The sequence below is a fragment of the Nyctereutes procyonoides genome, unplaced genomic scaffold (assembly GCF_905146905.1).
Source record: "Nyctereutes procyonoides isolate TBG_1078 unplaced genomic scaffold, NYPRO_anot_genome, whole genome shotgun sequence".
NCBI lineage: Eukaryota > Metazoa > Chordata > Mammalia > Carnivora > Canidae > Nyctereutes > Nyctereutes procyonoides.
Genome location: NW_026575125.1, coordinates 12,813,195 through 13,101,552, shown reverse-complemented (window position 1 = coordinate 13,101,552; position 288,358 = coordinate 12,813,195). Strand labels below are relative to the sequence as shown.

Genomic DNA, 288,358 nt, shown 5'->3' with positions numbered 1-288,358 from the left:
TGAGCTCAAGGCAGATGCTTAACCGACTGAACCATCCAGGTGCCCCCACCATTTTTTTAAAAAACATAACTTTTAGGATCTATTACATAAGCCCCTTAAGATAAATAGGTACATCATGCTAGAGTTGTTTTTTTTTTTTTACTATGAAAGTTATACATGTTATTTTTTCAGGGGCAGCCTGGATGGCCCAGCGGTTTACTGCCAACTTCAGCCCAGGGCATGATCCTGGAGATGGAGATCGAGTCCCACGTCGGGCTCCCTGCATGGAGCCTGCTTCTCCCTCTGCCTGTGTCTCTGCCTCTCTCTCTCTGTATCTCTCATGAATAAATAAATAAAATATTTTTTAAAAATTATTTTTCAAAAAAAATTATTTTTTCAAACAATTGGCAGATAAAAGGTGCTTTCTCTCTCTCAGTCCCACTCCCCAGAAATATAGTCTGTGGAATATTAATTTTAAATTTTTATATTTATTCAGAAGTGAAGTGGTAAAAACCTCTTTTAAAAAAAAAGATTTTAGGGATCCCTGGGTGGCGCAGCGGTTTGGCGCCTGCCTTTGGCCCAGGGCATGATCCTGGAGACCCGGGATCCAATCCCACGTCGGGCTCCCGGTGCATGGAGCCTGCTTCTCCCTCTGCCTGTGTCTCTGCCTCTCTCTCTCTCTCTCTCTGTGACTATCATAAATAAATAAAAAAAAGTTAAAAAAAAGTTAAAAAAAAATAAAAAAAATTAAAAAAAAGATTTTAGGGATCCCTGGGTGGCGCAGCAGTTTGGCCCCTGCCTTTGGCCCAGGGCCTGACCCTGGAGACCCGGGATCGAATCCCACATCGGGCTCCTGGCATGGAGCCTGCTTCTCCCTCTGCCTGTGTCTCTGCCTCTCTCTCTCTCTCTCTCTCTCTCTCTCTGTGTGTGACTATCATAAATAAAAAAAAAATAAAAAAAAGATTTTATTTATTTATTTGATAGAGTAAGTGCAGGCGTGGTGGGGGGGCAGAGGGAGGAGGAGAAGCAGGCTCTGCTGGGAGGCTGCTGTGGGCTCCATCCCAGGACTCTGGGATCCTGACCTGAGCGGGAGGTAGATGCTTAACCGACTGAGCCACCCAGACGCCCCTAAAAGCCTCTTTCAATGCATTTTTATCATTACATATGATATTTGGTCTATTCGTTATACATTTCTCTGGAGCTTTTTAAGCTATGTTTTTGAAACTGTGTGTCTTGGTCCATTAGTGAAATCAAATTAGACTCATAATGGGTATTTTTTAATGAAATAGAACAGAATAGAATAGATCAGAGAGTATTACCACACAGTAAGGGTAGGTACTACTTTGTGAGAAATTCGTTTCAGTATCATGGAAAGACACATAGATGATAGGTAAATGTAAAATGTATATGTTACTGTGAGTTGCAGCCAAGAAAAAATTTAAAGCCACTGCTTTAAAGCAATCTAAATATATATTCAACATTCCTTTCTATAATGAGAGTGAAGTGGTGAATGTGGGAAGCCTATTTTTTTCTTGACTAAAAGAGAACAATTAATATAACATAAGCAAAAATGCTTACTCCCCAGAACAGTAACAATGCTAATTCTCATACTAAATATTGGTTTTAATGTAAATTTTTTAATGTAAATTTAAAGTCAACTCAAGTTTCCTTAGGAATTAAATTATTCAGTAAGAGTCATCTTCAATGCTTTTACCATTTTTTTAAGATTCTATTTTTAAGTAATCTCCACACCCAACATGGGGCTCAAACTCACAACCACAAGATCAAGAGCTGTGCTCTACCAACTGAGCCAGGCTGGTGCCCTTATAATACTACTATATGTTTGCAATTTAAACTGCATTGTTGTATATATTAAGAGTGTTGCTGATGGGGCGCCTGGGTGGCTCAGTAGGTTAAGAGTCTGCCTTGGCTCAGGTCTGATCTCAGGGTCCTGGGGCTCCCTGCTCACCGGGGAGCCCGCTTCTCTCTTCCACTCCCTCTCCTCCTGCTTGTGCTCTCTCTCTCTCAAATAAATAAATAAAATCTTTATTTAAAAAAGAGGGTTGTTGACATTTTTCAGTCTAGGTCTCTGGTACCTCTTTCTTCATTCAGTTGAATCATTAAACATCATTATTGAATATTTATAACTACCTGTAGGGAACATGGGATACAGTGGCTTATATACATGTTGTAACTCCCTTCTGCTTGAGTGGTGGTTTGTATGGCCTGGATGCTCTTGAATGCCTTTCTTTCTTTCTTCCTTTCTTTCTTTCTTTCTTTCTTTTTTGAATACCTCTTTTTAAGTATTTTTTTTTATTTATTTATTCAGAGAGAGAGAGAGACTGAGAGGCAGAGACACAGGCAGAGGGAGAAGTGGGCTCCACGCAGGGAGCCCGACTCGGGACTCGATCCCGGGTCTCCAGGATCAGACCCCAGGCTGCAGGCGGCACTAAACCGCTGAGCCACCAGGGGTGCCCTTTGAATGCCTTTATTTCATACTAGGATAGCACAGTAAAGTCCATGTGACCAATTGATTCTACATTATCATATAAATTTTTGTGTTAAGACTGAACTACTGTAGGGGCATCTGGGTGGCTCAGTACTTGAGCGTCTGCCTTTGGCTTGGGTCATGGTCCTGGGGTCCTGGGCTCTAGTCCCGCATCAGGCTCCCCGCAGGGAGCCTGCTTCTCCCTCTCTGCCTGTGTCTTTGCCTCTCTCTGTGTGTGTGTGTCTCTCATGAATAAATAAATAAAATCTTGAAAAAAAAAGACTGAACTACTGTGGTATTTAGCTACAAGGCATGGTTAACAAAGGATTTCACTGAATTTTTAATATAACTAAGATTTTCCCCCAAAGCTAGAATATTTACCCTAACTTGAAATGATCATATTTTCAAGGTCGCTGAAGCCAAAATTGTAGCTGAAAACACAAAATGGCTTTCAAAGAAACATGGACAGGAAACATTTAATAAACATAGAAATAAATTTTCCCTAAAGTTCTGTTTAAAATATCACCAAAAAGACCTGATAAAGAAAACTTTCCTGTGTGAGTCTATTCTTTGCCAGAACACGCACAGCCAAGTGATGCCAGCTCTGTTGATCTATCAATTAAATCACTGCAAGCTACATGGTGGGGATAGATAACAATCATAAACACTTGGAAATGCAAGGAGGGATAATTCATCTCTACTTCTAAGGACAAAATTTCACTCTAAAATCTAGTCCAACTCCTCACTTCTGAGATAAGGAAACCCAGGCTTGCAGAGGATAAGACTTTAATTAATAGATTTTTTAAAAAGATTTTTATTTTTATTTATGAGAGAGAGAGAGAGAGAGGCAGAGACACAGGCAGAGGGAGAAGCAGGCTCCATGCAGGGAGCCCGATGTGGGATTCGATCCCGGGTCTCCAGGATCACGCCCTGGGCTGAAGGCAGCGCTAAACAGCTGAGCCACCCGGGCTGCCCAATAGATTATTTTTTTTAAAACAGTTTTAGGCTTACAGAACAATTGAGTGGCAAGTAGAGTTCCCATACAGTTCCTCCTCCCACCAGTCCACAGTTTCCCGAGTTAGTCACACATGGTAATCCTTATTGATTCAATTTCACACATTAATCTTACATTAGTGTGGTACATTTGTTATAATTGAAAAGCCAACATAGGTACGTTATTGCCATTAACTAAAATCCATCGTTTACATTAGGGTTCACTCTCTGGGTTGTACATTCTTTGGCTTTTGTCAAGCGCAGGGCAAGATGCATTTACCATTATGGAATCATACAAATTAGTTTTGCTCCCCTCATGCACCCCAATGTTTATAGCAGCAATGTCCACAGTAGCCAAACTATGGAAAAAGCCCAGCTGTCCATCAACAGATGAAGGGATAAAGAAGATACGGTATACATATACAATGGAAAGTTACTCGGCCAATCAGAAAGGGTGAGATCTTGCCATTTGCGTTGACCTGGATGGAACTAGAGGGCATTATGCTAAGTAAAATCAGTCAGAAAAGAACAAATACCATACGATTTCACTCATATGGAATTTAAGAAATGAAACAGATGAACATAGGGAAAGGGAAGGTAACATAAATAAGATAAAAACAGAGAGGGAGGCAAACCATAAGAGGCTCTTAACTCCGGGAAACAAACTGAGGGTTGCTGGAGGGGAGGGGGTGGGGGAAAGGGGTAACTGGGGGGTGGGGGTCACGTGATACAATGAGCCCTGGGTGTTATATGCCACTGGTGAATCACTAAATTCTAACCCCGAAACTAATATATACTATATGTTAACTAACTTGAATTTAAATTAAAAAAAAAAAAACAGTTTTGCTGCCCTAAAAATTCCATCTGTTCATCCCTTCCTCCCTCCCTCCTCCTGAACCCCTGGTATCCTTTTAGCTGTCTCCATAGTTTTTTTTTTTTTGTCTCCATAGTTTTTAGCCATTCTAGTAGGTGTGTAGTAGCATCCCATTGTTTTAATTTGCAATTCTGTAATGATATATGGTATCGAGCATCTTTTCCTGCGCTTACTTGCCATCCGGTGTATCTTTTTGGTGAGATGTCTATTCAGATTCTTTGCTCATTTTAAAATTGGGTTGTTTTCTTATTCTTGAGGTTTTTTTTTATTTATTTATGATAGTCACAGAGAGAGAGAGAGAGAGAGAGAGAGAGAGAGAGAGAGAGGCAGAGACACAGGCAGAGGGAGAAGCAGGCTCCATGCACTGGGAGCCCGATGTGGGATTCGATCCCGGGTCTCCAGGATCGCGCCCTGGGCCAAAAAACCGCTGCGCCACCCAGGGATCCCTTATTCTTGAGTTTTAAGAGGTCTTTGTATATTGGATACCAGTCTTTAGTTCGATATGTATTTTGCAAATATTTTCTCCAAGTTTGTGGCTTGTCTTTTCATTCTCTTAACAGAACAGTCATTTTTAATTTTAATGAAGTCCAAATCACCAGTTTTTTTCTTTCATGGATCATGCTTCTGGTATCACATCCAAGAAGTAATCACCAAATCCAAAATCACCTAGATTTTCTCAATGTTATCTTCTAGGAGGATTTTTTTCCAGCATTTTCCCCCAAACTTTATTGAGGCATAATTGATAAAATTGTAAGTGTCCCAGGGCACCTGGGTGGCTCAGTTGGTTAAGTGTCCAACTCTTGATTTTGGCTCACTTTATGATGTCAGGGTTGTGAGATTGAGCCTCCCTCCACCCCTTCCCCGGGCTCTGCACTCAGTGCAGAGTCAGTTTGGGATTCTCTTGCTCCTTCTCCTGCGCCCTCTCCCTGCTCTCACACATGTGCTCTCTCTTTCTAAAATAAATAAATAAATAAATCTTTAAAAAAATTAAAGTCTACAATGTGGTGATTTGATATATACTGCAAAAGGATTCCCCTCACCAAGTTAACACATCCATCACATACTTACCTTTTTAATTTTTCTGGTAAGAACATTTAAATTCTACTCTTTTAGCAAATTTCAAATAAACAATATAGTGTTTTTTAACTATAGTGACCATGTTGTACATTAGATCCTTAGACCTTATTCATCTCATATCTGAAAGTTTGTGCCCTTTGGCCAACTTCTTCCTGTTACTCCTACTCCCAGTTCACTGCAACTACTTTTCTACTCTGTTTCTATGGGGTCAACTTTTTTTTTTATTATTTCTTTTTTTAGAAAAGAAAAGATAGAAGAGATGCCATGAGATATTTGTCTTTCTCTAGCATAATGACTTCCAGGTTCATCCATGTTGTTCTAAATGAGGGATTTCCTTTTCTAAGGCTGAAAAACATTCCATTGTACATACATTCCACAACTTCTTTATCCATTCACCTGTCAACTGACTCTTACATTGTTCCCATACTTTAGCTATTGTGAATAATGCTGCAATGAACATGGAAGTGCAAATATCTCTTTAAGGTAATGAATGATTCGGTAAAAAAAAGAAAAAAAAAAGAAAAGAAAAAGGTAACAATTTGGTTTCCTTTGGATATATACCCAGAAGTGGAATGGTTGGATCATATGATACTTCTATTGATTTTTTTTGAGGAACCTCCAAGCTGTTTTCCATAATGGCTATAGCAGTTTGCATTCCCACCAACGGAGCACAAGGGTTCCCTTTTCTCCAGCGTTTATCTCTCATCTTTTTGACAACAGGCATCCTGACAGGTGTGAAGTGATAGCTCATTGTGGTTTTAATTTGCATTTCTCCAATGATGAGTGATGTTGAGCACCTTTTTGTGTATCTGTTGGCCATCTGGATGTCTTCTTTGGGAAAATGTCTGTTTAGGTCCTCTGCCCATTTTTAAATTCTTCTAGGAGTTTTATAGTTTCACAGTTACCTCTATTCTGAGGTAATTGTTGTAAAAGGTGTAAGGTCTGTGTCTAGATTCCATTTTTTGCACAGAGATGTCCTGTTGTTCCAGCACCATTTGTTGAACAGACTATCCTCTATCCATTGAATTGCCTTTGCTCCTTTGGCCAAAAAACAGGTAAGACTTTTGAGCAACACATCCAGGTGTTCGTCTCATGTCGGTTCTTCTGGCTGATAAACTGACTACAGCTGTGTTTAAGGGAATTGCTCTGGAGTCAAAGACGTCGTTTTGTATTCTAGGCTCCTTCAGTTACAAGCTGTGAGACCATGGGCAAGTAACCTCTCTGTGCCTCAGTCTCTTCAATGTGTGAGTTTGATAATAACAGGATTGATAATAACATAAGGTTATCATGAGACAAATTAGATAATATATGTAAAATATCTGGCATATACTAAGTGCTCAATAAATGTTAGCTGATATTATGATTGCATTCTAAGTTTAACTTGCTTTCTGCCACAGGGGCTCACCATCAAATATACAAAAGAAGAATATGCATATATTTTTCTTTATTCTCTACATTCCCTTCTAATGTTTATAAAATCACATACCATTTATGTTGCTGCTGTTTTCAAAACCACATTCTCTGTAAACTAGTTTTAGTGACAAAAAGCAGATCAGTGGTTGCTTTGTGGCCATAGATGGAGGAAGGGGCACAAGGAAACTGGTGCATGATTGAAATGTTTTTTTTTTTTATTGTAGTGTTGTTTTCATAGGTGTTTACATCTATCAAAACTTACTGAATTGTATACTTTAGATAGGTGCTGTTTATTGTACATGAATTATACCTCATCAAAGCTAAAGCATACACCTTTATTAAGAGACAAGCTAGTAAATATAAATGTTTCCTGGATTTTGAAGGGATTGTTAGTTTTTTTTTTGTACGTGTAAAGGTATTATTTTGAACTTTTTAAAAAAGGAACTTGGGGTGCCTGGCTGCCCAGCTGGCTCAGTCAGTAGAGCATATGACTCTTGATCTCGAGTTTGTGAATTTGAGCCCCACATTGGGTGAAGAAGATGTGATCTATATATACATTGGAATATTACTCAGCCATTAGAAAGGACAAATACCACCATTTGCTTCAACGTGGATGGAACTGGAGGGTATTATGCTGAGTGAAGTAAGTCAGTTGGAGAAGGACAATCATATGGTTTCACTCATATGGGGAATATAAAAAATAGTGAAAGGGATTATAGGGGAAAGGAGAGAAAATGAGTGGGAAAAATCAGAGAGGGTGACAAAACAAGAGAGACTCCTAACTCTGGGAAACGAACAAGGGTTAGTGGAAGGGGAGGTGGGCAGGATGGAGTGACTGGGTGACAGGCACTGAGGAGGGCACTTGACGGGATGAGCACTGGGTGTTATACTATATGTTGGAAAATCTAACTTCAATTAAAATATATTTAAAAAAATAAGAAATAAAAACTCGGGATCCCTGGGTGGCGCAGTGGTTTGGTGCCTGCCTTTGGCCCAGGGCGCGATCCTGGAGACCTGGGATCGAATCCCACATCGGGCTCCCGGTGCATGGAGCCTGCTTCTCCCTCTGCCTATGTCTCTGCCTCTCTCTCTCTCTCTCTCTGTGACTATCATAAATAAATAACAATTAAAAAAATAAAATAAAAACTCTAACCTGCCCAATAACATCTTCAGTAAAAAGAAATTAAAAAAGAGAACTCTCATGTTTTAAAGATGCATCTAGAAATTTTTACAGATAGAGGCATCTAGGTAACTCAGTGGTTGAGCGTCTGCCTTTATCTGGGGTCGTGGTCCCAGGGTCATGAGATCGAATGCCGCATCGGGCTCCCCATAGGGAGCCTGCTTCCCCCTCTGCCTGTGTCTCTGCCTCTGTCTCTCTATGTCTCTCATGAATAAATAAATAAAATCTTTTTTAAAAAAGAGAAATATTTACAGATAACATAAGATGTGAAATATGCATCAAAATAATAATGAGGAATGGCAGGATGGATAGGGGCATAGATGAAACATACTTGACAATGAGCTGATAATTATCGAACCTAGGTGGTGTGTACATGGGGGTTCATCCCACCACTCTCTTTTCTTTTGTATTTGTTAGAAATTGTCCATAATTTAAACAAATAAAAAAAAAACCAACCACATATGTTGTGGGGGGGGGGGCGCCTGGGTGGTGCAGGCTGTTAAGCATCCAACTCTTGATTTTGGCTCAGGTTGTTAGTTATCTCAGGGTCCTAAGATCCAGCCCTTCCCTGTTAGGACCTGAGTGGCTCTGTTGGTTAAGCATCTGGCTTCAGCTCAGGTCATGATCCCCAGGTCCTGGGATCCCTACATTGGGCTCCCTGCTCAGTGGGGAGCTTGCTTCTCCCTCTCCCTCTGCCTGCTGCTCCCTGTCCCCCGCGCTTGTGCCCTCAATCTTTCTCTGTCAAATAAAAAAAATCTTTCAAAAATAAATCTTTTTAAAAAAAAATCACACATGGGGTTACCTGGGTGGCTTGGTCAGTTAACCATCTGCCTTTGGCTCAGGTCATGATCTCTGGGTCCTGGGATGGAGTCCTGACCTGCAGAGTGGGGAACCTGCCTCTTCCTCTGCCCCTCCCCTCCACTCATACTCCCTCTCTCACTCTCTCAAACAAATAAAATCTTTTTAAGAAAATCACACATGTAGGAACTATTTTTACTTCAGTTAACAAATGAAACAAGACTGAAAGCATTGCTAAGGGTTTTTTTTTATTGTTACTGCACACCACTTTTAATTTTTGACTAAATTTTTTGAGGTAATTGTAGATTCATCCTGCATATACTTTGCCCAATTTCCCCCAAAGGTAATGTCTTGTAAAACTAAAGTATAATATTACAACCAGGATACTGACATTGACACAATGCACTAATCTTACATTTCCCCAGTTTGACTTGTACTCACTTGTGTGTGTTTGTGTATTAAGTGCTACACAATTTTATGGTCTATGTAGGTTTGTATATCCACCACCCCTATCAAGATACCAGAAAGTTCCAGTACCACAAGCATAAGGATTCCTCACTTTGTCCTTTTATAACCACATTTCACATTCCTGAACCCCTACCCCCAATCCCTGACCCCCAGCAACTAGTAATCTCTTCTCAATTTCTAAAATTTTGTCACTTCAAAAATGCTATATGAATGGAATCATAAAGTATGTAATCTTTTGGGATTGTTTTTTTTCACTCAATATAACTCCCTAGAGATTCATCCAAGCCTTGTATACCAATAGTTTCTTTCTTTTTATTGCTGAGTAGAATTCTGTGGTATGGATCTACCATAGTTTAACTATTTACCCACTGAGGAACATCTAGGTTGATTTCAGTTTTTGGTTATTACAAATAAAGCTGCCACTCATTTTCCATCTAACATTTTGTTTTGCTACTAGTATAGTAATTTCCCCCTCTATTCATTAATTGTAGTAGACTAGTAATTTTGCACACTTTCAAAATAAAATCTGTTGGCTTAATCAGTCTATACTTTTGAAGCATGTGTAATTTCCCTTAAGTGAGATTATGAAGTATTTTCTCAACGATATGATGAATTTTTCTGGCTTTTCTCCTAGTGTATTTTGAAAAGCAAATCTCAATAGGCATTCGTAAATGACCTTACAAATACAAACCTTTTGATGACTAAGATAGGTCTACATCAAAGCTGGTTTCCTATTTGTAATAATCAAAGGGAACAATCTTGCCGCACCTCCTTGCACCTTATAAATATGTATTAGGAGACAAAATTTCCAACTGATACATCCATATGCCATCACTAAGGGCCAGAGAACATGTTACAGGTTTGAAATTTGAGCCCTTGGGTCTTTCAGCATAAAGAACAATAATGATGCAATTTATACTTAGCCACAGATAATACTGAAAATTTCCAATTTACTTGGGAATTCTATTTTCAAAAACCACTACTGATCCTTTTATTTTTTATTTATTTATTTTTTTTTGGAAATCCTTTTAAAAGCAAAACATGCTTTTTGTCGTGGTTATTTACTTGCCACCGTCTCTTAGCTCTAAGCTAACCCTTTTTTACTCTGCTCTGATGCCAGGGCTGGGACTCTGCGAACTCCCATGCCCACTGCCTCCCTTTTAGATTCTGTCAATGGAAGGTTCTGATGGGAGACTGAAAGAAAGAAGGGACCTCTGGATGCCAGCTTCTATCAACAGCCTCCCGCCCCCCATGGTTCCAGTCTCCAGCTTCTTTCAACCTTCCCAGCATACAACACCAGATCCGCATAGACGCACCAACACTCACTGGCCATACCTTCCTTGGTGGTCTGCCCTTGCTGAGTAGTACAGCCTCAGACAACTGAGCAGGGGTGCGTGGGGAGGGCCTCGGCAGTGGTCCAAGAGCCAGCCAGCTCCAGACCTCTCCTTCACGCTCCCAGGTTCTGGGAACCCCACTTCTTTCCTTGTGTTCTCCGAGCCCTAAGCATGGTGACTGCTTGCAATTACTAATATTAGCCCTAGGGGCACAGGAAGCAGTGATAAATATCTGAGTTACCTTGTTGTCACGTGCATCTATGTACTCAATTCTCTGTATGTGAATCCGTTCTATTAGAGATGCATGGCTGTTTTCCTGTAGCTTTTATACAGTTGCAAACAAAATGTTGTCATTCCCCCACCCCACCCCCGCTTTTTAGTATATTTTCTATTTCCTTTCCAACTACAAGGGTCATGTTCCTTCTTTAGGAGAATCTGTGGTTGAATTAAGACTTGGAGCTGCAAGGGGACAGGGTTAGAGGACTATCAAATTCTGTTGTACTCAACAAATGAACTCAGGAAGGGAATCTATGGAAAGATATGAGCAACTCACAGAATCAAAGGAGCCGATTTGTAAAGGGTGGGAGCCAGAGCCATTCCAGAGATGTAGGAAGTGGGAACCAATGGAAGGCATCTTGGGGTGCTTTACCAGCATGAGCCTATGGAATCCACATTCCAAGAAGGGTGTGGCTTACTGGCCCCACTGGGGTTAAGTGCCTACCCTGTGGCTGGTAGAAGGTGGGGTATCTTTTGTTTGTTTGTTATTTTATTTTATTTATTTATTTGTTTAAAGATTTTTAAAGTACTCTCTATAGCCAAAGTGGGTCTTAAACCTACAACCCCGACATCAAGAGTCACACACTCCAGACTGAGCCAGCCAGGTGCCCTGAGGGTGGTGTATCTTGATGGACAATCCAACCAACCTATAAGAAGTTCAAAGAAGGAGGACAGCCCGGGTGACTCATGGGTTTAGTGCTGCCTTCAGCCCAGGGCCTGATTCTGGAGACCTTGGATCCAGTCCTCCTGGGGCTCCCTGCATGGAGCCTGCTTCTCCCTCTGCCTGTGTCTCTGCCCCCTCTTTCTCTCTCTCTCTCTGTGTCTCTCATGAATAAATAAAAATAAAACAGTCTTTAAAAAAAAGAAGTTTGAAAAAGGAAGAGGAGCTCAACCAAAATAAATTTAGCATGCTGTTTCCTGGAGAAGGAAGAATGGATGATAGCCAGCAATTAACAAATTTTCACTATATTGAACTTCAGAAGTGGTCTTTTGTTGTAAATTACAATGCATTGTGTACTAAAACTTTGAATAAAAGAACAATGATCCTGCGGTGCTCAGAGCAATTTTTCCAAAAGAAGGTTCTACATGTGAAGCCTTGTTATCACTACTTATGGATTGGGACAGACCAGGAGGAGTTTCCTACTTAATATTTTTCATTTGACAAATATTTATTTACTCTGCCCCAGTGATTCTAAGTCTAAGCCCCAGGGATTCTGGTCTAGGTTATTTCCTGCATTCACTGTCACCAATGCAGAGCTCATGTTGCTTAACATTAACAGTAAGCACAACGGGATAAGTTGGTCTTTCAGAAATCCAGAGGGACGCCCACAAAGGTTAAATATTAACACACATATAAGTGTAAAACAATGACTTCACTCTACCTAATATCACAATAGTAAATGAAAACAAAGTACAAGTTCAAACAAGTACAGTATTTCCTACGTTACAATAATTTTCCTACAACTCCGTCTTTCACAAGTACATTAAACAATATTTTAAGAGAAATGACTTAGAATTCTATCGCACCTGGGCACCTGGGTGGCTCAGTGGTTGAGGTCTGCCTTTGGCTCAGGTTGTGATCCCGGACTCCCAGGATCCGGTCCCACATCAGGCTCCCTGCAGGGAGCCTGCTTCTCCCTCTGCCTGTGTCTCTGCCTCTGTCTCTCATGAATAAATAAATAAAATCTTTTTTTTAAAAAGAATTCTATCACACCAAGACAATTCATTTGGGTGCATTACTCTTCTACCATACTTTATACTTTTTTCTAAAGTATGTGGGGTTTTTTTCTGCTTAGAAATGTCTGTCCACTGGAGTATTTTTTAAAATAGAGCAATGTATGAATAAAAAGATAACCATCATTCTTAATACCAGTAACCAAGAGACAACAGCTATTAATGTTTTCTGTAGCTTCCTCCACTCCTAACAATTTGGATGAAAATAATTTGGTCAGAAACAAAATTGGTATTCTTTATGCTCCTTTCTGTTTGTGTAATTTTCAGACTTTTCTGCGATGAGCTTTGCTTTTAATAAGAAAATAAAAAATAAAAGAACGTATAAAATGGAAGGAATGTGTGTACAGACAATAAAGGAATGTACAGAGTAGGGGCCCTATATGTCTTGTTCATTCCAGGTATCTTGAGTTCCCGGAACAATGCATGGCACAGAGTAGGTACTCTAAAATTTTTTTGAACATCTAAGATTTTCACCAAAAATGAGTAAGGGCTGCTTGCAAACACAGAATGTCTGTGTATTATTTCCCTCTCTCATTTCTTTTGGTAAACAGTTCAATCTATCACATAGGTCACTTTTGCTGTCTTAATATAAGACTGATCGAATTCAAATTCCAAGTCTAACACTCACTAGCTATGTGACCTTGGCAAGAAACCACCATTCTTTGCCTGAGCTTCCTCATGTGGTAAGCACTGGTCCAGGAACTGGGGATATAACAGAACAAAAATCCTGTAACTTCCATTTTAGTGTAGGAAGAAAAGCTTATGAACAAGCATTTGTCAGGTGGTGAAAAGCACTATGAGAAAAAAGAAAATGGAGTAAAGGGGATAGAATGCAATTAGCTGTGGGGGAGGAGAGATGAGGGCATGTTGCTAGTTTTTAAAAGATTTTATGTATTCACTTGAGAGAGAGATGGGTGAGTGAGCATGAGCACCAGGAAGGACAGAAGGATAAGCAGTCTCCTCCCTCAGTGGTGAGGCTCCAACCCAGGACTCCAGATCGTAGCTGGAGCTGAAGTCAGGGCTTGATCCCAGGACTCAAGATTGTGCTGGAGCTGAAATCAGGCACTTACCTGATTGAGCCACGCAGGCGCCCCATTATGTTGCTATACTGTAAAAGATAGTCAGGGACTGGCCAGCTGCTTCAAAAATAACCTAGCTGTCTGTGTTTTCCAAACTTTAAGTTGTAACTAAGTGTGATTGCAAAAATGCAATGTACAGGGTAATCTGCATATTTTTAAATGAAATAAAATACCAGACTGCGTCACACGTATTAAAGGTCAGCAGAGTTCAGTGTAACTTGTTTCAGTTTATTTTTAATTTTTTTTTATTTTTTAAAGATTTTACTTATTTATTCATGAGAGACACAGAGAGAGGCAGAGACACAGGCAGAGAGAGACGCAGGCTCCCCACAGGCAGCCTGATGTGGACTCCATTCCAGGACCCCCGGGATCACACCCTGAGCCAAAGGCAGATGCTCACCACTAAGCCACCCAGGCGTCCCTCTTTCGGTTTATAATACAAGTATACTAGCCTGCAAAACACAGTCCCATGGACAAGTGGTGGGTAACAATATAGTAACTTTGATGTAAACAGTCTTAGAGAAATGTACCTAAACAGGACTCTTTATGCATGCACCTGCTGGTGTCTTACTCATTTAGCAGACCTACCCGAGTGTAAGAGAGACAAAAACACAGAGAAAGTGGGAGAAAAGATTGGGACCAGAGCTAAAACGTTGGGGTGAAAAACAAAAGTAAAATCGAAAAGTTTAGCAATTTGAAGGAAAATGTATTACCTTTTGGAGGCAAAAAAGTACCTGATTGGAAAAAAAAAAAAAAAAGACCAAAAAAAATTAGAGAAAAGGATCGGCAGGTTCTACCTAAAAGCTAATAAAATATGTTGTAATGATACTTTTGGATGAAGTATATGACAGTGCCTGCATTATTTTCAGAAACTCCCAAAACATCTGCTTCACACTTCCACCTCTGACCCTCAGTGAGGTGGACAATATAAAGATCATATAGCCATAATGTCTGGGAAGATTTCTTTCAACCCTTTACACATGTAATAGGTTTTGGAAATCATGCATACCCATCAAATATAAATAAAATGAATTAAAGGGAGCCTCAAATCTGTCTGCGAAGCCTTCTCTTGCCATGCACATGAGGATGTTCCCGCTGAAGCAAAGCCATTAAGACAATTATTCTTAGAACAAGGTGGTCAAACTAGAGTCCTCTGGGTATATAATCACCACCAGTTTTTGTTTGACCCACGAGATAAAAATGTTTTTTCCATTTTAAAGTAGTTGAAAAACAAATCAGATTATTTTGTGGCACGTGAAATTTATATGAAAATTCAGTGAAAATTATTTATATGAAATTTCAGTGTCTATAAAGTTTTATTGGAGTACAGCCAGGCTCATCCATATTGTCTGAGGTTGCTTTCTCACTGTAAGGTGGCAAAGCTGAGTAGTTGTTCCCAACACCTAAAATATTTACTCTGTGGCCCCCATCAGAAAAACGTTTGCCACCCAGTGTTCTAGAATATGAGAGCTGTGCTGTTTAAACACCCTTCTAACCCTTCTGCCTCTGCAGCCGAGACCCCCACTGCACTGCCCCGCCCCAGCTTTAGTCCTTAACAAGGTTCCTGGGCCTAACCTGAAGGCAGAGCGTTACAATAATGAACTGTAACCTACTGTAAAGAAGACACATCAGACAGTAAATTTCTATATAAGGTAATATTACTGGTTTTGCCACCAAGTAGAGTAAGGGCTGAGTTTGTTTTCTTTTTTTTTGTTTGTTTTTATTTTTATTTATTTTAATTTTTTATTTATGATAGTCACAGAGAGAGAGAGAGAGAGAGAGAGAGAGAGAGAGAGAGAGAGAGAGGCAGAGACACAGGCAGAGGGAGAAGCAGGCTCCATGCACCGGGAGCCCGATGTGGGATTCGATCCCGGGTCTCCAGGATCGCGCCCTGGGCCAAAGGCAGGCGCCGAACCGCTGCGCCACCCAGGGATCCCTGAGTTTGTTTTCTGATCGGAAAAGTGGGCATCACAGCGGCAAGTGAACAATTCCGTTTGAGGGTCACCATGGTCACTCTTGTGAAAGCACTTGGAAAATATCAAGGTACCAAATGTTTTCGGGTGCTTTTGCAGAGGGAGCCTCTCTCCTAATCTGGACGTACACTGAGGTTCTCTTTGTGCGTAGGCATCTCGGCCACGTCCTCCCACCCGGTACCCTCTGGCCCTCACAGCCCTTCTGGCCTTGCAGCTCACTTTCTCCTCACCCCCACGCACTCCTCAGGGGCTACCAAGTTTCAAGGCAAGCAGGGCTCAAGCGAGCCATCCCGGGTCCACATAGGGCAGCTGTCCCCAGCTAAGCCATCGCGGAGTGGGGTCGCCCTGGGACCCCCATGGGTGACGAGAATGACTCAGCAGGGGCCAGGACGGAGACAAGAACGTAGGGACAAAATTCTCTGCAGTTCGAGAGGCCGCAAATCATTTTAAGGACCCAAATGTGCAAACAAACAGTGTAATTCAAGTCAGCTTCGGGCCGTCGGAGGCCTTGTGCCAGTAACAGGCCGCAAGTTTAGCCTAACAGGGAGGCCCCTCGGCTTTAGCAGGCAAAAAACGGCCGCGGCCTCTGTAAAAGGTTTCCTCAGCCTGCAACGAACCCCACCTCAGCTCGACCGGACCCCGGGAAAAGCCAGTCGACTAGAGGGAAGCCTTTCAGGGTACACAGAATTGCATGCCCGTGATTATCCGGGAGACGTTGAGGGCACAGTAATCTCTCGAGACTAGAAACCATTTTCCTCTCTCGCTCTGAGATTTTGCTTGGCTAAGCCGCGTCAACCTCCCTGCCCCCCTCCCACCCCACCGCCACGGCCGCTGCAAGCAGCCACGCCCCGCGGCCCCGGGGCTCACAGCCCCCGCGCAGCCCGCACGCCGCGCCCCCATCCGCCCCACCCCCGCGCGCCCCCATCCGCCCCCGCGCCCGGCCCTGGGAGCGCTGGGCGAGCCCTCGCGCCTGCGCCTCGCCAACTTCCTGCTGCGGAACGCCCCGCCCACCCCCAGAAGCCCGCCCACAAATGCCGCGTGAAACCTGCGTGCCGCACCTCATTGGTTGAAACAACCGAGCCGTTGGCTCCCAGGCCCGCCTCTCCACCGCCTCTCACTTTTCCCAGGGCGGATGCGCCTGCGCTCAGCAGCCTGGGCGGGCTGGGAGGCGCGGGTTGAAAAGTCTCGTTCCAAGTTTGGAGAGAGAGAGAAGAGCGCCTCAGACCTCGGTACCCGCGAGCGGGGAGGAGGCAGGAGAGAAGGACGCAGCGTTTGGGGAGCACCCAGGCCGTAAGACGGAGCTCACGCTTCGAGAGCTAGAAGTGTGTGACGCGCCTGGGCGAGGCAGGAACGCCTGCGGTTGGGCTGCTGTTGGCTAGCGAGGGGAGTCCGAGGCGGCGGCGAGGGGCGAACGACCCGACGCAAGATGGCGAGTAAAGAGAGTAAGAGGCCCTGCGGGGCGGCGCGCGCCGGGACCGCGGGGGGCGGCGGGCGCGCGAGGCCGCGGCACGCGCCGGCGAAAGGCGCGAATTGGCGTGAGGAGCAGGGGGCGGGGCCGGGCGCGAGGCTAGGCGCGCGCCTCGAGGGGCCTACAGCGGGACGGGACCGCGGCGCGGAGGGCTCCGAGCACTTCCGGAGCCGGGCGCGGGGCCGCGGGTTGGGCCCCCTTCCCCCTCTGCCCCCCCGCTCCCCCTCCCCCCCCTCTGGCGGCGGCGCTCCCTCCGGCGCCCTTGGCTCTCGGGCGGAGGCGGCCTCCGCCACCGGAAAGCGGACACGGCTGCTCCTTCCACGCGCGCGCGTCGACCGCTTCGGGGTCGCGGCCCTTGTCCGGGGGATTCTGGAACACGCCGGCCTATGGCTGCTGACGCGGGCTTCGTGGGAGCGGAGGCCGCTCCTGGTGGGGGATGGAGGGAGCGGGCCGAGGGGTTTCTGCTACACGTGGATTCGTCTCCCGGGGTGGGTCGTGGAGCCCCTGCACAGATGGGTCGTCATCTTCGAACAGGTGCGAACAGCTGTAACTGGTGAAACAAAATCGTCTGTGTAATTGCCCAATTCTGTACACGCAAGCAGTATCGATTTCTAAGTGCAAAAAATAAGCTTCCTGGTGTTAATAAATATTCTCCTCACGTTCTGGAAGAGCAGTTAGTTCGTGTCCAAATTAGACGTAAAGCTGAGGAGTAGATTAGGTGTGGCCATCTCGAGGTGACCTCCACTATCTGTGTACAGATTCTAACTCGATTTCTCTCAGCCACTTAATTGTGTGGGATTTCTCCAAATTTCAGTGTTTGAAGATACTGTGGAGGAGCGTGTCATCAATGAAGAATATAAAATCTGGAAGAAGAACACACCGTTTCTGTATGACCTGGTTATGACCCATGCTCTTCAGTGGCCGAGTCTTACCGTTCAGTGGCTTCCTGAAGTGACTAAGTAAGGGTTTCTGGCAACTTTTACTTTGCATAAATTTGACTGTTATCCCGAAATTCCTAGTTTTGGCATTTTACACATAGAACATGAGCGTGTAATCAATTTAGCCCTTGCATGAGGTGGCAGGTGATTTTTATTTTCAAACAAGTGATTTATGGGATGGTTTTTGATATGTAAGTGTGGGGACAAAGTGCGATTAATGATATTTGTGGGGAGCATCTAACGTATTTAACAGTTGGGATTAAATATAGAGCAGCATTTTGGGGGGCCCAGACTAATGGATTTCTTTAAAACTTTATTGAAAAAGAGCACACATACAGAAAAATGCACAAATCATAAGCATATGGCTGGATGGATTTTTACGAAGGGAGCACATCCGTGTAACCAGCCACCACTATATGAATAGGTTTTAATTGACAAAGGGAAAAAAGAATTTAGCAGCAGTTCACTGAAGAAAAGATGTTACTAGCTGATAGTGTGGAATACACTTGGAGGTTGCTGTTGGTTCTTTTCAGCCGTTTCTAAAATTTCTCTGGTAATAATTGCTGGTATTGAACACTTAAAATAGGGCCTGGCACATCTCAACAGTTTTGTGTCCAGTTTAGTATTCAGAATTACACTATAAAAAAGTATACTATGATTATTTTTTATCATCTTTGTCTTACTGTTGTGGAGACTGGGGTGGGGATGTTAAAATACCCAGGATCATCCAGCAAGTGGTGAAGTGGGATTTTGAACCCAAACCGGGTACCCCAGAGTTGAGGCAACTCCTGTATTAGACTTTCTTAAGTGCTTGCACTTTTTCTCGTAGGAACTTGGCTGTGTACTTGAAAAGTATTTAATTTGGGTATTGTGAACATATATTTTTAATGAGGATTAACAAAACTAATGTAGGAAGGGGATTTTGAGACAATTTCTGAAAATAAGAGCAAGTTAATTTTATATGAGGTTACTCCTTTAATGGCCGAATTCTCCATATGCAGACATTGTCTTCCATATAGGTAGAGGCTTCTATTAGGATTCCCCAAAATCAGTGTAAATACACAGATGTGGTAAGAATAGCCAAGAAATAAAAAACAGACTTCAAAACACTGACTTAACAATTTTGAACATCAAATACTTAAGGGTATTCAGGTTCTCCTTTGAGCACCATGTACTTTTGATTCTTTGTGCACTCCTGTTAAGTAAATTAAAACCTTTAACAGCTTAATTTACATTATTTTGGATCTTTTTGATCTACCTTAACAGCAGAACACAGCGGAGGTGTTTAGGACTCTAAGGTTAGAAACCTGAGTTTGAATCCTGCCGCCTGCTTCTTAATAGCTAAATTAGGGCACATTGGTCAGTCTCTATTCCCAAGCTGTCTGATCTGTAAGTGGAGGTGCTGGTGCTTCTGACTGCCTACTTTTGAGGAAATTAAATAAGATCATGCACTTTTAAAGTGCTGGCACAGAAGAAGTCCGCAATAAGTGGTGACTGATGCTGATTTTCTCCCCCTTTGTATTCAGAAATAATTAGACCGTAGTAACTGTGTTTCTCCATTTGGATTCCAGTGAAAACTGCTTATTCAAGTCTTCTGAAAATGTTATCTGTGTTTTGTGTAACAATTTTAAGGATGTTAAATGTGTATGTTCTTAGCCCAGATACTGCTTTTTAAAAGATTTTTATTTTTAAGTAATCTCTACACCCAAAGTGGAGCTCATATTTACAGCCCTGAGATCAAGAGTCACATGTTCCACCTACTGAGCCCGCCAGCCCCCCCCAATACTGCTTTTATGTTAACACTTAAGAACTTAACAAAAAATACTTTAAATGATGTATTCCGTGGTGTTCTTTGCATACAAAGAAGTGGGATCTGGTTGTGGGATGTGCAGTTGCTCTGGGAATGCAAGAAAATGCCAGCCAGCCTGCATTCTTGGATGTTGAGGATGGCTGTGTGGTGCTTTTGCAGGATTCTACTTGGAGTACGAAGGGACTGTGATTGTGTTTTGTTACTATGCGGAACACTGGAGATGTTGGCTACTCTTATTCCCAGGGTCTTTGAGGAACGTGATGCTAGTCAACCTCATGAGGCTTTTACCTACATACTACATAGAGCATACTTCCCAATAATTACTTGCACTTTCTGAACTGTTGTCCTTAAACTAAATTAGGTAATTGTCCACATGGTGGATTTGCCTTGTAAAAATTTTTATTTAGGGGGGGATCCCTGGTTGGCTTGGCGGTTTAATGCCTGCCTCTGGCCCAGGGCGTGATCCTGGAGTCCCGGGATCGAGTCCCACGTCGGGCTCCTGGCATGGAGCCTATTTCTCCCTCTGCTTGTGTCTCTGCCTCTCTCTCTCTCTCTCTCTCTCTATCATGAATAAATAAAATCTTAAAAAATTTTAATTAAGTATTTCTAATCCGTAATTCCATTATTCCATATTTTTTATTAAATAATTTCTTAAACATCTTTTTTTTTAAACTTTTTTTAAAATTTTTATTTATTTATGATAGTCACACAGAGAGAGAGGCAGAGACACAGGCAGAGGGAGAAGCAGGCTCCATGCACCGGGAGCCCGATGGGGGTTCGATCCCGGGTCTCCAGGATCGCGCCCTGGGCCAAAGGCAGGCGCGAAACCGCTGCGCCACCCAGGGTTCCCAGTTTCTTAAACATCTTGAGACTAACTTATTCTGTACTTAGAAACGTTTGTAATCCTTCAAATTCAGATGGTACAAAGTACATAGAGAAAATAGTAAGTCTCCCTTCCATGTTCCCTGTTCTCCTGGTTTATTACCCAGAGTCGAGTCATTTTTGGCTGGCTTTTTTAACTGATCCTGCCAGAAATAAGTGTATATACACATTACACACACCTACCCTCCATCTCCCCCCCCCCCCGCCCTTTGGGTGAACTGGTTGTGCATGAGCAGGGGGAGGGGCAGAGGGCAAGGGAGGGAGAGAGAGAAACTTAAGCAGACTCCCTGCTGAGTGCAGAGCCTGACACGGGGCTCGATCCAGGACCATGAGATCATGACTTGAGCAGAAACCAAGAATTAAACGCTTACCTGACTGAGCCACCTAGGCACCCCTCCCTCCGTCTTTTTTAATGATAGCAAGTTACTCACTTGGCTTTACAGTTTGTTTATGTGGAGACTTCCTATCAGCATGCTTAGATATGCTCTTTTGCTTTAAGGGCTTCATAGAATTCCCTTTATGAATATACTATAATGTATATCACCAGTTCTTTTTAAAATTTTTTAGAGATTTTTTAAAAAGATTTTATTCGTGAGAGAGGCAGAGACCTAGGCAGAGGGACAAGCATACTCCATGCAGGGAACCTGATGTGGGACTCGATCCCAGGACTCCAGGATCACGCCCTGAGCCAAAGGTGGACACTCAACCGCTAAGCCACCCAGGTGTCCCACCAGTTCTTTATTAATAGATATTTCAAGATTGTCATCAGTCTTTTTCCACTAAGACAGTGCTACTGAGAATAATCTTGTGATAATCTGTGATTGTTAGGTGACTCTTAGCAGTGGAGTCCCAAGTGATCAAAGGATGCTGGCACTGAAAAATGGACAAGGTCTTTTAACATTAGTGCTCCTGCAGCTTTAGGTGCATTCAGCATTGGAGGAAAATATTGTAGTATTGTTGGTTCAGGAAAATAAGTTTGTATTTTAATGATGGACTTGAAAGGATTGCCAGTAAAAAAGAAAAAAATCCTTACATGATTATTGTGACGGGGGATACCTCAATTGAATTTTAGAGTCAAGGAATTTTTCAGATCCTCCATCCATGTTGGGACCGGGCTTCTTAGAAAGGTCCTATTTTTTTCTGTTTAACCCCCTAATAAAATACTTCTTCCTTTTATGTTAGCCTTAACATTGCTTTGTGGTCCTTCCTTTCTCTCAAGCATTCCTTTTTCTTTTTTTTTTTAAGATCCTATTTATTTATGAGACAGGCATAGACACAGGTAGAGGGAGAAGCAGGCTCCATGCAGGGAGCCCTACGTGGGACTTGACCCCCAGTCTCCAGGATCAGGCCCTGGACCGAAGGTGGCGCTAAACCCCTGAGCCACCTGGGCTGCCCCCTTTTTCTTTTCTTTTTTCTTTTCTTTTCTTTTCTTTTCTTTTCTTTTCTTTTCTTTTCTTTTCTTTTCTTTTCTTTTCTTTTTTCTCCTCTCCTCTCCTCTCCTCTCCTCTCCTCTCCTCTCCTCTCCTCTCCTCTCCTCTCCTCTCCTCTTCTCTCTCTTCTTTTAATATTTTATTTATTTATTCATGAGAGACACAGAGAGAGGCAGAGACACAGGCAGAGGGAGAAGCAGGCTCCATGCAAGGAGCCCGATGTGGGACTCGATCCCCGGTCTCCAGAATCACGCCCTGGGCTGAAGGCGGTGCTAAACCGCCGAGCTACCCGGGCTGCCCCCTTTTTCTTTTCAAATGATTCTTTTTTTTTTTTTTTAAGATTTTGTTTTTATTATTTATTTATGAGAGAGAGAGATAGGCAGAGGGAGAAGCAGGGATCCCGGGTCTCCAGGATCACGCCCCAGGCTGAAGGTGGCGCTAAACCTCTGAGCCACCCGGGCTGCCCCCTTTTCAAGTGGTTCTTTTTTTTTTTTTTTTGGAAGTTTTCAAATGGTTCTAATGAGATGTGTTTAAGTTCCCTTTCATTTTGAGCTACAGAGATTTCATTTTGTCTAAGTCCTCCTCAGTTACATTGCTTAGAGCCTAATTTTCTGTGTTATTTTTCCATTTTTTTTTAAATTTATTTATGATAGTCACAGAGAGAGAGAGAGAGAGAGGCAGAGACACAGGCAGAGGGAGAAGCAGGCTCCATGCACCGGGAGCCCGATGTGGGATTCGATCCCGGGTCTCCAGGATCGCGCCCTGGGCCAAAGGCAGGCGCCAAACCGCTGCGCCACCCAGGGATCCCTTGTGTTATTTTTCCATTTAAAAATAAGTTGGGGGGATCCCTGGGGTGGCTCAGCGGTTTAGTGTCTGCTATTGGCTCGGTGTGATCCTGGAGTCCCAGGATCAAGTCCCGTGTCAGGCTCCCTGAGGGGAGCCTGCTTCTCCCTCTGCCTGTGTTTCTGCCTCTCTCTCTGTGTGTGTCTCTCATGAATAAATAAATTAAATAAATAAAAATAAGTGGGTGAGTACTCACATGCATTGCCTCCCCCTCTCCATTTAAGTTCATCTAAGATGGAATTAACTATTTTGGTAGCCATATCCTGTTCTTGACCACTGAACATACATTGACTAAGACTCATGTATTTTTTTTAAAATAAGCTATTGCTTAGACACGGGTGCCTTATTCTGTTCTTGGAGTTGTATACATATTTATTCTTTTTTACATTAAGCCTAATCTTGGCAAAATTTTATCTTGTATTTTTTTTCAGTTACTACTAAATTATATTCGTAGAAGCAACCCTCAAGCCTTTTTTAAAAACCACTGAATCCTTTGTACAACCAAACTTTAGAAACTGGGCAGTCCCGGTGGCCCAGCGGTTTAGCGCTGCCTTCAGCCCAGGATGTGATCCTGGAGTCGGGGGATCGAGTCCCACGTCAGGCTTCCTGCATGGAGCCTGCTTCTCCCTCTGCCTGTGTCTCTGCCAATCTCTCTCTCTCTCTGTGTCTGTCATAAATCTTAAAAAAAAAAAGAAAAAGAAATTTAAAAAACAAACTTTAGAAACAGATAAGTAGCCTAACTTGTCTGATGTTGGGGCTCAGAGCCCTACATCTTGGCCCTCATACAGCGCAGGTGGAAATTGCTATTCTAAATAATACAAATGGGAAAATGTCATTAAAAGATAAGAGGCAAGGGATACCTGGGTGGCTCAGCGGTTGAGCGTCTGCCTTCAGCTCAGGGAGTGATCCCAGGTCTGGGATTGAGTTCCGCATCCGGCTCCCTGCAGGGAGCCTGCTTCTCCCTCTGCCTTTCTCTCTGTGTCTCTCATGAATAAATAAATTTTACAGATCTTTAAAAAAAAAAAAGATGAGGCAAAACCAGGGTGCCAAGAAGCATCAGTGGGTTCTTTAGCCTCAAAATAAGGTCCATAGAAAAAGGTAACAACAAAGACCCCTCTCCCCCGATAAAAATGAGAATCTCCATTTCATAAACTTTAAGCACTATGAACATCAATAAAAAGTTTTCACAGGCTATTTGCACACACAACCTGTTTTTTAGGTGAAGAAACTAGGCCCCACAGGAAATTGTGTTTTAAGGAATTGCATATTTCGGGACACCCTGGGTGGCTCAAAGGTTTAGCTCCTCCCTTTGGCCCAGGGTGTGATCCTAGAGTTCCTGGGATTGGGCTCCATGCCTGGAGCCTGTTTCTCTCTCTGCCTGTATCTCTGCCTCTCTGTCTCTCATGAATAAGTAAATCTTAAAAAAAAAAAAAGGAATTGCATATTGTTAATTTTAGTTTGAGCCAGGATTTGAACCCAGTTTTTCTGGCTCAGTGGTTAAACTTGTTGCCTCTTACTGGGAAATTAGAAATGTCTAGTGTAAAAAAAAAAAGAAATGTCTAGTGTATTACAATGGAAGATATTTTTAGGTGAGAAGTTGTGATTTTGAGTATGGAGATTGGTGATGAATTTGTTAGCAACTGATTTCTTGTAGGGTTAGTGTGACTTATTTTCTTTCCTAAACAGACCGGAAGGAAAGGATTATGCCCTTCATTGGCTAGTGCTGGGAACTCATACGTCTGATGAGCAGAATCATCTTGTGGTTGCTCGAGTCCATATTCCGAACGATGATGCACAGTTTGATGCTTCCCACTGTGACAGTGAGAAGGGTGGTAGGTATACCATATGTTCCAGTATTGATGTGTAAGAGAGTGTGGATTTTTTCTAATATGTTATTACAACTTTCTAATATCTTTTGGCCCAGCAGTTTAGCTTTTTGGACTTTATCTTCTAAAACTCTAGAACTACTTGCTTACATGTGCACAAGGATTTCACAATAGCATTATTTGCAGGATTGAAAAATTAAGATCAACCTAACAACCTAGATGTTAGTTTAATAGGAAATTGGCTAAACGCATTATGTTTGAAATACTGTGCAACAATTCCTAAGAATGCAATAAACCTGAAATTTTACACAAACTCACAATGAGGCAGATCTGTATGCCCTAGTACAGAAAAACGTCTAAGGTGAATTAATTTCTTTGTGTGTTATAGTACCCATTTTTGTAAAAGTAATGTGTGTTGGGTGTGCATGGGAAAAAGTCAGAAGGTGTATTATGCCAAACAGTTAATAGTGGCTTTTAATGGAAGCTGTTAACTCCCTGCTCCCCCCTTCTGTCAAAGGTACATTTCCCTGATTTGGTATTCCCACCATCACCCAAGTTTGGACTTCGTGTTAGAAGGACTCACAAGACTCAGCAAATTATACTCATGGCTAAAGTTTGTTACAGTAAAGAATACAGAACAAAAGCAGTAAGGAAAAGATACACATCAGGGAGTCTAGGGAGGTCTGGCACAAGTCTTGTCCAAGGCCGCACACGATGTGCTTTCTTTCTGGCAGCAAACGACAGGGACATGTGCAGAATCTCTCTCTCCTGCCCAGGGAAACCCATTTGAGTGTCAGGATCTGAGGCTTTTGTGGAGGGGTTGTTTTCACAGGCATATCCTGCTGGCAACCAGTTAAGACAATTGAAACTCAGGACCCCAGTAATGAAACCAGGTGCATATCGTCAATCTTGATATTTGTGCAAAGCAACCCTGACAAACTGGTACAGCATGGTCCATTGCTCCAGGTGTACACCACAAAATCATCAGTCTATCAGTGACGTAAAGAACATTCTGAGGTCCATGTTCCCAGGACTTGGCCTAGGGTCATTCATAGTCCCAGTGTCCCTCAGAGCTGCGAGGGCTAAGCAACCAGACCTGTTGGGTTAGTGCATTCTGCACAGCCCTGAAAGGTTTGATCTTAATGTTTTAAGGAATTTGCTTTAGTTTTTTTGTTACCGGAAATAAAATATTACCTTATAGCTAAAGTCTTGCCACCCCAAACCTACTCCTTTCCTACTGCCTTCCTTTGAAGAATTTCTCACTGTCGTGAAATTAGTGTGCCATTTGTTTATATTTTTATTATGTGGTAGTAAATATACATAAAGCTTTTTTTTTTACAGCTTTTTTCTTTCAGTACTGTTTTGTGTATACCATGTAGATGTCATTCTCCTTTTAACTGCTGTATAGTGTTCCATTGTGATTAAACTTGACTTTGTTCTTCTACCGGGGGCAGTTGGATTGCATCAATGTGGTACTTTGCTCTTATAAACAGTGCTTCAGTGAACATCCTTACCATGTCTCCTTGTACACATGTTGGAAAATTTATCTAGTGGAGTGGAATTGCTGAGTTGTATGGTGTATTCATTGTCAGCTTAAAATAGTATAAAACTATTTTCCAAAATGATTTAATCCATTTGCCACTGCCACAATTCACAGTCCATTTCCCTACAACCTTAAGCATTATTTCTGTAAATATTGTAATCAGAAATTTTTAGTGGCTTTTAATCCTAAAGTATGTATTTATTGGACTCTTGCCTTTAAGAATTAGTGTCTGCATAATTTATGGATGTGTATTAAATTACTGAAATCACTTGTTCAGTGTATTACATTCCAACAGTGATTGAAATAATTCAGTTAACACCTTTGTATTTTCATTTACAGTATTTTTTAATGGATACTATTATCATTAAAGTAATGGTTTTTTCAAACTTTTGAAGTTGAGAAAACAAAGCCCCATGTTAAAAGTGAATCTTACCTGGAAATCCATTTTTTTTAAGAGGAGAGCTGTTTAGGTTGTTTTAAGTAAAGGAATTGGGGAACTTGAGTGTCTTTATATCAGAAATGTTAGAACCCTTGGAGTCCACAGTGGGTGGAGGGTTTGTGGTGGGTTGAAAATCAAAGTTGGGACAGGTTTGGAGCAGAGTCTTGAGATGAGTGGCAGTCTGAGAAAGACTGGGATGCATTTCTCCCACTGACATGATGGAAAGGGAACATGCTGAGAAGGAAAGGTGATTGCATATGGCTGTGTGGGAGTAGCTATATGGAATGGTATGTGATTTTTCAGCCACACAGAATAGTAAGCTGTGTTTGCCACAGAGTAGAATGGCTGAATGCTGATATTAAACCATGGGAGCCAGTGTTCATAAAGCATTCCCATATAGCAAGAGCTGGCTGAAACAGAAATGGATTGCTGCTTTCAGCTGGTTTTCTCCAGGACCCAGCCAGTCTGTTTTAGTTGCTACTTGCCTGGCTCCATTAGGCATTTGAGTTAGTGTTCCTAACCTGAGACACTGGGAACAAAAAAGGAATGTGTGGAGAAGTAGCAATATAGGTCAGGAAGAAATAACAGTTACAAAGTGAAGCCTCCAAACATTTTTTAGCCTCAGCAACTATTTTAGTTCTTAATCTATGAACACAAAAAAGAAAATGCTCTTGTTGTTATCTGCTTAGATGTTTTCTACTTGTATTCTTTCTGCTATCATCTTGCTGCTTCCCAGAAGCTCCTGTACTCTTTATGTGACTTTGTTACTTTTCCAAGGCCTTTTTAGTAACTATTCAACACTATAGTTTTATTCACACACCAGGTAGAGAGGTTAACCCCTCTCCCCCTCATTTTAGCTTTGGGACCCTACTAGCAGTTGAATTCAATATGCTGGTGGAACCAACATGTCTGTCTCAGGGTTGGGTGGGGGTTAGTTAGCATGGATTCCTGATTTTAGGGAATAATCACATCCTTTTCACACCTGAAAGAGGTTAGTTTTTAATTATTCTAAATCCAGGGTGAAACAATTAATTAACTTGCATAAAATAACTGTCAACATTTTCCAGTTCAAATGGGCTTTGAGAATAAATTAATTCCAAGTGGCAAGTGAGCCCATATTTTTGCATCTCTGGTTAATTTGTGCTGTATTCTATCAGGTTAGAAATCTGTTGGGTGTATTAAACTAAATGACTTGTGAATTTTAATCGTAAGTGTATGTGTTTATTTCTTTCTTCTCACATTAGAATTTGGTGGCTTTGGTTCTGTAACAGGAAAAATTGAATGCGAAATTAAAATTAACCATGAAGGAGAAGTAAACCGTGCTCGTTACATGCCGCAGAATCCTCACATCATTGCTACAAAAACACCATCTTCTGATGTGCTGGTTTTTGACTATACAAAGCATCCTGCTAAACCAGGTATGTGGTAATGTAATCAGTCCATTGCTTGAACATTTTCTTGATTTGAAAAAAATGCTTTGAGGTCATTCAAACTAGTGTAATCTATAATTTTTAAAGGTTTAAAAATTGTTTCAGGTGTCCTATCACCAACCTCAGAATTCAGGTGATTTGACAGAAGGACCTGCCAGCAGGTTATACTCTTCTGGCTTGGTAGGGTTTACTACATGAGAGGATACAGAGCAAAAGTAGGAGGAAAAGATACACATCAGGTAGAGTCCAGAGAAGTCAAGCACAGGCTTCTGAGTCCTTCCCCACCAGGGCCACACAGAACGTGATTTCTCTCTAGCAGCAGACCACAGGAGCATGTAAGTGTCTCTGCTTAGGGAAGCCTGTTTGAATCTCAGGATCTGGTGTTTTTATAGAGGTCTGGTCACCTAGGTATATCATGCTCTATGACCAGCCATGATAAGGACAACTTAGGGACCCCAACAGTGAAGCCAGATACATCATGAATCTTGCTAAACAATCCTGCAAGTCTTGACGAGCTGCTACAGCATGCCTCACTGCTCTGGGCATACACAACTTCAGTCAGTGACGTGAAGAATTTTGTGAGGGTCACATTCCTAGGGGTTGGCTAAGGGTCAGTCATGGTTGCAGGCTACCTTGGAGACATGCAAGAGCTCAGAAACAGGACCTGCTCTGTTAATCCTTTCCTTGCAAACATGTTTGAAAAACTTGATCGAGGGGTGGGGCGGGTTGCCACCACTCAAATTTGAGAGGATAGCTATAGTTTTCAGTATTTTGTGTTGGAGCTAGTACTAGATTTTGCAAGGGAACTAGTCACTTTATAGTCCTGAAACTTCGTGTGCATCGAGTATTTGAAGTGAAGCACAGAGAACAGGTTTTCAGGGTGGCTATAGGTCAGACCATGTCCTAAGTCATGATTGGTGTGTGGTGCTTTTTTCAAGCGTTGTAATGAATGTTAACAGCTCATTTAGTGAGGAGTGAGGATTGCTTTTACTAGTTCTGATAAAAAAAATCACTTAATAGTTAATGTATCTCTTTTCTTCTTTAGACCCAAGTGGAGAATGTAATCCTGATCTTAGGTTAAGAGGCCACCAAAAGGAAGGCTATGGTCTTTCCTGGAATTCTAATTTGAGTGGACATCTCCTAAGTGCATCCGACGATCATGTGAGAGACTTATTCTTTCTAATCTCATGTACTTGGAGTTAAAGACTGTCATGGAGAGCTGTGCACTGAAGGAGTGCTGTATAGTTGAAAGGCTTTCTAAGATAATACTGGTGATTATTGTGATAACATTTTCACAGGATTTAGAGCAATGGTTATCATACTGCCCTGTTGGAGCCTTAGAATTCCACAGAACTCTTTTGAAGCAGCCTTAGAATGGAGGGAAGGTGGGCAAAAGGTGTCCCATGATTTAAAAATGTATCTTTATAATAGAAACTATGAAGTGTGAGGCCTGAGAAACAGAAATTACATTTTAGTTTATTTAAGTGTATAATTCAGTGGGTTTTAGTATATTCACAAAGCTGTGCAGTCATCACTGCTCTCGAATTCTAAAACATTTTCATCATGTGTCACAAAGAAACTCCATACTCTTTAAGCGGTCACTCCGCTCTTCCCCCAGCTCCTGGCAACCACTAATTTACTTTCTATCTCTATAGATTTGTCTCTTACTGATTTTTCATATAAATGGAATCATGTGCTTTTTTTCTTTCTGGCTTTTCATTTAGCATAAGTTTTTCAAGGTTCATCCAGGTTGAAGCAAGGTCAGTATGTCACTCCTATTTATGGCTGAATAATCCATTATATGGATATATCAGAATTGATTCATCAGTCGATGGACATTTGGGTTGTTTTTACTTGGGGCTTTTTGCTCTTTTTTTATATTTTAGGGCTATTTTGTATTTTTTTTGCTGTTTTGTATTTTGAGTGATGTTGCTATATGAACATTTTTGTATAAGTTTTTGTGTGGATGTAGGTTTTCATTTCTCTTGGGTAATTACCTAGGAATGGAAATACTAGGTCATATGGTAACTCTATGTTTAACTTCTTGAAAAACTGCCAAGCTTTTCCAAGGGAGCTGTACCACTTCACATTCCCCCCAGAAATGTGTACCCCAGGCTTCCACTTTCTCCATATCCTTGTCAGCACTTATCTTTTTTATTAGAGCCATCCTGGTGGGGGTAAAGTAGTATCTCCTTGTGATGATAACTAATGATGTTGAGTATCTTTTTATGTGCTTATTGGCTATTTATAGATCTTTGGAGAAATATGTATTCAGATTCCTTGTCGGTTTTTAAATTTTGTTTTTTTTATTGAGTTGTAAGAGTTCATTGTATATTCTGGATACAAGACCTTAATCAGATAGGATTTCGAAAGATTTTCTCCCACTCTGTAAGGTTGTCTTCATTTTTTTAGCGATGTCTTCCCGAGCACAAAAGTTGAATTTTGAGTCCAGTTTATGTATTTTTATTTTGTCACTTGTGCTTTTGATATCATCATATCTAAGAAACCAGTACATAATCCAACATCAGAAAGATTTACATCTATGTTTTCTTCTAAGAGTTATCTTGGCATCCTTAATACAAGTATTTTAACAAAAGTACCACACAAGCACAAAGTGATCTTGTTAATTTATTGTAGATCAATCTTTGTAGCATTCTTGCCACCTACAGCTCCATACCTTCCTTCATGGATCCCATACTGTAAGCAAAATATGGTGGGTATAACTCCAGCCCAGAGCTGAGAGTAGACTTCTGGAGCTTTTGAAAGCTCTTGTAACTTGGCCACAGGTTCTCTTAACCTTCTTCCGTAGTATATCCTCCTGTCTAGAATAGGGCCTGTTGCATCACAGACCTTCTTTTATTTCTACTGGTTACAATTTCTGTTAAGCTTTTTTAAATATTGAAAGTAGGTAATTGGCTCAGTCAAGATTCTTTAGCTGCAAGCAACCAAAACCAACTCCGGCTGATGCAAACAGAAAAGGAATTTATCAGAAGGGTGTTGGGTAGGGTAGCTCACAGAATTGCTTTGCTGGCTAGAAAATGGCCCAGAACAGAGAGGAGAGGCGAGTGGGTGTTACTCTCCACTTTGTACCCCCCCACACACTTGGCAAACATGAGAACAGATTTCCCTCTTAATGTTCACAATTTAAAGTCCTGGTCCGGGGCACCTGGGTGGCTCAGTTGGTTAAGCAACTGCCTTCAGCTTAGGTCATGATCCCAGGGTCCTAGGATCAAGCCCTGCATCAGGCTCTCTGCTTCTCTCTCTGTCTGCCTGCTATTCTCCTTGCTGCATGCAGTATATCTCTCTCAATCTCTGTCAAATTAATTTAAAAAAATCCTGGTCAGACTGATGTAGCCACTATCATGTCCTAGCCACGAGGGAAGCTGGGAAGTGAGGGTCTCCCTTAGTTCTCCAAAAGGAAGCTTTCCTCCACTTCCCTCAAAGTGGGTGTGGTAGAGTCTCTGAAACGGAATGGATTATGCTCAGTAACTTTTTTACTAGTGCCTTTTGAAGACACCAAGCTGGGATTTGCTAGTTATAATAGCTGATGTTTTCTAAGGGCTCTGCATGTGCCAGGCTTCTTGCTCATCTTCCCAGGATCCTTCTGAAATGATCAGGAAAGGATTTCAAGAGCTCTATATATGTTCCTTTTTCTTCAGTGCTTGTAAATTGTCTGAGTGTATATCAACAAAGACTAAGGGTGTATTATGTAAAACTATTTTTTGTTACTGAGTACATAGCTATTACTGGGAAATAGCTTTGTCACAGAAAGTCTTTCAGATAAGAAAGTGATTTTCAAAGAGATGAAACCCATACCAGTCAGTGGAATTGTTGGGGCAAATATGTCTTAATGGAATTACCTTTTAAACCGTTTGGACGATAATCATTGTCCCATAGCTTGTAATATTTTTTCATAAAAACTTTCCTGTTAACTTTGTAATGGTTTTCATTTGAAGAATCAGATCTCAGAGCCTGCTGATCTGTGATCTTTGAGGCCTGGGAAAGGCCCATGGCCTCTCCTTGGATTTTGCTGAAGTTTTATTGAGGTCTGTGCTGTGGGGATCTGTCAGCAGGCCTTAAGCTTTGGCCTCTCAAAGTAGCCTAGTTGGGGTTTCTGGATTTTTCACCTGTTCGACTTCCTAATGTTCCACTACAAATAGTGGTTTCTGCTGTGAGGCGAGAGAATTATCCAAAGATTTTTCTTTTTTTAAGATCTTATGTAATTTATTCATGAGAGACAGAGAGTGACAGAGACATAGGCAGAGGAAGAAGCAGGATCCCTGTGCGGAACCTGATGCCAGACTCGATCGGGACCACAACCCTAGCCAAAGGCAGATTCTCAACCACTGAGCCGCCCTCGCCTTTAAAGATTTTATTCATCCATTTTACAGAGCCTTCATGAGCACAAGCAGCGGGAGGGGAGGGAGTGGGAGAAGCAGACACCTTAATTTCCAGTCTCCCAAACCTGTGTGAATTTTTAGGACATGAGTATCTGTTCAGTAAATACTGAATATTGGACTCTTAGTGTGTCGCATTGTGTAATCGAGATGAATTTTAAAAGATTTTATGTATTCATGAGAGTCAGAGAAAGAGAGGCAGAGAGACACAGGCAGAAGGAGAAGCAGGCTCCATGCTGGGAGCCTGATATGGGACTCGATCCCAGGACTCCAGGATCACGCCCTGGGCCAAAGACAGGTGCAAAACCGCTGAGCCACCCAGGGATCCCCTCTAGATGAATTTTAGATACTTGACTGAAAGTATGTCAGTAGAAACTCTACCTCATTGTCTCTTGCCTGCCATCGTGCCTGGTTTCTCTGTCCCTGTTATCATATACTTTCCTTTTCCTTGCCCTCTGCATCTCAGGTGATGAAAGCTATAAGCATACTCTTCTGTTTCTGAAGCTTCACTTTGTTTATATTTCTTCTCCTTTGTGTTTATTTCTGCCTTTATATATATAGTTAGATAATTTTTTAAGTTTAAGTGATCTCTACACCCAGCATGGGGCTCGAACTCACAACCTCGAGATCAAGAGTCACTCTTCAGACTGAGCCAGCCAGGCACCCCTAGTTATATAATTTTTTAATGAAGATTGTTTGTTTTTTCCTTCTTTAGACTGTCTGTCTGTGGGATATAAATGCAGGACCAAAGGAAGGCAAGATTGTGGATGCTAAAGCCATCTTTACTGGCCACTCGGCTGTTGTAGAGGATGTGGCCTGGCATCTGCTGCACGAGTCATTGTTTGGATCTGTTGCTGATGATCAGAAGCTTATGATGTAAGGTGGAAGGTTCAGTGGGGTCTTGATATATGGGTGTCCTGAATGATCAACAGTGATTGTGGTGGTCTATGGTTTGATTTTTTAAGTTATACACTGGCCTTAAAAGCTTTAGCTTGACATACAAGAAACAACAAGTGTAACAGCTTTTTTTTTTTTTGCATAGAAGATACTGTGCTATATGAGTGAACATATTTTTTTACTTGAAAAAGAATCTAGAAATGTAAAGAAACATTCTTAGTGGTATGTGTCAAAATTAGGGTCACAGTGACTTGGAAGATGAGGGCTAAGAATGTTTGCATCAGGGCATGGCTACAGGCTGCATTCAGCCACCTAAAATGTGTCTTATTTCATAAAGAAACTAGTATCTGAGGCAAATGTGGCTGAATAGTAAAATATAAGGTTGGGTTGTAGGTATCAAATTGTTACATTATTCTCCAGTAGTTGTGTCTGCTTGAAATATTTGGTTATAAGACAGGAATCTGAAACTGGAAATGATAGCCCTAATTTATTTTCTGTGGGTTTAGAATATGTCACTTAGTGGCTAGAAGTCCAGATTGGCAGCTTTGTACGTGATTAGGGTGTCCATGAAGGGGTGAGCATGGCAGAGTAAGGGTGGTGTGGAGTGGTGCAGACCTGGAAACGGGTATGAGAAGCTGAGGAGGGTTGGGTGGCTTCTGCTTGTGCTGTGTGCCTTGTGTCTTTGTGTTCTAGATGGGACACCAGGTCCAACACCACCTCCAAGCCAAGCCACCTGGTGGATGCACACACTGCCGAGGTCAACTGCCTGTCCTTCAACCCTTACAGCGAGTTCATTCTTGCAACTGGCTCTGCGGATAAGGTTTTTTAAGTTTTTGTATATTTGATGTTTATGAATCCACCTGTCTTGTGCTATAATCAGATATTCTAAAATTCTTCGTACAGTGCAGAAATAAATTCCTTTTCATTTATTTTTCTTCAGACTGTAGCTTTATGGGATCTGCGTAATTTAAAACTAAAACTGCATACCTTTGAATCTCATAAAGATGAAATTTTCCAGGTATGTGACAGTTTTCTCATGTCTGTCAGGCTTTTAGTAACTCTTTGATGGTGGGAAATTTAAAATCTTACTGGTTTTATAGCAGGCATGATATTTGTTTTAAGTTCCTCTTCTGTATATATATGTTAACTAGTGGGAAGTAACTTGGAGCTGTTTGAGATTATTACATTAGAAGTAGAAAAATCTTGCAAAACAGGATCATTTTAAAAAGTGAAATTCAAGGATTCTTTAGTTAAGGTGTCTAGTGTGGTGCGTTCTCTAGTGAATAAAAATACCTTGTATGTGGTTTCAAATGGAGATTTGCATAGGTTTAAGATACACCTCATAGAAAAAGTGAAAAGCTTCTGGATTAGTTATGGGCTTAATAAGTGTATGGAGATTCCTAGCTGAGCTCCCCTGTATTGGGGGGGTGTGATCTTCCCAGAGGGTGGGCTGGGGAGATGAGCCATTTAAGAGCACTTGAAAGGACAGGACAAGGAGGGTGAGGGCTGTATCCAAGAAGAGGATACAGAACAGGAGATGGGAAAATTTCAAGGATTAGAATGATACCCACAAACGTAGGAACAAATGATGCTTCATACTTTTAAATCTGTATTGCTAGGTCCACTGGTCTCCACATAATGAAACCATTCTGGCCTCAAGTGGTACTGACCGCCGCCTGAATGTGTGGGATTTAAGGTAACTCAGAATCTGGTAACAAGAAACAGCTTAATTCTGTTAATATGACAGTGTAGTAATTCATAAACTAGAGCATAGTTTGCTGATCCCAGTTTAATAAGCCAAATATTAAAGCAACTTTCAGGTACCTTCCTGAAGAGTCTTGGTTCTGTAAAATAGAAGTGAATCAGCAAATGGACTGCAAAATAAATTTATACAAGGAGAGTTTAACGATCCAAATAATTGTATTGAAAACACTGTTGGTATAGAAGCTAGCTGTTCCCATCTCATTGGAGCTCATATCATACCTGCACTCTTAAAAGTGTTTCTACCATTTGCTTTTCTGTGCTTCCATCGGTTCATTTTGGGGATCTGAGCCCCTGCTGTGGGTTTTGTGACCGCTGGGGATATACTTGGGAGCAGGATAAGCACTGCTCATGCTGTAAGAGAGCTTACGTTCTTCTGGGGCTCATTATATAGTTCCTTGAAATTTCTTAAAGTTCCTTGATTTCAGAGTTGCCATTCTAAGAATTTCAGACTCCTTTCTTTTTTTGTCTGAGCCTTTAGAGCCGTTAACAAAGATGTCCAGTTCCATGAACTCCTTCTAAGATATCATTATCCTAAGTTTATGTTTTTTAAAGGTTTTATTTATTTATTCATGAGAGACACAGAGAGGAGAGAGAGGCAGAGATGCGGGCAGAGGGAGAAGCAGGCTCCATGCAGGGAGCCCGATGTGGGACTCGATCCCCAGGACTCCAGGATCACACCCTGAGCCGAAGGCAGATGCTTAACCACTGAGCCACCCAGGGGTCCCGTTATCCTAAGTTTAAATCCTTAAATTACCAAGAATTAACTTATTTCAAATTCTTATTTTAAATTTATTTCTTTGAAGTAGACTAAGTTTTTAGTTCATTAAAATCAGGGCCACCTTAATCAGAAGCCATAGGCTGGTCCTTCAACGTATAGAACAAAAAGCATTGTGGAGTAAAATGCGTGTGTTGTAAAACTTGTGAAACATCTGATGTTCTGTGTTTGTTTGGGACAAACTCTGACCATAATAGAAGCTTGGAAATGTAGAGAATCTTTAAAACCGACATTTGAGTATATACTATTTTATTTGAAAACAATTTTATTAGTAAAATTAGAAACTTAAAGGTCTAGTGGTTATATGAAGTGAAGCAGCAAGCTCTGGAAGTCTGATACCCTGTCAGCTGAATTGTCCCTAAAGGTGCCAATAATTAATTTGCAGGCATTGTAAAATTTCTTCTTAAAACTCTTTTATGACTTGTGTACTATTAAAACTACACTGGATAGGGAAGCCTGGGTGGCTCAGTGGTTGAGCATCTGTCTGCCTTTGGCTCAGGGCGTGATCCTGGGATGAGTCCCACATTGGGCTCCTGGCATGCAGCCTGTTTTTCTTCCCTCTGCCTGTGTCTCTGCTGGTCTCTCATGAATAAATAAATAAAATCTTTAAAAAAAATACGCTGGATAAAACTACAGATTAAAATGACCAGTGTTAGCAATTATACTCCTGACCAGAGGAGACATAATTGTCTAGCAGGCACATATGTTTGGTGTGAGTTTAATGGGAAGAGAAAGAATCCCTTGGAAAGTTGTGTGTTTTGGTTGCTTTTTCAGCGGTTATTATTAGCAAAGTCCACCTTGGGGCTAGATATCGAGGCTGATATTTGGCACGTAAATTAAGAGTGATTTCGCTGTTAGGACTGCTGGCAAATGCTACAGATCGAAGTTGTTAAAAAAAAAACATAGCCTTTCCTTGGCTTATGTATTATGTTTTACTTTTAAGTTCAATGCAGTAAACAACCACAGTTAAAAATAAGTAATTTTTTTTTGGTTTTTTAAATAATGAATTTTAAATTATTATTTATTATTAACAATTTCTGTGCTATATACTCAGTTATGAATAGCTCTTATCATTTCCAGAACGTGAACATTCCACCCTCCCACCAGTAATTAATATAGAAGCTATAATTGATAGTAGTATAGAAATAAGTTGTTTCTAGGGTGTATATGTTTTGAGATGCACTTTGTGGGCTAATGCTGGTTTTGGGAACATCCACGCCATCTACGAGAATTTCAGTAATGACAGCATTATGTTCTTTATTGATAGCAAAATTGGAGAAGAACAATCAGCAGAAGACGCAGAAGATGGGCCTCCAGAACTCCTGGTATATATTGGCTTTCTTATGCAAATTGAAATGTCTATGCAGACTGGATTATTTGTCATTGATCCATGTATCTGGAAAAAGAGTCAGAATTTCAAATGCTAGCTCTTGGGGAGGATTTCAAATGGGAGGTCTTGTAGGTTATTGTGACTGGGTTTTGACATTTATCGACAACAGTAAATAGAGCACAGTAGGTTTTTATGAATGTTTCACTAAACCATTTGGGCTCCTTGGAAAATAATTAATTTTTCACTGATTCCCAATTATAATATTTCTGAGAGGTTTTTGGAGGGGGTGGGCAGCTAGGTATTGATAGTGAATTAGCAATACTTACCATTATTACCATTATACAGAAATATTTTTAGTGACCTGCTATTTAAGTTCCCTGCCCAGAAAATGAAAGCATTCTCAGTCTTGTTGGTGCCAAGTGTCTACCATCTCCCTTCTGCTCCTGACTGAATCACTGGGCCTCTCCTTGGCCCGCCCTCAGAGGGTTTCTGTGTTGTGTCTCTCTTGTTGGTCCTCATCCCCCCGGTCTCTGAGCTCTTCAGTGTGCACTTCAAGTCCCTTTCCTGTTAAGCATGGCCAGACTTAGCAGTGGTTCTTCCTCACTCAGATCCATTCATAATCCACCAGTTATGTGGCAAATTGTCGTTCATTGCTCTGCAACATATTTTTTTAAATTTTTATTTTAAAGATTTTATTTACTCATGAGGGATACAGAGGCAGAGACATAGGCAGAGGGAGAAGCAGGCTTCATGCAGGGAGCCCGATTTGGGACTTGATCCTGGATCCTGGGATCACGACCAGCAGCAAAGGCAGCCGCCCAACCACTGAGCCACCCAGGTGTCCCTCTGTAACATATTTTTAGTTCTTAGGCCAGTACTAAGTCTTGGTACACTTGGGCTTTGCCCACTACTTTTAAAAGGTAAAGGCCGCCCTGGAAGGCAAACCCTAGAAGATGCTCACTAAACTCCCACGTTGATCCCCTTACTAAACTCCAAGTAAGATCCCTTTACTCCTTGTCCAGCATGTTACCGTGTCAGACGGCAGTGGACAGAAAGAAGAGGGTATGACGACAAGCCAGCACGTTCTGTGCACCACTGATGAAGGAATAGCATTTCTCAATAAATTAGACAGATGACAGCACCTAAATGGTTTTCCATTGAGTGACTTAATCTGAAAAGTCTGTTTTGTGAGGCACGGCTTCATAGTTTTATTTTCTAGCTGAGGTGCTGCTGTCAGCTGTTTTTGTCCAGCTGTTTGCACTTCTTTTACTTTGGTAAAAACTTTATTGAGCTAGAACTCTCATACCATATAGTTCACCTATTTAAAGGCTATAATTCAAAGGTTTTTGGCCTATTCACAGAATTGTACAGCCGTCGCCACAAATCCATTTTAGAACATTTCCTTCCCCTTAAAAAGGAACTGTCTACTCCTGACCACCTCCCAGTCTGCTCCTTTCCTCAGTCCCCAGCAACCAGTGATCTGCTTTGTGTCTCTAGGTTTGCGTATTCTAGATAGTTCATAGAAACGTAATATAAAGTGGTCTTTTGTGACTGATTCTTGTACTTTGCGTAATGTTTTCAAGGTCTCTAGCTATTTTTGGATACCCTTCATATTACAGTTAACAATTTTGTGGTCCTTGACGAGATCCACTAGGATTTTGTTCCTTTCACAGGAGAGCCTGAAATCAAGGGATACTTACTTGTAGTGAAATGGATGCTAAGTATAATTCTAGTATAACAATATCTTGATTTGAGGACTCCTAATATATTCCAAGGCTGTGGTCTTAATATATTTTCCCTTATGTCCCCCTTAACGATTTTGGAAAGCTGTTCTATCATTTTTAAACTGGGGGGAATAGCTAAAAATAGTTACCTTGCATGTAACTTATTTGTCATCCTGAGTCAAATCAGACTTTGTCAGGAAGTAGGAGTTCTCTGTCCAAAATCGTGTATTCATACTGTCCCTATGAGAATGGTTTCTTCCCATTGCTAATTCTGAGGTAAGGAAAGCCCAGTGCCTTCCCATGAGTGGTCTGTGTCTTATAGGGAAGGAGTCTCTGCCTTCTTCATCATTTCATAGCAAAGCCCTCTGCCTTGCCTTTCTGGGGCTTTGCTTTGGACCCCTGGGTTGGTTTTGGTTTTTGAATCCCCACCTTGAATGATGCACCTTGGAAAGATGCAGGCTGGTGGGGAGGTGTGCCTTTCTCTTAGCAAGAGGGAGGAGGAGGAGCTCTAGAACTGGGAGACTGACTCCTCGGGTGGGCCTGTTTTGAGACTCTAACAGAACATTAATTTATTGTCTTGAATATGTGGACCTAACTACACATAACTGATAATGAGGCTGAATTACTGTTAAATGTATTAGGTATGTCAACGGCATCATGATTGTGTAGGAAAAACGTCTTTACCTTTGGGTGATGTGGGCTGAAGTACATGGGCGGTGGCTCAGTAGGCGTGTCTGTGTAAGAAAATGCACTCGTGAACATGTTAGAATCGGGGGAATGTAGGCGAGGGGTATCCCAGGCAGTCCCTGTACTGTTCTATCACCTTTTCTGAGGGTTTGGAAATTTGCAAAATGAGAATTGGAGAGGTAGATTACTGAGCCTGTAAGCCCCTCCCTTTAAACCTTAATTGTAAGACTGATGCTCTAAAAACGGCTAACATAAGATATGAAACGAAGGCTTTTAAAAATTCTTATTAACAGTTTATTCATGGAGGACACACCGCCAAGATATCAGATTTTAGTTGGAACCCCAATGAGCCGTGGGTCATTTGCTCGGTGTCTGAGGATAACATCATGCAGATCTGGCAAATGGTGAGCTAAAATATTTCTCTTTGCTGGATGAGAAGAAGAGACAAACTATTTACTGGAAATGTTTCTATTATAGATTGTGCATATTACAGCAAATCTAGAAAGGCAACAATCTGAAAAGATCTTTCTCCATTTTAACAAGTCTTTAGTTCACTATGCACCTGTCAGGTCAGGAAAAATCTGTGTCTACACACAGATGGGGACACAGCATCTGTTCCACTTTACGGGACGGTTGTGCATGTCCTTGGCGGGGCTCTTTGCATCGCTGCTGAATGTCCAGTGTCTGCTGTGCGTCCACGCATTTGTAGGATACCGAGTTCTCGGATGTGGAGTACGAAGTACCTGATGTTTCTGAGGTGGTGTTTACCCTCATTAACTGCAGGGCCATTGCTTCATTTCAGTGATGTTTGAAATGCTGTTTGGGAAACACTTTTTACAATAGAAATAAGTAGGGGGCGGGCAGCTTGTTGGTATAAAGGTGGAATTCCCTGCCAAATAACACCGGCAAAACAAACAAACAAAAAACGCTGGCCCTGGTTTTACCTCATTCAAATCTTTGGGTGGTGGGGGGTGGTGGTGCATGAGGAGACTACTAAGTAAATTAAAAATGTCTAACACAAACACGTTGACCAGTGAATCCTAAAGTCTAGACAATTCAATGCTGTTTGTAGAGAACTTTGTAAAAACCATGGGGAGTTTTACCTGTGCGTTTATTTGGTTGTCCTCTCTAGGCTGAAAATATTTACAATGATGAAGAGTCAGATGTGACAACCTCGGAACTGGAGGGGCAAGGATCTTAAAACCCAGAGTACAAGAGATGTTTCTATTGAATGTAATGCTACACGAATGCTTGGTTTATCAAGCGCCGAAAGGCATTGTATAGTAGGAGATGTAAGTGAGATGGCATATGGCGTTCTTTACCTTCTGATTCTAGCACTTTCAAGTGAGCTATTGCGTACTGTATCATATTGTAGCTTTTAGGGAAGAAAGGAATGTTGTTTAAGAACGAACATCACTGTTTTTAAAATACAAGTAGCAGGGTACTGCCTTTGATTCAACTATTTTAAGTCCTTGTTTTCTCAAACTAAGTGCTTGCTGTTCCCAAATATGCAAGAATAACTTTTACACTTTTTCCCTCCAACACTTGTTGATTGGCTTTGCAGAAATAAAGTTTTAAAATAATTTCTGTTTTATTCTCTTAGAACCTGGGTAAGGAGAGCATGAGTGTGTGTTGTCCGTGTGTGTGTGTCCCCCTTCTTGGGAGCAAGCTGGTATGTGTGTGGAACAGGGTACACGAGAGTGTCCTAATCGAAAGATGGGGAGAGGTTAGACTTGTAAACCTGGAACTACCTTAACACATCTGTTGCCCCTGCCCCATGAAAGCTTGTTTGCTTATACGGCAGGGGTCAGCAAAGGGGACAAACCAGGTTGGCCTCTCCACCTATTTAGTAGGACCTGCCAAATAGGAATGGTTTTTAATTTTAAAAGGCTGTTTAGGGACGCCTGGGTGGCTCAGCAGTTGGGTGTCTGCCTTTGACTCAAGGCGTAATCCTGGAGACCCAGGATCAAGTCCCATGTCGGGCTCCCTGCATGGAACCTGCTTCTTCCTCTCTCTCATGAATAAATACATAAAATCTTTTTTTTTTTTTTTAAAAAAAAGGCTGTTTAGAGGATCAAAAATTCCCAACACTAAAATACTTAAGTTAGCCAGCCCCTCACTTTGTATGTGCTTTGTGCATCTTCGAATTAGATTGTGCCCTGTATGCCTCTCTACATACCTCATGCTAATAATACACATAGGGGCAGCCAAGACTTGTGGAAATGCAAAAGTATAGTCTTTTAAATTTGACAGCAGGTAGACTATAGAATTTTTCTTTTTTCTAAAGGCAGAAAAAAGGTATGCACAGGAGTCTAGACACACCAAATGAGTCTTCTGCTACCCAGTCCCAGGGTAAGCGGGTGCTCCATCCTTTCTCTAAGGCCCGAGAAACCAGCCACCTACAGCTGTCCTTGCAGTTGTTATACACAGTAACGGTCACACAGGCAACAAAACACACAGAAGCGGTTAAATTTATCATACATATTTACTTAATCTATACAGAATCGAGTAGATAAAATCAGATTCACATTAGTGAAAAATCTCTACAAAATGTCTTTGAAAAGCAAAACAAGACTGCCTCTGAACAATTCGTATCCTCATGAAAGACGTGGGCTGTAAAAATAAAGCCGTGTGTTTAGCACAAACTAGAAGATCTCTGCATCATTTGTTTTTCACAGTTATTTCCATCTACAGTCTGAAAGAGGTAGATTTTTCTGCAACACCTGAGAATTGAATTGTGATAACCAGGTGTAATAAAGGCAGTTGCATACATAACTAAAAAACGCTGGTCTCAAGACCAAGAAATGTACTCCTAACAAGTCTGAGGATGAAATGGTCCATGATCCAAGACCCAAGTGTTCTCTACTCCTTGGAGTCTACCGCCACTATAAATAATACACAGCAAGATTCCATGATGGTGCAACAAATGCAGTCGAAGTGAATGGGACATTTAAACCTTTTCTGGACCAGCCTAACAGCATTACAGTGTTCTAGAATACGGTGGATACAGGGCGTGCTACAAAGCCACAACACTGGGCTGGTGAGGTGATTGCTTCAGGGGGGTGTCCGCAGAAGGGCCCATTTGTTTTTATTCACAGGGTAATGGGAGGAAAGATTCTGAAGGGACACCTCATGCATCCCAAACAGAATCGAGCTCCTTTAAATACCATGATCGCATCTAGCTACAAAATACATAGTAAGCCAAAAGCAGCAGGCCAAGGACTGTTAATCACATTGCTTAGAAAGCCCTTGAAAATATGCAACAGGTCCAAGATTTACATCTTCCACACAGGACAAGCACCACAAAGAAACGTGGTGGGCTACACGAATGGCTTTAACAGTAAGAGCTGTACATCCAGCAGAGTTCTTGTGAAACATGATTAGTACTAATTTAAAAGTTGATTATATTTCTGATATATACCTTCGTTTCCTCTAGGGGAAATGAGTCCAACATATCATCTAGTAGCAGAAAGGAATATTTATACGAGGCCGTTGGAGGAGGGGATGGTTTTTGCTTCCGACTCATTTTGACAGTAATGAGAGAACCTGCTCTGTGGTTTTCTTTTCCTCTACCGTCTGGCCCCTTGATTCCTATGACCAATGGCGGAAGCTTATCAGACAACTTTCAATTCTTTCAACCCACTTTAGACCATGAATACGACAGGACTTTACAAGACCGCTTTAAAGAGAAAACCCTTGTTAACTGGACAGAATGGACTCAATTCGGCCCAGTGAGCAATTGCAGTCTCAGTTTGATAGTTTTGCTCCATGAAATGTGCTAGTATCAATTGTGGTAAAGTATTTCAATGCAAAAGTCCAAACTTGCATGGTGTAACCTGACTTATCATTTGCGTAACTCAGCCATATTCAACATCATAAGAACACAGGAAAGTTAAGGAACTAATTCAGAAGTGACATGCTTCATATGGAAAGTTCCCCCAGTCCAAGTAGAGAGACCTTGATAATACTGGCTTTTTTCTTAAAAGGACCGTAACTAAGAAAAGGGGTGAGAACCAGACCAAAAGCATAAGTAATAGATCCAGACTACTTAAGACTCTGCCAAGTCTTCCCACAGTTAATAGTGTGGGTTCCAGTCTTTGTTTTGGAAATAAAACCCGTTGTGGTTAACATGATCCACAATTAAAATTCCCTTTTAAAAAAACCTGGAGAGGGCAGCCCGGGTGGCTCAGCAGTTTAGCACCGCCTCCGGCCCAGGGAGTGATCCTGGAGGCCGGGGATCGAGTTCCGCGTCGGGCTCCCTGCCTGGAGCCTGCTTCTCCCTCTGCCTGTCTCTCTCTCTCTCATGAATAAATAAATTAAAAAAAAAAAAAGTAAAAAAACCTGGAGAGCTTTGCTATCAGGATTTGCAAAAAATAGTTGATCACCAAATTTCAAGTAGCCAGAAGGCATCAAGGTAGCAGAGGGACTTCTGCTTAATGAGAGCAATACACCAAACTCACCCTCCTTGTCTTCAAATGACAACTCCTGACGCTGCCTTCTGTAGAAGGGGAGGACGCCTACCCAAATCCCAACCTGAAAGCCAACATACCACCATACTCCAGGGTGACCATCTGGGGTCCAAGTTCAAACGGGTTCTGGTTCTAACCTGAATCCAAAGCAGTAGTAGTCACATAAACATTACCTTGTTTTGTTTGTCCAATGAATTAATTGCCTGTATATGCGACTTTAAAAGTGACAGCTTTATGTACTTAATCTGCCAAAACTTTGAGTATTTGAGGCTTGCAGCCATGTCAATTTGTCAAGTGATAGAAGTATTACCAAAAAGCTAATTTGGATCAAGGATGCTATACTTATTTCTGACCCAACCCAACTTTATTTTTACTTAGCATTTAAATGGGCTAGGAGACAAAACTAATCAGATTATTTTTAGTATTATTAATTGGGGTGGCCATGTTTGAATCAATATTGTTTTCACATCAAGGAACCATTATCAGAACAAAGTTCCCTTGTGATGATCGGCCCTGTCTCCAGTGAAATCTGAATAGTTCTGTGCAGGGAACAGGGAAGCTAGGACAAGGCGATGGTCACATGCATTCCAATGAAGGGAAATGAGGCAGATGTGCAACACGGCTGAGGAAAATGTATAGAGGAAAACTATTCAAAACTGCTAAGCAGCCTCCTGTACCACATAAGTCCAGTAGTTCTAAGAAAATACAGATATGGTAGAAAAAGTAAGAAAATTTTCACCACAAAACCAATAGTTACTACTAACAGAAAGTTATACACAAAATAGAGCTCTCGATACAGTGATCATACTTCCTTTCAGTCAACAGACTCGATACCTGGCCCCGCGCCTGCAGACATGGCCGTTTTCTCCTTCGTGGCCTTGGGTGCAGCCTCCAGGGGGCCTCCAGGGGCACTTCTGGAAGCAGTGTTCAGCTCCCTGGGGGCCGCCAGGCCAGTGCAGGGCTGTGTCCCAGGCAGCGCCGGGTCTTCACCCGCAGCTCTCCCGGAGACCTGCTCCTTCAAGACTTCCACCTTCTCGTTGAGCTCGTTCCTCTCGGTCTGAAGAGCCCTGCACAACTTCTCTAACCGGTCCAGTTTTATTTGAAAGGCCTTGTACTCTTTATCACGGACAGTTTTCTGTAAGGAAAAAAGCGGATTTATGTAACCTCACTGAATACCAATCAGTTTACAGGATACAAAAAAAATGAACCAACCTGAGCCACGTTCAAAAGTGTTTTTAGTCCCCCGAGCGCGCCGCCTTTCCGCACACACCACCTAACCATGTGGCTAGCTTCACTGCATACCGATCTGATCTACCTGGACCAGGTGATATTTAACAGCTAATACTGTCCTAGGGTAACAAAATGACCAAAACCCACTTTTAGAAACATTCGGTATTGATCAACTATAAAGGAAATTCAAGATACTCCTCACAAAGCTAAAGATGAAAAAAGTAAGGGCCTGATTAAAGAGGAAAGGATTCTTTTCTACATAGATTTCTCTTGTTCTACCAATTTTTAGATAACAAGATTCAAGAGGAGATTTTGTGTTTGCAAACAATACATTTCAGTGGGTTAAAAAAAAACATCTCGCTGCTTCTTTCGAAGACTCAGTCAAGGCAAAAGGAAAGGCACCGAGGAGTTCTCCGCATCCGGCACTGGGCAGTGTGCTCAGGCTTCTGGAGGTGGGCCCTGCAGCCGCCGCCGCCGCACGCTTGTGAGAAAGGCAGATTCTGCAGCCCCACCCCAGAACCAGTCACAGTGGGTGAAACCGAGCCTTCTGGGTCTTTCCAAGCTCAAGTGTGATGCAAGCCCCAGCCTGAGAAGCCACTGCTGTAGAGGAAAGCAAAATCTCCGTGCTGTGGCTATCTGCGACAGAAGGCCGCACTCCTCAGCTGTGCGGCGGGAACCTAGTACCTCACTCAGGCCCCCCACCTGCAAGCCTCAAAGACAGCTGCAGGTTCTAGAGAGCCATCCTCCCAGCCCCGGCTCTGGCCAGAGCCCTCAACTACGGCGATGGGGACACCACGTGCCCCCTGCCCTGTTAGGTGCCTGAGCTTCACGAGTCCCCATGACAACACACACACCTTAACCATGGGAAACCTCCTCACCTCTTCAGCCATTTGCAGAAGTGCTTTGTTATTGTTTTCCCATTTGGTACGCCAGATTATTGTTTCTTTTTCCAGTTTTTTAATTTTCTTTGTCATCTGTCAATCAACACAATTGCAAATGTAAATTCAAAGTTCCATTTCTTAGCTCTACCCCCTGTCCCACCACAAAAGCTTGCTCTACCCCACCCCATTGTGGCACCTGCCTCGTCCAGCTGACAGCTGTGCCTGTCCATCGGTGCTGGAGCTGATCTCAGAAGCTCCTACGGTGGCAGCAGCAGGAACCAAGGTAGGGGTTTCAAATTATGAGAAAAATGAGTCTGATCTCAATTTCAGAGGCAGGAGCACATGGAGGAAGAGGTCAGACACCACACTGAACTCTAGCTTAGGCTGGAGTGCGTCTTTCCTCCCAGCTGTGGTTAACAAGAAGGGACCTCCTTCCCCAGGCTGTACCAAAAACCTGTCCGTGTCAGTTTCCTAGTCATTAAACGAATTTATCTGGTTCTTGGAAGGATCGGGGTTTCCAGCTCCCCCAAAGACTCAGAATTGGTGATCTCTCACAAACCTCCAAGACCACATCAGTTTCAGAACTATAGGTAGTGTCACTTCAATAACACTCCAGTGAGCAAGAAAGATACCGTAGTGTATCATTAGCTTTGGGCATTCTCAGCACTCACGAGGCTGACTTCAGGTTTGGCTAAGATAAAACATGCCCCCAATAAGGGGAACATTCTTTTTTTTTTTTTTTTAAATCTGTTTTTTTTTTTTAATTTTTTTTTAAAATTTATGATAGTCACACAGAGAGAGAGAGAGGCAGAGACATAGACAGAGGGAGAAGCAGGCTCCCTGCACCGGGAGCCTGACGTGGGATTCGATCCCGGGTGTCCAGGATCCTGCCCTGGGCAAAGGCAGGCACTAAACTACTGCGCCACCCAGGGATCCCTAAGGGGAACATTCTTTTTTTTTTTTTTTAATTTTTATTTATTTATGATAGTCACAGAGAGAGAGAGAGAGAGAGAGAGGCAGAGACACAGGCAGAGGGAGAAGCAGGCTCCATGCAGGGAGCCCGATGTGGGATTCGATCCCGGGTCTCCAGGATCGCGCCCTGGGCCAAAGGCAGGCACCAAACCGCTGCGCCACCCAGGGATCCCCTAAGGGGAACATTCTTAAACCTAGACTTCAAGAACCCAGTTTTCAGAAATCACAGTGAGACTTATATGTGCCTGTCACTGAGCCCCATTTTCAAGATTCCTTCATGCACTGTTGACTGTGCCCCAGCTCTGATTCCAGGTGGGGCACTGAGCCAGGTGCTGTTATAAGGGACACCAGGATACAACCCTGTGCTGAGTGGGTCATCACCCACAAAACTGTAACACAAGGCAGGGTGGAACAAAGGCCATGGGAAGAACTCATGAAGACCTGGGTTTGGTGCTAAGCCACGAGCAGAGAGGATAGCGAGCAGAGCGCATGACTCCAGCTCCGTCCAGCCCCCATGGTGAGCACTGGCCGGCTATGGCACTTGCTGTGTAGAAGAGTGGCCCTCGAAGGACTCTTGGGGCAGAACGAAGACGCACCTCACCAAATTCTCCAGACTACTGAGTCTAAACCTGAAGGTGGTAATTTGAGCACTTAAACATGGCCAAAGCACCGTCTGAAATACTCCACTTTATGGAGGGTAGGTATTTTTGTCATTTTTAATGAGGAAGACCCAGAAAGGTTAAACACTTGCCCACAGTCACGCATTATATGATGTAATTGGGACATTACCCAGAGCACACACTCCCAGCCACTATAGAAGATCTAGTCATCTACTGAATGCTTCCAAAGTGCCAGGATGTACTTCTCCCCAACCCACCACCATTTTATAAAGCTCCATTTGAAGGGGAACGTGCCACATAAAATAAGGATGAATGGATGGATGGACAGACAGATGGATATGTATGGAAATATTCTGGTTCTCCGCTTGGTATCAAGGATATCGCTTTCCTTAATGTAGGCAGGAAAATTAAGCAGAAGCCAAAGAAAGAATGTGTATGGTTGAAGGAGAAAAAATTCAGTGGGAGTACAGCTAAAAGAAAAAAGCTAAAAATGTATAAACACCAGGACACCTGGCTGGCACAGGTGCAGAGTATGTGACTCTTGATCTCGGGGTTGTGAGTCTGAACCCCATGTTGGGTGTGGAGATTACGTAAAAATAAAATCTTAGGGGATCCCTGGGTGGCTCAGCGGTTTAGCGCCTGCCTTTGGCCCAGTGCGTGATCCTGGGGTCCCAGGATCAAGTCTCACATCAGGCTCCCTGCATGGAGCCTGCTTCTCCCTCTGCCTGTGTCTCTGCCCCTACCCCCCTCTGTGTCTATCATGAATAAATAAAATCTTTAAAAAAAATAAAATCTTAAAAAAAAGGAAGCACAGACATATTTTGGTTCATTACAGATATGTAAATAAGTACACATATTCAATTACATATATATACAATTACTGTTCTGGGCTTGGATGTCTTTAATCTCCAAAATCACAGAGTTCTGTGAAAGAGGGGTGGGGTGTCACTTGAGTGAATAAAACAAAAAACACAACAAAAAAGAAACCACTTTGTGTGTAACAACAAACTATTTAATAGAGGAATTCACTTTATTAAAGATAGCATTTAAGAGCATAGAGATTACTAGCTACATGGGGCACACCAAGGGCAAAATGATGAAATGGGATGCCACTGGAGGATCAGAAAAGAGGAAATGAAGACTACTTGTAACAACGTCAACTCATCCAGGTAGTGATCATGCTTAAAACAGCTTCTTATATAAATTCCCTTTTAGGTAATATTCTACTAAAAATATGCAAAAATAGGGGATCCCTGGGTGGCGCAGCGGTTTGGCGCCTGCCTTTGGCCCAGGGCGTGATCCTGGAGACCCGGGATCGAATCCCACGTCGGGCTCCCAGTGCATGGAGCCTGCTTCTCCCTCTGCCTGTGTCTCTGCCTTTCTCTGTATGACTATCGTAAATAAATAAATAAAAAAAATTAAAAAAAAAATAAAAATAAAAATATGCAAAAATACCTTTTCCATTTCCTGCCGGAAGGTTGTAAACAGTTCGTTGCTTTTTGCCATCGTAGTCTGGAATTCTTCAAACTTATCCATATAAAGAGAAAGCTACAGAAGAAAAAAGTATGAAATATTCTGAGTTCTAGGTAAACAATTTAAAAATTCCAAAAGACTTTCTAAAAGGACATAATATGGTTGGTTACACATTAGTTACTTATTACAAGTGACAGAAATAAACACACACCCAGCCCCTGGCTACTAGACAGAGACAGCTGAAGTTCTATAACCCACTGAAATTCACTGCAACTTAAACATCTTCAGATGTAAATACTAAAAATGTACAAATATTTACTATCTCCAATCCACCAATTATAATAAAAACTAAAGGATGTAGTTGGTATAACTACAAATTTCATATAACTAATCCTTCATGAACTACCCTCTCTCCTTGTATTTGAAAACTTGTCCGTGGAAAAAGAACTTTCTTTTAGAATACCACCTGTACAGTTCTTAGCTTGATATCAAGGATAGCTCTTTCCTTAACAAAGGAAACAGAAGACAAAGCACTGGCTTGGTGGCGGGGAAGAAAGAATTCAGTGGGATGAGGTCCTTTTGATTGGTTTGGGTCTTGGGGACCATGGCTCTAAAGTTCAAATATTGGAAATTATCCTGCTTATAATAACCTTAGTAATAACTCTGGTGTGTTGTAGAATATTAAAAGCTTTAAAATGCATGTTCATAGCTTTTTTTCTTGAAGATGGAATATCCAGGTAGACTGCCCCATCTGAGAGCTCAAGGCTGGCCCACAGTGGGTAGTTAGTAAGTGGGAACTACCATCACACCTGGATTTACATGCGTGCCTTACAGAACACTGGGTCAACCAACACCAATTCGACTCCGTCCTCAACAAATGCTGGAAACGGACATGGTAAGAGCATAGAATGAGACCAACTTTTGACGAGAGCCACATTTAGGGACTAGGAAAAGAAAGATGTGACAGCAAAGGAAATAAACTATAATCAGATTAACACAACTCAGGGCAACAGAGATCACAGACAACAGAAGTTGCAACGGTAACAGTCCAACAGAATCAGCTGCCTGGGAGCTTCACAGAAGGATCCTCTGGTGCTTTGCACTGGACTTAGCAATGACTCCCACATTAAAGTCTATCTTCCAAAGCTGTATATAAATAGACTTTATATGCCTTTCCCACATTAATACTCTTCTCCATTTATATGGACAACTGAGTTTATAGAGCTAATAAGGGGTTCAAATTCCCTAGAATCAATCTAGCACAATCCTAAGGTACAGTGGAAAGTTCTAAAGACTTCTTGAATTTTCACTCTAGGTTAGGTTAGCTATAGGAAAAGAGCATCACCACATCGTAAAACATGCCCAAAGACAAACTAGCATTGAGAAGAGGTACTCCTAAAGATTCAGACCAGTCTCCATGTATCTGCATGTTAGAGACCGTACATTAAGCATAAATTACATAATAAACTTAAAATGAAGAATATTTTTTCAACAGAACGTATCTAGTTACTTGGAAAAGGGTGAACTATCTATAGGTAAACACTTAACTTTACTTGTCCATAAAGACACAGGAAGTCTTTCCTGTACTTTTTGAGTGGGGAGGCAGCCTCTGCTACCCTTACTCCACATAAGACAAACACCGAGAAAGACTGCATTAGACAAACTCAAAAGGGGTTTGGGTTGAAAAGCAAGGAAGCAACAAAGAAAAGCCTCGGTCCAGATGGTCTCACGGGTGAATTCGGCTAAACACATAAAGAACGAATGCCAATTCTTAAAGTCTTCCGAAAAACTGAAGAGAAAGGACCGCCTCAACTCATTCTATGTAAGGTCAGCCTTCACTCTGGTATCAAAGCCTGATAAGGAAGCCAGAAGAAAACTATAGGCCAACATCCCTGATGAATATAGTTGCAAAAAACCAAAATACTAGCAAACCAATTTCAATTGCACATTCACATCATCCCTGTGATGATGCAAAGATCATTCAACATACACAAAGCAATAAATGTGACATTCTACATTAATGAAGGAGAAAAATCATGAGATTATCTCAATAAAGTACAGAAAATGCATTTGACAAAATACAACATCCATTCACGATATAAATACTCAACAAACTGGGTATAGGAGCATACTTCAATGTAATAAAGGCCATACATGATAGACCCACAGCTAACATCGTACTCAGCAGTGAAAGGTTTAAAGCTTTCCTTCTATGATCAGAACAAGGCAATGATTCCCACCCTCACCACTTCAATTTAACACGGAATTCCTAGCCAGAGCAATTAAGCAAGAAAAATAAAAGGCATCCAGATCAGAAAGGAAAAAAATAAAACTGTAATGTCTGCTGGTGACATGATCTTATATATAGAAAATCTTGAAGACTCCACCAAAAAATTTACTAAAGTTTCAATGTGAAACCAGCATACAGAACAGAAATCAGTCTCATTTCTATACACTAACAACAAAATATCTGAAAAAGAAATTTAAAAAACCCTATTTACAATAGCATCAGAATAAAATACTTAGAAATAAATTTAACCAAGGATATAAATTAATCTACTCACTGAAAACTAAGACACTGATTAAAAATTTTGAATACAAAGTGGAAGATAGCTTGTGTTCATGGATCAGAAGTTAATATTATTAAAATGTCTACACTACCCAAAGCCATCTATATTTAATCCTTATCAAAACCCCAATGGTACTTTTACAGAAACAGAAAAAAAAAAATCCTAAAATTTGAATGAAACCACAAAAGAGCTGGGATAGCCAAAGCAATCTTGAGAAAGGACAAATCTGGATGGAGGCACCATGTTCCCTGACTTCAAACTATACCACAAAGCTAAAGCAATCAAAACAGTATGCTACCAGCATAAAATCAGACACAGACCAAAGGAACAGAGTTGAGAGCCCAGAAATAAACCCATACAATAGGGTCAACCAATATTTGAAGGGAGCCAACAATACTCAATAATGAAAGGATAGTCTCTTCAATAAATGACATTGGAAGACTGGATGCCTGTCTTAATACTATTCGCAAAAATTAAAGACTTAAACATAAGACCTGAAACCATAAAACTCCTGGAAGAAAACATAAGTAAAAAACTTGAAAATGGTCTCAGAAATTTTGGCTATGATACCAAAAACACCAGCAACACAAGCAGAACTCAACAAGTGGGACTACACTGAACTAAAAAGCTTCTGCAAAGCAAAAGAATCAAGAAAATGAAAAGGCAACCCATGGAATAGGTAAAAATAACCGCAAACCACACATCTAATAAGGGATTAATATACAAAACATATGAGGAATTCATGCAATTCAATAGCAAAAAAACACATATAATCCAATTAAAAAATGGACAGAAGACTTGAATTAACATTTTTCCAAAGACATACAAATGGCCCACAGGAACATGAAAAGGTGCTCAATACCACTACTCATCTGGGAAATGCAAATCAAAACCACAATGAGATGTCGTCTCACACCTGTTAGGATGGCTATTATAAAATAGACAAGAGATGACAAATACTGACAAGGGTGTGGAGAAAAGGGAACTCTTACGCACTGTTGGTGGGAAGGTAAGTTGGCACAGCTACTATGAAAACCAATATGGAGGTTTCTCAAAATTAAAAATAGAACTACTGGGGCAGCCCGGGTGGCTCAGCGGTTAGCGCCACCTTCAGCCCAGGGTGTGGTCCTGGAGACCTGGGATCGAGTCCCACGTCGGGCTCCCTTGTGTGGAGCCTGCTTCTCCCTCTGCCTGTGTCTCCCTGTGTCTCTCTCATGAATGAATAAAATCTTTAAAATAAATAAATGAATAAATAAAAATAGAACTACTGAGTAATCTAGGAATCCTACTTCTGGCTATATAGCTGAAGGAGATAGAATCACATCTGAAAGAAATATATATGAACACTTCTGTGTTCATTGCCAGCAATATCCAAAACAGCCAAGATATGGAAACAACCTAAGTGCTTACTAACAGATGAATGGATACACACACACACACACACACAATGGAGTATTATTTAGCCATTAAAAAAAAAAGAAATCTTGCCATTTGTGACAGGATGGACCGTTAAGGGATTATGCTAAGTGAAATAAGCCAGAGAACAGACACTGTATGATCTCACTTATATATGGAATCTAAAAATAAGCCAAATCCCTAGAAACAGCAAGTGGAATGGTGGTTGTCAGGGGCTGATGAGAGGGGGGAAATCTGAAGATGATGGTCACAGGGTACAAGTTTTCAGTTATAAAAAGAGTAAGTTTGGAGAATCTAATGTACAGCACAGTGACTATACTTAACAATAATGTATCATATACTTAGAAAAGAAAAAGTAGGGAGAGCCGCCATTAAAATCACCATCTCCACAGCTCTGAGACTAGAACTGTATGGCAATTAATAGGCAGTCTTCAAAGTAGGTTATGTGCGGGATCCCTGGATGGCGCAGTGGTTTGGCGCCTGCCTTTGGCCCAGGGCGCGATCCTGGAGACCCGGGATCGAATCCCACGTTGGGCTCCCGGTGCATGGAGCCTGCTTCTCCCTCTGCCTATGTCTCTGCCTCTCTCTCTATCTCTGTGTGTGTGTGACTATCATAAATAAATTTAAAAAAATTAAAAAAAAAGTAGGTTATGTGTTCACAGCACAAAATTCTGAAGATTTTAAGTTCAACTGTATGAAACTGCCATTTTAGTAGGTCAAAGGAATATCAGCAATTTCATATAATTCAACTTAATATAAAAGAGCTATAATCTTAAGATTTGTTTTTCTTTAGTTGGAAATTAACGGACACACGTGGAAAGAGACTGAGAAAGGGAGGAAATACCTGGGATATTGGAGAGGGGACACTGCAGACAGCATCACCGACCGTCCCAGTCTGCCTGAGACCTAAGTGTTTCCTGGGGCACGGGACTCAGTGCTAAAACCAGGAAAGTCCTGGGCAAATCAGAATAAGCTGGTCACCCTAAACTAAGAGGGAAATTCCAAGAGGGACACATGATCCACTCTCAGTTCTGGCTGGGAACAAGCACAAGCATCTTAGAGAAGATTTAAGGTATATATCAAATGAGCCATAGTTGCTGTTGTTTTTTTAATAACAAATGCTACTATCCCCTGCTGTCAAGTTACCTGCTGTTTTAGTTGTACTTCTTGCTGTTTCATTTGTTCATATTTGTGCCTCGATTCTGTTGCTTCTTTTAATAACTAGAAAACAGAAACATTCTGGCAAAATACTAATAGTAATTGCAAATATGACTATGTCAAATGACCAGAGAGAGACTTAGGCTTAATCCTTCCACTCATTATTTTAGCAAGAACTACAAGTCTATAGATAAAACTTTCAGTTATATCAATTGTTCATTACCTATTATCTTCAATCTGTTCCACTTGTAACACTCAGAAATGTTGGAATAATCTTTTACTGCTTAGAAAGAGTACCCTGGAGACCTAAGAATAGGTTTACAAAACTCGGGGTTAAATTGTTATGTTTCAGGTGAAAATAATTAGAAGTCTGGTATTAGCAGAAAACGTGACTAGGAATCTTGACATCATCTAGGTGACTTAGAAAGCCACTCTACTCCTTGAGAGTCAAGATGAGGCAGAGTGAAAGGATACAGAGCAAGGCAATGAAATCAGAGACCAGTTTCTGATCACTTCTTAAAAAGAAAGGGAGAAGTGGATGAAAGCTTTTATACACTGGGTTTTTAAGAAAATTATATAGTGAAATTGCATAGTAATAAGCAACTGCTGAAATTCAGTCTCTGGAGTAAAATGTCACATATAGTCCAAATAAGCCCTAAAAAGTCATTATACCAACTACAAAGTATATACATGCAATCTATGTACATGTGTGTGACTGTATGAAACTTCTACTCCCACTTTGGAAAGAACAACTGTTTCTTCAATTACGCACAGGATACTTAGCAGTTCTCGCAGAAGGATTGTGCTGTATGAAAAATAGGTCTCTTTTAAGCCTAGACTCACACTCAACATGGTAAGTTCACAGCATGAGGGCCACTCACAGAGTCTTCATACCAGGCTCTCCTCAAGGCCTACGCTACTTGAGTGAAAGCTGGATGAATAGTCCTCATTGCCATAATCACTTCTCACTTTTCTTTTTTTTGGTTAAGTACATAAAGCTGAATTTGCAGATGTTAAATATACATACCCAATGAGATTCCACTGTATTCACAATTACTGACAGGCAATATAGTCTGAACATACACTCTGGGAACGATGCTGAGTGATTAGGCATAGAGAATTCTGTTAAAATTTTATCAGAAAATTATACCAGAGTAAGTAGACAAATAGTTTCCCTAGTTTCAAGTTATTTGTTTGGAACAAAATATAACAGTATACAGGAGACCAGTGTTTGGTAAGCTTGATATTAAATTGAACTGCCAAATGTGATGTGCTCAATATTGGTATAGTTCTTGAACATGGTGACCATTACACAAAAGAAGTGAAATAACCACAAAAAAGTCAAATGAGTGCAGATCTTTCCACTAACTTGGTCTAATCTCTCCAGTGTATCTTCTGTATAAAAAAACAACAACAACAACAAAAAAAAAATACTTTCTAACACACACATGCCCTTCTCAGTCTAGAACAAAAAACCAGTTAGCATGAACCAGGTACTATATTAAGTTTAAATAATAGAAGTTTAAATGTTTTAAAATGGCTTTGATTATAATTTTGACAAAAAAATTTCTTTTTTTAAGAAAGAGAACTTACAAACTCTCTCTCTCTTTGATGTTTTTCATCAGCTTCTTTTATTAGCTGTGTCGTCTGCTGAAGCTTGGCATCCACAAGCTGTTGTTGTAATTCCTTATGTTTGAATACTTTATCAATATGCTATGGGAGAAGTAAAATTTCTTCCATCACTTAATGAAAAAGGAACACAATGATGAGCAAACAGCACAAGTTACAAAACTTTGCTTATTATCACACTGCTTTTCCTGCTTATACCACCACAGCCAAGGACACTGGGTCCCCGTGCTTGCGGAAGCGTGTGCTTTCTTCACCTTGCAAGCCCTCCTACACTACATTTGCAGTAAGGGAGCCTTCTCGCTACTATCCTGTACCCCCTTCTCCCTTTTGGAGGTGGGCTGTCAAGGAGCCTCATCAGCCATATACTTGTACTTCCTATTTCTGCCCTACAATGGAAAATGAGGCTCAAAGTGTATCAAGAAAAAGATGGATGAGGAGATCAAACTGTTCAACTCACAGACTAGACGCAGTAATTCCTGGATCTTCCTCTTCCCTTTAAATTTCCCCAAATTTCTCAGTTGGAGGCAGCATGCTGTCACATGACAGTTGGAGTGGCCCCAGGTCAAATCCTGGCTAGTGTGTGGCCTGGGGAAGCCATTCCCCTTGCTGAGTCTCAGTGCCCCCCTCTGAGTGGCAGGGAATCATGCTCTAATGCAGAGCGGTCTAAGCCAGTGCAGTGGTTATGCTGGGTAAGGTGCCTAGTGCTCAGCACATGTTAGAGATTTGGTAAAACGTCATTATAATTTCCAAATGAAATTGTTCAGTGGTTATTTATGTACAATAAAGTCATGAGAACATCCCTTCTCAGATGTAGAAAGAGTAACTCTTCCTGACCAAAGAACATTTGATAACATCCAAAATAAGTAAGATTTGTGCTCACTTCGACAGCACATAAACTAAAATTGGAAGAATACAGAGAAGCAGAGCATGGCCCCTGCACAAGGATGACATGCACATTTGTGAAGTGTTCCATATTTTTGAGCATGTGATGTGAGGAGCACTGGGTGTTATACGCAACTGATAAACTATTGAATACTACATCTGAAACTAATGTGTACTCTATGTACACATTATATATATATTCTATATATATACAGAATTTAAATAAAAAACAAGACTCACATGCAATGTGATTTAAACATACATAATTTTCAAGTTTTCTACATCTATGATGTGGCAGATTGTCACTTTTTTAAAAAAAATTATTTATTTATTCATGAGACACACAGAGAGAAGAGAGAGAGGCAGAGACACAGGCAGAAGGAGAAGCAGGCTCCCTGCAGGGAGCCCGATGTGGGACTCGATCCCGGGTCTCCAGGATCACGCCCTGGGCCGAAGGCGGCGCTTAACCGCTGAGCCACCCAGGCTGCCCCAGACTGTCATATTAAACAAAACTAAAAGAATAATTTTGGGAAATTTGAGGGCTTTATAATCTAATACAAAAATTTATTCTCTAAGATAAAAAAGTTCCTTCAATAAACATTCTGTAAGAAAAAAAAGAATGAAGAGGAAATCTTTATGTTACAGACTCAAGATCAATCAACCAGTGAAACAGATGGGCTTTATTTAGACCTTGATTGAAACAGCTTAAAAAAAAAAAAAAGCATGCGGGGGGACTACAGAAAATTGAACAATGACTCGATATTTAACATTAAGTAATTACTGTTAACTTTTTTAGGTGTGAAAATCATATTGTGGTTGTACTTTTAAAAAAAAAATCCTTATCTTTTTGAGGTACACCCTCAAATATATATGAACAGAATAGTAGGACACCATGAGGTTGTGTCAAAATAACCAAGGGCAGGGTGATGGGAAGAAAGCTGAAACTATGGTTTCATCTGCTAAAACCAGATGACATATTCTCTACTTTTAAGTCTATATTCTTCATTAAAAAAAAAAAAGCAAAAGGCAGAGAAGAGTGACTAAAAAGAAAATCTTTTCAGTAACAGTTTTTAGGGGCACCTGGGCGGCTCAGTCAGTCGAGCTTCCGACTCTTGATTTTGGCTCAGGTTATGATCTTGGGGTCATGAGATTGAGCCACAGGTTGGGCTCCTTGCTCAGTAGGGAGTCTGCTTGAGATTCTCTCTCTCTCTTAAATAATAAACAATCTTTAGGGCACCTGGGTGGCTCAGTCAGTTAAGTATCTGCCTTCGGCTCAGGTCATGATTCCAGGGTCCTGGGATCAAGCTCGTGCCGGGCTCCCTTGCACAGTTGAGTCTGCTTCTTCCTCTCCTTCTGCCCCCTCCCCACTCTTGTGCTCTCTCTTGTTCTCTCTTACTCGCTCTTTCTCAAATAAAAATCTTCAGGAAAAATAAGTTTTTGAAGGTCTGAATGTAAGACTCTAAGTTAGTATGATCTAAAGTTTGCCTTCGGGATCCCTGGGTGGCGCAGCGGTTTGGCGCCTGCCTTTGGCCCAGGGCGCGATCCTGGAGACCCGGGATCGAATCCCACGTCGGGCTCCCGGTGCATGGAGCCTGCTTCTCCCTCTGCCTGTGTCTCTGACTCTCTCTCTCTCTCTCTGTGACTATCATAAATAAATAAAAAAAATTAAAAAAAAAAATAAAGTTTGCCTTCAAAACTGGATACAATAACCCATAGAGGTACCAATCTTTTTTTTCTTTAACTAGCTATTTTATTTTTTTTTAATTTTTTTTTATTTATTTATGATAGTCACACAGGGAGAGAGAGAGAGAGAGAGAGAGGCAGAGACATAGGCAGAGGGAGAAGCAGGCTCCATGCACTGGGAGCTCGACGTGGGATTCGATCCCGGGTCTCCAGGATCGCGCCCTGGGCCAAAGGCAGGCGCCAAACCGCTGCGCCACCCAGGGATCCCTAACTAGCTATTTTAATCTACTTACATAGGGTTACAACACACATAAAAGCATATTTCCCTAACTTCAAAGGCAGTGGATGCACTATTTAAAGTCTGATGCCTCTAATTCTGCCCATCTGACCTCTAAAAATGAGGAATCTTAAAAAAAAAAAAAAAAGGCTATTGCCTATTTGCTTTTAATAGACACTACCTCTGAACTTTCCAACTAGCTTGAAAAAGTCTTAATTGGAGGCCAATGACCAAGATCGGCAGGCATGGATCGTTCCAATAAACTTTACTTCAATGGGTATGAGAGCTTGGAAATAGGTTCTATTTTTCCTCCCAAATAGTATAAAATCCTCATTCAAAAAAAAAATCTAAAACACAGGTGTAATACAATGGTAATGTAGACTGTACAGATTATCATCGATGTCTGAGTTACAGCATTATTTGGAGGCCAAATATTTATTCATTATTAGTGTAGATAAGGAGGAAAATTTGTATGCTAAGAACACCATCTTCTAATATCAAGTGGAAGACAAGTAGTACTTAACACGTCTTTAAGAAACTGCCTCACCTACCCAAATGTATGGACTCCTCAGCTATCTAAGTGATGACCTCCAAGACCCCTGTTCCCAGTGGCTGAGTTTTTCCAAAGAAAAGCCCAATGTCCACTATGCAGATATAAAAGTTCTAAAATATTCCATGACGGGAGTTTTCCTCTGATACCAAATGATGAAAAGTTCTTGCTAATAATGAGAAGCTGTCTAAAGCAATAAAACGGCTTTACCTCCTCTCTCAGGGCATACTGTTCAATGAGCTTCTTTAGCTTCTCCCCCAGTTCAATATTCTCCTGACGGAGTTTGGCGTTGTGTAGGTCATGCTGTTCCAGCTGGGCTTGTATTTCATTTAAAGTAATTTGGAAGTGTGCAGTGGCTTCTTTACGTCTTTCTTCCTCCTCTCGTGCCTGCTGCATATTTTCTTCCTTATTATCCAAAATAATTTCTGTTAATGGTATAGACCTATAGAGAAGATGCTTGTAAAAGAAGCTGCTGCTATGGGGGTTGTTATTGCTACCCTGAAGTGTTGCTTCTGAACTATCATTCCTTTCCTTTGACCAGAAGATGCTCATTTAATAAGCAGGCAGCTTTTCTTAGTAGATAATCAGAGATGCAAACTGCCCTGCTGGAAAATGAGTGCCACCTGTCAATCTAAAATTCATCATCCTGAAAATAAATAAATTTAACTCCATGCACTTTACTGAAAGAGCTTGCCACACGGCCAGCTCTCCACCGTAGCTTCCCAAATACTCTCCTCACTAGTTACACAAAAACATCTTAAATCTGCCTGACGAGAGAGACCTTTCCTGCAGCTTACTTTCTGGGTTACACCTAAATCCCTACAAGGCAAGGGACTTAAGGAATCCGTGTCTTGAAAACCTTACTTCCATCACTTGCCAAAGATACCAGTGTTAAAAGTTTTAACAGTTAAAAGATACAAGTTTTACCATGGTTAAACGGCTATCAGTCTAATCAAAATGTTGATTTTTCTATAGGAAAAAAATACCACCTACTTTAATGAATGAATTTAAATCCAAGGGTTCAAAAGCAAAGAGAAAACTAACAGCTCCCAGAGTAGGTAAACATCCATTTCCTGGGTGTTCCTGTATTCTAGGACCTTGGACATCTGCTATGCTGGGGCAGTTTAATGGGAGCTACTGCTCAGTCAAAATCATACCAAAGCTGTAAATGAAGACAGGCCTGCCTCCATGTCTCTGGCTCTTTTTCCTTCTCCCCCTGTTGGCATCAATTAATCTTTGGGCACCTGCTCTCTCTTCCTTTATATTCAGCCATCATTTAAGTGTCATTCTAAAAGTACTTCGCCACTGGGTACTGGGGGGCAGGCAAGGGTGGTTTGGCAATGCAGCTTATGAACAGCCCCCAAGGAGCTCAATGGGTGTTTTCCCTCCCCAGACTCAGTCTCTGCTTCAAGTCTGTTTCAACTCAGCTTCTCATACATGATAATTACCTCAGTGCTCAGCAGAAAACTGGCAACTCTGAGCTTCCTAAGCCAGGGCTCCAGGCAAGTAAGCTGTGCTTTAAACATCAATCTCAATTAGATTCCCCATGACCAGGTATGAGGTTCATTAAGAAGCATTAGGCCAAGCAAAAGAGTAGTAAGGTGGTTGGTATCTGTCTCCATGTAGTGACAAGATTTATTTCAAATAGGTACACAGTGATTATAAAACAAGGTAAGTCAGTGTCAGTCCCTCCTGAAAAACATAAAAGTGAACCAACTAACCTTTAAAGTCTTATTGTGACGCTGAAGTTCCCTGCAAAGAGACTCTAGTTTGCTTCTTGCCAAGATAGCCTTGCTGTGTTCACTCTGCAAGTGAACTTTCTCTTTCACGATCTGGGCTTGCTTCTTCTGCAGAATCTTCATTTGCTTCTGAACATTCCTGCTTTCCTCCAGCTAAAATTAATAAGGACTTTACAATCAGGAAGTACAATGAAAACCTTTGAGTTATGGCTGGAGGAACTACAGTAAAAACTATGGAACACATTTTCAGAAGCCAAATATATTTTATTTAAATTATTTTGTGCCATATTACTGTCAACCTTCTCTCTCTTCCAGTTGTGATAGGTAAGTAAGCAAATAATTTAGGGTAAGAGAAAAGGAAACCAATCTTAACCCATTTTTTAAAGTAAACTCTGCCCCCAAAGTGAGGCATGAACTTACAACTCCGAGGTCAAGAGTCACATGCTCTACCGACTGAGCCAGCCAGGCACCCCTTATTCTATTTTCTTATTAAAAATTTTAAAAAAGGGGATCCCTGGGTGGCTCAGCGGTTTGGTGCCTGTCTTTGGCCCGAGGCACGGTCCTGGAGTCCCGGGATCGAGTCCCGCGTCGGGCTCCCAGCATGGAGCCCGCTTCTCCCTCATCCTGTGTCTCTGCCTCTCTCTCAATCTCTGTGTCTATCATGAATAAATAAATAAATAAATCTTTAAAAAAATAAAACATAAAAATTTTAAAATGTTTTTTGGAAAAACTTTAGAAATCAACAGTATCGTGTTTTACATTTGTGAAAAACACACACAGGCTGCTCTGTTGAAATGGTCCTCCAAATTAGAACAAGCAGCACTGGGGGCGCCTGGGGGCCTCAGCAGGGGAAGTGTCTGACTCCTGATTTTGGCTCATGTGTGATCTCAAGGTTGTGACATCGAGCCCCGCATCAGGCTCCACACTAGGTGTGCAGTCTGCTTACAAGTCTCTCTCTTCCTCTATCTCTGCCCACACCCCTCCCCCAGCTCACGTACACATGAGCTCCCTATCTTAAAAAAAATAAAAAGAATAAGCAGCACTCAGGGTTCTTTGTAAGACAGGGGAATTGCTGCAATTTTAGGTTTGGAACAAATGAGTGTATTTCAAGGTTAAATCAACAATGACAGTTTAAGGCGGCCCTACTAACCTTTCACAGAAGGAAAGGAGCAGAGTCTATTTCAAGAGCAAGAGTGACACCTTGTGGCCTATCAAAATACACCAAGTATACATACAGGCCAGATGCTTACAGCTCTTAAAAATGTCCTTACAGAAATTCCTGCAGGAAAAAGAATTTTTTTTCTCTAATACTTTTGCAAAGTAATCTTAACGATGATTGTGGGCTATAGCACAGTTCCAAGAAGCTTCCAGTCTGTACACACTATCTGTAATTCCATTGAGAGCTGCAACTCCCTCTGCCCTCCTGGACTCAAGGTAATCACAATCCTGAATCCCAAGCTCACAATTCCTTTTGCTCTTCTCTTTTTATCTCCTTAGTGTGTGGTCCTAAAAGAATCGTTTTGGTTTCAGTTGTTTTGACTTTGTTGTGGCTAGTGCAACTGAAGAACTGAATTTTTTCTTGAATTTAAATTGAGCTTAAATAGCCATATGTAGCTAATGGCTACCATTTTGGACAGCAAAGCTGTAGCTTCAACCCATCCAAATTGTTGGCACAGATCAGGGGACAGCAAACCTTTTCTGTAAATGGCCAAAAAGTAAGTGTTTTAGGCTTTGTGGGCCATGTACGTGTCTGGTGCATCGTTGTCTTCTTTTTCTAAATACTTTAAAAATGTAAAACCATTCTTACCTTGTGGGCAGTACAAAAACAGGACTCACTAGATTTGGCCCACCGGTTGTAGGATATTTCACATAAAAAATATACCACACACAATATGCTTTACTGATCCATTCTCAGGTCAATGGGCATTTGAATTGTTTCCAGACTTTATTACTTAAAATGATATGAACACTGTCTGTCCTAGGAGTTTCCTGGTATACACATACAAGAATTTCTCTGGGTACAAACCTAAGAGTGGGACTGCTAGGCAGTGATTAATGTTCTGTTTCACATGACAATGCCAAACTGTTTTCATAGTGGCTGGCAAACTTATTCTCCCATCAGTGACTTATAAGAGATCATGTAGACAGAAAAAAAAAAAAGAGAGAGAGAGAGAGAGATCATGTAGACAGATGCACATCCTCTCCAAAACTAAGTACAATCAGAATTCTTAATTTATGCCACTACAACAGACATAAAATTGCATCTCACTGCAGTCCAGATTTGCATTTCCATGATCACTAATAAAGCCGAACATCTCTTTTTAAGTTTATGTACCTTTATGTTTAGGTATCTTTGTATCTTCGTGTTTTTCTACTTATATAAAATCTCTCTTACATGTCTCTTGCCCAGTTTTCCACTGAGTTGTTCTTTTTATACTCATTTGTAGGGATTCCTTATTCTTGAAACTAAATATTCTGTTGGTTGTATTTGTTAGAATATGTTCTTCCCAGTTTTTTAATATGTCTTCTTATGGTCTTTTGAAGTGTCTTTTGCTGAATAGAAAGTTAATTTCAGCATAGCCAATTTTTGCAATCCTTTCTTTGATACTGCTTTTTGTGTTATAAGAAATCCTTCCCTTGGGGTGCCTGGGTGGCTCAGTGGGTTAAGTGTCAGACTCTTGATATCCACTCAGGTCATGGTCTCAGGGTCATAAGATCGAGCCTCACATCAAGCTTAGCACTCGGCTGAGAGTCTCCATGTGGTCCTCTCTTCCCCGCCCCTTTGCCCTTCCCCCTGCTCTTGCTCTAAAATAAATAAATATATCTTTTAAAAAATCTCTTAACCCAAGTTTAGAAAAATATTAATGTATCTAAATAAATATAAATATCTAAAATTTTAAAGCTTAAGTTTTACATTTAAATCCTTAATTCATTTGGAATTAATCATTGTGTATGGTATGTAAGAAACTAATTTCTTTCCCGTAAGAGAAAAAAAAGATTTATTTATTTAAGTAATCTCTACATCCAACATGGGGTGCAAACTCACAACCCTGAGACCAAGCATGCTCCACCAACTGAGACAGCCAGGTGCCCCAGGATATACACTATTTACATTCCATTCACTTCATGAGGAAGGGAATTCTACCGCAAATACACCAATAATAGGGATCCCTGGGTGGCTCAGCGGTTTAGCGCCTGCCTTTGGCCCAGGGCGCGATCCTGGAGTCCTGGGATCAAGTCCCATGTCGGGCTCCCGGCATGGAGCCTGCTTCTCCCTCCTCCTGTGTCTCTGCCTCTCTCTATGTCTATCATAAATAAATAAATAAATCTTAAAAAAAAATACACCAATAATAGATTCCATGAAATGCTCTTCTAAATTGTCAACTGATGTTTTCCCCCAATTTTTCCCAGTAAGTTGAACCTAAAATTTTATAAAGAGCCAAGAAGAGCTAAGATGCTTCTAAGAAAGAGTATTAAAACTATATACTATATACATACCCCAGCAGATATCAAGATTTATTATTACACTATAGTAATCTACACAAACTGACTCAGGAATGGGAAAGAATAGCACTATCACAGGTCCTTAAGAATCGTGTTACAAACCTAATGGTATTCACACTTAGCAAGTGAAATGTGAGGATTTCAAGAACCCATGTTATCTGGTAAATGTAGAGGCCACAGGGTCTCCCCAATGGATTATCCCAATTACAGCACAACATGCCATACCACCTACTCTATAGGACTTTTCTACTTATTCATGCCACAAGGACCAGTGATGTCAGATGATGCTGTCACAAAAAGGGCAGAGGACAGTGATGGCGAAAGGGAAGTTTTCTAAATAAACAATCCTTAGGAAAAGGCTACTATTGATGGTTTCACTGCTATATACCTATATACTCTACCTTTTAAAAGAAATGAATGTTGTTTTAACAAATAAAGCTTTAGAACATTTTCTGAAAATGGTACACATCTGTCCTTCATACATTCAGCACACATCAAATTCAAAGAGAGGTTACTACGAAGTCATCTATGTGTCACACATTCTAAAATGAACATAGCAACTGTTACTGGTACTTAAAACTAACTATACCCACCCTCCACATACACAAAATAAAAGCCATAACCAATAACAGCCTAGATGCCTGCTACAAAGTGTGATCTAAGGGCTAACAGCATCAACATTATCAACTGGGAGCTTGTTAAAATACACTCTCGGGCCCTAACCCTGACCCAGTGAATCAGAATGTGACCATGATATGGGTAAATATGAGGACTGCCCTAGCGAACTATTTGCTTTCTCCTTCTAATCTTTCATGGCTGTCTGACTTGCCACAATACCCGGTCAAGTAGCCAGCTAAAACCATCTATGCTGCTTTTTGTCTTTCATTCTTCTTTCCTTTTCCTTTTGTTCTTGTCTTCTTTTTCTACCACTTCTCACAGGATCTCATGTGGATGGAACCAGTAGGGACTGTCTTTCACAGATAGTAGAAGAGTTCCTTGCCTAAAACCAGCAATCTGACGACATTGTGTTTTCTTCCATCTTTGTATTTGTGACTGTTCTAGGCCATTTATACTGACGCACAGGGTTTCCTGCTGCTCTGAATAGAAGGTGCTAGGCTGCCAAATGCCAGCTACGTGGGGGTATACACACACGAAGGGAGAGTAACTATAATTCTTTGAGTAATAAACAAACAACTCATTTTTAGAGCTGCCCAATGACAAAAAGTAGTATTTATGATATGGAATAACTGCTTTATCAACAGATGAAAATGCATTAAAAATGTCAATAATTCATATAAGTTTTTCACAAAAGGCATTATTACTTTTAGCATTTATATTACTACTCATTCTGTTTCCCACAACCCTAACTTCAAAGGGTTCTAGGATTTCCCCATTCTTCAACCTAAAGAGGATGGCAGGGTTTCCATGTTGAGACTTCTTTCATAATTTTAAAAAGAGAATTAATGCTACTTGAAATAACAAAGGCCCAGAACAAATGAGGTCAGTTTCTTTAGAAGATGGAAAAAGAAATGTCTGGCACATAGTAAATGTGAAATAAATATTTCCTGAGACACAGTATTGTTTTAGTAGACTATTTCATCTAACTCACAATTTCAATCACAATGGGTAGAACCTTTATCTCTAGAATTCCCTTGGGAAAAGTTAAATACAGGAACCACTACACCCTGACTAGCATCTAAAGCATCACAACAGGGTATTTCTAAGTCAGCCTTTTCATTCTAAAACTGAGTTTTAGAAAATCGATGCCATATTGTAGCATTATAATGTCCTATATGTATCAGCCTATATAATGAAGTCATACAAGCAACAAAAAGCCCCAAGAAATGACACTCCCCTCTTCGATTCTGGAATACAATATAATTTCACATCTAAAGCTATATAAAAATATTTTTTAAAGTTTATCAAGTATATACACATTTTGCTGTTATTTCATTTGAACCTTACTGCCTTGATTTAATACTCACAAGATCAGCATATTTCTTACAGAGAGCTGCCAGCTTCTCTTCTGGAGTCGAAAGGGTGTTTAGGGCTTGCATCAATAACAAAACTTCTTTTCCTGATGATCAACAAGATAAGAAGAATGAGATCAAATCTAAACTGTAAATTCTACATAATACTTATGTTCTAACATGTAGAGTAAAATAATTTGTGCCTGTTAACTAGACATAAGAGATTTATCAGCTAAATTAAGAAAGCTATTAAAAAAAAAAAGAAAGCTATTTTTAAATTCTGGATTAGCAGGAACCTCTCCCTTCCCACCCCCACCCCAAATTTCTTCACTAATACCGCCAGCTATTTGTAAGAACTCTTGCTGAAGGCTTAAAAATTCCCTTGCTTAACCATTGATGTCCAAGTTAAGACAAAGGGCAAGTTACAAAGGGCAGAATATTTTTAAAAGCTTCCTAACCGAGTACAAATATAGAAGCAAGTTCAAAGGGAATTTCAGTTGGTATTCTCGATCTAAGATGCACATAATCACTTGTGACATGTATCTTTTCTATAAGTAATTTAAATAACTTCTGATGATTTAGTAAGCACATTCTGTGTGTTAACCAAGTCTAGTGTAAATAAAAGGATGTCAACATAAATTCTTTTCCCCACAGGAGGAGCCAGCAACAGTATTTTTTTTTTAATTTTTATTTATTTATGATAGTCACAGAGAGAGAGAGAGAGAGAGAGAGAGAGAGAGAGGCAGAGACATAGGCAGAGGGAGAAGCAGGCTCCATGCACCGGGAGCCCAACGTGGGATTTGATCCCGGGTCTCCAGGATCACGCCCTGGGCCAAAGGCAGGCGCCAAACCGCTGCGCCACCCAGGGATCCCCAGCAACAGTATTTTTAAAACGTTTTGGCAGGGAGAAGCAGGTGGCTGAAATAGAGGACAAATGGCCTTTCAAAATAAGTGATAATATTTTACTTCTTAAGGAATCATTTTTATTTTTTAAAGTGTTTACTCTTATATATGTAGGATATTTCATTTAAAAAATACATATGTATATATTTTTAAAGATTTATACATGAGAAAGACAGAGAGAGAGAGGCAGACACAGGCAAAGGGAGAAGCAGGCTCCTTGCAAGGAGCCTGATGCAGGACTCGATCCCAGGACCCCGGGATCATGACCTGAGCCAAAGGCAGATCCTCAACCACTGAGAAACCCAGGTGCCCCTTAAAAAGATATATTAAAGGACTTTGGTACATGGTAGAGAAACTGCTATGAGGAAAAAATGCAAACTTTAAAGTAGAACACCGGGGATCCCTGGGTGGCTCAGCGGTTTCACGCCTGCCTTTGGCCCAGGGTGTGATCCTGGAGTCCTGGGATCGAGTCCCGCATCAGGCTCCCGGCATGGAGCCTGTTTCTCCCTCTGCCTGTGTCTCTGCCTCTCTCTCTCTCTCTCTCTCTCTCTCTCTCTATCATAAATAATTAAATAAATAATAAATAAATAAATCTTTAAAAAAAATAATAAAGTAGAACACCTTCCTATCCACACAAAATTTCAGTAACAAAACCTCTCATTTATAGCCCAAGGCCAATAAGAATTCTGAAAGAGATGGCTAAACATGATTATTAAACATGATTAGAAGTAACCATAGTTAAACCGCAATTTTTAACCAAGACTTTATTTTATTTTTAAAGATTTCGGGATCCCTGGGTGGCTCAGCAGTTAAGCATCTGCCTTCGGCTCAGGGCATGATCCTGGAGTCCCGGGATCAAGTCCCACGTTGGGCTCCCTGCATGGGGCCTGCTTCTCCCTCTGCCTATATCTCTGCCTCTCTCTGTGTCTCTCATGAATAAATAAATGAAATCTTAAAAAAAAAAGATTTCATTTATTTATTTGACACACACACACACACACAGAGAGAGAGAGAGAGAGAGAGAGAGAGAGAGAGAATGAGCAGAGGGGAGGAGCAAGGGGGAGAGAGAGAAGCAGGCTCCTTGCTGAGCCAGGACCCTGGGATCATGACCTGAGCAGAAGGCAGACACTTAACTGACTGAGCCATCCAGGTGCCCTTAACCAAGATTTTATTTTTTTTTTATTTTTATTTTTTATTTACGATAGTCATACAGAGAGAGAGAGAGGGGCAGAGACACAGGCAGAGGGAGAAGCAGGCTCCATGCACCGGGAGCCCGACGTGGGATTCGATCCCGGGTCTCCAGGATCGCGCCCTGGGCCAAAGGCAGGCGCCAAACCGCTGCGCCACCCAGGGATCCCTTAACCAAGATTTTAAAACTCATATTTTCCATCTGAGGTTTTCTTGAAACACAATTCACATACCATAAAATTCACTCTTTTAATCTAAAAGTGTACAATGGAGTACATTTGCAAAGTTGTACAACCATCACCACTGCCTAATTCCAGAACATTTTCATCACCACAAAAAGAAACTTCATATCCTTTAGCAGTCTCTCCCTCTTGCTCCCCAACCAGGATCCTGGCAACCACTATGCCACTTTCTGTGTCCATGGACTTGCCAATTCTGAACATTTCATATAAAAGAGAATCCTATTATGGGGCCTTTTGTGTCTGGTTCCTTTCATTTAGCACGTTTTCAAGATTCACCCATGTAGGATGTTATCACTACTTCATTCCTTTTTATAGCTGAGTAATATTCCATTATACAGATATACCACATTTTGTTTATTCATTCATCAGTTGATAGATAACTGTGTTATTTCAACTTTTTGGCTATTATGAAAAAGGCTGCCATGAACACTCATGTACACATTTTTGCATGGACATGTGTTTTCAACCCTCTTGGGTATATACCCAGAGGTAGAGTTGCTGGGTCACGTGGTAACATTATGCACAACTTAAAAAAAAAATTGGGGGGTGCCTGGTGGCTCAGTGGTTGAGCATCTGCCTTCAGCTCAGTGTGATTCCGGGGTCCAGGGATCGAGTTCCACATTAGGCTCCCCCTGAGGAGCTGCTTCTCCCTCCGCCTATGTCTCTGCCTCTCTGTGTCTCTCATGAACAAATAAAATCTTAAAAAAAAAAAATTATTTAAAGATTCTCTAGGGACGCCTGGGTGGCTTTCTGAACTACAGATAACATTATGTTGTCTCTCAAGTGTTATGACTAGATTTTCAATAAAACAATCAAATAAATATATACTGTAAATTTCAGACTACACTAAAGATGCAAACAAGGCAAGTCAAATACTACTTCTGTCAGGTTGGCCCCCAATTTTGTCAAGAAAGCCTATTCTTGATTATTCAGAGAAAACAACTTCCTACTCTACTATCTTTGTCTCCTGCACAAAATGCAGTAGATACGCAGACCGACCCCACTGAAGACAATAAATGTATTAGCTAAACAACATTTACCTCAACAGTGGCTATGTTCATAATCACCTGTGCTGCAGAAAACAGAAGTAAAAAGAGCAGCATGTAAAAATGTCCAAAAAAAGAAAAAATATCCAACCACTGAGCACAGATTATTACCTAAAGTTTTCTCTTTGTTTCTGTTGCATTCGGAATCCTGCTGACCGTCAGGCGGATCTATTCGAGCTTCTCGCCCAGGAATTTCCTCTCTTGACTTTTGTGTGCAGTATGCTGGGCTCATCAAACTCCTGTTCTTTGTAATAAAATCACTGCCTTCATCCTCTTCCAATGAATGCTTGTTACTTGTGCCACCACAATTTGAGTCTTGATGTTGAAGAATATCATTTGATTGAGAGTTGCGCAACATATCTGATTTCACCCCTAACCCACATATTCCAGCTTCTTCCATTGTGCCAATCACAAACTAGAGGGAAAAGAGGAAAAGAAAAAATATACAATGAGGAGTTATTTCAAATGTAATTAATGTTTACATGCAATGACACACCAAAGGTTGACAGCTTTTTTCTTTCTTAGTATTTGTAAAATTGATGTAAATATTTTTAAGTTTCAGAGAAGGGGCATAACTATAAAGTATAAGAAAATTAAAGTTAAAAAAAATAAAAATAAAAAAAGAAAAAAAGAAAAGAAAATTAAAGTTAAAACAAATCACACAACTAAATGGTACCATAGGAAGTGAGAAAAGCCATTTAGTTGTAAATCTAAACTTATTTCCCTACAAAAATTCACCACTTAAAATAATAAGCATCTTAGAAGTAAAATTATCCTCTAAGTTATGAACATTAATTATTCTGTTCTTATCCTTGATGAAATGGTACAGCAGAGATGGCTCACTAGCTATCCAGCAAAAACCCATGCTCCTCCAATATCCTCTAGAGCTGGCACTGCTGGACAAATGCTCAGCCTGGGACTCCACTTCCCAGCCCTCTATACCTAAGTGGAACTCCCATGTGAAGTTCCCACCAATGGAATACAGGATGAAGTAATGACTGACTGTCCCTTCTTCAACAAGACTTTTACTCTTTAAAAAAAAAAAAAAAGACTTTTATTCTTAGAAGCATACATTCTTTCCCCACCATCTCTTTCCCCACTGGTTTTTAATATATTCACAGAGTTGTGCAACCACCACCATCATCAATCTTAGAATACTCCTGTCACCTCAAAAAGAAACCCTCCCATTACCCTCAATCCTAGGCAACTAATTGTTCTGAACAGTTCACATAAATAAAACCAGATAATTGTGGTCTTTTATGTTTGGCATCTTTCACATAGCATGATTTCAAGGTTCATCCATGTTGTATTATGTATCACTACTTCATTTCTCTTTGTTGCCAAATAAGACTCCATAGTTTGGATATACCACATTTTTTTAAAAGATTTTATTTATTTATAAGAGACACAGGGAGAGAGGCAGAGACACAGGCAGAGGGAGAAGCAGGCTCCATGCAGGGAGCCCGACGTGGGACCCGATCCTGGGTCTCCAGGATCAGGCCCTGGGCTGAAGGGGGTGCTAAACCGCTGAGCCACCCGGGCTGCCCTGGATATACCACATTTAACCATTCATCAGTTAATGGGACATTTTGATTATTTCCAGCTATTGGCTATTATGAATAATTCTGTTATGAACACTGATGTACAAGTCCTTCTGTGGACATGTTTATATTTCTGCAGGGTATATACCTAGGAGTGGAACTGCTGGGTCACAGGGTCACTGTTTAACCTTTTGAGGAACTGTGAAACTGTTTTTCTAAGTGACTACACCATTTTATATTCCTATTATCAGTGTGTTAGGGTTCCATTATTTCTACATTTTCACCAACACTTGTTTTTGCCTGTCCTTTTGATTGCAGCCACTACAGTGTGAAGGTATCTCATCTAATGACTAATGATGTTGAGAATCTTTTCATATGCTTATTGGCCATTTGTATACCTCCTTTGGAGAAATGTTTATTTAGATCCTTTGCCCTTTTATTAACTAGGTTATTTGTAATTTTATTATTGAGTTGTAAGAGTTCTTTATATATGCCAGATACAAGTCTCTTATCAGATGTATAATTTGCTAGAGCTTTCTATCACTGTTCTTTCAATTTGAGAAAAGGCAAAATATATTCGCCTATTTCAAAATGTCATAGATTTAATTATAAGTTACTCTGGCTTTCAGATTAAAGGCATATAGGTCAATTTCAACCATCATAGACAGAAAAAAGTTGAAGGACTAGAAAGATCAAATGTTTACCTAACTCACAATAGTAGCTGGTGGCATTGAATTAAGGACATTAAGGAGACTGAATTAATGGGTAGACTATATAACCATTACATCTCATGCTGTCCTTCTATTTGATCATTCTCTATCTTCAGTTATTAATACTACTGCTTTTTTTTTTTTTTGGTCTTTCCAGACACTCCACTTTCACTTCTCAGCTCCTGTCACACACATTACATTATCACTTATTTGCTATACATATCCTCCTAGACAGCAAAGCTTATGCATAAAAGACACTCAACTGCCAATTGATGAAGAACAGAAGGGACCAAAATGGCTGAAAACAAGCCATGGAAAGTACCTAAACATTACTACAGAAGTTAGAGAAAAAGAAGCAAGACAGTATTACATTTCCCTTCTCTCCTGTGCAACTAGTTTTGATGTATTTTTCGTACTTGCTAATGAAAGACCAACTTTGGTGCTACTAAATCTTTGTTTATGAATAAGCCCAGGTCTAGCTGGACTCCTGAAATAGCAGGCCCCGGGCAGCCCAGGTGGCTCAGCGGTTTAGCGCCACCTTCAGCCCAGGGTGTGATCCTGGAGACCCGGAATCTAGTCCCACGTCAGGCTCCCTGCGTGGGGCCTGCTTCTCCTTCTGCCTGTGTCTCTCCCTCTCTGTGTCTCTCATGAATAAATAAATAAAATCTTAAAAAAAAATAGCAGGCCCCAATTTGTCTACTGTAAGGACTATCTGTTCAAGAATCTACTTGAGGCTCTGCACTGGGACATGATATGAAGCAAATTCTTAGGCTAATAACTTTTTTTTTTTTTTAAAGATTCCATTTATTTATTTGAGACAGAGAGACAGAGATAACGACAGAGATAGTGAGAGAGGGCACAAGCCAGGGAGGAGAGAAAGGAGGCGGCTCCCCAATGAGTAGGGAGCCCAACACGGGGCTTGATCCTAGGACCCCAGGATCGTGACCTAAGATGAAGGCAGATGCTTAAATGACTGAGCTACCCAGGTGCCCCTCAGGCCAACAACTTTAAATTACAAATTATTTCTCAGCCCTCACCTCCCTAAAGCAGAGACTTCTATATTACATGGCAAATACAACTTCCTACTCTACTCTGATACCCATTCTGAATGCCTTTTCTTGGGTATAATTTCCTGTATAGCAGCAGCTAGTATTTATACAGCAAATACTACATCCTGACACAAGTGTAAGCACTCTCCTATATTCACTAACATAAGCCTCACAATATCACAAATACTATTATTATCTCCATTTTACAGATGAGTAAACTGACACAGTAAAATTAAGTATGCTGCCAAAGATCACAATGAGTAAACAGCAGAGCAAAGATTTGAACCCTGGCCGTTTGGTTTCTGAATCCACTTTTAACTACAATGATACAACGCTTCACGACTACCCTTTGTCTACTATACAAACACCCTTGTTCTGGCCCAGCCATCTAACAGAAATCTATTTGGTAGTGGGTAGAGATGCCCCCTGCCAAATATTATATAAAAACAAATTGCAAAAAAATTTTTTTAAATATAAACAAATTGCAAAAGAGTACGCACCCATGTTTCATATATACACATGTGTATTTAATGCATGTATGTACATACACACACACAAAGTGTTGGGAGGGGAACACTTGGGTGGCTCAGTAGTTGAGAGTCTGCCTTTGGCTCAGGTTGTGGACCCCGGTCCAGGAATCGAGTCCCTTATCAGGCTCCCTGCGAGGAGCCTGCTTCTCCATGTCTCTGCCTCTGTGTCTCTCATGAGTGAATAAATAAAATCTTAAAAAAAAAATAAAAAAAGTGTTGGGAGGAGGTGCACCTGACTGGCTCAGTTGCGAGAGTGTGTGACTCTGATCTTGGGATTGTAAATCTGAGTGCCATGCTGGGTGTAGAGATTTTGTAAAAATAAAATCTTAAGGAAAAAAATGTTGGGAGAAAATACACTTACATATTAATAAAGGTTATTTTATTTTATTATTTTTTAGAGGGAGGAAGCAGAGAGGGAGAGGCAATTTTTTTTTTAAGACAGAGAGCAAGAGAGAACACAAAGTGGGGGAAGGGAGGAGGGAGAGAGAGAATCTTAAGCAGGCTCCATCTGCAGCATAGAGGTGGACAAAGGGATCAATCTCACAACCCTGAGATCGTGACCTGAGCTGAAATCAAGAGTCACTTAACCAACTGAGCCACCCAGGCACCCTAATAATGTTTATTTTAAACAGTTTAACTATGGGTGGTGTTTCTTTTTCCTTCCCTATATTTCCTAGTTTAACTACCATGAATTTTTATTACTCTTGGAATTGAAAAAAATTCAGTGACTGTTCACACTAAGAACAGTGGAAGCATTACAGAACATATATAAATTTTTTAAAAGATTTTATTTATTCATGAGAGACATGGGGAGAGGGAGAAGCAAGTTCCCTGTAGGGAGTCCAATGCAGGACTCAATCCCAGGACCCCAGGATCACGACCTGAGCCAAAGGCAGACACTCAACCACTGAGCCACCCAGGCTCCTCAACATCTGTAAATTTTATTAAAATTTCTAGGGGATCCCTGGGTGGCTCAGTGGTTTAGCACCTGCCTTCGGCCCAGGGCGTGATCCTGGAGTCCCGGGATCAAGCCCCGCGTCGGGCTCCCTGCGTGGAGCCTGCTTCTCCCTCTGCCTGTGTCTCTGCCTCTCTCTCCCTCTCTGTGTATCTCATGAATAAGTAAAATAAAAATCTTAAAAATGTTTTTAAATAAAATTTTATTAAAATTTCTACAGTCATTTAAGATAAAAAAATATTTTTTAAATACATGTGCTGCCGAAGCGAGCACAAAAACAAATTTTTTTAAAGATTTTATAATTTTTTTAAGATTTTATTTATTTATTCACAAGAGACACACAGAGAGAGGAAGAGACACAGGCAGAGGGAGAAGCAGGCTCCATGAGGGAGCCCGATGTGGGATTCGATCCTGGATCCCAGGATCACGCCCTGAGCGAAAGGCAGACGCTCAACCTCTGAGCCACTCAGGCATCCCTAAAGATTTTATTTACTTATTCACAAGAGACACAAAGAGAGAGGCAGAGACACAGGCAGAAGAAGAAGCAGGCTCCCCACAGGGAGCTGATGCGGGACTCAATCCTAGGACCCTGAGATAATGACCCAAGCTGAAGGCAGACGCTCAACTGCTGAGCCACCCAGGTGCCCCAAGATAAAAAAATTTAATTAATTTTTTTTTTATTTGAGAGCGAGAGGCATGGGAGGAGGCAGGGGCAGAGGAAGAGAGAGAATTCCAAGTAGGCTACATGCCCAGCACAGAGCCAGACATGGGGCTCCATCCCACAACCCAAGATCATAACCAAAGCCCAAATCAAGAGTAGGCTGGTCAACTGAGCCACCCAGGCGGCCCCAAAATTAATTTAACACAAATGGATACTCAAGTGAAACAATGTTAAGATCCACAACCCAACAAAAATGGGCAAACAATATGAAGCAAGAAATCACAGAAGAGGGGATCCCTGGGTGGCTCAGCAGTTTAGCGTCTGCCTTTGGCCCAGGGCGTGATGCTGGAGACCCAGGATCGAGTCCCACGTCAGGCTCCCTGCATGGAGCCTGCTTCTCCCTCTGCCCATGTCTCTGCCTCTCTCTGTGTGTGTCTCTCATGAATAAATAAAATCTTTAAAAAATAAAAAAATAAAAGAAAATAAATAAAACAAAAAAATGAATAAATAATAAAGACTACACACACCCCCACCAAAATAATGGACTAGATAGATCAACTGTGGTACATCAATACAATGGAGTACTACAGCACCTATTAAAAAAAGAAGGTAGTTGTATAATTACTGATCTGTAAGGATACGCCGAAAGAGGAGAAAGAAAAATGCCCTATACTATGTACTGTATGCCAAGATTTGGGTGTATGTGAGGGGGTGGTTGTTTAAGTTTATGAGTGGGAATCCTATACAATCTCTGGAAGGATACAAAGAAACACACTAATGGAGAGAAACTGGAAGTGGCAGTGGAGAAGAGGAGACACCAAGCTTTCATAGCATGCCTGTTTTTGTCTTTCAAGTTAGAGACATTCATAACAGTTTGTTGGTCTTTTAAAAAAAAAAATCAAGATGAATAGAGTAATATAGTACCTAACATTAGGAAAACTAAGGAGGAAATGTTTATTGAAATTCCAGGGATCCCTGGGTGGCGCAGCGGTTTGGCGCCTGCCTTTGGCCCAGGGCGCGATCCTGGAGACCCGGGATCGAATCCCATGTTGGGCTCCCTGCATGGAGCCTGCTTCTCCCTCTGCCTGTGTCTCTGCCTCTCTCTCTCTCTCTCTCTCTCTCTCTGTGTGTGTGTGACTATCATGAATAAATAAATAAAAATCTTAAAAAAAAGAAATTCCAACCTCAAATGAAAATGAAATCAACAATAAGTAGTTTTAAGATAAATTTCTATTCGAACTTTTCCCTGAAAATCATAAAGCAAGAGCTATCACATTTTTATTTTGTTTATGGTCTAGTCATAAGCAGCACACACAGCTCTTAGAGCTTGAAAGACACTAGCAGTATTTACTAGAGCCCTAAACCCCAACAACCCCCACCCTAGCCACTCCCCTCCTGTCAAAAGATTTCTCAACCTTCCTTCCACTGTCTAAATACCTGGAGCTAAGATGATTCCTTAAGTGAAAAAGAGATGCCTTCAAAATGGATAGCCACCAGTTCATCATTAATTGTGGGACCAAAGAATAGCTTTAAGATTTTATTTATTTATTTATTCATGAGAGACACAGAGAGAGAGGCAGAGACACAGGCAGAGGGAGAAGCAGGCTCCATGCAGGGAGCCTGATGGGGGACTCGATCCCTGCACCCAGGATCATGCCCTGGGCCAAAGGCAGGCGCTCAACCATTGAGCAACCCAGGTGTCTCAAAGAATAGCTATTATAGAAATTTTTGCAAAGGTAAATACGCTGTATTCATCTACTACTTATAATAGCTTATTCCATCAGTACATTTGAAACTGAAATCACATAGGAATTAAAAACCTAAAGAAAAAAGCATTTAAATAAGTTTCTTTCCCTTCTCTGTAAATTTGAATAATTTTAAAGTTTAATACTTTCATTTATGCTCTCTCAAATATTATTGAAGCTAAAGAGCCCTATTTCTTTCACTTATTTTGTTTAAAGGGCTTCAATATGTTTAGTAATGGCTGTTCCTTTACTACCACTCATCTAAAAAAAAAAAAAAAAAACAAAAACAAAAACAAAAAGCCAACACCCACATTCACTTCCTAATTATTTCAACTACCATCTGCTTAAATGAGATCGAATGTCTTCAACCAGTGCCAGGCCATGTGTTAAAAGCAGAAATCACTCAGTCCTTGCCACTGAGGGCCAGGGTGGCCCTTTAGAGGGAGCAGTTGGGAAAGATTATGCACATTTATGCCTTTTCCTGAGGAGAGAGTGTAGCTTGCCTTGGGTTCCCAAAGAGTCTTGGAAAAATTTATCCAGTAGGTAAAGGAAACCTTCAGAACATGCAGGTTCCTTTATTACCCCATTTAACCTTCCTCTCTGAGAGGTGAGTCTTATAAAGAAAATGAAACAGTGAGTTGCAATAACTTGCCCACGATCATATTAAAGTCAGTAAAAGGAATTCGAATAATTCAAAACCAGGTCTGTCAAACTCAAGAGCCTAGGTTTTCTTCATTACACAACTCCTCTCACACTTCATACATTGGCCTTGAAAAATGAAAAGTCAAACAGATTTCTCATGCAGTTACAAAATAAACCTAAGAAGTTAAATGATGTCTAAAAATATATAGCATGCTACATATACTAGCATGAAATTAGGAAAACATTGGGAAAGAGCTTTAAGATTTTTAGCAGTGATTAACTCTGGAATTTAGGGAGGTAAGACAGGACTAATTTGGGGGTAGGGATATCTTTAAATAATTTTAAGTGATTATTTAAGGCATTGAGGTTGTTGTTGTTTTACTTTTTTGGCCCAACTTGGGGCCTGAACGCATGACCTTGAGATCTAGAGTCTGACACTTAACCAACTGAACCAAGCAAGCACCCCTACTTTTTGCGTTATGGCATAAACTGAATTCTAAAAATCCCTTCAATTCTATGTTTCTAATAATTAGCTCTAAGAGTTGTCAACCACCAAATGGGAATGTGAGGACAGGAGTGCATGCTTGCCAAACCCAGTGGGAGCCAGTGAAGGAAGAACTGCCTGAGGAAATACTGAAAGGTACCAAAAATACTATCCCTCAAGACCAGCTATCAGCCTTAGTTGATTTTTAAAATATGAATCTTAATAACTCAAAATATAAACCTATCCAGTATTTTGAGAGGTTTTTACATTTCCAAATACAAATTTTACAAACTTATAACATTTACATTTTCATGTGCCTTTTTGTTTTCTTAAATAGGTGGATGGAGTTGGTGAGGGTTTCATATATTTTTTAAATCAGAAAAGTGACTTTAGCTTTGTATAAATAATTTAAAATAGTTTATATACTAAAGCTATTTTAGTCTTTCAAAGCATTATTCTGGATAGCAAACTTCCACACATTAACACTGCATCAATCATTCATCTCAAAATTCTGTTTTAACCATTTTGGACCAAAGCCTTTAAAATATATATTACATAATGATGGCTCCTTAAATAGTAGTCTGTTTCACTGTGTTAGAACAAAGGAATGAAATGAAATTAAGGGGTTTTAATTTTTAACAGATAAAATGATATATTACTGTGCACTAGAATATAATTAGATTCTGGAGTACATCTTCACAATATGCCTATATTCTTTTTTCGGGGGTGGGAGGAGCAGAAGGAGAGGGAGAGAGAATCTTAAGCAGGCTCTGCACCAATCTCATAACCCTGAGATCATGACCCGAACCAAAACCAATATTTAGATGCTTAATTGTGCCAACAAGGTATCCCCTTCCTATATTCTTTATGACAATAAACTCTTAATATCTCAAAATATAAACTCTCACAGATGAAACCTTATTTTTATTTCAAGCATGAAATACTTATCTGAGACTTCCTAATTTTATAGCACTGTCTTCCAAAACAGACCATGCAGACCCATATATGGGAATTCACTATATTAAAACCAGTGTCAGGGTGCCTGGTTGGCTCAGTCAGTTGGGCCCCTGCCTTCAGCTCAGGTCATGATCTCAGGGCTCCCTGCCCAGTGAGGAGTCTGCTTCTCCCTCTCCCTGCCACTCCCCCTGCTTGTGCTCTCTCGCTCTGTCAAATAAGTGAAAAAAATCTTTTTTTTTTTTGAAAAAAAATCTTCAATTACATACATATATACAGTGTCATTTCAAATTGGTAAAGGAGGGGATGCCTGGGTGGCTCGGCGCTTAAGCATCTGCCTTCAGCCCAGGGTATGATCCTGGAGATCTGGGATCTAGTCCTGCGTCGGGCTCCCTGCATGGAGCCTGCTTCTCCCTCTGCCCGTGTCTCTCATGAATAAATAAATAAAATCTTTAAAGAAAAAAATCGGTAAAGGAGATAAATGATTTCATATATTTCTCAAATAATACGGGAAAAAAAGAACTGATATCCTGTAGCATCTCTCTGATGTACCAAGACTGAAAAACAGAAAATGAAAACCACAAAGAACTAGAGGTCCTAAGTAAAATTTTCTTCATAACCTTGGCAATGGGAAAGATCTAAGTAAAATAAGCGCAGAAGCTATTTTTTAAAGGAGAGGAAGATCAATTTGGACCTGCTTCAAAAGGCCACATTTGTACGAGCTTCAAATGAGTCAGAGACTTATTTGCAAGGGTTTGTGAACAAGCAGATCACAGTTAAAAAAAAACATGCTTAACCTCATTCATAATAAAAGAAATGCAAATAAAAACATATACGGGACAACTGGGTGACTCAGCAGTTGAGTGTCTGCCTTTGGCTCAGGGCATGATCCCAGAGTCCCGGGATCAAGTCCCATATCGGGCTTCCTACATGGGGCCTGCTTCTCCCTCTGCCTATGTCTCTGCCTCTTTCTGTCTCTCATGAATAAGTAAATAAAATCTTAAAAATATGTATATCATCTTTAACCTACTGGATATAAAAAGGATGATTTAAAAAGAACAAAACAAATCATACTGTGGGCAAACAGGTCCCTCAGTACAGTCCTGAAGCCTAATTGGTAGAGTATTAGTTTTGTAGGAGTATTTAGCACTATCAATGTCTGAATACACATTCACTTTCACCCAACAATTCCACTGCTAGTTTACTCTGAAGATATTATCACTCAAGAGCAAAGGCTATTCACCAAACTACTGATTGTTACCACGCAAAACTACCTAAGTGTCTACAAATACGGAACTGGTTAAACAATGCTCATCCATACAAGGTAAAACTACAGCTATTAAGAATAAGGTAGATCCACATCAATATGAACAGATCTCCAATGTATACTTTAGAGAAAAAGACAAACATCTAGTGCAAGATGAATGTCTCAGTATAAATTAAAATTGTATTCATATATAAGCCAGTATACTGGCAAAATTTTTTTCTGAGGATATCCTCAAAATTGTTTACCATGACAGAGGTGGGCCTAGAAGCTGGAAATGAATGAAGACTTACTTTTCATTTCACTATGTGAATGTATTACTTTCATTTAAAAAACAAAACAAAACAAAAACAAACAAAAAAAACCTTTGAAGTTGATTAATTTATTCTTAATTTTGGGGTGAGATCACGGTATTATTCTTACTCATTATTCTACTACTACACCCCAAGACCAGAGTCTAAGACTGTAGGAGTTCCTATTTCATGTCATCTTTTCCCTTTGCCCTGCTCTACAGACCTCTGGGTCTGTCCCCCCTAAATCTTTATACTCACATTTTCTACTGGATTGTAGTAGAAGCAGGAGCTACTAAGCATGAGGTTTTGTAGCACTTCTCATTTATTTCCTTCTTAAAACAATTCTGAAAATGAAAATACCTCACTTAAATTTGGTCTCAGTTTATAACTATGGCTAGGACATCTACCAAATCACTTCACCAGTTTGAAAAAATTCAAGCATGGATAACTAACTACTCACAAGTGAAATCAGATGATCAATATCTCCTCAATGAAAACAGATACAAAAATCCTCAACAAAATATTAGCAAGGGGTACCTGGCTGACTCAGTCAGAAAAGCATGCTACTCTAGATCTCAGGGTTGTGAGTTCAAGTTCCACATTGGGTGTAGAGATTACTTAACTAAATAAAACTTTAAAAATAATAAAAATAGGGCAGCCCAGGTGGCTTAGCAGTTTAGCACGGCCTTCAGCCAAGGGGCTGATCCTGGGGACCCGGGATCGAGTCCCACATCAGCCTCCCTGCATGGAGCCTGCTTCTCTCTCTACCTGTGTCTCTGCCTCTCTCTCTCTCTCTGGGTTTCCCATGAATAAATAAAATCTTTAAAAATAAATAAATAAAATGCTGGCAAGTCAAATTCAACAATACATTAAAAGGATCATACACTGGGATCGAGTGGGATTTATTCCAATGAATTCAAGGATGGTTCAATAACCACATATCAGGATGATACACCACATAAACAAAATGAATGATAAAAACCATGATCGTCTCAATAGATGTAGAAAAAGCATTTGGTGAAATTCAACATCCATTTTATTATAAAAACTCTCAGGGCACCTGGGTAGCTCAGTCGGTTAAATGTCTGACTCCGGATTTTGGCTCAGGTCATAATCTCCAGGTCCTGAGATCAAGCACCATGTCAGGCTCCCCACTCAGAGTCTGCTTGAGATTCTCTTCCTCTGCTTCCACCCTCCCCCCAACACACACACACACACACACACACACACACACACACCCTCTCTCTCTCTCTAAAATAAATAAATCTTTAAAGAATAAAATAAAAACTTTCAACAAAGTGTAGGTAGAAGGAACATACCTCAACATAATAAAGGCCATATATGACAAGCCCACAGCAAACATCATACTTAATGGTGAAAAACTGAAAGCTTCTCTTCTAACAAGAACAAGACAAGGATGCCTACCATTGCCACATTTATTCAACACAGTATTGCAAATCCTAGCCACAGCAACAGGCAAGAGAAAGAAAAAAAGGGCACCCAATTAAAAAGGAATAGGCATCCAAAACCGTCAGTTTTTGCAGATGACATGATTCTACACATAGAAAACCCTAAAGACTCCACCAAAAAACTCTTAGAAAAAGTGATTCCACTAAAGTTGCGGCATACAAAATATATAGAAATCGTTTGCATTTCTCTACACTAATAAAGAACTATCAGAAAAAGAAAAAAAAAAACACCTAAAATGGCATCAAAGAAAGAATACCTAAGGAATAAATTTAAGGTAAGTAACACACACACTGGAAACTGTAAGACACTGTTGAGAAACACTGAAGACAACACACATATATGGAAAGATATTCTGTGCTCATGGACTGGAATAAACTCATGGATTAAAATAATTAACATTGCTAAAATGTCCATAATACTCAAGGCAATCTACAAATTCAGTGCAATACCTATCAAAATTCCAATGGCGGGCAGCCCTGGTGGCGCAGTGGTTTAGCACCGCCTGCAGCCCAGGGTGTGATCCTGGAGACTGGGGATGGAGTCCCACATCAGGCTCCTTGCATGGAGCCTGCTTCTCCCTCTGCCTGTGTCTGTGCCTGTGCCTCTCTCTCTCTCTGTGTCTCTCACGAATAAATAAAGTCTTAAAAAAAAAAAAAGAAAGAAACTTAAAAAAAAAAGGTAAAAATAGAACTACCACAAGATCTAGCTATTTCACTTCTGGGTATTTATCTGAAGAAAATGAAAATTCAAATTTGAAAAGATATTTGCATCCCTATATTCACTGCAGCATTATTTACAACAGCCAAGATATGGAAACTATCCATCAATGGATAAGGAAGATGTGATATATATATATACACAATGCAGTATTACTCAGCCATAAAAAAGAATGAAATCTTGCCATTTGCAACATGGATGGACCTAGAGGGTATTGTGCTAAGTGAAACAAGTCAGAGAAACACAAATATCATATGATTTCACTTATATGTGGAATCTAAAAAACAAAACTCGGAATAGATAGGTGGTTATTAGAGAGGAAGGGGGTTGGAGGTGGGCAAAAGTGTAAAGGAAGTCAATTGTATGGCGATGGATGATAAACAGACTCATGGTAGCAATCACTTCGTAGTGTATGCAAATATTGAATTATTATATTGCACATCTAAAACTAATATAATGTGATATTACCAATTTTACCTCTATTAAAATATACTGGAAAAAAAAACCCCTAAGCCTACTGTTTGAGATACATGGAATTTACAAAAGAGGGTTAATATAGAATACATAAGGCTAAGTTCTGAGTAAAGGGAGGAAGGAAAAAACCTAACATCTACTAATTGCTTTGTGCTAAACATTTTAAATACCTTATTTAGTTTACCTTACAATTCTAAGATAGTGAGAAATGTCACTCCATTATACAGATAAACTAAGGAACAAAGAAGGAAGAGGGAAAAAGTCCATTATTTGAGACCTACATTTGTTGAGCGTGGCATGGAGGTAATGCTTCTATGGGGGATGTCCTAAAGAATCACATTTGAGTTAAGAATCATGACTACCCAAGTGTTCACTGACAGATCAACAAATTTGATATATAATACATACATTAGAATAATTATTCAACCTTAAAAAGGAAAATCTTGACACATGCTAGAACATGGATGCACCTTGAAAACATCATGTTTAAGTGAGGGCTCCTGGTTGGCTCAGTCGGAAGAGCATAGGACTCTTGATTTGGGGATGGTGAGTTTAAGCCCCATATGAGCCCCATACTGCGTATAGAGATTACTTAAATAAACTTTAAAAAGGGGTGCCTGGGTGGCTCAGTCAGTTGAATGCCCAGCTCCTGATTTCAGCTTAGGTCATGATCTCAGGGCCCTGAGATCAAGCCCCACATGGGCAACCCCTCCCCTGCTGTGCTCAGTGGGGAATCTGCTTGTCCCTCTCATTCTCTCCTCCCTATAGCCCCTCCACCCCCAGCTAGTGCTCTAAAATAAATAAAGAAAATCTTTTAAAAAATACATCTACAAAAGTGTTTAAAAAATAAAATTAAAAAAAATATATATCATGTTAAGTGAAAAACAAAAGACACAAAAAGACACTGTATGATTCCATTTATGTGCGATATTGACAATAGTCAAACAGATAAAGAAAATAGAATAATAGTTGCCAGGGGCTCAGGGCAGGGGAATGGAGTACAGAGTTTCAGTTTGGAAAGATGAAAAAGTTCTGCAAATGGATGACTGTGCTGTTTGCACAACACTGTTGATGTAATTGATGTAATTAATGCCACTGAACGGTATGCCTAAAAAGGGTTAAAATGGTAAATTTTATGTTATGCATATTTTAACACCCCCCCCAACATACACCTGAATCATGATGAACGTATTTTGGTTTAGAATGTTCTTCAAGCCTTTAGCAAATAAAACCTAACTTTATACCAGCCAGTAAGAATTAAATGTAAAAATATTCTGGTTGCTAGGATTACTGAATTGCTCCATTAGCAAGATAAAGCAGTTGAGTAAGTAGTAACTGGGATTCCACATTCCTAGAACAAGGCCTAGGAATAGGGCCAGGAAAAATAAGCCTATTCTCTTCTGACAGAATGGTCTTTGGGAAAGAAGAAGAAAGGAAAAGCAGAGCCCACTTCTGAGAAAACTCAGGGACAGTGGTTCTCAAAGTATGGGCCCTGTGGACCCTTCCAGGTAATGTGTGCAAGCTCAAACATTATTTTCATAATAATACAGAGATATTATTTGTCTTTTGATGTTAACATTTGCACTAACGGTACAAAAGCAATAAAGGGTAACAGTGCATGCTCCTTAGAACAAAATCAAGGCAGTAGCACCAAACTAGAAGTCATGGTTTTCTTCACCATCATGTACTCTGAGGGTAGGGGAGCATTTTTCTTATAAATGCTCTTGAGGAAGCAATAAAGTTACGAATCTGTATTAAATCTCAACTAATGAGTACATACCCTTTTAACTGTGTGAAGACAAAGTACACATAAAGCACTAATGCTGCACATTGGTGTAATGGGATCTTTTCTTAATTATTTATTTATGGGGCGGGGCAGAGACACAGGAGGAGGGAGAAGCAGGCTCCATGCCAGGAGCCCAACGCGGGACTCGATCCCAGGGCTCCAGAATCACACCCTGAGCTGAAAGCAGATGTTCAACCCTGAGCCACCCAGGCATCCCAAAATTTAGGATTTTTAAAAACTACCTGCTACCATGAGTTTGACAGATTCCCAATACTTAAGACTTCTCTATACAACATAGGGACTAAAGTCAATAATATTGTAATAACACTGTGGTGACATAGAGACTACACTTAACAGTAGTGAACACTGAGTAATGTATAGAATTGTTAAATCACTATGCTTTACACCCGAAACTAATAGAATGTTGTTAAAAAAAAAAAAAAAGACTCCCCTGATGACATCAGTGGTGATACTAACATGATTTTGATATAAGAAAATGTGTCAACATTTAGAAGATCAACACAATTTGGTAAACCAAATAACTAGTAGGCAATGTTACAAAATGACACATGGAGAAAGAATATCCATTCAAAGTGTAAAACAGACAATTACCATTAGATTTTAATAGTACTGGGCATCCCTGGGTGGCTCAGTGGTTTAGTGCCTGCCTTCGGCCCAGGGCGTGATCCTGGGGTCCCGGGATTGAGTCCCACGTCAGGTTCCCTTCATGGAGCCTGCTTCTCCCTCTGCCTGTGTCTCTGCCTCTCTTTCTCTCTCTGTCTTTCATGGATAAATAAATAAAATCTTTAAAAAAAATCAATTTAGATTTTAATAGTACTAAAAGTTCAGTAGAGTTTCAGATTCCACATTGGCGACTAACTTTCAAGAACTACTACTTGCCAAGTTTTGATGTAGTATCAGAATTTCCACAACTGTCTATTAAAACACTACTCCGGGATCCCTGGGTGGCGCAGCGGTTTGGCGCCTGCCTTTGGCCCAGGGCGCGATCCTGGAGACCCAGGATCGAATCCCACGTCGGGCTCCCGGTGCATGGAGCCTGCTTCTCCCTCTGCCTGTGTGCCTATCATAAATAAATAAAAATTAAAAAAAATAAATAAATAAAAATAAATAAAACACTACTCCTTCTCCCGGTTCCACCTACATATATGTGTAAGGCCAGACTGTCTTCATGTACTTCAACTACAATGGCATACTGCCAAAGACAGAATATGAGAATTCAGCTATTAAGCCATTCATTAAAGAAATCTACAAAAACATAAAACAATGCCACTCTTCTCACTTTAAACTCCCTTCATCTATTTCACCCATGCCCCCACCCATCTCCCCTCTGGCAACCATCAGTTTGTTCTCTGTATTTGGGAGTCTGTTGTTTTGGAAAATCAGTATTTAATTTTCAAAAACCATTATGCTGATATGTGGTAAGCAGCTTCTGACAGGCCCTGGATGATCCCAGTGATCCTCCTGGTATTTACAACCTTACATAATCTCCTCCCCTTGAAGGTGGACTAGACCTAGTGGACTGACTTCTAATGAAGAGAGAATCCGGCAAAAGTGAAGGGATGTCACCTCTATGGTTATGTGACAAAAGATTGCAACTTCCTTCTCTCTTCTGCTGACAGTCTTGGTCATTCTGATGAAGCCAGCAGCCATGTTGTGAGATGCCTATAGAAAGGCCCATGTGGCAAGGAACCAAGGGAACCCTGGAGCCAACAGCTCATAAGGAACTGAATCCTGCAAACAGCTACATGAGCGAGCTAGGAAACGGATCTGTCCCCATCAGGCCTTCGGATGACTGCAGTCCATGAGACCCTGAAGCAGAGGACCCAACTAAGCCACACCCAGATTCCTGACCTATAGGAAGGGTGAGATCATAAACATTTCAAGCATTAAGTTTTGGGGTTACACAGCAATAGATAATTAGTACAATAGGAGTTCTTTTTTTTTTTTTTTTTTTAAGATTTTATTTGGGCAGCCTGGGTGGCTCACCAGTTTAGTGCTGCCTTCAGTCCAGGGTGTGATCCTGAAGACTTAGGATCACGTCCCATGTCGGGCTCCCTGCATGGAGCCTGCTTCTGTCTCTGCCTCTCTCTCTCTCTCTCATGGATGAATAAATAAAATCTTTTAAAAAGTCAAAATAAAAATATTTTATTTGAGAGAGAGAGAGAGAGCGCGCGTAAGAGAGAGCATGAGCTGGGGGAGAGGCAGCTGGAGAGGGAAAGGCAGACTCCAGCTGAGCAGCGAGCCCGATGCAGGGCTCAATCCCAGGACCCCGGGATCATGACCTGAGCTGAAAGCAGATGCTTAACTGGCTAAGCCACCCAGGTACCCCTATATGAGTTCATTTTAAATGAATAATTATTTAAAATTTGCTTTAATTTCGAATACATGAAATATCAGATATAACCCACAGAAACTCCTTAGGGTTCTCAATAATTTTTAAGTATGCAGAAAGATCCTCAAGTTTAAGAACTGCTGTCCTGGTTATGGTGGAACAGAAAGAGAGAGACTACAGGACACCTGGGTGGCTCAGTGATTGAGTATCTGCCTTCGGCTTGGATGTGATCCTGGAGTTCCAAGATCAAGTCCCACATGGGGCCCCTGCATGGAGCCTGCTTCTCCTCCCTCTGCCTATCTCTGCCTCTCTGTGTCTCTCATGAATAAATAAATAAGGTCTTTAAAAAAAGGGGGGGGGGATCCCTGGGTGGCTCAGCGGTTTGGCGCCTGCCTTTGGCCCAGGGCGCGATCCTGGAGTCCCAGGATCAAGTCCCACGTCGGGCTCCCGGCATGGAGCCTGCTTCTCCCTCCTCCTGTGTCTCTGGCTCTCTCTCTCTCTATGTCTATCATAAATGAATAAATCTTTAAAAAAAAAAAAAAAAGGAAGAGAGACTAGAAGGCCAACTCACTCAAACCATGGTCTGAGAGGGGTCCTTATCTCAGCACCCTTAACCAAGCAGATCCACCTCTAGGGAATATGACCCTAGACCAAGTACAAAGACAGGGAGCCAAGAGTGCCACTTCCTCTGGTTCATTCAGAAGCCTCTCCAACAGTACTTGATATACTTCCTCATTTAATCTTCAGAACTATCTTACAGGCAAGTGTGATGAACAAACAGGCTCACTGATATAACTTAAAGTAGTCTGTCCTTCTCAGTCATGAGCCTAAGGGCTTAGAAAGCAGAGACTGAATTCTTAGCTTTCTCTCATTCCAGAGGATATGCTCTTCCAAGGTTATGTTAAAAATAAATGTGGTGGGCAGCGGTTTAACGCCGCCTTCAGTCCAGGGCCTGATCCTGGAGTCCCAGGATCGAGTCCCATGTCGGGCTCCCTGCATGGAGCCTGCTTCTCCCTCTGCCTGTGTCTCTGCCTCTCTCTCTCTCTCTCTCTCTCTCTCTCTCTCTGTGTCTCTCATGAATAAATAAATAAAATCTTTAAAAAATAATAAAATAAATGTGGTGATGGTCACAAAACTCTGAATACACTAAAAACCACTGAACTGTACATTTTAAGTGGGTGAATTGTATGTGAATTATACTTCAACAAAGCTGTTAACCAAAAAATTAGCAAATTAATACATGAGTAAAGCCAGATCAATGACAGGGTTCCAAGGAGGGAAATAAACTGGAGGCATAAGTCCTAGGAGTTGTCCCAACTCCTAACTTTTGGCAGCAAAATGCTGCCAATGATCTGTCACAATTATGTTAGGAGCACGGGGAGCGCATGGAGGCGTTAATAAGTAAATGAGAAAAAAAGAAAAACCAGAGCTGAAGGTAGGATGAGGGAACCTGATTTCCCCCACTGGCGAAGAAGCAAAGAGTGAGCAAAGAGGTCTGGAAAAGGTCTAACTGGGACACAGCTTCTTTAGCCTTATGATCTCTCTTGTAGTAGTGTTACTATCTACAGTAGTAGGTGCTAACATCTGTATTAGACTATACACATCATTTGCATTTTAAAACAAGGATCACATTAGATTTCGCACTTAATTTCTATGACTATCTTATAAAGGGTGCTAGATTCTATTATTTGCAAAATCATTTCTAGCTCTAAAACTGTAATTCAATGATAATCTGCAAACTGGAAGATATCTGCATTAGCCTAAACACCTATCTAGGCAGCAAAAATATCTGGAAACCCCAAATTTTAATGTTCAAAGCTACTGAAATATGCTTGGGCCTGACCTATTTTGCAGAGGGGCAGGGGCTGGGTCACACAATTAGTATCTTCAAGCCACAGACTCCTAAGATGTAAAATGGTCTTCTACTTTTATGGGTTACTAAATGGAACACCCCGTCCCAATTTTATGAAGTCATACTTTGCCAGCTCCACGTGCAACAACCATGATGTACCTCTGAACATCAAGCTTTCTCTTTTTTCTTGTCCTACTTACCCAGACCACTTTAGCTCTTTGTTAACACCATGTTGTGTGGACTTTAAGACAGGTTTTTACAAAAAGGTCTCTCTAAACCCTCTATCTTTCGATTTGTCCAAATTATACTTGGAGGTGCTTTTGCAGGAAGTTAAAGCAGCATATCTCCTAAATCATTTATCTTAAAGTTGACCTAAGGCCTAAGTGAAACAAAAGGTATGAAACCTGAAAGGATCAAAACTCCCCTCAAAACTTCCCAAATTATAATAGCTTTTCTATACCCCTAGTGATCCAACCCACCCTTCAGAGTTTCATTTTCATTTAACAAAAATGATTATTCTTTTGACTCACCACTGAGTTTGGGTTACATTCAACAAGGAGCATGTTTTTACTTACTATTCTCAAGAAATGAGTTAAGAGAGCACAAGACACATGACATATGGGTAATGACTTTGGAGCCCCAGAAGTCTGACCTTCGAACATACCACTTACTGCCTCCTATGCAGCCATGAGGGAGATCAACGTCAGTTTCCTTATCTGTGAGGTAGGGATGTGTATTATCTACCTTCCAGAGTTGTAAGATTAGACATAATCAATATAAACTGAGCATGCGGATTATAATAACATCTGAATAAGGATGCATTTGCAAATTATGCAAAATGCCTACATTCTCACTTTTAATATGGCCCACATGCCAATTGATAAAATCCTTGGCAAAATGTGTTTCTTAGCTACTGGCACATCTTGCCAAACCATTCCATATTGACCTTTCTGAAAGTAGGAAAAGAAGTGGAGAGGGATGCCTGGGCATGATCCCAGGGTCCTGGGATCAAGTCCCACATCAGGGTCCCCATGGGGGGCCCGCTTCTCCCTGTCTGTGCCTCTGCCCCTCTCTCTGTCTCTCTTATAAATAAATAAAATCTTTAAGAAAAAGAAAAAAAGTGGAGAAGTGCTGGTTTAGCAATATTATTTATGACAGACTACAAAGTAGGAAGTTGAGGATAATGAGGGTTGTTCTGGGGGACATTTTTGAAATGTAACAGAATGCAAATCAACACCCTGAGCAATAAATGCTAAGGGAATTATTTTGAAAAAAATTATTTTGATAGCATAGGAGAACAACACCAGTTATTTTATATATCTTTTCTATCAAGTAATAAAATTTAAGTAGTTTTAAGTATAAAGAGAGCTTCAACTAGGAAATAAATTGAATCATAAAAATATACTCTCAGGGTTCAAATCCTTAAAGGGTCACCTGACCTATTTTTATTTTCTTCTGGAAATGCTCCACTTGGGAAACATTTAAACATACCTAATTTTCAATGTTAATGAATACTACATTAAATTTGTATATTACTTTATACATTTAAATACTGTCACATTTGTTATATCAACTAAAAGTTGCTGATAATCAGTGTAGAACCAAACAAAAAGGAGCTGAGGGGGAAGGGGGTGAGTGGGGTGAGGGAAAGGCAAGGAATTTCTTTGGGATATTAGATTAAAACTTGCTAGGTAAGCAGAAACTGTCCATTTAGTAGGGTACAGTGGATGCACAATTATATATCAACTCTAGGCCAACTTCACCAACTCTGAGCTATGTTATTTAAAGCAAGTTTTCTGTTATTTGAGCCTCAGATGTCATATCTATACACCTGGGGATATCACCTATTCTGCAAAGGTAAGAAGATATGAGAATGTAAGCACATTTTAAGTGCCTAGCACATTGCAGGAGACAGTGAGGACTCAAATTTCTTTCCTTTGAAACTCAACTCTCTGTAAAGTGTAAAATCTGAACAATACATCTACTGAAAAATCTATTATAGTGAATCCTTCTGTAAAGAATCCCACTTAAAAAAAAGAAAAAAAAAAGAATCCCATATAAGGGATACCTGGGTGGCTCAGCAGTTGAGCATCTGCCTTCAGCCTGATCAGGGCATGATCCCGGGTCCAGGGATCGAGTCCCACATTGGGCTCCCCTCAAGGAGCCTGCTTCTCCCTCTGCCTATGTCTCTGCCTCTCTCTCTGCGTCTTAAGAAAAAAAAAAAAGATTCCCATACAAAAGCAAATCATACACACCCTGTTTTATGGTATCTAGATTTGACATATACATTCCTATGTATATGGGATCCCTGGGTGGCGCAGCGGTTTGGCACCTGCCTTTGGCCCAGGGCGCGATCCTGGAGACCCGGGATCGAATCCCACGTCGGGCTCCCGGTGCATGGAGCCTGCTTCTTCTCCCTCTGCCTGTGTCTCTGCATCTCTCTCTCTCTCTCTCTCTCTCTCTGACTATCATAAATAAATAAAAATTAAAAAAAAAAAACTCTAATCAATTGGATGAACCTAGAGGGCATTATGGTAAGTGAAGGAAGTCAGAGAAAGACAAATACCATGACTTCATTTGTATATAGAATCTAAAAAAAGGGCAGCCCGGGTGGCTCAGCAGTTTAGCACCGCTTTCAGCCCAGGGCCTGATCCTGGAGACCCGGAGTCGAGTCCCACATTGGGCTCCCTGCCTGGAGCCTCTTCTCCCTCTGCCTGTGTCTCTGCCTCTCTCTCTCTGTGTCGCTCATGAATAAATAAAATCTTAAAAAAAAAAATCTAAAAAAACAAACAAACAAAAAAAAACAAATGAATAAAAAGAACAAACAGACCCATACAAAGAATTGATGGTTGCCAGAGGGGAAGGTAGTGGGGGGAATGGGCAAAATGGGTGAAAGGGAGTGGGAGGTACAGGCTTCCAGTTATGGAATGAATTTAAGTCACAGGAATAAAAGGTACAGCATCGGGAGTATAATCAAAGATCAGAACTGTATGGTGACAGACGGTAGCTACACTTGTGGTGAATGTATAATTCATAATGTATAGACTTGTTGAATCACTAGGTTGTACACCTGAAACTAGCAGAACATTGTATGTCAACTATACTTCAAATAAAAAATAAATAAATAAATAAAAAAGCTTTTTGGAGTGCCTGGGTGGCTCAATTAAGCATCCAACTTTGATAGCAGCTCAGGTCTTGATCTCAGGGTCGTGAGTTCAAGTTCCACATTGGGCTCCATGCTGGACGTGGCGCCTACTTAAAACAAAAACACACAGAGGCAAAAAAACAAAAACAAAAACAAAAACCTACCACCACCACCACCAATACTTCTCTAGTCAAGACCAATATAAATGACACACATACCATAAAAACACCTTCCAATAACATAGTACATAAATGTAGCATATTATGATCTAAAAACATGGAATTACCAAAGGAATGTGCTACAGCCGGTCTGCTCTCATTACTGCTTTGCCTCTTTGGCCACCATTAAAATGAAATTGACCAAAGTTTGATGATAGACAACAATGTTGTAAATAGAAGATCACTTTGAATATTATTTAATCTCTGTGTCATAAGAGTGGAAATTCAAATCCACAAATGGAGAGAAAAACAAGATAATGAAATGGTTTCTTCCTATCCCATACTCTTGCCTCACCCTGAGTGGACTTCTCATTTTTTCTATCAGGGAGAGATTCTGGGAAAAGAGAAGACTACAAAGCTTGGTAGGTATATTTACAAAATTAATAGCACCCTAAAAGCAAGAGAAATGTATCTTTCATATATTCCCCTTGCCAGAACAAGTAAAATTATACAGGCCCAGGAGTGTGCTGAACGCTTCTCATCAATTCTTATTCTTCACAACAATTCTATGTGGTAGGTATTAGCATCATCGCCACTTTACAGATGATGCAACTGAGGCTCAGAAAGATTAAGAAACCAAGGTTGCACAGCTAATAAGTGGCAGAGAGCCAAGAGTCTTGACTCCAAAATCCATACTATTCACCTACTAGTACACTACTTATTACCTAGATGAAAGGGTAATGGTTTCTAGACTTGGCTTCACCCCTTGGGCAAATCACTTGACCTTGCTGAGTAGCTTCTCATCTGTAAATGAGGGCAATGACAGCTTCTCCACAGCATCCAGTATGCTGAAAGAGTTAACGTATGGGCAAATATGCTGTAAAAATTATGGGGTGCTTTGCAGATGTAAGATTTTAATTTGAGCCTTGGTTACATATCTTTATTTTTCCAAATGGTTTATTGACCTAAAAACGTTTAATAGTAGTTTAATCATTTTTAACACTCCCAAGCAAAAATCTAGTATTAAACCAAAACAAACCTACCTTAGACATTCTGGAAAAAGCAAAACTATATAGATAGTAAAAATATCAGTAGCTGCCAATGGTTTGGGGGAATAGGAGGAGGAAAAATAGGGGATTTTCAGGGAAGTTAAACTATTCCATATGATACTGTAATGGTGGATACATGTCACTATACATTTGTCAAAACTCTTAAAATGTACAATACTAAGAATGAACCCCAATGAAAATTATGGACTTTTGTTAATGGTAATGTATGGATATTGTTGCATCAATTCTAACAAATGCACCACACTAATGCCAGATGTAAATAATAGGGGATAACGGTGTGTGTGAGGGAATATATGGGAACTCTGTAATTGATGCTCAATTTTTCTATAATCTAAAAGTGCTCAAAAATTATCAAATTTTTTAAATCAACCTCATAAAATAAATTCTACACAGAAATTTAGAGAGTAATGAATGACCTTGGTGGCCTAAAAAAATGCCTGAATACCTGACAATGTATATCCCATCTTTTTAGACCAATGTTGTCCAATAGAATTTTATGCAATGATATAAATATTTTTGATCTGCTCTAACACGGTAGCCACTAGCCACAAAGGCTACTGAACACTTGCAATGTGGCTAGTATGAGTGAAGAATGGAATGTTTAATTTTATTTAATTTCAATTAACATTTAAACAGCCACATGCAGCTAATGGCTATCATATCAGCACAGTTTTAGACAATTCAAGAGGCCTCTAGAAATGTACTATAGTATTAACTTCAGAAGAAAAGAGTTACCTCAGAGACCATTCAAATGGATGTAGTTATGAAACAATGCCACAATTAACTGAGCTGGCGAAGAATGACTAAGTAGGTGGTTCAAACTAAGAACCAATAAAGTCCATCTCCAGTTGTTTTTCACTTTAAGTCCCATAATGTAACCAAAGTGACTGTACACTTTTCCTTTAATTCTCTCAATATTTTCAAAACATTCCAATTAATCAAACATCGTTTCTGCTTCCTGAAAAAATACGGTACAAGTCAAATTAGAATTAGGAATATTTTTTCAAGTTGGTAACCCAGAGAAAATAAAATATTAAGGGTCATAAAGAAATAAGTGATTTTTGCAGACACAAGATAGTCACCCAATTTTTTTAAACGAAAATTCAAAAACTAATATTCAATCATGTATTTCAATTCCATGTCATAGTCAGTTGGAAATCAAAAGGAAAAAAGATACCCAGAAAAACAAGAGCAAAGAAAAAAGGTACATGAGATAAGAAAACAAAAACAGTACAGACACATATAACTATTCATATCCAGCTGTTACCCAGAATGCTACCTCAAAGGGTCATTACCTCTTATCTCGGGCATTTAAAATGCTAGTTGATAAACCTCAGTTCCTAATTCAGACTTTTGGTCCTTATCCCAGTGGCATAAACGGGAACTTATGTCTTCAATCGCAGTGGCTTTTTATCAGAGCCCTCCCCTGGGGGACCTATGAAATCAAACACTGAGATTGGCTCCCCACCCTCAGGGAATAAATGAAGTGACCGAAGTGACAGTTTTGAATCCCTAGAGTACATTCAGTCCACAGCTTCTTTTTCAGTCTTTCAAGTACTGGATCTTTACTTCAGAGTATAAAGAGAGAGGTAACTGAGAAGCAGTAACAGTCTTATGCAGGAAGATATAAAAATACTCGACCTTAGGAACAGGCCCCCGAAAGCCAATTCTTGACACTTTGCTCAGATGTAAACCAAACCTTTGTTCTCCTTTTTCAAGCTCGTAAGTCTCATTAGAAAAATATTATTTAGTAATTTCACACAGGAGTGATTTTTAGAGTATCCAAATGCATAATTAACAATATTAAAAAGCCCTGAGTGATCAAGCAGGACGTCCAACAAGTCGAACGTTTCAATATGATCCACCGTAAGGAAAAAGAGATGGGATTTCCACCTTTCCAGCGCCTTTCCCCGCGGATTTCCATTCCTGGGCCCTGAAAGCCCTGTACCCCATTAGTTGTGCAATCTTTTTCGAACTCCACCCACTGACTCCAGAACAAGTGGAATTCTCCCATTCTGAAGGTCTAGATTTTCCTGTATCCAGGGAGACATTGAAAACTCCTTGACGTGAGTCAAGTAAGGCAAGGGGGAACGGTCCAGCCTGTCTCCCAGATTAAGAGAGACCAAAGGCCAGGGTGGGGGAGGCGCTCAAGTTTCTGCTCACCCAAAAAAATAAAAGAAAGAAAAGAAGGGGAAATAAAGAAAGAGCAAGAAAGGGGAGGGAGGGCTGAAATGGGAAGACTGGCTATATCACGCAATGCTGCCCCCAACTCTGCGGAACCCAGGTCCACCAGCATCGTCTCTCATCGCCCGCCCCACGTGCAGCCAGGCCCGTGGTGCCCAGAGACAAGCCCGGGGGCCCAGGAGCGGAGGGGCCCCTCCAGCCCCGCGGCGCTCGCCCGCCCGCGCAGTGGCGGGGAGCGCAGGGGGGCGGGGGAAGGGGGGGCGCAGTGCAACCCCGGCTCCCGCGCGGTTATCTTACTGCGCAACAGCCTCGCCCGCGCCGACCGGGCGCACCCCGCAGCGCGCCCTGCGCACCTGCCGGGGGAGAGCAGGGCCAGCCCGTGACCCCAGCAGCCCTCCGACGGCGGCGCCCGGCGCGGGGAGCGCGGCTGAGCACGGAGAGCACGCCGAGGGCGGGGGCTGGGAGAAGGAACACCTGGTGCCCGGGGTTCCCCGGTGCCGGCCGCACGTGGCTGTCACACCTGGCGCGCCCCCGCCTCGCACCCCTTCCCCTTCACACCAGGTTGCGCCCCCTGTCCTCTCCCCACCTCTGCCGCGCGCCCCCAAACCCCAGCCGTAGCTCCCTCTTACCCCTTCCATCCCGGTCCCAAATCCCCCCCCCACCTGCTCCCACTGTCGTCACCCCCGGGAGGAAAAAAGGCCGGATGTTAGTCCCGCGGCTAAAGGTAACCGGAGAGAGTGAAGATGTGGACCCCGAAAAATCTACCCGGGCATTCCCCGGCCGGGCAACAACGCGGACGCCTCCCACACTGACCTTTTGCCGCGGGCTGCGTCGCCGTCCGCTCCGTCCGGCCTCAATAGCCTCCTCGGCGCCGCCGCCTCTTCCCCGCGTTGCCTCCTCTACTCGCGTCGCCATGAGGTGACGGCAGCAGCCAAACAAGCGGCCGGACAAGGGGCACGGAACCTTTCAGGGCCCCCGCGCCCCGCCCCTGAGCCCCCACGGCCAATCGCCGCTTGAAAGGCTTCCCACGTGACCGGAGGAGGTTGGCCCCCGAGGGGTTGGAGCGGGATGGGGGTGGGGAGCATTGAAGTCTGGGCTGGGCTTCTGCAGGACCGAGGGGCTAACACAGGCCGCGCGAGTCTGCGCAGGCAGGGAAAAGTACTCTGAAGCCGACTACATGTCCCAGCAGGCGGCGCGGCCACGGCTCACAGGCTCAGCTCAGGATTGGAGCGTTAGGCGGCGTTCTGAAACGGGGAGAGTGTCCGCTGGGTTGCGCGTGCTGCCTACTGGGACTTGTAGTTTTCTGGAAGCGATGTACCGGTACCGGAAGGTACTCTTGATTATCCTTTGGGAAAAGTTTAGAAATATTCCAGTGTTTGGGAGAGAGCGGGAGTGGGGACACGTTGTTGTGTTTTTTGTTTCTTCTCTTCGGAATTGAGCCCATATGATTTAGGGATAAGGGGAAATCGTGACTTTCCAGGCGGGAGAGATGTAATGGCTTTCAGAATTTGAGGCTTCTGGCTGGGACACTTGCCCGGAGTCCTGCTCGTCCAGCAGAGCTCGCAGCACCGTTTACCTGTCCTGAGCTCCTGCGGGGTGGGGGCTGCGTCCGATTCACCTGGGCTGAACCGCCCGGTCTCCTAGCACAGTTTTCCACACTTAGTTGGCGCTTAATACATGTTGAATGTATCCTGTTTTCTCCGCTAGTCGTTTCGTTACCGAAATTTTTAAACAAATTAGGTTGGCTGAATCGCTTTTTTTTTTTTTTTTTTCTTGACAGGATTGGGGCGGGTGGTGCAGTTTTCCTTAGGAATATTCCGTTTCCATCTGATGGAACCAGATCTTTAATGACTGAGCCTCTGAAAGTCATAGATCTTCATCTATGATCTATGATATATATATATGATATGTATTTAATATGATATATTAAAGAACTAATTATGAAAATTTGTGTAAATCCTTTACCACTTTTTATTAGAGTTGAGGACAAGAGTGGTAGCAGATGCTGAAAAAATTTAATAATAGGGACGCCTGGGTGGCTCAGCGGTTGAGCGTCTGCTTTCAGCCCAGGGTGTGATCCTGGAGACCCGGGATCGAGTCCTGCGTCGGGCTCCCTGCATGGAGCCTGCTTCTCCCCCTCTGCCTGTGTCTCTGCCTCTCTCTCTGTGTCTCTATGAATGGATAAATAAAATCTTTTTTAAAAAATTAATAATATACATGAGAATAAATTTCAGTATTGTGGAAATTCTACCTATTAATATTAATTATTTTTGTAAATTTGGGGAAAAGTACCAGTATTTTACTTCATGGGCAGAACACCTCAATTCAGCATTGAGATTTCAAGACTAGAGCAGTAGATCATGAACCCGTACTCAGATTCTATATAAAGCCGATGGTCTCAGCCACCATGCCTCACCTTCTTAAAGGTAAAATTCCAAGAGAATTTTGCATCCAAGCAAGATGCATAATAAATGTAAGGGTAATACTGCTTCTAACCTGTTCAGGAAACTGAGTATCGAAACAAACAGTAGTTAAATTACAGCACAATAGAACACCATGCAGCTACTAAGAATGATAAACATTTTTTTAAATTTTGACCTAGAAAATATACATAGCATAGTGGGCTTTAAATTTTTATTTATTTATGATAGTCACACACAGAGAGAGAGAGAGAGGCAGAGACACAGGCAGATGGAGAAGCAGGCTCCATGCACCGGGAGCCCGATGTGGGATTCGATCCCAGGTCTCCAGGATCGCGCCCCGGGCCAAAGGCAGGCGCTAAACCGCTGTGCCACCCAGGGATCCCACATAGTGAGCTTTAAAAGAAAAAAATTCCAGGGGCTCCTAGCTGGCTCAGGCAGTGAAGCATGTGACGCTTGGTCTCTGGGTTGTGAGTTCAAGCCCTAAGTTGGGTGTAGAGCTTACTTTAAAAAAAAAATTTTTTTTTTAATTCATTTGGGAGAGGGTAGGAGATGGGCAAAAGGTGTGAAGGAGAGTGGGAAGTAAAGGCTTCCAGTCATGGAATGAATAAGTCACAGGGATAAAAGCGACAGCATGGGGAACATAGTCAATAGTTTTGTAATAATAGCATTGTATGGTGAGAGACGGTAGCTACACCTGTGGTGAGCATAGCATAATGTATAATGTTGTCAATGTTTTACACCTGAAACTAATGCAACATTGTGTCGATGATACTTCAATAAAAAAAATTCCATTTATATAGAATTGCCTGTATGTGTATAAAGAGATATTTAGAAAGATATTAATCAAATATAATAATATGTTTCCCTGGATGGTGAGATTTGGGAGTATTTCTACTTCATGGTTTTCTGTATTAAGTATGTATGGGGAAAAAGTCGGTAGTTATCTTTATTACAAAAACAAAGGAACTATAAGTGACCTCAACTCTTAAAAGATGAAAACTATTTCATTGTATTTTATTTATACATGGTCGTATTTCAAAAGGGATTTGGAGGGATCCCCGGGTGGCTCAGCAGTTTGGCACCTGCCTTCAGCCCAGGGCCCAATCCTGGAGACCCGGGATCGAGTCCTGCATCAGGCTCCTGGCATGGAGCCTGCTTCTCCCTCTGCCTGTGTCTCTGCCTCTCTCTCTCTGTATGTCTATCATGAATAAATAAATAAAATCTTTTTTTAAAAAAGGGATTTGTTTATATGTGTGTGTGTAGATATATGGATCTATATCATGCTATTCATTCATTCCTATGTATATATGGAGGGAGGGAATGAGGAGAAAGTGAATGTGGAAGAAGGATGGGAAAAATAAGATGAAGTCATGGGTGAGTTGAATCTGTAAAATACAGGCCTTGAGGTCTTGTCCACAAGCTGGAGGTGAACCAGATTTTTATTTGCGCTTCTTGACAGCTGAGAAAAAGAGGAAAACACAATTTACAGAGTGATTCACAGCATTGTAAAATAAAAACAAAATGGTTGCTCGAGAGAAACCTGGCTATTACTGCTCCTGAGAGAAATATGAATTTTAGAGGTTCTAGAATATCTTTAATGTAGGCAATGGTGGTTTTTAAGTCTGTCCACAAGTTTGTCGATGGTCCTTCCTGCAAAAGGTAGAGTCTGATTCCTCTCCTCTTGGGTGTGTGGCCCAGGCTTAGTGGTTGGCTTCTAAGGAATATAGCTTAACAGAAGTGATGCACAGCTTCTAACACTAGTGAGAGAAACAATAGCTTCTGTCTGGTCCTTTAGGCCTTGGATTGTTCTTTTATTCCTTGGCTCAGAGTAACTTGATTTTTTTTTAAAGATTGTATTTATTCATTCATGAGAGACACACACACAGAGAGAGAGAGAGAGAGAGGCAGAGACACAGGCAGAGGGAGAAGCAGGCTCCATGCAGGGAGTCCAACGTGGGACTCGATCCTAGGATTCCAGGATCATGTCCAGGGCTGAAGGCAGGCGCTAAACCACTGAGCCACCCAGGGATCCCCAAACCTGATTTTTTTATAGACCCATTCTTTGTTTAGATTTTTATCGTGAATATCTTCAAAGAGGCCACTGTCAAGCCTTAGTCCAAAGCTCTGTAAAGCACTTTGCTTTTCTCTGCTGGGATCCATTGTTGGGGTTATATTTTAAGCTTTCGAGGGCTATCATTTTTTTAAATTTATTTTTTCTTTTAATTTTAATTTTCTTTTTTTTAATTTTTTTTAAAACAGAAGTATGGGTATATTTATTTCTCTCAAATGCATACAAGACAATAATTACACAGCAACAAATCTTTTGTTCAACAGTGATTTGATTCATAAGCATCTGAATTTACATAATTTCACATCCATACCTTTGCATTTTTAAATACTGTAAGTAAAAAAGCCCCCCAAATAACCAAGTCTTATATTTTCCTATTTATCCCTCTATACATCCAAACTTTAAAAAGTTACAAACTGAACATTATACAGAACATATAAATCATGTTTAAAAACTTGAGGTTTTAAAATCACTGTTCCCCAGAATGATTCAGAAAGTCCTCATGCTGACGAGTGCAGTCCTAGATGGTAAGGTCAGTTGGAAGGGGGACGAAAGAAGTCGTAAAAAGGCACCCCATGTTCTGTCTTCATTAATTATTCTCATATTTGCTCTTGGAACTGTCAGGAAGACAAGAATTGTGCCCATCAGGAAGGTAGGGGTCACAAGATAAACAGTTCCTGGTGGGGTAGGGCATATTCTCCCCTGACTCCCTAAGGGCTCTGCACATAACCTGAATATGGGCCCATTTATTGAGGTGTTTATTAAGCAGCCATAAGTCTGAGGCACAAAACAGTTTTTATGAATAGTGAGTTCAATGAGGTCCCAGCTCTCTGTTGTTTCACGTGCTCTGACAATCATTTTGTAGGAAATGCAAGACACTCCAAGCAGACTCACCACTATTACAGAGAGAGGATTCTGTTGGTTTCATAACTATTATCAGGGAGCTGGAACCCTCAGAGTTCATAGCTGGACACAGGGCCATTTGGAGGTTTAGCTTGTAGTATTATCCCAAAGGGAACAGGCTTCCAGTTTGCTAGGTTCCTATGCCCTGTCAGTGCAAGGGTGAGAAGAATCTCACGTATCCTAAACAGTGCACATCTTGAACATCATTGATTTTACCAATTCGAGCCCATTTCTCTCACCTGTTATACTAGCTAACAAACTACTAATTCCATCAGTGAAAACCAGTTTCTAACCTTCATTTTGCTACTTAGCAAAGCTGCTGGTTTGATTGAACTATGGTTGACAAAAGCATTTGGAACTGTAATATGGAATACGGACTCCCTGGTTATTATAGCTGACCGTCCCTTGGTGTGTAAAGTCCTGAGTCATTGCCAGCCCTTAATTTAATGACACACACACACACACACACACACACAGAGGCTACTACTACTACATTTTTTGCTGACAGTAAATTACAGACCTCATCAAACTGTATGGGCCAAGGACAGGCTCCTCCAAAATGTGCCACTTTGATATGCAGATTATTTCAAGCTGAAAATAACCAATGCCCAAAAAACACTCAGGAAGAAACTTGGAACTTCCCCCTGACTGCCTAAAAGAATATGGAGGACCTGCTCCAGAGAGCTAGCACCATAAGTAGCTATATTATACTATGAACTATGTATGGTAGACAAGAAGAAAGCTAGCAGGCCTGTTTGATCCAATTCCTTTCTGTGTCCCCTTGTTTGAGTGGCCAAACATTTACTCTTTTTCATCTTCATGAAAGTCCCAGACCCCTACCCTCTTCTCCTTAGTTTATTTATTTTTTTAAAGATTTATTTATTTATGAGAGACACAGAACGAGAGAGACAAAGACACAGGCAGAGGGAGAAGCAGGCTCCCTGCAGGGACCCCAATGTGGGACTGAATCCCAGGACTCCGGGATTACACCCTGGGCCGAAGGCAGATGCTCAGCCATGAGCCACTCTGGTGTCCCTTCTCCTTAGTTTAGAAGGTCATTTACATACTTCATTTTGCCTGTCTTTGGAATCTCAGGTCTGTATGGATTCCTCATATGTAGATAATTAAATTATTTTCTCCCCTTAATCTTTCTTTTGTCAATTTGATTCTCAGACTAGCTAGAAGGACATTGAAGGATGGAGGGAAATTTTTCTTCCCCAACAATACCCTGTAATGTAATAAAAAGCATTGGCAAATCTAAAGACGCAGTGTTTCTATTAGAAGATCAGAAACTAGCAAAAGGGAGAATCAGGGAAGTTTGGCTGACAGAGCCATCCAAGCGATGTTTGAGGGAGAGAGAATCTTGGTCAGAAAAAGAGAACTTCAAAAATAATAGCCCTATTCACAAGTCTAATTTCTCACATGGGGATGGAGGCTCTGTCATCCTAATGCCTTTGAGCAGGGAAAATTGTTTTGATTTCTTACCAAACAACCTTACCATTATGATCTGCCTCTCTATATGGATCTGACTACAGAGAGAGAATGTAGATATGTGTACATTTCCATTCAGTGAACCACTTCCATTGCTTATTTTAATAAAGGGACATTTTGACTTTGTAAATCAGGCCCAAGGGCTGTGTTCTGTAGAGAACATATTCTGAGTGGTCCCTCTAGGAAGCCTCTCTGGTGCTCACAGTGTCTTAGGTGTACCATGTTATCCATCCCTAGCATGTTGTACTTCTCATCCCAAGCTAGTCCCACTCTTCAGTGTAAAGACCTTGTTTAATTGACTCTTTACCCCAAACAGGTGGTAAATGAAGTAAGGGCAAGGACTGTGCCCATTGAACTCCTGTATTACCAGTGCTCCACAGAATGTCACACTCGGAGAAAGCTCCCAATACATGCTGTTTGAGAAAGAGCCTCTGAATAGATAAAATGTACTCATAATTTTTCTGAACCTGAACAGATGAAAGCCAAACCCTCAATTCCCTGAAGCGATATTCCTTTGTGCAACTTCTTGGAGAGCTTCCTGCTAGCAACAACCCCCTGCTACACTGGGAAGACCTCAGCCAGCCACAAGACCAAGATCATCCCAGGATAAACGTGGTGGCAATAGAAAGTTTTCATTCATCAGTTGAGCATTTGAGTACCTACTACATTCTGAGCACTATATTAGACACTAGGCATACCACGATTTAGAATAAGGACTCCCAGGCCAATAATGGACAGTGGCATGCACAAACAACTAATTCGTGAGATACAGGTATTGCAAAGTAACTTCTCAAGGGCTATTTTCTTCTGGTGGTAGAGAGATTTAAGGAAGGTTTAAGGTAACATCTGAGCTGTGTCTTGAAAGGTCAATGGGAGTTAAATTAACCATGCTAGTTTGACTAGTCCACCTCAGTATTTTCAAAGAAAGAAAAGCTCCTACTAACCTTTAAAGCAGCCAAGAGTATTATTTCATGAAGACTTAAATTTCATGTTTGTTGGATACTATTGAGGTTGTAGGTAGTGGAAGGAGTATTTGCCTTTTCGTAGAACAGAGAGCTTATTGTTTATTTTGATTACCCAATACTATCCTTGTGAGCTAACCTTGATTTTAGTCCTTATAGGAATTTGGCCAATTTCAGTATTTGCTATACACTTCCACATTTCTGGCAGACACTAAAAGATTTAGAAAATGATTTTACTTTATACCCAGATTGCTCAGACATATTCATGGCAGGCCATGGAGGATACTATTAGATTGGCACACACTGGGGAGCCAGCTCCAGCAGGAAGAAGATAGGTCCAAAATTCTTGTCATTGTGGAATATTGGGAGAGTACTTGCATTTCAAAAATTCAAATCTCAAATACACCTATTGCATATTTGAGTATAGGCATTCATGGATTTTGTTCTGATTTCCCCAAGTCTCAGCTTTAATTATATACTTACAAGGTTAAAAAAAAAAACAAGGTAATGGAAACTCTGTATATAAAGACAATGGTAGGGCAGCCCAGGTGGCTCAGCGGTTTAGCGCTGCCTTCAGCCCAGGGCCTGATCCTGGAGTCCCGGGATCGAGTCCCGCATCAGGCTCCCTGCATGGAGCCTGCTTCTCCCTCTCCCTCTGCCTGTGTCTTGGCCTCTTTCTCTCTCTCTCTCTCTCTCTCTCTCTCTCTCTGGGTCTCTCATGAATAAATAAATGAAATCTTAAAAAAAATAAAAGACAATGGTAAATAACACAAAATTTTCATGGGTTAGGATGTGTATTAAAGCACACACACACACACACACACACACACACACACAGAGGCACCTGGGTGGCTCAGTTGGTTAAATGGCTGACTCTTGATCTTGGCTCAGGTCTCGATCTCAGGGTCATGAGTTCAAGCCCCGTGTTGGGTATAGAACTTACATAAAAAAATAATAAAATAAAAAAATAACTTACATAAAAATTTAAAAATTACTTGTTTTTGGCATCATGGTTTAGGCTACCTGCCAGTCTTCTCTAGATTAGATGCCTCTAAGTTACTTATCTTTTAGAATTGATAAGGTCCCAGTCACGATTATTATTTTTTTTAAGATTTTATTTTTCATTCATGAAAGACAGAGAGAGAGAGGCAGAGACACAGGCAGAGGGAGAAGTAGGTTCCCTGCGGGAGCCCTGGGCTGTAGGTGGCACTAAACCGCTGAGCCACCCGGGCTGCCCCAGTCATGATTATTTTTTAGCACAAATGTCTTATTATTGTTATTACTACAAACATCTTATTTTTGAATAGAATGTAAAGATTGGGCCCCACCAAACACTTCTGGATCCATTGAAGAATAGTATCTTACCCATAATGGGTGTTTTGGTGAAAACCATTAACCATTTCTTCCATAAGATGTTCCAGGATAAGGATTTGTTATATTTCCAGCTGGCTTTAGTGCCAGCATGGTATCCAAATCTCCATTCTTTAGTTCTTCTGAGGCTCTCCCAGGAATATTGGGGCTGATATTTAATTCATCTAATACTGAAACCATTATAAAGAGTTTTGCAGTCTTTGTACAGGGTGCCAGCTTGGCGGCTTGGTCTGCCTGACTATTCTCTTGAGCAATCAAACAATTTGGGGTGTCCTCAGCATTGAGGACAATAGCTGATGGGTCACAACTACATCTAGCTCTGAGTTGTCCCTGATCCATAAACCTGTTCCCATCCATGATTATCTCAAGGTCTGAAATTTCCAATAACAGATCTATCAAATCAGGATGGCTGGAATAAACTAGTTTTGGTGATCTGAGCAGCCTATTCAGCAATGACAAACATGGGCCAGTGTGGCAATTTTCTCTGAAGTTTGCTTCAAGTTGTCTAGATTACATCAGTTTGCAGGGCTTCTGGAAAAAAGGGCAGGTTTAGTTCTCAATGATTTCAAGTCAAGAAAATGGGAGAAAATTGGAAACCTTAATCAAAGACCTAATAAAGACAAAACACAAGGGAGAGCAAGAAAGAGTGAGAAAGAGCAAGGTTTGGTTACTCCCGAATAAACCTTTCTCCGTGTTTATTCTCTATGATCTCAGTCCCAACCATGTACAAAATTCCTTACCAAAGATTTCCTTCTCACAAGCCTTCTACAACTTTCCCTGTTTACATTCAGATTTTGTTCTAAGGTTTTCCTCTTTAAATAACCAGTCTTGCTTTCCTTGCATACAGAGTTGTTACCTTTATTATTCCCAGCCTTAGATAACCCATAAAACTTAATGAAGCATTTAGACAAAGCTTTAAGGGTTTTTTTCCCTTTTCTGATAAATTTTGCAATGGAGATATCATAAACTTTTACATTTAATGCTGATAATTCTAAAGACCCATCCATTGTAACTAAACCATCAACCTTAAATTAGCTTTAATGCCAAGTATTTTCCAAGATCATGTGAACTTAAAAACCAAACATTTGGGTTAGTTTCAATCTTTCCACCTCACATTTATAATATACATGGACACACAGATAAAAACACAAGATGCAAACAAAATCTTAAAGCACCAATTCCTCAATAGCTCCCTTTTACAAAACAAATCTAATTGCAAGATGATATTAAAATTTATGGATGTGTTAATTAGTCATTTTTCTCCAGGGTGTAACAAATATGATAGCCAAGCAGTGTTGCAAAAAAAGATTGCCCAATTTTGGAGAGTACAGCCCAAAGGGCTGCACACAGGGATCAAACTGTCATTTCCCATTTTCCGATCACACCATTGCCAGTTTTATTCAAAGTCACCGATAGACGTAGCAACAAGCAAATCAAATAAAGCCCAGTGTAGCTCTACAAGGGTTGGTTCCTCCCCAAAAGTTGGGGGGCTTCACCGACTGTACCAAATGACTTCCTCCCCAACCTTTTTTTAAGCATGCAGGAAAAGGAGGCTAAGAGAACCAAAACTCCTGTGGGAAGCCAACCAAATGAGAGGAGAAATCTAAGAGAGCCAAGTCAAAAGGGACAAAGAAATAGGCTCATGTGCTGTCACACACAAAGTACTCGCTAAGAGAAGTCTGTCCAAAACAAACTCCCAAATCATTTCCTTGCTACAAGAGTTAAATTAGGCACTAAAGGTCAGTGGTCCCCAGTCGGAGTGGGGCCCTGGGTACAGTCCCTGCGACAAAGGCCATAGGGCACTGCTTTGACTTATCACCAGACTCCTGTTACCGACTGGGGTCCCGAAGAACCATGGGCAAAGAGCTCCTGGCTGGTTTGCCAAATTTGTAACCAAACCCAAGCTCATCTGCCTGATGCACAACAAAGCCAATCACTGAGATGCTGAGTGCACAGCAAGGAAAGGGCTTCTTCGAGAAGCAGCCAAACGATGAAGGAGATAGGAGCGTTAAGCCTCAAATTCACCTCCGAAGTCCATGGAGGCAAGTCAGGGAAATTTAAAGGCAAAGGAAAAAGGTCTGGGTGAAAATCTGCAGCTGAGCTTATTAGTCTGCAGCTGCAATTAGTCCCATTAACCAAATTTGGTTACCAATTTCAACAAGACATTTACTTCACAGATAAAATTTAATATAAGGACGGGATACCTGGGTGGCTCAGTAGTTGAGGGTGTCTGCCTCTGGCTCAGGGCATGATCCTGCGGTTTTGGGATCAAGTCCCACATCAGGCTCCCCGCAGGGAGCCTGCTTCTCCCTCAGCCTAGATGTCTGCCTTTCTCTCTGTGTCTTCTTGAATAAATAAAATCTTTAAAAAAATTTAATATAAGGAATGATTAGCTAGGGGTGGGGGGGGGGGAAGAATGATCAGCCCATATATTGGAGAGGCAAAAAGGAAACACTTAGGTAGCAAGTGCTGGAAACAGCTATTGCTCCTAGGACTGGAGGCGAAAAGGAGCCGTTGGAATTTTGAGGCTGATTAGCTTGGCGGAGGGGGTCCAGACCTCTGATGAGGGGGCACCGTCAATGCTGGGCTTTCTCAGGGCACCACAAGGTTGATTCTGGGGAAAAGCTGCCCGTGGGAATTAACTGCTACCACTGAAACTAACTATAGAAAAAAATAAAAAATAAATACAAAAAAGAAAGAAAGGAAGAAAGAAAGAAAGAAAGAAAGAAAGAAAGAAAGAAAGAAAGAAAGAGGGATCCCTGGGTGGCGCAGCGGTTTGGCGCCTGCCTTTGGCCCAGGGCGCGATCCTGGAGACCCGGGATCGAATCCCACGTCGGGCTCCCGGTGCATGGAGCCTGCTTCTTCTCCCTCTGCCTGTGTCTCTGCATCTCTCTCTCTCTCTCTCTCTCTCTCTCTGTGACTATCATAAATAAATAAAATTTAAAAAAAAAGAAAGAAAGAAACTAACTATAGGCAGGTGAAGTTTCTGAGGACCAAGCCCAGAAACAAGGCCCCTCTGTCCTCTAGCGGGCCCTCTAGAGCCTCCCAACGGCAGGGCCTAACAGGGAAAGGCTGGCCAAGGAGAACCAAGGCACCTGGGAGGGCAGGTGGGAAGCTCAGAGAGGAAAGCTTCAAGGACCCTCACAGGTTGTTAGTTTCAGGCTGAATGGGGTCCTGGAGTACCCTGAGCTAGAGTTGGGCTATATCATCATTTTGCAACCCCCAGTGAATAAATGAACCAGGCACTGAGTATCAATGGCTCCCACCCACAAAAACCAGCACCATTTTATGTCTCCCAAGCTTATGTCAAAGTGATCAAAACAGAATGGACTCAAGCCTGGGCATCCAACTGCTAGCTTGTAGGAAATTCCCAGGATACAGTCTGTAGTTTGTAATCAGCAACAGTCAAGCTCTTGGGATCAAAGGGCCCGGTTTCTTCTACAGAAAAATTGTAAAGGAAAAAAAGAGGGGATGGATGGGAAACTGCAGGTAAAAACAATTTAAAAGACATTGACACAAATGGGCAGGATTGAACTGTGGTGCCTGGGGATGCAAGTTTGGGTGAACCATAAAGGAAGGACTATAGAAGTTGGGTGATCTTCCAAGAGAGGGAGCAGTGATGGGGGCAGGCATTCAGAGGAGATGCTGGGGGTGGCTGGCAAAGTTCTATTTCTCGACCTGTGTTGTGGCCACCAGGGTGTTTGCCTGAAGATACTTTATTAAGTTGCACGTTTGTTGTTTTTTCCAAAAAGAGGTTAAGAAATATTGCTCTCTACACATCCCCATCTCTCAACTCCCACTACCTAGAGGCCACCATTTTTATATCTTTAAAAAGTCTTTTGGGGTGCTTGGCTGGCTGAGTTGGTAGTGCATGAGACTCTTGATCCCAGGGTTGTGAGTTCAAGCCCTACATTGGGTGTAGAGATTACTTAAATAAATAGATAGATAAATAAATCTGTAAAAAAATAAAAATAAAAAAATCTCTTTTACTTGCCATAGGCTGTTGGTGATTAAAACAGTTTTGTGATGTTCACTTTTGTGTGTGTGTGATTTTCACTTTTAGGTCATGGTAGAGGGACATCTGGGTGGCTCGGCAGTTGGGCACCTGCCTTCGGCATGGGATCGAGTCCCATGTTGGGCTCCTTGCACGGAGCCTGCTTCTCCCTCTGCCTGTGTCTCTGCCTCTCTCTGTGTGTGTTTCTCATGAATAAATAAATAGAATCTTTAAAAAAAAAAAGATGATGGTAAAGACTTCTTGTTGCCCCCTCTGAGATCAGTTCTTTCCGCTTCTTTAGTTATAATCCTCACCCACCCAAATTCTTAGCTGGGAAAATGGACATGGACTTCCTAACCTTTCTAAGCACCCTTAGCCTTCCTCTAGACTTCATTGATGTGAAATAGAAAATATGCATCCAGCTTGGACCACTGTAATTTTGGATTTTCTGTCACATGCCATCAAAATTATTCTTGAATCATGGAAAGATATTATATACGGCCTGCCTCCCACATCACACCACAGGGACAAAAGAAAATCCTAAAAGCTTCCTGAGTAAAAAGGGGTCACATACCAAGATTCAAGAATCAGAATTGCATTGGTTTCTCGACAACACTGCAGGCTAGAAGGCAATACCTTCTAAAGGTAATACCTTTAAAATCTTGAAAGATGGGGCAGCCCGGGTGGCTCAGCGGTTTAGCGCCGCCTTCAGCCCAGGGTGTGATCCTGGAGACCCAGGATTGAGTCCCATGTCGGGCTCCCTGCATGGAGCCTGCTTCTCCCTCTGCCTGTGTCTCTGTGTCTCTCATGAATAAATAAAATCTTGTTAAAAATAATAAATAAAAATAAAATTGTGAAATAAATATTTTTTCTATACTTTTCTATACCTTGGTATAGATCTGGAATGAACTCAAGAGTGGCTATGTGACCTGCTTTGGCTATTGGAATATAGGCAGAATAGACATGTATCACTTCTAAGCAAAAGCTGAAGGAACAATCATCTTTGGTGAGCTATACCCTCTTTCTTTCTGGTTTGAGACTGATGTCCCAGTCGTGGGCTGCTCCATCCCTTGATCCTGGGGAGAAAAAGCGTAGAGCTAGAGCCAACCCATGAGGACACACAACACACCTAAGAACAGTTTGTTGAAAACCAGTGGGATGTTGGGATCATTTGTTACCAAAGCATGACTTTGGGTGACATATAAAGGGGTGGCCAAGAGAAAAGAAACATATGAGATCCAGAAAAAGGGACTCGACAGAGGGAAAAGGAGAAAGGAGGCCCAAAGAGACAGAGAGAGAAAGAAAGAAGAAGAAAAAGAGGCCCTGTTTCAAGAGAGCAAACAGTCCAGATTGGAATAGAACATAGGATTCCTGGAGAAATGTCTCCTGGAGAAATGATCCAAAACTAGATCAAATGACTAAACTACCTGAGGTGTTATATATTGACATATTGAAAGGACACTGTATTGAACATATTTGTAGCAGAGGCTCTGGAAAAGAATTAGGTAATAGGGGTATAGAAAATCAAGCAAATAAAAACATAAGGCAATTGTTAACTCAGAGACAAGAAAAGTTGAACAAAAAAACTATTATTTTCATAGGACACTATATAACTGAGTTGTAAATAATATTCACATGGAAATAATACAAAAGAGATTAACAAAAATAAAACCACTATATTGGGAGGATTATGATGCCAAAGTATGTGTATGTATGCATGGGTGTGTGCGCACATGCACGCACCCACATATATGGTTGTGCTGGAAGTTTCTTTAATTCTTTCACAAGGGCAGCCCGGGTGGCTCAGCAGTTTAGCGCTGCCTTCAGTCCAGGTCGTGATCCTGGAGACCCGGGAAGCTTCCTGCGTGGAGCCTGCTTCTCCCTCTGCCTGTGTCTCTCATGAATAAATAAATAAAATCTTTAAAAAAAATCTTTCATAATTTTCTTCTCTCCATTTTGTTTTCTCTTTCTGGGCTTCCTTTAGCTAGAGGTTGTACATTCTGGAAGATCTTTTGTTTATCTTTTCTCTCCTATCTTTCTACCTCTTATTTTGTTCTAGTTTCTAGAAGATGGTCTCAACTTTGTCTTCTAATACTTGAATGAAATTTTGACCTATGCTATCATATTTTAATTCTCTAGACCTATATCTTGTTCTCCAAATGTTTTTCTATCTATAGCATACTGTAATTTTTCATGGCTGCAATGCTTTCTAATATCTCATTTAAAATATTAGAGTTTTTCTTTAAGTTCATTATAAAGTTTCCCATCAAACTTTCTCCTAATGGTTTCAGCATCACTAGTGATTATTATTAATTTTTTAAGATCTTTTAAAAATTTATTTATTCATGAGAGATTCACAGAGAGAGGCAGAGACACAGGCAGAGGGAGAAACAGACTCCCTGCCAGGAGCCGGATGCAGGACTCGATCCTAGGACCCCAGAATCACGCCCTGGGCTGAAGGTGGTGCTCAACCGCTAAGCCACCCGGGCTGCCCTGGACTTCTTTTATAAAGAACTTTCCTTCATCAATTCTTTGTGTTATGGACTCTTCAAAATTCCATCTATATCCTGAATACAGGAAGCAAAGGCAACGAATAGCCAAGACAATTCCTGAAGAATAAATACTTTGTGTCATCAAGAGAAACCAGGGCTCTTGGAGAGAATGCCTGATTCTAGGTCTGAGTCAGGAAATATAAAAGATGAGTGTGAAACCTCTTGCTGTCCCGTGTGTGTGCCCGCGCATGCTAAATTCAAATTTACTAAATTCGATTTTAGTATTATGTGCTGCTGAAGTGAGCACAGCTACTAAGTTCAGTCAAAAACTCAGGGGCTTTCTTGGAGAAGCTCCTGTTGGACTGGGATAAGACATTTTAAAAATCAATAAAAATCAATAAAGATAAAAACTGCAATGGATAGACACATCAAATATATTCAAAGCCATTAGTTCATAAGGATCCTTCACTGGCCCCTGGTTTAGAGCCTCAGTTATCCAAGTTAAGGTTTCTGAAATTCTTTGATTTTTCCTTCTTGGTCTCAGGGAGGTACCAGCAGCTCCGGCCATCACATCCATGTTCCAGGGAGCAGGAAGGAGGAAAGAATGAGGTTGACTCAGCTTTCCTGGGGGTTCTCCTGAAGACTGACTTACTTCTCACTGGTCATTCTCACTGGCGAGGGACCCTGGGGAATGTAGTTTTATTCCCACAAACTGAGCACAATGCTGACCCTATAAATACCTTATTAACAAAAAGGAGAAAAATGATACTGGATAGGGAGCTAGCTGTGTCAGCCACACTTTTGTATCTTGAATTATATCACATTTCTAATCCCTACTTTTATTTGTGCCTTTTTTACCTTGATCAAATCTTTTACAAAATCATGTTTGCTCCTCTTGAGATTCTTTGTCTTGTATTCCCGCTGCTTATTCTTCGTCCGCCCTATTTTCTTTTCCTTTGCTCATCATGAAATCATTTTATTTTTCTTATTTTGTCTTACCATGTCAAACACAGACATTTCTGAAAACAGACAAAAACAAAGAGCCTCGAAAAAGGCATAACCGGCATGAACATCCCGCAGAAGGATCATTTTGGTGTAAGCATGTTTCTGTGCACATACATGCCCGACGTGCACATATACATGCATTTCTGAGAAAGGAAAATGTAATAATATTACATATATTTTTCGATTTTTGCCTTTTTAGAGTTCATCTCACGTTATGTTTTGAACATCCTTACCTGTCAAATACAGACCTCTGACATTTGCTTAAGCAGTCAACAAAATCCTTTGTCCTAAAGCAATCACCCCCAGAGCCTCCAGGAACAAAACGATGCGACAAAGGGTCCGGGCCGACCAGGGAGGGGGACTGTCCCTGCCAGGCGGGCTTCAGCCCAGCGCGGCAGCTACAGCGTTAATCTCCGGAGCGATGACTCAGCTTTCCTTTGCATTACCATGGTGCACTGCAGGCAATAGATTTTCAAGTTAAAAGCCAAAGGTTTCCTTTAAACCTCTTATTTCAAAGAATGAGACTTTTCCCTACCCACAGGATGGAAGGAGCTGCTGCTGCAGGCTCTCGAGCAGGGCTTACCTTCACCCTTAGTGTCCCAGGAGTGACGGTTCCCTGGCAGTCCTCTCAGGGTGCCACTCTCTTCTATTCCACTTTCTCTTCAGATAGTACAACTCTGTTGACTTTCATTAAATATTTCCGTGGAGAAGAAACAAGCTTGAATATTGATCTTTTCCCAGCCCTGCAGCCCTCTTACATGCAGGGCTAATGCCTCTAATGGTAGATCTTGCAGCTAACTGGTTTTGTGCAGTTGTGATTTCCTATCTTCCTTTTTTTTTTTTTTCCCTAAATTGTGAGAAGGCCTTTATTTTTCTAGCTCGGTAGTATCTAATTTTCGTGGTGGTTGTCTTATTTATTTTTTTTAAGTGGTCATAATTTTCATTTTTTCATCTATATTTCAAGCCTATGTAGGTGAAGTCGTTCTGTTCTTTTGGCTCTTACTTTTTTTTTTTTCTCAAACATTTTGTGAGATTCATAGATTCATTCACAATCCCGTGTGTAGCTGCTATTCATTCGTGTTCTTTGTTTTTCACTATGGTATATATTTCCATTCCATGTTGATGGTCATTGGGGTTGGGTGCAGCCTAAGGCCACTAGACCACTATTACAGACATTTTTGCACCTGTCACACTAGATACATCCTTTTAGCTTTCATTTTCCTAAGCAATGGTAATTTTCTTCATAAGTGGTTATCTCTCTTTTTTTTTAATTTTTATTTATTTATTTATTTATTTATTTATTTATTTATTTATGATAGTTACACACACACACAGAGAGAGAGAGAGAGAGAGAGAGAGAGAGAGAGAGAGAGGCAGAGACACAGGCAGAGGGAGAAGCAGGCTCCATGCACCGGGAGCCCGACGTGGGATTCGATCCCGGGTCTCCAGGATCGCGCCCTGGGCCAAAGGCAGGCGCCAAACCGCTGCGCCACCCAGGGATCCCAATAAGTGGTTATCTCATTTTATGCACCCTGGGAGAGGAATCGCTAGTCAGAGAGAAGCACATATTCAAGGTTTCTTTTTTTTTTTTTGAAGGTTTCATTTAAGTAACGTCAATTTTTGCTTTCTCCGAAGGAGACGGAACCAGTGTACACTATCACCGCAGTGTATCAACAGTCCAATTGTTTGACATACTCACCAAGTTGCTATTTTCAGACTTTTACACTTTTGAGCATCTGGTGGGTGTGAAATCCATCACTTAAAATGTTTGCATAAAAAAAATAAAATGTTTGCATATCATTCCATTGTATGGACGAGCCATCACTTGTTTAAATGAAGATTCTGATATAGAACATGTAGTTTCCAATTTTCAGTTTTTTTTTCTCCCAATTTTCAGTTTTATAATCAAAGCAGTGCTTGTTCAATTCCTCAGGACAGATTTTTTCTTTTTTTTTTTAGAATTTTATTTTTTTAAGAGTTTATTTATTTATTCATGAGAGACACAGAGAGAGTCAGAGACTCAGGCAGAGGGAGAAGCAGGCTCCATGCAGGGAGCCTGATGTGGGACTCGATCCCGGGTCTCCAGGATCACAACCTGGGCCGAAGGCAGGCGCTAAACCGCTGAGCCACCAGGCATCCCCTCAGGATAGATTCTAAGAGTGAAAATGCTGAACTAAATGTTCTGTACATTTAAATTTTTCTTTTCTTTTCTTTTTTAGACTTTATTTATTTTTTAAAATTTTATTTTTTTAATTTTTATTTATTTATGATAGTGAGAGAGAGAGAGAGAGAGAGAGAGAGAGAGAGAGAGAGAGAGGCAGAGACATAGGCAGAGGGAGAAGCAGGCTCCATGTACCGGGAGCCCGACGTGGGATTTGATCCTGGGTCTCCAGGATCGCACCCTGGGCCAAAGGCAGGCACTAAACCGCTGCATCACCCAGGGATCCCAGACTTTATTTATTTATTCATGAGAGACAGAGAGGCAGAGGGAGGAGCAGGCTCCATACAGGGAGCCCGACGCAGGACTCGATCCTGGGGCTCCAGGATCATGCCCTGAGCCGAAGGCAAGCGCTAAACCGCTGAACCACCCAAGGATCCCTGTACATTTAAAATTTTGATGCATATTACCCAACTGCCATTCAGAAAGGTCTTACAATTTTACACTCTCATCTACTGTATTTGCATACCTTTTTTTGCCATAACCTGGTTAAAAATAACTCTTTTTGTTCTTTTTTATTTTATTTATTATTTTATTTTTATTTATCTTTATTTTTTTTAATTTTTATTTATTTATGATAGTCACAGAGAGAGAGAGAGAGAGAGGCAGAGACATAGACAGAGGGAGAAGCAGGCTCCATGCAGGGAGCCCGATATGGGTCTTGATCTCAAGACCCCGGAATCACAACCTGAGCGGAAGGCAGATACTCAACCACTGAGACATCCAGATGCCCCCAAAAATAACTTCAAAAAAAGATCTTCTGTTTATAGTTTTAATTTTAGAAGTCATTTGATGAAGGCTTTAAAAAATTTATTTATTTATTCATGAAAGACAGGCAGAGACACAGGCTCCACGTAGGGAACCCAACATAGGACTTGATCCCGGGTCTCCAGGATCACACCCCGGGCCAAAGGCAGCGCTAAACCGCTGAGCCACCTGGGCTGCCCTGAGGAGCGCTTTCAGAACAGCAGACCCCTGACTCGCCCTTCCCCAGCCCTAATTCCCACTTCCCAGGAGCCATCATTTTAAACCTTTAGCAGTTTCATGTTTGCCTCCATAGCTCATAATACATTTATACCACTCTTTGATGATTTTTTAGTTGTAAATTGTGGGAGAGGCCTCTAGTTGGCCACCCTATCAATTTTCCCTCAGTCTCTCTCTCTCTTTTTTTTTTTTTAAATTTTCCCTCAGTCTTTAGAGGAGGTACACCTTTGGAATTCCTGAGCCTTTTGGGGTTCTGAAACAAAATGTCTTCCTTACCACCTGGCTACTGGATCCAGTCCCTGCATGGAGCCTGCTTCTCTCTCTGCCTCTTTCTCTCTCTCTCTGTGTGTCTCATGAATAAATAAAATTAAAAAAATAAAATCTTAAACAAAAACTCTCAAGCAATTCCATCCTTTCATTTTTCTAAGGAAGCAACTGAGTGCTCCCTAGTTATCTTTTTTTTTTTTTTTAAGGTTTTATTTATCCATTCATGCGGGACAGAGAGAGGCAGAGACACAGGCAGAGGGAGAAGCAGGCTCCATGCAGGGAGCCCAACGTGGGACTCGATCCCGGGGGTCCAGGGTCATGCCCTGGGTGGAAGATGGCGCTAACCCGCTGAGCCACCTGGGCTGCCCTAAGATTTTATTTATTTATTCATGAGAGATACACAGAGAGAAGCACAGACACAGGCAGAGGGAGAAGCAGGCTCCATGCAGGGAGCCTGACGTGGGACTCGATCCCCAGACCCCAGGATCATGCCCTGAGCCGAAGGCAGACGCTCAACTGCTGAGCCATCCAGGTGTCCCTGTATCTGGATTTTTGCACTAAGTCCAGTGTGACAGAGGAGGATATTATGTACTTACTATTTTCATGATTATAATGGGGATACTTTAGTGGTAGTCACCCAAATCTTCTATTATGTTGAATTGATCTATTATCTCTCTTTATTTAAGGTCATAGGTTTGTTATTTTTAAAGTAAGCTCTAGGCCCAACGTGGGGTTTGAACTCATAACCCCAAAATCAAGAGTTTCGTGCTCTACCGACTAAACCAGCTGGGTGATCCTATTAGGCCACAGGCTTAAATTTTCCCCCTCAGCTTTACTGAGAACTGGTTAACCTCGGTGAGTTTTAGCTCTAGCCAGCAGAAAGCATAATCAGTGCTCATCATGGTTATTAGGAGAGAACAAGATAGATCAATATGTACTATCACTACTGGGAGGAGGGGGAAATCCTGCAATAGCTTTAGAGTAAAAGACCTGCTGACTAGATTAGAATGATTTTTTTTATCATGAAGGACAACCCATTGCACTTGTGTAGAAGTCTACAGTGAAAGTTAGATGTGTTCTTAAGACTCAATAACTTCTCAAGGCAGTTTTAATTCTAACAATAGAAGCCTACATACCAGATACTTTGAAAATATTTACAGGTCCTTATTGGAAGAGAATTTTTAGTTATTCAGGAAAAACCATTATAACTTATATTTCATCGCTAAAAATGAGGTTTATTTATTCAGAACAAAATGGAATATAGTTTTTTCATATTGGAAATAAATCAGAATGCACTGAAAAAAATGCTGTTAAAAACCAATCATAAAAAAAAACCAATCATAGTTTAACAACTGAAATCAAACGGTTTCATCTGAACAAATCTCCGAGTGTGAAGACCAGATAAACAATTGATGACTTATGAGAAATATGTAACTGCATGTGATTAAAGCTTCATGGATATGTATTTGTCATCTGTCATGACTCATTAGTTTTCTAAGCACCATCTTTTTTTGGGTATTGTAACATGCATTCTGTGATTTTATTTTCCTATCAACATAGTCTGGAAATAATCATTTATTAAAAAGGCCTATTTTCCTCCCAATAAAATTGATTATATAAATTGGATCAAAATTTCTACCACTTATATTTTTAAAAGCTGAAACATAAATTGGCTAAAATTAAATGCACCTACTTTTACACTTGCCAAAGGTCTTACTTCAAAATGGAGGGAAAATCTCACTATTACCAAAAAAGAACCATATCAAATTATTTAAATGATACAAGTGCATTCATAGTCCTGGTTTTTATACCAAAGTGATCAAGGAGGGAAATAAAATATTACAAGTTGGGTGTGATTGTAAGCTTCTTTTTTCTTTTTTTTGTAAACCTTTAAAATGTCCTAAAAATCCTATTTGTAATAATAATTTGTGAAAAACCATCTTAGTTACCGTAGGGCATCTGAAAGCACTGTAACAAGTATCACTACTGCTTTATCTCCTAAAAGAACAGGTTCTCTAGTTTTGACTTTCCAAAATTACAAATTGAGATTTCCCACTTTGTATAAAAAGTTGCTACTTTTGCATATAAGGAGTTTCTGACATTGTACCTAAGTTGCCTGTAGCAGAGCACATGCTCCTGGCTGCATCAGTGGATTTTACTTGCTTGCCAAACTACTGTAACTGTAAATAAACAATTTTAATTCTTGTGTAATAAGACTCCATATACCTTAAAGACATAGTTTTATTTGGTTCGATGATCTATTACCTTTTCAAGTATTTTTACTTGATTTCATGTGCACGAATTTGCCCAGCCTTCAGGGGACATCAGCCTTCAAGAACCTCAGAGAAAGCTCATGAACATGTGAAACAGTTCTCAGGGACCCTTATCTCTGCGCTCTGTACTGTTGTCATTTTCCTTTGAAATGTATGCCATTAGAGATATCTGATTTAGCAGGACTATTCATGGTCCTCATGCGAGCTTGGTTCCTATTTGGCAATGTGGAAAGGTGAATCGGCAGCAGAAACTGACTGGAACAGCCAAGGAGGCATCTGTAACACCAACTAGAAAGAAAATCATCATCCAAGGATGCTAGTGGAAGGGTAAAAAGTAAAAAGCACCAGCAACCTTGGCCGCCCTGAGGGCATTAGTATGTTAGTCCAAAGTGCATCAAACTGTAAAGCCCATTCTAATCCCTGGGGGTCTCAGTAAAGTGCAGAGTCTGGGCCAGCAGGTCTGTGGCAGGGCCTGAGACTGCATTTCTAGCAAACTCCTAGGGCAGGCCACCACTGGTTTCTGAGCCACACTGAGTAGTGAGGTATAATCCCCACAGTGTGAAGCTTATGTGTTTTTATGCTCAGTGTAGCTTGCTGGCTATCCCCCAGGCACGTAATAATACTTAATTTTCCAACTAACATGGTTACAAATTCTTCCCTTTAAAGGAATACACTTCAGTTACCTGTACCATTTATACGAGCACAACATTTTACTCCATTTGGAATCATAAAAATAGAGTATAACTGTATTTTTATGCAGTATATAAAATCTTATTTTAGCCTTTTATTTTCATGGAGCAATGCACATTTAGGTTGTTTTAAAATGCAGTAAGAATATCATGTAAAGTTGATAGTAACAGCTGTAACATGTCTATTGTCATTTTAGGTTTTTTTTTTTTAACTTTCTTTGAAAGCTTTGCTTTTTGTATTTTTTCAACAATATGAATTTTAGTGCATGTACCAAGAGCCAAGCACTGTCATATTTTGATCTGCTTACATCCAGGACTTTTAGCTACTTAAAGCATTTTATTTATTTTTTATTTTTTAAATATTTTATTTATTCATGAGAGACACACACAGAGAGAGAGGCAGAGACACAGGCAGAGGGAGAAGCAGGCTCTATGCAGGGAGCCTGACATGGGACTCCATCCCAGGTCTCCAGGATCAGGCCCTGGGCTCAAGGCGGCGCTAAACCGCTGAGCCACCCAGGCTGCCATTAAAAACATTTTATATGTTTCTCCCCCCCCCCCCCGAAAACTCTACTTTAAAAAAAATCCAAACTTCTCCCCTTCAATAGGATTATTTTAGAACTTGCCAGTCATCGTTCCTGAACCCAAACTCAGTAATCAGCAACTGTGGCACAAGTGGAAATCCCTTGATAATGGGGTCAGTGGTTTCATAGAATACATGAATTTATTGCTATAACACAAGGGATCCTAGCTGAGACAGCCTGGCCCATTCACAAGTGTGTATACCAAGCTACAAACAAGAGCAAAGCTTAGAGGCACACCCAGTTGCCTTGTTGACTATACCTTTGCCAGACGACCATGGACTAATTTTTATGGGGTCAAGAATATAAATATGTACATTTTTCCTATAAAGGATTTATAATTTTCCTATAAAGGATTTTTTAATTATTATTATTTTTTCCTATAAAGGATTGTCTTAATTCTATTCCCTTTTAGGAAATAAAGTTTCCTTGAAAAATACCAAAGTTTCAAGAAGCAAATGCCTCAGAAGTGTTCTGACATTAAGCCACCTTGTTCTTTTAAAATGCCGTATCCTCTAAATGTGGGTTTGCTGGTGTAGCAGGATACAAGTGGTGAGTTCCAGAAGTTGTACTCAGAGGAACACAATTTTATAAGGACTGACAGGTTTAATTAAGACAAAGCTAAAACATTTATATGTGGTGATGATTTAAACAAAAACAAAGAGACTGTAAGGTGAATGGGCCTGTGAAGGTCATTAATATAAAAAGGACAAAAGGCCCCGCTTTCTACAAAAACTGTGACGGGGAATTTAGGAAAGCAACAATATTAAATGTGGTATAGTTAAACAAACAAACAACAACACAAGAAAGAAAAGGCCCCAGGGGAAAACAAATGTTTTTACACAGTATTTCTCAATGTCAAATTGTATGATGTTTATACCATTAAAATCAACATAATTATTTTACCTTTTGGCATTTTAGATGGAATTTTAGAAAATACCTAGCAAGAAAATAGTCTTGAAAGTGCCTCTTCCTAAGTTCTTTGGTAAATTTGGTCATTTTGTTATCAATCCATTAAGTAAGTACTTTAACAGACATATATCAATGAAAATACAAGAAGTACAAATGTTTAGAAAACCACAATTGAAGAATAAATTATAATTCTGACCTCACAGAAAACAGAACTCTAAAATTTTACTTGCATTTCTGTGGCAAAGATATCCATAGTGACTACACGAATATCTCTAACTAGACTTATATTAAAGAAATATTACATAAAACATCCCTTTTTGATTAGAATAACTGTTCTATATACTTTTTTTTAAAAAGCAAAAAAGGCAAGTTTCAGCTTGAAAAAAGAATAATCTTGAATTTCATAATTATAGCAATCTTTTGTGCCTTCTGATTCAGCAAGTGTCATCAAGAATTTAATATCAACTATAGAATGTTAAGGATTATTGTTTTATTTCAGGAAAAGCACTAATTTTCCTCCTGCAGCATTTCCTCTATTTCCTTATCCCAGTTTTCATCTCGTTTCTCTGATTCTGTCACCACTTCATATTCCTGAAGTTCCTGTTGCAGTTCTTTTTCCCAATCTGCGGAATCTTCTGAAAGAAACAAATGAGAAGGAAAAGATTCTCTTTGAATTCACAATGCTTGTTTTTAAGAACTTGGTCAAGTACAGTTCCCTGTGGAAGTCCGAGCCATGTTAATTTTTAATGTCTCCAGCTTCCTCACTGTGTGTACTCAGAAAACCTGAGAAATTTTAACAGTAACCAAAGGGAAATACGATTAGAAAGATAAATCAGTTAAGTGCCAGACATTCAGGTGTTGTTTTGCTTTATTAAAACCTCTGCTTTTGGGCTGCCCTGGTGGCTCAGCAGTTTAGTGCCGCCTTCAGCCAAGGGCCTGATCCTGGGGACCCAGGATCGAGTCCCATGTCGGGCTCCCTGCATGGAGCCTGCTTCTCCCTCTGCCTGTGTCTCTGCCTCTCTCTCTCTCTCTCATGAGTAAATAAATAAAATCTTTAAAAAACAAAAACCTCTGCTTTTTTGTATATTTAAATGGATAGTTAATAATATTTGGTTGCAAATTAATTTTTACCACTATCAATGATGACAATGGTAGAAAAAACAGCTAAGGTTTCTTTTTTTTTTTTAAGATTTTATTTATTTATTCATGAGAGACACACACAGAGAGAGGCAAAGACACAGGCCGAGGGAGAAGCAGGCTTCATGCAGAGAGCCTGATGGGGGACTCGATCCCAGGACTCCAGGATCACACCTTGGGCTGAAGGCAGGTGCTAAACCGCTGACCACCCGGGCTGCCCAACAGCTAAGGTTTCTTGAGCACTCACTAGCTCGGCCCTGTGCTAACTGCTTTCAACATATTACTTTTTTTTTTCATCCTTAGAACGAACAATCCAGGCACTAGATACACTGCTGTACATTTTACAGGTTGCAAAACAGAGGCTTAGAAAGGTTAAGTGACTTGCCCAACAACACACAGTTTGATAGCAACAGATGGAACCAGATTTGCAGGCTTCACAATCTGTGCATCACCATTTTAGCAGTAGTCTCCCTAGATTGGCAACAGGATACCAGACCGTGAAGTCAGGTCTCTTGCTGAAGCCTGGCCCCTCACACTGGGTCACAGTCTTAGTCTAGTCTTAGAGGTCACATCTAAGCTCTCATGTTCCTCCTCTGTGTTGAGATTCAGAACTGCACCTTTCTGCTTAGACACTCAATATATGTGTGTGTGTATATGTGTACATGTATGTATATATGTAGGCGATAAGACATCTGCTATGTGGTGTTTTATTTTATTTTATTTTTTTAAAAAGATTTATTTATTTATTTATTTATTTATTTATTTATTTATTTATTTATTTATTTATGATAGGCATAGAGAGAGAGAGAGAGGCAGAGACACAGGAGGAGGGAGAAGCAGGCTCCATGCCGGGAGCCCGATGCGGGACTCGATCCCGGGACCCCAGGATCGCGCCCTGGGCCAAAGGCAGGTGCTAAACCGCTGAGCCACCCAGGGATCCCTGCTATGTGGTGTTTTAAAATAGAAAACAAACCAGCTATTTAAAAAGTAAAGTTAGGGGCGCCTCGGTGGCTCAGTGGGTTATGCATCTGCCTTAAGCTCAGGTCATGATCTTGGTGTCATAGGGCTTCCTGCTCAGCAGGGAGTCTGCTGCTCACTCTCCCTCTGCCACTCTCCCCCACTCTTGTTCTCACTCCCTTGCTCTGTGCTTTCTCTCTCTCTCTCTCTCTCTCTCTCTCTCTCTCAAATAAATAAATAAATCTTAAAAAATAATAATAAAAAGTAAAGCTAAAATTCATTTTCATCTTTTTTTTTTTTAAGATTTTAAGTAATCACCCAGTGTGGGGCTCAAACTCACAACCCCGAAACCAAGAGTCGCCTGCTCCACTGACTGAGCCAGTCAGGCACCTCGCTTTTCTTCTTTTAAAAACAAACCTTAGGGCAGCCAGGGTGGCTCAGCGGTTTAGCGTCGCCTTCAGCCCAGGGCGTGATCCTGGAGACCCGGGATCGAGTCCCGCATCGGGCTCCCTGCGTGGAGCCTGCTTCTCTCTCTGCCTGTGTCTCTGTCTCTCTCTCTGTGTTTCTCATGAATGAATGAATGAATGAATGAATGAATAAATAATAAATAAATAAATAAATAAATAAATAAAATCTTAAAACAAACAGACAAACCTTAAACCTTGAAAACCAAGTGTTTTAATTTTTTTTGGCAGCGGTGACTCAAGGGAAAGGACACAGTGTGTTGCATGGCCAACCACCAATGTCATAGATATTTATTAGGGGCTTACTGGGTGCCAAACTCCATGTCAGGTACTGTGCGGTGACAAATCCAAGGTGTAACTGCCCTTGAGGTACTTAAAATTTAGCTGGAGGGCCAAGACAATGAATATATAAAAGAATATTACGTGTTCTGAATTATAACTTGGGCAGGAATTCAATAAAAGAATAGCTTGCCTGGAGCAGCCAGCCAGCACCTTATGAATCCTGCCTCAGGGCAACTTCCAGTTTCCTGTGGGGCCTGTGCTACTAGCCATCACTGGCAAAAAGGGAACCCACGCACAGTCCACTCTAGCTATCGCCTAGAACACATGGGGCTCTTGCCCACTGTCCTTCTGTGGTGGCTGGCAGCCATCTCTATCAGAAACAGGTAAGGGTAGAAGGAATCTGAGGCACCTAGCAAGCCCAAGTTTTCACTTCTCCTCTGGCCTCTCTTTCCCCCAGAAGCTCTTCCTTCCTCTTTTCCCAATTCTCTCCAGAGTCCCTCCGCAGTGTGCAAACAGGGTTCTGGTTCACCTCTGGGAGGCTAATTTTCTCATGGGAGCTCTCTGTACAACTAGGGGAAAGCCAGATTCCTGAGTGCATTGTCAGTCTCAGAAGGCTTCATGAAACACTCTTCATATGATGATGATTAACTCGACCCTTTGCTTTTCATCCAGTAGAAAGCCAGTCATTTGTCCTGATGTGCCAAAGAAAGCAGCCCTCCCTCCTTCTGCTTGTTCTTTGTCTCTAAATTATTATTATTAAAGATTTTATTTATTTATTCATGAGAGACAGAGACATAGGCAGAGGGAGAAGCAGGCTCCCTGCGGGGAGCCTGATGTGGGACTCGATCCCAGGACACAGGATCATGACCCAAGCCGAAGGCAGACTCCCAAACTCTGTGCCACCCAGGTGCCCTAAATCATCATCATTATTATTAATTAAGATTTTATTTATTCATTCATGAGAGATACACACACACACACACACACAGAGAGAGAGAGAGAGAGAGGCAAAGACATAGGCAGAGGGAGAAGTAGGCTCCATGCAGGGAGCCTGATGTGGGACTCGATCCTGGGTCTCCAGGATCAAGCCCTGGGCTGTAGGCGGTGCTAAACCGCTGAGCCACCGGGGCTGCCCCTATTATTATTATTTTAAAGGCAGCCTGCTCCTTCCCAGAAGCAATACTCTTGTGGCACATAGCAGCAGGGAAAAGAATCTTCTACATAGGGATCCCTGGGTGGCGCAGCGGTTTAGCGCCTGCCTTTGGCCCAGGGCGCGATCCTGGAGACCCGGGATCGAATCCCACGTCAGGCTCCCGGTGCATGGAGCCTGCTTCTCCCTCTGCCTGTGTCTCTGCCTCTCTCTCTCTATCTGTGTGATTGTCATAAATAAATAAAAATAAATAAATAAAAAATATTAAAAAGAATCTTCTACATAACAGTATAAACCCAAGAGGCGCAAGGGTGGCTCAGTCAGTAAAGCATTTGCTTTCAATTCAGGTCATGATCTCAGGGTCCTGGGATCAAGACCCATTTGGGCTCCCTGCTCAGTGGGGTGTCTGCTTCTCTCTCTGTCCCTCTCCCTGCTCATGTGCACATGCTCTCTGTCTCAAATAATAAAACCTTAAAAAAAAAAAAGTAGAAGCCCAAGTAGAAGGCTGGAGGGCAGTGTCTTTTTTTTTTTTTAAAGATTTTATTTATTTATTCATGAGAGACACACGCACAGAGAGGCAGAGACACAGGCAGAAGGAGAAGCAGGCTCCATGCACCGGAAGCCCGACGTGGGACTCGATCCCGGGTCTCTAGGATCGTGCCCTGGGCCAAAGGTAGGCGCCAAACTGCTGCGCCACCCAGGGATCCCGAGGGCAGTGTCTCTAAGTGAAAGGGTATGCACTCTTTGTTGCCTGTTGCTAACCACATGTTCAAAGAGCTGAGGTGCCTTGGATCAATCACTTATCCTCTCTGGGCTCAGTTTCTCCTCTCTATATTCCTGGCCATGCTTAAGGCAGAGGGATGTGAGGTCTGGTCACGTGTGCAAGAATCCACCTTCTAATGGCGAACACAATAAATTACAATATGTTTGTATATCTGCTTCAGAATGACATTTTCTCCAGTCAACTTCGGAATCAGAAAAGAGCACAGCTATTTTGTTTGTCTGGTACCTTCTAGGATGGCTGTCTCCTCCTCCTTTTTGTCAAGAACCAGTTGCTCCATTTCCTTCCTCAGATCCTCCTGATTTAAGTTACAGGCATCAAAGGCATCACTGACAAACTCAGAAACCCCTGGGCTGGTAGAAATCTCCTCTTCATCCTGAAATACAACAAAGGAGCTGTGGGAATGGTTTTCTTAAATGGCATTTAGCTTAGTGTCCCTTTCATCGCCTTCCTCCACTAGTCAGACGCTCACTGCTCTCCAGTCATCTCACCTGTACTGGTTGCTTCGGAGCCAGATGAGCTACTGCCTGAATCTACTAGGCTCTCTCACAGTTTGGGTCACCCCAGTCATTCAGTCCAATTCCTGATGCCAGGGAATTGCCTCAAGTCTCAGCTACAGGTCCTTAACTAGATAAGTGCTGGGCCCCTCTTCTTCAAAGCATACAAGACCCGTATTCATAAGCAGTTTCAAATGGGATCTGAGATAGTTAACATGAGTTACTTCATTTCCAGACATCAACCACTAGGTACAACGTAAAACTGTATTACCTCTTGAGTTTTAAGCTGAGATTTGATTACGACAGGTGGCGTTTTGGGCCGTACTGCCTCTAAGAAGTGAGAATAAAAGAGATAAAAATTGCTTGATTCAATTCTGAATACATATTATAGTAACAACTAAAATATCCACAAGTATAATGATACTAAATAATTTTCAGAAATGAGCTTTTATATTATGCTTTCAAGAAATAGCTAGGCGAGACCATATTTTAACCTCTTTCTTTGGGGTATATGTATTTTTTAGGTCATCATATTTGATGCTCCTCATATAAGATTTCCAAACAAGAAATAAATTTTGACCACAGTGTTAGCTGAAGTCAAATTCAGGAATAGTTCTGCTCTTTCTTTTAGGAAAAGGAGAATTCAGTTATTTGTCAAATTTTCCTTTTGTCACGAATGTTAGGAAGCACAAAGTGAAGTGCAACACTCAGCCATAGCTTCCCCTCTTTCTCCTGGGCCGCATTTTCTATCTTACAAACCTCAGTAGGTGTATAGTCTTTACTGAATCCTGTCTTAAGCCCATTTTGATACACAGGCAGTTTTGGTAAAATGGCATTTTCTAATAAAATTACTAAAAATAAATAGTAAAGAATAATAGACAATTGGGATTCTTTTTTGACATCTATATGCAAAATGCCAAATTTCACTGTGTAAAGCAACCTCATGACATTTCCCTGAGCTGAAATGCAGTGGCAGGTTCTTTTCTAGTGGTCTGTACAACCCGTACCTTAAGATACATGGTTTTGCATAATTATTTAAAATTCCATGAACAGGTAAGCCTCTAGTAGGTATAATTAGTACCTATACACAGATATTCATGAAACATTAAAAATATGACCCAAAATACCTTATTATTTTTAATCTTTCTTATTTTAATTAGTATTACTGATCTTAAATTGTTGCTGATATTATAGAACACTTCCCCAACAACCAGGGGTCAACTGTCACAGTAAGAGTCCAGCGTGCAATGTAACGGTGCCCAGGTCTGAGCTAGACACTGGTAACTTGGAGTGGAATGGAGCTTAGTTCCGCTCTACAGAGTACAGGACTAGGGGAACATCAGCTTGAATGAGAGGCAGAGAAACAAAGAAAAACAGTGGACTGAGTCGGTAGAGGATAGAAGGTATCAAATGTTACAGGGTAAAGGGCAAGGAAAGAGATGTGAAAATGACCAGTGGCTGAGGAAGAAATAAAAAGAAGTAAAACCCCCGAAGAACAAGAAAAAGAAAGCCAAGGAAAGGAAAGCTTGGGGGAGAAGTGTGAGCAGGGTCAGAGAGAGGGCATGAGAATGAACATTCCTTTGGAAAGGAAAGAGTTTTTCAGTAGATGACAATGACATTTTTGGTACTTACAAGATGACAAGCTCATGAGAGTCTCTAAGATTATTTTTCAAGTAACTTTTTTTTTTTTTTTTTAAACACAGAGTTAAGTCTTCTCTGAATATACCTGTCAGTGGCAAGTCTTCCTCTCTGCCACGGCTCTTCTCCTCCTTCCCGGCGGCCTGCTGCTGGGCGGCCAGGGCTGTGAGCTGGGCTGACTGCTTAATCAGGGAGACACGGTAAAAGTAGTTCCTCCAAAACACTTCTTCCTTCACGCTTTTCAGGACAGACAACAACACATTTGAGAATGCGTGCAACACATGCAAATGCACATGGGGGTTATTTGTTTTAGTGGAGGTGGGAAGAGATGATTTTTCAGAGGCATTTTCAAATCTGAGTGAGGCTCAAAGGAGATTTTACTTGCTTTTGAACTAAAAGCTAAGGAACAGGATAAAAAGAATAGCTATCTTCTCCACAGCAGCAAAAGACAACTTACAGAACACCAATGAAACCTCCATATTTCTTGGTATTTTAATGATACCAACATTGCCCTCAGCAAAAGCAAACAGGCACTGTTGTGAAACCAGCACATCAACCTAGGAGACTGCAAGCACAGCCAGCCAGGACTTCACTGGATTTGCTGTTTGCCGAAGGATTAAGAACTTTCCAGCAGTGACAAGAAAGGATTGTGGGTGTTGCTCCTTATGAAAGGAAATGTCTGGCAGCATGCAAATAACTTGGGGATCAGTAAGAGTGAGGTGGGAGATGACTGAAAAAAAGACTAAAGTGCAGTTCAACCAGAGGACCCTCAGGGGTCCTCAAACTTGTCTGCATATGAGAAACACCTGGCAGGGGGTGCCAGGGACCAAGTAGGGTAAGGTGACTGGCCACATGGGGATGCCTTGGAATGGGGAATGTCAGCCTGAGCCCAGAAAGGAGGGTGTCTGAGCAGGGGAGTGGGTGGTGGCAAAAATGGAAGATTGGTTACACGCAAGGGGTTGATCAATTAAATAAAAATATTAAGGAGAGTGGAAACCAAGATTCTCGTGGTCAGAGAAGGGAGTTACAAACATTGAAAGGGAAAATTCTAGAATGATCCCTGCTGTGAGGTAGCACCATGAATACATGGTTTTCATTCAGTAGAGAATGTATGTGAATATACATGAGCACACAAATATTCCCTAGCTCTGTCCACTGAGTGGACCAAGGAATAATGACACTCCAATAAGCAATGAACATGCCTAGCGCTCAGATCTTGGTGTCTGTACACCATTTTCCACTAAAAAAAACCAGAACTCTTTGGATTAGTGGCCAATTCCAGAGTCACTGCAGGAGAGAACAGGATGAGCCCAGACTACCTCATGTCAAAAAGCAAGGAAGCACTTAACGAATAATGAGGATGGGTCAAAAAGACACAGAAACCAACTTGAATGGGCTCCCACTGGCTAAAACGGTGATAATTTGAGCATCAAAATAAATAATGATGGCAACGATTATAACCATTGCATAAGACAGGATGGTGAGTCTATACAGATACAAATAAATACATGAATATGTTCCAAGTCTGATGAGGAATGGAATAGTTTTACAGAGTTCAAAGTACCTCCCCCAGAAAATACTTATTAATTTCAAAGAGAAAAGAAGTAACTTTACAGTCAAGAAGTCTGGCAGAGGGATGCCTGGGTGGCTGGCTCAGCAGTTGAATGCCTGCCTTTCATTCAGGGCATGATCCTTGGTCCAGGGATTGGGATGAGTCCTGCATCGGGCTCCCCGCAGGGAGCCTGCTTCTCCCTCTCTCTGTCTATGCCTCTGCCTCTCTCTCGGTCTCTCATGAATAAATAAATAAAATCTTAAAAAAAAAAAAAGTCCGGCAGAAACCACCTTCATCAAGTGAAGTGCCCACAGTGTGGGCAGTAAAGGGGACAAAATGGCAGCATACACCACCTGATAGGGTGCAACAGATTATAGGACACTGATGAGACACAAAAATGAAATGCACCATGTGAGCCTGTACTGGGTCCTTTGCTAAAGAGGACACTGGGACAAATGGGAAACCTTGAATGGGGTCTGGGAATCAGATGGCAATAATGCATGAGTAACTGTTTCCTCATTTGGAGGGTTACATTGTGGTTATGTAGAAAAAGACTTGTTTGCAGGAAATACACACTTTAGTGTATTTAGTGAATGCTTTAGCATTCAGGAGTGATGGAGCATCAGGTCTCAAACGAGTGAAAAAAAAAACTTTTTATGCTATACCTCCAACCTTTTTACATAAAGGTGTGATTGTTTAAAACTAAAAAATAGGGCAGCCCAGGTGGCTCAGTGGTTTAGCGCCACCTTCAGCCCAGGGCCTGATCCTGGAGACCCGGGATCGAGTCCCACGTCAGGCTCCCTACACGGAGCCTGCTTCTCCCTCTGCCTGTGTCTCTGCCTCTCTCTCTCTGTGTCTCTTGTGAATAAATAAATTAAAAAAAAACAACTAAAAAACAACATTGATGACTATGCTTACCTCAGAGCTATTAAATAAAATTCTAAGGGTGGAAGGCAAAACAAAATTCAAACAAAAACATAAAATGTACACCTCCATCACATAACTAGCGATGGGGTTGGTGACCTGTGGAGTATTTTTTTTTAATTTTTATTTATCCATGATAGTCACACACACACAGAGAGAGAGAGAGGCAGACACAGGCAGAGGGAGAAGCAGGCTCCATGCACCAGGAGCCCGATGTGGGACTCGATCCCGGGTCTCCAGGATCGGGCCCTGGGCCAAAGGCAGGCGCCAAACCGCTGCGCCACCCAGGGATCCCTGTGGAGTATTTTTTTGTCTGGAGGAGTCACTCATTTTGTGTTTCCAAAACATTTTGCTAATAGAAGTGACAAAACAGGGGGTAAGGAGAATGTTCTCTACCCCCTGGTTTACTAGAAGGGATGCGGGGTCTTAGAATGGGGAGTGTTGGGGCCAGGCGGGAAGAGAAACTCCTCAAGATGGCGGATACCCCAAATGGCTGAGGTTCCTGTCACCACCTCCACCTAGGACGCCAATGGACCAATGACCTGCTGACAGCTTGACGCAGACCCTTAGACCTCTCCTTTGGACTTACCCAACAGGACCCAATGCCCTTCAAACCCCAGAGGAGGAAGTCACCTTTGACTGACCGAATTGCAATCCTTCCTTTGCATAGTGAGGGTCACTCTGACTGGTTGGACTGCAATCCTTCCTTTGCATATGAGCCGACCAATAGGAAACCGTTCTGCCTTACAACGTTATGTAAACCCCCTGCCACCTTGTCTTGGGGCGACTTCCCCGACTCACTCTTTCCCTCCGTGAGTCGTGGAACCTCGCCCGAGGGTGCCTGCAATAAAATCAGTTCTTGGACCCTCGCTTGCCTTGGCGGTCTCATTTCCATTTAGTTACCAAAAAACCTAACAGGGAGAAACTTAAGGAAGCATGACTGAAAAAGATTTTGAGGGAATAGAAAAAAATCAATAAGAACTAAGAGAAAATTCTGAGACCCGGCCTTATGGATGAGAATAGGCCTCAGTTAAGACCTAAGAAGAACACATGGTTGTCACATTTGTGAATGGTGAAGCTGGGCCAGGAGACAGAGGCTGGCTTTTTTTTTTTTTTTTAAAGAGAGGGAGTGGGGGAGAGAGAGAGAATCTTATTTGTTCATTCATTCACTTGAGAGACAGCACAAGCAAGGGGAGAGCCAGAAGGAAAAGAATCAGACTCCCCATTGAGCAGGGAGCCCAACATGGGGCTTGATCCCAGGACCCTGGAATCATGACCTGAGCCAAAATCAAGAGACGGATGCTCAACTGACTGAACCACCCAAGTGCCCTAACAGAGGCTAGTTTTTTTTTTTTAATATTTTATTTATTTATTCATGAGAGACACAGGGAGAGGGAGAGGGAGAGGGAGAGGGAGAGGGAGGGAGGGAGGGAGGGAGGGGGAGGGAGGGAGGAGAGAGAGAGAGAGAGAGAGAGAGAGAGAGACAGAGACACAGGCAGAGGGAGAAGCAGGCTCCATGCAGGGAGCCTGACGTGGGACCCCCGCCCCCTCTCCAGGATCACGCCTTGGGCTGAAGGTGGTGCTAAACCACTAAGCCACCAGGGATGCCCCGAGGCTAGGTTTTTAAGTGACAGAGGTAAAATACAAGATTATCCACAAGGCTAGGCTGGGTAACAAGATGACATGCTGCTAGATGCAGCCCATCTTTTCTTTCATTAATTCCACCAATACTTACTGAGTGCCACATACATCAGGCCCCATGCCAGGTGATTCGGGGATGAATAAACCAAGTTATCTGCCAACACAGGTGGTCACAGGAATAATGACCTCTTACTTGTTAAGCTCTTACTATGTTAAGTAAATGCCAAGTAGCATTTCCCAAACTCATGTGCTCTCACAAACCTCTTTTTCTTATAACATCTCTTGGAAATAGTTCAGCAGGAGGCAGACCTAGCTTAACAGTAGTTCGTGAGGCACTATAGTCAACCACACGTTTACCTGACCAAAAGAGAGTATGCTGTAGCTGCTAGAAAAGCTAACAAAATCTTAGGTAGCATTAAAAAGTAATACAAAGGGTGCCTGGGTGGCTTAGTTAAGTGGCTGACTCTTGATTTCAGCTCAGGTCATGATCTCAGGTCCTGGGATTGAGCTCAAGGTCAAGCTCCCACTCAGCAGGGAGTCTGCTTCAGGATTCTCTTTCCCTCTGCCCCAGAGCCCCATCGAATAAGTAAAATAAATAAATCCCTAAAAAGCAACACAAGATATACTATAGTGTGCTCTTCTGCAATTAGACATCACTTTATGTTCACTTTGGAGAATTCACTTTTGGAGGTTAAGTACCTGGATGGTGACTGGGTATAGAGATGAAGATACCCAAGAAACAAACAAACAAAAAAAAAGAACTAAGGTCTTTACCTGGATAAGTTCAAGAATCTTAAACAATGAACATCACAGACAGAAGTGAGTTTAGCTTCCCATGAGGTAGTGAGCTGCCTGAATATTTTTAAAGTCACTTAAGTCTGAGCTCCATGAAATGTCCAAAATGAATCAGGTGTACCATCAATTTACAGCAGATTATGGGCAATGTTTGCCCTCTTGATAAAAACAAACATCTGGACTGTTTTCTTTTTTCTTCTTTCTTTCCTCTTGATATAAGAAGAAGAGGTCACAGAGGCACACTAAAGAAATGTTCTGTTACCCTCTGGACAGAGTTACAATGCCCATGACATAATAAAGATTCTGAGGACCCCTATGATAAAGAAAACCATGGAATATAGCAACTCCCAAATGTCTATCTTACCACTTACGCTTTCACGGACAATTTTAAGGCATTAGAATGATATATACATCCTCTGGGAAACAATGGGCGTAGGTCACTGTCCAAGGCTGGAAAGGACTTGTGATTTCTCTACTGCCGTCAGAGTGAAGGCCTCAGAGGGTGTCTGTGATATGAGAGCAGGGCCCTGTCTCATACCAGCATTGGTGTTACAGGGAAGTGTTAAGCACTACAAGGTATTTTGAAATACAGAGTGTTTGATTTTTTTTAAGGTTTTATTTATTTATTCATGACAGAGAGAGAGAGAGAGGCAGACACAGGCAGAGGGAGAAGCAGGCTCTATGCAGGAAGCCCGACGTGGGACTCGATCTCGGGTCTCCAGGATCACGCCCTGGGCCAAAGGCAGGCACTCAACCACTGAGCCACCCAGGTGTCCCTTGATTTATTTTCTAAATTGTTCCTATCTAATGATGGCTTCTGTTTACAAAAAGTGTCTCAAAGTTTCACTTCTGCATGCCAGGAAGGGAAGTCCTAGATTTGTGTGTGATGGCTCATTTGTTTTATTATGGAAGTTCCAACAAAAACAAAAATGGAGTGACTAGGACAAAGAAGCCCATGTACCCGTGACCTAACTAACAATCACCAATATTTTGCCAATCATGTTTTATCTATGCCCCTCTTCCTTGCACGCACACCTTTCTCTGGGTGTAGGATGGAATATTTTAAGGCAATGCCAGATATTACATCCTTTCATCCACAAATATTTCAGTAAGTGTTTCTAACAGATAAATAATTATAAAAAATGACAACCCTAATCTCTAAATCATCCCTAACAGAATTAATAGGAAACTGGAATCATATTACTCAATAGACAATTTACCTAGCCAGCAACAAACTAGAAATATGATTTACCAAATACAAATTCTCCAAATCTTTTATGAACTTTAAAATTACTCTCAGCAGTGAGAGGAAGTCCAGAATTGTCAATAACCCAAACTATGGAATCAAAGCTAGCTACATGTCTGCCATGAGTACCCCAGGCCACATGCCCCAGCGTCCCCGGGCCTCTGGACAGTCCCAAGAGCACTGGCAGGGAACCCACTGTGTGGCCCAAGGTGATTCAAATGTTCTTCAAGTTGCTGGAGCCTTTAGGTGCAAAGGCCACCTGAACCCCAGAGCTTTGCTACTCTTATCTCAGAAGGAAGCAGTTAGGGCAGCCTGGGTGGCTCAGTGGTTTAGTGCCACCTTCAGCCCAGGGTGTGATCCTGGAGATCCGGGATGGAGTCCCACATCGGGCTCCCTGCATGGAGCCTGCTTCTCCCTCTGCCTGTGTCTCTGCCTCTCTCTCTCTCTTTCTGTGTCTCTTATGAATGGATAAATAAAATCTTAAAAAAAAAGAAGGTTGCAATTTAAAAAAAAAAAGGAGGAGGCAGTTATTCAGAATAGGTGCAACCCCGAATTCTGAGATGAAAGAGCTTCCAACAGATATATACACATGAACTGTTCAAAAGCCAACTCTCGGGATTTTGTGAGCATAATAGTTAAGAACAGATCAGATGATAATTTTTTTATATCCTTAACTAAAAATAGTTCCTTTATTTATTTGTTTGTTTGTTTGTCATAATCTCTACACCTAATGTCAGGTTCAAACTCATGACTCCGAGATCAAGAGCCAGGCGCCCTAAAAATAGCTACTTTAGACACAATCTAGGAATTAGATTTGTAATGAGATTTTAGCCATAAAACACGTTTTTCTTTTTAGGGGGGGAAGGGAGAAGGATGCCTGGGTAGCTTAGTGGTTGAGCATCCGCCTTTGGCTCGGGGCGTGATCCCGGGATCTGGGCTCCCTGCATGGGGCCTGCTTCTTCCTCTGCCTGTGTCTCTGCCTCTCTCTCTGTATCTCTCATGAATGAATGAATAAAATCTTTAAGCAAAAAGAAAAGGAGGTGAAGTGAGAGAAGGGCTACAAAAATCCACCTCCAACATGTTAATAATTATGAAGAGTTTCACTAAAAAGGAAAAATAAGTAAAAGGTTCGATATAACTATTGTTCCGGGTCTGGAAGAACATTTGTTCTCTCAGAGACAGAAGATCTTTGCTCCCATATGAATCAAAGGGCTAGCAAATATTTGTTAAAACCCCTGTTTGGCCTGCTAAACAAAGCACACAATGAGCATGTATATATCTGTGCTCCCTTTGAAAACACTTCTAAAATAATAGAAAAGACATTAAGTCGATAAAATCCACACGACAAAGAGAATTGGCCAGGAAACCACAGCGGAAGCCAAAAAGGTGAAGGGCAAATAGTAATATACTCCATCGACCAGAGAGCGTGCAGGAGGGCCAGCCAGCAAGAATAGGCCTACCAGGCATCGGCTCAGAAAGACCCAGGGACAGGAGGCACCAGGCATCTCTGAAGGCTGGTGGAGGTTTGGCTCAAGACAAGAGGAATGGTGGCAAGGCCCCAGAGGAGTGGCCAGCTGGCTCTGCCTCCCACGCTGCCCCTTCCAGCCAGGGACTGTGTTCTCATGCAGCAGAGTGTGACAGTTAACTATGAGTTAAACCACTCCACACTCGGACAGCTGGCATGGCTGAGAGGGGTCAGGCAGGAGGTGGATGAGTCCTCTTGGGGGAGGCCACCCAGCCCTTGGCTACTGAGTCTCCCTCTCCAAAAGGCCTGTGGGAATGCACAGCTCTAAGTGTTCCTTCACTACAGTGCCCTCAGATATGTAGAGCAGGTAAGGAAAACCTGCAACATGAACGACAGAGCCCAAGACAAACATGAAGGCTTTGAGAAAAGCATTGAGACAAAAGAGTATTTCAAGGAAACTATACTTCACGTTCTAAGAGAACAGCAAGATACCGTACCCATCTAAAAAGAATAGAGTGCTGGGATGCCTGGGTGGCTCAGCGGGTTGAGCAGCCAACTCTTGATTTTGGCTCAGGTTGTGATCTCAGGGTCCTGGGATCAAGCTCCGCATCAAGCTCCACATTGGGCTTCCTGCTCAGCATGGAGTCTGCTTGGGATTCTTTCTCTACTCCTCCCTCTGGCACTCACCCCACTCGTGCACATGTACATTCTCTCTCTAAATAAATTAATTAAATATTAAAAAAATTTAAAAACAAAAATAGAGTGCTCTAAAAAAGGAACACTCAGAGTAAGAAAGACTGCAGACTAAAAGTGCAGATTGAAAACAAGGAACTGGAATTTAAAAAGGTGATTAAGAGCCCGTGGTGGCAGAGGGGAAAGGAAAGGGACCTCTGTGGGGGGCCTCTGCTGATACCTGTCAGGGTTGTGTCCCTGAAGACATGATGCTTGCACTGGAGCCCCAAGCACAAGCAGGTACTTTCGGAAGAGAAGAGGGCCTTCGGGTAGAGGAAAAACCTCGGGTGGGAAAGAGGACAGGAACACTGTTGCCAAAGGGCAGAGCCTGAGTGGAAAAAAGCAGTGGGCCAGGTCCTGATGAGCTTTGTAGACCTTAATTTTATTTGGAAGACATGGGTACGTTGGTTGTTTCTGTAGGAACTATGTTCTCACTTCTAACTGGGGATAAAAGACCACATCTCATCTCCACCCTAAATTTCCTATTAAGTCCATTCTCAGTTTTGATTCTATGGCTCTCTGTGTGTGTGTGTGTGTGTGTGTGTGTGTGTGAGACAGAGAGACAGAGGGGACAGCAAGAGCATGAGCGAGCAAGATGAAGGGCCACAGAGCCTGTTTTTCATGAAAAGAGAGTAGGAACCTGCTCTGGCTCCCATTCCACAATTTTTCCCTGATACTGTGCATACGACCAAGGCCATTAGAACACGCAAGTTCACGCTGTGTGAACAGCACTGCTCCAGCTCAGGAACACACTGCTTACAGTTTAGGAACAAGGGCGAATCTCATCCTGCTCAGCAGCTCGTCTTCCTGGAGCATGACTAGGGCAACAGGGTACATCTGTTCAAAGTCAAAATTAAACTGCACTCCAGCTGGAGGGTCACGAAGGAAATTCCTCTTGTCCTTTGATGAAAAGGGGGAAAACATGGGGAAAACCATAGGATGCGATTAATATGTAACAATGCATCACTGATTTGACAAACACCAAATTCTAAAGATTTCAGTCACAAAGTCGACTGAGGTATCATTAACCTGTCGGCTGACCAGAGTGGAGAATGACGGATCCTGTCATATATTTAACAGTCTCAACTGAAGAGAGCCTCGTGGGAGACCAGGAAATTCAATCATGCAATTAGTTGAAATTAGAGTTTGAAATCATATGAACACGTTTGTTTCAGTGAGCACTTTAGGTATGTGAAAACTAGTGTTGAATAATCTTAGAAAACTGGCTACTTAAATCTTAGAAGCTGGCTATTAACAGCACCAGTTTCATCTCATCTTGCCTGTGTTAGATTTTAACAGTATTTTTGTTTTTGAGAATTCCTACATTAATAAAGCAAGAACAAACCTGAACCAAACTGGATTTTAGTTATTTTACCTTCCAACCTAAAAACTGCAAAGTCTAAAATTGCCCCATCATGTTTCACCTGGATTTCTACAGCTGCAGCTGTCTCCAGTCCTGTTTTTCTTACTCAGAGCAACCCACTTTCTACCCTGCCCAAGAAAAACATGTGTTTTACCTATCACTAAAATCCTTCAATGACTCCTTTGTCGCCTTTAAGATGAAACCTAAACTCATCAGAAAGGTATAAAAAGGTCTCCATGATTTGGCTCCTTATCCACACTTCCACCTGTATCCTGCAGTCCAGTCATACCCAAATGCTTACAACGCCCCCTATCTGAATCTCAAACCCTGCCTCCCATCCCCCAAACATCTACACACCTTCCTCCCAAGACAATAACTCAGCTCCAATGTCATCAGTTCTGGACAGCTTTTCTGAGATCATCCTCTTCCCTCTCCAAAATCAAGGAAATGCCCCCCCCCTCCTCGGTGCTTCGTCACCATGCTGCATTACGGTGCTCATCATAGGCAGTGATGCTGTGCGTGCACTCAAGTAGCACTGTCTAATAAGCCTTCAGGCTCCTTCAGAGGGTAGATCTCATCTACCTCCGGTCCTAGGACAAGGTTGGCCCAGAGGAGGTTCTAAAAACAATTTGCTGAATTGAGTTCTCTACCACTACCTAACGACAGCATTACGTCCTAAGTAAGGGGTGCCCCAACACAAGGAGCTTAAAGGGTTACTCTGCTGTAGGCTCTGAATTGTCTTAACTAGTGCTTGGCTAATCAGAGAATGTAAGGCAACTATGGCAGAGATTGCAAATTATCTCCCAGTACCCCTCCCTCCCTCCCTCCCTCCCTCCCTCCCTCCCTCCTCCCTTCCTTCCTTCCTTCCTTCCTTCCTTCCTTCCTTCCTTCCTTCCTTTTAGGATCACAACTCTTGAGCTCCAGCTGGGCATATGTCCACCCAGCCAGAGACTGGGTTTCCCAGGCTCCCTGGCATCTAGGAGTGGCCATGAATTTAGGCTGCCAAAGGGATGTAGGCCTGAGTGATATGTACAATTTCTGAGTCTCATCTTTCAAACAGTCTGGCATGCCCACCCACCTCTTTCCCAATTCCCACAGGCTGGAATGCAACCATGGTCATGGGAACTGGCTTCACTATATAGAAGGCAGACAACACCATAGAGGCTGGCATAGGATAGGATTAAGATAGGAAATACTTGGGTATGTAGATGACTTCATGGGCAAAGCACACCTACAAGGACCATCTACTTCTGGACTCCTACATGAAGCAGAAGGAGGGAGGGAGACAAAGTCACAGCCCATTTAACCTACTGTATTTTTGGATTTCTCTATTATAGCAACTTAGTCTATCCCTTAACAAATTCAGTAGCCACCATAAAGGCTGTACTCAAGGTCGTTCAAAGCCTCTGGGCCATGCTGAAATCTTGGGTGCTCTCTTGTAGGTGTATCTGTATGCAATGTTCACGGCATCACCCATTCAGCAGATGCCCATTCAGCACCTGCTATGCTCTAGGCACCATGCCACCTGCTCAGCAGGGCATGATGGAGTCCCTGCCCTCCGAGCGTTTCCATTCCAATTGTGGGGTGGAGGACTGGGAAGAGACAGACCAAGGTTTAGATTGCTAAGGCTAGGAGATGGGGTAATTGGTGGAGGGCTGAAAGGATGGTGAGGGAGGAGGTGACAGGTAAGATGAGATCTTATGGAATGGTGCAGGGTGGTGTTCTAGAAAGAGGGGACAGTGAGCAAAAGGCACTAAAGCAGAACAAAGCTCAGCTTGCTTGTATACCAGAAAAAAATACTGGCTGGAGTGCTGGGAGGCAGGGCAGTGGGGCACAAGGGAGGAGAGGTGTGCAAAGCCAAGGGCCTTAGAAGCCAATGGAGGGAGTTTAGATCTTAGCCTATGAGAGATTAGAAGGCTCTATGTAGGAGAGTGACATGAAGGGCACAGCAGTGGCAGTGGCAGTAAAGAAGTGGAGTAGAGGTATATTTTGAACACAGTACTGTCAGGATGTGAGCAGACCTGTGTGTGTGTGTGTGTGTGTGTGTGTGTGTGTGTGTGTGTGTGTGTGACTGAAGGTGAATGAAGGAAAACTCTTAGGTTCGTGACTAGAAAAAACTGGTGAATAACTGGAATCTTATTTTGAGATGGAGAAATGAGGACAGGAACAGGTCTGAGGGACAGAAGAGCTATGGGGACCTGACTGGTGAATATCTGATGTTTGCCCTCAAATGAGTCTCACTGTCCCAATTTGCTTCTGGAGAAAACCATTATGTGATGTCAGCATCAACTCTGGCCATCATACAGTAAACAAATACATGGAGTTCACACTGAATTCATAATGAATGCTCAGGCCTTTGAAGGGTCTACTAATGGAAAGGAAAAAAACCTTAAAATGTCAGCTAAAAAAAAAGAGTGGATTAAAAACAAAGCTTGAAAACCACTGATACAATAAAAGCCCTATTTGCTGAGTCCCATGCCAGGCAGGCTGCTGGATGTTGAGGACAGAGATCAAAGCCAGCCTCTGCCCACTAAGAATGCACAGCCCAGTGGAGACACATGTTCCTTAGTGAAGGACACATTTGGGAGTCACACTCCTCACGCCTGTACAGAGCAATAAAGCTCCTACCTAACTCACAGACGTGCAGTGAGGCTCAAAGGAGATAATGTGTACGAAAGTTTTCTGAAACTATCAGGTGCTGTACAATTGTTTACTGGTTATCATTGTATTCCCTTCTGAAGTCCCAAATTTTTTTTATAAATTTATTTATTGGTGTTCAATTTGCCAACATATAGAATAACACCTAGTGCTCATCCCATCAAGTGCCCCCCTCAGTGCCTGTCACCCAGTCACCCCCACCCCCCACCCACCTCCCTTTCCACCACCCCTAGTTCGTTTCCCAGAGTTAGGAGTCTCTCATGTCCCAAGAGAAATTTTTGTGGGCCAACATAGAAAATTTTATTTTTTTCAATTTCCGTTTCAAATACACATAACAATTAAAGAGAAAATTTAGAATACAATCTTTTCATTCAGAGCATTCTAATGCTATCTAGAAACTTTATATGATGGCATATCTCAAAAGATATCTTAATAACATAAAAGAATCCTTTTAAGGCTGAAAGAATTATTTTGTGTAATAGATTATAGTTTTCCATTAAGAAAAAAGAACTTAAGGAGAAGTAAGTTAAAACTTAGGGTTGGGAAAAAAAACAGGGTAGGGAGAAATTTAGGGGAAAAAACAATGAAAGTAGATGTGTACAGTTCTAACATCTCAAAACATTTGAAAAATTGTACAGAAGGAAAACATTCTAAGGATAAAATCATGATAGGAAGGTATTTCTTTAAAAAAAAAAAAAGGGGAGGAAGGTATTTCTATCCAGGGAATCAGAAGATACTTACAGCTGATAAGGCCAAGATTTGTTGTTGAATTGTTTCTTCATCATTACTATCAACCCATGGGGGCACCGCTGCTTCTAAAGGTTTTTAATAACAAAGAAAAGAGAAAAACAGCTTACAAGGGTTACACACTGCACTCTGTGGTTTGAAAGAATGAGAGTTTCCACATAATCATTTTAGCAATTTACTAACAAGTTCCAAACATGAACATTCATCTGAATTCCCAGACATGATGTATGACTAAAGCATGTACGTATTTGGCAAAAAAAAAATTACTTAAATTATATGGTGGAGAAATTGGATAACGCCTTGATCAGGTGACCCAAGTCATCACCACCAATGAAAAAGAGATGGCCACTGTGGGCTTCCAGATGTGATATCCTGAAAAGGTCACAACATCATGTACGTAGTACTGTGGCCAAGAATGCATAATCTGAATCTCATCATGAGGAAATACCAGCCAAAGCCCAACTGAGGAATGATTTATTTAAATAAAGGACTGGGGAGGGGGGGGCGGCCTGCCAGGGTGGCTCAGCTGGTTAAGTGTCTGCCTCTGGGTCAGGTCGGCTCAGGTCATGATTCCAGGGTCCTGGGATGGAGCCCTGAGCCCCATGTCAGGCTCCCTGCTCAGCAGGGAGTTGGCTTCTCCCTCTGTCCTACCCCCTGCTCATGCTGTGCTCTCTCTCCCTGAAATAAAATAAAATTTAAAAAAAGGGTGGGGGAGTACCTTCCAAAACATTAATGTCCTAAAAGACAAAGACCATGGAAGTGTTGCAGATTAAAGGAGGCTAAGACACAGGACCAAAGTTACAATAATGTACCCTAGACTGCATGCTGTATTTGAGGGGGAAAATGTACAAAGGACATTACTGGGTCAGTTGACAAAATTAGAATATGCCCATTATATCAATGTTAGATTTCCTAAAGCTGCTGTCTGGTCGGTGATTATGTAAGAGAATACCCCTAATTCTTAGGAAATATATATTGAACGGAGCAGAAAAGACACACACAAAGGGAGAAGGAATGTAAAGGACAAGAAAGATGGAATAAAACCAACAATCTAGGTAAGAGGGTGTACGGATGTTCTCAATACTCCCTTTATACTTGCAACTGCTCTGTAAATTGAAATTATTTCTAAATAAAAAGCTCTTTTTAAAAAAAGTCACTGTACTTGATTCATGACAAAAGGTAATAAGCAATTAGGAACTAAGAAAAGGGTTGTCAGGAATGAAAGCAAATGAAGAAAGAAATGGGCAAATCAGGGGCAATAAATAAGAGGGCTGGGATCTACAACAGACACATTGTCCTTGGGGCTCACAAGAAAAAGACAGTACAGCTTAGCAGGCTTATAATGACAGAAAACAAATGACAACTACTGAGAGGTGAGTCCCAGGGGTTTTCTGTGGAGACCTGGGGGCTGATCTTAATCTAGGAGGAGGAGTTGGGCGGTGGATGTGTGTAGGGGGTGTTCAGAGGGAGCAGCAAATGTGAAAGAGTGGAGAAAAAGTCAGCGAGTGTGTTGCTCATCTGAGTAGTGCTACCATCCGAACCGGGGCAGGGCAAGAGGGCAGAGCCAAGGTTGTGGAGGTGGGAGGTCAGCACAGAAGATATATCTGCAGGGGGTCCTAATATTTTTGCCAAGACCTCCCTTTCTATCACGTTGCAAAAATCCAATGAAAGAGACATCCTGTTGTGTACCAACTGATAGAAAAGTTATGTGCATGTGTGGATGGACATGTGGACCGAAAGACAGATACATGGCTCCTTTTTTGGCTTATCCTAAGCAAGCAAATGGCGGCAATTATATAATCCAAATTTCATTTAACTATAAGATAAAATAAACATATTTTCTTTTTTTTTCATATTTTCATACTTAAAAAAAATTGGGGTAAAGCCCTTTCAAAACTTTTTTCCCCCCCTCACACTATTGATTTTAATATTCTGGCCTCGGGACGCCTGGGTGGCTCAGCGGTTGAATGCCTGCCTTTGGCTCAGGTCATGATCCCGGGGTCCAGGGATCAAGTCCCATGTCGGGCTCCCTGTGTGGAGCCTGCTTCTCCCTCTGCCTGTGTCTCTGCCTCTCTCTGTATCTCTCATGAATAAATAAATAAATCTTCAAAAAGAAAAAAGCTTAAAAAATATATTCTGGCCTCCATTTTAAGTCTATTTACCTTGAGCAGCCTCTCCTGGTGTTTCTTACCTTCAGATAAGGTCCTGTCAAGGCCCAACCTACCTACCTGGATAAGACACCCCCCACCTCCCTGTTCCTCTGAAACTGCTCTTTCTAGGGCGACCAATAACCTCCTGGTTGTCCAACCCACGGGCACTTCCTAGTTCTTTTCACTCTAGGCCCAGTTTCTTTCTCTGCAAAATGGAGATTCAAGTACCTCAGAGAGTTACTGTGACCGTTAAATGAACAAATGCACATGGAACACTCACATAGGGCCTCTCGTATGGCTCTTGTAAAACGACCTCTCAGCTGACCTCACTCTCCTTGAAATTCTCCCCTCTCTGGGCTTCCATTGCTTCTCTCTCCTAGTGTTCTCTCTCAGGTAAATGGGCACCGTTTTTTGTTTTGTTTTTAAAGGTTTTATTTATTCATTCACAAGAGACACACAGAGAGAGGCAGAGATACAGGCAGAGGGAGAAGCAGGATCCATGCAGGGAGCCTGATGTGGGACCCAATCCCAGGACCCTGGGATCATGACCTGAGCCAAAGATGGACGTTCAACCACTGAGCCACCCAGGCATCACTTGTTTTGTTTTTGATGGCAGATTTGTTTCATCACTCACCAGCTGAGCAACCTTCAGCAAAATTACGTAGCCTTGCTGATCCTTTTACTAAAAAAGATATTGTATATAAAGTACGTGCCACTTAGCAGGTACTTAGGAATTGTCAATTTCTCCCATTCCTCCCTCCCCCTCAATACTGTAGATCTCTGCTCAGCTCTCTTCATGCTTTACACACTTTTCACTGAGGAGGTCACCACTCTCATGGTTTTTACATGACTTGACTAATAATCTGTATTGGTAGATGGAATTCTCCATACTTCAAACAGGAATCAACTAACTGCTGCTGCTGGACCCCATTCAGTTAATTTAGAGCAGTGCTGACCAGAAGAACTTCCTGCAATGATGGGAATGTTCTAGGTTTGCACTGTCCAATATGGAAGCCACTAACTCCATGTGGCTATTGGGCCCTTGAAATGTGACTAGTGCAACTGAGCAATGGCATTTTCCTGACATGCCACTTGCATTCCCTTCCCTGCCTTTGTACATGTTCTTCTCACCTGGGGTCTTAATGGGCACCTCAAAACTGAAAGTCCCTCCAATCCTTTCACCCTACTCTCTCAAAGTTCCTATCTCAGAGGCTCCAACCAGCTCCTATCCCAAGTCTCCAAGCTGAGATCATTTTCACTGGTTCCCTGGAATCACGAAGGAATGCTAATTTGTATGGATTATTTGTCCCAAAGATCTGCTTTACACTTTGAGTTTACCTAGGCATGACAATGCCTGACTTACCACAGGACTAACTAGCTCTTTTGAAATTTGTGGCACTGCTCAATCTGATCAAACTATTTTATTCTTTTGCCAAATTCAAAGAAAGACATGAGGCCAGTTTTGTATTTGAGTACAACCAAACAGTAAAAGTAGACATTCTGAGACCTAATAACTATTAAACATGTAAACAAGCACTTGTCAGCAAAGAAATGTATTAAGGGGTGCCTGGGTGGTTCAGTTGGTTAAGCACCTGCCTTTGGCTCAGGTCATGATCTCAGGGTCCTGGGAATGAATCCTGCGACAGGCTCCCCATTCAGTGGGGAGTCTGCTTCTTGCCCACCCTCTCCCCCTGTTCGTGCTCTCTCTCAAATAAATAAATAAAATCATGTTTTTAAAAAAAGAAATATATTGAGTAACTTCCCCAAACACCTCATGACTTTTTGTAGTCCTCTGTTACTCCTCTGGAAAGCTCTATCATTTTCCCCTCCCAAACAGAATGGGAAGGGAGCCAACTTTTGCTAAGTGTCTGTTATGTGTACATCACACATTGTGTTGGACAGGTTATAAACTGAGAAATGAAAGCTTACCCATTTTCAGAGCGAGCTCTCCAGAGGGGCTGTCACCGGCTAATCTCACTCTCCATCCCAGCCACAGGGAACAATTTCATTCCTTCCTTTAAAGCCCAAAGATTTATGAGCTTGTCTCTGCCACTAGTCTTTGTGCTACTTGAAGGATGGGGCTGTTACTTACACATTTTTGTATTCTCAGAGCCTTACTGTGGTGTCTGGCACATTATTAGGTGCTCAATAAAATCTGGCAGGTAAGTAAGTCATGTACAAAAAACTTACATCATACCTGACTTTTTGGTATGCTGTTCTTCAACAAATTTTTTCTGTTCCTTCTGAAAATCTCCTATAATGGTCTGTTAAAAAATACATAAAGAGTCAAGTTACTTTGAGAAGTTTATTATTAGATAAGAATTACATTTAAGATTTGTGAAGTTGTGAGATATTTTATTAATTTTCTTCAAAAAGGTTAAAAAAGTGATACTTCCTCTTTCCCCAACAAAGAGAAATTCAACATTTAAAAATTTTAAGTATACAAGTCTTTTGTGATGGATTACCTTTTTAAATGCAAAGATAATTGCATTTTGAATTTTTGCTTTATTCCAAAAAACAATAAAAGCCAGGTCAAATCTCATTCTAATGAATGGCACACACACAACAAAGCATCTAAATAACAAGCTCTCTAAAGTTTAATTGATGATCTCCTTAGTTCAAATAATTGTCAACATAAATGAAATTCCCTGGGCCTGCACCCTACCACTGCAGGAAATGTACAAACTTACTTTTTCAAGTCTTAAAAGTATAATTCCTAATGTGTCAGGACTTGAAACACTTAAATGGATGATGCAAAGGCATAAATATTTGCAAACAGTTATAGTTTAAAATTAAACTTAAAATATAAAAAATTTAGTATTACCCAAAAGCATCAGTGTATTTTCGAATATATTAAAACCAAAGTTATTTAAATCATAGCTACTTCTTATACAAAAAGTGAAAAAAAAACACAAGAATCTCAACAATTAATATTTTTACCAGAAATATGATATCCTACTTGGGTTAATAAAGTTCATAAAAAGAAGGGATAATTATATTAGCTGCTAATCAATTTCAAAAGATGTTTAAATGTACCTTATCAATGATGTCATCTATCTTTCCTTCTTCTACTGATTTCTTTATTGTTTGTGCTGTTTCAGCAACTGATTCAGTTATCTTTTTTGTAGCAGCAGTTGCAAAGCTAAATAGATAGTCTGTAAAGAATAAAAGACAGTCTATGCTCCATTCAAGTACAATGATTATTATATTTGTGATTGTTCCCTTAAAGAGCTCGCATGGGAATCTTAAACCATAGGGCATGATTCTTGCTAACTAGGACTTGAAACACACTCCACTCTCTGGACTGGCCATCCATAGCGTTAGCATACTCCCACCCCTTTTCTCTCATTTTAATTTATCTCAATAGATAATTTCCCTTCTAACTTCACAAATAAGATGAAGGCTCCCTTTCACTTTCCTCCCTTTCTAGACCTTTAATATCCTATTTTATTTTGTTCTTCCCTCTTGTTCAAAGAAAACATGTCCTTCCTTTCCTAGATTAAGCCATCCCATAATAAATCTGGGGGAATTTTTAATAAATAGAAATCCTTCTTAAAAAATAAAAAAATAAATCTTTCTTAACTAATATGAGCAAATATATAGAATAAAATTAAAACCGGAACACACAAACTTTCACCTTTACAAAAGCACAATATTAACTTTCCTTAAGACTTGAAAAGACCTAAGTATCAAGGCTCTATTGCAACTATAACAAAGGCTTGTATGTAGACAAATATCATTTCAAAGTCCACACTGTATACAATGTAGGCTGCAAGAAGCAACCTCAGGCAGGTTGTGAAGCTAGACTTGCTGGGGGGATTCTCCTGGGCAACTGGCCTTTCAACCTCATCTAGTGGGAAATACTAAATTAGGGCAGTCTTGCCTCTGCTACTTGCACCTGCTGAGGGCAGGTAGGCGGACTCTCATAACACTCAGGCAGGGGGAAAACCCAGGTAAGAGTGGTAAAGGGAGCTTGGCACACCAGATTAAATCCTCACTAGTGGCTAGTATCTGTTCCAGGGAATCCGGCAACTTGTACTGCTATCTGGGAGCAACAGTACTATCTCCCAATCTGAATGACTTCTCTTCCACTTTCTGTAGCCTTTACCATAAACAGTCTACTTTCCCTCATTGTGTCTGGTGGTGTTCACCTGTCAGTGATGTCAACACTCCATTGTGACCAAACCACAGGACTCTACTTGGCTCTAGTCTCATTCTTGCCATTCTTCTCCCTCCTATCCTACATTCATATGACCTCAAGAAATTCTCAAGTATCTCTAAGTAGGTCTCAGATACATTATTCCTTGATTTTAAACACTTGTATCTGCCCGCCCTTTATCTGGCTAACTCTACATATACTGTGGGTCTCCGCTTACATAGCACTTCTCAGAAAAAGTTCTCTGGCTCCTCAACTGGAGTGGGAGCTCCTGAGATGTGTTCCCTCAGCACCTGTGTTGCCAGACCAACAAAATTCATGGGACTATTGATTACTTGGCTCTGTCCTCTCTGTTAGACTGAAGGCCCACCCTAAGTCCCACTGAGGCGGGGACCAAGGCTGTCTGATTCACCACAGTATCCCCAATGAATGACCAATCAGTACTTGCTAAATGACAGAGGAGCAACACAGTAATTGCTGAGTTTTAGGGAGGTCCTTCATTTCTTTTTGGTTATGACTCATCTATTTTCAGAGTGGTACAATAAATTGGGTAGACAGCCAGGTTCTTTTGTAAAAATATTCTTTGCAGATAGTCAAAGAAATCTAAAGTTCTGGGCAGCCTGGGTGACTCAGCGGTTTAGCGCCACCTTCAGCCCAGGGCGTGATCCTGGAGACCGGGGATCGAGTCCTGAGTCCGGCTCCCTGCATGGAGCCTGCTTCTCCCTCAGCCTGTGTCTCTGCCTCTCTCTTTCTGTGTGTGTGTCTCTCAAGAATAAATAAATAAAATCTTTAAAAAAAAGAAATCTAAAGTTCTAAAAGAGTAGGGTTCCTTTTAAGATTTTCTCAGGAAAATATTTTAATTAGAATCATTTTTATTTTAAGGAGGACTGTCATTTAAAAACTGGTATTTTGGGGATCCCTGGGTGGCGCAGTGGTTTGGTGCCTGCCTTTGGCCCAGGGCGCGATCCTGGAGACCCGGGATCGAGTCCCACGTCGGGCTCCCGGTGCATGGAGCCTGCTTCTCCCTCTGCCTGCGTCTCTGTCTCTGTCTCTCTCTCTCTCTGTGACTATCATAAATAATAAATAAATTAATTAAAAAAATATTAAAAAAATAAATAAAAACTGGTATTTTAGGGACCCCCGGGTGGCTCAGTGGTTGAGCATCTGACTTCGGCTCAGGTCGTGATCCAGGGATCCTGGGATCGAGTCCTTCCTCAGGCTCACCACAGGAAGTCTGCTTCTCCCTCTGCCTGTGTCTCTGCCTCTCTCTGTGTCTCTCATGAATAAATAAATAAATAAAATCTTTAAAAAAATAAATAAAAACTGGCATTTTAGGGTTGCCTGGCTTAGTCAGAAGAGCTTGTGACTGTGAATCTCGGGGTCGTGAGCTTGAGCCCTACATTGGGTGTAGAGATTACTTGAATAAATAAGTAAACTTAAAAAAAAAAACCCTGGTATTTTGGCATAATAATCTCAATTCTCAGATTTTAATGGGTCCAAGAGTGGAGTGCATTGAACACAGAGAACATTGCAGAAACTATAGTTCTCGTCCTCAAGGAATGTCTATTTCTAAACAAGCCACTAAGAGGCTCAAAGAAAACAGCAGCAAGAATAATCATTAAACAGAGGCACTCAGAGAAAAGGAGGGAGAAGGTCTCCCAAGAGTAATTAGAGAGTGGCCTGGATTCCAAAGTCAGAGGAAGTGGGGCGTGGGAAAATCTGCCAGGAGATTTTCAGGTAAGAAGCTCATACAGATGAAAAGTGGCTTATTAATTTTGCAAATTAATATACTGGAAGACACCAATTTAAAGATAGTTTTCATTAAGTTGTTAGAAAAAATTGAGACTAAGAGTTAACAGGAAGTAACAGGAGTACAAAGTCCACTTCAGGAATGCAGGCACAAAGAGAAAGTCTGAATTAAAGCAGCAACCAAAGAAGAAAAGACTGAGTAAAATGCCTCTCAGTGAGTATGACTATGCAACCTTATGGAAGGAGAGGGCAAACTGCTAACAGTGAAAGTAGTCATTTTAGTCTCACAATCATCCTGGGAAGAATAGGTATAATCTGCCCAGTTTATAGCTAGGTTGGCTGAAGCTCACACAGACTGAATGATTTGCCCGTTAAGATAGCGGCCAACTCTGCTGACTGCCTAGCCAATGCCTAATCCCTTCCTCCTTGCCAAAGCAACCCCAGTTTTGGTGGGTGCTCATCAAACCTAGGGGTGGTCTTGGGGACTTCTCATTTTATGCCTCTGTTGGATTTTCTGTAATTTGCAAATGACGTCACAATAAAGGCAACCGTACAGGAAACTCAAACACAGGCTATCTGCTTTTTTTTTTTTTTTTTTTAAGGTTTTATGTATGGGGATCCCTGGGTGGCTCAGCGGTTTGGCGCCTGCCTTTGGCCCAGGGCGCGATCCTGGAGACGCGGGATCGAGTCCCACATCAGGCTCCCGGTGCATGGAGCCTGCTTCTCCCTCTGCCTGTGTCTCTGCCTCTCTATCATAAATAAATAAATAAATAAATAAATAAATAAATAAATAAATAAATAAATAAATAAATAAATAAAATCTTTAAAAAAAGGTTTCATTTATTCATGAGAGACACACACACACACAGAGGGGGAGGGGGAGAGAGAGAGAGAGAGAGGCAGAGACTCCTGGGACTCCAGGATCGCGCCCTGGGCCAAAGGCAGGTGCCAAATCGCTGAGCCATCTGGGCTGCCCAGGCTATCTGCTTCTAACTGGCAAGCTTGTGCCCCAATCCTATATTGCCTCATGTCATATGAACAAGTGACAAGACCTTACAGAACTGAATGGAATGATAAGGATAAAAGAAAGTAGGAAGGAAGGTTCTCAAAAGTCAGAAAAGGGATATATTTGTCAGAGTAAAAGAAGGTAGAGTTTAAGGCTTGCTGCTAGAATACGAAAATAAGGAGCAGACAATGGTTTCTAAAGCTTTGCTTTAGAAAAATCAATATTTTAAAAAAGATTTTATTTATTTATTCATGAGAGACACACACATGGGGCGGGGGCGGGGGGGGGCGGGCAGAGACACAGGCAGAAGGAGAAGCAGGCTCCATGCAGGGAGCCCGATGTGGGACTCAATCCCAGGTCTCCAGGATCACACCCTGGGCTGAAGGCTGTGCCAAACCGCTGAGCCACCCGGGTTGCTCTAGAAATCAATATTCTTAAGGGGCTGGCTAATTTTAAAAAGATGCTATATTTCATACAATTTTAGAATCTTCATGTTGTAAGGGGCTTTAGAGGTTACCTAATTGAATCTCTTACCCAAGTAGCCCTACCTCCAGGAATGGGGAGCACATGACTTCATAGGGTAGCCAATTATTACTGTTATGCTCCTCTAATTCGAAAATCCTTGGGCAGCCCCTGTGGCTCAGCGGTTTAGCGCCGCCTTCAGCCCAGGGTGTGATCCAGGAGAACTGGGATCTAGTCCCATGTCAGGCTCCCTGCATGGAGCCTGCTTCTCCCTCTGCCTGTGTCTCTGCCTCTCTCTGTGTGTCTCTCATGAATAAATAAATAAAATCTTTAATTAAAAAAAAAGAAAATCCTTTCCATTTTCCTTGTCATTTCTACCTCTCTCTGACTTAGATCTGTCCTCTTACATAACATATAATGAGTTTTTGACAAAAAACCCCCAAACTTTCAGAATTTTGAGTAATGCCCCTAAGTTTCTTCTTCAAGCTAAAATCCCAGTTCTTTTTGGTACTGTTCATAAGCTGTGGGATCCAAGCTCTTGACCATTTGCACTGCCCTCCTCCGTGGTAAATCTGTTATTTTACTTTTGTATTGAAGCAGACATATATTTTCCTACATACACACTAACTTTAGTTGTAAACTAAGCAAGTTAGGCACCTCGAACTTGAAATGCACTTTCCTTACAGAAAAAGAAGATGGCCTAATTAATACAGTTCCACTGCAAATACTAGGTGCACTTTTCTAAGGAAAAGAGGAGGTGGCCCTTCCTCCAATTTCTGGGCATGCACTAGCCTTAGAGACAGCTTTGAAAAAGGTATAGCTTGGGACACCTGGGTGGCTCAGTGGTTGAGGGGCTGCCTTTGGCTCAGGTCATGATCCAGGGGTTCTGGGATCAAGTCCCGCATGAGGCTCCCCATGGGGAGCCTGCTTCTCCCTCTGCCTAAGTCTCTGCCACTCTCTGTGTCTCTCATGAATAAATAAATGAAATCTTAAAAAAAAAGGCAAAGTTCATTTTTGGCCACCCTCCCACTTATTTAAACTATGCAAATGACTCTCTTTATTTAACACTCTCAGAGGTATGGGATTGTGTTGTATTTTTTTTTCTCCAAAGAAAGAGTACAGATAAAGCTTCAACAAAAACCAAGCAACCAATGTGTGCTGAATAATAAGTTACTTTAGGGCACAAGGCCTTCAGTGAGATAGGGAGGAGCTCTTCAGTGTGTTCCCTTATAAGATGCTTTCCTTCTGAAGCAGGTGATCCTAGGAGGCCAGAGTTCATCAGGGGGGAGGACTGAGGATGGGAAGGTATTGGTTTTGAGTAAGGGAGTGGAATCTAGGCCTGGGTATCCACCATTTGTAATTGGTGAGTTGCCTAAATTTACAAATAGATCACCATGAACCAGATGTATTTAGGATCCAACCTTGAAGGCAGGCACTCAACAAGTATTTACAAAACAAAGGAGAGTCCAAAGATTTTAAAATGCTAAAGAAATGTATCTATGCAGTGGGAGTCAGACTCAGAGATACTTAATTTCAGTTTTTGAGAGAGGAGTCTTTTTAAAAATAAGATACCCCTTAGGATCAGTATGTTAAAGAATATCTGGGGCAGCCCGGGTGGCTCAGCGGTTTAGCGCTGCCTTCAGCCCAGGGCGTGATCCTGGAGACCCAGGATCGAGTCCGGTGTCGGGCTCCTTGCATGGAGCCTGCTTCTCCCTCTGCCTCTCTTTCTGTGTCTCTCATGAATACATGAATAAAATATTTATTTTTATTTATTTATTCATTCAGAGAGAGCGAGAGAGAGGCAGAGACACAGGCAGAGGGAGAAGCAGGCTCCATGCAGGAAGCCCGATGTGGGACTCAATTCCGGGTCTCCAGGATCACACCCGGGGCTGCAGGCGGTGCTAAACCGCTGCGCCCCCAGGGCTGCCCGAATTAAATCTTTAAAAAAAAAAAAAAGAATATCTGATCCATCTCTCATCTTTCTGAAGGTTTGTGTATAAACTAGAACCTTTACATCTTTTTAAAATCACATAAATTTCAGAACCAAAAGAGTTCTCACTTATTTAGAGACTTTACACTCACAATGTGTATGTGCAAGGAAGTAAGGGCATACTTCCATCTAATCCAAACACTAAAAGAGTCTGGTAAGGAGAGAAAGATGGGAGAATCAAGCTCCAAAGTAGACATACATATTGAAAATACAACTATTTTAAGGGGTGCCTGGGTGGCTCAGTTCAGTGAAGTTCTGCCTGCAGTTCAGGTCATGATCCTAGGGTCCTGGGATGAAGCCTCACATCATCAGGCTCCCTGCTCAGCGGGGAGCCTGTTTCTCCTTCTCCCTCTGCCCCTACACTCATGTTCTCCCTTGCTGTGCTCTCAAACAAATAAATAAATGAATATATCTTTAAAAACATGTTTATATTATAATATTCAAGTCTTTGTTACTAAATACAAATATGATGGGGTGCCTAGTTGGCTCAGCTGGTTAAGTGTCTGACTTTGGCTCGGGTCATAATCATAGGGTCCTGGGATCCAGCCACACATTGGGCTCCCTGCTCAGCAGGGAGTCTGCTTGTGTCTCTCCCTCTCCTTCTCTCCATCTCCTCCTCCTGCTCATTCTCTGTGTCTCAAATAAATAAATAAAATCTTTAAAAAATTTTAAATGTGAGGTTTCAAGTCAATAAAGCCCTGTTTTAAGAATTGACTTCTGTAGTGCCTGGCTGGCTAAGTCAGTAGAGCATGTGACTCTTGATCTCAGGGTTGTGAGTTCAAGGCCTACGTTGGGCACAGAGATTGCTTAAAAAAAAAAAAAGACTTTTGTTAGATTCTTGAAGATGGACGCAAATGGTTGTGTGTGTTTTATGAAATGGAGTAAAGACCCATACCCTGCTTTTCCTAACATGGTCCCACTTGTATTTATCTTGACTATGTACCTAACAGCCTTTCTGCTGTAGTACGATTTATGTCACATCTCTTGAGTACTGCAAGCTCCCTTGTTGTCAATGTTCTACATATAAAACAGTTGTTCCCTCTTTAGAGGTTGTATTGCACAGCAGTTAGCTTTATTTCTCTTGTGCAGTGTTCAGGGGCCTTGAACTGAGATTCTGTACTGCGAAGAGTTGAGATGATGTTTGTTTTCCCTGTGCCCTCCTCAAAGTTTTTGAATGTCAGAGCCTTTTCTATTCAAATATGTATTCGTCCACTCTCAGGTCCTAGACTCCCTTATGCTCTGGCATTTTAGTAGATTCTTAAAAGATGCTTGCTAAATTAAGTATCTACGTTTGCTTCAGTTCTTTCACTTGTAGTGCCATCTATCTACTTTAGGCACCACGTTGTCCAAGATGTTTTCTTTCATTATTTAAGCCCGCCAAGGTCTTCAGAATCAGAATTACCAGAGCTAGGTGTTGATTGTTCAAGTCTGCTACTTTTACTGTCTTCCCTATCTAGACTGTGGCTTGCAGAGTATGGGTTTGAAATTAGACAGACCTAGGTTCCATTTCCACTTCTAGTGCTTACTATCAGTATAATTTCGGGCTGGTAACTTCTGGGCTTGTGTTCCCAAGTCAGTGGGAGGTTTAAAAGAGTGAAGGAGATATCGTTCATCAAACGTATATAGCAGCGGGCTGGCTGGGTTGTTCAGCGGTTGGGCACCTGCCTTCAGCCCAGGGCGTGGTCCTGGAGACCCGGGATCGAATCTGGCGATCGGCTCTCTGCAAGGAGCCTGCTTCTCCGTCAGCCTGTGTCTCTGCCTCTCTCTCTCTCTGTGTGTGTCTCTCATGAATAAATAAGTAAATAGAATGTTTATATAAAAGAAGAAAAAGTCTAGCACCGAAGCTTGAGTCACAGACAATAATGGACAGCTACTTTCCCGGCCTTAAAAAGAATTCCAATACACCGAAGTGTTCCCGGAATGTACTTCAGACAACATACTGTGTCCTAAGGACACAAAGGGGCACTTTTCCACGCAACTTAAGCTCCACGACGTCCCCCGTCCTGGGGGTGATCGATGTGGAGATGAAAGTTGGAGACGTGGCCAAAAAAGATTCCCTGTCAAGGCCGAAGACGTGGAGCCGCAGCGTTTTTCGGAGGCCCTGGCTCCCAAGGTTTAGACACCTCCAGGGTGACCCGTCATCAGCAGCGGCAGGCACGGGATTTGGCCGCTGGATGAAGCCTCGGCCTCGCCCGGCTGCAGATCCACCTGTCCCGTCCCAAGGCGACCGAGTGACACGCACAGCTTGCCCCGCTCCTACCCACCCGACAGCCCCAAGCAGCCGAGCCCGCACCCCCGGGCGTCCAGGGCAGGGAGCGGCTCCCCCCCCCCCCCCGGTCCCAAGAGCCGGAGGAGACTCACTGCCGAGGCCCCTGGCCTGATGAAGCAGTTCCTGGTCCCCCGCTTGCCGCGGCTCCGCGTCCGCGTCGCCGGCCAGCGCCTCACAGCACTCCTCGGGGGCAGCGGCTGCGTCCAGCGGCCCGGCTCCCTCGGCCGGCCGCTCCAAGCCAAGCCAGCTGCTCAGACCCCGGAACATGCCGCCCGCGGGGCCGCTGCCGCGCTCGGGGCCACCGGAGACCCTAGGAGGTCGGCCGCCTCGCGACTCCACGGAGCCCGGCTCCCGGGAGATGCCCGGAAGTGCGACGCGGGAGCCGCCTCTGCACCGCCTCCGGGTCACTGCGGCTGCTCGGCCGCCGCCCGCGCCTGTGTCATTTCCGCCAAAGGTCCCGCCCCCGTCGGCGGCTTCTTTCTGGGACTTTGTGACGTGCGTGGAAAGCGGACAAAGGGTTTTCCCAGCGTCGGCCCCGCCCGCTTCCGTCTCGTCCTCCCCCGGCTTTTCTGCGTGACTGACCCCGACGTATAAACGGCGTCCCTGGCCCAGGTCCCGCTGGCCCGTCGCCTCGGACAGCGAAGGCTCTAGACCCTTTCCGAGCCCCGAGCAGAACTGGCCCAGCGCCTCTACGTCCGACAATTCATGAACTGGAAATACAGAGGACGAAGGAAAGTGGTAAAGCACACGACGTGGTCCGGGCCCTGGAGTCTAAGCTGCGAGAAGCCATGCGGCAAGCGACCCTGTTTCCTCAAATGCACTGCAACGAAGGGAGAAGAGGAACCTATAGATGAGAAATGATTTTTTATTTTATTTATTTATTCACGAGACAGAGACAGACAAAGAGGCACAGACACAGGCAGAGGGAGAAGCAGGCTCCCAGCAGGGAGCCCGACGTGGGACTCGATCCTGGGACCCCAGAGTCACGACCTGAGCCAAAGGGAGCCGCTAAACTGCTCAGACACGCGGGCTGCCCCTATGACAAATGATTTAAGAACCATAACCCATGCCAACCTGTGAATTTTATTTGGATCCTAACTCAGACAAACATGGTGGGGGTAGGGGGACTATAACATTTATAAAAATTGGAAATTTCTCCACACCATAGTTCCTGTAACTAGGGAATGGTTAAATTGAAATTTTAATTGTACTAAAAATACCCATAAACTGTAACATCTCAACCATTTTTAAGTGTGCAGTTCAGTACCATGAAATCCATTCACAATATGCAACCAATCTCCAGAAGTATTTTAAACTTGCAACACGAACTGGACCCATGACACAAGTCCCCATTCTCTCCCCCCACCAGTCCCTGGCACTCAGCATTTTACTTTATGTCTCTATGAGGGTGACTACTCCAGGAACCTCATGTAAGTGTAATCATACCATGTTTGTATTTTTGTGACTGCCTTATTTCACTAGTAGATTTTCTTGAGGTTCATCCATGATGTACGATGCATCAGAATTTTCTTAAAATTCGACCTTTAAAATGTTGTGTTAAAAAAGGCTGAATGACATTCTACTGTGTGTATATACCACTTTTTAAAAATTTTTTTATTTATTTATGATAGTCACACAGAGAGAGAGGCAGAGACATACGCAGAGGGAGAAGCAGGCTCCATGCACCGGGAGCCCAACGTGGGATTCGATCCCGGGTCTCCAGGATCGCGCCCTGGGCCAAAGGCAGGCGCTAAACCGCTGCACCACCTAGGGTTCCCCCACTTTTTGTTTATCCATTTATATGTCTATGGACATACAGATTGTTATTTTTTTTGATTGTGCTAATAGTATCGTGTGTATTTAAAGGAGTTCTGATCTTTTGCATTGTCCTACCAAGATATTTACCAATGAAATGATAGGATATCTGCCATTTGATTCAAATTAAAGGCAGAGGCGAGGCAGAAATGGGTAGGGATATACATAAAACGAGCTTAGCCACAGTTTGACAGTTCTCCAAGCTGGTGGTAATACTTTTATATCTGATACTCTGTACCTTTAACTTTTTCCATAATAACATGCAAACGAAAAAAAAAACTGGTCAAGTGAACAACTACCCCTCCACAGCAGGGAGTGCATACACAGATTTCACAAGCATACTCTTAAGCAATCTATGGGCAAAGGACACCCATTATTCCTCCTCCTCCCACCTACTTCAAGTGTCCTGTAGGAGTATGTGGAGACAGATTTCCCTGCTCTCCAGTTTTGCAGCCTGAGGTATATTCACTATTCAAATCCAGGACTTTAGCTTAATAAGCCCAAACAACTTTATGGAGATATGATTCACATACCGTATAATTAACACATTTAAAGTGTACAGTTCAATGGTTTTTGGTCTATTACACTATTAATTTTTTAAACTGGTAAAATATATAGAACATAAAATTTGCTGTTTTAACTTTTTAAAAAATATTTATTTTATTTTATTTTTTATTTATTCATGATAGACATAGAGAGAGAGAGGCAGAGACACAGGCAGAGGGAGAAGCAGGCTCCATGCCAGGAGCCCGACGCGGGACTTGATCGCGGGACTCCAGGATCGTGCCCTGAACCAAACGCAGGCACTAAACCACTGAGCCACCCAGCGATCCCCTTAACTTTTTTTTAAAAGTACGATCCACACCTAGCTTGAATTCACAACCCTGACATCAAGGCCTGAGCTGACATCAACAGTTGGACACTTAACCGACTGAGGTACTGCTCCCCCCCCCCCATTTTAACTATTTTTAAGTGTACAATTCAGTGGCATCAATAGTTTTTTGAGTCTGGGTATTGATTCAGCCTTGAAAGTCAAGAGACATCTTAGGACCCATGTTTTCTAGGATTTATATCTGTAAGAACCTGAAGTGGTCAGCACTTTACTGAACAGGGATATTTGGTTCAAGTATGATTGGAATGAGCCCAGAATTTTGGGCAGAAGCCTAGAGGAATGAAGGTTCTAACTTCACTATCTAATAGATGAATAGCCTTGACCTGTTATTTGTCCTTTCTGCGCTTCACGTTTCTTTGCCTGTAAAAATATAGCACTGGCATCCAATACACAGAGATGGAGCCCAGCCCATATAGCTCTACTTTTACTTTATCTCCAGGAACTCAATACCACAGCATATTCCCCAGAGAACAGACAATTTCACAATTGTTCTGAAAGGTAGAATTCTTCAAAATAAAAGATCGTAAGAGAGCATGAGCAATCAACTAAATGACAGACTTTTTTATTTTTCATCTCTTTTTTATTCTTATTGCTGTTCTGGTAGTGGGCCATGAATAAACACTTGTTTATTCATGACGATATTCTTGTCCTACCCAAATCAATCTGAATCCTGTTATCAAATTCATTTTTCTGTTCAATTTTTCCCCCATTTTGGATTAATGATACAGTAGTTATCATAATAATCCCCCCCCTTTTTTAAAGATTTTATTTATTTATTCATGAGAGACGCAGAGAGAGAGAGAGAGGCAGAGACATAGGCAGACGGAGAAGCAAGCTCCATGCAGGTAGCCCAGACTCGATCCTGGGACTCAAGAATCACACACTGGGCTGAAGGTGGCACTAAACTGCTAGGCCACCAGGGCTGCCCCCATAATAATCCCTTTGTATTCACAAGATATCTTCCATCCTTTAGCTACATGGATAAATAGAATGAGGATAAGGCCCCACATCCTATGGTGAAGAATCTGGCTTTAGGGACAAATATTTTACATTGATGTCCTGGATTTGCCACTCATATTAACTAATATACCTTTGGTCAGGACACTTCACATCTCTAAGCCTCAGATTCCTCATTATAGAAAGGGGGATCCTAGTAATTGTCCTGGAAGTAAACAGGGAATGAAGTATTGAAATGTGGAAGGAGGGATCCCTGGGTGGCGCAGTGGTTTAGTGCCAGTCTTTGGCCCAGGGCGCGATCCTGGAGACCCGGGATCGAATCCCACGTCGGGCTCCCGGTGCATGGAGCCTGCTTCTCCCTCTGCCTGTGTCTCTGCCTCTCTCTCTCTCTCTGTGACTGTCATAAATTAAAAAAAAAAAAAATTAAAAAAAAAAAAAAAGAAATGTGGAAGGATGGGCAGCCCGGGTGGCTCAGCGGTTTAGCGCCACCTTCAGTCCAGGGCCTGATCCTGGAGAACTGGAATCCCCACGTCAGGCTCCCAGCATGGAGCCTGCTTCTCCCTCTGCCTGTGTCTCTGCCTCATTCTCTCTGTGTCTCTCATGAGTAAATAAATAAAATCTTAAAAAAAAAAAAAAGACATGTGGAAGGAAACCTTACATATGTGACAGGTAAGTATCACCATTGATGTCGGCCCATTTCATGAGTGAAGCTTTCCACAGGATACTCTGGAAGACTTTTTTTGTAACCAACCTTTCCATGCCTCCAGCTTTCAAAGGCCTTTCCTCCTCCTCCTTTTTTTTTTTTTTTTAAGATTTTATTTGAGAGAGTGACAGAGCAGGAGAAGGAGGAGGGGGAGGGGCTTGCAAACTCCTCACTGAGCATGGAGCCTGACCTGCAGGGCTCCATCCTAGGACCCCAAGATCATGACCTGAGCTGAAGTCAGATGCTTAACTGACTGAGGTATCCAGGCGCCCCAAAGGTGTTCTCTGCTTTTCAAAAAAAAAAAATTATTTATTGGCCTTCATGAAGACTTGAGGCTTCCATACGGTTCCTGCTGAGTGAAGCCTTTGTTTATTTTGCCAGAAGTTGACATCACTATCCCTAGCTCCTTCCTGCTTCTTCCATGACACTACTCTGTCATCCTTGGTGGGGAGAAACTCCCCTTTGCTTTGAAACTCAATTTTTGAGGGACTTTAATAAATTTTTTCTTAAGAATTTATTTTTATGGGGATCCCTGGGTGGCGCAGCGGTTTGGCGCCTGCCTTTGGCTCGGGGCGTGATCCTGGAGACCCGGGATCAGGTCCCATGTCGGGCTCCCGGTGCATGGAGCCTGCTTCTCCCTCTGCCTGTGTCTCTGCTTCTCTCTCTCTGTGCCTATCATAAATAAATAAATTAAAAAAAAGAATTTATTTTTATGTAATCTCTACACCCAACATGGGGCTTGAACCTACAACCTGAGATCGAGTTGAAGGCTCCACCCACTGAGCCAGCCCTGCGCCTGAAGAAACTTTACTGATTTCGATAGACTTGTAGACCTGCCTCCAGACTGTGAACCCCTCAAAAGCAGGAATCGAGTTTTATTTGCATCTTCTTCTTAGCGTGTTTCCAGTTCCCGGAGCGCAGTAAGGGATCCAGAAACGTGTGTGGACGGTGTGAAGCTGTTCACACTGGTGAGAACTGGACGGGAGGCCCGCAGTAAGAGGATCTCCCTGCCGAGAGGCAGGGGCTCTCCGGGGACGTGGCGTTCCCCCGCTCCCCAGAAGTGCCTTTGCTAAGTGAGCCACGGAGGGGAGGAGCAGTCCTCGGGCTGAGGAGGCCTGGGGCCAAGTGCATCCAGGGCGGAGGGTGGCGGGAAGCTGTCTGTGCCTGAGGAGTCACTTTTTAGGCGCTTGGTCTGGAGCATTACACAAACGCGGGTGCAAACCCCAAGCTCACCAGCGTGAGTCAGCGGGGCCCGCAGCAGCAGGAAAGGGAAAGGTGGGCGAGGAGGGCGCCGCGCACCCCGAGGCCCGCGCGGGCAGCGGGAAGGACTCGGTGGCGACAAGGGACACCCCTAGCGGCGGCCCCTTCCCCAGCCCTACAGGTGAGCGCGGGCCCGCCACGGGGCGGAGCGCGCCGTCCCCACCGGCCACTCTCCCGGCGCCACCACCACCGCGCAGGTAACCCCCCGCCCGGACCTTCCCCGCGCCCCCAGGGCCTCCGCGCCCCCAGTCCGGGCGCGCACGTGGGGCCGGGCGCCTTTGTCCCCTCGCCGATGGCGCCGGCGCCGAGTCGGAGAGGGGCCGGCCCCCCGTGCGTCCCCGCACCCGGCGCACGCAAGCCGCGGGCGGACGGCGGACGGGCGGGGACCGGGGCCGCCCTGCCCGCGCCCGCTGCCGTCGGAGCCCGCCCTGCGGCGGCCCACAGTCCGGGCTCCCGAGCGTCGCGTTCTCGGGGTGCGCTTCTCTCCGCACGGGGCTCGGGAGGGGGCGCAAGGGCCGGCTGCACCCCGGGCCCCACTCCTCCCTGGCCTCGGGAGCCCCGAGAGCCCCGAGATGGCGTTGGCGGAAGTGAAGCCCCGCGCGGAGTGAAATGGCCTTTCTGTCCCCTCCCCCGCCCAGTGCAGTCGCTGAACAACGACCCTGGCGTTTCCCCCGGAATAGCTGCTTAGGGCGCGCTGTGGCTAAGGACGCTGCTGCAACTAAATAGCTTTCTTTGGGCAACAGTATTTACAGATTTGATGTGTAATTTACAGACAACAAAATGCCCCCATTTTAAGGGTGCAGATCGGGGATTTGACAAATTACACTCCCGCGTAACCACTGCCCCAGCGTTGAAATAGATCCTTTCGTTTGCATCACCCCAGGAAGTTCCCTCATGCCCCTCTCCGGTCTGCCCCCAAACCACCCCTCCCCCTTGCCTGCTTTCTATCACAGCTTAGTTTTGCCTGCTTTAGAACTTAAGACAATGGGATCATTCAGTAAGTACCCTTGTTTTTGACTAATATTACTTCCTAAATGGCCATCGTTGAGAAGGTGTTTCTTGGTGCTTCTCATGTTTTCAGTTGCTCTTGGGCCTGCACTGTCCAGTCTGGTAGCCACTGGCCACATGTGGCTCCTGAGCCTTCGAAATGTCGTGAGTGTGAATTGAGATGTGCTGAGAGTAGACACACAGGATTCTGATGACCTAGTACAAAAAGGGGGGGTGGAGGGGATGTAAAAATACCTCACTAATGAATTCCTCTGTTGATCGTGTCTTAAAATGATAGTATTTTGGATACATTGGGCTAAATAAGATATTATTAAAATTAACTTCCTCTGTTTCTTTTTACTTTTTTTAATATGGCTACTAGAAAATTTAAAATTATACAGGTGGTTCCTGTAATGTTTTTTTTGGACAGCAGACAGAAGCAGCTATACACCCTCCTGTGTTGCAATAAGCGTAAATGAAAAACTTCAGTCTTTACCGAATTTTGGAAAAGCAACTCAAGGAAGTAGCCTGAAACTAGCCTGCTTTTTCCTGCAGTTTTGAAACTTGCTTCAAACTTAACTTGTTTGCTTACAGGAGACCGAAAGAAGTAAACGTCTCCTTGGTATTAAGTTACATTTTGAAGGACCTTATAAATTATCTGATGTGTTTAAAAAGGCATCTTGTGCTTTTGAAAATAAAGTAGTAATTGCCTACAGCCCAACGACCTAAGTATTAAAATTTAGCTTTTTGATGGACTTTTGATCAGTTTTTTTAATGACAAATTTATTTTTCATTGGTGTTCAATTTGCCAACATACAGAATAACACCCAGTGCTCATCCCGTCAAGTGCTCCCCTCAGTCACCCACTCACCCCCCCCCCCGCCCTCCTCCCCTTCCACCACCCCTAGTTCGTTTCCCAGAGTTAGGAGTCTCTCATGTTCTGTCTCCCTTTCTGATATTTCCTACCCATTTCTTCTCCCTTCCCTTATATTCCCTTTCACTATTATTTATATTCCCCAAATGAATGAGACCATATAATGTTTGTCCTTCTCCGATTGACTCATTTCACTCAGCATAATACCCTCCAGGTCCATCCACATTGAAGCAAATGGTGGGTATTTGTCGTTTCTAATGGCTGAGGAATATTCCATTGTATCCATAAACCACACCTTCTTTATCCATTCATCTTTCGATGGACAACGAGGCTCCTTCCACAGTTTGGCTATTGTGGACATTGCTGCTATAAACATCGGGGTGCAGGTGTCTTGATGAGTTTTAATTAACACTGTTGAGATATTATATTCAATTTTATATCCTTATGTATAAGGGAATTTTTATGATAAATTCCGAGGCTTTTTGGCGACTACATAATATGACTTCACATGAATGCATTCCAGTTTTCAATGACATTTTTCAATTTTGCTAACTTTTACAAAGAGGAATTCATTTTAATAGTGTGACTGCTGGGATAAGGTACCATTACGGCAGTGCTCATTTTATAACCGAATCAAACCAAGTTTGTCCACCCGATGCACAGCAAGCCAAGAAAAACTGACACTGAGCTTTTGCAGTGAAGGAAGATGGGCTATTTATTGGTGTGGTGCTACCTAGGAGAACAGGGAGCTAATGCTCTAAAGTCCCAAACTTCCCAATGGCTTGCAAGTAAGGGTTTTTAAGGGCAAGATTTGGGGCATGGTCTCGTGAGAAGGTGTGTGCCATTATTTGGAGGCTCATAAGATCATGCTAGCAGGCGCCCTGGTGATCCTTCTTCTGGTCCCCTGGAGGTCTTTTCCATCTCAAGAGACTTAGAATCTGAAAAATATCTTTGTTCTTTATGTTGCAGATTTCATTAGGTACATCTGATAATTATATCTTTACTTGTAAGTGAATGGAATTGCATTCCTACGGGTTTCTTGGCCAGTCCAGCTTTCCTGGGGGTGATATGACCTCTAGTATTCATTTTTTTTCATCTCAACTAACAAAATGGATGTGGCTTTCAATTTGCCCCTAAATCCCACAGGAAAGGTGAAGAGGGCAAGGACCCTGACTTTTTGTCTATCCCCAGCACCTGGGAACATGTTAAGCATAATAGACCTATAATAAACATTTGTGAACTGATTGAATGGTGAGTAGATCACTGTGAAAAATGGTAACGGCTTTCATTAAGCACTTGGGCACTCTCTTTATGAGTGCCCATGCACCTCTATAAGGCAGGCACAGAGAAATTCGAGGCTTAGAAAAGTTGAAGAAGTGCCCAGGGTCATAGCTGTGAATAACAGAATTAGCTTTTGCACCCAGGCTGTCTGACTCCAAAGGAGGGACACTTACCAAATAGAAGAACTCAGGAGGGGTGGTGAGTAAGAGTAAGGGAGGTGTGAAGAAATTACCCCTATAATGACCACCTGGGACAGTAGGTGTGGAAAGAGGTGAATATTTAGATACATTTTGGATCTATAGGAGGAGCATTCGGGGTTTGGATTGATTGTTAGTCTTTTAGGCTAAACCCAGCTGGAGGGAGTGGAATGCCATGTGGCTAGGGAAGAAGATTGAATGTGATCAACTGGAGAGTGTAGAGAAAGGCCCAGGGACTTAGGGAAGCCATTTGGGATGGGACATGTATATTTTGGGTGGCATCCGTTTACTCGCCTTGACCATGGTTGATTAGTTTAAATCGAGCTCAGAGCTCTGAAGTGAGATAACCTTATATACCATCAAGTAATGATTGTTTTTGAAAGTAGAGGAAAAAAAATCAGAATGGGCATCAGCTGACCTCTCATCTATTCCTTAGTTCACTTAATCCTCACAACCGCCTATGAGATTTTTTTTTAATGTTGGCATATTTGAAGACTGATTTTTTTTTAAAGATTTTATTTATTTATTCATGAGAGACACACAGAGAGAGAGGCAGAGACACAGGCAGAGGGAGAAGCAGGCTCCATGCAGGGAGCCTGATGGGGGAATCAGGGAATCGATCCCAGGACTCCAGGATCAAGCCCTGGGCCAAAGGCAGGTGCAAAACCGCCGAGCCACCCAGGGATCCCAAGACTGATTGTTTTTTTAAAGGCTTTATTATTTTTTTATTTTTTTAAAAAAGATTTTTATTTATTTATTCATAGAGACAGAGAGAGAGAGGCAGAGACACAGGCAGAGAGGGAGAAGCAGGCTCCATGCAGGGAGCCTGACGTGGGACTCGATCCAGGGTCTCCAGGATCACGTCCCGGGCTGCAGGCGGCGCTAAACCGCTGCACCACCGGGGTTGCCCCAAAAGGCTTTATTTTTTGGAGCAATTTTAGGTTCATAGCAAAAATGAACAGAAAGCACTAAGTTCTCATACACTGGCTGCCCCTGCATTCATAGCCTCTCCCATTATAGACATCTGGAACCAGAGTGGTTCATTTGTTACAATTGATGAAGCTACATTGATACCTTATTATCATCCAAAGTCCATTGGTTACATTGGAGTTTGCTTTTGGCCCTGTACATTCTGTGGGTTTGGACAAATGCATAATGACGTATATCCACCATTACAGTGTCATACAGGATAGTTTCATTGCCCTAAAAGTCCTCTGTGCTCTGTGTTTTCATCCCTCCCCCGAACCCCAGGCACCCACTGATCTTTTTATTGTCTCCATAGTTTTGCCTTTTCCAGAATGTCAAATAGTTGGACTCACACAGTATGCAGGTAGCCTTCTCAGATTGACTTCTTTCACTTAGTAATATGCATTGTAGTTTCCCCCGTGTCTTTTCATGGCTTGATAGCTCATTTCTTTTTAGTGCTGAGTAATGTCCCAGGGACTGGTATTTTTAAATTCTATTTCACAGATGAAGAAACAGGCACAGAAAGGATTAGTAACTTGCCCAGGTACAGCTTGTACAGATCAGTCTGATTCCAGATCCTTATCTCTTAATTTTACCATGCTTCTGAATCCCAGACAAATTTGGTTTCTCACGATGAACTTTGTCCCATGATAGAGTAGGGGTAAATGGAATCAGGGCAATGGAGCCAGCCACTTTGCTTGCAGAAAGTATCCACAGCTTTTGCATATAGACAAAAATGGACAATCTAGAAGATAGGACTTTGTTTTGAAAATTTACTTTATATGAAAAATGCTGTGTGCTTTGGAATTTCTGGTTTAACACACTCCTGCTTTACTGGTTTGAGAATATGCTTCTTTTCCCTGACTCTTATATTACCTTTCAGATTATATCTGGGTGCTGACACCCAGCCACTCCTCTGCCAATGAAGTACATTCTGGTCACTGGAGGGGTCATCTCGGGCATTGGTAAAGGGATCATCGCGAGCAGCATTGGGACGATTCTAAAATCATGTGGACTCCGAGTGACTGCCATCAAAATTGACCCCTATATTAACATCGATGCAGGCACTTTTTCACCTTATGAGCACGGTATGAGAGAGAATAACTTCCCCCTCTTATAAAGCACAAATTGCAGTTCCTTCTTGTATTTGGGGTAATTTCTTTAGGATAGAGTTCCAGGAGTAGAGTTGCTGGATCATTCAGTATGAACATGTGAATGTTCTCATAGTTGTTGAGACATTTTTCAGATTGCTGATGACATTCCAAATTAGTTCACTCTTTTGGAAAACAGCGTATGGGGATACCATTTTTTTTTTGGGATACCATTTTTATTGTACCTTTTACTGTTCAAATTATGTTTTACTTTATTGTAAAGGTAATATAGGTCTCTTAGAAAAAGTCCGACAATATGGAATATATTGACAGTTATACTGACAACATAGAATGGCATGAAGAAAATAAAAGTCCTCCATTTCCCACCACTTGTAGTGGCTATTATTAATGTTGACATTTTAATGTACATGCTAATTATTTTTTAAAAGATATTAGTAATTACGTACTTTCTTTTTAAACTTTTTACACACAAGCAGGCAAGTGCACAGATCATAAGTGTACCACTTGATAAGATGAGCATACAGTGTAACCGGCCCCCAGATCAAGAAACAGAAACCCCCTTTATGCCCCTTCTAGTCTTTCCCCATCAAAAACCACCAAGGTAACCACTATCCTGTCTTCTAACACCGTAAGTTACTTTTGCTTATTTTTTTACTTTTTCACTTATTTTTATTATGCACTACATAATACACGGCATGTTGCATAATACACTGCATCACCTACTAGCAGCGATAGATGGCCATAACAGTTGTTTTTCAATAATCAGGAAAATGCTTCCTTAACTAATGTTCTCCAAACTCTTTGACATGTAGTAACAGTTAACTCCAGAGACTACTTTTGCTTGTTTTTGAACTTGAAATGAATTGAATCTTATAGTCAAGCCAGTTTTTAATCTAATTTTTAAAACAATTTACTGTGGGGGGCATCTGGGTGGCTCAGTCAGTGAAGTGTCTACCTTCCGCTCAGGTCATGATCCCAGGGTCCTGGGATGGAGCCCCACATCAGGCTTCCTGCTCAGCAGGGAGTCTGCTTCTTCCTCTCCTTCTGCCCCTCCTCCTTGCTCATACATGCATTCTCTCTCTCTCTAATAAATAAATAAAATCTTAAAAAGAAAACCCAACAAGGTACTGTAAACATTCACATGTATTTTATACTCTTAAAGGCTGTGCTGAATCTGTACAATAACAGAAAATAACTACAATGTATTGTTATTATAAACAACACTGTGATGGAAATCTTTAAAACTTACTATTTCTTTAAACATAAATACCTTCATGCAGTTTCTGATTTCACAGGTATGTATGCTTTTCTGGCTTTTGACGTATAATACATATTACCAAAGGTTTTTAGGTTCATGATCTCTTATGTATAACTGTAAAATCCAGAAAGTTCTGAAAACTTAAAATTCTTCAGAAGTTTGTGGTTATTTATAGTCTTTTTTCAAAAGTATTGAAAACTGGAGCACCTGGGTGTGTCATTTGGTTAAGCATCTGCCTTTAGCTCAGGTCATAGTCCCGGGGTCCTGGGATGGAGTCCCACATTGGGCTCCCTGCTCAGCGGGGAACCTGCTTCTCCCTCTCCTCCTTGCTTGTGCTCTCTCTTCCTATCTCTGTCTCTCTGTCTCTCTCAAATAAATAAACTATTTTTAAAAATATTGAAAATTGAAAAATCTTCAAAAAGCTGTGACTCTACTCTTTATTCCATTTGGAATGTGTTTGCATTTGGGGTGTTTTCTAATATATGGCAAGTGTTTTATATTACCCTTCCATAATCTGAAAAACTTCAAATTTCAACTTCCATCTTGTTTCCAAGAATTCTGATAAAGGCTGTGGATCTGTGGCAATTTATATACAAATCAACAGTGTATAAGAAGGCCTATTTTTTGATACCCCTGTGGAATATTATTATTTTTGAACTTTACTAACCTGAGAGAAAACCAAATAACAACAACAACAACAAAAAGGGAATCTCATTGTTCTAATTAGATTTCTTTGGTTTTCATTTTGTCTGTGGAATGGCTTTTTCAAGTCAATGGGCAGATTGTATTTTTGTTTGAAACTATTAGCCAAAAAAAAAAAAAAAAAGAAAAAAGAAAAGAAAAGAAAAAAGAAACTATTAGCCAACTTCCTTCTGTGGAGTCAATTTCCTTGCCTCATTGACTTTGGACTTTGGTCACATATGTGGTCTAGTTTGTTTGGTCTAGTTTGTTTGGAATTTTTCTGGTTTTGAAACTGAAAGTCCAAATCCTGGGAACCCTATTAGTCTTGGGCAAACCCAAGAGGTTGGTCACCTTATTTGGTCATTGATTTGTTTTTCCCTAGGAGACATTAGTGAATGTGACATCTGTCTTGTTGAAGCAGAAATTTTCAGTATAGTGGCATGGTTTGGTTCTTTTTATTGCGTCTCTCTGCCATGAAAACTGCCTGCCCTGGATAAGGGATTTCTCCCTCGTTCTGGGTCCTGGAATGAGACCAAGCAGACTCACAACTGACCCACAACCCCCGCATAACATGTAACCCGAGGGAGAAATCAACAAACGTTTTGTAGGTTGCTAAGGTTTTAGGGTTGTTTGGTATGCAGTAAAATTCACTAAGGCCATGTGTTATGCCAATTTTCCTTTGGGTATTTTTTTAAGCACTTTTTAAAAGATTATTTATTTGGGAGAGAGTGTGCACACATGTGGGGAGGGGCAGAGGGAGAGAAAATCTCAAGCCGACTCTCCACTGAGTTTGGAGCCCAACAAGGGGTTCCTTCTCAGAACCTTGAGATCATGACCAGAGCTGAAATCAAGAGTCCAACACTTAAGTGACTGAGCCACCCAGGTGCCCCACTTTGGATTTTTAAAAAATGATTTTCAAGAATACTTTATGTAAAGTGTATTAACCTATATAGAAAGAGTTTTACTGTTTGAAATTTGTGTTAATATTACTTCTGTTAGTTACTAATAAATTTCCACTTACCATTTATGTGATTAAATGTATCAACTGTTTTCTTTATGTTTCTGCCTTGATGTTACTTTTAGACTTCTCTGGTTCAAGAATTAAACATTGATCTATATTTTCTTTTGCAACTTTTATAGTTTCATTTACTTTAACATTTTTTTTAAAGATTTATTTATTTTTATTTATTTATGATAGACACAGAGAGAGAGAGAGAGGCAGAGACACAGGAGGAGGGAGAAGCAGGCTCCATGCAGGGAGCCCGACGCGGGACCCGGGACTTCAGGATCACGCCCTGGGCCAAAGGCAGGCGCCAAATCGCTGAGCCACCCAGGGATCCCCTACTTTAACATTTTTTTAAAAAGATTTTATTTATTCATGAGAGACAGAGAGAAGGCAGAGACACAGGCAGAGGGAGAAGCAGGCTCCATTCAGGGAGCCCAACGTGGAACTTGATCCGGGGTCTCCTGGATCACACCCTGGGCTGAAGGCTGCCCTACCTTATTTCACATTTTTAACATAGCTGGAATTGAATTTGGTGTTAAATAAATATGTAACATAATTTTTTTCTAATTTTTTTTTCCGATTAGCCAACTATTCTTAATGGCATTTCTCAAAGATTTCATTCTTTTCCTGCTGACTTGAAATGCCACCTTTTATCATATACTACGTTTCTGTCTATACTTAGATAGTATAGTCTTTGTATTCTGTTCTGTTCTGGATTTCTATGTTTATTTCTGCCTATCATTTTAAAAGCTGCAGCTTTTTATTATCAAGTGGGTCAGAGCTTTCCACATTCCTTTTCTTCTTCCTTTGTTTTCTCTCTTTTTTGGTGCAAAAAGGTGTTTTTAATATCCCTCTAACAAAGCATTAACCTTTTTTTGTTGTTCCTTTGTTTTTTTCTTACCCTCAAAATGTTTGTTGTCTTCAGAATTAACTTAGGAATCATTTTGTCCGACTTTACAAGAAATTGCGTTGGAGTTTTTGACAAAAGTTTCTTTAAATTTATGAATTAACTTGGGGGAAGAATTAAACACTGGAAAATATTGACTGGCCCATTCAGGAACTTTAGAAGCAGCTTTTCTTTTATTCGTACCTTTTTTTATATCTCTGAAGTAAGCTTTTTAAGTTTTCTAAATATAGTTCCTACATTTCTTTGGAATTTGTGAATGTTTTATTTACTTTTTAAAAAATTTATTTATTTATTTATTCATAAGAGACACAGAGAGAGAGAGAGGCAGAGACACAAGGAGTGGGAGAAGCAGGCTCCATGCAGGGAGCCTGACATGGGACTCGATACTGGGTCTCCAGGATCACGCCCTGGGCTGAAGGCTACGCTAAACCACTGCGCCACCCGGGCTGCCCTATTTACTTTTATTTGTAATGATACCCTTGGTTTTCTTTTTTTTTTTCAAGTCATGTATTAGATTCTTTTATGTAATAGGGATCTTTTTGTTTTTTTTAAATGTTTAATTTTTTTGAGTTATCTCTACACCCTATGTGGGGCTCAAATTCACGACCCTGAGATCAAGAGTCACATGCTCCGCTGACTGAGCCAGCTAGGCACCCCAATAGGGATCTTTTTGGATATTTTGGTTTTGTGTATTTGTTGAGGCTATCTTATTCCATCTTTATATATATTGGAATATACGTATGTGTATGTATTTTAATCTTCCTTTACTCACTGTTATTTGTTATAAGGGCTTTTATTTTTATTTATTTTTTGTGTGCTTTGTTTTGGTAATCTGACCCATTTTTTCTAACAAATTAACTTTAGTGTCATCCTCAAGTTGAAAAAAAAATCTGTTGGAATTTTTATTTTAATTACATTACATCTAAGAACCTGTTTTAAAGACTTGTAATCTACAGTTTTTCTTTCTCTTCTAGGAATATAATGCATACATGCTTTTTTTTTTTTTAAAGATTTTATTTTGGGCAGCCTGGGTGGCTCAGCAGTTTAGCGCTGCCTTCGGCCCAGGGCCTGATCCTGGAGACCCGGTATCGAGTCCCACGTCGGGCTCCCTGCATGGAGCCTGCTTTTCCCTCTGCCTCTCTCTCTCTGTGTCTCTCATGAATAAATAAATAAAATCTTAAAACAAAAGGATTTTATTTATTTTTAGAGAGTGTGTGTATGTGCTTGTGTGTGGGGTTGTTGGAGAGAGGCAGAAAGAGTGAGTGGGAGGAGCAGAGGGAGAGGAAATGGAAGAGAGGCAGAATGGAGAGCCTGACTTTTGGGGATCCACCCCATGACCCCAAGATTGTGGCCTGAGGTGAAATCAAGAGTTGGGCACTCCACTGTCTGAGCCATCCAGGCACCCCTGAAAGCAAATATTTAATATTTACGTTGCCTTTTTATCTTAGGTGAAGTGTTTGTCTTAAATGATGGTGGAGAAGTTGACTTAGACCTTGGAAATTATGAACGGTTCTTGGATATTAACCTTTATAAAGACAACAACATCACTACTGGGAAGATATATCAGCATGTGATCAATAAAGAGAGGCGTGGCGATTACCTGGGAAAAACAGTACAAGGTATTGTATTCCACAAAGGTTAGAGTCCTGTGTATTGAGCACACACACCCTGCTCAAAATAGACATGAAGTGAGGTGCTCCTTGAGCTCTACAAAATCTAATCCTTTTGAAATCCTTGCTTGTTTTCCCTTTTCATTTTCTTCAGAGGTGTCCACATCACCTTCCAAGTTCTTTTTTTTTTTAAATTTTTTTAAAATTTTTATTTATTTATGATAGTCACACAGAGAGAGAGAGAGGCAGAGACACAGGCAGAGGGAGAAGCAGGCTCCATGCACCGGGAGCCCGATGTGGGATTCGATCCCGGGTCTCCAGGATCGCGCCCTGGGCCAAAGGCAGGCGCCAAACCGCTGCGCCACCCAGGGATCCCACCTTCCAAGTTCTTGAGTGTATTTTCCTCAGTCTTTTTCTTTGTTACTAATGTTAATTGTTTTCCCTAGTCCATGTCTCTAAGTTTTATTTATAAAATCCATGGAGAACCATTCAATCATCATTTTTACCTGATTGAGGTGCAGACTTTTTTTGGTTTGCCTTTTGTCTTGTCTTTTATTTTGTCTGTCTCCTCCCTTGTATTTTTGCATGGATGATGATTACTCCCCTTTGAAGGGGCGGCACTGGGGGATTGAACTGGAGTGTCTGACCCTTTTTCATCAACTCTCTTCCTGAGTGTATGATTCTCTTTTGTCTTAGGAGAGACCCCTGCGCTCCCGTCTCTCCCCCTACCCCCGGCAAGTTTTGTGTCCACGCATTCCCGAATGGTAGGGTAAAGGTGATAATTCCCCATCTCCTTTATTTATTTTTTAAAGATTTTATTTAAAAAAAAGATTTTAGGGATCCCTGGGTGGCGCAGCGGTTTGGCGCCTGCCTTTGGCCCAGGGCGCGATCCTGGAGACCCGGATCGAATCCCACGTCGGGCTCCCGGTGCATGGAGCCTGCTTCTCCCTCTGCCTGTGTCTCTGCCTCTCTCTCCCTCTCTCTCTCTGTGACTATCATAAATAAAATTTAAAAAAAAAGATTTTATTTATTTATTCATGAGACACACACACACACATACACACACACACACAGAGGCAGAGACACAGGCAGAGGAGAAGCAGGCTCCCTGCGGGAGAACTTGATCCCAGGACCCCAAAACTTGATTCCAGGACCCCAGGATCACAACAGGAGCCAAGGGCAGATGCTCAACCACTGAGCCACCTAGGCATCCTCCCCATCTCCTTTAATTAATTAATGACTTTATTTATTTAAAGATTTTTTTAAAAATTTATTCATGAGAGACAGAGAGGCAGAGACACAGACAGAGGGAGAAGCAGGCTCCATGTAGGGAGCCTGACGTGGGACTTGATCCCAGGTCTCCAGGATCACACCCTGGACTGAAGGCAGTGCTAAACCGCTGAGCCTCCCGGGTTCCTTTAAATCGCATGTTGGAACCAGCTGAGAAGGAGACCTGGGGATCGGACCGATGGAGATCACAAGATCAGTGGTGTTTTCACTGAAACTCGATGTGTGGCTTAGATCTCAGCTACAGTTGTGCTTTCTAATAGTTTCTCCCCCGAGTGTAGATCTTGGGAAGACCCATAGGAGGGAGAGTTGCTGCCTCACACTTGCCACGTCCCTATACTGGGGAGAGGGCAAGGTCCTGGGCCTGGGCTCTGACTCCTGACCCCTGCACTGCCCACATGGAGACAGGGCCCGGCCAACACCCCTGCCACCTAAAGGGGCCAAGCAGCACATGTAATGTGGGTTGCTCCAAGTGCAGCAGTTGGTGACAACTTCCTTCCACTTCAAGCAGCAGATGTGAGGTAGACCAGGCAGTAGATGCTTCTTCGCCTCAGCTTCCCAGAGGGCAACGTTCTTGCTTTGTATATCACATTAGGTTAGTTGGCTGCACCTGCAAGGATGTCCCCTTCCTGTCTCTTCAGCAAAGACCAGTAGCTGGAGGCCTGCTCATCATGAAGAGTTCTCTGGGCCTCAGATACTTGTGGAGTTGTCACGTTCTGGCTTCTTTAGCTGACAGCAGCCGCAGGCCGCTGATCGGCCTACAGGTCTCATCTACACCCTCCGTGTGGACCCCTCCCCACTGGCTGGTGGGCTGCCCAGAGTCTGCAGCACTGGGCCACTCTGCATCGTTCTTCCCCATGGAGCCCAGCATGCAGCACCCGACAGCCCTCCTTGCAGTTTTTAGTTGACATTATAGGTGTTTCTAGTTGCATCGAAGATGGCATTCCAGCTTTCTGTTTCTTGTTCTCTGTGGTCACTTATTTTCAAAAGAAATGACATAACGTTTAAATGACTAAACTAGGGGATCCCTGGTGGCTCAGCAGTTTGGTGTCCGCCTTTGGCCCAGGGCGTGATCCTGGAGACCCAGGATTGAGTCCCACATTGGGCTCTCTGTGTGGAGCCTGCTTCTCCCTCTGCCTGTGTTTCTGCCTCTCTCTCTCTCTCCATGTCTCTCATGAATAAATAAATAAAATATTTTAAAAAATAAAAAAATAAATGACTATATTGTACCTATAATATGAATTTCAGTGAGATGGATAACATGAGAATGTAGTTTCTCTCATTTGCCAAATGGCTTTCATGTTCTTGGGAAGTCTAAGGACATGGATACATTTCTTTCTCATGACTGTGACTGTGGAATCAGCTTTTGTGCTAATTATTACTTTTTTCTACAGTTGTCCCGCACATTACCGATGCTGTTCAGGAGTGGGTTATGAATCAAGCTATGGTGCCCGTGGACGGTCATAAAGAAGAACCCCAAATATGTGTCATTGAGGCAAGCATGGAGTTTTTCTTTATAAACTTATATCCTTTTGAGTTTTTAAACATCTACTCTTCATTCATTCAACACATATGTAGAGATGGCTTCCTGTGTGCCAGACACTGGGCTAGGAGGTGGGATTATAGCAAGGAACGACATAGATAGTCCCTGCCCTTGTGGTCACAAGTCAGTGGGCAGGATTGGCATTGAACAGGGCGAGTAGAGACGCCTGGGTGGCTCAGCGGTTTGGTGCCTGCCTTCAGCCCAGGGCGTGATCCTGGAGTCCTGGGATCGAGTCCCGCATCGGGCTTCCTGCATGGAGCCTGCTTCTCCCTCTGCCTGTGTCTCTGCTTATCTCTCTGTATCTCTCATGAATAAATAATAAAAATATTTAAAAAAAAATAATTAAACAGGGCGAGTATTCCTCGGATTGGTATGCAGGAACCTGCCCGTGGAGACAGATCAGTTGCAGAATGCTTTCTAGTGAGCGCTGTTTGAGGGTTAAGAATGCTGACTTCTCACTCCCAGTCAAAAATCCAGGTATAACTTTGACTCCCTCTAAACGTAACTACTAACAGCCTACTGTTGATGAGGAGCTTTACGGATAACATACAGAGTCACTTAACACATACTTTGTATGTGTGTTATAGGCTATATTTTTACAATAAAGTAAGCTAGAGAAAAGAAAATGTTATTAAGGGGGTACCTGGGTGGCTCAGTCGGTTAAGTGTCTGCCTTCAGCTCAGATCAGATCTCAGGGTCCTGGGATTGAGCCCTGCATCTGGCTCCCTGCTCAGTGGGGAGTCTGCTTCTCCCTCTCCCCCCTCTACCTGCCACTCCTGCTCTGTCTTTAAATAAATAAATAAATACAATCTTTTTTTTTTTTTCAATCTTTTTTTTTTTTTTTAAAAGTCTGTTGTGGAGGTGATTTGAGGTGAGAAGTATTAGCTCCTTGAAGAAAGAAAAGAGTATTTGAACTTGTAACTTGTTTACTGTTAACTTTCCTCTCACTGAAGGAGAATGACATGCATGTACTCCTTATCTAAGTGTCAGTTGACCTAATTGCTGGGCCGGCCAACAGAATAATGAACAATTTAGTTCCTAGGGACTGCCTGCCTACGTTCAGATTTCTGCCGTGACCTCTGAGTAGTGTGCAGCTCTGTGGTTAAGAATCTGGAGCTAGGGGATGCCTGGGTGGCTCAGCGGTTGAGTGTCTACCTTCGGCTCAGGGCGTGATCCTGGAGTCCTGGGTTCAAGTCCCACATCGGGCTCCCTGCAGGGAGCCTGCTTCTCCCTCTGCTGTGTCTCTGCTTCTCTCTCTCTGCTTCTCTCGTGAATAAATAAATAAAATCTTAAAAAAAAAGGGGAAAATAATCAGGAGCTAGACGGCTTGGGTTCATAGCCAAGCTGTGTCACTTACCAGCTGGGTGACCTTAGACAATTATGCTAATGTGTGCCTTAGTTTACCCATCTGCTAAATGGGGACAGTGTTTCAAGGATGTCAGGTCTATAGTAAGTACTCAAAAATTATTAGCCATTATTAAGATGCTTGTGTGACTTTTGGCAAATTACCTCTCAAAGCTTCAATGTCCTCCATTAGAACAATATGATAATAATGTAAGTCTGTAATAAAAGCCAGATTATATTAACAGGGTCATTGGGAGAAATAAGTGCAATTATATAAAGTACTTGGCATGTTTGGTATTTAGGAAGTGTTCATAAACATGAGAGCTGTTCTTACTGTCATCATTGTCAGGGTCAGTGGATAGATGTTATGCTACCTGCAAGATCCAGTTTTTTAAAAGATTTTATTTATTTATTCATGAGAGACAGAGAGAGAGAGAGAGAGAGAGAGAGAGAGAGAGAGAGGCAGAGACATAGGCAGAGGGAGAAGCAGGCTCCATGCAGGGAGCCCGATGTGGGACTCGATCCCAGGACTCCAGGATCATGCCCTGAGCTGAAGGCAGATGCTCAACCACTGAGCCACCCAGATGTCCCTGGGCTATACTATCTTATATTAACTATGTATTGTACTACTATAACAGTATGGTTGATAAACAATATAAATGCATAAATATGCTATGCAAAATTTTCTCTCTCTTACTATTTCTTTTGTTTGTTTGAAAGATTTTATTTATTTGACAGAGAGAGCACGAGCAAAAGGGCAGGTGGGGAGATACAGAGGGAGAGGGAGAAGCAGATTCTCTGCTGAGGAGGAAGCCCGACGCAGGGCTCCATTCGAAGACTCTGAGATCATGGCCTAAGCCAAAGGCAGACACTTAACTGACTGAGCCACCCAGCCGCCCCTCCTTTGCTATTTCTTCCTTCACAATTTATAAGGAAAAGAGAGAGTGCTTCCTTTATAATTTTTAAAAATTAGAGTATAACATAAACAGAAAAGTGCACATATCATGGGTATACAACGTAATGAAGTTTTATTTTTTTATTTTTATTTTTTTAAATTTTTATTTATTTATGATAGTCACACACAGAGAGAGAGACAGAGAGAGGCAGAGACACAGGCTGAGGGAGAAGCAGGCTCCATGCACCGGGAGCCCGTTGTGGGATTCGATCCCGGGTCTCCAGGATCACGCCCTGGGCCAGAGGCAGGCGCCAAACCGCTGCACCACCCAGGGATCCCTGTAATGAAGTTTTATAAACTGAACATACCTGTGTAACTAAGCTGGTTTCCTTTAAAACATACTTAATATCTAATAGAGTGAATAGTTTGCTATTGCTGATTGAGGCAATGATAAAGACAAATAATTTAAGAAAAGAGATAGGCAGGTAAAAGCTCCTGGAAGAATAACATCTGATATGAGAACCGGAGCATAGCTTGACTCTACGGTGAAGGAGGCGTACACAGCCTCTCTGTTTATTGATATTCAGGTTTTAGATTCAGTCCTCAAGATGCATCAGAGAAGGCTTCAAAATAGGGATGTAACTGTCAGCTTTGAGGTGGAGATGTGGGTGGGTGCTGGAGAGGGAGGGAGGGAGATAAGAACTTCATTTTCCACCGTGAGGCAGCTATACAGAGATCGGTGATGGTTGGCCAAAAAAGAGGTAAAAATATCTCAGGTTAGGAAAGTAACCCATACAACTACCAATTGAGATGGGATCTGGGGATGGGGCAGCAGAGAGCTACAGCCTCACCTGTCACAGCAGCAAGTCAACTTGTGTTACAGAAGATGTCTGAAATGGGCAAGTTAAGAAAGAGTTGAGAGAGATGGTGTTTAGAGATGTGATAGAAAGTAGCAGAAGAAATCGTGAACAAAGGAATAGGTAAAGAGCTGTATCTGAATCTGCTGGGTCTTGATTGCTTTTAACTTAAAATAATCTTTATGTTAGAGTGGCTTATCTTGTGGTGGCCTGCCTTTGGCCCCTACAATCTTTTTTTTTAAAATATTTTATTTATTTATTCATGAGAGACACAGAGAGAGAGAGAGAGAGAGAGAGAGAGAGAGAGAGAGGCAGAGACACAGGCAGAGGGAGAAGCAGGCTCCATGCGGAAAGCCCGATGTGGGACTCGATCCAGGGTCTCCAGGATCATGCCCTGGGCTTCAGGCGGCGCTAAACTGCTGCGCCACCCGGGCTGCCCTGTGCTGTGAATTTTAAATATACACTGAGCTTCAAATAGCATGAAAAAACCTCCAGAATGTAAAATACCTAATAATTTTTAAAATATTGGTGATATGTCAAAATAACATTTGGATATATTGGGCTACATAAAACATAATGTTAAAATTAATTTCTTCTATTTACATTTGTTCTTTTAAATGTGACAACTAAGAACTTTAATGTTACATTTTTGTTTTTATTGGACAGTGCTTGTCTAGCACTTACACTGGTTTCTGCTGTTCTAGCAATAGGAAAGGTAAAGCAGGGATCCCTGGGTGGCGCAGCGGTTTGGCGCCTGCCTCTGGCCCAGGGCACGATCCTGGAGACCCGGGATCGAATCCCACATCGGGCTCCCGGTGCATGGAGCCTGCTTCTCCCTCTGCCTGTGTCTCTGCCTCTCTCTCTCTCTCTCTCTGTGACTATCATAAGTAAATAAAAAAAAATTAAAAAAAAAAGGAAAGGTAAAGCATCCAAAATATGTCCATTTTTCTTGAGGAAGAACCAGTCTCTGGCCCAAGACTAATGACCGATTTTCCAAACCTGAACATTTTTATAACTTTTCCAGTGATTGTTTTTCTTTGTTTTAGTTTTTGTAGGTGAAAGGATAGCTTGTTGTTTGTTTTTTTTTCCCAAAGACTATTAACCTTAATCACAGAAAATTTCCAAATGGTCATGTGTATGGATGTTTTTTTAAAAAATATTTTTATTTATATATTTATTATTATTATTATTATTATTATTATTATTATTATTTATGATAGTCACACACAGAGAGAGGGAGAGAGAGAGAGGCAGAGACAGAAGCAGGCTCCATGCACTGGGAGCGTATGGATGTTTTTGTCTCTGCTCTCCGTTTTAAAAAAATACATTAAAAAAATAATCACAAAAAAGGAAAAAGAGGAAATCTATTTTTTAATGTAATTGAGCTGCCTTTGAATGGCATTAAAATATAAACCCAATTTGACCTTAGGATGAGCCTTCTTAACACTTCCTTTTCGTGTTCTCAGGTTTGTTTGTTTTTTTAAGATTTTATTTATTTGGGGATGCCTGAGTGGCTCAGTGGTTGAGCGTCTGCCTTCCACTCAGGGCATGATCCTGAAGTTCCGGGATCGAGTTCCACATCGGGCTCCTTGCATGGAGCCTGCTTCTCCCTCTGCTTGTCTCTGTCTCTCATGAATAAATAAAATCTTAAAAAAAAAGATTTTATTTATTTATTCATGAGAGATATAGAGAGAGGCAGAGACACAGGCAGAGGGAGAAGCAGGCTCCCTCCTAGGACCCTGGGATCACAACCTGAGCGGAAGGCTGATGCTCAACCCCTGAGCCACTCAGGGGCCCCAGAGTGTTCTTTTTTTAAATGTCTATGTACTTTATTATTATTCTTTCATCTTGCTCCTAAATTGACTTGCTTGGCTTAAAAAACATGAATTTAGTACTTAGTATGCACTAGCCCCAATAATAGCTGCGAGGCATGTAAAGGCAAATGTGATCTGACTCCTGTTTTCTGGGACTCTCGGTCTTCATTTCTAATTTCATGGAAACAGAGATTCTGACAAGTTATCCCCAGCATAACTCCTTCTTCATATAGCCCTAACAGTCATATTGGCTTATTGAACACTAGCTCAGGCATCCTTCTGGGTTCGTTTTCAGTTGTGCTCAACATTTGTGTTTGTGCACGATTTAAGCTTCTGAGAAAGGACTACTGAGCTAATTTTCAGTTTTAAGCGTGTAGAAGTGGTTGGAATGTGTCCAAAGCCTTTTCGTGGGGTTCTTACTTTTCAGACCAGTGGAGCTAACAGGCTTTATTTGTTAATTAGTCCAGGTTATCTCCACATAAACCTGAAATAATTTATGCCTGGCTTAAAGGAATAAGCAGCTTGCTTGCTTTCTCTCTTTCTCTCTTTATTTTTCTCCCTCCCTCCCTGTCCCTCCCTTCCTCTTTTCCCTTTCCTTTTCCCTTTCCTTTTCCTTTTCCTTTCCTTTTCTTTTCTGGCAGCCTCAGTGGCCCAGCGGTTTGGCGCTGCCTTCCGCCCACAGCGTAATCCTGGAGACTTGGGATCGAATCCCACATCGGGCTCCCTGCATGGAGCCTGCTTCTCCCTCTGCCTGTGTCTCTGCCTCTCTCTCTCTCTCTCTCTGTGTGTCTCTCATGAATAAATAAATAAAATCTTAAAAAAAAAAAGAAAAAGAAAAGAAGAATCCTTTCCTTAAAGGCAAAACAGACATTGCACATCTCCTAAATTTGCTGTTGCTTCGATTTCAACTTTGGATGAATCTTAAAATATTGTTATAGGTGATACTTTACTTGTGTGGGGAAGTAATTAATTTAGGTGTATTCTAGTAATAATACTGAAGGTTTCTAACGACGACGACGATGTGGTAGTAATGGGACCTTCCAAATTGGCTGAGAGGATGCAGTGCCACTATAGGCCATGTGAGGGCAGAAGTGGATAACGTTTAAAGTTTTTTGGGCAGCCCGGGTGGCTGGGCGGTTTAGGGCCGCCTTCAGTCCAGAGTGTGGACCCCGGGGGCTGGGGATCGAGTCCCGCGTCGGGTTCCCTGCTTGGAGCCTGCTTCTCCCTCTGCCCGTGCCTGTGTCTCTTTCTCTCTGTGTCTCTCATGAATGAATGGATAAAATCTTTAAAAAAAAAAAAAGTTTTTTGCTTCCTTTTTTCAGATTGCCTGTTGATTACCAGAGTACACCTGTGAAAAATCAGGTGTCCCTATATGGTTTAGTTTAAGTGCAGACCTTTTTTTTTTTGCCTAAAATTTTCTCTCATTAGATTCTGGTACCTTGCAGTTGGTGAGCACTTAAACCCCTCACCCTGCCAATTTCTTGATTGCATGTGATATTTCGGATTTTCATCATTAAGTTTGTCATTCTTAATGGAAAGGTCATATATTTCCATATCTGTTCCATACCCAGGAAGCTTGAATTTTAATTATGTTTTATTATCTGACTTAAAATTAGTAAAGAATATTTTTTTTCTGTAACAATGTAGTCCGAGATTTCTTAGTTTGATTCCATTGTAATTATGGTAACAGGCGCTAGAATGCTGTTACCTTGGCTTATACTGAATTTTGAGACCCTTCTGTCCTGGGATGAGTACTAAGCTAAAACCTGTTGGAGAGGGAAAATTTTACTGTTACTCTTCAAACTTCTTCTGGCAGGTCTAAGAATCAAACATGAAACATATTACCAGGAGAAAATCAAACAAAGGTTTAATTCCATATGCACAAAAAGTCCATATAAACCTGAGAGATTCCAAAGCAGTCAGCAAAATGAGGCTCAGTGATATCCGGAACCAAGTAGAAGGGTTGAGGCCTAGAGCTTACCGAAGGGAGGAAGGCCATTTGCAGGGAGGCAGAGGACAGGTTTGTAAAACAAAGACTCCTGTGTTATGCAGCTAAGTTTCTTAGGTAAAGAGGAACCTCTGGGGATGCCTGGGTGGCTCAGCAGTTGAGCATCTGCTTTGGCTCAGGGTGTGATCCTGGAGTTCTGGGATCGAGTCCCACATCAGGCTCCCTGCATGGGGCCTGCTTCTCCCTCTGCCTGTGTCTCTGCCTCTTTCTCTGTGTCTCTCATGAATAAATAAATAAAATCTTTTAAAAAAAGAAGAAAAGGAGAACCTCTGGTGATAGCTCTCTTCCTGGCACAGGGATTCCCCACTTTCCAATGTAAATGGAGACAGTTTAGGGGGAGAGGGAAAGAGCTTTTCCTGACTCTGCTGGGTTTTGATTGCTTTTAACTCAAAATAATCTTCATGGCAAAGTGGCATATTTCTGGGAGGCCTGTCCTGAACCTTCAACTCCAGTGCTGTGTACAGGGAGCTGGGCTTGTGCCAGAGATAGAGTATAAAGCAGAGCAGGCATGTTCCTACTCTCATGGGGCTTATAGCCTAATGGGGTAGAGAGGCAGGAAACAAGAACTCACAGGAAATAATGGCACCTGGTGCTGAGTCAGTAAGAAGGGCACAGACACAATACTGTGATAGGGAGTGGTGGGAGGGAGGCTGCCTTAGGTGGGTGGTCAAAGTCTGCTTTCTGAGGAAGACCTAGGTTTTTAGGCTGAAGGATAAAGAGATAGATATACGTAAAGAAGGAGGGTAGTAGCCCATCTAACCTACAAAGCCAGTGGGGCTGAAGTACAGGCATTGTGTGTGTGTGTGTGGGGGGGCTGTGGCAAGCAGGGGCATAAGATGAGATTACAAATATATGCAAGGAGGGCACCTGGGTGGCTCAGTCAGTTAAATGTCTGCCTTCAGTTTGGGTCATGATCCCGGGGTGCTGGGATCGAGTCTCGCATCTTGGGGCTCCCTGCTTAGTGGGGAGTCAGCTTCTCCCTCTCCCTCTGCTCTGTCTCTGGCTTTCTCTCTCAAATAGATAAATAAAATCTTTTTTTTTTTTAAAGATTTTATTTATGAGAGAGAGAGAGAGAGAGGCAGAGACACAGGCAGAGGGAGAAGCAGGCTCCATGCAGGGAGCCCGATGTGGGACTCGATTTCAGGTCTCCAGGATCAGGTCCTGGGCCTAAGGTGGAGCTAAATCGCTGAGCCACCCGGGCTGCCCCAATAAATAAAATCTTTAAAAAAAAAAAAAAAAAAAGGAACGTATGCAAGGGCCAGATCATGCAGGGTCTTTGGTTGCCTGCTGAAGGGAATTTAGATTTTATTTTTAGTGAAGCAGTGAGCCACTTTGGGTATAAGCACAGGAAAGATATATTCTGACATTTTTTTTTTTAACATTCTGAGTTTTTATAAGGTCACTCTACTGGTGTGTGACAAATGATTTAATTGTAGAAATAGGAGAGGGTAGAAGCTAGGAGGCCATTTAGATGGAGGGGAGGGTCAGCCAACTTTTTGTATAAATGGCTTGAGACCCTGAGATCAAGTGTTCACACTCTTTCGACTGAGCCAGCCAGGCGCTCCAAGTTTCACTCTTTATTATTGTTCTTTTTTTTTTTTAAGATTTATTTATTTATTCATGAGAGACACAGATTGAGAGGAGAGGCAGAGACATAGGCAGAGGGAGAAGCAGGCTCCTCGCAGGGAGCCCGATGCGGGACTCGATCCCGGATCCGGGGATCACGACCTGAGCCAAAGGCAGGCGCCCAACCGCTGAGCCACCCAGGCGTCCCTTTATTATTGTTCTTTAGCTCTGCCTGATTTTCCTCGCTAAATTCTGAGCTCTTTAGGAGCAGGTTGTCTTAAATTCTTCCCTGCACCTCATGTATAGTGTTGAGCATGCAGTAGATGCTCAAATGCTAGAGAATTAATTTTAAAATTCATGGGATAGTCTTTAAGTATTCAAATATGGTGAGGAAGAGTAGGTTAAGGCAGATTTTATCCCAAAGTAAATGCTTACTTTAAAATGCCTTACTTGTTGGAAGGAAGCACATTGTAAATTAAGTTCACATTTATCAAAGGATTAAGCTGTCAGGAATATTATTGCGGCTTTTGGAACTACTTAATTCAACAAGCCAGCATGTTTTAATAGTAGTTAATTCTAGTCATACCTCCGTTGCAAAGAAACTGTTCAGATGTATGCAGGTGTGTGTGCGTGTGCGTGTGTGTGTTGTACGTGGAGAGGGAGAGAGAGAGTGAGAGGGCACTATTTCACACCAGGCAGAGCCAGGTGGCTCTGTTCTCATATAGTCACTGGAGCCACTGGATTTGAGTTCTGCCTTCCAAGTGGACCACTGATAGAAATTAGCTGATCTCATTCCTCAGTGGCCTATATTCTGGAATCTTTTTGGCTGCTTAAGAATTCCTTTCTAAAAAAAAAAAAAAAAAAAAATTCCTTTCTATAAAAAAATTTAAAAAATTAAAATAAAATAAAAATAAAAATAAAAGAATTCCTTTCTATTAAAGTCTTCCTTTCTTTGTAAACATTTTTTTTTCAGTCTTGGTGAGAGGAAGGGTTGACAGCTTTATAATGATCCCGCATTTTTCTGGGTTGGGGAGATTTACTACCTGTAAAATCCAACTGAATCAGAGATAGCAGAATTGATTCACTTAACTTAGTCCATATCTCCACACAGCAGGCAGGGTGATCTTATAAACACAGGAATCAGGTCATTCTTAAAGCCCTCCTTTAAAAAAAAAAAGAAAAAAAGATTTATTTATTTATTTTAGAGAGTAGGGAGAGGTAGAGGGAGAGGGAGAGAGAAAATCTCAGGCAGACGCCTCACTGATCCCTGAGCCTGACACAGGGCTTGATCCCACGACTCCAAGATCATGACCTGAGCCAAAACCAAAAGTCAGAGGCTTAACCACCTGAGCCCCCTAGGCACCGCTTAAAGCCCTCCTTGACCCCGATTTCTTTTCCCTTCTTGATGCTTCTCCTGTTCTCTCACCTGCTTACCTGGCTCTGTCATCCTGTACCCTTTCTTCTTGGTTTCCCTTCTCGTCTCTTTCCTTTGCTTCCTGTCTCTCTTAAACGTACAATGCTTTTCCGTTTTATGTCAAACAGCTTAGCGAGGTGTAATTTATCTATTACAAATCTCACCTGCCTAAAGTGTAAAATGCCATGATTTTTAGTATATTTATAAACGTATGTTCTTGTGCTCTGTTTATTGGTGACGTTTCTATTAGTCTGTATGCTGTGGAAGATCACTTGTGTCTTTTTTTTTTTTCTATTCCCAGTTGGGTGGCACCATTGGAGACATTGAAGGGATGCCGTTTGTGGAAGCATTCAGACAATTCCAGTTTAAAGCGAAAAGAGAGAATTTCTGTAATATCCATGTTAGCCTTGTCCCACAGGTGAGCTTTCCAGATAAGTATGTAGATAGCAACTTCTAGAAATCTTCCTGTGATACTCTGTTTAGTCCACACTTTTTAAGGAGATAGAAGTTTATTGAAACACTACAAGGGAGCAGCAGACAGGGCAGCAAAGGAGAAACTGCCTGTTTTTTTCCACATTTTATTTGTTTATCTTAAAAAGATTTTATTTATTCATGAAAGACACAGAGAGAGAGGCAGAGACACAGGCAGAGGGAGAAGCAGGCTCCCTGTGGGAACCCTGATGTGGGACTCAATCCCAAGACGCCAGGATCACGACCCTAGCCGAAGGCAGATGCCCAACCACTGAGCCACCCGGGCACCTCTTTTTTTCCACATTTTAGACTAGGGAGCCATTCATTATCCAGAAAAGCTAAATGTCCGGTATACTGACAGTGACCCATTTCTTTTCAGCCCAGTGCTACCGGAGAACAAAAAACCAAACCCACACAAAATAGTGTCCGTGCGCTGAGGGGGTTAGGCCTGTCTCCTGATCTGGTGAGTAAAGGAGAATGGGTAAATTTCTTGGAATAGGACCTCCATTTTTTGATCTATACATCATCTAAGTCCTTTTTATCTCTCAAATGATTCCTATGACACTGAGGTTTTTGTATCTGGGGCCAGGGAAGGCTTATTCCCATATCCTCAAGGGTAGCTTCACACGTTTCTAAATTGGCCATCTGTTCTCCTCCAGGTCCTCGAACTGGCCACATTGACAGCTGGACAAGTGCAATGTCCCATCATTTTTACGGTCCCTGGGTCCTTTAGTGTGAGGTGGGACCTTGCAGATTTTCCTGACACCCAGTACAGTGGGCTGTCATTGCCCTTATTATAACCAATAATCCAGTTATCACCAATGGTCTATATCAGAGGTTGGCAAGTAACAGCCTGCAGGCCTGCTGCCTATAAAGAAAGTCTTAATGGAATGTGGTATGGTCTGTTGCTTACATTTGTGCACAGCTGCCTTTGTCTTGCAGTGATACAACTGAGTAGTCGGGACAGTAGCTTCTTGACTTGCAAAACCTAAAATGTTTGCTATCTGGCCCTTTAGAGAAAAAGTTTGCCAACCTTTGGTCTAGCTCTGTTCTTGTATCCAAAGAGGCAACATTTGTGAACCTTCACTCTTGTTCACTAGAGATGCCTAGACATTTTGAGTGCTTACTGGTGGCATGCCCAGAATGAACAGGTACATACTTGGTCAAATCTCTGGCTGTAAGAAGAAATTAATATAGAGAATGAACAGCAGCATGAACAGCCAGATTCCCTCTTGCTGACCTGTGCACAACTGACTTTGACAGATTGTCTGCCGTAGTTCAACGCCCATCGAAATGGCTGTGAAGGAAAAGATTTCCATGTTTTGTCACGTGAACCCTGAACAGGTTAGTGCTGCTCCTGAGCTCTGAGTGCCTTGCGGCAGGCACTTCTGCTGATGCTAATGTTTTGCATCTCTTAAATGATCGTATTACTTCTCATGGCATTTATGAAGGCTTTGGGAGATTCATATCCAGCCACGGCTCCCGTGCCCTGAAGTGAGCAATCTGAGACTCTTGATTCCTTAGGTAGATCATGTTTCTTGGCATAATCACTCCTTAAGTTACAGGTACAAAACTAGGGGCTTTTTAGCTTACAGTCAAGCTTCTAGAGAGAGAAACCGTGTGAAGCCTGCTTATTGTCTGTTTATCTTGTCTTTCCAGGACACTTACTGCTTTTGCTGCGATTTCTGCTTTGTACATGTTATAGCTTAACTTTCCCCAGGCTGCCGGTTCCATTGACATTCACACCATCACTTCTGATCACATCAGTGGCCTCAGTTCACTTCATTGCTATAGAAACTGTACTGTGATTTGGGCTCAAGACCTCTGTCCTGCAGGGCTTTCCACCTGGGGATCTGAAAGCTTTTTCTTTTTTCTTTCATTCTCTTATCTGTCTCTTGTTTGCAATAAGGTTTAGTTGTAAGGGATCAGAGCTGGCTGTAGTTTAAAAAGCGATATGAATGGTGCTCAGGAAAAGGGTGAGGTTTGGCAGAAACCTTTTTTTTCCAGATTAGCCCTGGGTTCTTTGAAGCCTAGAAACCATCTCCTTGGGTTTCTGTATCTCTGGAGGCAGTCTAGTGCACAGGCTCCTGCCTCCTGCCTGAGGCTTCAGGGTCGGCACACGAGTCTGAACTCTTGTGAAAAATGTGATGATAGCAAGTTTAAAGGACTCTCCTGTATTTGTAATGTCATTAAGCCACTTTAGGTTTTTTTCCTGTTTTTTTTTTTGTGTCCTTCCTATTGGTAAATAGGACTTTGTGTCTGTATTATATAAATATAACCTGGTTACTGAAATGGAAGGAGGATACAGTTTTCAGAGTTGGATTATTGAGAGCTCTGGGAAGGGAAGAATGCAAATTTCTGACCATCCAGAGCCTGTTTTCGATAGAACTAGAGATTCCAGAGAACGTTCTATCCCAGCAGTCCACAGGTTAGTTTATTAGTCATTTTTCAGCGTGTTGTTTTTTTCTAATGTGAATTAATGCTCCCGTTTCTTGGTTCCTGGTGAACCTGCATTTAAAGATCTTCTCTAGTTTCCTGAGGAAGGGATGGAGGGTAAGAGACGTCTGTATGGATGTGGTCATTACCATGACATTTGAAAAAAATCTCTCTGGCCTGGAGGATAAATGAGTAAATAGTTCCACATTCCATGTCTTCCACTGTGGGAGTTTGGGCTGCCCAGAGATTTAGTTTTAATCTGTAGTTGGTCTGGAGCTCATATCAGTGACATCTTGGCACTTTGAATTGCTTTGGTGTATGCAGAGTGAGGCACAATAGTCCTAAGCATTAGGTTGGTAATGTTCAAACAGCTTAGGAACCCTTGGGTGGATTTGGCTATGGATTTGGGAAGATGGAACACAGAGTTAGCGAACATTTCTTGGCATTGATTTAGAATGTGGCAGATCCTTAAATGCCTGCCAGTAGTCCCTTGGATATACTTGAGAGGGTGGTGAAAGCTTGTTAGGGTGAATGTGAAAAACAACCATACCACCTGGCATTTAAAGGAGCTGTTCTGGGATCCCTGGGTGGCGCAGCGGTTTGGCGCCTGCCTTTGGCCCAGAGCGCGATCCTGGAGACCCTGGATCGAATCCCACATCGGGCTCCCGGTGCATGGAGCCTGCTTCTCCCTCTGTCTATGTCTCTGCCTCTCTTTCGTTCTCTCTCTGTGACTATCATAAATAAATAAAAATTTAAAAAAAAAAAAAAAAAAAAAAGGAGCTGTTCTCCTTTAACAGGTGTAATTAATTTGGGTTCAGTGTGTGTTTGAAAATATATCCAAATGAAGGGGACTTAGAAGGTGATACCTTGGGCCGTGTGTCTTGGACATTGACACATAAAGCATCCATGTTTCAACACCAATTCTCTGACTCCAGCTGGGGTCCTGCAATTCAACTCTGACACTAACTACTTGGAATGAGCATCAAACTCCGCAAATTTGAGGGCCGAGTTCTTTATAAGACTGCCCTCCGCATCAGGCACCAGCCACAAGTTTCCACTGTTCTAAGCCACCTACATTTCTGCCTGGCTAACTACAAATTTGGGGCTTCCAATAATCCCTTCGGGTTCGGTAATTCTCTAGAATGACTCATGGAACTCAAGAAAATGTTATACTTACTATTACCATTTTATTATAAGGAGTGCAAATGAACAGCCAGATAAAGAGATGTATAGGGCAAGACCTGGGAGGTCCCAAGCTCAGGAGCTTTTGTCCTCATGGAGTCAGGCTGTGCCACCCTCCTGGTACATTTATAAATTTATCAACCAGAACACTCGCCTGAGTCTTGGTGTCCAGAGATTTTTTTTATGGGGCTTTCACTATCTAGGCATGATTGAGTAAACCATTGGTCAAGTGACTGAACTCGTTCTCTAACCCCCTTATTATCCTTGGAGGTCAGGTGCCTGAAAGTTCCAGTCTAACTTTGTTGGATTTTCTGGTGACCAGTTCCCATCCTGAAGCCGCCTAGGGCCCACCATAGGTCGCCTCATTAGCATAACAAAGATACCTCTGTCACTCAGGAATTTCTAGAGATTTTTGAAGCTTTGTGCCAGGAATTGAGAACAAAGACCAGATTCTCTCTATTCATGTATGTATAGAGATATATTAAATAAGTCCTACCACAGCATTCATGTTTCTAGAGTTGGAATAATGAGTTCAAAGAGTTTTATAATTGGGTCAAACTAAGCTTGTGTTAATTCTACCTCTTGTTTGGGTCACTGGGCTTTTGGTTTTCTTCAGTCAGTAGAAATGAACTACCATTGTCTCTCGAGTTTTGGTTCATTCTTGAACTCATTCTTGTGGCATATCTGAGGCATGTCATTTAAATATGGTGTTTTATCATCATTAATCAGGTCATATGTATCCATGATGTTTCATCCACATATCGAGTGCCAGTGCTTTTGGAGGAACAAGGCATTGTTAAATATTTTAAAGAGAGATTGGATCTGCCCATTGGTGATTCTGCAAGTAATTTGCTTTTCAAGTGGAGAAATATGGCTGACAGGTATGTGAAAGGAATTACTAATGTAGTCTTTAATAATTCTTGGGTTTGGAATAAGGATTGAGACATACCTTAAGTATACCTATGTCACATTCAACTTTCTGTATGTATATGTTTTGGTCTGGATTTATCTAAAGCTTTATTTTTTTATTTTTTATTTTTTTTTAAATTATTTATTTATTCATGATAGAGAGAGAGAGAGAGAGAGAGAGAGAGAGGCAGAGACACAGGCAGAGGGAGAAGCAGGCTTCATGCCGGGAGCCCGATGGGGGACTCAATCCCCAGACTCCAGGACTCCAGGATCATGCCCTGGGCCAAAGGCAGGTGCTGAACCGCTGAGCCCCTAAAGGGGCTTTAGGATCCCCTAAAGCTTTAACACATTGGTGGAGTGTTTTGCTGTATTCTTTGAAGATTCTGCGGCTTTTGATTTTGTTCTACTTAAATGAAAGTGAGTTGAAGGAATTTGGATTCTGGAATGATTTTTTAAAATTCTGGAAGTATTTTGATTGGTTTATTTCTCAGTTTCTGAGTATTTTATTATTTAAAAAATATTTATTTATTTGAGAGAGAGAGATAGTGAGAGAGCTTTTGGGAGGGTGAAGCAGGCTCCTCACTGAGCAGGCAGCATGACGTGGAGCTCAATCCCAGGACTCCAAGATTATGACCTGAGCTGAAAGTAGACACTCAACTGACTGAGCCACCCAGGTGCCCCGAGTTTCTGATATTTTAAATAGGTTTAAATGTCACAGGTTTTTGCTGTTTTTTTTTTTTAAGTTTATTATTATTATTATTATTTTTAGATTTTATTTATTCATTCATGAGAAACACAGAGAGAGAGAGAGAGGCAGAGACACAGGCAGAGGGAGAAGCAGGCTCTATGCAGGGAGCCCAATGTGGGACTTGATCCCGGGACCGTGGGATCACGCCCTGAGCCGAAGGCAGATGCTCAACCACTGAGCCACCCAGGCGTCCCTTTAAGTTTATGTATTTTTTAGTAGTGTCTACACCCAATGTGGGGCTTGAACTCACGACCCTGAGATCAAGAGCCGCATGCTCTTCTAAGCCAGCCACGCGCCCTTGTAGTACTTGTTTTTTTTAGGTTTGGCTAACATTTCCTAAAGGAAATTCCCTTGAATGAAAGGTTTAGGCTCTGACATTATTGCTTCATCCTGCAGTTATTAACTGTCAGCATTGTTATTAAAACCTCAGACAGGTTCTAGCTTTAAGACCACGATATTAATTTTAGCAAGGTTTGTCTTATTTGAAGTCATGTGGAAATTAAATTCTTGTCACCTATTTTCTCTTACTAAATGTAGACAAAGGCATAACTCCATAAAGTCCCAACTGCCTGGCTTTTTGTGCAGCTTAGGTACGGGCAGCAGTTACAAACATGGGCTCCGGTGTTGCTAAAGAATAGATCTCATCACAAGTTCTCATCATAAGAAAAAAAAATTAGATGTTAATGGATGGATGTTAATTAGACTTAATTGTGGTGATCATTTCATAATACATACAAATATTGAATCATTATGTCATATACCTGAAACTGATAATATTTTATGTCACGTGTATCTCAATAAAAAAAAAAAAGTAAGCTCTGGCATCAGACACACTGGACTGAGATCTCAGCTTCGCCTCTCACTAGCTGTGTGAGTTTGGGTGGATTACCCAGCCTCTCTGGACCTGTTCTCCCATCCATATATAACAGGGGATACATTGTGATAATTATGAGAGAAAACATGAGACCTTAATCTCCATGGGGCGCTGAATATTGGTTACTGAAGATGGTAAGAATAATTAAAGTGGTTTGATGGTGACAAAATCACTGACCTTGGTAGACGATCAATAGACTGAAGTGCTCTTGCCCTGTCACTTCAAAATTTAGAAAGTGTTTAAGAATTTTCTATGGCAAGTAATATCAGGAGCAAAGTGCAGTTTCTGAATTTAGGTAGTGTCCTGCATGATGTTATAGTTAAGCTCCTGCCCTCCAGAATGCTTAAGGAGTCAGTTGCTTTGGAGGAATTTTCTGAGTAGCTTGGTGCTGATCTTGAAATTTTAATATTTCATTCCTTTGATTGGAAGTAGCTCTAAATTATACTCTATGCTTCTGTGCTTCTTAAAGCCAGTGTTTGGTTTTCATGTTCGTTTCTTTGGCTGCTGTAACAAATGACCACAAACTGGGTGGCATCAAATAGCAGAAATGTATTCTCTCCCAGTTGTGGAGGTCGGAAGTTCAAAATGAAGGCATCAGCAGGATTGGTTTCTTCCGGAGGCTCTGAGGGAGAAACCGGTCCAGCTTCTGGGGCTGCTGGCAATCCTTGGTGTCCCGTTTCTGCCTCTGTCATTGCATGGCCTTCTCTATGTCTCTTCTCTTTTCTCTTTCTCTCTTTTTTCCCCTCCTCTTCTTTTCTTGTATAAGGATGCTTGTCTTTGGATATAGGGCTCAACCTAATCCAAGATGATCTCATCTCGAGATCCTTAATTGTGTCCACAAAGATCCTTCTTCCAAATATCGTTACATCCACAGATTCTGGGGGACATATGTTTTGAGGGGTTGCTATTCAGCTCACTGCAGTCTTCAAGCAAAAGGATATTGAGCATCGGTCCTTCATGGTGATGTTGGTTTATTGGTAATGACAGTATGTACTGTGCTCTCACTACAGCCTGTAGAGAGATACAGGAAGGCAGAGGTCAAAGGGCAGCCTTGTTCGTGGAGGTCTGGTGCTGTTCAGAAGCCAGGGGTCCCTGGTGGAATTGGATGGCAGAGCTCACCTGGGACCCCAGGCCAAAGTGGGGACAGCTCAACTCACTGGGGACCTGCCTATGGGGTGGGCCTGCGAAGCAGCAAAGCGGCTGGCCCCTCACACCCAGCTGATGGCCAGCTGGAGAGCATGTGAGAGCTTGGCTGGTGTGGACAGGGCCCGGTGAGCCTAGCCTGTAGGCCCGAGAGGGAAAGAGAGCGTGCAGGAACCTGTCTTCCTGGGACATGTGGGCCAGTAGACTCACCTGTTTCACCTGGCTGCCAAGTGACTCCTCTTCCCCTGATAGACCAGACTAGGTGAGTAGGAGGGAGTGATGGGGAGGACCCCAGTCCTGCTTCCTTCCCGGGAGCAGAACTGACATTCCTCCTTCAGTGGAGGAGTGAGAATAGGGGTTAAGAACTCAGCCCAGCTGGTGTGCTCAGATGTTGTGATCGCCAGTTCTCCAGGGTCAAACCTGGCACGGGGAGTGCTTCCCTCTGACAATGTATCAGAATCTTGCCTTGATACCAACTTGCTTTGTCATCTGTGTCTTTTATGTAGAGATAGGGTGAAGCATGGGCAGCCACACAATCTCCAGAGCGACATAAAATTCAGTAGCAAGCTAAAGGTTTAGCAGCCTTCTCTGAGGGGCTTCAGTCACCTTCCTAGAAAGTCACCTTTACTGTCACTTTTAACTTCTTAGCTTCTTATGCATTCTTCTCCTTCCAGCCTATTTGCAATTATATTTGTCTGTCACATTTTGCAGATGTTGGTATGAAAGAGATTCCTGCTCACAGTAAGGTGTTTGGGGGATGGTTTGGTTTTTTTTATTTATTTTATTTTTTTATTTTTATTTTTTTGGGGGGGATGGTTTGCTTCCAGGCCCTAAAACATCTTCAGCCCCAAGATGATGTTTCTACATAGTACCAGACCAGACCATTTTCGTGTTCGTTATTCAGAATTCCTAGCCAAAGCAACAGTAAACATGGTGTCTTTAGTGGTAAACTGTGATTGAGCATCTTATTCAGATTGGAATTTTCTCGTAAAAATGATCTAAATGTCTCTGAGTGACATTCTTTGGGCATGCCATGAATAACCTGCCTTTGTGGGCCAGCTGGGACTGTAACCATGTTTAATGTAGACAGTTTGAATGCATTTTCTTATATAATGTCACCTTACAAACTTAATATTGAAATGTTTCCTGTTGACATTCAGAATGAATTTTCTTATACAATGTCACCTTATCAACGAAGTTAAGGACAGCTCATGTTTATGAGATAAGGAGAGTTTTTATTTTTAATGCTTTTAACTGTTTCTTTGATACACTTTACTTGGATTTATATCCGTGCCTGCTTAGTAAGCCAACGTTGAGGTTGCTTATGAGTTTTCAATCTAATGACACACAGATTTTCATTCACTGGGGGTGGAGTGGGTATTTGAGTCAAGCACATCAAGTTCGAGGCTCATCTGCTCTTAAGGTTTTAAAAAGTGCCTTGGGATAAGAACAATGGCTGTCATTATATTTGTGATGTTATATTACATGCATATAACCTTTAAGCATGCCTTTCATCTCAGGTACGAAAGGTTGCAGAAAATGTGCTCCATAGCTTTGGTTGGCAAATACACCAAGCTCAGCGACTGCTATGCCTCCGTGTTCAAAGCCCTGGAACATTCAGCCTTGGCCATCAACCACAAGTTGAATCTGATGGTGAGCCCCGGCTGGTCTTCCTCATATTTCAGTTATTCACTGTGATATCTCATGTTTCAGAGGCAAGTTGGGTTGAAGGAGCCCCAAGACTGCTGCCAGGATTGATGTCACCAGGAGGACTTACAGTACTTAGTATACAGCAGGATTTGTGGCTAAGATTTAGTACAGTGAATGGTTACAGAGCAAAGTCAGCAAAGGAAAAAGGTGTATGGGATGAAGTCTGGAGGACTTCATGTATATACTTTGAGTATATTCTTTGTCTTTGTTAGATATAGAAATAGTACATGCTCAACGTGGGAAATTGAAACAAAGCATCATGTAAAATACAGAAAGCGGAAGATACCTCCTCCCTGAAATCCTATTTCTCTGTTGCACCTGTCCTTCCCAGTTTGATACATATCTTTCTAGACATATATGTTATATTAAATGATATTCTATGCAGGTATACCATGATTTGAGCAAGCCTTATTATATTTTTAAAAAATATTTTATTTATTTATTCATGAGAGATGCAGAGAGAGAGGCAGAAACATAGGCAGAGAGAGAAGCACGCTCCCTGCAGAGAGCCCGTTGTGGGACTCCACCCCAGGACCCCGGGATCACGCCCTGAGCCAAAGGCAGATGCTCAACCGCTGAGCCACCCAGGCGTCCAGCAAGCCTTATTATCTTGATTTAAATGGTGAAATCTTTATGTAATGAGCAAAAAGATACATGTATATGTCTAAGAAATTTACTAACTTCCGACTTAGGACCTATCTGACTTTTCTCTCACCTTTCTAGCCTCCTCCTACTGTAATCACTTTTTTAAAAAAGATTTGCTTTAATTAATTAATTAATTAATTAATTTATTTATTTATTTATTTTTGAGAGATAGAGAGCATGGGGGAAGGGGTAGAGGGAAAGAAAGAGAATCTCCAGCAGATTCCCTATTGAGCATGGAGCTGGACATGGGGCTTGATCTCATGACCATGAGATCATATCTGAGCTGAAATCAAGAGCCCAGCACTTAACCTACTGAGCCACCCAGGCGCCCCTGTAATTACTTTTTATTTGTGGCTTTCCAAGGAATACTTCACTTCTTGCTCTTCCCACTCCTTCACGCCCCCCCACCCCTTGTAGAAAAAAGAAAACAGCAATAGTAAAATTATTAGATTACAAATTTTATAAAGCCTTTAAAATTTTGTATGTTAGATATATTCAGATAGTAATTTTTAAAAAAGATTTTACTTATTCATGAGAGACAAAGAGAGAGAGAGAGGCAGAGACATAGGCAGAGAGGCAGGCTCCATGCAGGGAGCCCAACGTGGGACTCGATCCCAGGTCTCCAGGACCACGCCCTGGGCCGAAGGCAGGCGCTAAACTACTGAGCCACCCAAGGATCCCTCAGATAGTAATTTTTACAAAATAAATACTAAAATAATATAGGTGTATGGGGACTGTTACGTACATAGGAGTCATTGTACATGATTTTTCAGTAGACAGAATTTGTTGACGTTGGCTTCCACAAAGTACTATTTGAATCATGGTCTTGTCATATTCTTTTTAGACCGCTTTTTTTCTGTGTTTACCTCGCCTGGCTATGTGGAGCAGCTTCCTGACCGGTTTGCCCTCTTCCCTCCATTCTGTACATCATAGTGCCGTGATCCTTCTAAAATTAAAATCCCTCTTTGTTCTCTCTGTTCCTTTTTAAAAAAATTTTTTAAAGATTTTATTTATTTATTAATGAGTGACAGAGAGAGAGAGAGAGAGGCAGAGACACAGGCAGAGGGAGAAGCAGGCTCCACGCAGGGAGCCGGGATCACACCCCAGACTGCAGGTGGTGCTAAACCGCTGCGCCACCGGGGCTGCCCACTTAAAAAAAATTTTTTTAAAAGACTTTATCCATTTATTCATGAGAGATGCAGAGAGAGAGGCAGAGACACAGGCAGAAGGAGGAGCAGGCTCCATGAAGGGAGCCTGATGTGGGACTCGATCCTGTGACCCAGGGATCATGTCCCGAGCTAAAGGCAGATGCTCAACCGCTGAGCTACCCAGGCATCCCTGTTCTCTCTGTTCCTAAAGACTTTCCAATGGCTTCAAATGTAAACTCTCTGTGGGTGGAGTCTGTTTTGAGGGCCCCAGAGTGACCACCGCTTTGTCTCTTCCCTCTGAGGTTTCATACAAGCTGTTCCTTTGCCTCCCTTCCCCGCTGTGACTCTGACACAGCTCCCCCTCCAGCCTCCCAACGTGCACGCACATGCTCATCCTCGAGGGCTGAGCTTCTCGGACATCGCCTCCCTAAAGACCTTCCCCGAAGATGCTCCTTCCCATCTTTCCTGCAGTGTCTAGATCTAGCTTACGTGTGGCTCCTACTTATTTCCACAGCATTCTCTTTGCCCATCATAGCCACTATCACGCTGTGGTGTGCGTGCCTGTTTATTTGGGTCTGTAGTCTTCCTGGAAAATTATAAGAACCCCAAGACAGAGATTGTGGTTTCCTATCCTAAGTGACCAGTGTAATGTTTGCATAATAAGTAGTCACTGAATAGTTGGGACATAGTGTTAGATGCCTCGAGTATTTTTGAGTATCTACTTTTCTTAAATGTTCCTTTAATCTACTGGATTGTTTTTTTAGTACATAGACTCCATTGATCTGGAGCAGACCACCGAAACTGAGGACCCTGTGAAATTCCATGAAGCTTGGCAGAAGCTCTGCAAAGCTGAGTGAGTGCCGAGGACTGTCCATACCAGTTATGAGAATACCACTGTGCTTTTTCTGTAACAATTTGATTTACCCCAATTCCTAATTTGTGTGTGTTTTTGAAAGGTTGGTTGTCTGTCATACTCTAGGTCATTAAGGGGGATCACACTGTAGCCTCACCTCACTTTCTTTGAAATGTGCCACATTCATGTTCGTGGAATGTGCATAGGAAATGGGTTTTATTTCAGGGGAGGATGGAGATCCTGTATTGGGGAGAAAGTGTGTTGCTTCTACTGAAATATGCAGAAATAGATCTTACATATGCAAAATTAAAATACAAGGATGACAATTCTTCTTTCTTGGTTATATTTTCTTTTTTACATCATTTGATTCTAGGTTTTATTTTATAAATAATCAACAGAACTTTTGGGGGCAACACTGTACTGTGAGGGTAGCATGACCCTCCCAGTTAGCTCTTGAATTCTTGTCTTGTTCAATGAGTGTTTGCCAGAAGGTCTTCTGAGTGTCTCCTAGCCAAGAGACTTTCATGTGCGGCTATTTAATTAGCAATTGAAAGCTTCGGCTGATTTTACCAGTTTAACTCTTTCTGATTATGCAAGAGGTCTTAACATCTTTCTAATAGTGTTTTTAAAAGAACCTTAATCTTTTTTTATTCAGATAATTCTCTCAGTGGCATTTTTAAAAAAGATTTTATTTATTTATTCATGAGAAACACACAGAGAGAGGCAGGGGCACAGGCAGAGGGAGAAGCAGGCTCCCTGTGGGGAGCCCGATGTGGGACTCGATCCCAGGACCCTGGATCACGACCTGAGCTAAAGGCAGACGCTCAACCGCTGAGCCACCCCAGCATCCTTCTCAGTGGTATTTTTAATTCACTTAGTTTCTCAGTCACTATGCTCACATACCACAGAGACCTATCAAAAAATAAATATATCAAAGTCAGTTGTGAAAAATTATTGCCTCTTCTTCATGACATTGGGAGGAGTTCAGGATGTAAAATCACGTGATCGATTCTGAAACTAGACCTCAAGCATATTCTCTAGCAGTGATGCCAAGCATTGGACTGGGGATCAGTAAGCATGAGGGGCTGAAAATGAGAGTTTTAAAAGCAAAAACAATGTCAAATTCACCCTCGTCTTGTATTGATTGCAGTGGCGTTCTTGTGCCAGGAGGCTTCGGAATCCGAGGAACATTGGGGAAACTCCAGGCCATTTCTTGGGCCCGGGCAAAGAAGATACCTTTCCTGGGTAAAACTCATGTTTATGCATCCTAACTATGAGTTTATTAGACTGTTGATATCTAGTAGGGGTAACATTTCTTAGGGTTTCCTAACATGAAGGGTGTGAAGTTGGATTTGAATATTTCGGTGCCAAATAGTCTGCCATAGGGGTCAGCAAACTATGTTCTGCAGGCCATCCTGGTTCATGGCCTGTTTTTGTAAATAAGATTTTATTGGAGTAAAGCACGCCAATGTGTTTACATACCATCCGCGGCTGCTTTTAGAGTACAATGGCAGAGTTTGAGACCAGCAGGCTGGAAAGCCTAAAATCTTTACTGTCTGGCCCTATATAGCGAAGGTTGTTGACCTGGGAGAACTTACCACTGTTCTGGTTGGGTAGCAAGAGGCTGGGAGAAGTCGCTGCGTACACCTGCCCTTGCCTTCCCCCGTTTTCACTCAGATCCATCTTTTCACCACTTTGAGCTAGAAAAGACCATCCTATGTCACAGAAGAGCTCTGCTAAAATTTGGTAGAGCCGGGTCTTTTTAATGCCTTTGTTCAAATTTTATTGATTGATTGATTGATTTAAAGATTTTATTTATTTATTTATTCATGAGAGAGAGAGAGAGAGAGGCAGAGACAAAGGCAGAGGGAGAAGCAGGCTCCCTGTGGGGATCCTGATGCAGGACTCAATTCCAAGACCCCGAGATCACGACCCAAGCCAGAGGCAGACACTTAACCACCGAGCCACCCAGGTGCCCCATGTGTTTGTTCAAATTGCAAAGCATGGGTTGTGGATGAGTGAAACCACATGAAAGGGCCCCTCAATGGGGTAAAGGCAACTCTGCAGGTGGGGATTGGGGCAGGGGCAGGGGTGTGGGAAGGGGTGTGGGGAGGGAAGTGGGGAGAGGCTGTGTTTTGCCCTCTGCGTGGCTGTACTGGTGGGCTTATGAGTGAGGGGACTGGCTTCCGTGCCTTTTACAGTATCTGCACACTATATTCATTTTCCCCACTGCCTCCTGTCCTTTGAATGGCTTCCTTCATGGTCTCCACTTGGGATCCATTTTCAAAAGAGAAGCCAGGAGTAGTTCGATGCCTTGCTCCCTTGCTTTGTTGTAGCCCTCATCTGGCCACTATCTTCTTCTGAGGTCATCTTGTTTGGTTTTTGTCTAAACGCGCTTAGTGTTCTTCAGATAGTTTCCACCGTATAGAATGGTTTGCAGCTCTTCAGCTTTCTCTTTTAACACCACATCCCTTTCTGCTTTAGCCATATAGAACTTTCAGAAGTGTCTCCCTGCACCCCTGCAAAGCACTGAGCCGTTTCACGCTCACCAACTTTTGCTCTAGTGTGCCAAGTATATGGTTGCTCTTCTCTGATGAGTTCCTCGTATAGCTTAGATATGTTTATAAAAGCATCTGGAATGCTCCTTGGCCTTTGTTTCGCGGAGAGAATCGGTGGATGTGGAGGTGGGGGGAGGGCCCATCCCTGTGGCAGCGGGCTTGGGGCTACGCAGGTGTTTGCTTTCTGGTTCAGTTCCATCCTGCCACCGAGCTGTCCATGGCGCTCAGACCTGCGTGGAGAGGCCCGCCCCCCACCCCCACACCGCTGCTGCCCCCCAGCAGCCTGGCACACACTTCCAGCTCCTTAGATCCCAGTCTGCTGGCCAGCCTGAGGTTGCCCTCTGAGGAGAGGGCATGTGAAGTCCACCTCTTGAGTCGGGATGTTGTTAGTCTTGGAAGGCACCAGATGCTCTGGGATAGCCCCACAACCCACACATACACTGCAATTTTGGACCTTGCCCTGTCTTCTCTTGCCCTTTCCTGCCCTCAAATTCCTTCTTCCTCAAGTCCCGGGAATGGGGGAGAGTCGAATCCCCTCACCTGCCTCTGCCACAGAGGTTCGGAGTGCGGAGGGTCCAGCTGTTAACCCGGCAGGCAGTCTTGCCCTCTCGGAATGTTACGAAGTAATACAGAGTATGTTCATTTGCTTTATATATATGTTTTTTCGAATAGGAGTTTGCCTCGGGATGCAACTGGCAGTGATAGAGTTTGCAAGAAACTGCCTTAACTTGAAAGGTAGGCCTGCTGTTTGCTAATACCCTTTTATTAAACAAATTCTCATTACTTCAAATATTTTTCAGCAATACTGGTGAATGATTGACCTCATTTCTTAATCTTCAGATGCTGATTCCACGGAATTTGAGCCAAATGCCCGTGTTCCTGTGGTAAGTGGTTTGTTTATCTGTCTGGGCTGGGTCATTGTCATTTTGTTTCTGGCTCTGTCCTTACAATGTCAGGACATTTGGGGCTCCTGGATGGCTCCGTGATTGAGCATCTGCCTTTGGCTCAGGTCGTTATCCTGGGGTCCTGGGATCGAGTCCTGCATCGGGCTCCCCACAGGGAGCCTGCTTCTCCCTCTGCCTGTGTCTCTGCCTGTCTCTGTGTGTCTCTCATGAATAAATAGATAAAATCTTTCAACAAAAACCCCATCAGGACATTTTGAATTAGATGTGATTTTATTATTATTATTCCTACTGCTACTTTTACTTTTATGTCAAACTGCTGTGCTCTCAATAGTCCCTCTTGTCAGCTGTGCCTTGAAGAAACACGCAGTCCAGGTCTGATCTCTCTTTGTAGCAGTTTTCAGGCATAGTGTTAAGGAAAGGATGAAATCCACTGTGACAACAATTTATAACAGCTAATACAAATAAACGGGCTGTCCTGTCTCTAGACTCATCCCGTGTCCACCTGGTCTCCACAGTAGCAGTCATCTGCCTTTCTAAAATGAAGGTGATGACTTTCCTTGCACTGCTCATCTTCCACTTATTTTTTTTCCTATAAAATATTCAGTACAAGGTTCTTGGCTGGGACTGAAGGCCACTGTGCTCTGTCACCCGTGGCTTTGCTACATCAGTCCCCCATATTCATGGGGAATACATGCCAAGACTCTCAGTATATGCCTGAAACTGTGGATGGTACCCAGCCCAATATATACTCTATGTAATTCAAGTGGAGGTGTCCCCATCCCTCCCACGCTGGGGTCTATGTTTGGACAATCTGAAGGATGTTTTTAGATGTATCCTGAGATTCCCTATACTTGAGATGTCCCACCTTCCTGCAACCTTCCTTTCCATGGAATTTCAATGAAACCAGTGAAGAATTTAATTTAAAAAGTATACCAAACCTGATGATTAACAACTTCCTTGGAAGCCTATCCTGACCTCCGTTCTTTCCTTGCCTCTACCTTCTGTGCTTCATAACTACCCACTCTGTCAGAGTGCCTGCCTCACCATTGTGATCGCTTTTTTAAGTTTATTTATTATTTATTTTACTAATTTCTACACTCAACGTGGGACTAGAACTCACGACCCTGATCAAGAGTTGCATGCTCTTCCTACTGAGCCAGCTAGGCACCCTGTGGTCACCTTTTTTTTTTTTTTTTTAAAGATTTAATTTATTTATTTGAGAGAGAGAGAGCTGGTAAGCATGTGAGCAGGGGGAGGGGCACAGTGAGAGGGAGAAGCAGGCTCCCCATTGAGCAGGGAGCCCTACAAGGGGCTCAATCCCAGGACTTCGGGATCAAGACCTGAGCCGAAGGCAGATGCTTAACAGACTGAGCCACCCAGGCTCTCCCCTTGATCGCTTTTTAAAACAGTTTTATTGAGATATAATTTATATACCATAAAATTTAGCCAATCGAAATGCATAATTCAATGGCTTTTAGTATATTCACAGATCTGTGAGACTGTAATCCCAATCAATTTGAGACCATTCTCCTTACCTCAAAAGGAACCTCACACCCCTTAGCTGACACTGCCAACATACTCTCACCCATAGCCCTAGGCAACCATTAATCTGTTTTGTGTCTCTATAGATTTGCCTATTCTGGACGTTTAGCATAAATGGCCTCATACAATATGTGGCCTTTCCTTTTTTTTTTTTTTTAAATTTTTATTTATGATAGTCACACACACACACACACAGAGAGGGAGAGGGGGGCAGAGACACAGGAAGAGGGAGAAGCAGGCTCCATGCACCGGGAGCCCGACGTGGGATTCGATCCCGGGTCTCCAGGATTGCGCCCTGGGCCAAAGGCAGGCGCGAAACCGCTGCGCCACCCAGGGATCCCCAATATGTGGCCTTTCCTAACTGACTTCTTTCACTTACTATAATGTTGTCAAGGTCTGTGTATGTTATAGCATCTATCAGTACTTTGTTTCTTTTTATTGCTGAATAATATTCCATTATATTATAACAGATTTTATTAATCTGTTCATCCATTGATGGACATTTAGGTTCTTTCCACTTTTTGACTGAATAATGCTGCTGTGGCCATTGGTATATAAGTTGTGATGTGGACATGTTTTCATTTCATTTGGGTATATACACCTAGTGTTGGACCCTGGCTCACGGGTGCCAACATGGCCCGGTGGACGCCCCAGAGACCCAGACCCCAGACAGGCAGATGCAATTAGCAAGAGGGTTTATTGAACGTTTGCGCAAACGGGCTCTCCGCCTCCGAGGAGGAAAAGAGCCCCGATTAGCAATTACAGGGATCTTTTAAAAGGCAAAAGGAAAGAAACCGCCTAAAGACAAAAGAACCGCGGGAGTCGCGTAGCATCCAGGTTGATTTTGGGGAGGGTCAACATGAACCTATTCAGGGACATTCCAGTCAGGGTGTGTGTGGGGGGAAACGGTTTTCTTATTGTAAACAGAATGCTTTTAGTTGCTAAAATTTCAGGAAGACGCCTGGATGGGCTGCCTCTGGGTTAGGGCTGGCCCTACTTACAAGGGGGGAGGTTTCTTCATTCCCTCCTCTTGTTTGGGCTGATTTTAACCTTAAAATCTTAGGGAACATTTATTTCTTCAGTTTGGAGGGCCCGACATTGCTGAGTTAATACCAGAGCTTGGGTAATAGACAATCTTTCTCGGATGAGCTGGAGCAGCCGGTTGAGGACGTGGGGGCCGAAAGTTAGCAGCAGGAGCAGGATAACTAGAGGGCCCAGAATGGTAGAGATTAGGGTGGTCAACCAGGGAGACTGATTAAACCAGCTTTCAAACCAGCCCTGCTGGGCCTCCCGGTCCCTTTGTCTTTTATTTAACCTTTCCCTGAGTCTGGCCATGGAGTCTCTGATGACTCCAGAATGGTCTGCATAGAAACAGCATTCCTCTCCCAGGGCCGCACACAGTCCTCCCTCTTTCAGGAATAGTCAATCCAAGCCTCTCCTGTTGTGAAGTGCTACTTCTGAGAGTGAGGGGAGGGACTGTTCTAGCTTAGAAACGGACTGCGCTAGTGTCCGTGGATCCTCATCTACAGCTGTTTGGAGTTCTAGATAACGTCGTGAGCCCTGGATCAGAGCAGCTGCGCCAGTACCCACCCCAGCAGCGACCCCTAGTCCCAACATAACGGCTAAGGTTAGGGAGACAGGTTCGCGCTGAAACGGGTGGGATGTTTATCATACTGATTTTCTAGAGTTTCAGCAGGGTGATAGAACACCCTGGGTATGATCTGCACCATGACACAGAAGTCGTTTGAGCTATTTAGAACCTTAGCCGACACACAGGGGGTGAGGCCTTTGTTGCATGCCCACCAAGTTCCCGGCTGGGGCCCCAGGTAAGAATCAGTCCCCAAAATCGGGGTGGTAGTGTTGCAGAGTCTCTGGTAGCCCCGGGGGGGGGGGTGTTCCTATGCAGGTTCCCTGTCCTGTAACTTCTGTAACGGTGAATTGTGGTTGGGAGTCGGGTGTGCATCCCTGAGTGCTAGTGAAGTTATTATAGGTCCCTGAAGTAGCAATTCCCTCATAATAAGGGGGGGTGGTGCAAGGCAGAGCCAGCAGGATTTAGTTACATCGGGGCTGGTTTGATTAAGGGCCAGGAATGCCCCTATGATAAGATTAAACAGTCGTTGTCCCATCTCGGGTGACAACCGAGGGGTTGGAGTGACCGCGAAGTTAGTGGGTGCGGCACTCCCTGCGGCTAGGGCCGGGGCAGCTCTTTGTTCCCCGAGGACCGCGTTAGGCCCGATCGCCACGGGGTCTGGGGATTCTATTTTTAGTTTAATTCTGAATATAAAACCATCATCTGTTCTTTCTTTGTATAACCTGAGTCCCCACGTATATCCATTGGCCCAGTAAGTAGCCCTTTTTCCGGGCTCCGTGAAGGATATCCGTAGGGGATGACACCACCCTTGGCAGGGCCCATAATTAAGGGTTTTCCAGTTGCTAAATGTCGGGTGAGTATAGTTAGCCTTGACAGTGATATAATCCCAGGAGGAGGAGGGCCTCCATTCTGTATCCCCCGTAGTTTCGCACCCCCAATTTTTACAATAGAAGTATTCCCCTCCTCCACAGGTGGGATTTAGCCTGCGATCTCTGTGGTGCCCGGGACAGACATAAAAGGGAAGAGTGCTTAGCATGGCCCTTCTGTCAGGCGTGCCACATCCTCCCCATGGGTCTAATCCCAGTCGCCCTGGAGGGCTTTCCTGGTTAGGGGCTCTAGAGGTGTCGAAGTATCCCTCTAGGTCCCATGGGCTAGGGGCCCCTATGGTTAGCTTGCATAGGTCAGGATATAGGTCAGGCCACCAGGTTCCCACGGGGGCGGTCTTAGTTATAGACCAGACCTCGTCACCCCCAGACGTTAGTACCTGCCAGGTTAACCTTTTGAGGGCATGAGGGTCACCTTTGGCGGAGGTGAAGAGCGCTAGGAGAGGTAGGAATATAACAACTGTCATTCAACAATTTTTGAAAGTCTTATCTTGAGCGGGTTTTGGGTGCGGTGGAGCTTCCATTGGAGTGGCTCGTACCGGTCCGTCCTGGCTGGCGTCAGCGGTGCTCGTTGATGGGGCGCGCTTGACGTGTGAGGCGTGGACCCAAGCAGCAATGCCGTCTACCTTTAAGGCGGTTGGGGTGGTCAGTAGTACAGTATATGGGCCCTTCCAGCGGGGCTCAAGCGTCCTGGACTGATGTCTCCTGACGTAGACGGAGTCCCCGATCTGGAACGGGTGTGGGCCGGTTGTGTCTCCGGGGTGGTAGACAGCCGCAAGGGGTTTCCAGATCTGGTGCTGGATAATCTGGAGCGCCTTTAGCCTGTCCTGTAAACCGGGAGTGTTAGCAAGAGGGTCAAGAGCAGAATCTAGTAAGTCCGTTACTGGTGGGGGACCTCCATAGAGAATCTCGTAAGGAGTTAGCCCATGGCACGCGGGGGTGTTCCGGACTCGGAACAGAACCATAGGGAGGAGTTGGACCCAGTCTCTAGTGCCAGTCTCCAATGTCAATTTAGTTAGGGTCTCTTTAATTGTTCTATTCATTCTTTCTACCTGACCTGAGCTCTGGGGTCTGTATGCACAATGTAATTTCCAATTTATCCCCAGTAATCTGGCCACCAACTGACTTACCTGGGAGACGAAGGCGGGGCCGTTGTTCGACCCTATTACCTTGGGCAGTCCAAACCGGGGGAAAATTTCTTCCAGGATTTTCTTGACAACCACCTGGGCGGTTTCTCGCTTGGTGGGGAATGCTTCTGTCCAGCCTGAAAAGGTATCTATAAACACTAGGAGGTACTTCTTACCATATTTACCTGGCTTGATTTCAGTGAAGTCTACTTCCCAATTAGTTCCGGGTCTTTCTCCCCTCATCCTGGTTCCCTCAGGCATCTTGAGGTGTTTGGTATTTACCTTAGCACAAGGTACACAAGGGTCTGTTACCTGTTGGATCAGGGAGGGGAGTTTGGGAATGTAATAGGTCTGACCTTCTCTCCGGAGGAGTGCTTTTAATTTTTTGTGTCCAAGGTGAGTCCATCGGTGGAGGTGAGTCACCAGTTCTTTGGCCCTTTTCTGGGGCAGGACCGTCTTCCCTTGGTGTTTCCAGACCTTCATTTGCTCGTCATATTCTGCCCCTATTTGCTGGATGATATCTAGGTCGCTGTCTGAGTACTCGAGAGAGAGTTGCCCCGGTGTCCGGACAGCCTCTGGTACTTGTAGGGAGAGGGCCTGTGGGCCTAGTGCAGCGGCCCGTGCTGTCTCATCGGCCATCCTGTTCCCCTCTGCTACTGGGTCATTGCCTCGCTGATGCCCAGGACAGTGAATTATACTCAGTTTTCTCGGCAGAAAGAGGGAATGGAGAAGATCTTGTATTTCTTCTCTGTTTTTGATGTTTTTACCTGCTGAGGTTAGGAGACCCCTTCTACGGTATATTTCTCCATGAACATGGGCAGTTGCAAAAGCATATCTGCTGTCAGTATAAATGTTGACCTTTTTGTCCTTAGCCTTTCTTAGGGCCTGAGTTAGGGCTATAAGCTCTGCCCTTTGAGCTGAAGTCCCAGGCTCTAAGGCACTGGCCCAAATGACAGCTTTCCCATCTACCACGGCTGCCCCGGCTTTACGCTCACCATTTCGTAGAAAGCTACTCCCATCGGTGTACCAGGTTGCTTCAGCATCTGGCAAAGGCTGGTCCGTCAAGTCCCCTCTGGTGCCATGGACTTCAGCTAGGATCTGGTGGCAATCATACATTACTAGGGAGGGGGACTCGGTTTCTGGAAGCAAGGTGGCCGGGTTTAGAGATGTAGCCGTTCCAAACTGTATCCGCTCAGAATTCAGTAACATGGCCTGATAATGGGTGACCCCGGCGTTTGAGAGCCATGGATCAGGGGGCTGGCGGATGACTGTCTCTACGGCGTGGGGGGCCACCACAGTGAGGGGTTGGCTAAAAGTCAACTTGTCTGAGTCTTTGACCAGGACTGCCACAGCCGCTATTATTCGGAGACATGGGGGCCATCCTGCAGCCACGCTGTCTAATTTTTTTGAAAAGTATGCCACGGGCCTTTTCCAGGGTCCCAGTTTTTGAGTTAGGACCCCTTTGGCTATTCCATTATGTTCATCAACATATAGCGTAAAAGGCTTGGTTACATCTGGGAGGCTCAGGGCAGGGGCGGTCAATAAGGCCCTTTTTATTTTGTCAAAAGCCAGTTGGTGCTCCTTTCCCCAGTGGTAGGGGGTGTTGGATTTCGTGAGAGGATATAGGGGAGCCGCCATCTCCGCAAACCCGGGTATCCAGAGGCGGCAGAACCCAGCACTGCCGAGGAACTCTCGTAGTCCTTTGGCATTAGTGGGTGCTGGGATCAGGGCTACAGCCTTTTTGCGGCTCTCCGTCAGCCACCTCTGGCCTCCTTCCAGGAGATATCCCAGATAGGTCACTTGTCTCTGGCCTATTTGGGCCTTTTTGGCGGAGGCCCTATACCCCAGGTCTCCCAGTCTCTCAAGCAGGGCCCCCATACCTTTTACACAATCCTGTTCTGTCCTAGCCACCAGGAGCAAATCATCCACGTACTGCAGGAGGACGAGGTCCGGATGGCCAACTCGGAAATCTGCCAAATCCCGATGCAAGGCCTCATCGAACAAAGTAGGGGAGTTTTTGAATCCCTGCGGCAGCCTTGTCCAAGTGAGTTGTCCTGAGAATCCCGTCTCAGGATCTTTCCATTCAAAAGCAAAAATAGGCTGGCTTTGAGAGCTTAACCTTAGGCAAAAGAATGCATCTTTTAGATCTAACACCGTATACCAGACATGGCTTGGGGGTAAGGTGCTGAGCAAGTTGTAGGGATTCGGCACCGTGGGATGTATGTCCTCTGTCCTCCAGTTAACCTCTCGTAAATCTTGTACCGGCCGGTAATCTCCTGTGCCGGGTTTTTTTACGGGTAATAGAGGAGTATTCCAGGGCGACTGGCAAGGTATTAAAATGCCCAATTGTAACAGTCTCTGTATATGTGGCCGAATGCCTTCTTTGGCCTCTTTGCTCATTGAATATTGCCGGATCGATATGGGGGTGGCCGAGGGTTTTAAGTTTATAATTATGGGCGGCTGGTTTACAGCTAGTCCCATTCCGGCCATTCAGAATCTAGGGGCTGCACGGACGGTGGAGAGTCCTCGTGCAGCCGGTGTTCATCCTCTAGGCGCAAGGTCAGTACCTGGAGGGGCTGCCCTCCCGCGCCAGTAATAGTGGCCCCTTTTTGCTGAAAATGTATCTGGGCCCCTACTTTTGAAAGAAGGTCTCTGCCTAGGAGAGGGTAAGGGCCGTCTGGGACCAGTAAGAAGGAATGCGTTACTTGCCCAGTGCTCAGGTGGACCTTCCGTTCGGTTGTCCATCGATATAACTTGCCTCCAGTTGCCCCCTGAACCCAGGACGTTTTAGAGCTCAAGGGTCCTTTTGCCTCAGTTAAAACTGAATGTTGAGCTCCCGTATCGACCAGGAAGGTCACCGGCTGTCCCCCCACTTTAAGGGTTATCCGAGGCTCGGGGGGGGGGTTCCTGGCCCTGACACCCCTAATCTTCATCTTCTAGGGACAAAACAGGAATGGGCTTCTTTTTAGGTCCCTGCGTTTGGCCCTTCCTTGGGCAATCTTTAACCCAATGTCCTTTTTCCTTGCAGTAGGCACACTGGTCTCGTTCAACCCGTGGTCCTCTTTTGTCTCCCAGGTCCCTACTCTGTCCTGACTTACTCTGCCCTGAGCCCTGTACTACGGTGGCCAGTATAGCCTTCTATTAACCTCTCCAGAAAACCTGCCGGCGTCTCCTCTTTTCCCTGCACTATAGCACGTACCTTTGCCAAATTGGTGGGGCGACGCCCTGCCCCTTTGAGACCCGCTAGGAGTCCCTGGTGATAGAGACGGAGCCGCTCCCTACCAGCAACAGTGTCGTAGTCCCAGGTCGGGCGAACCAAGGGGAAAACATCCTCAATCTCATTAGGCAGCCGGGTCGGCCTCCCATCCGCCCCCGGGACGTTTTTGCGAGCTTCGAGGTAGACGCGCTGTCTCTCCTCCGTGGTGAGGAGAGTCTGCAGGAGCTGTTGGCGGTCATCCCAGGTCGGCTGATCGAGGTGTCCATTGGGTCCTGGCTGGAAGACCAGGGCCTTCACCTGCAAGATAATATCAATATTAAAAGTTCTGTTCCTGGGCCACCCGACGTTGAAAGCGGCCACTCTGAGGAGCAGAAGGTGACCCATCTTCGTCTTCTGACTTCGACCGAGAGATTGTGTGCCCGGCCGGCGACTTCTTTCCGGTGGTCTAGAGTGAGGCTTAAAGGGGTGGTTACAGTCTGCCCCATGGGTGTAGAGAAGGGGTGAGCGGTGAGGAGGAGGACAGGAGAGGAAGAAAAACACGGAACGAACAGACGCACACGAACGACAGGACTGGCGCGGCAGATTCAGATGGGAGCGGTCGCGAACCACGACCCTCCCCGAAGAGGAGGGAGTGCCGGGGCTCCGTTCCTCTTCCAGACCACTCCGGAGTCCGACTCCGGAGGGGGACCAGGGGTGTCGGGCACGTCTGCCTCCCCCGCTGGTCCAAATACAGAATACAGAGTACAGCGTCCTGCAGGCACAATACAGACCCGGCACAAAACAGACCCGGCCAGTCAGACAAACGGACGAGACAGATATGACATTTAGCGAGCTCGGTCTTACCTCCTGCCGGTTTTAGGATTGAGTCTGGGGCGTCTCAGATCCCGGACGAGCCCCCAAATGTTGGACCCTGGCTCACGGGTGCCAACGTGGCCCGGTGGACGCGACGCAGAGACCCAGACCCCAGACAGGCAGATGCAATTAGCAAGAGGGTTTATTGAACGTTTGCGCAAACGGGCTCTCCGCCTCCGAGGAGGAAAAGAGCCCCGATTAGCAATTACAGGGATCTTTTAAAAGGCAAAAGGAAAGAAACCGCCTAAAGACAAAAGAACCGCGGGAGTCGCATGGCATCCAGGTTGATTTCGGGGAGGGTCAACATGAACCTATTCAGGGACATTCCAATCAGGGTGTGGGGGGGGAAACGGTTTTCTTATTGTAAACAGAATGCTTTTAGTTGCTAAAATTTCAGGAAGACGCCTGGATGGGCTGCCTCTGGGTTAGGGCTGGCCCTACTTACAAGGGGGGAGGTTTCTTCACTAGGAGTAGAATTGTAGGCCATATGGTGACTGTTTAAGCTTTTGAGGAACTGTCCCACTGTTTTCTTTTCTTTTTTTTTTTTTTTTTTGTCCCACTGTTTTCTACAGTGGCTGCAACAACTTATATTCCCACTAGGGTTCCAGTTTCTTCGTATCCTCAACACTTGTTATTGTCTATCTTTTTTTTTTTTTTAAGATTTCCTTTTTAAGGAATCTATACCCAACGTGGGACTCAAACTCACAACCCTGGAATCAAGAGTTACGTGCTCTAATGACTGAGCTACCCAGACGCCCCATTGCTATCTGTCTTTTTGATTATAGCCATCCCCATGGGTGTGAAGTTGTATTTCTTTGTGGCTTTTTTTTTTTTTTAAGATTTTATTTATTTATTCATGAGCAACACAGAGAGAGAAGCAGAGACCTAGGCAGAGGGAGAAGTAGGCTCCATGCAGGGAGCCCAATGTGGGACTCAATCCCAGGACCGGGACCTTGGGATCACGCCCTGAGCCAAAGGCAGATGCTCAACCGCTGAGCCAGCCAGGTGTCCCTCCTTGTGGCTTTGATTTGCATTTCCCTGATAGCTGAGGATATTGAGCATCTTTTCATGTGCTTATTGGCCACTTGTATATCATCTTTGGAGAAATGTCTATTCAGGTCCTTTGCCTGTTTTTAAGTTGGGTTATTTGTCTTTGTATTATTAGGTTGTAAGAGTTCCTTACGTATTCTAAATACAAGTTCCTTATTAGATATATAATTTGCACTATTGACATTTTGGGGCTGGATTATTCTTTGTGGTGGGGCACTATCCTGTGTACTTACTGTAGAATATTCAGGAGCATCCTTGCCCTCGACCCACTAGATGTCAGTAGTACACTCCTCCCAACCCCTAATGGTGACACTAAAAATTCCTCCCAAACATCCCCTGGGGGCACAAGCAAAAAAGCCCTCACTGAGAACCCCTGATTTTTAGAAATCCATTTTTGTTCCTCTCTCCTCTGTCCTATTCCCTCCCTTCCTTTATAGTAGTCATTAATTTTATTTTTCATAGGTTATCTTTCTTTTTTAGATAGGTTACCATTTAAAAAATCTAAGTAAAATATCTACTTGTAACCCCCCTCTCCTCCTAGATAAATGGTAGCATGCTCTGCACATTTTTTTTTTTTGTCTTGCTTTTTTTACTTAACATTATATGCTGGAGATCACTCCATGGAAGGATGTAGAGATATTCTTCACTCCTTTTTTTAGCTTGCAATTCGGACCATAATGAACCATAACTTCCCAGCCAGATGGTACTTCTAAGCCCTATGCTCAGAAGACCTGATACTAGTGAAGAGTTCCTTATGAGGCTTTATTATAAACATATTTCCTGACTAATGGCTGAAATGGCTGTGCAGGCAAATCATGGCTTTTCTTTCCTAAGACAATACTTTGGGATAGGAAGTGATTTTTTTGTGGGGAGGGTGTGTGTGTGTGGGGGGGTGCTAGGAAGGAATTTTACCACTAGGTGCCACTGTTAGATAGCTTTGGCAGGGTTAATTCTTGGCTGACTTCTTTGCACTGTGTGTGTGTGTGTGTGTGTGTGTGTTTGTGTGTGTGTGTGTGTGAGAGAGAGAGAGAGAGAGAGAGAGAGAGAGAACCATTCTACTCACACATGTATTTATTTCCTTTTAAACAAATACATTGGCTAGCATGCTTGAGACACTGTGCCTCCTTGCTTTTTGTACTGATCACTCCCTGTCGGGACACAGGGAACTTCCCCGTGCCTCCCATCATTTATTTTACCAGTCTCATACTGATGAATATTTAGGTTGTGTACATTATTTTGCTACTTTAAATCATGTTGCAAATTAGTATCCGTGTACATATGTCCTTGTGCCCCTGCATGCACACTTCTATGGGATGAGTTCCTAGAAGGGGAATTACTAAGTCTGAGGATCTGTGCATTTTGCATTTTGATAGCTTCTATACTCATAAGTGAGATGGGAACAATAAAACCTAATTGCTACTGAACATCTTTATGGCCTGCGATCAGTTTGTTAGAGAAAAATAGCCTTGAGAGGCAGCATTTGTGCTGATGGTGAGAAGTCCTATTAAGGAAAAAGGCTAAGGGAATAGAATCACCAGGCAGCAGATACCAGGCAGCCTGGGGAAATTGCTTAAACTTGAGCAAATAACAACGACTTAGAGTGGGTAGTGGTCATTCTGGCCCTTCCAGCTAAAAAAGTAAATAATTTGGAAACCAGGAGCCTACTCTAAGGTATATTTGGTGTTAAAATCTGTTTCATAGGTGTAGAGGATGAAAAATAATTTTTACTCCTCCCTTCTAGGTTCTTGGCTGAGACCCCTCTTTCCCAAAAGATTAACAGAACAAAAACAAAGAAAGCTTAATAACCTGTATACCTCCTGTGTACATGGGAGAAACCCAGGAAAACTGAGTGACTCTTACAAACGGCTTATGCCATCAAGTTAAATAACCTCTCCAGCTAAAAACAAAAGAAGATGTTGGGAGTGGGGTGAGGTTAGCTGGCAAAACACAGTCAACAAAGGTATGATTGTTATGCAGATTTAAATCCACGCTTTCTCCATTCATAATGAGTTTCTAGAGATCTAGTCATCCCCTTCCTGGTACAGAGTTGGAGACACCCTTCCAGATGGAGATTTGTCTTTTACATAGAAATGTTCTTCCAACGGTAAAGACAGGGGCATCCGGGAGAGATATCTAAGAGGAGGTATCTCTTATCCACATAAAAGGAGAAATAGGGCAGCCCCGGTGACGCAGCGGTTTAGTGCCGCCTGCAGCCCAGGGTGTGATCCTGGAGACCCGGGATCGAGTCCTACATCAGTCTCCCTGCATGGAGCCTGCTTCTCCCTCTGCCTGTGTCTCTGCCTCTCTCTCTCTAGCTGTGTCTCTATGAATAAATAAGTAAAATCTTACAAAAAAAAGAGAGAAATAGATTTTTCTCTAAGAATGAAGGTAGACTCTGAGAGTACTAGGAGAGCGTGAATAGAATTTATTTTATTGTGCCATTTCTCTGCTTAATCCATAAGGTGAAACAGAAGGCTCTGGGAATTTGCAGGATATTTAGGGTTCTTAAAGGTTTTTTTTTTTTTTTAAGATTTTATTTATTTATTCATGAGAGACACAGAGAGGCAGAGACACAGGCAGAGAGGGAAGCAGGCTCCATGTAGGAAGCCCCATGTGGGACTCGATCCCGGGACTCTGGGACTATGCTCTGAGCTGAAGGCAGGCGCTCAACTGCTGAGTCACCCAGGCATCCCCGAATATTTAGGGTTCTATTAGCGAGTCTGATTTTTTGGCTTGCTTCAGAGTGGGTTTACCTGCTTTCTAGACAAGGCTTGCCAGGAACACAGCTGTAGGTGACTTGCATTCTGACTCTGTATCAATCACATGGCTGCTGACGACACCCTTGACCTTGAATTTGGCTTCAGATCTCCAGTTCATGTGAAGGATAGTTCCCCGCATTGTATACTTTATATGTAGAATATTTTGGGGTTTTGGGACATATATAGGAAGAATGATCTCAATCCAATATTTAGGTATGTGGCTATGCTTCACTTTTAGCATTGCTTTTCTCTTTATTGAAAATAGTAACAGGGGATCCCTGGGTGGCTCAGCGGTTTAGCCTTCTGCCCAGGGCATGATTCTGGAGTCCCGGGATCAAGTCCCACATTGGGTTCCCTGCATGGAGCCTGCTTCTCCCTCTGCCTGTATCTCTGCCTCTCTCTCTTTCTCATGGATAAGTAAATGAAATCTTAAAAAAAAAAAAAAAAAAAAAAAAAGAAAGAAAATAGTAACTGAAAAACCCTGTATTTATGTAAGATATAACACTCAAGGAAAGCAAAATCCGTGTTCCACCTTCATACACATCAGTACACACGTGTACATTTGGATCATAGTATTGGTAAAGAAAAGTGAGAAATTTGAAGCACTTTACGCAGATGCAAATGGGCCTTGGAAGTTGTGATATTTGATACTATTTCAATTTTAGTTATTCTAGATATGACTTCTTTTTTACCACTTTTTGATCCAGGGATTTTCAAAGTGAAAATTAATTTCACATCCGACAGTGGATTTGTGGAATAGTTATATATAATTAAAAGTCGATTCAGGTGAAGAGTAATTTCTGTTATACATTAAGCATAATTAATGCATAACATTTTGCTACCTCTAGTTGAAGCTCTGTTTGAAATATTTTTTCTTCCATGTTATTTTTCAGCAACTTTATATGGAAAGCAAATTAAGAGGCATTAAAACAAACCAGACAGCCACTTAGAGTAACCTTTCAGGTGACTTTTTATTACTTTGAGACTGCTTGGCATTTAGAACATTGAGCATCTCCCAACTAACAAACAAAATGATCTCATAGAAGTCATTTGTAGCTTCATTTAGGCTAAAGAACTTTTCTTCCCATCAAAGCAGCTGTGAAGAAGATAGCTATACTATGGGTAAAATAGCCTTTTATGGACCAGTTTGGGAGCCGAATAGTCATTTAATCCTGTCTCTGTGGGGGCGGTAGGTTCAGAGTTGATATTGGCTGTTAGCCATAGAAATTGCTTTGTACCTGGAGAAAGAAAAATTCTTCCAGGCATGATGGCTGGCATCTAATGGCTAGGGTATCTTCTCCACCCAAGTGGGCCTACTTTTTAAAAGGAGATAGCGCGCGGTGCTTGAAATGAGCCCCCATTAGTGAATCACAAGGGTAGTCTATAATTTTAACAATAAATGACTAAATGAGTACTTCAAAGCTAATGTATTCGAAGGCTTTTGTACCTTGAGCTCAATGGGAAATGCCTTAGGAATAGGTATTTCAACCACTTGAAATATTTTTCTGCAGTAGAAATAACTGGATGCTAGTGGAAAGAGATGATTAAAAAGAAAAAAGTCACTGTACATTTAGAGCTTGTCCACTTAAGTGCAGTCCCAAATATTGTGCATTACAAATGAAATGCTGCCACAACCCTGCTTTAAGTTTAGTTGGGGATTCGAGACATACACTGGTGAAACATATAACCAAATATATGGGCGGTTTGTACATTATATGCACATTAATGCTAGCAGAGTTGGCAGCTGGAACTTTCTGCTGTGATAGAATGTTCTGTATTTGTGCCATCCAATATGATAGCCACTAGCCACGTGGGGCTATGGAGCACTTGAAATGTTGCTAGTGTGGCCAAGGAACTGAACTTTAAATTTTATTTATTTATTTATTTTTAAAGATTTTATTTATTTATTCATGACAGACAGAGAGAGAGAGAGGCAGAGACACAGGCAGAGGGAGAACCAGGCTCCATGGAGGGAGTGCAATGTGGGACTCGATCCCGGGTCTCCAGGATCATGCCCTGGGCTGAAGGTGGCACTAAACCGTTGAGCCACCTGGGCTGCCCTATTTTATTTTATTTTTAAAGATTTTATTTATTCATTCATGAGAGACACAGAGAGAGAGAGAGGCAGAGACATAGGCAGAGGGAGGAGAAGCAGGCTGCATGCAGGAGCCTGATGTGGGACTCAATCCTGGGACCCCAGGATCACGCCCTGAGCCGAAGGCAGACACTTAGCCACTGAGCCACCCAGGTGTCGCTAAATTTTATTAATTTTAATTGATTTGATTAATACTTAAGAATCCAGAGTTTAGAAAAAATACTGTGGGTTAGATTAAGAAGGGAAGGTTGTCAAAGGCTCGGAGACTTCATAGAGTGGAGGGGAGACATAGGCTAGGCCAGAATGTCTAAGATTTGCTCATAAAATACCACGTAGCTTGGTTGAAGCATGTGGCTCCTGTAGGGAAGTAGAGAGAAATAAGAGAGATTGGTATGGATTTGTGGGCATTCTTGAGTATCAGAGTCAAAATTAATCCTGAAGGCCCTAGGGAACCAATAAGATAATACCAGTCAACTGTGACATATTATGCAAATACCATACTCATTGCTGAAGACTTTCCAATAGAATGAGTGCTTTAGGAGAATTCAGCTGGCATGGGATTGAGAGAGATGAGACGGGAGAGAAGACTCCAGGCATGGCACTTCGTTGAGTCTTGAGGCAGCCTGCAATCTAAGGAGCTGGATCGGAGCAGGAGTTAGAGTAGAAAGATCTGGCTGCTATAGCAGCTTTATGGAATGGATCAACAAGAATTAGTGACTGGATAGTCAAGAATCATTTGTTCAGCAATATCTATTGAACCCGTCCCATGTGCCAGGTTCTGAGCTAGACTTGGGGATATATCAGTGAAAGAACAGGTAAAAATCCTTGTCCTGGTGGAGCCTGTAGTCTAGTGAGGATTGAAGTTTCATGGCTGACAAATGCTGGTACTGTGTATTCAAGAGGAAATTCGAGCGAATCCTGTTTGCTGTGGGAGATGAGATCAGTGTTGGAAACTAGGCCAAGAAAGCCAAAGAAGTAGACATACATACACCCGTACTACATATGACACTCCATATATTTTCACCCTCATCCTCAAATGATAATTTGTCCAAGTCAGTAAACCTCAGCCAGGTGAAGATATCTCTCCCTGTGTTTCCTGCGTGTTGCTCCCCATCCCTTCCTTTGAGGCCTTGCTAGTTTGCCCCACTTGCCCTGGGGCCCTCTGCCCAGCCCCAATCTCCACTCTGGGACCACTCCCCATCCTTGGCAGCCTCATTGTGGGTACCACCTCATCTACCACATTCACATCACCTTATGACTCCTATACCTTTCTACTCCCTTTCTGACCTTGGTTTATCATGGCAGCCAAGGGCTTTCATGATCTGAAGCCAGTGTGTACTCTTTATTTCTTATAGCTGACTTTCCACACTAAATGTAGTATGTGTATTTCTGAACTACCTTGTACTTACATGTGTGTTTACTTGGGGGGGGGTTTTCTCTCTCTCTTTTTAAGAAATATTTATTTATTTAAGTGATCTCTTCACCCAATGCGGGGCTTGAACTCATGTCCCAGAGATCAAGAGTTGCATGCTCTTCCGACTGAGCCAGCTGGGTGCCCTGTGTTTTCTCTCTTTTGGATAGCCCAGTGCTGCCTCTTCCCTGTAGGTTCCCCTCAAGGCTCTTCCTACAAATCCCAGTTGGAAATACTACTTTTTTGATTAAGCCTTTCCCTGACCTGATCCCAGACTTGCCAACTTAGGAGGATCTCAGAGGTCTAGAAATTTATATCTCTTACAGCATCCTCTGTAATACCTTGCCCATAGTAGTTGCTTTATATATTTTGGAGTTGAAAGAGTTAACATAACTCTGTGAGGGGCTGATTGAGAGCCAGAACACAGGCTGAAATGGGAAGCTAGCATGATCTAGATATTAGAACTCAACAAAGCACCTGCAACAAAAAATAAAACCCCAAACCATAGACTAATGTTGGTTATTAATAAAGATGTAAAAATATTTTAATTAATTTATTTGACAGAGAGAGAGAGAGCACAAGCAGGGGGAGCAGTAGGCAGAGAGAGAGGGAGAAGCAGACTACCCACTGAGCAGGGAGCTCGATGTGGGGCTCAATCCCAGGATTCTGGGCTCATGACCTGAGCCAAAGGCAGATGCTTAACAGACCAAGCCACTTAGGTGCCCTGAGATGTAAAAATCTTAAATAAATTATTAGAATGCCAGGACACCTGGATGACTCAGCGGTTGAGCCTCTCTGCCTTTGGCTTAGTACATGATCCTGAAATACCAGGATTGAGCCCCACAACGGACTCCTGCATTGAGCCTGCTTCTCTTCCCTCTGCCTGTGTCTCTGCCTCTCTGTGTCTCTCATGAATAAATAAGTAAATAAAATCTTTAAAAAAATATTAGAATGCCTAATTTAACAGTATTAAACAATAATTGATCATGACTAGACAGCGTGTTTATCCTGAAGATTGAATTGATTGACACATTCTATTGATCAGACAAAAGAAAGAACCCCCATATCAGCGTAGTTGCTTGGCAGGCAGTCTACAGAACCCAAACTCTTGTTCTCAAAATCTCATAACAAACTAGGAAGAGAAGATGAGTTCTTATTTTTTTTAAGCTTTTATTTATGTATTTGAGAAAGAGTACATGAGTTCAGGGAGGGTCAGAGGGAGAGTGACAAGCCGACTCCCCACTGAGGACAGAGCTTGATCTAGGGCTCGATCTCATGACCCTGAGATCATAACCTGAGACAAAATCAAGAGTTGGATGCTTACCAGACTGAGCCACCCAGGCACCTGGAGAAAGGGACTTCTTAAACCAGAGAAAGACTACCTTTTACAAACCAATATCAGGCAGTAAACTCAATGGGAAAATAGTGGGGGATTCCTTTTAAAACTAGGAATGAGGGATCCCTGGGTGGCGCAGCAGTTTGGCGCCTGCCTTTGGCCCAGGGCGCGATCCTGGAGACCCAGGATCGAATCCCACGTCAGGCTCCCGGTGCATGGAGCCTGCTTCTCCCTCTGCCTGTGTCTCTGCCTCTCTCTCTCTCTCTCTCTCTGTATGACTATCGTAAATTAAAAATAAATAAATAAATAAAATAAAATAAATAAATAAAACTAGGAATGAATAAAAGATGCACAGTATTGTGAGTAATAAAGTTTTGTTGTTGTTGTTTGTTTCTTTTTTTGTTTTTTGTTTTTTTTAGTAATAAAGTTTTTTAAATGAGACCAACTAATGCTCTTTGGAGAATGGCATTCTCCTCCTGGCATTCTCCTGCCTTTTTGTAGATTTTTTGAATCAATACAACCTTTCAGAGAATCAATTAGATGGTCTGTTTCACAAACCATAAAAATATTCCTAACCTCTGACTCAGACATTTACTTCTCAGAATTTCTCCTAAGGAAATGTGGTATATTGATGGAGATATGAACAGGTACTCATTATAGCATTATTTAGAAGAATAGGAAATGGCAACAATCAAAATGTCCCACAATGGGGAAATAGTTAAGACTATTATGGGTATCCCTGCAGTGGAATATAATTAGTCATTAGAAATGTTTAAGGCTTTTGATGCAATGACAATGCTCTTGTATTGAATTAGAATGATACAGATTGTATTTAAACATTTCTTCGCTGTGTATAAAAATCTCCCTTGTTTCTCAGTAGTAGGGTTAGAAGTCATTTTTCTTTTTTTTGGTTAAATTCCTCTCCGACACTCCTCCTCCCTCCTTCCCCCAAGCTAGACTCAGCAAGTGGAATTTGAGGGTTCACTGTTTCTCAGCTCCTAACAGTCCCAGCAGCACAGGCTGTGGGAGCCGGGAGGGCCCTATGTCTTCCTGTCCCTTTTGTTTTACACATCACATGCCACAACCAAGGCCACCCCTCAGTGATGGAGCAGAAGTGACTCTTGGTCCTGTAATGCTTCTACTCTCTGAGAAGGTCAATGATTCAAAAAACATGGTGAGTCCTGGAGGTGACTTTAAAGACAAGTGTCTGTTTTTTGAAGGCTGCTCCTTAGTAGCTGTTCACTAGAGTTGGAATTGGAAATGATATGAGCACTGAGTGGCTGGGGAGGGAGAGTGGGAACAGGGCTATTCTGGTGGAAGGCTGGAGTAAGGGCATTGGTTTGACATGTCAGAATTCTTTCTAAGCCTGACACTATCTTTGCAGTCTTAGTGAAGATCATGAACTATTCTCAGCCTTTCTTAAAAAAAAAAAAAAAAGATATAAAATTAGATGCATTAGACTAAGGTTACTTTCAAATCTATTAAGCCACGGGGGTCAGTATTTGACAAGGAGAGACATGTCTAAGAATTTCTTTATTAACAGTGTTTGGACCTCACCACCAGATCATTATAATTGCAAGAATTAAACAGACATTAGCTATTGTGTATAGAATGGGGCCACATCCCAGGTGCTCTTCTTTTGGTGCTAGGAATGATATATTGTTTTGGTTTTTTCCTTCACTGGGATATCTTCTTCACTAACACCTGGAATTCTTCGAAACTAACTTCTCCATCTCCATTCTTGTCCAGTTCTTGAAAAAGGTCATCTAGGGTGCTGGGACCCTGGTTTTAGGTGAGAAGGATGGGAAAGGGGAGAGGAGAGAAAATGAATCATTTACTACTACCCATTTTCTGAAGTTAGAGACACTGAGTCTGTGTTCCAATAAGGCAGCTCTGAGGTTTTGATTACTTGCCGCTGATGGTTGGAGGTAGAAAAACCAACTTTATCTCCATGTCACCGAACTGGCTACCTGGTTTTTCCTATATCACACATTTATCTTTAAAAAAAAAAAAAAAAAGATTTTACGGGATCCATGGGTGGCTCAGCGGATTAGCACCTGCCTTCGGCCCAGGGCGTGATCCTGGAGTCCTGGGATCGAGTCCCACGTTGGGCTCCCTGCATGGAGCCTGCTTCTCCCTCTGCCTTTGTCTCTGCCTCTCTTTCTCTCTCTCTGTGTGTGTGTCTCCCATGAATAAATAAATAAATTCTTTGAAAAAAAAGATTTTATTTATTGAGAGAGAGAGAGAGAGAGAGAGAGAGAGAGAATCTCAAACAGACTCCTCGCTGAGAATGGAGTCCTACTCCCGGGTTTGATCCCATGACCCTGAGATCATGACCTGACCCGAAATCAAGTCAGAGGCTCAATCGACTGAGCCATCTAGGTGCCCCACACATTTATTATTTTAATATTGATAATGTGTATTTTGATATACAGTTGACCGTTGAACAATGCAAGGGTTACAGGCACCAACCCCCTACACAGTCAAAAATCTGAGGATAAGGGATCCCTGGGTGGCGCAGCGGTTTGGCGCCTGCCTTTGGCCCAGGGCGCGATCCTGGAGACCCGGGATCGAATCCCACATCGGGCTCCCGGTGCATGGAGCCTGCTTCTCCCTCTGCCTGTGTCTCTGCCTCTCTCTCTCTCATTCTATGTGACTATCATAAATAAATAAAAATTAAAAAAATTAAAAAAAAAATCTGAGGATAACTTTTGCCCCCCCTCAATCTTAATGATTAAGAGCCTACTGTTGACCAGAAGCCTTCCTGATAACATATACAGTTAATTAACACATATTATGTATGTTATATGTATTAAATACTGTATCTTACAATAAAGTAAGCTAGAGAAAAGAAAAGTGTTATTACAGAGATCAAAGGAAGAAAAAATACACTTATAGACTGTACTGTAAAAAATCTGTGTATAAGAGGACCCATGCAGTACAAACCCATGTTGTATAAGGGTAAACTGTAATTGGTTATTTGTGCAATCTTAAGTATTTTTCTTTATGCCTCTAAAAACATTCTTGGGAAGTAATCTGAGGGCTTCGCTGGACTGCTGAGGAGCCCATGGCCCAAGACAGTTGAGGCTTCTTGCCCCAAGGTTTTTCCTGGGAGCTGGCTCTATGTTGGGCTCCAGGGCTGAGCCAGCATGTAACTCGAGGCAGCAGGGTGCCATGGGCTTTCTGTAGCCTGTGCATTGCTCCCAACTACCTCGTGGGGGAGATCCACTTTCTAGATGAGGGAGCTGTGCTCCGAGACAGGGTCCAGAGGGCTCGAGGCTCCAACATTGACTCTAGAGCTCAAGCTCTTACCTAGGATCCACACCAGTTTTTCCCAAATCCCTGGGTTGCCACCCACCTGTGCTCTGTGCAGGATGACTGGATCAGTGGTTCCACACATTGGCATGCATCAGAGCCACCAGATGGGCTTGCTGACCTTAGTAAATACAGATTTACTGTATTTAAATACAGTATTTAAATACAGTAAATACAGGCCCCACTCCCAGAGTTTCTGATTCACTAGGCCCAGGGTGGGGCCCGAGAATCTGTATTTCCAACAGGTTCCCAGGTGATGTTGATGCTGGTGATCCAGAACTGATCATCCTTGGAGAACCACTGCTTGAGATGTTACAAGAGATCATGTGAAGCTTGACTCCCTTTTTACTACGATAGTCCTGTAGTATCTTGAGCAGATTTAATTTTTGTCTCTGGCCTAAAACTCAAATCTTAAAGCCATTAGAGCTCTGCCTTTCAGGTAGGAATTTATCTGCAGCCAAACAGTACCTAGGAAATTCACTGAAATAGCAATTTAGGTTGTAAGTCAGCTTCAATTTTTTTTTTTTTTTAAATTGTGGTAGCATTTACCTTTTTAACTGTTTTAGTACAGTTCGGTACTGTTAACTGTGTTGACATTGTTGTACAACTGATCTCCACATCAAGATATCTTTTAACCATTAAGATTCCTGTAAAGACATTTGATACTTTGGTGTGATCAGAAGACCGAACTAAGTTAGTTACTCAGCATTTGTTGTATAAATACCAAACACTTGTCCTGAAGCATTTATAAGATTCTAAACCATACAAGGCAATGATGGAAAGAGTAGCGCTTGGAAAACCTTAGTAATCCTTATGGAAATATAATCAGGTACATGATTTTGTAAGCAGATTTTTAAAAACTTGCCATTAGTCTTCCTACCTTTATTCAAATTATAAGTCATACATGCTTTTTGTAGGAAATACATAAGCCATGGGAAAATACAGAAAAATTCCCCAGTCTTAACTTTTAAAACAACTTGTTTGAGTAGGCTGCCCAGGCTTTCCTATCAGATTATTATTTGTCTTTCTTTTATTATTATTATTACTTCCTATTATTATATTTCTTCCTTTTGAAAAAATTTCAGAGTGTTTTTTAGAATTTAATCTTTCTCAGAAACCTTTGTTGTAATTTTTAATTTAATTTAATTTAAAAAAAGTCTCTTCGGGCAGCTGGGGTGGCTCAGCGGTTTAGTGCCTGCCTTCAGCCCGGGGCCTGATCCGGGAGACCAGAGATCGAGTCCCACATTGGTCTACCTGCATGGAGCCTGCTTCTCCCTTTGCTTGTGTCTCTCTGTCTCTGTCTGTGTCTCTCATGAATAAATAAATAAAATCTTTAAAAATAAATAAATAAATAAATAAATAAATAAATAAATAAATAAATAAATAAAATTAAAAAGTCTCTTCATCTGGGACACCCGGCTGGCTCAGTTGGTAGAGCGCTTGACTCTCGATCTCACGGTTGTGAGTTCAAGTCCCATGTTGGGCATAGGACTTACTTCAAAGCAAGTAAATAAAATAAAAATCAGGAAAGTTTTTTTTTTTTTAAAGTCTCCTTTTCTGCTAGCGCCTTTAACCATTTTTAAAAGTTATTTTATATTTTCACTGTAAGCAAATGAGAAGAGATTGGATTAAAAAGTCCTTGAATTCGGCTAGTTTTCTTTTTAGTACTAAAACCAGAAACCTCAACAACTACAACCAGAAAACTCCTCACGCGTCATACTGATAGAAGGGAGATTTCTGGTTAAAATCTGGGCAGCAAATGCTCTCTTCTGAAGTTACAGCTAGGTGGTGAACAAGTCGGGTGAGACAGTTGCACAGTCGCTTCCATTTTGAAGATGGTTTCTAGTTGCGGAGGAGAGAAAGGTATTAGAGCAGGGAGGATCAGCCCACCTCTCTTCCTGGAACTATTGCCTCAAGATGCACTTTGGACCATTCTGGGACGGTTTTGACCAGGAACTGTCAGGCTAAAGAGATTTTAATCCCTTCCTGGAAGTTGTTTAGAAATGCATGGCTGCCTCATTAACACAGATTTAGGTGCTTAACACAAATTAACACAAATTTAAATGCTTTTAAATGCTTTTGAAATATAAATGGATGTTGCCAGATGGCAATTTGTCAGCACAAAGTGGGTTTTCTCTACAGATTGCCTAGTAAGTGCTGGTCTTCTTGACAGATCCTACCTCTAAAGATGAAGCACGTCCAAGACCAACTAATGTTCTTTTTTTTTTTAAGATTTTTTTTAATTTTTATTTATTTATGATAGTCACACAGAGAGAGAGAGAGAGAGAGAGAGAGAGAGAGAGAGAGGCGGAGACACAGGCAGAGGGTGAAGCAGGCTCCATGCACCGGGAGTCCGACGCGGGATTCGATCCCGGGTCTCCAGGATCACGCCCTGGGCCAAAGGCAGGCGCCAAACCGCTGCGCCACCCAGGGATCCCCCAACTAATGTTCTTTTGCGCACCTCTTTGTTTTCCTAAAAGCCTGGCCCCGAGCTGTTGAATCCAGGCTGTGTTTGCTTGGTGACCTGCGGGTCTTTTAGGCCTAGCTTCATAAAAGTGTGATCATGGCTTCCTTTTACTCTGGCTGGTGGGGAGAGTTCTGTGCCCAGGCTGTGGGGCATAGAAGGCTTAGCTCCTGCTTTCTAGGTGCATGCCATCTGAGACATGGCCTGCCACCAAGGAGGAAAGCACATGTTGAAGTGGCCTGAGTCAAGGGGTGCCCGTGCCTTGGCCTTGGCTGCTGTGCTCTCTGCCCAGGAAGGGCCTGAGCTCCCTCTGATCAGTCCTGCCTTCCTCCTCCTCTCCTGCGTCCTCTCCACCCCTCTCCCCTCCCTACCTCCTGGCCCTCGGAGGCCCGGACCCTGCAACAAAGAATACTCACTTTCAGTAAAGTAGGAAATTCCGCCTCAATCAGTAGCTTCAGCTCCGCCTTTGACAGCTGGCCTGGGTCACCTTCTTTGGCTGCGTATTTTTCAAAAATGCTCTTCAGTTCTTCGGGAGACTTTTTTACACTCATTTTGGTGTCCTGTAAATTGGGAAAGAGAGGAACTCACCAAAAAAGCCGAAGTGAAGTTTTACACTGATGATTGCCCACGGTTTAGTGCCCTTGGGCTCTTTCCTTGGTGTAGTAAAAAGAATCATCTTAGTATGTTAAATGTCTGTACTTGGAGTACACCTGTTAGGAGATAGTCCAGGGAGCTAAATACTTTTATTAGTAATTATGGCATTCTGCACTTCTTCTGGCCCTGGTCTGCATCCCTAGGCTGTGGTCTTGAAGAAAGCTGAGCACAGCGTTTAGCTTCTAAACTACTAGTAATATCTTTGGATGGCACAGACCTACTCTTTTCTCCTGACCATTATCACCATTCTGAGTGGAAGCAGAAGAAGCACCAGGTAGCACTAAATCACTTACCTGGTTGCCTGGCAGCAAGGCAGCTAGAAGAATCAAGTAGGAGTGTGAAGAGTTGAGCAGGATCGTGACTTTTATAGTCTTCACAGACATGCCACCCTGATTATGAAATTTTCCTTTTGTTTGCTATTTAGGGGTAATTATTAATGGTTTTTGAAACTCAAGCTTAAGACTGCATGAACCTCATAATTAAGGGCAAGAGCCAATAAATGGCCACCTCAACAGTTGCTTAATGGTTCAGAGTCCCAAGAGTAAACTTGGATTTTTTTTTCCTCCTTATATTGTATTTTCCCTCCAATGTGGCTTTATGATATTTGCTCACTGTCAGAAAGCTTAACTGTGGAGGGTTGGATATTTTTCAGTATAGGTGCAGATTTAGGCTTGAAAGAAAAAAACTTTCTTTGCATCCAGGAAAAAAATGTTTTAATGGATGGTCAATACCCTATGGTTTAAGAAATTGCAGTATGGCCATTGAAGTCCCTCTGATGTTTTGTACAGATTAGCTGCTTAAATATTAGAATACCTGAAAGAATGAACAAGCAGAAGTATCACTGAGATGCCGGCTTAAGAAGTAGGGAGAAGATACACAATAATCGGTGGTTTTATTTAGCAAAGCAAGATTACCAACTAGCACTGGGATTTTTCAGCTTTTTCATTATTTGTTGTTTCCATATCTGCTTTTTATTTCTCATTACCCCTTTCCTTACCACATATATGTATATATAAATTGTTTTTATTGAAGTAAGGTTGACATACAATTTTACATTAGTTTCAGGTGTACAACTCCCCCCCCCCAAATATATTTTGTTGATCATTCTTAAAACTTGTGAAAACATTTGACTTACTTTTATTCAGTTGGAAATACTTCAGACTTGTGGAACTGCCAGGATTTAAAATTGGAGACTATATTTATTTCTATTGGAATGAGTTCCATGAAAGAACAAGGACATTTCCAGAGAACATTAATCTAATATGGATTGTAACTCACAATAAAGGTTTCCAGATTGACTTTAAGAGCTCTTATCAGCTTTTAAACACTTGCATGTTTCCACACTTGTACAATTTTCTCTGACCCTTCGTTGTATCATGTATATATTGAGGATTGTACCATTGGACTGTACTTTTATCTGACACTTTTCAGTTCTTAACTTCTAGGGCCTTATTTACCTTGGAGAACAAATGTGAAATCTAATAGCTTCTTAAAAACTTCCCCTGGGCAGCCCCAGTGGCTTAGTGGTTTAGTGCCGCCTTCAGCTCAGGGCGTGATCCTTGGAGACCTGGGATCGAGTCCCATGTTGGGCTCCCTGCATGGAGCCTGCTTCTCCCTCTGCCTGTGTCTCTGCCTTTCTCTCTCTCTCTCTCTCTCTGTCTCTCATGAATGAATAAGTAAAATCTTAAAAAAAAAAAACTTGCCACGAGGGGCCCCTGGGTGGCTTTGTCTGTTAAGTGTCTGCCTTCTGCTCAGCTTGTGATCCCAAGGGTCCTGGGATTGAGCCCTGTATCATAGACCTGCATCATGGCAGCATCAGCATCAGGCTCCCTGCTCAGTGGGGAGTCTGCTTCTCCCTCTCCCTCTGCCTCTCCCCACCACTTGTGCTATCTCTCTTTCCCTCTCTCTGTCTCAAATAAATGAAATATTTAAAAAACAAAATAGAACAAACAAAAAAAAACCACTTCCCACCAATCCTGAGCATTTGTCATTCTATGTAACTTCACTGTCCTTGTATATGTTATTCTTGCTTTTATTACAGGTTTGTTGACTTTGGTATTCACCAGTATTGAATATATATGAACTCACTTCTTGGAGTAAAGATAAGCATTTTGGGTTTAGTTGTAAGATCTTTTTTTTTTTTAATATTTTATTTATTTATTCATGCGAGACACACACACAGACACACACACACACACACAGAAAGAGAGAGAGAGGCAGAGACACAGGCAGAGGGAGAAGCAGGCTCTATGCAGGGAGCCCGATGTGGGACTTGATCCTGGGTCTCCAGGATCATGCCCCGGGCTGAAGGCAGCACTAAACCGCGGAGCCACCCAGGCTGCCCTAGTTGTAAGATCTTATGCAAAAAGATTCTGATTTTGGCAATGCATTTTAATCAAGATTTTAGAGAATTTCTGGTGTTTTTATACTTATGCTCTGTTTTACTTGGGAGGAAGTCAGCTTTGTTGAACAATCATAGAAAAAATATCTTTTTCTTCCAACACCTTTTTAAAAATTTTCCAATCTACAGAAAAATTGCAAGAATAATCAGTGAATACCAACCTACCTTTTGCCCAGATTCATTGGAGAATCAGTTGCAGGCTGATTTACCCCCTAAATACCTTAGCATCTTATCTGCTAAGGACAAGGGCATTCTTCTATCCAACCACAACACCATTATCACAGACCAAATTAAAGTCTCTCCAAATGTGGAAATAGCATCTTAAATCATCTGTTCTCTCAAATTACCACCTGTGGTAACATGGCAGTTGTTTTATTTCTTGAGTCTATATTGAAGAGATGTTTTTAATAACTATATAATGTATAACTGTATAATTTTAATAACGGTATATTATAGGATAGATATGTGTTATGTGTAACACATGGCATGTATATATGGTGTATGTGTGTGTGTATGTGATAGTAAGTCTAAGAGAAACATTCGGGACAGTTTTGGTTAACAGTCTTTAAGCCTACACATGTATAGTTTCAAGGAACACCTTTGAATTAAAAGAGGCCCAGTGCTGGGGCACCTGGCTAACTTGGTCGGTAGAGCAAGCAACTCTTGATCTTGGGGTTGTAAGTTTGAGCCCCATGTTGGGTGTAGAGATTACTTAAAAAGAAAATCTTAAAAAAAAAATTTAAAAGGCCCAATGCTTTTTTTTGTCAGAACTTATGCTTGTAGTAAATGCTAACAGAACTTGAAAAACAACCTCTGGGTTTTAAATTTTCACTTGCTCACCTGTGCCAGGCACATCTCTCATCTCTTATGTTTCTCTTTACCTCTGAGCTCAACTGTAAGGATAAACCTGCAGTGGGAAACACAAAATCCGCCAATAGATATTCTCATGAAACATTAACTAAAAATATATGGAGATAGGCGATAAACACAGGGTGTGTTCAAAAGAGTGCATGTTGATACCAGGGAAGGGGGAGAATGACAGGCACAAGATTGGTGATGGAAAAATGAAGAGGCAAAGGTTTTTTTATCACCTCTCCATTCAATTGCTTGATCTTTGGACAGACTTAAGTCTGGATGGCCCAGTTGGTTAAGTGTCAGACTCTTGATTTCAGTTCAGGTCATGATCTTAGGGTTATGAAATGGAGCTCCAAGTTGGGCTCTGTGCTCAGTAAGGAGTCTGCTTGAGACTCTCTCCTCTCCCTCTGCCCATTCCCCTGCTTATGCATTCTCTCTCTCTCTCTCTCTCTCTCTCTCTCTCTCTCTCTCTTTCTCGCTCTCTCAAATAAATAAATAAATCTTCCCTAAAAATTTAAAGATCCTGTGGTTACTTTGGGCCCACTCAGATAACCTAGGGCAGCTTTCCCATTTCAAGAGCCTTAATTTTCTTATGTCTACAAAGTCTCTTTTGCCAGGTTAGGTAACATATTCACAGATTCCAAGGACTAGGGCGTTGCCCTCTCTGTGGGATCCATTATTCAGCCTACCGCAAGGGCTAAGCTAATTCAAAATGAATTAGTGTATTATTTGGTAGGGTGAGCATAATAGCATGGTGTTAATTATGGGTCAATAAGGAGAGCAAGAGGGTCCCCCCAAAACATGGGCCCGTGTGGAATGATGGCGAGAAGGCATTTTAGGAAAAGTAGTGAAGAGGCAATATATGTGGGGATGTGGGGAAGGGGACAGAAGAGCCATTGGCAATGCACCTGTCTGCCAAGGTCGAAACCTCAGGTTAGACCATGTGAGGGGAACATAGCCGGACTGGGTTCCTGAATGAGGTGGAACCCGAATGCCATGAACAGAAGAGTGTCGATTTGATCTGCAGTGATGGAGGCTACTGTAGTTAGCAGTGTAACAAAGAATGAGTTCATACTTTATGAATATCAGTTGGTTCATACTTTGTGCACAACTTGAATGTGACTCATCAAGAATGGAAATCAGAAGCAAGCTTGAAAAAAAGCAGAAAAGACTAATGGACGGGAGGAAAGGAATGGGTCGGGGAAATCCTCATAAAGAATACTTGAGGAATATTTAGAAAGTCTGAGAAAAATCACTGTGTGTTGTCTAAGAGCCTGGAAACAGCCTGCTGGGGGGTAGGCTCCTTCAGTGTCTCCAGATGAGCTGTCCAAAAGCAAGGGATGTGAGGGAAGCTGACCTACCCAGGGCTGTGTCATGGTACCTCACACATTGGAATTTCATCTTTGATAAGAAAACATAACTTCCCTAGAATTTGTGGTTAAGGCATGAGGGATGCATGAACCCAGTCTTGAACCCATTACACTTTTATCGTGGGCTACAGAAACTTCAGTAAAGGTTAATTAGTGCTGTATTTATCCTTATGTGGTACTTTCACATCTAAAGCTTTATCACCACCAGTATTCGTTACTTATTGATCCTTTTTTATTTTTCTTATGCTATATGACTGGCTCCGTTCCAAGAAAGGACAGATCCATAGTGGGAATCAGAAAACAGCCAGTATTTAGGCAAAATCAGAGCAGGCCAAGGCAATCGTTTTGCAATGGAAGAGACATTTTCCTCCTAGATGCAAATCTAGGGTATTTTGGAAATGTTGGGATTAAGATGAAAGCACATTCCAGGTTTTTTGTTTTTTTTTTTTCCCTAATTTTGTTGCTGAATCCGGTTGCTTATAACCCAAGAGGCGGTTATACTGCCAACTTCAGAGGTCTCGGGAGGTACCTTGGGCCGGGCTTGGCCAGAAAGGCACTGTGTTCTCTACCTTCCCTGAGCTTCCCTTCCCCGTGGGCTTGGAATCCACCAGTTTGTGTCTGGCCTGGAGGTCCTTTGACTGAGGGTCTGATGAGCATCCCCAGGTGAGGCCTCCGGAGCCAGACCAGAGAGAAGAGCAACTCTCCTGCCAGTTCTTACTCTGCTTTTCTCCTTCCGCTGAGATTCGGGGCATCATTTGGCATTGGGAAGGTACTTCCCTCTGCTCCCCCATCTTTTCTCTAATGTCTTCTTGGCCTTCTCCACTGGTTTCTGTTTTAGCACGTTTTAATCAAAGGATCACTGTGGCTGCTATTCCTTGGGATTTCTTTCTGTGTTACCATTTCAGGAAAAGGTTATAGTTATTACTTCTGAAAACAGCAGGGGTAATGTGAACTCATACCCTAACAGAAGGTCTAAGTAATATGTTTCACTATTTGGGCTTTAAATTTGTATTGTCTTTAAAATAACACTATGGGGATCCCTGGGTGGCACAGCGGTTTGGCGCCTGCCTTTGGCCCAGGGCGCGATCCTGGAGACCCAGGATCGAATCCCACGTCGGGCTCCCGGTGCATGGAGCCTGCTTCTCCCTCTGCCTGTGTCTCTGCCTCTCTCTCTCTCTCTGTGTGTGTGTGACTATCATAAATAAATAAAAATTTAAAAAAATAAAATAAAATAACACTATGTACAAAATTTACAGAGCCAACATGTTTCAAAAGGCCTATAATGAAAATATTCAGTAATCCTCACACCCTCTCCTTCCCCCCCAAGTCTTCCAGCTGTTTCTCCTGATATTTGCCTCCATCTTTTTATCATTTTTATGTATGTGTATGAACTCTGCCCCTGACGTGGGGCTTAAACTCACGACCCCAAGATCGAGAGTCACGTGTTCTACCAACTGAGCCAGGCCCTGCCTCCATGTTTTTGAGTAACGTTCTCGTATTGCTCTCTCAGAGATAGCCAGATTTCCATTTATGTGGGAGAAGTATTTAGTGCCCTCGGGCAGCCCCTGTGCCCCGCTGTATTTTTTCTTTTAGAAATATGTTCTGGTCTTGTGTTCCTCAAGTTCATCCCAAGTAAGCAGTAAGGCAAGTTGCCTGTCCTCAGGGGGGTCATTTGACTTTTCTTAGTGGTTCAAGGCAGAACATTCCTTGAAGACCGAGCACACCAATAACTGCGCAAACTACGTTAAAAAGACTCTTCTTGGGCAGAACCCAACACAGGAAGTAAGGGTGGATTGAATGATCTCAGAACACTTCTAAGAAGCCAGGGGGAGTTTACCGCTGTGTCCTTCCTACATGGTTCAGCTTGTAAACGTAAGCGAAAATTGAGGCTGTGGTGGGCAGTGCAGTCTTATCTGCCCTTTCCTAGAAAATACATAAGGGGCTGGGCATTTATAAGCAGCTCAGCTTTGAGAACTGGAAGCCAATGCCCTCTCTCACCTCACTCCAGTAATACTTAATCTAGCCATAATTAGCCAACCAAAGAAGATAGGAAAGAGACGCCAAGGCCAAGAGCACTTCAGGACCGAGCACTCCATCCAACAAGGGGAGTGATAGAGTTTTTTCTCCACCCCTTCTCCTCATTGACTCTTAGAGTGTCCTTGAGACACAGGGTTCAGATGGCTCAGAAAGTTCTGGGGCGCTGATAAGATCATAAAAGTTCTGGGAAAATTTTTACCTTGGGAAGTTCCAGTTGTGCAGGCTTCCCATAGAGTAATATATGGCAGTTAAGGAATGGGGGGAAAATACCAAATGAAAGGTTTTATGAGAAGAAAACCGAACCAGTTCCATTAGAACAGGTTGACTTACCCAACTGTAGTCTGTTGTAACAGCTTAAAAAACTGATAGATGAGGGATGCCTGGGTGGCTCAGTGGTTGAGCATCTGCCTTTGGCTCAGGTTGTGATCCTGGGGTCCTGGGATCCAGTCCCACATTAGGCTCCCCACAGGGACCCTGCTTCTTCCTCTGCCTATGTCTCTACCTTCTCTCTGTGTCTCTCATGAATAAATAAAAAATAAGATCTGAAAAAAAACAAACAAAAAAACTCAATAGATGAAACAAAATCACAAGATCATGGCTACTAGAACTGGGAAAACAGCAAGGACTTACGAGAACGAATTTTTCATAAAAATTACGTGTTTCTTAATTTCTGTGAAGTAATCATAAAGAAAAATCTGAAATCATTTGGCCTGAGTTCCTTCCTTCCTTCATGCATTCATTCAGTGTATACCCAGTTCCATGGGTGTGAGGGGCTGGGAATGCAAAGAGAAACAGCATTGCCCCACCTCTCAAGGAGTACAGTTTAACACACAGAGCATGCTCCAGACATAAGCTGAGGGAAGTGCAGTGGGGGGGGGAGGGCAGAGATAGGGGGTCCTGACTAGACTATGGCACCTGCGAATATCAGCTCCCAGACGAGTTCATTTTGGATAGTTGAGCTAAGATCTCAAGGTTGCCGATGGTTTAATTTAGGAAAAGAAGGTAGGGGAAGGGGAGATGTTCCGGGCAGAGGAAATAGCATATGCAAAGTCCCCAAGGGAGGAGGAAAGTGGATGCACTGGAGGAATGGAAGGAAGGCCAGTGACCAGAGCTCAGGGGTTGGTCCTGGGACGTGAGAGTGGAAGGCTAGGCTGGGCTGATACCATGCAGTCAAGGAATTCAAGCAGGAGAAATACCACAACTACTTTGCCTGCAGTGTGCAGGGTGGACTGGGGCCATGTGAACGTGGGGCAGCCATTTGGTAAGCTCTGGCTGTAGCATGGGTAAGGGGCTGTGGTTTGGGTGGTGGTTGGAGCCGTGGATGGATGCTGGAAGTCTGGAGGGAGTAAATTGATGGGATTGGACAAATTGGAGGTGGGGGATGAAGAGGGAGAGATCCAGGGTGGCCCTTAAGTTTATGACATACAGAATGTGCTAGAATGGGTGACATTACTCTTTCTTTCTTTCTTTCTTTCTTTCTTTCTTTCTTTCTTTCTTTCTTTCTTTCTTTCTTTCCTTCTAAGGTTTTCTAAAAAAAAAAAGTATTTTTGGTGTATTATTCCACAAGGATTGGCAGATTTGCTTATGGAGAATCTTTAGGGAATGAAGTGGGCACTGAGGGAGGGATATGAATACCAAAGTGAGAGGTCCCAGAAGTCCAGGACTTGATGTGTGAACATTGCCTGGAAGTGACAGCTTGAGTAATGACAGGAGGAAGGTCATAAAGAGCCTCCTGATAAATTTTTTACAAGTGATTTGAATGAAAGATGAGAAGCAGAGACAAAAAGGAAGCATATCGTGAGGGATGTGTAAAGCATGGCTGTATTTGAATAAGAAAATTGGAGGGAATGATCAGATTTTACTGTTTAGGGAATATCCTGACCCAATGATCATTACTCTCAAAGTAAAGTTTGAAATGTGGGAAATTACATTTGTATAAGATGACACAACCGGCCTTGTTTTGTTTTCTTAGGTGATTGATATGCCCGAACACAACCCCGGCAATTTGGGAGGAACCATGAGGCTGGGCATCAGAAGAACGGTTTTCAAAACGGAAAATTCAATATTAAGTAAGTTTCTCTGATTGCTTGTTTGACGACAGCGGGCATGGGTGGCATGGCTCTGCGCATCCCGAGCCCTGTGGAGTTCACCCTGCCCCTTCCACCTCTCTAGCTTCCCTTTCAGTAGCTGTAGGTGCTGTGACGCTTCCTCCCACACACCCCCCACTGCACCAACCCCCATGCCCTGGCTGGTCCTCCTGCTTCCCGAATCTTCTCCCTGGAAGGGTCTTTAGAACACCTGGGAGTGCCCCTTCTCATTTGATCTCCACGACCCAGTGCCCAACAGGCTGCTTTGTGACTGACTGATGCTGCTGGAGATGACCCTGCACCAGGTGCCCCGATTCCGTTCTTTCCAATCCACTGTTGTCTCCATTACACTGAAACCAGTTCCCTGTTTAATTATTTCACATCAGACTGGTTTTAGCCACTAACTTACAAACATCCTGAGAAGGAGAGCAGTTATGTCTGAGAAGTATATTCCTCTGTTCCCTCAGTAGCTTCGGCACAGGGAGAGGAAAATATGACATGGCTTGCCATCTGATGTTTGCTCATCTTCTACTTCCGATAAGGTTATTCGAAGTTTTGGGGAACTTTTTTTTTCATAGATTGACATATTATATGGCATTAACTTAAAGTAAGAAAAGCCCCAAAGCCCTGAATTCAATTTAATAAATATATCTCAAGTGTCTACTCTGTGCTATAGGCACTGTGCTAGATGCTGCAGAAACAGTAGTGCCCAGGAGAGAGGACAGCCCTGGCTGGCCTCCAAAAAGGTGGAAAGAGTGTGATGAAAGGGAACACGCAAGGTGCCAAAAAGCCTGGAAGTACAGAAAGGGAACCCAGGTTTCTGGGGTGTCCAGCATCCTTCCTGTGAAGTGATAAGTACATCTTAGAAAAATGCCTTCTTGAAGAAGAATAAGACCAGGAATATGAATTTCTTCTTTATGGATGATAAACAGCTTCTAAGGAATATAAAGCTTCCTAGTAAGAATGAAATTTAAAAAGGAAAAGTTTCAAGGTACACACATTTCCCTACTTTCTCTGGATAAGAAACTATTGTTCTCCGAGTGACTTTTTTTCTTCAAGAATGTAAGAATTTTTTTTCTCTTCTTGGACATTAGTAGCGGTTCTTCAGCTTTCAGATGTTTTCAAGTACTTTGAAACTTTGTTCAAATAATTTCCTAAGAGACAAAAAATGGTTAGTGAAAAGTGTAATGTTTTAAAATTGTATCTGCTGTAAAAGATTCAGTGCTAATTGTATGTACTAAGCTTTTAAGAAGGGCATTGTGTTCAAAATATTGAAAATGTTGGTCTGTCTTGATAGAAATGAGACTGATTTAGGGTTTGTTTTTCTTTACAGTAGACATAAAAGTAATGTCAATGATTTTTATGAATCTTAAACATACTACCAGAGCTTGTTGCTTAATTAATATTTTTGGCCTGCTGCTTTGAAAATTTTTTTTAAAATTTTTATTTATTTATGATAGTCACAGAGAGAGAGAGAGAGGCAGAGACATAGGCAGAGGGAGAAGCAGGCTCCATGCACCGGGAACCCGACGTGGGATTCGATCCCGGGTCTCCAGGATCGTGCCCTGGGCCAAAGGCAGGCGCCAAACTGCTGCGCCACCCAGGGATCCCGAAAAAATTTTTTTAAAAGATTTTATTTATTTATTCATCAAGACATAGAGAGGCAGACACATAGGCAGAGGGAGAAGCCTCTTGTGGGGAGCCTGATGCGGGACTCGATCCCAGGACCCCGGGATCACGACTTGAGCCAAAGGCAGACAACCCCTGAGCCACCCAGGTGCCCTGAAAAAAAATTTTTTTAAATAGCATTATTGAGATATAATTTATAATTCACTGTTTTTTATTGAACCTAGAGTTGTGCAACTACCACTGCACTCACTTTTTGAACATTTTTGTCACTTGAAAAAGAATCCCTGTTTCCTTTAGCTATCACTGCCCCTGCCCCACCCCATTCTAAACAACCATTAATCTGTCTCTAGAGGTTTGTCTATTTCAAACATTTCATATAAATAGAACCCTGTGCTATATGTATATACATGTAAAGGAAAGTAAAAGGTTTTTTTTTTTTTTAGAAAAAGAGAATACTTTGAAATAGGACCAAACAAAGCCTTAAGATATTGGTAGACACAATTGCTGGATTACTAAAGTGATTGTAATTTTTATATTCATAAGGAACAGATTCTTTTTTTTTTTCTTAGTCACCTGTTAATTCCTTAAGGTTCATGAAAACTAGGACTGTTTTTTCTTTCTTTTTTTTTTTTTTTAAAGATTTTATCCACTTATTAATGAGGGACACAGAGAGAGAGGCAGAGACATAGGCAGAGGGAGAAGCCTATGGGAGGGAGCCTGATACAGGACTCGATCCCAGGACCTTGGGATCATGCCCTGAGCCAAAGGCAGACAGACGCTCAACCACTGAGCCACCCAGGTGCCCACTTCTTTCTTTTTTTTTTAACCACTTTATTGAGGCATAATTGACATATAGACAGCTATGCATATTTCACTTATGCAATGAAATTAGTTGAATTTGAGTTTTCTAAAGTAAAGATTACAGGCATAAATTGATTTGGACAAAAGTAGTAATCATCATTTGCTCTGTTTGTAAGAAACATGTTTTCAGAGGCTCGTTCCTGTTCGTTGTTCTGGATGTGTGTGCTGTCCTCACGTACAAAGGCTCTTTCTTATTAAAGGACTAAGGACAGTGTGTCGGGAATGGTCAAAGCTGATTCACAGGTCTTCCCAAATAAGATATCTTTCTAAACTGCATTTCTCTAACACTTTACCTTAGTATTAATTGCATATTCGTGATCTTTTTGAAACTTTATCATACTTAGTTTTTATGTAGTCTTTTGCTATAGAATAACGTTTTCATGTACCTAGCCTTTTTGTTTATTATTTAGGCATATCATATTTTAAATTAGGTACTGTAATCTAGTGGTTCATTTCTTATTGCTAAACATTCCAGGTCGTTTCCAGCATTTTGTTAGAAAAATGCTGATGCGAACGTCTTGACACAGCATATATGTTCTTTTGATTGTTTCCTTAGGATAGATTTCCAGGAGTCAGACTATTAGGTCAAACACTGTGACTAACTTTGAACACTTTTATGACTGATAATTCTGCTGGATTGTGTGAAGGAAGAGGTGAACCAGTTCATAGTGACGTCAGCTCTACTGTACTGTTCTTGCTTTCTCTAGTCTTTTCGCTGGTCTTTTTACTACTTTTCTTTTTGCTCTACTAGCAAGAACAAAAAGGGCCCTTTTATTTGTGTACCTTATTTTGCATTTCTCTTCGTTACTACACAGTGAAAAGTCTCCCACACACACCTCAAAATGTTGATTTTCTTGTGTATATACTTGCCCAGGTTCCCACTAACAGTTAAACATGGGAGGGGAGAGATGTTCCAGCTCAAAGTCTATAACCTAAATGGCCTTAACCAGGGCTTAATAAACTTTTTCTGTAAAAGCCCATATAGTAAATATGTTCAGCTCTGGGGCCACATGGTCTTTGATGCAATAGCTCAACTCTGCCATTGTAGTGTAAAAGCAATCATAGGCAAATATGTAAATGAATGAGTGTGGCTATGTTCCAATTAACTTTTATTTACAGGCACTGCACTGTGAATTTGATGTAATTTTCGTACATCATGAAATATTAATCTTTTTCTGTTTTTTTTTTTCAACCATTTGAAAGTATAAAAGCCATTCTAAGTTTGAGGGCTGAACAAAAACAGTCAGGGGAACCCTGTTTTTTTTTTTTTTTTTTTAAGATTTTATTTATTTATTCATGAGAGACACAGAGAGGGAGAGGGAGGCAGAGACACAGGCAGAGGGAGAAGCAGGCTCCATGCCTGACGTGGGACTTGATCCCGGGTCCCCAGGATTAGGCCCTGGGCCGAAGCCGGCGCTAAACCCCTGAGCCACCCGGGCTGCCCCAGGGGAACCCTGTTTTGCCTCAGAGTTGCCATGGCTTGCCAAACCCTGGTCTACACCAAAGAAGCACAGGCTGAATGAAGCGTAAGGCCCAGGCAGTGAGGCTGTTACCTTCCTGGGGGAGTGTTCAGGGACATCTCCTCACCTGTCCACTTGCCTGCTTAAATATCCTATTTAGTGACAGAATAAGGTCAGGAGGGTTTTCAGAAGCCATTTGACCCAATCAATATTTTTCAGCAAGGAAGCAGAGCACACAGAGGGGAAGTAGCTCGTGGTCAGTGGGTGGTCAGAACAGGCCCAGACCACTCTTCTTGCATAGTTTCTAGTCTTCTGCTGGAACAGATGGCCCCGGCTCCACAGGGCCACACGTTTCACTATTGTTAAACTCATTAAACAGCTCTACCCTTCAGATAAGTATATTTCATTGCATGTAAATTACACTTCAATTTTCAAAAAACCCCATTTTATCCGGATACATAGATGGCAGGACTTGTCTCAGAGTGAGATCATTACTTGGTTGATTAACTCATTAGATGACATCTGAAAAGCAGGGAGAAATGGTGCGGAGCAGGTAAATATTAAATGGGATGCTTTGAAGAGTGAAAAATCTAGAAAGAGGTCTGGTTAGAGATGGAGCAGGTCGGGCTCAGATGAGAGAGGAGCCAGGGAAAACGCCAGAGAACTTTGTTATGAGAAGGTTTTGAGACTCCAAAAATAGACTTTATCGTTTTTGCTCGTGGCTCTCAACTGAGTGTGAGAGATGGGAACGTAGTAAAGTACCAAGCAATTCAGACAAGATTCAGAGCTCATTAAGGGGATGGCTGACAACTTGTTTGATGGTTATTGGTTCCCAAATATTACAGCCCCAGGCTTAATTTTTTTGGTCAGATCCCAGACGTGTCGCTGAGATCCAGGAAAGGAAGCATGTCTTTGTGCTTAAGTAAATGTGGTTTTCAAACCTAACTGCCACCGACGAGAAAGAATATGTTTTTCAGACCATGCAAGTAGCATGTTTTAATATTGTATAATCCGGTGTGTATATGCAATGGCAGGAATGCTAGGGTAAGCTCAATTGAAAGCAATCCCATATTTGATATGCAGTTTGAGAAACTCTCTCCTCTAAACCAACACCCAAATGGTTAGGGAGCCCTTGCCTTTAGAAACAGGAATGCTGCAAAGGTTGAAGGGTGCAGAGCAGACCTGAGTGCTTGGGGTAGGGGGTAGGAGTGGGGCTTGGCGCAGGAGGGAAAGGGCCACCCCACGAGCACAGCGCTGGGCTGTGGGGTCATTAAAAGCAGGTGGATGCCATTTTGCCTGTTAGGGGTGTCCAGTCCGGTGGAGAATGTGGCATAACATTTTGGAAGGAATTAGAAGCCCTCTTCAGTGGAGTGTGTCCAAGGGGAGACGAGGCCCCGGTGACTTCCTATCAGAGTTCTGAGAAGATCCTCATCCTTAGAGCAGACAAGGGGACAGTGAGACTTGACAAAGGCAGATGTCAGCGGGCAGTGGAGGCTGGGGAGAGCCGTTCAGGACGCTGCTGGCAGGGAGTGTGCCAGCCTCGGGCCTGGGGGAGGCCATGGCAAGTGGAAGGGGAATGCTTTAGGAAAAGGCTCGATGCCTTTTGGGGATCGTCTCTGCACTTCCTCATTATAAGGAGGAGGACTTGGCTAAAACACTTGGTTCTGCTGTATTCTAAGTGAAAAGGGTTTTTGTTCTGAGAGAACAGGCAACAGGCCAACTAGGAAGGTATTGAGTGAGTCCCAGTGTTAAGGGTCTGGGACAAATTCATGGCTTGGAAGGTGGCGTGGTCAATCTCAAATTTGAAAGAACTGAAGGGAAAGGGGGTACAGTGGAACAAATTTTCACGGGCTAGAAAAATTGCTTTTGCTTTCTTATCTCTTATCAAAGCATTGGTAGAGAAAAACAGCTTCTAGTTCCTGGTGTGATGAGATTGTTAGGAAGTATAAGAAAATAATTATGCCATACAAAAAAGCCTTGGCTTGGTTAATGAGGTGATTTACAAAACAATTTAAAAGAGGTCACCAGGGATTTAGGGACGCTGAAAGTGCTGAGACCAAGGGGGAGGGGGTGTGGTGGGTCTCCTGAGTGGAATGTGCCAGCTGGAGAGCCTCCCCGCCTCCCTGCTGATGGTCCGCACTGCAGGGTAGCTCTCTTCCCTTTCCTTCTTGCCTTTTGCTGGGGAAACCACTCACTAAGGTGTATTTGTGGATATGGGGGCTCCCAGGTCTGGGACATAAAACAGCTCCTTCAAGGGCAGCCCAGGTGGCCCAGTGGTTTAGCGCTGCCTTTGGCCCAGGGCATGATCCTGGAGACCCGGGATCAAGTCCCCACGCATGGAGCCTGCTTCTCCCTCTGCCTGTGTCTCTGTCTCTCTCTGTATCTCTCATGAATAAATAAATAAAATCTTAAAAAAATAAAAATAAAAAAACAAAAAACAAAAAAACAGCTCCTTTAATCATAACGACAGGAGGCATTTCTATGTCCGTTATTGGACTGGCTGTTTGCTGAGCACTTCACCCGTGGAAACTAGTGGGGTGGTTAACAACCCAGCCACAGTGCCCCCCTGGAGGCCCTTCCAGCCCCAGCTCTCAGTCCCTGGCTGTGGAGCTACTTATTGAGCTGCAACTACACTGCAGTTTCCGCATCTGTAAAATGGACAGCAGGATGGCTCCTGCCTCATGGGGTTCTTGTGAGGGTGAAATCAGTTATACATGTGGGTCCTTCAGTGCCTGGTACAGAAAAAAAGCACTATTCAAATGTGGCTGTTAGGATCGTTAATGTGAAGGGTGTATTGTCAATACAATTACAATAAGACCCATGAGTCTCTCAAAGCTCTGGGTATGAGTTAATATTAAGAATGGGGTCCCACTATTGGTACAGCCGCTGTGGAAAACAGTATGGAGGTTCCTCAAAAAGTAAAAAATAGAAATACCATATGATCCAGCAATTCCACTACTGGGAATTTACCCAAAGAAAATGAAAACACGAGTTCAAAAAATAATAATAATAATATGCACCTCTATCTTTATTTAGCATTATTTACAATAGCCAAGATATGGAAACAACTCAAGTGTCCATTGATAGATGAATGCATAAAGAAGCTGTGGTGTACACACACACACACACACACACACACACACACTGGAATATTACTCAGCTGTAAAAAAAAAAAAAAGACGAGATCTTGCCATTTGCAACAACAAGGATGGGCCTAGAGGGTATCATGCTAAGTGATGTAAGTCAGACTGAGAAAGATACCATATGATTTGACTCATATGTGGAATCTAAAAAACAAAACAAATGAATAAATGAGAAGCAGAATCATATCTATAAATACAAAGAACACAAACTGATGATTGTCAGAGGGGAGGAGGACGTGGGGGATGGGCAACATGAGTGAAGGGGAGTGGGGGATCGAGGCTTCCAGTTAAGTCATGGGAATAAAAGGTGTCGGGAATATAGTCGGGATATTGTAATGGTGTCATATAGTGACAGATGGGAGCTTCGCCTGCGGTGAGCACAGCATAACTTACAGAGATACTGAATCACTATGTCGTACACTTGAAATGAATGTAACATTGTATGTCAGCTATACTCAAATAAAAACAATTTTTTTAAAGAATATACTATAAAAAAGAGAATGGGGTTCAGTAGGGCAGCAAGAGGGGAGAAAGGGTGAGCCCAAGGAGAAGACATCCCCCTGCCTCACAGGTTCTCTCCAGTCCCTCTAGTCCAGTCTCCTTGTTCCCTACCTGCTGATATGGACTAGGAGAAGCATACAAAAAAATCTAAGAAAAGAGATGCTAAAAATGGGATAAGAATACTAAGTCAGGGTGGGGGAAAGAGATACAAGCAATGAAAAGAATGTAGCACTGTAATGTAGAGTTAAAGGCAAGGATTCACATTTTAAAAATAGAAAATTAGCATTTTTATATAGCAAATTGAGATAAAAGCAGATCATGTAAAATAAAATTAAGGGAAGAGGAGAGGTTTAGAGGCTTAAAAGAAATGAGATGTTTTATAAAAATTGAAGAAATGGGGGCATCTGGGTGGCTCAGTGGTTGAGCGTCTGCCTTTGGCTCAGGGCGTGATCCCGGCGTCCTGGGATCGAGTCCCACATCGGGCTCCCTGCATGGAGCCTGCTTCTCCCTCTGCCTATGTCTCTGCCTCTCTCGTGTCTCTCAGGAATAAATAAATAAAATCTTTAAAACCCAAAAAAACAAAAAAACTGAAGAAACAGTATACCAAAATCCAAAAGTAATAAATAAAGAAGGAAAAAGATAGTGGTTGGTACCGACTGTGCACTTTCTAAGCATCAGTGATGAGGACGTTCTGCACATTGTTTCAGTTACTCCTTTCAACACCCCCAGGACCCGGTCACATTTTGCATGAGACAGAGAGAGGCATCTTAGCCAGCTCAAGTCATTTGTTAGAAACTCACTCAGCTGAAGTCTGAGCCTGAACTCTTAACCCCCTCCCTATACCAAATAGCTGGACCTTAATTGAAGAGGGAATAGAAAGACTCAAACAACTCTCAGAGCTCAAAGCTGCCTCGTGCTGAGATCCCCAAGACAGAGCTCCACAGATTTCAGGAGGGGGGTTTTGGGGGAGAAGAGCAGGGAGTGCAGAAAGTGAACACCCCACCTCTGGCTTCTGAAAGCCAATCTGCAACCACATGCTTGGCTTGAGGAGGGACGCATGCACTGAATCAACATCAGACTGAGCAGCTGGGCCAGTGGGACTGGGCTTGGGAATGTAAACGAGTTGAACAGGCAGATGTAAGAAATGCCACAGCTTAAGCTCAACACTCAGTGGCAGCTACATCAGGCCTTAGAGTTACCCGGGTGATAGGGAGTGGTGGGGACTGGGGCAAATTGACCAGCACTTGACCCATCAAAGTAGCAACTAACTGCTAAAAACTGATAGTTGCATGAAGAACTGTGGATTCACTATCATCAGTCTTCTAAATTTTCAGGAGATTCTGGAAACCTGGAGGGTTTTTTTTTTTTTAAGATTTTATTTATTTATTCACGAGAGACACAGAGAGAGAAGCAGAGACACAGGCAGAGGGAGAAGCAGGCTCCATGCAGGGAGCCCGAAGTGGGACTCGATCCCGGGTCTCCAGGATCAGGCCCTGGGCTGAAGGTGGCGCTAAACTGCTGAGCCACCCGGGCTGCCTGAAACCTGGAGTTTTATAAGAAATCTCCTGGTTTCTAAATGTTGGCAACTTACTCAAAGCTTTAAAACAGTGTGTTAGGTGGTATCTCATTGTGGTTTTGATTTGTATTTCCCTGATGGCAAGTGATGCAGAGCATTTTCTCATGTGCATGTTGGCCATGTCTATGTCTTCCTCTGTGAGATTTCTCTTCATGTCTTTTGCCCATTTCATGATTGGATTGTTTGTTTCTTTGGTGTTGAGTTTAATAAGTTCTTTATAGATTTTGGAAACTAGCCCTTTATCTGATATGTTATTTGCAAATATCTTCTCCCATTCTGTAGGTTGTCTTTGAGTTTTGTTGACTGTATCCTTTGCTGTGCAAAAGCTTCTTATCTTGATGAAGTCCCAATAGTTCATTTTTGCTTTTGTTTCTTTTGTTTTCGTGGATGTATCATGCAAGAAGTTACTGTGGCCAAGTTCAAAAAGGGTGTTGCCTGTGTTCTCCTCTAGGATTTTGATGGAGTCTTGTCTCACATTTAAATCTTTCATCCATTTTGAGTTTATCTTTGTGTAAACCACAATGAGATACCACCTCACACCAGTGAGAATGGGGAAAATTAACAAGGCAGGAAACAACAAATGTTGGAGAGGATGCGGAGAAAAGGGAACCCTCTTACACTGTTGGTGGGAATGTGAACTGGTGCAGCCACTCTGGAAAACTGTGTGGAGGTTCCTCAAAGAATTAAAAATAGACCTGCCCTACGACCCAGCAATTGCACTGTTAGGGATTTACCCCGAAGATTCAGATGCAATGAAATGCCGGGGCACCTGCACCCCGATGTTTCTAGCAGCCATGTCCACAATAGCCAAATTGTGGAAGGAGCCTCGGTGCCCATCGAAAGATGAATGGATAAAGAAGATGTGGTTTATGTATACAATGGAATATTACTCAGCCATTAGAAACAACAAATACCCACCATTTGCTTCAACGTGGATGGAACTGGAGGGTATTATGCTGAGTGAAGTAAGTCAATCGAAGGACAAACAGTGTATGTTCTCACTTATTTGGGGAATATGAATAATACTGAAGGGGAATATAAGGGAAGGGAGAAGAAATGTGTGGGAGATATCAGAAAGGGACACAGAACATAAAGACTTCTAACTCTGGGAAATGAACTAGGGGTGGTGGAAGGGGAGGAGGGCGGGGGGTGGGGGTGAATGGGTGACGGGCACGGAGGGGGACACTTGACGGGATGAGCACTGGGTGTTATTCTGTATGTTGGTAAATTGAACACCAATAAAAATTAATTTATAAAAAAAAAAAATAAAAAAAAAAATAAAAAAAAAAAAAGAAAAAAAAAAATAAAACAGTGTGTTTGCCAACACCATGCGAGCCAAATACACCAAATATCCATACCCTGGGCGGCCTATCTCTGAGATGGACAAATGCCGGCAAACCCTTGCACATAATGGAGAGAACTCTAGCCCTTGTAGTGCTTAATTAGCACAGGGCACGGTTCAGGGGAGTCTTAAAAGTGGGTCAAATGAAGACATTGGTGCAGCAGTTAAAAGATGTTTGGGCAAAGGAAAGGCACTTCTGCCGAGGGGAAAGAGGGAACAGAGCCCATCAGGTAGTGAATGATCTTACCTTTTGTACCTGCCCTGGATGATTTCTTCTGGTCCCCTGGAAGTAGGAAATGTGGAGCCCAGGTGAAAGATAAGGATCAGAAGATACAAAATGGGAGTCAACAGCATGTGGGTGATGGCTTTCAGGAGTGAAAGTGGGGGAAGAAGGGAGGGTACAATTCTGAGCAAGTGTCCCAGTTGAGGATGAAGAGCTAGTACATGGGGCAGGGAGGACGCACAGAGGAGCAGAGGTCACCGATGGGGAAAGGAGGAGTTACTCAGGTCCCAACTGAAGACCCCTCTGCTGGGGTTTTGAGAGCAGTTCTGTAAAATAACAGGAGCAAAAGCCAAGTTGCAAAGGATGTGGATGGGAGGTTTGCATGAAGGGTAAGTCAGGGAAGAGGGAGTGGTGGGGGCAGGAATGGGGCTGTATAACTTTTACTTTTTAAATTTTGTAAAAAAGATTTTATTCTTTTATTCTTGAGATGAGAGAGAGAGAGAGAGAGAGAGAGGCAGAGACACAGGCAGAGGGAGAAGCAGGCTCCACGCAGGGAGCCTGATGGGGGACTCAATCCTGGGACCCTGGGATCAGGCTCTGAGTTGAAGGCAGACGTTCAACCACTGAGCCACCCAGGTGCCCCTACTTTTAAAAATTTTAATTGTGGGGATCCCTGGGTGGCTCAGCGGTTGAGCGCCTGCCTTGGGCCCAGGGCGTGGTTCTGGGGACCCGGGATCGAGTCAAACATCAGGCTCCTTACATGGAGCCTGCTTCTCCCTCTGCCTGTGTCTCTGCCTCTCTCTCTCTCTCTCTCTCTCTCTTTCTGTCTTATGAATAAATAAGTAAAAATCTTTAAACAAAAAACCCCATCAAATTTACTGTCCTAACCATGTTTAAGCATACAATTCAGTAGTGTTAAGCATATTTACGTTGCTGTGCAACCAATCTCCAGAACTTTTTCATCTTGCAAAACTGAAACTCTGCAACCATTTAACAACTTTCTATTCCCCACGCTGCAGCCCTTGGCAACCAGCATTCTGCTCTCTGTCTCTATGAATTTGACTACTTTAAGGACCCTGTATAAATGGAATCATCCAGTATTTGTCTTTTTGTGACTGGCGTATTTCACTTAGTATAATGTCCTCAAGGTTTATCCATGTTGTAGCATGGTCAGGATTTCCTTCCTATTGAAGGCTGAATAATATTCCATTGTGTGGATGGACCGTTTTTGTTCATCCAGTTTCTGTCCCTGGACATTTGGGTTGCTTCTGCCTGTTAGCTTTCTATAGCTTTTTGAAGGGGAGATTTTGGCTCTGAAAAGGAGAGAAAAGTAAATCACATTCAGTTGCTAGCATTACTAATAGGTGGGTGGGGGTGGACAGGACCGTGCGTGGGTTAAAAATACATCATGTGCGTGGGTTCAAAATATATCATGTATGAGACAGAATAAGCAAATTAGAGAAGGAGATGGAGGGAATTTGCAGTGTTTTTATTTCTCAGAACCCTATTGTACACAGTATTGGTGTCTTGCTGCTTACATTGGGGGCATTTTATGGATCCCGAGACTTCTATCAGTTGCCTTTCTTTAAAGCTTTGCTGACACTTGCTTCTTTTATTTTTATTTTTTATTTTTCAAAATATTTTACTTATTTATCTGAGAGGAGAGAGAGAGAGAGAGAGCACGAGCAGGGGAAATAGCAGGGGGAGAGGGAGAAGCAGATCCCCTGCTGAGCAGGGAGCCCTACAAGGGACTCGATCCCAGGACCCTGGGATCCTGACCCGAGCCAAAGGCAGCCACTTAACTGACTGAGCCACCCAGGCGGCACCCCCCCACCCCTTACTTCTTTTCTTTTCTTTCTTTTCTTTTCTTTTCTTTTCTTTTCTTTTCTTTTCTTTTCTTCTTTTCTTTCTTTCCCTTTCTTTCTTTCTTTCTTTCTTTCTTTCTTTCTTTCTTTCTTTCTTTCTTTCTTTTCTTTCTTTGAAGTTTCCCCCACTTGATTCTTTTTTTTGTTTTCCACCATTTGATTCTTAAGTGAACATTAAGCTTGTGCACAGTTAATCTTTGTTGCATTTGATTTTGTCTCGAGAAAGCTAGGATAGAAAGAAGACCGTGTCATTTTGTTCAGGATTTCGCCCGTACCTAAGATCATTGCATGGCACGTGTGCTTGATAAATCCATCCAAAGAACCACTCCTCACAACGTGGTGGATCTATCCCTCAGTCCTCTCACTCCACACCTAGAGATGCCCTACATTCAGTAGCAGCTCATGTCTTGACTTGTCACTGATTGTCCACCTAAAGCACTTTCAGCCACAGTGTGGATCCGTGGCTCCTAATTCGGAATGCACAGGGAGTCACTGGTGGTGCTTTGTAAAAAACCACATGCCCAGGTACTCTCCTGAGAGTAACCAAATCAGAATTCCTGGGGCCAGGGCCCCGGAATGAGCATTCTTGGTTTTATTTTGTTTTTAAGGTGTTTTCTTTATTTTTTTATTTTTTTATTTTTTTATTTTTTAAGGTGTTTTCAAATAAAATTGGACTAGTCACATTCTGAGCTGATTCTCAACATATAGTTATAAAGAAAATTTAAAAATTTTTTCATGGATATGGCAATAGATTAATTTTGTGAATTCATTCTTGACAGATACATATATGTGATCAGGTAAGAATTTGAGTGCACAAAACAATATTTCCAAAGTTCTGAAAACATGTTTCATTATATACCATACTATATATATATATATATATATATATATGAGAGAGAGAGAGAGAATGCTCCTCCATTCATTAGAGAAATATATATTTTTTTTCATTAGAGAAATATTTATTGACTACTTGCTTATGTAGCAAGTAGTTGACACTGGTTGCAAGAATTGAGGGCTTGGATCCTTATCTTGTCCATTATCTTCTAGAGCTTATGTTCTGGCTTCCATTCTTTCCACTTAGGTTTCATAGTCTAGAGATAACAATAGCAATCACATGGTTTACTTACTGTTCTAAGTTCGTTCTTTCTTTCAAGATTTTATTTATTTATTTGACCGAGAGAGAGAGAGCACAAATAGGGGGAGCTGCAGAGGGAGAGGGAGATGCAGGCTCCCTGCTCAGCAGGGAGCCCGATGCGGGATTCGATCCCAGGACTTTGGGATCATGACCTGAGCCGAAGGCAAATGCCCAACAGACTGAGCCTCCCAGGTGTCCCAAGTGCTTTGTTTAATCCTTACAACAACTCTATGAAATAAGACTACCATAATGCCCATCTTACAGATGAAAAAGCTGAGGCAGAGAGGTGAAATAATTTGCCCAAGCCACACATCCTTTTAATGATGCAATTTAGAGCCAGGTAGTCTGGTTCCAGAGTCACTACACCACCCCTATCTTCCTGTCACCTTTGAGATATCTTAGGAAACCCCAAATTTGCCTTAAGTCAGGCAGTATGCACAGGCCATACAGTTTCAAAATGTTGTACCATATCCTGCTAGTCCTGATGACTCAAAGATAGAATTCCTTATATCCTAATTTGGAGATGTTTGTTATTTTTTTCACCATCTGTTAATATTGGCAGGCTACTGTTGGATTTCTTACTCATCCATTGTAATGGAGAAAGCAGAGAAGTTTTGGACCATAGGAAGAAAAGCTCAGTCACAAAGTCAGAGGTCATAAGGGAATCAGGATCCTCTCAAAGTTAGGTCCAGAGCTTTTTTTTTTTTTTTTTTTAAGATTTTATTTATTTATTCATGAGAGACACACACAGAGAGAGAGAGAGAGGCAGAGACACAGGCAGAGGGAGAAGCAGGCTCCCTGCAGGGAGCCTGATGTGGGACTCGATCCAGGGACCCCAGGATCACGCCCTGGGCCAAAGGCAGATATTCAGCCACTGAGACACCCAGGCGTCCCTGGTCCAGAGCTTTCAAATGATTTTTCTTGTAGCTTCACAATGATACATATGCTTCTGTTTTTTCCAATGGGACATTATTGTGCTTTTAGTTTTCATTTTTCCTTTCATTTTTATGAACCAATAGTTTGAGAACAAAGGCTCAGTCTTGAATGACCCCCCCTTTCAGTGGTGTGTTGGAGCTCTCCCAGAGTAGCTCCCTGTCCCCAATATTTCCAATTTTTTCCAAATGCATGTGGTAAATATTCACTATTATTAACATTATCCCGAAAGAGCTGTGTCTATATGGACAAAATTGCAAAACAGAAGTTCAGTCGTGATCAATGATCATATGGGGTCATATGAGAGCATAACCTGGGTGCACTTTCTTTATCCAAGTCAAAAGCTCAAAGGAGACACGAAGCATTTGGTCTCTCTTGGTTGAAACATCCTGCTCCTCAGCCTTGTGACATCTTATAGTCTGATAATCCCCTGCCTACTGATCCAAGCACGGCTGCTGATTCTGTTGGAGTTGGACGATGAGTTCCAGCGCCGTTGGCAGGTCTTCTCCTCCCTTGGGTGTGTGCCAGGGGTCTGCGTCATGAGGGCTGGTGCTGAGGGAATGGCTGTTGGCCCCTCCCATTGCTCCAGTGCCATCACCCACGTGATGGTAGTGCCATCCTGCTTCCCCACGTGATCCGGTGGGGCCTATTCTTGAGAGGGGTCCTGTGACGGCATCATTCCTATCCACCTGACACTGCAGTCACTGGACAGCCCAGTCATTGCCGTGCCTGTTGCCAAAGAGGTCGTGCCCAACGTGCCACTCTGGGCTGCAACACCCACAGTGACACGGGCATGTTTTAGCAACACACCATCATCAGCCACGCACTCCTGGTTAAGAATCCTTGGTGTCTGGGACGCCTGGGTGGCTCAGCGGTTGAGCGCCTGCCTTTGGCTCAGGGCGTGATCCTGGAGATCCTGGATTGAGTCTCACGTCGGGCTCCCTGCATGGAGCCTGCTTCTCCCTCTGCCTGTGTCTCTGTCTCTCTCTCTGTGTGTCTCTCATGAATAAATAAAAGAAAATCTTAAAAAAAAAAAAAAGAACGAATCATTGGTGTAAAAAAAAAAAAGAATCCTTGGTGTAGATGTGCTCTCATTTAACCTAGCAGTCCTCTAGTCCTGCTGCTCAGCCTGTTTCCAATTGTTCGCTGTTAAGTAATGAAGTAGTGCACATCTTTGTGGTAAACTGTCTTTGTTTCTATTTTCTGGGGTAAATGCATAGAGGTCGAAGGACAGGCATATTTTAAAGGCAGGATGTAAACCAATTTGGCCAGTACACAGAAGCAGCTGGGGTGGTGGAGAAAGCACGGACCAGGTGTGAGGGGGCCTGGGCTCAAGATCAAACTGTGCAGCTAGCGGGGTGGGGCTTTGGGCAAGTCCTTCCGTTTCATTTCCATTTCTTTGGTTTCATTTTCTTCTTTTGTAATATGAGCCCTGTTAGGAATCTACGTAGGAGCGGTGGTGCCGACGTTACTCCGTCTCTCAGTACTGCAGGCAGGTGTAGGAAAGGAGGGCATGTCTGTTGGACTCCATGGTGGACTTGTGTAGCAGAGGGCTTCCCTTTATGCAGTCGTGATGGCTTACTTGAGAATTGCTTCAGGGTTTCAGAGAAGCTATTGCTGTTCAGTAGTGTAAGAGAAGAAAATCTAGATTACTGTCTGGAGTCCAGGTAATTTTTAGGCCTCTGACATATGGATAGAGATCAAAGAGACATCCTCCACACATATGCTCTGGATGTGGTTCCAAAGCTGATTACCTTGATATTAATTTCACTCTTGTATCTTTACAGGGAAACTTTATGGTGATGTTCCTTTTATAGAAGAAAGACACAGACATCGGTATGAGGTATGGCTTACACACTGAATTACTGTGGAATGGTAGATGCTTAGTTCGAGGAACTCCAGTGATTACAAATAGACCTCTGGAAAAAGTGTCCAGCTCAGTGGTATCCATCGGGCTCGGAGTCATGCCAAAAAAACCAGAGGGGGCAAGTGGGGGCAGGGGCCCTTTGTCCTTTTTGGCTTTTCAAAGGCAAAATCTCTAAGTATCCGCACACAGGACGTATCAGGGTTTAGGTTACCCTAACTGTTGTCTCCTAGACTAAGATAGGGTCATTATCCTTATTTTTAACCTCCCGCCCTTTTTTTGGCAGGTTTGGGAAAGGGGAACTTGCCTCTTCTAAATCATATGCCTCTCGAGATAGGGATGCATCTCTGGCTATCACATAATGGATTCTTGGTTTAGGAACCTCTTTGGAAGTCTACATTGAACTTGAGGCTTAGTGTTGTATGATTAATAAGAGTTATTGTTGAGATTGTCACATGAGAAACATAGGTTCCCTAAAATGCAGACTGTCTATACCAGGATTATTGGAGTATCAATTATGATGCTCTCAGCTAGGAAGAAACAAAATCCCTGCTCATTATTCACTCAAACCAGCCTCAACAATAAGGAAATTTGTTATATTAGGTAATAGTAGTTCAGAGGCTGGGCAGGCTCTAGGCATGGTATGATTAGGGCTTCTACTTTCTGTGGGATTCTCTTGGCCCTACCTTTTCTCTGTGTGTTTGCCTTGCCCTTTGGCTGGTCTCCCTCCTAGTTGCACGATGGTTACCAGCAGCAGCTGAGGCAACATGCATCTATCTCTCCTAGACATGGAAGTTTTTCTTCAGTCTGATTGGATCAGTACAATTATCTGCCCTCCTATGAACTGGTAACCATAGCAAGGGCAAAGCTAAACCAGGATTAAACCTGGGTTCTTGTATCATTCATCAACCAAGATGAGGAATAGGTTTATGATGTTTGGCTTAGACTAGCAGGACCAACTTCTAGAATGGGGGAGATGGGATGCTTGGTGGCTCAGTGGTTGAGTGTCTGCCTTCCGCTTAGGGCATGTAGTCACAGGATTGAGTCCCACATCGGGCTCCCTGCATGGAGTCTGCTTCTCCCTCTGCCTGTGTCTCTGCCTCTCTCTGTGTGTTTCTCATGAATAAATAAGTAAAATCTTAAAAAAAGAGAGAATGGGGGAGATGGTGTCCCATGGGCCATGTGGAAGTGGAATAGATGCTAGAAAAAGTCCAGGGTTCTATTTTGAGGGAGATCAATGGGAATTGATTCTGGGTAGGTTACCAATGGTGTCACTACTATTAGAGACCAATTTGCTGAGTATAGGCCGTTTTTGGTCCTATTTCCATTGGGAACTGGCCCAACTGGTGCTTTGCCCAGGTGGTAGCCAGAAGGTTCAAGAACTACTGTGCACATGGTTGTGTGGCCATCCATTCCTTAATATTTATTTTGTATCTGATATGCACTGGAGATGGAAGGGGGAAAGGCACACACAGCCTCTCTCCTGTTAGGAGCTTGCATTCTAATGGACAGGACAAAAAATAAGATAACAGATAAAATAAGTACAGGTGAAATCACATATCAGACAGGGTACTTCTATATAGAATATATAAAGAATTCTTACAACTGAATAATAAATAATAGCAAAGATTCTGAATAGACATCTCTCCAAAGAAGATATACTAATGGCCAATAAGCAAATGAAAAGATGTTCAACGTCACTCATCATCACGGAAATGCAAGTCAAAGCCACTAATACCACCTCATACCTACTAGGATGGCTACAATCAAAAGACGGACAATTAAAAAAAAAAAAAGACGGACAATAACAAGTGTTGGTAAAGACAGGCTGTTGGTAGGAATGTAAAATGGTGTGGCCAGTTTGGAATATCATTTGGCAGCTCCTCAAAAAGTTAAAGCTAGAGTTATCATATGACCCAGTAATTCCATACTTAGATATATAACCCAAGAGAAATGAAAACGTGCATGCACACAACTTATATGCAAATGGTCAAAGCAACATTAGCCATAATAGCTAAAAAAAAAAAAAAAGACAGAAACACCCCAAATGTCCATCAACTGATGAATAGGTAAATGAAGTGTGGTTTATCCATGCAGTGAAATTATTTGATAATAAAAGGAAATGAAATATTGATACATGCTACTATAGAGACGAACCTAAAACACATTAGCTAAGTGAAAGAAGCCAGTCATAAAAGATTACATACTGTATGGTTCCATTACCATGAAATGCCCAGAACAGACAAATCTGAAGAGACAGAATGTAGATTAGTGGTTGCCTAGGGCTGATGGGGAGGTGATGAGGGGATTAGGAGATGATGGTTAGAGGAGATAGGGCATATTCCTGGATTGATTGTGGCAACGGCTGAAATCCTCTGTGAATGTGCTAAAAACCATTGAGTTTGTACACTGTTAGTGGGTGAATTGGATGGTATGTGAATTATATCTCAATAAAACTGTTGAAAAAAGGAAAAATAATTATAAATTGTGAGAATTAGCCTAATGTTAAAAAAATAAAAACATATGGGGTTAAGATTGAGGAGGACAGGCGGGACCCCACTTTGATTTTAGATGAGTTAGTGCTTTCTGTGAAGGAGAAGCTAAAAAGTTTGGGAAAGGACTAGGGATGCAATGAGTGAGGGAAGGAGCTGTGCACCAGGCCATAGAGTTGTCATCTATTACCAATATTCTACGCAGAAAAATTGCTCCAAGCATCACCTTAGAGCTTTTATGTAACTATGTGTGAAGGAAGCATTGAGGTTAGTCACAAGGGAAATAAGACAGTTTCAATCCTCAAGGAGATTTGTGATTTGGGGAGAAACAGTTAATTACACATAACTCAAGGGAAGAAGCAAATATGGTGATGGCTATAAATAGCTAATCTCAAGGTTCCAAGTCAGAATATCTGTGTCACAGTCTTACTTTTTGAATCTCATCTTTGAGCAACAGAAGGTGGGCCTCTCAGGTTTAGGGGCTGTGATTAGACTGTTTCTCAGGTTCATCATGAGTTTAAAAATAGGCTTTGGGGGTGGGATATAGAAATTAACTACTAGTAAAGAGCATCACTGAAATGGAATCCCCACCCAATTGATGGGAGGACATTTTCTTTTTTTATTTTTATTTTCTTTTATTTATTTTTTAAGAAAATTGTATTCAAGTTGACAGAGGACATTTTCATAAGATGATATGTCTGTATGGCTCTGCTGCCCAAAGTCTTAATTTAATTTCTTGTTTTTTTAGGTGAACCCAAGCCTGATCAGTCAGTTGGAGCAGAACGACTTAAGTTTTGTAGGTCAGGATGTTGATGGAGAGAGGATGGAAATCATTGAACTGGCAAGTAAGTGGGCTCTTTGTTTTTGAAATTTTTCATGGTAAACTAACGTCTCATTGTTGTTATATATGAAGATATCATTTGTCGTCATATGTGAAGATCTACGTTGAGACTCGTTTTGTTTGCTCTCCTTTTCTTCTCTCCTTTGAAATAAATATGCAACTAAATTTAAACAATATGACTAAATATAAAGTACATGAAAAAAATAGGCCACTTATAATCCCAATCACTTTGGGGCCCACTAGTCTGACTCTGCCATAAAATGACACATTGCTCCGAGCCTACCAGTTCTCCTAGCAGTATGCTTCCTTACCATCCTTGCCCCATTTCTGGGCCTCCTCCTCTTGCTAGCCTCTAGGTTACTTGCTCTGGGCAAGGCAGGTGGCCCACCGTTGAGTAGCACTCTCCTTTCTCTTCTTTTGAGGAAGAATGGCCCGGTGCCCACCCCACTACTGGTGACTGGTTTTGATGTCTATTGTGTGTAGAGCCTGGCCCCTCCTTCTACCTGGAATCTGCCTTTCCATACCGCTTATGCTCCATGGTCAAGTGTGGGCCAGTTGTTTGACTTGTGAACACTAGTCACTGCACCCAGGGAAGTTCTTAGTAAGACCAAACATGGCACAAGGGGATGGCGACTTCTGTTGAGGAAGACCACCGAAGAAGTTGTTTGTGTGTGGGCTGGGACTCCCTCAAGAGCCTAGGTGCAAACCATCCACCATCACTGATGACACAGAGGACAGTTTTCTCATTTAGAGCTGCAAATACATAGTAAGCCCATGCTTACTGCTGACCCCAGCTCTGTCTTGAACATTACTTATTGCCTGGCCCCTGTTACAGAAATGTTTGCCAACCCCTGTTGTAGATCCACACATACACACTTCGTTTAACTTGAACCTAACATGTTCAGGTGCCTGCTTGACCTGTTTGTCCATCTGGATGTTCTAGTGCTTCCAATTCCATTTACTTAAAACTAAGTTTGCATGCTTTCCAAACTAGTTGTTCCTCCTTTTTTTTTTTAATTTATTTTTTTAATTAATTAATTAATTTTTTTTCTAGTTGTTCCTCCTGACTATTTCTGCTAAGTCATCCTCAGTCTCCCTGTTCAGGAGAGGGGGCACCACTGGCATGGGGAGGGGGATCATTCTTTGCGGTGGGGGTGGTTCTGTGCACCGTATGATATTTGGCAGCGTCCCTGGCCTCTACCCACCGGATGCCAGTAGCATTGTCCCCCCTTGCCCAAAGTTGCACACCCAAAACCATCTCCACACATTGCCAAGTGTCTCTGAGGGGCACATTCGCCTCTGGTTGGGAACCACTGTCCTAGACCATCAGGGTTAAAATTAGACTTACTTAGTTCCTCTTCCCCTTTATACCCACAACTTGTGATCAGTTGTCAAGTTGTGTAGATTCTGTCTCTAGAAAGATCGAGTTGGGATTGCATTTCCATCCCTCTCCCCGTCATCCCAGTGCATGGCGACTCAGACCCAGAGTGGTACCAAAGCTCCTTTCTGCCTCCAGGCCCTTCCCTCCACAGCACCTCCCAAGGAGGATGGGGCTCTGTGCAGTGCACGTGACACGAATTTGGTGGATAAACCACTCTCATTTATCGAATGCTTAGTTTGTACAGGATACTATAAAAATGGTAACACGATTTCCTAGAACCTACCTTTCGACCTATCTTCTTTAGGCTCCAGATATTCTGGCCTTACTCTTCTAAATTTCCTACTTCTTTTACCATCTTAGCCCCTGTCACCATCCTCTACTTAAAATTCCTTTTCTCTGTCCCTTTCCTTTTCTGTCTGGAATCTGTTTAGGTTCTTCAGGGGTCCCAGGCAGGGAGCAGAATTAAAGTCGGCAAAGGCTTCTTTGAATGCAGTAACATGTTACCTGGACCCTCAAAGAGGGAAAGCAGTGGACATTAAGAGCGCTCACTAGATGCTTCTCACTAGACCCCCTGCGGGGCTTATGTAACTTACAAGATGGGTGACTTTATTCTCACTTTACAGAGAAGGAGGCTGTGGTGCAAAGATGTTGTCTTTGCTGTCCAGCTCGTCACAGGTGGGCCTGGAGCCATACCAGGTCCTGCCACTGCCTTGGTGGATGTTGTTTTTTTTCTTTTCACCAGACATTCCACCTAAGATTATCAATCCATGCCTGAAGTTTTGAATGAGAAGATAAGGATGTATTTCCTATAGTCTTTCTTTTTTTTTTTGAGGATTTTTAAAATTTATTTATGAGAGGCACAGAGAGAGAGGCAGAGACATAGGCAGAGGGAAAAGCAGGCTCCCCACAAGGAGCCCCATGTGGGACCCCATCCCGGATCCGGGATCAGCCCTGAGATGAAGGCAGACGCTCAACTGCTGAGCCACCCAGGCATCCCTCCTGTAGTCTTTCTAATGGAAATGCCCATCATTTAGAATTTTTATAGTGCAGATCCCTGGTCAGGGTTGAAGTCTCTTAAAGCTTTCTGGCATGGGAGAGGGCAGAGAATTTCTTAAGCAGATTACTGTTTGTTTACTTCATTCAAGTACTTACTTTCTTTTAATTCTCCTGGCCCTGGTTATTGTCAGCAAATCCTTAGATGCCTCTTTCATTGCATGGATTTAGTTTCCCATTGACACTTCCAAATTTCACGGGTGTTGGAAAGGAAATGAGAGACGCCGTAAAATCCTGCCATTTTTAAAAAGCTGATTGCAAGGAAATTCAGTTTATTAAGGCAAATTCCCCAGGAGATTCTGATCTTAGCTACCCCTAGAAGCATATCCATGAATCTCTACATTCCTAAAGGAATTCTAAAAGGAACAACAAAGTTTGAGATTACTATAGTGTCAGAATGTGATTCAAAGCAATTAAGAGCACTATCTAAAAGATACTTTATCTGACTGATAGAACACCATCAAAATAGAAACTTTTTCGTTCTTTCCTCATATTGACCTAGGGGACTCTTTTGGAGAAAGTGATTCAGAACAGTGGTCCATTCATTCAAATATTTTGTCCCTAGCCATGACAGGATTCACTGCGTAGCTTCTGTCTGCAGTTGTACAAAAGCACAATTACTGTCTGTGTCTTTCAAAGACATCCCTAGATGCTGTGCTGTAAGAGCCATTGCATCCTAAATTGAAAGCTACTTGCTTCATTTCTTTTCTTCTTTTACTTGAGAGGACACATTCCTGGGAGAAGGTGGCATTCTCCTCACCAGGCTTTCATACCTGAGTGTCCCTCTCATTCAAGGAGGCTTCTTCCTAGACGTGATGTACAGGATTTCCACGCTGGATCTTTCTGGACATAGAGCTGTCCAGTGAAACTTGCTGCAATGATGGACTACTCTGCCCTGTTCAGTGTGGTAGCCCTAGCCATCTGTGGCTACTGAACACTGGATGTGTGCTCAGCCAATTTGAATGAATTTAAATAGCCACATGTGGCTAAGAGCTACCATTTTGTATAGCAGAGCTTTAAATGAGAACTTCATGATAGTGGGCATTTCCATTCAGTCGTCATTTCCTTACTATTGTAGTAGGAGCTTTGGGTCTCCAATGGTAAGTGAGGGGAATTTGTGACTTTGAATTCCATGCTAGATTTTCAGATCATTTTATAAAGCATCTCGTTGAAAGTTATAAAGTTATATTTACTCCCCTCCCCATAAAACTTACATTCTGTCATCGTTGGTTTGATATACATAGCAATTAAAATGATTTTTGAAGTAGGAAATACAGCCCTGATCATGCTCTGTACTATAGTAATTATGAGATTAGAGAGTTGTCTGATTTCTTTTTTTTTAAGATTTTTTATTTATTCATGAGAGACAGAAAGAGAGAGAGAGAGAGAGAGAGAGAGAGAGAGAGAGAGAGAGGGAGAGAGAGATACAGGCAGAGGGAGAAGCAGGCTCCATGCAGGGAGCCTGATGTGGGACTTGATCCCAGGACTCTAGGATCATGCCCTGAGCTGAATGCGGCGCTAAACCGCTGAGCCACCCAGGCTGCCAAGCTGTCTGATTTCTAATTAGAAGTTGCTTCCTAATCTGGGGGGCAAAAATCCAAAACATAGTTTTTGAGAGATCTGATTGGGGTAAGGTATTTGTAATCCTGTAAAAATTCTACCCAGATTTCGAAATGTTGCCCATTTAATTTTTTCCAATCCCAGAGGGGATTCGTGTGTTTAAAAGTAGCTGGGTAAAGCTACTTTCCTGTTCCTATTCCATTTAGGAGAACTTGAATGGCTCACACAGGAGTTTTTTACAACCTCAGTATGAAAATCGCTTAATTTCTCCCCCATAATGTAGATAACATATAGTCATGGAAAAGTTTCACACAATAAGGAAAAGTGTAAGAAAGAAAATAAAAATATCTTGATCTCTTACCACCTCAAGCCATAACCACCACTAACATGTTGAAAGGCCATCCTTTTATTACTCTGAGACTCTTCATCACAGGTGATAAGTTGGCATAGGGTGAAATAGGGGTGCCAGTTCCGTTTCATGGAGCCACCCCTAATAAATATCCAACCTAAAGCTGTGACTGGAAAAGCAGTTGTGCTTGCTGCATTCTCAGGGGACTCTTCCCTTGAGACTGGAAACAACCTTGGAGGGGACGGCCAGAGGCCAGCTAAGAGACAGAACGACCTACAGTTCGCCCTACAGTGTGAGGGATCCCATGGGAATGGAGCCAACATACATCTACCAAGGGCCTTCAAAAAACTTTGGGCAAGCAGAATTCGTCTCGCCTTTCAAAAATGTTGCTTAATTTTGCTCACTCTAACACCTTGCACAGATAAAATGCCAGATCTCTTATTAAGCGAGATGTGTTTTGCAGCTTGAAATTCTGCTGTGAACATGGTTCATGAGGGGAGCTGTTGGTGATGGTAACGGGTTCATTATCTTACCATTTGATGTGTTTTCTTATTCAAAGATAAGACCTTGAAAGCAGCTCTCTGTTTGCTTCAGTCACATCATGATTATTCTCATTTCAGATCATCCCTATTTTGTTGGTGTCCAATTCCATCCTGAGTTTTCTTCTAGGCCGTTGAAGCCTTCTCCTCCGTACCTGGGCCTATTACTTGCGGCAACCGGGAACCTGCATGGCTACTTGCAACAGGGATGCAAGCTGTCTTCTAGGTAACCAGCTTACTGCTCTCAGCACCGACCCGAGCTGCCCTTAGCAACATTTTAGGTTTCCCTTGACATTTTAGGTTTCTCTTGAAATCGAATATCATGACAGGATTTTTGTAAAGCGAAGAATAGTGTTTTTTATTTCTTAATGATCCTGATTTTTCCTCCGAATGAAAATAATTTCTTCATATCTAACATCAGTAACATGCTGACTTTGGGAATCATGCTGATGCTGGGTATTATTTTAGAAATTTTGTCATTTTGATAAGTGAAAAATGGGCTTTGCTTTTGTTGACTCTCTGATTAATGAATATATATATATAAATATTTTATACGTTTATTTGCTTTTTTAGGAATAGCCTGTTCATACCCTCTGCTCTATTTTTCCTTTTGCTATTATATCCTTTTTCTTACTGATTGGTAAGCTCTTTATATATGAAGGACATTAATCCTTTGTTAGGTTGTAAATATTTTTTCAAACTGGGTTTGTTTGCCTTTGAAGTTATTAATGATAGTTTTCATTTTCCATAAGGAGTTATAAAGAAGGACTTGGGGATCCCTGGGTGGCTCAGCGGTTGGGCGCCTGCCTTCGGCCCAGGGCGTGATCCTGGAGTCCCGGGATCGAGTCCCACATCGGGCTCCCTGCATGGAGCCTGCTTCTCCTCTGTCTGTGTCTCTGCCTCTCTCTCTCTAGCTCTCTCTCTGTCTCTCATGAATAAATAAATAAAATCTTTTTTAAAAAGTTATAAAGAAGGACTTTATACAGTCTTTATGTTTTTTGTAAAAGATTTTATTTTTCAGTAATCTCTACACCCAATGTGGGGCTCAACAACCCTGAGGTCAAGAGTTGCATGCTCCACTGGTTGAGCCAGCCAGGCACCCCTATTTATGTATTTTTAAAGTTTATGCAGTCAGATCTTTAACTTTTATGGATTTTTCCTTTAGTATCATACCTAAAATCTTTCTTTCCCTTTCAAAAATATCATATAAAAGCAGCCCATTTGTTTTTCACTAGCACTCTCATGGTTTCAATTTTACAATTTAAATCTGTAATCTAGGGTGCCTGGACGGCTCAGGCCATTAAGCATCTGCCTTCAGCTCAGGTCATGACCTCGGGGTCCTGGGATCGAGCCCCATATCAGGCTCCCTGCTCAGCAAGGAGTCTGGTTCTCCCTCTCCTTCTGTCCCTCCCCTTGCCCTGGCTTGTGTGTTCTCTCTCTCTCTCCTCTCTCTTTCAAATAAATAAAATCTTTTTTTTTAAGATTTTATTTATTTATTCATGAGAGATAGAGAGAGAAGCAGGCTCCATGAAGGGAGCCTGATGCTGGACTCGATCCCAGGACTCCAGGATCACGCCCTGGACGGAAGGCAAGAGGCTCAACCGCTGAGCCACCCAGGCATCCCTCAAATAAATAAAATCTTAAAAAAAAAAATCTGTAATCTATATGTACTTGATAATTGGCATAGTGTATAAGGTACAATCTGCACACACACACCGCTGCCCGCCATCCCCATGGTTAATAAGTTGTAAGGATTTCTGTTTTGTTCCACTGATGATTTTTCTCTTATTTCTGAACCCTTACCACCCTTTTCATTATCATAGCATTACTGTAAATCAAGCCTTTATCTACCCTACGCCCATTATTAAACTTTTTATATTTATTTATTTATTTATTTATTTATTTATTTATTTATTTTAAAGATTTATTTATTTACGATAGACAAAGAGAGAGAGAGAGAGGCAGAGACACAGGCAGAGGGAGAAGCAGGCTCCATGCAGGGAGCCCGACATGGGACTCGATCCCAGGACTCCAGGATCGTGCCCTGGGCCAAAGGCAGGCACCACCCAGGGATCCCCCATTATTAAACTTTAAAAAAAATATATTTTGCTATTTTTCCAGATGAATTATACAATTATTTTTAAAATTAGGTTCAAATTTTAAAAATCCCTGAGGGATTTTCGTTAAAATTTCCTTACATTTAAACATTAGTTTGGGGAGAATGTGTATCTTTACTTCTCATTCAAGAATATTGGATGCAATAACTTGCAAAGTGGGTGGAGCTAGCCAGAATCAGAGAAGGGTTAGGAAGGGTTATTACCACAGTAACTGGATATATATCGTTTAGAAGATTACCTTTGCTGATGCTCATCCTAGCAAATAACCCTCGTGATGTTGCAGTTGAGAGCTTCCAGGAGAGGTGTCTGGTGTGTATGCGTGTGCTTGTGTTACACAAGCTCGCTTCTTTGTGACATTACTTTGCTAGGAGAAGCTCACAGCTGTCTCTCATTTCTTTTACACATGTTTTCTTTCTTTCTTTTTTTTTTTTAAGATTTTATTTATTTATTCATGAGAGACACAGAGAGAGAGGCAGAGACACAGGCAGAGGGAGAGAGAGAAGCAGGCTCCATGCAGGGAGCCCGATGTGGGACTTGATCCCCGGTCTCCAGGATCATGCCCTGGGCCGAAGGCAGGTACTAAACCGCTGAGCCACTGGGGCTGCCACGACCCATGTTTTCAAATGGGAACAGCTTTACATACTTCCGTGTTGGGTGTCTTACTGAATGAATGCTCACTCCTTGCACCCTTGAACCAGGGCTTTGGTTTTCAAACGGTGCCCAGCGGAGCTGCAGTCTGGGCTGCCGTGAGGAGGAGCAGGCTGAGGGGACCCCGGGCTCTTCCCTGCTTCAGCCGAGCAGCTGCACTTTATCAGGCTCACGTGGCATGGTTGTGCATGAGATTGCATGCAAAGAGAGAGCTCCCTGTGCTCTGACACTGCGTGGCCTATGCAGCAGATTGGGAATACCAGTGTGGTCCCATGTCGCATGTGTGCTGTGACCCTGCTCAGCCACTTCGTAGTCTCCATCATTTCGGGTGCTGGCATGTAAAAGGAGAGTGACAGTGGAGGAAGTTAGATGGCTGGGAGAAATAAGTCACACCAGACTGGTTGGTTGTTTGCAAGCAACAGCTAAGAACAAGTGTTACTTAGTCTGTGTGGACTGGCCACCTGTGTGTTAGATGGCCCCCTGATTCCCGTGGGGGGGGGATGGTAGTCTCTGGGTGCAGCTTACCAGCAGTTGCAGAGAAAAATGGTTGCTTGCTAGCAACTCCTGAGCAAGACTCAGTATGTCTCGAGGAGAAGGAAAGACTTCTTAATATAACTCAGCTACTGCTATTGGAATTACAGCAGACTAGCAGGCTTCCGTGGTAGAGAATTCCTACATATCCGCTATGATCCGGTGCATTTCTTGAGGGCAGCCAGCACCGTATATATCTTGGTGTCCCTGGCTCCCCAGCACTCGAGGTTGTTTAGTACCCGTTAAAGTAATAACTGTAGGTAGCAGGGGAGGATGGATATGGTCTAGTCTAATTTTGACACCTCGAAGAGGGTTTTCCAGCTAAGAATGGTGACCGTGAGTTAACCCAGTGACAGATACCCAGATTCTGGAGGAAGCTTGCACTGCAACCCGTCTCTGCCCAGCTCCGTGGCATTAGTAAATGTCAAAAAAGCAAACAACTGCTTTGATGGCCGGTCTCTAATGGGAGCGGGGTTGGTACTGTATTTCTGTCAGGCAAGATGACTGTCTGTAATCAACCATAAACAAATGTACTAAGGAATATGAACACTAGCATAATGACTTCCTTTCCCAGAAATTGGCTGACGGTATGTAATTATATGGCACATGTGCAGCTGACATCTTTAAAGCCCAGAATGTAAAAATCTTTGGCTTTGAGCAAGTCCACCTGAACTATAACCTCTGCGCTCTGCCTGTGGAGAACAGTTTTCTTTTAGTGCCTGGGAAGTTGCGGTAAGATGATTGTCTTGGGATCTAGAGCTGAAGTCTTGGCCGCTGCTGTCCATAGAGTGGCAGCAGTTATGAGGACCAGTTCCACCCGGTTTTCAACTTGTAGTTTTCTGTTCAAGAGGCATGACAGTTTTAGGATAGTATTTTTTAGGTTTTTATAAGCTACTCAAAAGTACATGCCAAATCAAATTGAAAGGCTTTGTTTTGGGGGTTCCCCGAGACGACCCACACATTTGATAATTCACTAGAAGGAAATCAGAATATAGTTGTACTCATGGTTAAAACTCACTTCGGTGACAGAGTAAGCATACCCAGCTGGCTCAGTAAGAGAAAAAGGTGTAAGTGGGGTCTGGAGAAGCCTATTTGCAGGTTTCCTATGCTCCCTCCCTCCCATGAGACGTCCTGCAGAGCTCACCTCCCCTTCAGCAGTGAACATGCAGCAACATGTGCTTGATGTTTATGGCCAGAGAAGCCCATCTGAGACTCAGAGTTTAGGGTTTTTATTGGGGCTGGTTTCATAGGCATTCTCTACCTAGCAACCACTCAGATTCCAGACTCTCAGAAGGAAAGCAAGCATTCACCATAAATCACATCAGCCTACACCCAGTGAAATGACCTTATCAGTTGGTAATGGAGAACACAATCTGAAAGCCAAGTTCCTGAGTCCCTCCTTAAGCAGGCCCTTCTAAACATAGCAGCCTCAGGCCCGCTGTGTTAACTCTTTTTATGCACAAGTCTAATAAACCGGTTTTAGAAAAAACAAATCCAGTGGGAGATTGTTGTAATTCTTTGCTGAGCTCTCTCCTCTGGTATGTAAACATAATCTGTCCCACGTACAAAAGGTGACCGCACATTTGCATGGTTTTGCTGGCATATCATCTAATAGAATGAGACTGTTTCATATGATTATAAGAAGACTATTATTAGAGGCTTATACTAAATAGACTACACAAAGGTGCTTGTAATTGTGAGTTCTTTAGTATCTAGAAACAAAGTATATCATCTCTGTTCAGAATTCCATTTTTAAGCAACTGGAAACAGAAGAGGGATCAGAGTCCAAAGTTATTCCGAGGTTTTTTTCCAGCACGTGGTTCTCTGGGGCTACCCTGCAGGGCTCTTAGGCTCACTCACCTACATACGAAGTTGAGAAACACCTTTCAGTTTGGATGATGCTATCATTTCTCATGCCCATTTGTCATGCCCACATGTCAGGTCAGAGTAAAACTCTCCTGCTTGCAGAGTGCTCGTTCCTTGTTGGAAAGCAAGAACTTAGATGGGGCGCAGTCAGCAGTTCACAGACATGCAGCTCTTTGAGGTAATGTATTTTTAAAGGGTAAAGCCAGGATTTCAAGACATTTGAGCAGCATTTTATCCTAGGTTTTAGGATCCTGGATTCCATGCCTCCACCTGACATATACTACCTTTTGTGCAGAGAAATTGACTTTTTGTGGCAAAACAGGAAGCAGTCTGGTACAGAAACGAGAAGCGAAATTACTCAGTGATTCTCTATATTTGCTTGACTTTTTTCAGACCGAACTCAAAAGTTGAAACTACTTTATAATCAAAAGGCCCTTAAAGGAACTACATACCCAGAGCCAGATCTTTCCATTTCCCGATACCTTGTGTGCTCCTAGGATTTGAGTCCATTCTCTCCTTCATGCTTATCCTTATCTCTCCGTTTTTATCTTTGGGTCCTGGCAGCAATCAGGGAGAGAAGGTGCCCATTTTCATTCACCATTGTCTCTAGTTTCTCTTCTGTGACTCTCTTTGGATTTTCCATCTAAGTGACATGCTGGCTTCCAGCTTGGGAATATTTGTTTTCTGGTTGACTTCTAGATGTAGCATTGCAGAAGATTTTGAAAATAGAAAGAAAGGACCCGTAAACCCACCAGCCTAACACACTGTGTTCATTTTTAGTATTTCCTTCCAATCTTTATTCTATATCCATACATGGTTCATTCCATGATTATAATCACTGTTCTGTGACTTCACTCTTCTCTGCATCAGTTTCTTTATAAAAAGGGCATGGTAATGGTACCCACTTGACATGGTACCCACTTAATGAAGATGAAGTTTCATACTAAGTATAAAGCACTTAGCACAGTGTCTGGTCTATGGTGCGAAATTAAATGGAAATTATTATTATTTTTTTTTTTAAGTAAGCTCTGCCAGTAACATGGGGCCTGAACTCACAACCCTGAGATCAAGAGTCACACTCTACTGACTGAGCCAGTGAGGTGCCCCTGAGTAGGAATGATTGTCATTAATTTTACCTTAGTTCTGGTCTTCTTCATCTCTTGCCTTCCACAAAGCTTCCTACCTGGTCTCTATGCCTTCAGCTTTCCTCTTCTCAATCCATCTTCCTACATTATTTTGGAATTTAAAACTCTCAGTGGCTTCCCTTGACTTAGAGAACAAAATGCACACCAATCCATAGGGAACAGCTTGCAGTCCCTTGATCTCCCTAGAAGCTTTTAATGCCTTTGCCTCAGCTCACACTGCTTTTGTGGCCCTTGATATATCAGTGTATATACATTCCTGAACTACTTAGTGAGAGGTGAATGCCAATCTGTATCTTGTTAGGATGCTAGTTCCCCGAATCATTCCTGACCCTGGGCATGGGGAGGCCTCTCTATTGATTGTAGCATCTGCCTTTCTCCCTCTAAGGCATACTTATCTCCCCCTTGGGTACCTCTTTCCTTTGACTAGGAGGGTAAGATACTCTTTCCCCCTGCATGAATCTGATGTGTATTTCCCAGCACTATTTTAAACTTGGAATCACCTTGTCTGTTTTTTTTTAAACTTTGGGGTGCATGGTTGATGTTGTCAAGGACCATTCTTGCAATGTGTGGTGTGCAGGGGCCAAAGGCAAGCAGCCCCAAGATGGGCCACTTTGGCATAAAGATTATTCCAGGTTTGAAGGGGCTTGGGGCAGATCTCAAAATATGCTGCTTTGGCACGTGGACTGTTTGGAGCTGAAGGCAATCAAGACCCTGAAGGCGGGCAGCCCTGGTGGCGCAGCGGTTTAGCGCCGCCTGCAGCCCAGGGCGTGATCCTGGAGACCCTGGATCGAGTCCCACGTCAGGCTCTCTGCATGGAGCCTGCTTCTCCCTCTGCCTGTGTCTCTGCCTCTCATTCTCTCTCTGTGTCTCTATGAAAAAATAAAATCTTAAAAAAAAAAAAAGACCCTGAAGCTTAAGAGAAATTTCTGTCCCTCCAGGTTTCTTCTGTTCATCTGTCTCATTCCCTTTATGCCTAGTCCAGGGTGGAGTATCTTAAAGGGAACAGGAAATTCTTGCTCCCCAACAGGTGCAAATAGTTTGTTTCTTTGGGGACAGGGTGGATGAGTAGAGCAGGTGCTATGGATTTGATTTCTGGATTTGCTACTTACTGGGCACTTTTTTCTAAGTCTCTACTTCTAAACCTCAGGATCTTCATCCTTTTAAAGAATAGTTGAGATGGTGCTTTGTAAATTTTTAAAAAATATTTTTATTTTTTTATTCGTGAGAGACAGAGAGAGGCAGAGACACAGACAGAGGGAGAAGCAGATTCCCCATGGGGGAGCCCAATATGTTACTCAGTCCCTGGACCCAGTGATTATGCCCTGAGCTGAAGGCAGATCCTCAACCACTGAGCCACCCAGGCGTCCTGGTGCTTAGTAAATTTTAAATTCACATAAAAATATGACACTTTCCCCTTTGTTACATTTCCAGCAAAAGTGAACTGGAAAAAAATGATTCTTTTTTTTACCAGTTTTTTAAACACCTTTTAAAACAGCACCATTTAAAAAAACAAAACAAAACAAAAAAACAAAAAACAAAACCAGCACTGTTGTTTGTCACGAACTCCATACCTTGAGACTTTTTTTGGTAAAGTGCTGCTAATAAACCACATTTAAGTACATTTTCCATTAGGAATTAAATGTTGATTAAAAGGTGCTCTTTATTGATGGTGGTCCACTGCAGTGCTGATGATATGGTGCCAGCCAGGAATGGAGTTAATAGTGATAGAGATTACTGTGCTTTTAATGCCCTGCTGGGGTTGTAGTCTACCATTTATTATTCAATGCAAAACTCATCAAAGCATAGTAAGTTTTTATTCCATTGCTCTTACATTTTATGGCTTCCAGGGGCTCTTTGAAAAGGAAGTAAGTGTAGAGGTAACAATGCTTTGGAGAAAACTGTGTGCATGGCAACCTGTTTTAAAACATGCTTTTTCCACATGAAATGGATTTTGATACAAAGTATTGCAGGAACTCATGCATGCTGGGAATCCGAAGTATGCCATCAAAATTTTTAAAAATTCCAATCACCTCTTTCTGTTAATGGAGTAGAAGTGGTTTAATGGCTGCCCCTAGGGTGGCATAAAAGGTGGGCTATATGAGGCATTACCATATATTGTCCTAGCGCCTTGGAATATATATGTTTTCTTATATTGGGAATTTATTAGGAACCAGGAATCTTTGACAAACAAATGACTATGATAAACCTTTTTTTTTTTTTTTTTGTCAAAGAACCGCATGTAAATTGTTGCAGATAAGTCTCATAAATCAAGCTGGTTTTGTAAGGATAGAGATTCCCATGAGTCACTGTTGGTGATTTTGATTTTATCTTGTAAAAAATAATATAGGGGGCATCTGGCTGGCTCAGTTGGTAAAGCATGTGATTCTTGTCCTCTGGGTTGTGGGTTCCGGCCCCATATTGGGTTTGGAGCCTGCTTAAAAAGATTATATAAACCTTTTTGGAAAGAGTACTTCCATTATTTGGGGAGTGCATGCATGCATGAGAGACATTTGCCATGATTTTAATTAACTGTGGATAGCCAGACCTTAAAAAAATTTTTTTTAAGGAGTGACAAGGAGAATCATTGGATGGTGATTATAGTTTGTTGTTGTTGTTTTTTAAATCATTATTCATTTTTTTAACATTTTTTAAAAGATTTTATTTATTCATTCATGAGAGACACAGAGAGAGAGAGGCAGAGACACAGGCAGAGGGAGAAGCAGGCTCCATGCAGGGAGCCCAACGTGGGACTCGATCCCGGGACCCCAGGATCACGCCCTGGGTGGAAGGCAGGCGCTAAACTGCTGAGCCACCTAGGGATCCCCCTATTCATTTGTTTTAAAATTGGTGCTATCCAATAGAACTTTCTGCAATGATGGAAATGTTCTATAAGCTACACTGCCTAAGGTGACAGTCACCAGCCCAACATGACTATTTGTTGGGCAGTTAGGTATGAGGGAGGAGGGATAAAACAGATGCTACCAATACCCTCAGAGCCACCCCTGAGAGTTAACAGCCACACACCTTCAGAGCCACTTCTAAGGGCTAACGGAAGCGGAAAGGCCTAGCCACAGAGCCAGCTCAGAAGCCACAAAGGGACTTCTGAGAGCTGAGCATGCGCCCAAAAGGCACAATTTGTCCTTAAGGTCACAGCAAAAGCTCATTAGAAACTCACAAATATACAACACATAAATAAATACGATCATAACAATGCATCATGGGTAGGTGCATGCGCAGAAGACAAAAATGTTATGTAACCATCAGCTGTCAACCAAACATGTCAATCAAAGCCAAATTTACATATGCAGAAAGCAGGTTTAAGAGGTTGCAGCTAGAGTTTCTTGGGGCCGTTACCCCTCTTGTTCTAGCAGTGGCCTGCTTTCTCTCTTGAAAGTGTACTCTGGGTGGCGCAGCGGTTTAGCGCCTGCCTTTGGCCCAGGGCGCGATCCTGGAGACCCGGGATCAAATCCCACGTCGGGCTCCCAGTGCATGGAGCCTGCTTGTGTCTCTGCCTCTCTCTCTCTCTCTCTCTCTCTCTCTCTATCATAAGTAAATAAACATTAAAAAAAAGTGTACTCTACTTCTCCACTTAATCATCCCTATCTTCCCATTCTGGTCTTGGGTCTCCAATGCTTTGGTGTCTCTGGGACAAGAACCCAGTGACCTGGTAACATACTGAGCACTCGAAGTGCAGCTTAATATGTGTGAGTGAGGAGTGAGATTTTCAATTCAATTCGGTTTTAGTGGATTTAAATTTGTAGATATTTGTAATCCATTTTTAATGGATTAAATTTGCAGATAGCGTCATGTGGCTTGTGGCTCCTATATTGGGTAGTGCAGGTTTAAAACTTCCCCTCCTCAAATATATCAAGACACACACATGTGGATCTGTATTCTGTGGCATTTCATAAAGTTTAACATGTAAGACCTTCATATCGAATAATTTTCTCTACTGAGAAATGCGTGTGTGCCCATATGTGTGTACAGAGAAGATTATTTAAAAAGATGGGTTAGTCTTAAGATAGAGCTGAGATGTTGCGAATTAAGTGAAAATATACCCAGACAAGTATATCTTATGACTTCTTTAAGTTTGTTCTGTGTGAAACAAAAATGAACCCCTAAGTCATATGCAGCAGAGAGTACTCACATTTTATTGAACGTGCGGGAGCCACTGCTATTCTGTGTGTGGTGATGATCCAGATTTTATTTCTAGCACTTGTTTTTTGTTGGCACCTGGGTGCCCTAAAATGAGCACGTTGAGCAGCAAGGCCTATTTTGATGATTCTGTTCTTGAGTGCCCTGATTTATTTCATTGTCCTACTTCTGGTTCCTGACACATATGAAAGAAAATCAGTGAACCCACTCATTTGCCTTAGAAATGAGTAAACTCAAGCAGAGTCTCCCTATGTCATTTTGATGTGTTGTCAGAGTTTGGGGCAGCCAGCCATCAGATAGAAATGAGAGCTGTTAGGTTGGAAACAGACCCACCCAAGTCTGTTGGCTAATGTGGGCAGGGAAGTATTTGGTACAAGAAACAATTCTGAAAATCACGCAATTGGCAGTTTTTATGACTTCTTTCTATTTCCATGACTTTTTGAGAGATACCATGTTATAACTATATTTTTTTAAGATTTTATTTATTTATTCATGAGAGACACACAGAGAGAGAGAAAGGCAGAGACACAGGCAGAGGGAGAAGCAGGCTCCCTGCAGGGAGCCTGACATGGGACTCCATCCCTGGTCTCCAGGATCAGGCCCTGGGCTGAAGGTGGTGCTAAACCGCTGAGCCACCCAGGCTGCCCTCATGTTATAAATACATAATTCTCAAAAACAGCAGCAGCTTATAATTGTATATAGTCTTCAGAGCACATTTATATACATTCTCTTTTGGCCCTTATGTGGTTGTGGGTATTGTTACTTCTTTTTTTCTAGACTCTCAGGAGTCAAGTGACCAGTCCAAATGTACGTGGTTCATAAATAGTACAACCAGGAGTGTGAGGGGGAAGATGTGCGTCCACCTTACTCTTCCCTGGGCTCAGAAGTAGGGAAGAAAGCAAGTATAAAATCTGATGCCTGAGAAAATGGAATTTCCTTGGCTCTTTGGCCTTCTTGCTTGTGGAGTCAGGGGACATGGCCCGAGGTGCTGCGGGTACATTGCAGCACAGCTAAGACTTGAACTTGTGGCCTCAGTTGGTGAGATGGGCCTTCTGGCCCCACCTCGAATGAGCTGTGTGCTGGGTTAATCACCTGAACACCCTAACCTTCATTTCTTCTCCCAGAGGAAGTTGAGCGCAACTTCCAGTTCCCTCTTTGTTGCACAGAACCAGGAAGGACTCGACATTTGTGTAATGAGAGTGCATGGATAAGGAAGGACATATCAACTTTTGGGGGCAGTTTTTTAAAAAAGCATTCTTTAGTTATTCCTGTGTTTTCTTTATTGGAAACCCTTTTGTAACAGTAGAAGTGATTTTCCTGCTCTAAAATCTAAGTAGGAGATATCTTCTGCTTGTTTTGAGACTGTTGATTTCTATGTTTATCTAACATATCTTGACTTTTCTGCCAATCCTTAATCTTCTATCTCCTCTCCATACTTGAGCCCCACCCCCACAGCCTTTCCAGTATTTTGTTCAAAAGTCAGGGAGGAGAGTGAGGTTGTCTTTTACATTGCTGTTTATGTATTTATTGATACTCGTTCCATATGTGTAGAGTAAATCTTCGTCTCCTAACCTGTCAGCATAGGATTTCTTCAGTTGTTCCCTTTCCTCCTTTAAAAAAAAGGAAAAAAAAAAAAAAGGGATGGGGAGGTGTCTGGGTGCCTCAATGGTTGGGCGTCTGCCTTTGGCTCAGCATGATCCTGGGGCCTGGGGATTGAGGCCCATGTTGAGCTCCCCTCAGGGAGCCTGCTTCTCCCTCTGCCTGTGTGTCTCTCATGAATAAATAAATAAAATCTTTTAAAAAAATGGATTTTCACATGTTATGGAATTCGGACTTATTTGCTATAGGTCAGCAAAAAGTTGGTCAAGGCTAGGAATGGTTCAGGCAGAAAACACTTCTTCGCAACGTCGCCTCTACAGATTGGTAGCACTCCTGTAGAGTTGATCTACTTGCTGATTTATTTGGAACTGAGCAAGAGGAACCCCAGCCTAAGCCTATGGCTCGAAGCAAAACTATAATTGCAAGGTTATGTCATGGAGAAGGTGTACCTCTGACAGAACCCAACGTGGCAGCATCTATATCAGTAATTGGTCCCATATTGAATACTATATGTGGCTCGACGTAGTCAGAGCATCCCATAAAGCTGCTGCTTCTTTTCAAAAATATTTTATTTATTCATGAGAGACAGAGAGAGAGGCAGAGACTCAGGCAGAGGGAGAAGCAGGCTCCATGCAGGGAGCCCAACGTGGGACTCGATCCCAGGACCCAGGGATCACGACCTGAGCCAAAGGCAGACGGTCAACCGCTGAGCCACCCCGGTGCCCCTTATAGAGCTTCTAATGTGAAAATAGCATACAAATTATTTCTTTTCTGATTTTTTTTATTTTTAAAAGATTTTTATTTATTTATTCATGAGAGACACACAGAGAGAGGCAGAGACCCAGGCAGAGGGAGAAGCAGGCTCCATGCAAGGGAGCCCGTCACTGGACTCGATCCCGGGTCTCCAGGATCACACCCTGGGCCGAAGGCAGGCTCTCAACCACTGAGCACCCAGGGATCCCCCAAATTAGTTCTCAAAGTTTTGGATGTACGAGAATGTTTGTTGGAATGGAAAATTTAATGCTGCTGGTCTCTACTAGTGGTCTTCAGAAGATTATAAATTTTAATGTAAATTGAAATGATTTTATGAATTTTCTGATTTTATAAATTTTACTTCCAACTTAAGATGCAAGCGAATAATCAGCTCCTCTGACAAAAAGCCATGGTGTGTGTTTGGACTCACCTCTTTCTGTAGCGACTAGACAGTGCTAGTAGACTATCCCTTGGCATTTTCTCTGAGTGGAGATTGAGTATGAAAAGTGTTTGGAATTGTAAATGCAGTAAGTGTCCAGGGTTTTTTACAACTTGCTAAATTAGCTCCTCTTTTGATCTAGTGATAGATACAGCGATGCCAGTGATGACAGCTTTTCAGAGCCAAGAATAGCCGAGTTGGAAATAAGCTGAAACTAATGACTCGGAATAATCAGGACTGCCTGAGAGGGTAAGATGGAATCTTCAAGTATTCTCTATCTGTCTTAGAGACAAGCTGTTGTCCTGGTGGAGAAGGGAGCATCTTATGACTTGCCTTGCAGGATTTTGCTCTCTCGGGATGCTCCTATTTGATCAGCCTAGGTAGCGGTCAAATAGGAGCATCCCAGGTCATAGCTAGGACAGACCTGACGGCCAGTCATACTTTTGGGAAACTGGAATGTACCTGAGGCTGGGGAGAAATATGTAAGAGCACCTGTAAATGGAGGCTATAGTGGTTAGAGTTGTAATAAGTCAGCAAATGTGTTCCATAAAGGGCTGGAGAGTAAATATTTTAGGATTTGTGGGCCGTGCGGTCTCCGTTGCAACTATTCTGCTTTGCCATTACAGAGGAAAAGCATAAAGGAATGGGCATGGCGGGTGGGGGGTGGGGGTGACTGGGTGGCGGGCACTGAGGGGGGGCACTTGATGGGATGAGCACTGGGTGTTATGCTATATGTTGGCAAATTGAACACCAATAAAAAAAGAATGAATGGGCATGGCTGTGTCCCAATAAAACTTTATTTACAAAAGCAGTTTGGTGACCCCCGGTTTAGGTCATTCATGGAAAAACAGATTTCCTTGGGTTTGTATGAAATAAAATGGTCTTTTATTTCTTTGAAGGGAGATGCCTGAGACTGGCTTGGCTTCTGAGGGCCGCTTATTTTTCCCACAGCTCTTTTAGGCTTTATGAGGGAGGATAGCAGCCTGGAGAGCTTTATTAGATTCAAGTTCTGAGGCTGATAGTGCCTGGGATAACTCCAGAGTTACGGCTGCCGTGAAGTGGATGAGCAGCTCTCTTTCATAGACAGCAGCTTCTGGAAACTGTAAAGAGTTAATCGCTCCATTATGAGCTCTCTTCATATCACTTAGGGATAGGATATTCATGTTCACTAGAGAAAGCATCTCTCTATTTATGTTTGCCTCAAACATAAAGTCCTTTAGGAGCAAACCAAGATGGTGCAAAGGCTAGCTGGAGGCACTTTACAGTCTTAGTTTCCAATGTTGCTAATACTTACATTCTTTTTCTTCTTCTTTTTTTAAGGCTCTGAAGTAACTGAAGCCAGGATGAAGGAACTGAGGAAATCACACTCTTAAAGAATCACTTTATTTTCCACTAAACATGGATGTAGAGCCTCGAAGGAGATCTAATAATAGAGAAACCAGAACCAAAGGGCCACCACCCTTTTTACTCTAGAGGTGGCCTTTGGTTCTCACAAATTTCTGTAGCCAATTAAACTTTTCCCAACAACCTTGTGGGGGAGAAAGTGTGTTTTGTCCGGTGTGTGGTGATGTCCAGGTGGTGAGCGAGGATCCGGGTTCCAGAACCTTCCCTGTGCACACGTGATAGGGAATTTTGAGTCAAAAATGAGTTATTCTGTGACCTGGAACTCAATCCCAGATTTTTGTGTGGACCAAGCTTCTTTCAGTTTGTCACCCTGTTTATTTTTAGTTAAAATTAAACAAGTCCAAGAGTGGGGGGTGGCAAGTAAGGCCCTCGCCACAGGCAGGCAGAATGTGAGGGGGGATAAAAATATATATTATATATGTATATTAATTGGGGCAGAAGTCACATAACATGGAATTAATAAGCATTTATTTTTTTTTTAATTTTCATTGATTTGAGAGGGTGAGAGTGTGAGAGAGCACAATGAGGAGAGGAGGAGAGGGCGAAGCAGAATTCCCTCAGCAGGGAGCCTGACACGGGGCTCAATCCCAGAGCAGGATCATGACCTGAGCCCAAGGCAGGCTCTTAACGGACGGAGCTACCCGGGCACCCCTATTTTATTTTGTTTTAGAATTGATCGTTTTATTTTTATTTTTTTCTTTTTAAAAAGATTTTATTTCTTATTCAGGAGAGACACACAGAGAGGGGCAGAGACACAGGCAGAGGGAGAAGCAGGCTCCATGCAGGGAGCCCGATGTGGGACTCGATCCCAGGACCCGAGGATCACGCCCTGGGCCAAAGGCTGACTCTCAACCCTGGGTCTAGGCAACCCTAGGATTCCATTTTAAAGTGAACAGCTAGGGGATCCCTGGGTGGCTCAGCGGTTTATCGCCTGCCTTTGGCTCAGGGCGTGATCCTGGGGTCCCAGGATCGAGTCCCACATCGGGCTCCCTGCATGGAGCCTGCTTCTCCCTCTGCCTGTGTCTCTGCCTCTCTCTGTATCTCTCATGAATAAATAAAATCTAAAAAATAAAAAAATAATAAAGTGAACAGCTCAGGGGCATCAGGTACATTTGCAACATTGTGCGACCAGGACGGTGTCCAGTAGGCTTCCCAATGCCCCTGTTGAATGAGCTTGAGAGGACAGTTGTGGCTCACACCTGTGCTTCCCGACACTCAAATATTTTAACTGCTCAGTTAATTTTGTGTGTGTGTGATTGTCTTTGGCCTTTTAACTTTCCTCACTTAGTGCTGTCAGGTGTTAACAGCATGATTTTGTAAGACACTACAGAAAATTCATCTACCCGACACAAAAATATTAAAGAGCTTTCAGGCTCCACTTGTGAAAATTACAACTTGAAGATCACAAGAGGCTCGGAATGAAAAGCCCACAAGGTAGGTTGAAAGCTGGAATAGGCCTCAGGGAGAGAGGGATGTAGGCGGAAACATCATGCGGGGGTACTCTGGCTTAAATGGCAGTTTTCAATGGTGATTATTATGATTTCTAATCACTTGTACCAAAGTGCTTTCACTGTGGGGTAATGATGCATGTAAATAGGACCAGAAGAAGGGCTCTTAAAAACTATAAACCAGCCCTTTTGTTGTTACTAGGGGAGGTTTTCCTCTTTTGGAGACACCCTTGAACTTGGAATCCACCAAAGGCTTAATGGTAGGAGCACAATGGTAGGAGCACGGCTGCTCAGAATAGTGCAGCGGCGTCGCACATGACTACGGAGAAAGTCAGTATAAATCATGCATTTCAGAAATGTATCTTGAGGGGATCCCTGGGTGGCTCAGCGGTTGGCGCCTGCCTTCGGCCCAGGGCCTGATCCTGGAGACCCAGGATCGAGTCCCATGTCGGGCTCCCTGCATGGAGCCTGCTTCTCCCTCTGCCTGTGTCTCTGCCTCTGTGTGTGTGTGTGTGTGTGTCTAATGAATGAATAAATAAAATATTTTTTTTAAAAAAAGAAATGTATCTTGAGCTCTCAGCAGGAGCCACGCATGGTATAAGGCGCTGGGGCAAAGACAGGGGAGCAGAATTTGCCCTTGTAGGGCCCAGGGCAGGCTGTCCCCATATGGGCCTCTGGGCATAAAGAGGAGTTCAAAGTAATGAAAACCCGACAGCCCCAGGAGAAGCTCTCTGCCAACCCTGGGCCACCTACACTTAGGTCGAAGCAGAGAGCCTGGCCATTGCAGAAGCTCCTCTTTACCCAAGAACCTTCTCTGCCTAACAGGGCAATCTTGTTTTTCCAAACAACCTTCACCTTCCTGCTGATGAGCTTTCTCCCCTTTCCGTCCTCGCCCCTCTCCTGAGTCCATATAAGCTTGGATCTTGCTTCATCGTCTTTGGAATTTCCACGTCCACGTGCGTTCCCCTTAAGTGTGCTATTAAATTTGATGTTCTCTCGTTCCTCTGTTTCAGGTCAATTTGATTCTTAGTCCAGCTAGAAAGACCTTGGAGGGCAGAGAGGAAGGTCTTCCTCCCCAACACCCTCAAAATATGTCGCTTTGGTATAAGAATTATTTTAGACTGATTTTAAGGAAATAGCAGACGTAGGAAAAACTCTGAAAATTGAGTCGAAGTTACCATCGTGGACATGTTATTAACTGCCATTTGGTTTTCTCCCATTATTCTGTCTTTTATACCAGGGGGTGTCTTCCATCCCAGGCTTTGATGGAGATAGAACTTGAACTTGTGAGCTGCTTTTTGCCATGCAGCTTTAGTCTTTAAGGTTCACGTCCAGGGAGATCTCTAAAACACGGTGGCAAATGTATAGATGCCATTCAGTTTTCTTTCTGAAATGGGGCTCATTTTCCATCGTAGCACTTTCCTTGGTACCACTTTCTCTTCTGAGAAGGATACCGGTGAAAAGCTGGGGAATCCAGGTGGTCCCATGGGATTACATAGTTCATTTTGAAGCCTCACTGTCAGATTTTAAACTTTTCATCTTTCCCTTGAACAAGAAATTGTTTTGAAAATAGATGTATTGCTTTGATTGGTTTTTTCCTGGGGGAGACTGTGTGTTCAGTTAATATGCTGGGAGTATTTGAGATTGATAGTAAGATAAAAGCCAGGAAACTACACTTTTCTATGCTGAATTACCCTCTCAAGGGGTTTCTGTGAAGTAGAGAAACCTCATCGCTTGCCACAGGCCAGGATGATGAGACTACTTGTTGTAATTTAGGTCACCTCTGTAGAGAATTTAATGGCAAGAGATGAATATTATTTCAAACTATCTAAATTTCTGGAGTAGCAACTTCTGAATTTATTTAAGATTTATTTTTTATTTTTCGAGAGCACGAGCAGGAGGGGCAGAGGGAGAGGGAGAGAGAATCTCAAGCAGACTCCATGCTGAGCGGAGACCGATGTGGGGCTGGATCTCAGGACCCTGAGATCATGACCTGGGCTGAAACCAAGAGTCAGATACTTTACCAACTGTGCCACCCAGGTGCCCCTGCACAAGAATATATTATTTAAATGTCAAATTTGAGAAGTATGACACCTCAGAAGTAATTTACCACCTAGAATGTGACTTCTTTTTTGCCACCATTGATTTGAGCCAGGGAGATTTCTGATAGGATAAGAGTTTTTCATGGCTTTTGAAACACTTTCTCTTTTCCTTTTTTTTTTTTTTAGATTTACTAATTTATTAGAGAGAGAGAGAGTGAGCATGTACTTGAGCACAAGCCGAGGGAGGGGCAGAGGGAGAGGGAGAGGGAGAAAAGCCGACTCCCTGCCGAGCACAGAGTCCAACTCGGATCGATCCCAAGACCTTGAGACCATGACCTGACCTGAAACCAAGAGTGGGACCCTTAACCTACTGAACCAGCCGGGCACCCCAACACTTTTGCTTTTCTGAGTGAATATCACAACTCCATGGTTTCATCCCATAAACTCGATGTTTTTCTTCTGTTCTCTGTTATCCTTCCTTTATTCCAACCTTCCCAAGCTTAACTCTAACTTGGGTTGAAGGGAGATCTGTGTTAACCTGTGTCAGAATGAAGAAGTTAAAAGCATGATTGCACTTTCCTTACTGGTCGAAGGAGGCACTATCTGAAGCAGGAGGCTGGGGCACCTCGGTGACTCAGCGGTTGAGTTTCTGCCTTGGGTTCAGAATATGATCCCAGGATCTGGGATCAAGTCCCACATTGGGCTCCTTGTGGGGAGCCTGCTTGTGTCTCTACCTCTCTCTGTGTCTCTCATAAATAAATAAATAAATCTAGAAAGAAAGTGGGGGCTGGCAAACTATAGCCGTTGGCTAAATCCCACCTATTTTTGTCAGCAAAGTTTCAATTGCACTCAGCTGCACACTTTTTTATTTTTATTTTTTACTATTGTCTGCAGCTGCTTTCCTGCTATAAGGGTAGAAGTGAGGAGGTCTTGGAGACCCACACAGCCTAAAACATTTACTATCTGGTGCTTCACAGAGTAAGTTTGTTGACGGTTAGCTAAAGGAGCTGCAAGAAAACTTTACCGGTCTCTGATGGGATCTTAATTTTCAAAATCTTTTTTCTATAGAGTGAAGCAATGCTCTTTAAAAGGTTTTAAAGGGGGATCCCTGGGTGGCGCAGCGGTCTGGCGCCTGCCCTTGGCCCAGGGCGCGATCCTGGAGACCCGGGATCGAATCCCATGTCAGGCTCCCAGTGCACGGAGCCTGCTTCTCCCTCTGCCTGTGTCTCTGCCTCCCTCCCTCCCTCTCTCTCTCTCTCTCTCTCTCTCTCTCTGTGTGTGTGACTATCATAAATAAATAAAACCTTTAAAAAAAGGTTTTAAAGGAATTCCTTACATGAGGTTCCACATTGAAAGACCACAGAAATATCTCTCTTCAGCCACCTTGTTCCCTTTCCTGGTGGCTGTTTTATCAGATTGTTCTGGATCCTTCCTGCTTCATACCCTGCAAAGGTGATTGTTTCACCATAATGTTTGAGCAGCATTCTTATTTCAGATGAAATTATATTTCTCTTTTTAGTGAGAAAAGAATAATTATGAAATACTGAGAAAAAAATGTACAGGGGAGGGCACCAGTGGCTCAGCCAGTTAAGCACCTGCCTTCGGCTCAGGGTCTTGGGATTGAGCCCCATGTCAGGCTCCCAGCTCAGTGGAGTCTGATTCTCCCTCTGCCTCTTCCCCTTGCTCATGCTTGCTCTCTGTCTCTCTCAAATAAGTAAATAAATTTTTTTAAAAAATAAAATCTTTTTAAAAAAAATGTAGAGAGGAAAGGTGAGTTCTTAGTTCAGCTTTTTTTTTTTTTAAGATTTTTATTTACTTATTCACAAGAGACACAGAGAGGCAGAGACACAGGCAGAGAGAGAAGCAGGCTCCACGAGGGGAGCCCGATGTGGGACTCAATCCCGAGACTCCAGGATCACGCCCTGGGCCGAAGGCAGATGCTCAACCCTTGAGCCACCCAGGTGTCCCCTTAGTTCAGCTTTTGATAGATATTGTGCATGAACATTTCCCAAGGATGCTCCTGAGACATAATGAGCCTGCTTCCTCAAATGACACTGCCCAGATTTGGAGCATCCTGAAAATGAAGAGTCATTATAAGGGCTATCTGCATTCTCACTAACAAGCAGAGAGATTTTGGTGGTGAGAAACCCAGCTTCCCACTCCAGACTTTAGAAGAATTCCACTATCTTTTTTCTTTTCCTTTCTCTACCCCAGCTGCTCTCTACACTAGTGCTAGCCAAAAAATAAAATGTAAAATAAAACAAAATGTGAGCCACATGTATTATTTGAAATTTTCTGGTAGCATGTTCAAAAGTAGAAAGAAACAGGTGAAATTAATTGTAGTAGTATAATAGTATATATATTAACTTTAGTAGTATGATGTTACATTACACTACTAAATATCATATTAATTATACAGCACAGCTCTAGATTCTGTATAAAGAAGACGTACAGGGGCGCCTGGGTGGCTGAGTGGTTGAGCGTCTGCCTTTGGCTTGGGTCATGATCCTGGGATCCTGGGAAAAAGAGGATGTACAGACCTACCACTTGCTCATGGCAAAATCCCTGGGTATATATATGTATCCCTGGGTATATATATTAAGTATATATATTAATGTCTCAATTCATCTCATATTGGGTTATGCATATTTTTGTGTTTGAGGTGTGAGGGGGTTCAGGACAGACCTCAGAATGTGCCACTCTGGCATGTGGGTTATTTTGAGCTGGAGGCACTTGAGACCCTGTAGGCTCAAGAAAAACTTTTGTCCCTCCCTTAACCACACAGAAGAATCTAAATTGGGGGCCTTTCCCAGAATAAGGATCATTAACAGATAATTTTACAATAATTTTATCCAAGTGACCCATGTGTATGGTAGGGCAAGCATCTAAATACCACACATCTGCTCTTCTTATCACCCTGTGAAGTGCATTCCTCTCCTGAGAAGTCCCAGGCATCTACCCCCCTCTCCATAGTTCAGAGTGACATACAGACCTCACTTTGCCTGACTGCCTTTGAAATTTCCATGTGGATGTGGATTCCCCTATGCAAGCCTGCTAAATTTGATTTTCTCCTGTTAACCTGCCTCATGTCAATATGATTCTTATTCTAGCTAAAAGGACTTTTGAGGGGACAGGAGTTCTGGCTCCTTGACAAGGTGAAACTAGTATAGTGCAGTCATGTATGAGGCTTGCTATTGGATTTGGTAGTCGGCCTTCTTGCTGTTTTTTTTTTTTTTCTGGTGGCTCCCCAGGTGCTCTAGCCCTACCTTTGCCTCTGCATTTTGAGAAAGTACTTCCTATTCTCTTCCTTAGAATTCTCGAGATGCCACATAGCATTCTCAAAGAGAGAAAAGACGTGAATTAGTTGCTGTTCTAGCATTTATCACTCTCTACCCAGGACCATTTGTAGAGGAAATTTACTTGTCAAGTCCTTTCAGATTCTCCTTAAGAACATTTGCAAGTAATGAGCATTTTTTGCATTCAAAGGAGAATAACATTGACAGTTAAAGTCTACTAATTGCCAGGGTTGTAGTTCTACATTCTGTCTTTTTTTTTTTTTTTACATTCTGTCTTTTTAAAAAGTTATCTGAGTATAGATGCCACACAGTGTTACGTTAGTTTCCCATGTACAACACAGTGATTCAAACACGCTGTTCTTGATAGGGATATAGCTTATGAAATAGCAGAGCCCCTGGCAAACTCCAGGTGGAAGCTACTGGTAATCAGCAAATTTGCCCTTATCATTAGGATGAAAGAAGATGGGACTTTTAGAGAGAGAAATGTTGAGACCTAGGGAGAATTCCATTCATCAAACATTTTTTTAAATTTTTTTAATTTATTTATGATAGTCACACAGAGAGAGAGAGGCAGAGACACAGGCAGAGGGAGAAGCAGGCCCCATGCACCGGGAGCCCGATGTGGGATTCGATCCCGGGTCTCCAGGATCGCGTCCTGGGCCAAAGGCAGGTGCCAAACCGCTGCGCCACCCAGGGATCCCCCATCAAACATTTTTTTGAGTCAACTTTGCCAGTGGGGTACTAGACAGTGACTTGGAGTCCTGTATTCAGAGAATTCAGTCTGATGTTAGGGGCAGTTAAGGAAGAGATTCATAGCCAAGTAACATCTGATTCTTTGGAGTGTTTCAGAGACCAGATAAAATAATGTCATGGCATCTTACTGGGGAGGTGGTGACATGGATGCGATGCTTTCTATGTTACCAAGAGAAGCTGCCCACACATGTGGATGTGCACAAGAACGATTTGCTCCAACCTAGAATAGAGTTGGGTTGAGTTCTGGAATTGTGACATGTTTTATGAAGGGATTCTATAATAGTAATAATGGGATTTTCAGCTGTTGCGTGAACGATAGGAAATGCTATGCAAATGGGAATTTATTAAATTTGTAAATTGCACTAGATTCCCTTTCCACAGCTCTCCTGATTCCTGGCCATTTCCGGCTTGATAATAAATAATTGTAGATTAGTATAGTTCTTTTCTAATCTAAAAGAGAATGGCCTGTAGCAGGTGGGGAGCCCCTAATGGTAATGACCCAATCAAAGCTGCTTTAAAATGTCAGTTAACAGGGATCCCTGGGTGGCTCAGCGGTTTAGCTCCTGCCTTTGGCCCAGGGCGTGATCCTGGAGACCGGGGAATGGGAATGAGTCCCACGTCGGGCTCCTTGCCTGGAGCCTGCTTCTCCCTCTGCTTCTCCCTCTGCCTCTCTCTCTGTGTATCTCTCATGAATAAATACATAAAATCTTTAAAAAAAATGTCAGTTAACAAAGGCAAATGTTATGCCTTTGTTATGTAATGTTGGAGCAGAAAATCCTTTAAGTAGCTACGTAAAAGATGCCTTTCTAATGACTATGTAATGATATCATGACTATGTAAATGATATTTTCCTTAATTTAGAAGTGAGGTTTAATTGGACATTTGTTTTAAATTTAGCATGTCGTCTAGCCTGTTGATCTCAACAGCATATTTTGATTTGGACTAACCCCATTTTTAAGTGCTCAATCGTGGTTCTCTCTGGCATATCAGACTCTGTGGCTAGGGGCACAGAAATAGGATGCTTGGTGTCCAGAATACATCCTTAGTAAAAGTTTATATATACTGTTACTTCCGGGGGCACGTGGGTGGCTCAGTCACTTGAACGTCTGCCTTCAGCTCAGGTCATGATCCCAGGGTCCTAGGATCGAGCCCCGCATTGACTCCCAGCTCAGTGGAGTCTGCTTCTCCCTCTGCCCCTCGCCCTGCTCATGCTTTCTCTCTCTTTCTCTCAAATAAATAAATAAAATCCTTTAAAAAATGTTACTGCTGTCCTTAGTGATTAGGGAAATACGAGGGCAAGACTAACGTTAACTTACGGTTTGTATCTTGCAAAGCTGGGACTCACCAAAGCCAAGCCCTCTTCATGGAGAAAATGGAGCTGAATTCTCAGAGCAAACTGCCTGGTCAGGTGTGGCCTCCCTGGAAAACTAGTGAATGGAATTAGATAGAAGGCAGCCTCCGATAGAACAGCATCCTCTTGATCACAGTATGGTAGTGTTTTTCTGCATCCATTTTCTCTGTATTTAATCTGGAGCCAGACAATATGGATCGGCTAGTTTTGGAATAGCAGTTATTTGCTTTCTGGGCTTGTAGAAACAGGCCAGCTTAACCTAATTCAACTCAGGCAAAAAAACAAAAAAAACAAAAAAACAAAAAAAAAAAAACCAACTTCAGAAAGAGCATCAGAGGAAAAATAACATATAACCTAGAATATCACATAGAAATCCAGCCCAGCTCAGGTAAATGCTTGCGGTATTTTTATTTATTTTTTTTGTTTTGTTTTGTTTTTGTTTTTGTTTTATCTTGTTTTCTTTGATTTCTCAATTGCAACTTCATTCTTATGCCACTCATAGAAACTCAGGAGGGCAACCATGATAGCGCTTCAGGGATTAAGCTACTTAGAATTTACATCCTGGAAGTAAGACTTATTGTGGAGGCCTAACTGCCTTTGGTGGGATTCCACAGCTGAGAGAAGATGCAGGCCACCCAATTAAGGTAATGCATTTTTTGCCCACACTGGAGGTTTTCTTCAGCAAAGAAGCAGGCAAATAAGGTGGCATATACTCATCACATAACTGAAAATGTCTTTTTAAAAAATAAGGCATCTCTTTTTTTCACCCAGAGACACACCTGGAAGTGACCTTATTATGCAAGGGAGCAGATGTGTTGCCAAAAGCTTTTTAAGCCCTTTTGCCATATTTTATTTAGCTTAAGAAATCCTAGGGGCACCTGGGTGGCTCAGTTGGTTAAGCATCTGCCTTTAGCTCAGGTTATGATCCTGGGTGGCAGGATCGAGCCCCAGGTAGGCTCCCTGGTCTGTGGGGAGCCTGCTTCTCCCTTTTCCTTTGTCGCTCCCCCTCTGCTCGTGCTCTATCTCTTGCTTTCTCTCTCTCTCAAATAAATAAAATCTTAAACTTAAGAAATCCTATTTTATTATAGCAATCAAAGACAAAGTGGTAAAATTATAAATCACTTACCTGTGATATAGCTATCTGAAAAACAGTAAAAGTATAAATCATTTATGTGCAAAATAGCTGTATGAAATTACATTAAAAAGTAACTTAGCAAGGGGCGCCTGGCTGGCTCAGTCGGTCATGCATGTGACTCTTGATCCTGGGGTCGTGAGTTCAAGGCCAATGTTGGGTGTGGAGCCTAGTTTAAAAAAAAAGTAATTCGTCGAGGAAACATTGGGAACAGAAATGGTTCCCTTCAGGGCAGCCTGGGTGGCTCAGCGGTTTAGCGCCACCTTCAGCCCAGGGCCTGATCCTGGAGACCCAGGATCGAGTCCCATGTTGGGCTCCCTGCATGGAGTCTGCTTTTCCCTCTGCCTGTGTCTCTCATTAATAAATAAAATTTTTAAAAAATGGTTCTCTTCAGGTGGTGGGGAATATGGGTGAATATTTTTTTCTTGTTCTAATTTCTTTTTTAGGAGTCATCCAGAAAGAGTCTGTAAAACATTTAACTTTCGTTATTTATTTAATTAAAAAAAGTTTCTGACACAGAGATCTCAGTTCACCATGTGTCTCCTCCATTCATGGCTCACTACCTCCCACGGTCAGTCCAAGGTGCCTGATTTTTTTTCATCACACCCCAAATATGTTCTTAAAAAGGTATAATAAATCCCTGAAACATTGGCAGTACTGTTTTGTGCATGTGTTTGTGTCAAATTTATACAAATGGCATTGTGCTACAATTCTTATTCTATACTTTACTGCTATTGTTCAACACCATGTTTTTATTTTAATTTTATTTATTACTTTAAATTTTTTTCTTTATTTATTAATGAGAGACACACAGAGAGAGGCAGAGACACAGGCAGAGGGAGAAGCAGGCTCCCTGGAGACAGCCTGATGCAGGACTCGATCCCAGGACCCCGGGATCACTCCCGGAGCCGAGCAGATGCTCAACCACTGAGCCACACAGGTGCCCCATCAACACCATGTTTTGAAAGTCTATCCCCACTGCTGTATGTACATTTAGTTCATTGCTTTGGGCTGTTGGGTAGTAGTCTTCCATCTGCATCCGTTACATTTACTTAGGTATTTCTTGAGTTGCACCCACCTTCCTACTGCCGCCAACAATGCTGCACAGAATAACCTTGAACATGCACCCTAATGGAACTATATGTGAGTTTTTCTGGAACACACATATCTGGGAGTGGAATTGCTGGGCCATAGGAAATAGGCACACTTAATGTAGCCAAGATTGGCTGGGTTGCTCTTCTGGACAGTGGCCCTAGTAGCCTGTCCACATTTCGGTCAGTAGGTGAGGAATGTACCAGTTCCCATCATACTTGCCAAGCCTTATTCACCTTTTTAATTTTTGCCCATCTGATGGGTGCAAAGTGGTATCCCAATGTTGTTTTGATGTTTCTCTGGTTGCTGGTGATGGTAACTATTCTGGTTTCCTTTTTGGTGGATTGCCTCTTTTTAATCTGTGGGTTTTTTTTCTCTTTGATTTACTGACTTAAATTATTATATATTGGGCAGCCCAGTGGCTCAGCGGTTTAGCGCTGCCTTCAGCCCAGGGTGTGATCCTGGAGACCCGGGATCGAGTCCCACGTCCAGCTCCCTGCATGGAGCCTGCTTCTCCCTCTGCCTGTGTCTCTGCCTCTCTCTGTGTCTCTCATGAATAAATAAATAAAAATATTTAAAAATATATTATATATTATATACATATATATAATAGCTTTATTGAGATATAGTTTGTATGCCATAGGATTTAGCCACTTAAAAAGTATTCATTGGTTTTTAGTATATTCACCACAATCCATTTTAGAACTTTTTCTTTTTCAAAGATTTTATTTATTCATTCATGAGAGACAGAGAGAGAGAGAGAGAGAGAGGCAGAGACACAGGCAGAGGGAGAAGCAGGCTCCACGCAGGGAGCCCGATGTGGGACTTGATCCCAGGACTCCTGGATCGTGACCTGAGCCAAAGGCAGACGCTCAACCCCTGAGCCACCCACGGGCCACCTATTTTGGAACTTTTTCATCAGCCCAAAAAGTGACCGTTCCTTTAGCTCAAGGAAACATATTTAGGCTGGGCACTGCCTGTGACCTTGCTGGTTGCATAGGCCTGGACAAAAGGTCTGTGAACTCCGGTTGCTGTCGCCCTGGCTTCTGCTTTCCACAGCATGCTTCGGCTTCCCTTGGAGTGTGTGAGCGTCCTCAATGTCCTTCCCACAAGTTCTTCCACAGCACATGTCCTCACTTAGTGCTTGTTGCCAGCATTGGTTTCTGTTTGCTTGCAATCAAAAGAATCTAAACTAAAAATTTTTTAACTAGACGGAGGATTTTGCAAGCAACACACCCCAGAGTGTGGAGTTCATGGAGCCATAGTGGATAGCAGAGCCCTCCATCTCTTCTATAATTAAGAGCAGCAAAACTGTTGATCAGATTATGGTTCGTTTCCTCCTGGGACCGTGTACCTACCTATAAAATATCTGGATGTTTCCCAGGGTGAGCTACTTTTCTGACTTTCTCGAGGACCTTTGAAAGAGACAGAGAGAGAGAGAGCTAAGCTTTAGTTCAAGATGATCCAGCTGAAAGAAGAGAACAAGCCTGGTGCACAGCTTCATTAAGAAAGCATACACCCCGGCCAGTGATCTATCAAAGCTCTGTTTGTCACGCCGCCCTTAGGAAGTGGGCTGCTAGGATAGTACGGTGCTCAGCAGGGGAATCCTCTTACCACCTTTCTCAGGTGGGACTTTGGATGACACTGGGTGAAGGAAATCCAATGGACACAATTCAGTTAATCAAGGACGTCCTTTCACTGCCAGAGAAGCGATTGACAAGTGGACATTTGCAAAAGATGGTCCAAGAGGATCATGTTCATGTTTGAGATGTTGCTTTCCTTTTTTTCCTTCTTATTAAACATTTTTGGTCTCTCTCTCCTCATGCAGTATATCAGGTATCATTTAGGCCACAGATTGCAAGACTATGAGATGCCACATCTCACCCTGCCTGAGTCATGGGCATCACCAAGAGCTACTTGACTTGGTAGCACAATGGGGAGACTAGCTGTAATTTTTAATTGTCTCCTAATGGGGAGGGGTGGAGGGGTTCAGCCCATTTTTGGTTGTATGGGGAGTAACTGTATTGTTAGGTGGTAATATTTTAAAAATGTGTGTGTAGGAATAAAGGTGCACGCGCACACGTGTGTGTGTGAGTGTATGGACCTAAACTACCAAAGATAGACCGTGATATACATTTATTATTTTGTCTTCTCAGAGCAGAGAAGAAGACTGTATTAGTCAGGTTTCTGCTGTGATAATGGTACATAACAACTAACTCCCCCACCCCTGCCCCCTGCCATCTTAATGGCTTACAAATACAGGCACTTATTTCTTACTCATGGGTCTACAAGTGGTTGTGGCTTTGCAGCACTTGGCTTCTAGCTGCAGGTTGGTTTCCGGTCTGCTCTATCTATGACTAGTGGCTACTCAAGGCTCGTTCTTCTCATTGCGAATGGCAGAAGTACAAAAGAGGCCAAACCAAACTCTGTGAGCACAAATAAAGCCTCTGCTTCAATTCCATCAGCTAAATCATTGAGGACTGAGATTTATTCTCTGCCCACAATAAATCCCAGTAGAGGAGGGGAAGGAAGGAAGAGTTGAGAATAAATAATTCATTCTATCACACTCCCTCTTCTTCTGAGAAATCAACCCTGTGGTTTAAATGTGCTTCCTCTCTCAGCAGATTACAGTATTATCCTTCATTTGCTCATGTTAGAAGCCTGTAAGAGAGGGTCCAGATTGGGAAGGGAGGAGTATTTGTTTAAGTATGAGTTTAAGGTGACTATGGGACAGAGAGATGACAAGACGGTTGGATATAGATCCAGAGCCAAACCATTCTGGTTGTTTATGTTCCTACTCAAACTCCTACAGATATTAGAAGTGGGGCTACTGATGAGTGGTACTGGTTTCTTAGAGTCCTCTCCACTAAGGTGTCCTTATAATGTAACTCTCATGAAGTTATTCTGGATTTTGAAGCAAGACTGGTCCTGTTGCCTCTCATATATAACTCTGTGAATTACTAAATGTCAACATCAAGGTCCCCTATGTGAAATTCCCATGCAGATTTTTATTACTTCAGAGAAATTTTTTTTTATTTTTTTTTAAATTTTATTTTATTTTATTTATTTATGATAGGCACACAGTGAGAGAGAGAGAGAGGCAGAGACACGGGCAGAGGGAGAAGCAGGCCCCATACACCGGGAGCCCGACGTGGGATTCGATCCCGGGTCTCCAGGATCGCGCCCTGGGCCAAAGGCAGGCGCTAAACCGCTGCGCCACCCAGGGATCCCAGAAAAAAATTTTTTAAAGATTTTATTTATTTATTCATAGACACACACACACAGAGAGGCAGAGACACAGGCAGAGGGAGAAGCAGGCTCCACACAGGGAGCCCGATGCGGGACTCGATCCCAGGTCTCCAGGATCACACCCCAGGCTGCAGGCGGCGCCAAACCGCTGCGCCACCAGGGCTGCCCTACTTCAGAGAAATTTTATGACTGAAGGGCATTAGCGAGTAATGTTTTTCAATCTAGAATTACTTTAGTCCACTATTTGTAAAGATTCTTCTGAAAAAGAATTTTCTGTGCTTGTGTAAATACACTTGAGTCATCATATCTTGTGCAAATTGTATTGATTAATGGTCTCTTGTTTGCTTCCTTTTGCTTGTTGTATTTATAGCTCACATTACTTATAATTGTTGGACAACATAATATGGACCAGATGGCTTCATTATTCTGTGTTTCACATTTTGAATTTTAAATGTTGTGTCAAACTGCCTGTCAGTGGCCAGCTGTGTCCTGGAGGAGATATGAGGCCAAACCATAGTCCAAAGATCCCAGGCCAGATACCATGGACAGTAAGTGCTGCTAAGGTATTAGCATTTGAGGTTTCCTCTGGCTCCTCTGCCCTTGGAAATTCAGACTGGAAGGCCAAGGGGGAGAGAGAGACCGTATCAAAGGCCTTCTGAATCACTCTGCTGCCCCATAATTGCATTGTGTTTGAAAAGGCTTTTTACCAAAAAGCTCACAAAATTTATTATGTTAGGAATTTTAAGTATAGCAACTAATATTTTAAAATAAGAATATAGGTCAGGGACCTAGCAGGAAACAGATGATATACTCAAATGGGATAATTGAAGAATGGTTACTTAAGGGACTCTTTACAATAGTATGGGTTAAGGAAAACAAGGTACGGTGAAGTAACAACAGTCTGTTCTGGTCTCAACTTCAGACTAGAACATTGGCTCTTCTGGGGTCAAGAGCCTACTGGCTTTTTTTCTTTTCTTTTCTTTTCTTTTCTTTTCTTTTCTTTTCTTTTCTTTTCTTTTCTTTCTTTCTTTCTTTTTTTTTTTTTTTTGCCTATTGGCTTTTGTACTGGAACTTACCTCATCAGCTCTCCTGGTTCTCAGGTCTTCAGACTCAGCCTAGAACTATACATTAACTTTTCTGGGTCTCCAGCTTCTCCGGCTTGCTGACTCATCCTGCAAATCTTGGGGCTTATTCTCCATAGTCATATGAACCAATAAAAAAGTGTCCTCTCTCTCTTACACACACACACACACACACACACACACACACACACACACACACACACTGGAAAACCCTGATTAATACAGAGGGCAAGGCAATAGGTGCTGTGGCCTTTCTTGGACACATAGATAATCCTAACCACCAGGTGGTGGTGGGAGCTGGGGAAATAAATACCTAAAACCTCGCCTTTCTCCTTGGTGCCTCCAATGGTTGAACTCACCCGGTTGTTATAGAGCAAGGGAACCATTGATTCAGTCTTCAACAAGTCTGAGATAGAGAGCAGGATGGAGGGTGAATAGTGAGTCTATAGGGGCAGGTGGAGCTTTTCCAGATAAGTTTCTATTACAACTATTGTTACCATATTCTTGATATCCTCCCGGAGATGTGCTACGCATACAAAAGCATATACGGGATCTTGGTAATTTTCATGATATTTCAAATTCTTCCAAAAAATATCATTTCGATGGCTACATGGTATTAGCAAGCCTTTTATTATGAAATAGTGTTACATAGACTAGATATAACATTTATACAATATATAGTAATGAATGAAATTCCAGTGTATCCTTGATGTTGCTTAAGAACTAGAATCCTACCAAAACTTCTCAAGACCACTGTGGGCACCTTCCCAATTATATTCCTTCCCATGACGGATAATTTGTGAAAATAATTGCATCATCATATTTCTGAATATATATGTATCCTCAAACAATATACTGTCAAACTTTGTATGGTTTTGATATTTATGTAGTTTCAACCTGCATGTAGACCTCTA

At 42.4% G+C, this 288,358-nt stretch overlaps 5 protein-coding genes and 1 non-coding gene across 12 annotated transcripts; 3 read left to right on the top strand and 3 right to left on the bottom strand.

Annotated features, from left to right (window-relative positions):
- Positions 1 to 16,795: 16,795 nt before the first annotated feature.
- RBBP7 (RB binding protein 7, chromatin remodeling factor) lies at positions 16,796 to 41,432 on the top strand. 2 transcript variants are annotated; one of them, XM_055338739.1, is made up of 12 exons: positions 16,796 to 17,108; positions 17,949 to 18,093; positions 24,724 to 24,869; positions 28,117 to 28,263; positions 29,321 to 29,436; positions 33,388 to 33,548; positions 34,263 to 34,389; positions 34,510 to 34,587; positions 35,189 to 35,265; positions 37,376 to 37,433; positions 40,143 to 40,253; positions 40,982 to 41,432. In XM_055338739.1, exons 1-12 carry the CDS (start codon positions 17,093 to 17,095, stop codon positions 41,048 to 41,050), a joined length of 1,251 nt encoding a protein of 416 aa, XP_055194714.1. In that variant the 5' UTR covers positions 16,796 to 17,092; the 3' UTR covers positions 41,051 to 41,432. The 2 variants fall into 2 exon arrangements, with proteins under 2 accessions (XP_055194714.1, XP_055194713.1); XM_055338738.1 differs by having other exon boundaries at positions 16,797 to 17,108; positions 28,090 to 28,263.
- Positions 41,433 to 42,315: 883 nt separating this feature from the next.
- Positions 42,316 to 97,245, bottom strand: TXLNG (taxilin gamma). Of its 3 annotated transcripts, none has more exons than XM_055337714.1 (10): positions 97,102 to 97,244; positions 70,363 to 70,666; positions 66,888 to 66,979; positions 61,381 to 61,551; positions 59,870 to 60,064; positions 56,232 to 56,351; positions 54,627 to 54,701; positions 49,477 to 49,569; positions 46,427 to 46,522; positions 42,316 to 45,453 (listed from the first exon to the last, which is right to left on the bottom strand). In XM_055337714.1, the coding sequence occupies exons 1-10, from the start codon at positions 97,201 to 97,203 to the stop codon at positions 45,133 to 45,135; spliced, it is 1,569 nt and encodes a 522-aa protein (XP_055193689.1). In that variant the 5' UTR covers positions 97,204 to 97,244; the 3' UTR covers positions 42,316 to 45,132. The 3 variants fall into 3 exon arrangements, with proteins under 3 accessions (XP_055193689.1, XP_055193692.1, XP_055193690.1); XM_055337717.1 differs by lacking the exon at positions 97,102 to 97,244 and adding an exon at positions 91,987 to 92,155; XM_055337715.1 differs by lacking the exon at positions 54,627 to 54,701 and having other exon boundaries at positions 97,102 to 97,245.
- Positions 57,140 to 57,246, top strand: LOC129519043 (U6 spliceosomal RNA). Its single transcript, XR_008666340.1, has one exon. It is a non-coding gene; the product is annotated as a U6 spliceosomal RNA (small nuclear RNA).
- Positions 97,246 to 119,772: 22,527 nt separating the features above from the next.
- SYAP1 (synapse associated protein 1) lies at positions 119,773 to 155,127 on the bottom strand. The gene is made up of 9 exons (XM_055338187.1): positions 154,825 to 155,127; positions 146,137 to 146,255; positions 145,298 to 145,364; positions 140,945 to 141,018; positions 136,943 to 137,082; positions 127,916 to 128,064; positions 126,461 to 126,519; positions 125,921 to 126,068; positions 119,773 to 121,556 (listed from the first exon to the last, which is right to left on the bottom strand). The coding sequence occupies exons 1-9, from the start codon at positions 154,997 to 154,999 to the stop codon at positions 121,429 to 121,431; spliced, it is 1,059 nt and encodes a 352-aa protein (XP_055194162.1). The 5' UTR covers positions 155,000 to 155,127; the 3' UTR covers positions 119,773 to 121,428.
- A 4,812-nt stretch (positions 155,128 to 159,939) lies between these two features.
- Positions 159,940 to 272,123, top strand: CTPS2 (CTP synthase 2). 4 transcript variants are annotated; one of them, XM_055338938.1, is made up of 19 exons: positions 159,940 to 160,067; positions 165,548 to 165,752; positions 171,077 to 171,247; positions 173,920 to 174,020; positions 184,268 to 184,384; positions 184,817 to 184,900; positions 185,701 to 185,781; positions 188,785 to 188,936; positions 193,250 to 193,382; positions 195,997 to 196,085; positions 197,236 to 197,330; positions 199,316 to 199,378; positions 199,484 to 199,527; positions 232,481 to 232,577; positions 249,051 to 249,106; positions 252,368 to 252,464; positions 257,424 to 257,568; positions 270,738 to 270,844; positions 271,916 to 272,123. In XM_055338938.1, the coding sequence occupies exons 2-18, from the start codon at positions 165,587 to 165,589 to the stop codon at positions 270,805 to 270,807; spliced, it is 1,761 nt and encodes a 586-aa protein (XP_055194913.1). In that variant the 5' UTR covers positions 159,940 to 160,067; positions 165,548 to 165,586; the 3' UTR covers positions 270,808 to 270,844; positions 271,916 to 272,123. The 4 variants fall into 4 exon arrangements, with proteins under 4 accessions (XP_055194913.1, XP_055194912.1, XP_055194911.1 ...); XM_055338937.1 differs by lacking the exon at positions 159,940 to 160,067 and adding an exon at positions 160,229 to 160,480; XM_055338936.1 differs by lacking the exon at positions 159,940 to 160,067 and adding an exon at positions 160,229 to 160,556.
- On the bottom strand, positions 219,090 to 223,742 carry S100G (S100 calcium binding protein G). The gene is made up of 2 exons (XM_055338940.1): positions 223,608 to 223,742; positions 219,090 to 219,194 (listed from the first exon to the last, which is right to left on the bottom strand). The coding sequence occupies exons 1-2, from the start codon at positions 223,740 to 223,742 to the stop codon at positions 219,090 to 219,092; spliced, it is 240 nt and encodes a 79-aa protein (XP_055194915.1).
- Positions 272,124 to 288,358: the final 16,235 nt, after the last annotated feature.

Excerpts from the sequence above, each read along its gene's own strand:
- TXLNG (XM_055337714.1), bottom strand. The coding sequence starts at position 97,203 with ATGGCGACGCGAGTAGAGGAGGCAACGCGGGGAAGAGGCGGCGGCGCC. Across the intron at positions 60,065-61,380 it reads GTCACAATAAGACTTTAAAG|GAAGAAAATATGCAGCAGGC; the intron begins GTTAGTTGGTTC and ends TTGGATAATAAG. Across the intron at positions 56,352-59,869 it reads AGTATGCCCTGAGAGAGGAG|CATATTGATAAAGTATTCAA; the intron begins GTAAAGCCGTTT and ends CTTCTCCCATAG.
- RBBP7 (XM_055338738.1), top strand. Across the intron at positions 29,437-33,387 it reads TAAGTGCATCCGACGATCAT|ACTGTCTGTCTGTGGGATAT; the intron begins GTGAGAGACTTA and ends TTCCTTCTTTAG. Across the intron at positions 35,266-37,375 it reads CTGAATGTGTGGGATTTAAG|CAAAATTGGAGAAGAACAAT; the intron begins GTAACTCAGAAT and ends CTTTATTGATAG.
- SYAP1 (XM_055338187.1), bottom strand. The coding sequence starts at position 154,999 with ATGTTCCGGGGTCTGAGCAGCTGGCTTGGCTTGGAGCGGCCGGCCGAG. Across the intron at positions 128,065-136,942 it reads TTCGCCCTTGTTCCTAAACT|CGTGAAGGAAGAAGTGTTTT; the intron begins GTAAGCAGTGTG and ends TGTCCTGAAAAG. Across the intron at positions 121,557-125,920 it reads GGAGACAGCCATCCTAGAAG|AAGATTCCGCAGATTGGGAA; the intron begins GTACCAGACAAA and ends TGTTTCTTTCAG.
- CTPS2 (XM_055338938.1), top strand. The coding sequence starts at position 165,587 with ATGAAGTACATTCTGGTCACTGGAGGGGTCATCTCGGGCATTGGTAAA. Across the intron at positions 165,753-171,076 it reads TTTTTCACCTTATGAGCACG|GTGAAGTGTTTGTCTTAAAT; the intron begins GTATGAGAGAGA and ends TTTTTATCTTAG. Across the intron at positions 252,465-257,423 it reads GGAAATCATTGAACTGGCAA|ATCATCCCTATTTTGTTGGT; the intron begins GTAAGTGGGCTC and ends TTCTCATTTCAG.
- S100G (XM_055338940.1), bottom strand. The coding sequence starts at position 223,742 with ATGAGTGTAAAAAAGTCTCCCGAAGAACTGAAGAGCATTTTTGAAAAA. Across the intron at positions 219,195-223,607 it reads AATTTCCTACTTTACTGAAA|GGTCCCAGCACCCTAGATGA; the intron begins GTGAGTATTCTT and ends ACCTAAAACCAG.